Here is a 288,358-nt window from a genome sequence, read left to right on the forward strand (position 1 = left end):
TTCATAGCACTGAGCCAATGGAATTCTTTCAGATTTAGTAGCGAGAAGCCGTGGAGGAGGAGTCCAGTTTCCCCAAAATGTATTACACATGGTATACATTCAACTATGTCAGAATTATAAACATTCTAAGATATAGTTAGCATTAAGTGAAATAAGCCAGAGAAAGGCAAATACTGTATCCCACTTATATGTTGGATCTAAGAAATATAGCAAATCATCACTTCATGGCAAATAGATGGGGAAACAGTGGCTGACTTTATTTTAGGGGGCTCCAAAATCACTACAGATGATGATTGCAGCCATGAAATTAAAAGATGCTTACTCCTTGGAAGGAAAGTTATGACCAACTTAGATAGCATATTCAAAAGCAGAGACATTACTTTGTCAACAAAGGTCTGTCTCATCGAGACTATGGTTTTTCCAGTGGTCATGTATAATGTGAGAGTTAGACTGTGAAGAAAGCTGAGCACCGAAGAATTGATGCTTTTGAACTGTGGAGTTGGAGAAGACTCTTGAGAGTCCCTTGGACTGCAAGGAGATCCAACCAGTCCATCCTAAAGGAGATCAGTCCTGGGTGTTCATTGGAAGGACTGATGTTGAAGCTTAAACTACGATAGTTTGGCCACCTGATGTGAAGAGCTGACTCATTTGAAAAAGCCCCTGATGCTGGGAAAGATTGAGGGCGGGAGGAGAAGTGGACAACAGAGGATGAGATGGTTGGATGGCATCACTGACTCAATGGACATGGATTTGGGTGGACTCCAGGAGTTGGTAATGGACAGGGAGGCCTGGCGTGCTGTGGTTCATGGGGTGGCAAAGAGTCAGACACGACTGAGTGACTGAAATGAAACTGAATGAATATAACAAAAAAAGAAGCAGACTCACAGATACAGAGAAGAAAGTAGTGGGTACAAGTAGGGAGGCAGGAGGGAAATATTGGGCCTGGGGAGGGGAAGGTACAAACTACTGGATGTAAGATAGGCTTAAGGATGTATTGTACAACCCAGGAAAATTGCAAATAATTAAAATAACTGCCAATGGAAAGTAACCTTTAAAAACTGTATGAAGATTCTTAACTTCAGTTCAGTTCAGTCACTCCATTGTGTCCGACTCTTTGCAACCCCATGAACCACAGCACACCGGGCCACCCTGTCCATCACCAACTCTCGGAGTTTACCCAAACTCATGTCCACTGAGTTGGTGATGCCATCCAATCATCTCATCCTCTGTTGTCCGCTTCTCCTCCTGCCATCAATCTTTCCCAGCATCAGGGTCTTTTCAAATGACTCAGATCTTTGCATCAGGTGGCCAAGTATTGCAGTTTAAGCTTCAACATCAGTCCTTCCAATGAACACCCAGGACTGATCTCCTTTAGGATGGACTGGTTGGATCTCCTTGCAGTCCAAGGGACTCTCAAGAGTCTTCTCCAACACCACTGTTCAAAAGCATCAGTTCTTCAGTGCTCAGCTTTCTTTATAGTTCAACTCTCACATCCATACATGACTACTGAAAAAAACCATAGCCTTGACAAGACAGACCTTTGTTGACAAAGTAATGCCTCTGCTTTTTAATATGCTTTCTAGGTTGGTCATGACTTTCCTTCCAAGGAGTAAGCATCTTAATTTCATAGCTGCAATCACCATCTTCAGGGATTTTGGAGACCCAAAAAATAAAGTCAGCCACTGTTTCTACTGTTTCCCCATCTATTTCCCATGAAGTGATGGGACCGGATGCCATGATCTTAGTCTTCTGATTGTTGAGCTTTAAGCCAACTTTTTCACTCTCCTCTTTCACTTTCATCAAGAGGCTCTTTAGTTCTTCTTCGCTTTCTGTAATAAGGGTGGTGTCATCTGCATATCTGAGGTTATTGATATTTCTCCCAGAAATCTTGATTCCAGCTTGTGCTTCTTCCAGCCCAGCATTTTTCATGATGTACTCTACATATAAGTTAAATAAGCAGGGTGAAAATATACAGCCTTGACGTACTCCTTTTCCTATTTGGAACCAGTCTGTTGTTCATGTTCCAGTTCTAACTGTTGCTTCCTGACCTTCATACAGGTTTCTCAAGAGGCAGGTCAGGTGGTCTGGTATTCCCATCTCTTTCAGAATTGTCCACAGTTTATTATGATCCACACAGACAAAGGCTTTGGCATAGTCAATAAAGCAGAAATAGATGTTTTTCTGGAACTCTTTTGCTTTTTTGATAATCCAGCAGATGTTGGCAATTTGATCTCTGGTTCCTTTTCCTTTTCCAAAATCAGCTTGAACATCTGGAAGTTCATGGTTCACATATCGTTGAAGTCTGGTATGTAGAATTTTGAGCATTACTTTACTAGCATGTGAGATGAGTGCAATTGTGTGGTAGTTTGAGCATTCTTTGGCATTGCCTTTCTTTGGGATTGGAATGAAAACTGACCTTTTCCAGTCCTGTGGCCACTGCTGAGTTTTCCAAATTTGCTGATATATTGAGTGCAGCACTTTCACAGCATCATCTTTTAGGATTTGAAATAGCTCAACTGGAATTCCATCATCTTCACTAGCTTTGTTCATAGTTATGCTTTCTAAGGCCCACTTGACTTCACATTCCAGGATGTCTGGCTTTAGGTGAGTGATCACACCATCGTGCCTATCTGGGTCATGAACTTCTTTTTTGTACAGTTCTTCTGTGTATTCTTGCCATCTCTTCTTAATATCTTCTGCTTCTGTCAGGTCCATACCGTTTCTGTCCTTTATTGAGCCCATCTTTGCATGAAATGTTCCCTTGGTATCTCTAATTTTCTTGAAGATATCTCTAGTCTTTCCCATTCTATTGTTTTCCTCTACTTCTTTGCATTGATCACTGAGGAAGCCTTTCTTACGTCTCTTTGCAAAACTTTGGAACTCTGCATTCAAATAGGTATATCATTCCTTTTCTCCTTTGCTTTTTGCTTCTCTTCTTTTCACAGCTATTTGTAACACCTTCTCAGACAGCCATTTTGCTTTTTTTGCATTTCTTTTTCTTGGGCATGGTCTTGATCCCTGTCTCCTGTACATTGTCATGAACTTCCATCCATAGTTCATCAGGGACTCTATCAGATCTAGTCCCTTAAATCTATTTCTCACTTCCACTGTATAATCATAACAGATTTGATTTAGGTCATACCTGAATGGTCTAGTGGTTTTCCCTACTTTCTTCAATTTAAGTCTGAATTTGGCAATAAGGAGTTTTCATGATTTTAGCCACAGTCAGCTCTGGGTCTTGTTTTTGCTGACTATATAGAGCTTCTCCATCTTTGGCTGCAAAGAATATAATCAATCTGATTTCCTTGTTGGCCTTCTGCTGATGTCCATGTGTAGAGTCTTCTCTTGTGTTGTTGGAAGAGTGTGTTTGCTGTGACCAGTGCATTCTCTTGGCAAAACTCTATTAGTCTTTGCCCTGCTTCATTCTGTACTCCAAGGCCAAATTTGCCTGTTAAGTGAAGTGAAGTCACTCAGTCGTGTCCGACTCTTTGTGACCCCCATGGCCTGTAGCCTACCATGCTCCTCTGTCTGTGGGATTCTCCAGGCAAGAATACTGGAGTGGGTTGTCATTTCCTTCTCCAGGAGATCTTCCCAACCCAGGAATCGAACTTGGGTCTCTTGCATTGCAAGCAGACGCTTTACCATCTGAGCCACCAGGGAAGCTCAATAGAATTGCCTGTTACTCCAGGTGTTTCTTGACTTCCTAATTTTGCATGCCAGTCCCCTATAATGAAAAGGACATCTTTTTTGGATTTTAGTTCTAAAAGGTCTTGTAGGTCTTCATAGAAGCATTCAACTTCAGCTTCTTCAGCATTACTGGTCGGGGCATAGACTTGGATTACCGTGATATTGAATGGTTTGCCTTGGTAATGAACAGAGATCATTCTGTCATTTTTGAGATTGCATCCAAGTACTGCATTTCAGACTCTTTTGTTGACCATGATGGCTACTCCATTTCTTCTAAGGGATTCCTGCCCACAGTAGTAAATATAATGGTCATCTGAGTTAAATTCACCTATTCTAGTCCATTTTAGTTCGCTGATTCCTAGACTGTCGATGTTCACTCTTGCCATCTCCTGTTTAACCACTTCCAATTTGCCTTGATTCATGGACATAACATTCTAGGTTCCTATGCATAAATAGGAACCTATGCAAAAAATAAAGATTCTTAATATGTTTTAAAGAATTAAAAATTTCAAAAGGAAAAAACTAAAGCAGTCCAGTTTTGATGCAGCATACAGGATGCTTGGGGCTGATGCACTGGGATGACCCAGAGCGATGGTATGGGGAGGGAAGTGGGAGGGGAGTTCAGGATTGGGAACATGTGTACACCCGTGGCGGATTCATGTTGATGTATGGCAAAACCAATACAATATTGTAAAGTAATTAGCCTCCAATTAAAATAAATAAATTAAAAAAAAACTAAAGCACATTGACTTTAAGCATAACTTCAAAAAAGATCTAGTTAACATTAATGCTTAAGAAGTACAGATGTGTAAAGGAATCATGAAGACGATGTTGTAAGGAAATACAGCGATCTAGGACAATATTAAATTGGTTTCTACTCACCCTTGGAGTTCAGAGACAAGTTTCATTCTGTGACATCACCTGGTTTGGTTTGTATCTGAGTTTCTATCCAACAGAACTACTAAAGAGTAGGACTTGTGAGTCATTAGTAGATATGAGTGGGTGATACAAATTCATGGTCTGGAAACACACCATGGTGACGGGAAACAGATATTGAGAAATAAGCAGTTTCATAAAGGAAGAAGAATAGGAAAAAAAAGGTACTTTATTATCTGGGGCCTCCCTCATAGCTCAATCGGTAAAGAATCTGCCTACAGTGTAGGAGACCCAGGTTTGATCCCTGGGTCAGGGAGGTTCCTAGAGAAGGAAATGGTAGCCCACTCTAGTATTCTTGCCTGAAAAATTCCATGGACAGAAGAGCCTGGTGGGCTGCATTCCATGGGGTCACAAGGAGTCAGGCACAACTGAGAAACTAACACTTTCACCTTCACTTATTAATTAAATGGCCTGTGCTTTTGAGAGAGGATAATGAAAGAAAGTGGCATACCTACCTTAGCCCACAGTTTAGAATGTTCCAAATGCAAAGTCTTTCAAATCATACAGTCTCAAAGAAGTGAAGGCATCATTTTGAAAGAATTTTTGGAGCAGCATTTGTATCCTAACTGTCAACTGCCTTGGTGGCAAGGTAATAAATGCTTCCGAATTTGACTTAAACAGAGTAAATCCTATGAAGCTGTACTTAAAAGACTGTTGGACTTTCTGATAATTCCCTAAACTCCCAAGTGTGCCAGGGGAAAACACAACAGATAGTGGGGCATCAGGGCACAAAAAGCCACCTATGACATCTTCGAAGTGGTCACGGTGATGGTCACCCCCAAGGCCATGACAATGTCCCTGCATCTGTTCATCATTGAGATTCCAGCATCAGGCATCTTCCTCTCCTGCTTCAGAGCCTCTAAATGGCCTTGATCAGTAATCACAGCCATTTTCTGGGCTTTAATTTCCTTCTTTAGAAATGAATTGGTAGACATTTCCTCTAAGATACGGCAATGTTGAATGGGATATGCTGTGGCAGAGTTCCTCTATTTTAGAGAAGGAATTGGGGCACAGACCAAAAACGACAAGAGACACACTTCCTATCTAGATCTTGTATATCTGATACATAAGTAGAGCCTGGAGACAGAAATAAGTGCTACCAAATCTTGCCCTGATTTGATTCCAGAAAAATATTTCTAACATTAACAGTAACAACCTCCTCTTCTGACTCAATTACAGATGGTGACTAGAAATGCCATGTACCAAGCAATCTTCATGTTTTATCTCAGCTGGTCAAAGTCTAAGCTGAGTCATCTTTAGATCCTTCCTGGCTCTAGACCACTATTGAAATTGATTTTCCACTTCCTCAGAGAATTCATAAAGAAGACACCAGCATCATTTCTTGACTTGGCAGTTCCTGGGTGCTTATCTGGGCTTATATCTAGAAGAACTGGTAAACAGGCCATTCCACTGCCCACAAGTTCCTGCTTTGAAATGAAGGCAGCAAAGTGACATTTCCCCTTTTCATTCTACTGTCCTCGCCCACTCCTGTTCAGACGGCAAGTGCTTTAGAGACCTCCTAACACAAAGGTATCTTTGATCATTAAGAGATTCCTGTTTATAATTTCAAAAAATGAGCTTACATTATCTTAAAAGAGTTTAATAAGAAAAGGAAGGGAAAGGAAATCGATTTATAGCCACTTATATCCGGTGCTCTTTATGGACGACACGTGATGCTCTTGTTCTATCTTACTGTTCATCCTCAGTTTCCAGAAAAGAAATCAGAGGTTAATAAAATTTAAGGCACATGTTGAAGATCAAATAGGCAAAGCCAGGATTTAAGCTTTTCCATTACCTTTTTCTGCCTGGGAGAAGAGGATCCATAGCCTGTGTTTAACTCTAGCAAGAAACAAGTAAAGCATATCTGCCAAAAAGAAGAAAACAAAACACAATGAAAGTCTTCTTTTCCTTTGGCATTTAAAGGAAAGCCTTGTGTGAAAGCATGAGGAAGGAAGTTGTACACACGCTTACATGAGCAGAAATATTCTTAGGAGCCTTGGGATTTATTTCAGACATGTTTTGAATGGATATATTGAAAGCAAGAAGGAAGAGGAGGTGAAAAAAAAAAAAGCATCTGATGAATAAGCAAGTGGGAGAAACCATGAGGAATAAAGATGCAGTGTAATCCTAGCCTGATTCCTTCTGGGGTAAACTAGCATGTTGGTGCTGTCTGTACTGGAGGGAATATATCAGCTATACTGAGATTGCTATTTCATCACAACTGATATTGGATTTGATCCTTCAATTTGGCCAGTTGGCTGTAAAAACAACATTGGAAGTTTTCAAAGTTTTTGGCTCAAGTGAATATTTAAATATGGGTTCCCTTAATTGCCTTGTTTGAGAGACTAGATAGGTTGCCTTGGATAAGCAGCTAATTGAGTAGGTGCAGTATTTATAAGGGTTTCCCAGGTGGTTCAGTGATAAAGAATCTGCCTTCCCAGCAGGAAATGCAGTTCGATCCATGGGTTGGGAAATTCCCCTGGAGAAGGAAATGCCAACCCACTCCAATATTCTTGCCTGGGAAATCCCATGGACAGAGGAGCCTGGCCTCTGGTGGGCTACAAAAGAGTCAGACTTTCGGGGTCACAAAAGAGTCAGACACAACTTAGCAACTAAGCAACAGCAAGTGATTTATATCTGACACCCAACAACCCATGTGATGTTTTCCTATAGGAGTCATTTCATTAAACCAGAGAAACATCTTTGACTGACTTAACCAGGAAATCAGCTCAAGAAACTAAACCAAGAATAGCCATTGTCATTTGCTTTTTCCCCATGACCTGTGAATAGGAATCATGAAAGTAAAGTGTCAACAAATGTCCAAGATCCCTAAGGGTACCCACCTCTCAGGTGTGTGGTCAGCACCTCCAAAGAGTATGTACTGAGACACTCAAAAGTGTCCAGCTGAACCTCAATCTGTCAACCAAACAAGTCCAGCTCTGGGGATGTCTGTTGTTATTTTTCAGTCACTAAGTCATGCCCAACTCTTTATGACTCCATGGACTGCAGCACACCAGATTCCTCTGTCCTCCACTATTTCCCAGAGCTTGCTCAAAATCACGTCCATTGAGTTGGTGATGCTACCTAACCATCTCATCCTCCACTGCCCTCTTCTCTTCCTGCCTTCAATCTTTCCCAGCATCAGTGTCTTTTCCAATGACCCGGCTCTTTGCATCAGGTGGACCAAGTATTGGAGCTTCAGCTTCAACATCAGTCCTCCAAGTGGGATGTTGCACATTAAAAAAGAAAGCCTTCATGAGCTCCTTGGCTGGCTGCAATTAGTGGAATTATTGTCTCTGTAGATGCAGAAAACTAACTCCCCAAAATTCTTTCTTATTCCCACAGGCTCCATGCAAAGAGGGTGAAATGCTTGTGATCTGATTCCTCAGTGACTCCTATCCTTCTATGCAATCTTATACTTTCTCAGTGATCACTCCTAGAGCAATTATCTTCATGCTTTTCAAAATAATGATCAGCCCTGACTTTCTCCCATGCCTAAGATCCTAGCTCCCAGAACTCATTCCCCAAATTGAGCTCCAGATCCCCTGCCATCCACTTGTGTTAAAAGGGAGTTTGATCACCTTGTACTTTATCTTTCTGGAAGGACTTTCTTTTATCTGTGGAAAATGATTGATCAGATTATCTGAATGCTTGCCACATGTCACATTTACTTTTCAAATGCAACTACAGTTATTAAGCACTATGGTACATATCTGATACAACCAATAACTTTGTGATGCTTATGTCCCAGTGTTCTCATTCAGATGAGAAAATGGTTTAAGTGATACTGAAATGGATTTCTCAAATTAATATTGATCAACAGAGGCATATCTAGAACTCAAAGAGCAGATTCCAAATGCAGTCCAAAGCTCACTCAGGCACTCTATCAGGACAATTGCAATAATTAAATTCCTAGGACAGAAGAGCTGCTGATTTGAATCACAAACAGTGTATATGAATTCCTATGAAGCCCCCCTGCATGCCCCTTCTTGTTAACTGTTTATTCTTTGGAATATAGCCAATTAACAATGTTGTAATAGTTTCAGGTGGACAGCAAAGGGACTGAGCCACATGTATGCATTCATTCATGCTCCCCCAACTCACCTCCCATCCAGGCTTCCACACAACATTGAGCAAAATTTCCTGTGCTATACAGGAGGTCCTGTTGGTTATCCATTTTAAATATAGCAGCATGTGCATGTCCGTCCCAAACTCTGCATGCCTCTTTTTAATATACTTTCTGAAGTCAAAGAGAGAAATATTTCCATTTCCCACTTTTTCAGATAGAGAAAACTGAGACAGACTGATTTGACTAAAACCACTCAATTGGAGAAGTGAAAATCAAAGACCCAAGATCTGAATCCTGGTCAACAATAACCACCAGGCCATGTTGACTTCATTCATAAATTAATGCATTGAATTCTACTATGAGTGGTATTGTGAGCTTATCTGCAAAGGTTGCAGACAAAATAGAAAGATACATAGACGTGCTTCCTATGCCAGCTGAAAATCTCGAACTCTATGATCAACAGTCTTGTTTATTTAATTCTCAATATTCCCTTAGCAGTTCCCTAGACTGGTCTAGTTATATAAATGCAGACCATGTGAAGATAATCACTGTCAAACATGCAAATATTCTAAAACACTTCATCTCATTTCCGCTCTACCTATAGTCATCCTTTGAGCACAGTGTCTAACAGACCATCCACTTCCTAATTAGGAAGGGATCTGGTATTTGTCTTTGTGACTTATTCTGTGTAAGCTCCAATATGCTGCCAAATCCTCATTCTCCATAGGTGGGAACAGGAGAAAAAAGCATTTTTCACTGGTAACTGTTCCAGTGTAAAGTTTTCATCTCTGCAGGAGCAATTAATTTTCCCTGTTTAAAAAGACAGAGAAAAGCCTTATCTTTGGCTTTTCATTCTAAGATCTTGGTGGATACAACGTAGGAGCAAATGCATATTGGTCTTTCATGTTTCCCTGCTGAATCAGATGAGTTGATTTCTGAACAATATTTTCAGTATTGTATAAGGATTTATTAATCTGGTTAGTTTTCACTGAGTGCCAGGAGATATTCATAATGAAAATACAAATTTAAAATATGTACTTGTTTTGAGTGTGTTTAAAGATGTCTTAAAACTCTCCACTCCAGATTTATAACAATGTGAGTTCCTCTCTTCTTTTGTAATGTTGTTTTTTAGCCTCCAGCATAATGAAAAATATTGGATGTGACTCAAGACACAAAGGTCTCTATGATCATGTAACAATAGTAGTTATGGTTCAAAGAACAGTGGAATCAAAAGCAAGAACTTAGTTCAAGATTTGACTCCATCTCTTATTAAGCATGTGGCTCATTTGCCATCTGAGTTCTCATTCCCCAGTCTCTATAATGGGAACATTCCTCCCCTGCCCATCTGATGAATATATGGTGAGGGTCAAGTCAGACAAAACTATGGAAGTTCTTGGTTTATTGTGAAGCCTGATGTACCTACATGTTTTATTTCCTATAAAATAACATAAAGTGCCCTTATGGAGAGTCACAGTTTTGCCAGTATGTCACAATCCTTTTTGCAGCCAAAGTAACAGTCCAAGAGATTATTTAAATAAGAGGAAAAATGATTTTAAATAATTTATCTTTTTTATTTTTATATAATTTTTAAAGGTTACTTTCCATCTAGTTATTACAAAATATTGACTGTATTCCCCGTGTTGTACATCTTGTAGCCCATCTTACACCCGTCGTTTGTACCTCCCGCTCTTCCATGTCCCTCCCCCTACACCGATGACCACCAGGGTTTTCTCTAAAAAAGTCTGCTTTTTTGCTGTTGTTGTATTGACTATTTTTGTTATATTTTTTAGAGTCCACACATAAATAATGTCACAAAATATCTGTCTTTCTCTCTCTGACCTATTTCACTTAACACAATGCCTTCAATTAAAAATGATTTAGATATTTTATAAAAGGAAGTGAAAGTGTTAGTTGCTCAGTCGTGTCCAACTCTCCAGGCTAGCCCATGGACTATAGCCTGCCAGGTTCTTCCTAGAATTCTCCAGGCAAGAACATGGAATGGGTAGCCAATCCCGTCTCCAGGGGACCTTTCTGACTCAGGAATCGAACCTAGGTCTCCTAAATTGTAGGTAGATGATTTACCATCTAAGCCACCAGGTAAATTTTATGAGTAGTATCTGTAGTGTATATATATCAATCCCAATCTCCCATTCATCCCACCCCACCCCTTCCCTCAACGGTATCCATGTTCTCTAAGTCTACATCTTTATTTCTGCTTTGCAAGTAAAATCATCTTTACCATTTTTTCTAGATTCTACATATATGCATTAATATAGCACAGGGAACTCCACTCACTACTCTGCGATGACCCAAATGAGAAGAAAATCCAAAAAAAGAGGGGATATATGTATACATATGGCTGACTCACTTTGCTGCAGAGAAACTGTCACAGCATGGTAGAGCAACTATACTCAAATAAAAAAAGGTAAAAAGTGATTTTAAATAGGGAAGTCTTTTGGAAAAATCATGGTGCTGTGTCTCTCAATTTCTACTTCTTTATGTGTGAAAGTAAGTAAGTAAGGTATCTGCCCTAGAATTGCCATAAAGTTTATTTCATTTTGTTTGTAATATTTTGGGGCCAGTAACCAACACATGTTGTTGCTTAGTTGCTACGTCATGTCCAACTCTTTTGCGACCTCGTGGACTGTAGCCCTCCAGGCTCCTCTGTCCATGGTATTTCCCAGAACACTGGAGTGGGTTGCCATTTCCTTCTCCAAAGGATCTTCTTGACCCAGAGACTGAAGTCATGTCTCCAGCATTGACGGGCAGATTCTTTACCACTGAGCCACCGGGGAACACATAATAAGTACTAAATTAAGGTTAGTTCCTTCTTCCTACACTCCCTCATTCAATCCACCTCCCTCCTGATTTGAGAAAAACTCCTGGTTCTGATTGAGAGGGAATCAAAGTGGATGAATGTGTTCCAGTTAGAGGGGCTGGAAATACCATCTGCCAGTTAAGAGTTAAATGACCCAGAATCAGAAGAATCCCTCTGTGTGGGATAAGCCATGGGGAGAAGGAATGGGGCATTTCCCTCCACCCTTTCACTGATCTAAGGTCAATATTTAGAACAGAGTTTTCTAAATGCTTTTTGTTAATGCAACTCACATGGTGTAGTACATCTTATGCAGTGACTGAGTATACACAAACGTACATACACACAGTCACAGACAAAAGTTAATAAAGATCCCTATTTTTACTTTTATTGGCAATATATGCTACTTTCTGGTCTATTCACTCCATGATCTTTAAAAACTAATTTTATGGACACCCTTATTGTTAACAATCCAACAGTTTAAAAATGCTTTCAGAGTATCTCCAAGTATGACCTCCAACATCATAATTTCATTTGTCGTTCCCTACTATGTCCCTGTCTGATAACTAACAAAGCCAGCTGTTAGTGTTTTGCAAATCAGAAAACTAAGAGATCATGACAGAACTTTGAATTTAAAAGAGATCAAAAATATAAAACCGGGGTCCCCTAGTGGCTCAGTGGTAAAGAATCCACCTGCCAATGCAGGACACTTGGGTTCGATCCTTATCTGTGAAGATCCCACATGCCACAGGGCAAATTAATCCCAAGGGCCACAGCTATGAGCCAGCACTCTAGAGCCTGGAAGCTGCAAGTGCTGAAGCTGGTGTGCCTAAAGCCCAGGCTCTGCAACCAGTGACGCCACTGCAATGAAAAGACCACACAATGCAATTAGAGAGAAGCTTCTGCTTGCTGCAACTAGAGAGAAAGCTCGCACAGCAACGAAGACACAGCCCAGACAAAAATAAACACAAAAATAAATAAATACAAGTTTTAAAAATATGAAACATATATATAGAGAGTTGCCCAAAAAGTTTTTTTCCATAAAATATTACAAAAATATTTTTTGTATTTTTATTGTATTTTAATGTAATATTTTACATAAAATATTACAAAAGTTCATTTGGCCAACCCAAAATCTATACCTATATTCTATATTTTTAAGTATATATAATATATATATATATATATATATAGAGAGAGAGAGAGAGAGAGAAAGGGGCAAGGGGACTTCCCCGTGGCTCTAGAGTAAAGAATCTGACTACGGTGCAGGAGCCATGGGTTTTATCCCTGGGTCTGGAAGATCCCCTGGAGAAGGAAATGGCAATCCATTCCAGTATTCTTGCCTGGAGAATCCCATGGCCAGAGGAGCCTGGCCGGCTACAGTCCACATGGTCACAAAGAGTCAGACACAACTGAAGCAACTTAACACACACACACCCTTAGAGAGAGAGAGAAATGCTTTATTCTTTCTTGGACTTTTTGTTTATAACTTCCAGAGAAAAAGCCCCACAGTTTCTCTCAACCTGAATGCCAAGAATCTTTTAATAGCAATAAGCATGAAATCAATCTTGGGCCTCCCCAGTCTCTGCTCAGGGCATCCACTCCATCAGATTCTGCTACTGCGGCCATCAATAAGATCTAGGTCTTACAAGCATGCCTGCTTCATGGGACAAGCCCAGAGCCAGATAACATCTCTATATCCAGATCACGGTTGACAAATATGCCAGTGTCCCTTAGACACATAGCATACCTTCTGGCATGGCTTAATTGGAGCTTATTATTTTATTTACTTTTTAATACAAGATTCTAAAAAAGAGGGGATGAATTAGTGGTTGGGATTAGCAGTGAGCCTCATAGCTTTCTCTTTAGTGTCTGACTTGCCTCTGTGAAAGTCAGTTTGTTTTATTAATGCTTACTGGCCTAAAGCTACTGCCATGATGTTAAAGATGCAGTGTTAGCACAGCACGGACATACAGATTTGTTTTCTATGGGCAAGAAATTAACGATCACATAGGATATTGAACCCCTGGCTTTCCTCCAACTTTCTGGCCTCTATGTTCAAAGGCTGGATTAAAGATAGACAAAGGGGCTCCTGAAGGGGTTATCACTAAAAACTCAGTGGAGATCAGAGAAATCTAGGCTGGAGGATCAGGATTGAGATATCATCTTATTTCCGTGTGAGATCGGACTTCCTCTTCATTACTCACCTTCCACCATCAGGCAATTGGTTAAGAAGGAAACAAGTCATCCTTTGGCAACTCAATCATCCTAGAAGCTTTGTCAGACAGAATACAGAATTTTATTTGCCTCAATCCTGGAGGCCCTTCTGTCACCAGGTATAAGAGAGTATAGTGAACTCCAGTTTGATCCGGGACAGGATTTATACTCAAGACGTTGAAAACTGAAACATGAAGTCCCAGTTACTAGGGAGCTGTCATTTTGGATTCCAGTTATAACACAGGAGGCCCATCCAAGCGGATGAGAGCAGTGAGAGAGGCAGGGCTCAACCACAAGGAAGGTCCCATGGGAAGGAGGTGGGAAGATCGTATCTAGTAACCTGGTCCATGATTCAGGGCAGAACTTCAGACCTAACAGGGAATCAGAGTGGAGATGCTGCTGCCCTGGGGTCCCAGAACAATATTCAGATCTGGTGCTCTGGATGTAAGAACACTAATCCCTGGAACCTCCTTTCTTGTAGGAGAGAGTCCTTCATGGGAATAGTTGCTGTTGGTTCTGGGCCAAAGAGAGATTACATCTGTAGCTGACCAGGTTTCATCTGATACTTCCTATGAGCATGCTTTGGACTCCCTGAGCTTCAGTTTCCTCCTTTCTAAAATGCAGTGATAACACCTGTCTCTAGGGTTAGGGTTTTTGAGAGGTTTGAATGAACAGATGAATACTAATCAGTATGTAGGACCAGGCACAATGATAGCAATAGCAATAGTGATATACTCTTTATTATCATTATTTAATATTACTTTTCAGTTTCTAGGGTATGAAGAGGCATTTAAGATCTAATTCCGTCCACTTATCTCATTCACTCTGCTTAAGAAAATCTTCCCAGGTCCATATGAGTAGTGCACGTGGATCAATTAATCAAATCTCAAACTTTTAACTAGGTTCAAGTGTGTGAAACCCCATAACCAGTTTTCACCCCTATGTCCCTGTGCCCACTGAGGGCTCCCTACTGCACTGCACTCATCCTGAGTGCCACCCAACAGTGGACAAGCTAGGAAAACCTGAGTCACATTTCTTGGAGGAAAGTAGGTGGCAGGTGCCCAGCTTCACACCATTTTCTGTCTGGATAACAGAAAAGACACAAAAGATATTGCTAAAAATATGCACCAGATCTGGCTGGCACACTCTTCCATGAGGAAGAGACTAGGCAGATAGCCATCTCTTCTGTAGGAAATTAGTGTTCTTCTTGGAGATATGGGATAAAACCAGTGACCTCTGATGACTCACCATCTTATTGAAAGATACTTGGAAACTCTGCTTCCTGTCAGTATTGGGGAAGGAGTAAGTAGAAAGTGATAAGGCAAAAAAAAAAAAAAAAGAAAGTGAGAAGGCATGAACCCCACCCATGGCAGGACCACATGAGTCTCTGCATCTCCGAGTCCAGTTAGACATGTCCCATCCTTACTGGGCAGCCATATGCTCTTAACCCAGAAGACTGTGAGCATTTATCTGCCATCTATAAGTGTCAGCTATTAGAGATAAACCCAAGCAAAGAGACTTGAGGCCAGCTTCGTGCTGTATAGCTTAGCAACTTTTCTCTGGTCACTTCTTTGAATTACTTATTAAGCAATATTTATTTCATGATAACCTACCCCTGCAATGCAGGCTGTGTGGTTACCAACCCTCTTCTCACAGTCTTTCTCCCCAATATCAAAGCGAAAAAAGGTTGACATTTCTAATGGCATGCATCTGTATTTTAGGTGGAGCCATCCCCATCTTGGTGAGCCTTTCTTCCACTTTTCCTCCATGTCAATGGGAAAAAGTAAAGAACACTAGAAAGGGCAAACTGTCTCCCTCCTGGAGCAGAAAATAGTCCTCAGATTTCAACACGGAGCTCTATATCTCAGCCCACAAATTATCATGTTCATGAAACCCTGGAGAAAGAATGAATATGGGCTCTTGTGTATAGGGTGTGCTCTTGTGATTACCGTTTTATTCTAGAGCAGAGCTTGGCAAACTTATTCTATAAGTCAGTATCTCTGGCTTATTTTGAATCAAAAGTTTTTTATTGATGTGTAATTGACTTACAAAAACTACACTTTTGTGTTGCTTTATGGTACAACTAAGCTACTGTGCTAGTTTCAGGTATACAGCATAGTGATTTGTGTATTTTTGCAGATTAGATTTGATTATAGGTTATTGCAAGATAGTCTGTATAATTTCCTATACTATATAGGAAATCCTTATTGCTTACCTATATTATGTATAATATTGTATATCTGATAATGCCATACTTTTAATTTGTCTCTTCTCCTCCTCCCTTTCCTTGTTGGTAACCATAAATTTGTTTTCTATGTCTCTGAATCTGTTTCTGTTTTGCATATAGATTCATTTATGTTATATTTTAGATTCCACGTATAAGCGATGTCATATAGCATTTCTCTTTCTCTGTGTGACTTACTTCACTAAATATGATATCCTCTAGGTCCATTCATATTGCTGAAAATGGCAACATATTCTTTTTTACAGCTGGGTAGTATTTCATTGTATATATACCACATCCTTTTTGGGGTTGACATATATACACTATTGGAGAAGGCAATGGCAACCCACTCCAGTACTCTTGCCTGGACAATCCCATGGACGGAGGAGCCTGGTAGGCTGCAGTCCATAGGGTCGCAAAGAGTCGGACAAGACTGTGGCTTCACTTTCAATTTCACTTTCATTCATTGGAGAAGGAACTGGCAACCCACTCCAGTGTTCTTGCCTGGAGAATCCCAGGGACAGGGGAGCCTGGTGGGCTGCCGTCTATGGGGTCGCACAGAGTCGGACACAACGGAAGCAATTTAGAAGCAGCAGCAGCATATACACTATTGATTCTATGTATATAGTAGATAAATAATGGGAACTTGGTGGCTCAGACAGAATCTGTCTGCAGTGCAGGAGACCCAGGTTTGATCCCTGGGTTGGGAAGATCTTCTGGAGAAGGGAATGACAACCCACTCTAGTATTCTTGCCTGAAGAATCCCACGGACAGAGGAGCCTGGCGGGCTACAGTCCACAGGGTCGCAAAGAGCCAGACAAGACTGAGCAACTAACACACTCACATTCATGATGAGAACCTCCTGTACGGCACAGGGAACTCTCCTCAGCGCTCTGTGGTGAACTAAGTGGGAAAGAAATCCAAGAAACAGGTGATATATGCATATGTATAGAGGATTCACTATCCTGTATTGTTGAAACTAATACAACATTGTCAAGCAGCTACATTATTTTTCTTAATGTATTGTTTTGCATAAGCTCTCTCAGGGCTATTCAACTCTGTTGTTATAACCAACCAGCAACCACAGACAACACCTAATACCTAGAAAGTGTTCCATAAACATTAACTAATAAGCCCATTTTGTTGGGATATGCTACTCATTCTTTTCCTGAATCTCCATCCTTGGTCTCCGATCAACAACCTCCACAGGTCTGTTTATCAGGAGAACCTCGTCACCTCTGTAACAAGGTGTTGTCAACCCGTGGGACCTCTCAGTTTGGGGGCAGCCTCTGAGATGGGATGTTTGCATCCCAGGACCTTCAGCAGGCATCCCTCCAGACCCCCAAAGAGCCAACTTGCTGCTGCAGTTCACAGCAGTCCCACAGGTTGTACAGGTGGACAAAGGAAGCAGAGGCATGAGTAAGGCAGAGAGAGGTCAAGAGTCTTTTGTCCAGCGTCATGAAGAACAGAAGGCTATCTGCAGGCCTCAAGAGGGGAGGGTTCAGCCAGAGACTATGTCTGGCAGGAGACAGCTTCCCTGTTCATCCTGGCCCCATTTGTCCTATCTTATCCCTTCCCGGAGAAGGGCCCCTTCCTCTTGTTTTACAAAGTGAGTGATTTTTAATGATGTCAGTCTTGTTGCCCTGATCAGTATCAAGGTGGGCTTGAGGTAGGTCTGACTTCACCAGACCCGGACACGCTCTCCTCTAATTTTTAAAGAGCCACTCAGGGGTCATTTGGCCACCCACCCCATATAGTCTTTTGTGGAGAGAACTGACCTGCTGAGTGTACAGTCTTAGATGCCTGGGGCAGTTTTGGCTTCAGGGAAGGTGCTGTCTGGGGCTTGTACTGAGACCAATTGGCTCCTCATCTCTCAGGTGAGACAAGCCCTCCTCCAACTTCTCCTGGGCCACTTGCTAATTTCACTGATGAACCAAAGCATCCATTTTTAATCTCATCAAAATAATTACAAATGTTACAGGTTGTAATTACCCAAGGAACTCCGGAAAACTAAATAATACGCAATCCCCACAATAAATTACTCCTTTCCTTTGGCCTTATGTTCCAGAAAACACTTTTCTGAGGATGCTGAGAAGGAGCTTTTCTCAGCTCTTCCAGGAATAATTGGGAAAATGTTCTTTATTTGGCTCTGCTGTGTGTTTTCAGGGCTTTCCAGGTGACTCAGTGGCAAAGAATCTGCCTGCCAATGCAGAAGATGCAGAACACGCAGGTTCAATCCCTCGGTTGGGAAGATCCCCTGGAGGAGGAAATGGCAACCCACTCCAATATTCTTGCCTGGGAAATTCCATGGACAGAAGAGCCTGGCAAGCTGCAGTCCATGGGATTGCAAAGAGAGGACACGACTTAGCGACTGAGTACACACGTGTGTTTTCCAGTGTTTGTCAGAGGTGGCCCCAGGAGTGGCTCTGTGTGGCGGCCACAGCACCTTTTACACTTTGGAGGAAGTTACCACATGATCCGTGAGCCTAGCCTGTCCTTCCACCTCAGGGAGGAACTTCAACTCACTTGGGGAAAATCTGGAGAGGAGGCAACAGAAAGCAAACATCAGATGCAGGGGGTTCTAGAAGGAAAAGCAGAGCAACATGGTTTACTTGGTCCTGGCAGTGGTCAATCTCCTTCAGCAAGGGAGCTTATCAGAGAAATTCAAAACATATATATATATATATATATTTTTTTTTCCCCTGGTAACAACGGGCAAAGGAATCTCAGAGTTTGCAGAATCTCAGCATTAGATATCAATAAAGGCTTTTCTTATTGAAGGAATACTGGGAAGCAGACTCTAGAAGAGCTTTCTTGGTGGCTCAGACATAAAGAATCTGCCTGCAATGCAGCAGGAGACCTGGGTTTGATCCTTGCATTGGGAAGATCCTCTGGAGAAGGGAATGGTTACCCACTGCAGTATTCTTGCCTGGAGAATTCCATGAATATTGGAGCCTGGTGGATTATAGTCCATGTGGTCGCAAAGAGTTGGACACAACTGAGTGACTAATAGGAGTATATCAATAATAAAAACAGAAATCAGACCATTTATAGCATTTATATCCTCCCAGCAGAAGATCCTTCACCTAGAACTGCTATTCATGGAAGCTGTTACTCAAAACTGTTACTATAAACATGTGGATAAAAGAAGAAATGGGAAAGCAAATTTGTAACCATTCCAAGCAGGGAATCAGAAAATAGAGAACTTTAGGAATGATTTTGGTGTGTCAGGAGGATTAAGGATTGGTGAAAGTGAGAGTCGCTCAGTCATGTCCAACTCTTTGCGACCCCACGGACTATACAGTCCATGGAATTTTCCAGGCCAGGATACTGGAGTGGATAGCCTTTCCCTTCTCCAGGGGATCTTCCCAACTCAGGGATCAAACCCAGGTCTCCCACATTGCAGGCGGATTCTTTACCAGCTGAGCCACAAGGGAAGCCCAAGAATATTGGAGTGGGTGGCCTATCCCTACTCCAGCGGATCTTCCTGACCAAGGAATTGAACCGGGGTCTCCTGCATTGCTGGCAGATTCTTTACCAACTGAGCTATCTGGGAAGCCCAAAGATGGCTGACGGGAGGCCAAAGTTCTCGGACTCTGAGCAGTAGCAAGAAGTTTCCTCTTCAGGGTACCCTAGAAATGGTGGTTGGTTGTCTGTGTTTCTGAGTCCACAAGTGTGGCGTGTGTGTGTGTGTAGGGAACATCAACAGCCATTAGAGCAGGTAAGACCCCTGTTACACTTCTTCCCCAGCCTATGCTGCCCCTTGCCCATCAGGGTCTGCATGCTTCTCGCTACATTTGCACAGTGAACTGCAGTCTCCCCTACAAGCGGCGGGACAGAGGCGGAGAGAGACGGTGTGTGCTTCACCCCAGACCTGGCAGCTGGCACTGAGCCTGGCTCCCGGTAGGAGCCGATTAAGATCTGCTGAGTGGACATGCTATACACACCACGCTGCTGAGCATGCAGACCCCGAGCGTGTGTGGCAGGCAGGCTCCTGGGGTCTTTTCCTCACCAGCAGGGCTGCCTTCAGTTTGGCAAATTCAGGAGTCTGGGTTTTGTCACTTTTTCTTTGCCTGTTTACTTTTAAGACAGAAAGGTATTTCTTGAATTAACATGGACTCAAACATGGAATATAGGATAAACTCTCTAGAAAGAGGAAGCGAATCTCTGGTCAGATAATTCTTTGTTGGGAGGAACCTTAGCTCAGATGATGTTCCCAGCATCTTTGATTAAAAATCTCAGCATTGGCCTGATAATTCTCACTCTCTCGCTTCTCGTCTCTACTTGATCATCTTGCTGGTTCAGTTTGCAGAGTTTTCTAATGCTTCCTTAGACATGGCTTTTTTGAAACTATGTTGTTTTTTTTTGGCTTAAAAATTATTATTATTATTTTTTAACTTTACAATATTGTATTGGATTTGCCATACATCAACATGCATCCGCCACGGGTGTACACGTGTTCCCCATCCTGAACCCGCTCCCACCTCCCTCCCCATACCATCCCTCTGGTTCATCACGGTGCACCAGCCCCAAGCTTCCTGTATCCTGCATCGAACCTGGACTGGCGATTCGTGTCTTATATGATATTATACATGTTTTAATGCCATTCTCCCAAATCATCCCCCCTCCACCGCCCCCACCTCTCCCACAGAGTCCAAGAGACTGTTTTATACATCTGTGTCTCTTTTGCTGTCTTGCATACAGGGTTGTCATTAATAGTGGGAGACTTAAATACCCCACTCACACCTATGGATAGATCAACTAAACAGAAAATTAACAAAGAAACACAAACTTTAAATGATGCAATAGACCAGTTAGACCTAATTGATATCTATAGGACATTTCACCCCAAAACAATGAATTTCACCTTTTTCTCAAGCACACATGGAACCTTCTCCAGGATAGATCACATCCTGGGCCATAAACCTAGCCTTGGTAAATTCAAAAATACATTTGAAACTACTTTTGATTGTTTCTTTACAACACTGTGTTAGTTCTTCTGTACAGCAGAGTGAATCCACTGTATGTATACATACATCCCCTCTTTTATGGACTCCCTTCCCATTTGGGTCACCACAGAGCAATGAGTAGAGTTCCCTGTGCTATACAGTAGGTTCTCATTAGCTATCTATTTTATACATGGTATCAATAATGCAAATATGTCAATCCCAATCTCCCAATTCATCCCACCTTCCCTTTCTCTCTTAGTATCCATATGTTTATTAACACATATATGTGGAAACTAGAAAAAAAACAGTGTCAAAGATCTTCCTTGTGAAGCAGAAATAGAGACACCGATGCAGACATGCCTTTTACTGAAGCAGTCATTCTTTTTCCCCTGGATCACTGCAAGACTACTCAAAATCATCTTCTTGTTTCATTTCCCCAACTCCATGCTATTCACCTCTTCAAGGTGACCTTTCAATAGAATCATCTAATAGCATTAAGTTCAAACATATGAACTGGCCAATACTGGACCTCTCTTGACCTTCACAAAATAACACTTTAATACAATTTAACCAGATGTCATTATCTAGCTCACAAATATTTATTGGCATCCTGTGAACAGGAGTTATTTTTTAGAGGAATTGGCTATACTTCATTTGTTAATTACTCTCCCAGAAGTACATAAGCCAGAGTGATACCCCAGAACCTCATTTTCCATACTCTTTGCTAGATAACAGACAGCAAAGAACAGCCGTATACCATTCAGTTACAATGTTCAAGTCAAATCATAAAATATACCCATGTCCATATTTAATGACTTGCTGTATTAGCTTCTGAACTATAACTTTCTGGTATCAGTGTACAATGTCTCCCGGCGTAAAACTGCCAGCAGAACCTCAGGATGCACCCTGACACGACTGATTATTAGCTGAGTGACCTTGGACAAATCCCCTAACCTGTTCATCCTTCTCAGAAAAATTAAGCATATGTACAGCACTTAGCCCACTGGGCCTTTGTGAAACTTAGAGAAACAGTGTATATAATGTGTTAAATATTACCTATGAAGCAGTTCATGATGTTGGCACCTACTAAGTGGTCCATAATATGGACCCATCATTACTTCTCCCCATCAATGTAAAATAAGTTCTTTTAGAATCAGGCTTCTCTTGGACCCTGATGATATTCTACAGCTAAATAGCGGCTCTATGGGGGCATTTTCTCTAAGTCTTGCTAAGTCTGAGTTCATGTAATTTACATGTACCAATGGGAATCTCCCTTACCCCCCTTTTCTTACCTATTTTTTATGAAAATATGCCTCCACTTTTCTTATATTTACTTGAGTTTGCATGGAGAAATTTAAAATAAGTTCATTTTTTTAAATTTGAGTGATTATTGCCATGAATGTGAATTCCAAAATGAATTAAGTCAAAGAGTTAAGGTGCTTTATAGTTAACTTTTGCTTCATTTGACAAGAAAATATTAGTATTGTGCTGTTTTTAAATAGCACACATAATTATCCCCTCATTAATGATGTCAAATATTAGTATTTAACACATTGCTCCAATTAATTATGTTTTTTAGATTAAACAGCTAATCTCTAACACGATATGTTTAAATAATTATATCTAATGCTAATGGGATAGGGAGTGCATTTCAGCATCTTCTTTATAAACACAAAATGAAATCAAGGCTGGTTTGGTTTCCTTGGCTGAGCAGCTCCTAACTTCATGTCCCACCATTAGCTACACACAGTTTATGCTTCCATGCACATGGGCATGCTAAGTTGCTTCAGTTCCGTTGAGTTCAGTCACTCAGTCGTGTCCGACTCTTTGCAACCCCATGAATCACAGCATGCTAGGCCTCCCTGTCCATCACCAACTCCCAGAGTCCACCCAAACCCATGTCCATTGAGTCGGTGATGCCATCCAACCATCTCATCCTCTGTTGTCCCCTTCTCTTCCTGCCCTCAATCTTTCCCAGCATCAGGGGCTTTTCAAATGAGTCAGCTCTTCACATCAGGTGGGCAAAGTATTGGAGTTTCAGCTTCAACATCAGTCCTTCCAATGGACACCCAGGACTGATCTCCTTTAGGATGGACTGGTTGGATCTCCTTGCAATCCAAGGGACTCTCAAGAGTCTTCTCCAACACCACGGTTCAAAAGCATCAATTCTTCCGTGCTCAGCTTTCTTTATAGTCCAACTCTCACATCTATAGTGACCACTGGAAAAACCATAGGCTTGACTAGATGAACCTTTGTCGGCAAAGTAATGTCTTTGCTTTTGAATATGCCATCTAGGTCGGTAATAACTTTCCTTCCAAGGAGTAAGCATCTTTTAATTTCATGGCTGCAATCACCATCTGCAGTGATTTTGGAGCCCAGAAAAATAAAGTCAGCCACTGTTTCCACTATTTCCCCATCTATTTGCCAGGAAGTGATGGGACCAGATGCCATGATCTTAGTTTTCTGAATGTTGAGCTTTAAGCCAACTTTTTCACTCTCCTCTTTCACTTTCATCAAGAGGCTCTTTAGTTGTTTCAGTCATGTTCAACTCTTCACCCCATGAACTATATAGCCTGCCTGGCTTCTCTGTCCTTGAGATTCTCCAGGCAAGGACACTGGAGTCCATTGCTATTTCCTTCTCCAGGGATCTTCCCGACCCAGGAATCCAACTTGTGCCTCCTGTATTAGCAGGCCAATTCTTTACTATTAGCCCCGTGCACAGTTTATGCTTCCGACTCTAAAAGGCTCACTGTTGCTATGTGGACTATGTTCTTCCAGGATTTTTTATCTCTTACTGTTCATCCTGGGGTGTCCTTTCCACTAGTCTTAGCCCAGATCAAAGCTCATGCATTCCCTGTTTGAGGACACCTCCCCAACCCCTCCAACTGAATCACTTGTTTCATTCTGAGCTCCCAGTCTGCACTGCCCCCTCTTCTGTTAGAATGTTCAGTGAACAACACTGTGATTGATCTCTGAGTATGTCTGACCCCATTCCCCTCCCTGGCTCTTCTGTATTCCCTTCTACATCAACAGCTCTCAGCACATGGAAAGTGGATGAAAGCTGGCTTTTCTTTACTTTCTCCCCTAAATCAGTAAATAGATAAATGAAGAAAATAACATTCATAGATGATCAATAAATGATTATTGAATGAATGAGTGGATTAAATGAGTTAGTAAGAATTTTCATGAGTCTGGGATGTGCATGGCTTAAGGCACAGGAAAGATCAGAGACAGAATATTTATATTTTGAAATCAGAAGTGAAAAACAAAGTATAAAGCAATACCGTGGAGTTAAATGAGGTAATTTATCTAAAGTGTCTAGCCACACAATTTTCAGTAAGCTTTCTACAGCAGATGCATTTTATTGTGCTTCTTATTGTTACTGCTATGTCACTCAGTAATTAGTAAATGGAAAAAGCTACCTAATATAGCAGATGCTACTGGCTGATGCTAAAGCACCTATTTACTGCTATTTTCATTTTTATTAAAGATACTTTTAAAAATAATTTACAGTGATAAAAACAGAGTTTAATGTATAATAGTTTCTATTAATATATATGAACTAAATATATAGTGTTGTATAATCTGTGAAATAACTTTACATGTATATAGAAACTATCATTTTTTTTTACTTCTTATAATACAGTGCCATGGCTTTGTTAAGTGGTACTTATTGACTTCTGCCTTAGGTCAAATTGCTGTGGCATCTTTATATCATATCAAGTGGTATTATAGTACATTGCATAATATGTTTTATCATGATGCTTATAATCAACTATCCCAGCCCCTCCTAGAAGGATATTTATTTTTTGATTCTTTGTAACAAACTCTCTCTAATCCGCCTTGGACGGGATATTTGCAGTCTTTTATGTCTTGCCAGTCTTCCCTGGTGGCTCAGATGATAAAGAATCTGCCTGCAATGCAGGAGATGTGGGTTCGATCCCTGGGTTGGGAAGATTCCCTGAGAAGGGAATTCCCTCCTCAGTTATGATCCTCAGAGGCTGTCTTTACTGAGTTCAGCTTTTGATATTTTTTTAAGAGGCCATAATTGTCACTTACAATTATAACTTTTTTTTTTTTTTTCATGAGCCCAACTCAAGCTGTGACTAGTTAACTGTTTAAATCAAAGTATTTCCTTGAAGGTCAACAGTCATGTTTATAGCAAAATTGATTCTACTGTTAATACCCTATTAATTAAGTTCCCTTAGAACTGAGTGTGGGATAAATTAAAATAGACTTCTTGGGGTTAGGATAACCTCCCTCGGAAGGTACTGAACAGTTTTCTCTCCCACATTTTGTGAAAAGACTTGATTTCCCCGTAGTCTGTACAACATGAGAGTCTATTCTCAATATTTCACTCCTCTTCAAATGTCACGTGTTGATTATTTATCTGTTGTTGTTTAGTTGCTAAGTTGTGTCCACCTCTTCTGTGACTCCATGGACTGTAGCCCACCAGGCTCCTCTGTCCATGGAATTTTCCGGGTAAGAATACTGTAGTAAGTTACCATTTCTTACTCCAGGGCATCTTCCTGACCCAGGGATTAAACCCATGTCCCCTGCACTGGCTGGCGAATTCTTTACCACTGAGCCACCTGGGAAGCCAGATTATTTATCTACTTCATGGGAAAACGGATCATCACCCTCTACAACATTTAGTAGCTGATAAACATAACTACTTCATTCTTATAAGAAACCATACTTACCCAGAGTTTTCTCCCAGAGATGTTTGTCGTTGTTCAGTCACTCAGTCGTGTCTGACTCTCTGCAACCCCGTGGACTGCAGCATGCCATGCTTCCCTGTCCTTCACTATCTCCTCAAACTCATGTCTGTTGAGTCAATGATGCCATCATGGCCATTCTGCCTGGCTATCATGTAACTTAAATGTCATGAAAACATGCGTGATGAAAGTGATAATCCATAGATTAAATGTGCTGCTCTTAACCAAAAATAGAATAACATCCACAAAATGGCAGGTTTTGCCCCCAGTTTGGTGGTAGGTGGTGTTGGATATAGATTTATGTCCTGAAATCAAGAGCCATCTGGTTTTCTTCCCACAACTGAGATAGGAATTCATCGCTCTCTAAACTCCTTGGAATCCCTGGGTGTTTCAGAAGGCAAGGAGATTCGATTTTGTTCTTACAACAAAAAGGCCTGTGTAAAGAATTCTTTTAGTCTGTGTAACAATAGCAACACAAAATCCTTTTATCTGAAACCTGAGAGTCTGATAGAAACATAGAATTTGGGAGAAGGTTTCCAAGATAACAAAACAGAGTCTTTAAATAGCAATACTGATTTTGTTTCTTAATAATCTCTCCAATTTCTTACCGCCCCCTGCATCCTGCAAATTTTCAACATCTAGCCATTTTTACCTTTTTCATCTTAGCTGTAAGCATCTTATTCAAGCACTTCTTATTTTCCTAAGACAGACAACACCAGTATCTGCCTATGGCAAGCAAACTAGAATCTCACCTAAGAACACTGATTAGCTTGAAGTTTTAGCAAATGTTCTTGTAAAGAAACGGCCCATTCTAGCACCATGTCTTCTGTAGTTTCATTGTTTAAAGTACGAATTCTCTTGAACACCTCACCTCTTCAATTTCTGTCTGTGGCCAGTAAAAATCAGCAGAGACATGGGAATAACCCTAATCTGCAGGCAGAGTATATTTTTCTTACATTAAAAAAGTGAGATTTTCTGTCATTTCTTAATATAGTGTATGATTTGAGCATTTTTTATGTGTGAGGTAGGGGCTAATAATGATGAGAGTTACAAGGTAACCTGAAACATGTTTCTGATTTGTAAGGGAAAATACAGTGAATAAATGCATTCAAATTGACCAGGGAATTATTTCTATCCTGCATAATCATGGACTTTTGTGTGTGTGTGTGAAAGAAAGAACATGTGGACTTGGTCTTAAGACAAGCGGGGGTTTCGGTTACCAGCAGGGAGAAGGAGAGCATTTGAGGCAGAGTCAGGATGAATCAAGTCAGAGAAACAGCACAGTCCTGAGTATGTGAAGAGAGGTGAAAGGCCAAGTGACCTTGAATGGAGGGGTCATGTAGGAGAATATAGTTGAAAAACGTGGATGAAGAAATAAGTAGAACTGAGACTGTGGAAGCTCCTTTTTCTCCCTAGATATGTGATATCAAGCCTCTGTGATAGAAAATGGCATAGACCAAAACTCTATTAAGTGAAGGGGTGGGGAAAGCAACCAGGTTTGCTGAAAATTCACGAGGTGTCCATTGTGAAATGTCTTTGCTTAAAATATGTGTTTAAGTACAGTGGGATCTAGAAAGAATGGTACAGACGAATCTATTTGCATTGGAAGGCAGAGTCTTAACCACTGGATCACCAGGGAAGTCCTTAAGATGAACCTATTTGCAAAGCAGAAATAGAGACACAGACAGAGAGAGCAAACATTTGGATTCCAAGGGGGAAGGGGAGTGGGAGGCACTGGGAAAGGGAGATTGACATACATACCCTACTATGTATAAAACAGATAACTAATGAGAACCTACTGGATGGCACAGGGAACTCTACCTGCTCTGCAGTGACCTAAATGGGAAGGAAATCCGAAGAAGAGGGGCTATATGTATGCATATGTGTGTGTATATATATGTGTGTGTGTGTATGTGTGCATGTTGTATATATATAAAGACTTCCCTGGTGGTGCTAGTGGTAAAGAATCTGCCTCCCAATGCAGGAGACACAGGTTTGATCCCTGTGTTAGGAAGATCCCCTGGAGAAGGAAATGGCTACCCACTCCAGTATTCTTGCCTGGAAAATCCCATGGACAGAGGAGCCTGGTGGGCTACAGTCCATGGGCTCACAAAAGTGTTGGACACAGCTTAGCGACTAAACAACAATAGCAAATATATATTTATATGTATATATCTGTGTGTGTGTATATATATATATATAGCTTATTCATTTTGCTGTACAACAGAAAATAGCACAACATTGTAAAGCAACTATATTCCAATACAAACTGAAAAGAAAAAATACCGATTATCAGTAAATTTAAACTTTATGTGAAGATCCTGCTGCATAAAAGCTATTTATTAAAATAAATATAAATAATAAGTTACATCTATGGAAAGTATATATATCTACATATCAGTCTATCTGAATTGTTTCTTACTTTTAAGTATTTTCATCATTCAAACCACAGTAAATCTCAGTTTCTTTATTGCACTATCTTTAACATATGATGTGCAAATTTAAGGTGCAGAACATGTTAATTTGATACATTTATATATTGTCATGTGATTAAAACACCTCCTTCAGCACTTTCCTACCTAATCATTTAAAGCCACTATTTCCCTCGAGCGTTCTATTCTGCTGTGTCCTCATATTAGATTTTTAATTCCTAAAGTGTCCAGTCATTCTGCATCTGGAGAGAAGGAAGTGTTTGTAGAAATGAGAGTTCAGCATGAACCACAGCTACACACGTTCCTTTCAACACAGTTCCTATGAACACCAGTTTTCAACATTGGACTTTACAACTGCTGTTTCCTTTACTTTGAATTCCCTGACTTTGTTCCAGGCTACCACTGCAAATTCTTCTAGCTAGAGCTCACACAATTCAGACTAGGGACCTCACAAGATACAGTGAGTTTTAGGAAGCTCTTTATAATATCAAAGGACTTTTATAAATCTCCAGTTGAGTTAGCATGAATGGGGAAAATAAAGAAAGAAAACATTTCTCTTTTCAGGATAACGGGGTCTCAACAGAGAGACATAGGTTTACAAGGATGTATGCAAACCTCAGCAAGCATTCACTTTCTCCCATTTATTCTAAACTCTCTGGGGAAGAATGGGAAAACAATGAAAGAAAGAAGACCTAGGGTTACAACCTTTCACCACCCTTCCTGCCTCTGCATGACAAAGGCTGGCCACATCTCTGTGAGAACCTCCAGGTCTGTGCTGCATGCATGCTAAGTCACTTCAGTCCTGTCTGACTCTGTGACTCTATGGACTGTAGCCTGCCAGGCGCCTCAGTCCATGGGATTCTCCAGAGAAGAATGCTGGAGAGGGTTGCCATGTCCCTCTCCAGGTTCAGGAAAGTGGAATTTTTTTCTCTGGGCCCAGGGAGTTACAGAATTTCAATTCCTGGGACCAGCGGGGGAAGGAAGTATCATGATCCATGAATCATTCTACCGCCAGTGGCCAGGCCCGCTTGGGGATACTTCATGAAGAAGGACGGGGCTGTCCAGTCGAAACTAAATGCTCAGGAGACTGAAACTGTCTGTCAAAGCAAAGTAGAAATAGAGACACAGACGTAGAGAACAAACGTATGGACAACAAGCGGGGAAAGGAGGGTGGGATGAACTGGGAGATTGGAACTCACATATATACAAAAATATGTATAAAATAGATAACTCATGAGAACCTACTGAATGCCAAAATAGATATATAAATAAACAGAAACCAATAAAAGCAACCCATCTAAAATATAGAGCTAAAATTGATTATGTATTTACATTTTTTTTTAAGTAGGGTAGAACTTCTAACCAGCTGTCTCATCAGTTTTGCTTTATCACAGGACAAGCAGAACTCCCACTAGAATTTAAGCTTGCATTTACATTTTAAAGATAATATTAATGCTGAAATTCAAAGTTATTGGCTTTTTATAAGTTCCATCGACTTATAGATGTCCGGGATTTGAGGACAGAGGATGGCAACCCAAGAGGATCTAGATACAAAATGAGTTTTCTGGGGATGGGAGAGGGTGGGGTGGTCCTAAATTTTAGTAACAGGAGATTTGTCCAGTGACTTCTCTGGGGACACCAGATAGTGCTGGGCATTAATCATCTGCTTCCTGAGCCTTCAGGTCCTTCAGTGTGCTCCCGGCCTCAAGCTGCTTTAGAACTAGCATTCGCTGTGTGCACCTCCAGCGCTGTTATTGCGTATCTTTCGTGAGCCATTCTGAGTCAAACCTGTTCACCAGAACATAAAATCACGTCAGAAAGAGAAAACTGTGGAGGAGTTAAAAATTGGATACTTTCTGAAGAAAGGAAAGCTCAGAATGTCAAACTATATTCATTGGCTGAGCAATCAATGGTTTTCATTCCTGGAGTGAGACTAATAGATAAACATTTATAACATAAAGAGTTCTATAACAAGTAAGTGCAGAGTGGTACTTAAGGGACATATATCTATAAACTGTGAGTCAGGAAATAAATGCATACATTAATTATCTTTTAACTTTTTGAAGGATCAAAACTTATGTCCATATTTTAAATTGTCCTAATTTGTTATGCTGTCATGAGCAACCGCTCCTGACTTTCCCATCATACATAGTGCTCTTTATGTTGATTACTATATACGCAGTAACCAAATTTATTTCTCTGTGGCTTTGAAGCATATAAGAAACAAAAGTCCTTTTAATATAAAATTTTAAAAAATTGAAAAAATAAAATTGAAGAGGTGATACCACTTAGCATGGAAAGGTGGATCAAAGCTAACCAAAAACGTAAGTGTTTTCAACAAACACATATTTCTTTCAAATTTTCTGATTTCTTTTAGGACAATGAGAAAGTGTTCTTTTACAAGTTTTTGAAAGATGAAGATGAGTTTTGCAACATTGTAGCTGAGTGAGACAGAAACCACAGTTTGTCTAGTGTCAGAGTAAGATATTTTAGTTTCTGATACTTTGAAATTTATACTGTACCATGTGTTCCAGTGTTCACGGGAATGTATCAAATGGTAAAATATTTTAGCTATACCCAGTTATGCTGTAGCTAAAAGTGATGACTTGCTGGTTTAATAGAATGGACTTTCAAGGGACCATTGGAGCCATTCATTGTGATAATATGGTGAGAATGATTGGAAGCAGACATAAGAATGGGTTATCTTTTGGACACTTTAACAGTAGTAGCCTGAACAAAACCATCATCATTCATTTCTAAAGTGGCAAACTGTCTTGCCCTAAAATATCCTGTCTGATCAATTGACATCAAGTAGATCATCACTATCCTTATTTGGACCGTATATGAATTAGTTAGCTTCCTTGGGTCCCTGAGCCACAGAGTATGGGCATGGCAACCCACTCCAGTAATTCTTGCCTGGAGATTCCCATGAACACAGAAGTCCGACTGACTACAGTCCATGGGGTTGCCTAGAGTCGGACACGACTGAAGCAACTTAGCACACACACACACACAGACAGCCTTGTACCCCAGCTCCAATTCTATAATTACCCAGCGAGTTTCCAAAGAGAAGGACTCAGAAAATAATGATACATAATTCACAGTACATGTCTGAAACATCAGCGGGCCACTCAAAGATCTTCTTTCATATAATTGCCATTTTTAGTCATTAACTGTCCTCTACAATGAACAAGCATCTTACATTTTCATACCTTGTCCTTCAAGCCACTTACATCAACTCATTTATCATATCAGGTATGAGAACTTAGGGGTAAATTCTTGTTGACAAGTTGGTTGAACAAGTTTCACTAAACTGTCCTCTGTCTCTTTCTTTCTCTCTCTCTCCCCTCCCCATCTATTTTGCTCTCCTTCATTTCACATTAACGCCTTCTCTCCCACTCTCTCCCTCTTCTATTCTGTATTTCTAATTTTATGAAGAATTTGTCCGCATCCTTACACCATCATGGATTAACTTATTCAATAAGAAGTTGGACAATAGCCAAGAGGTACATGAAAAATGGTATGCATCACTAATTATCAGAAAAATGCAAATCAAAACTACAATGAGTTACCACCTCACACTGATCATAATAGCCATCGTCAAAAAGCCTACAAACCAATGCTAGAGAAGGTATGGAGAAAAGGGAACCCTCTTACACTGTTGGTGGCAATATAAATTGGTACAGCCACTATGGAGAGCTGTATGGAGATTCCTCAAAAAAACTAAAAATAGAGCTAGCATATAATGCAGTAATCCCACTCCTGGGCATATATCCAGAAAAAAACATAATTCAAAAGGATACATGCACCCTCAAAGTTTATTGCAGGACTATTTATAATATCCAGGACATGGAAGCAACGTAAATGTCCAGGAGAATGGATAAAGAAGATGTATATATACATACCATGGAATTTTACCCAGCCATAAAAAGAATGAAATAATGTCATTTACATCAATATACATGGACTTAGAGATTGTCATACTGAATGAAATAAGTCAGGCAAATAAAGACAAATATCATATGATATTGCTTATATATGAACCTATTTACAAAACAGAAACTGAATCACAGATATAGAAAGCAAACTAATGGTTGCTGTGCTAAGTTGCTTCAGTCGTGTCCAACTCTTTGCAACCCCATGGACTGTAGCCCACCAGCCTCCTCTGTCCATGGGATTAACCAGGCAGGAATACCAGAGTGGGTTTCCATTTTCTTCTCCAGGGTATCTTCCTGACCCAGGGGTCAAACCCAGGTCTTCTGCATTGGCAGGCAAATTCTTTATCACTAGTGCCACCTGGGAAGTCCCCAAAACTTATGGTGACTAAGGAGGAAAGGGGGTCTTGGGAGATTGGGGTTGACATATATATATATATATATATATACACACACACATATATATATATATATGCTGCTGCTGCTAAGTCACTTCAGTCATGTCTGACTCTGTGCAACCCCATAGACGGCAGCCCACTAGGCTCCTCTGTCCCTGGGATTCTCCAGGCAAGAACACTGGAGTGGGTTGCCATTTCCTTCTCCAATGCATGAAACTGAAAAGTGAAAGTGAAGTCTCTCAGTCGTCCCTGACTCTTAGCGACACCAAGGACTGCAGCCTACCAGGCTCCTCCGTCCATGGGATTTTCCAGGCAAGAGTACTGGAGTGGGGTGCCATTGCCTTCTCCATATATATGCTACTATATATATACATACATATATATGCTTATATATATATAGGCTTCCCAGGTGGCACAGTGGTAAAGAATCCACCTGCCAAAGCAGGAGATGCAAGAGACATGAATTCAATCCCTGGATCAGGAAGATCCCCTGAAGAAGGAAATGGCAACTCCAGTATTCTTGCCTGGGAAACCCGGTGGACAGAGGAGCCTGGTAGCTTGCAGTCCATGGCGTCGCAAAGAGTCAGACATGATCGAACACACACACACACACACATTAATATGTGTAAAATATAACTAATAAGAACTTACTGTATAGCACAGCATGCTCTATTTGGTGCTCTGGAGTGACCTATGTGGGAATGAAACCTAGAAGACGGTGCATGTGTACATGTACGGCTGGCCCACTTTGCTGCACAGCAGAAACTAACCCAACATTGTAAAGCAACTATACTCCAATTTAAAATAATGTACAAATCAATTTTAAAAAAAGACATTTGTTTTCTTTTCTTTCTTTTTTTTTTTTGAGTGAAAATGACATTTTCTAGACCCCTAAACCATATGACAGAGTTCATGACTTTGATTTTGGTTGAATTGCTATTTCATTACAGTTTTTCCTGAGATAAAGTAGGTTTAATATGTCAACATTTGTTGAATGAATTAAGCCATTCAGCTCATTTGGGTTACAGAAGCCCTTCATCTTATCTGATTATACATCTTCTATGCCATGTATAAATTTAAAATACTGAGAAAATTATTGAAATAGTCAAGGTCTCTCTTTTCCCAGCTGAAACAGAAATGATAATATCACCCTATATATTTGCTTGTTTTCTTTTTTTTTTAATTTCAATGAAATGAGAGCAAATGTAAATACACAGTAGGTAATAACAATGTTACTGATTTATTTATTTTTCCTTTACTAATAGTGCCTAGTGCTGCTTTCTGTATACTTGAAATGCTCCACTACTGAAGTCAACAATTAACAAGACCAAAAAAAAAAAAAAAAGAAAGACAAAATAATAAATTATGCCCTTCCTCTTACAAGTGTTGAATCAATGACAGACTTTGTGATGATGTGAAGAACTTGGCAAATAGGAAACACTAGGGAACCATGCTAATTGTTTTGGGTGATGATGGTGAGATACGCATAGAGGGAATAATTTGTTTGTCTTTAGATGTTTATGAGTTGTCTAATAGGCTGCTGGTACCTCCTCAGTGGGACACAGCGTTCACAGAGCTATGCTCCCAAAGGTCAGATCGCAACAGCATGATGTGAACAACATGTCCAAATACTTCCCTGGGATGCAATTAACAAGGGGATTCAGACTTCCTCTTTTTCTTCTGCAGAAGCCAAGAGGCAACAGGGCTGTGTTTCATTGGGAAGAGGCATATGATGGGGCTCAGCTTTTCCAGGAAGCAGACAGGCAATCCGTAGGCTGGGGAGAAAGTGTTGGATGAAGCTAAGTGTCTAGAATTTAAAGAGTGTTCTACTGCTGCTCAGTAGACAGCTGCCTCTTGAGATCTGGCCCTCACCCAAGTCTTGAACATCACCTCGACATTTAAAGAGAAAACAAGGGAAAAGGGAATCCACAAAGCTGTGTTCTAAGCAGCATTCACATCAAGGAACGCCACAGGCTAAGTTTTGTTCACCCTGTTAGCATACAGAATCATTTTGCTCTACAGAAAGCTGTCTTTTCCCAACCGAGAAAACAAACAAACACACAAAAAGCAGAACTAATTAAGATCGTCATATCTCAATAAATATGCAAATGAAAAATCAAAACAAAGAAATTCTATTTATCACATCATAAAGTTGCAAATTGCTGTACCGGCTGGCTTGGAAGAATTGCAAGGGATGGAGTCTTCTTAATGGCTTTGCCCAGAAACTGTGTTCAAAGCTGCACTGATGGGTTTATACTTGAAGGTGATGAACTCACCAAAATAAAAATATTTTCATGCCTTATCTCCCAACACTGTGGAAAGAAGAGGGGAATACAGATTCTGTTAAGTAACTATGTGTCCGGTGTTGTGCTATGAAATTTGCTCCTTATATATCATTTCAAGAAGAAAGCCAATGAGATACCTAATTTACAGATGAAGACAGTAAAGCTCAGAGAAGATAAATTCCTGTTTCTCGCTAGGTCTTTGAAACCAGGAGTCCTACCTCCAGTCATTTGTATGACAGTATGTTTTCTTCCTCTTTTACATTTTTCTAACTGCACCACATAATTCTCCAGCACTACCCAAGGTGACTTTTTAATGTGTTTTTACAGGATAGCAAGGGCTTCTCTGGTGTCTCAGATGGTAAAGAATCCGCCTGCAATGCAGAAGGCCTGGGTTTGATCCCTGGGTGGGAAAGATCCCCTGGAGGAAGGCATGGCAACCCACTTGAGTATTCTTGCCTGGAGAAACCCCATGGACAGAGGAGCCTGGCAAACTGCAGTCCACGGGATTGTAAAGAGTTGGACACGGCTGAGCGACTAAGCATGCATGCACACACAGGATAGTAAAGCATTTGGAAGGAAATGAAAACAGTTTTCAGATATTTTCTCCATACATTTTCCACATCTGTGTATTAAGGACCACCTTATTATTGGAGGCACAGTTTGATTTCTGCATCATGTGATTTCCTTTAATTTATATTTGATTGAATTTGCATATGGGATAGCTTCTTCTTGAATTTATCATCTTTGAAACATAGAGAAAGAGTGAAAGGGAGAATCACGGACACCACAATATTGCTGACAGTACCATTCCTCTTCCTTACCAAATGGACTTGGTCCTGTGAAAGCGGAATCTGTAAGCTGCAGAGAGAGCATCTCTTAATGATATTGGCAGCTTTGCTTTGATAACTTGAGCCTGCCCTCTGCCATGTAGAATGCTGCATTTAGAAGAAGGCCCTCCCTGGTCCCAAGCAATATATGTGCTATTCTTATCTGCTGGGTGAGGCTCTTTATGAGGACGGGGAGTTACCTAGAATGAGCAAACAGCTCATGAGATGGGACCAGCCTGGTATCCTCATTGCCCTGGTCTCAAGGGCAGTGCAACCAGAAGTCTTGCAACTGGCAGAAGGTTGCACACATGGAACTGCTTATTAACACTGACAGTAATATGAGACAACAGCATAAGCAAAATGTCAAAGAGAATGGTCAAGCTAAGTGCTTGGACAAGTTAAAAAAGAAAAAAAAAAAGAAGACAAGAAAGGCAGCTTGCTACTGTTCTTGGGGAAGACTTAGAAGAAGAGGTGGGATGTAGGCTTTACCTTCAAGGCGGGGTAGACTGGCAGGAGTGTCAAGGACAATCTGACTGTATTTTTTTAGATAAGCAATTTTGTTCAAAGGAAATAAGATAATGGACCAAGTGGCGGCAGGAGATATACGCAGCAACCTGCAACAGACAGTTTGTCTTTTTTGTCCGTTCCCTTTTCTTCCTTCTTCCTCCCTCCCTCTCCTTTTTGTTTTCCTTTTTTCTCTTCTTCTTTTCCTTCTTTTGTCCTTCCAGCCTTTCTTTTATCCTTTCAAATTTAAAACATTTCAGTTTTATTTTCCCATTAAAACAGTTATTTTATGGCATTTGCATTTATTTACATATTACAGGTGATATTAATATTATGATGCATATGATATGTATGTAAATATTTTTAGAGAGCCCATGGAAGATTGCTTAGGGCACTTCTGGAGGCAAGTGACAAACATCACTTCTGCTCACATTCTTTTGGTCAGTGACTATTTTAAATCACTATTCTTAATGCCTGTATATGACTCCTCTCTGTCTATACAAGTGTTTAGTACTTGTAGCAGAATCATGTCTTGTGAGCCTGTTACTTTTATCAATTCAGTTTTTTCCTTTCTGAAGTATGTATTTTAGTAGTCTTTTCATTGATGGCCCATGTGTGGGAAAATATTTAGCTCACCCTCATTCAAGAAAAATAGAGTTTTTGCTTTTATTTCAATATATAGTTCTAGTATGGGATTTGTTGCCCTTAGCATCTTTAAGATAGTCATTTTTTTTTTTTCTGACTAGCTTTAACATTATTATTACTTTTAGAACATTTTAAAATGAAACTTTCAATTTGGAATAATTTTATACCCATAGACACGTTGCAGAGATACCACAGAGAGTTTCCTTCATATAATTTCCTCTATTTTTTTTTAATGGGGGGTCTGTTAGATAGCACCACTGACTCCATGGACATGAATTTGAGTGAATTCTGGGACACAGTGGAGGAGTGAGGAGTCTGGTGTGCTGCAGTCCCTGGGGTCACACAAAGTCAGACACAACCTGGCGACTGAACAACCACCAGCACACTGTTGATCGTCATTCATATAAGGGTGATCTGTCTTTTATCTTTCAATTTCTCTAAGATTTCTCCTCTGTTTTTTTTTTTAATATAAGCCCAAACTTTATATTATTAGATTCAATAGACAAAATGACATTTCAGTAAACAATAGCAAACATAACATAGGAAAAAAAGAAAACAAAAATTACAGGGCTGATGACATGCTACTCATAAGGTGTAATGTCTACCTAAAGTTTTAGGTTTTGATTTGATAACACTCATAGCAGAGAAACCATTCTTGCAAAGCCTATGTTGACAGGAAAGGAAGACTAGATTTTTAAAGCATTTTAGCAAGCTCAGTATATTTACTTAAACCTTATATCCAAAGTGAAGCAAATCAGCCTATTATTTTCAAACTAATCTTCCATCTTTTATTTATTTTTTGGGGGGGGTTATCTGGTTTTCTTTATTTTTTTATCTTTTATTTTTTAATTTAATTTTATTTAACTTTACAATATTGTATTGGTTTTGCCATATATCAAAATGAATCTGCCACAGGTATACATGTGTTCCTCATCCTGAACCCTCCTCCCTCCTCCCTCCCCATACCATCCCTCTGGGTCGTCCCAGCGCACCAGCCCCAAGCATCCAGTATCGTGCATCAAACCTGGACTGGCGAAGATTTCTCCTTTGTTAAATTAGTTTCCATCCTGTTGTATCTAATTGTGAACTTTTTTTGTCAAATCTTACTTCTTTCCAGGGTATTTCTTCCATTTGAGGACTATCACTTTTTAGCTATTATCTTTTTGAATATTGCCTCTTACCAATTTACTCTGAAATCTACTCTTAGACATATTTCTTATTGTTTATTAATTCTCTGCTTAAATGTGTCTTTTGTGCCATTTAAATGTTCCTCTGGGTTGTTCACTGTATCGTTCTTTCTTTTTCTTTTTTTTAGAGAGAATCTGTTTAATTTTCAATTTTATCTTTTCTTTATCAAGAATGACTTATGCTTTCATTATGATTCCAGAACTTATCTAGTTTCTTAATTATTTAAAAAATGCTCACTCAGTAGTCTTTACCAGATTGTCAAATGATTTCAACCTTTTGGTGTCTGTTTTTGATGCTTTATTTTATACCTATACAAGGAAGTCTCTTTCTATTACTATATTGTCTGAGAGTTTTTAGTCTTTAATGGATGTTAATTTTGTCAATTTTTTCCCATATATTTATATGGTCATATGATTTTTATTCTCTAGCTTGTAAATATAGTGGATTACACTTCTTAATTTTTAAATATTAAGCCAATCTTACATTCTTGGAATTAAATCCATTTGGTCAGTTTATGCAGTTCTTTTTATAGAATACTGAATTCAATTTGCTGATGTTTTGTTAAGGATGTTGCATTTATAGTCACGAGAAATATCGGTATTTTCCTTTCTTTATACTCTCTTTGTCTGCTTTTAGTATTAGAATAATACTTGACTCTTAACATGAATGGAAAGTCTTTCCTCTTCTTTTATTTTCTGAAAGCGAGTGTGTAGTTTATTTAAGTCTTCTTTAATCATGTAGAATTCTCCAGTGAAAATATGTGGTTCTAGAAAACTTTTTTTCAAGATGTGTTAAACTATGAATTCAACTTCTTTACTAGGTACAGGGCTATTCAAATTATATTAATATTGGGTGAAATGTGGTAATTTTGCTTTTGGGGGAAATTGATTCATATCATATAAACTGTCAAATTTATGGTTATGGAGATTTTTTGTGGCATCAGTTTTTATTTAGATACTTGCAGTGTCTATAATCTTTGTGTGTGTGTGTGTGTGTGTGTGTGTCGGCGAAGGCAATGGCACCCCACTCCAGTACTCTTGCCTGGAAAATCCCATGGATGGAGGAGCCTGGTAAGCTGCAGTCCGTGGGGTCGCTAGGAGTCAGACACGACTGAGTGACTTCACTTTCACTTTTCACTTTCATGCATTGGAGAAAGAAATGGCAACCCACTCCAGCGTTCTTGCCTGGAGAATCCCAGGGACGGGGGAGCCTGGTGGGCTGCCGTCTATGGGGTCACACAGGGTCGGACATGACTGAAGCGACTTAGCAGCAGCAGCAGTGTGTGTGTGTGTGTGTGTGTGTGTGTGTGACCTAAGTCACTTCAGTTGTGTCCGAGTCTTTGCAACCCTATGGACTGTAGCTCGCCAGGCTCTTCAGTCCATGGAATTCTCCGGGCAAGAATACTGGAGTGTGTTGCCATTCCCTTCTCCAGGGGATCTTTCTGACCCGAGATCCAATCTCTGTCTCTTGTGTCTCTTGCATCGTCAGGCAGGTTCTTTACCACTAGCGCCTTACATTCTTGGAATTAAACCCATTTGGTCAGCTTATGCAGTTCTTTTTATAGACAAGCCCCAAATCTATAGTCCCTCCTTTACTCCTGATATTGGTAATTAGTGGCTTTCTTCTTTTCAGTATAGTTAGAGGTTGGTAGTTTTATATATCTTTTCAAACAGTCAGCTCTTCATTTCATTGATTTTCTCTATTGTTTTTGTTTCAATTACATTGATTTCTGCCCTTATCTTTATTGTTTCTTTCTTCTTTTTGCTTTAGTATTTATTGTTGTTCAGTCACTCAGTCATGTCCGACTCTTTGCAACTCCATGGACTTGCAGCACTCCAGGCTTCCCTGTCCTTCACCATCACCCAGAGCTTTCTCAAACTCATATCCATTGAGTCAGTGATGCCATCCAACTATCTCATCCTCTGTCATCCCCTTCTCTTCCTGCCTTCACTCTTTCCCAGCACCAGGGTCTTTTCCAATGAGTCAGTTCTTCACATCAGGTGGCCAGAGTATTGGAGCTTCGGGTTCAGCATCAGTACTTATGAATATTCAGGGTTGATTTCCTTTAGGATTGACTGGTTTGATCTTGCAGTCCAAGGGACTCTCAAAAGTTTTCTCCAACACCACAGTTTAAAAACATTAATTCTTTGGTGCTCAGTCTTCTTTATAGTCCAACTCTCACATGCATACATGAGTACTGGAAAAACCATAGTTTTGACTAGACAGATCTTGTTGGCAAAGTAATGTCTCCACTTTTTAATAGGCTGTCTGGGTCTGTCATAGCTTTTCTTCCAAGGAGCAAGTGTCTTTTAATTTCATGGCTGCAGTCACCATCTGCAGTGATTTTGGAGCCCAAGAAAATAAAATCTGTCACAGTTTCCATTGTTTCCCCATCTATTTGTCATGAAATGATTATTTTGCTCTTATTTTCCTACTTTCTTGAGGTATAGCTTAAATTTATGACTTAGACGTTTCTAAGGTATGCATTTATTGCTGTAACTTTTCCTCTCACCATGGCTCTCTCTGTGTGCCACAAAATTTGATATATTGATATATTCATTCATATATATGAATATAGATGCAGACACTTTGACCTCCTGAATTTTCTTATCTACTTTCCAAATGTTTGGAAATGTTCTTTTTGTTTTTTATTTCCAGCTTGATTCCTTTGGTCAGAGAACCCAGACTGCACTATTTCAGATCTTTTAAATTTGTTCAAATGTGTTTATGGCTCAAGATATGGTCTGTCTTGATATATATTTTATCAGCATTGAAAAATAATAGGTATTCTGCTGTTATTTGGTGGAAAGTATGCTATAAATATCAGATCTATATTGTTGGTTAATGGTGTTGTTGAACTCTTCTATGCCTTGACTGATTTCCTCTCTAGTTGTTTAATCGCTTGTTGAGAAAGGAGTGATGTCTTGAATGATAATGATAGTTTTGTCTAATTTTCCTTTCAAATCTATTAGGTTTTGCTTCATATAATTTGTACTTCTATTGGTTGGTACATATGCATACAAGAATACTCTGACTTTTTGATGTATTGACATTTTTATCATCATATCCCTTTATTTCCCTTGTTATTTTCTTTGCTCCGATGACTATTTTATTTGATGTTGTTAATACAGACACTCCTGGTTTCTTTTGATTAATGTTTGCATGGTGTATCTTTTCCATCCTTTGGGTTTATATCTATCTATTTCATGATACTTTAAGTGAATTATTATGAATGGCATACAGTTGGGTCACATTTTTAAAATCTACTCTGACAATCTTTCTTTTAATTCGTATATATGAGAAACGCTGGGATGGAAGAAGCACAAGCTGGAATCAAGATTGCCGGGGGACATATCAATAAGCTCAGATATGCAGATTACACTACCCTATGGCAGAAAGTGAAGAGGAACTAAAAAGCCTCTTGATGAAAGTGAAAGAGGAGAGTGAAAAAGTTGGCTTAAAGTTCAACATTCAGAAAACGAAGATCATGGCATGCGGTCCCATTACTTCATGGGAAATAGATGGGGAAACAGTGGAAACAGTGTCAGACTTCATCTTTTGGGGCTCCAAAATCACTGCAGATGGTGACTGCAGCCATGAAATTAAAAGACGCTTACTCCTTGGAAGGAAAGTTATGACCAACCTAGATAGCATATTGAAAAGCAGAGACATTACTTTGCGAACAAAGGTCCGTCTAGTCAAGGCTATGGTTTTTCCAGTGGGTCATGTATGGATGTAAGAGTTGGACTGTGAAGAAAGCTGAGCACTGAAGAATTGATGCTTTTGAACTGTGGTGTAGGAGAAGACTCTTGAGAGTCCCTTGGACTGCAAGGAGATCCAACCAGTCCATTCTGAAGGAGATCAGCCCTGGGATTTTTTAGGAAGGAGTGATGCTAAAGCTGAAACTCCAGTACTTTGGCCATCTCATGCGAAGAGTTGACTCATTGGAAAAGACACCAATGCTGGGAGGGATTGGGGGCAGGAGGAGAAGGGGACGACAGAGGATGAGATGACTGGATGGCATCACCGACTCAATGGACGTGAGTCTGAGTGGACTCCGGGAGTTGGTGATGGACAGGGAGGCCTGGCGTGCTGCGATTCATGGGGTCACAAAGAGTCCGACATGACTGAGCGACTGTACTGAACTGAACTGGATAGACAATTATATAGCATTTAATGTTACTCATAAGTTGTAGCTAATTCTTCCATTTTATTGTTTGTTCTCTCTCCCTTTTAGTCTCTAGTTTTGTTTTTTCCTGGTTCCTTGTTAGTGGGTTTTTTAAACAATTCTGTTTTTATTTCTTTGTAAGATCTTGAGTGTTATCTCTACATACATATTTTTGTGTTGTAGCTATTACATTTTATACGCATAACTTAAAACCTAGTGGTGTCACATTTTTACCAGTTCAAGTGTAGAAAACGTTCCTCCTTTGTACATCCCTTTACCTTCTCATTTATTATATAATTAGCTTAAATATTTATATGAACTGTAACACATTGTATAATTTTGTATAACAAACTGTATAATTTTGGATCCAACCATCAAACATAATTTTAATAGTTCAAGAGGGAAAAAATCTATTGTCTGTATTTATATTTTTACTCTTTTGTTGTTCTTTCTCCCTTTCTCATATTCCAACATTGTAATCTTATTCATTCATTTATGTTTAGGGGGTTTCCTTTAGCCATCCTGTTAAGGTAGGATGGCAACAAATCCTCAAAATTTTACTTTGTATGAAGATGTCTTTATTTTCTGTTCATTTATTGAAGGCTATGTATATATGTATTTTTGTATTTAAGAGTACTAGGTTGGCAGATCTTTTTTTTTTTTTCAAATTTGAAAAAATGGTGTTCTATCATCCCCTCTATGGTTTCTGATGAGATCTCTGCTGCCATTCAAATTATTTTTCCACCATAGTGCTGTGACCCTACACTTTCTCTCACACTGGTTTCAAGATTTTCTTTTTTTTTTTTTTCTTTTTGAGTTTCAAGATTTTTAGTTTGTCTTTAATTTTCAGAAAACTTGTTACCTGTCTTATCAGGTCTCCTTGGGTTTATCTACTTGCTCAGTATTGTATTTGTAGGTTAATGTCTTTTGCAAAGTTTAAAAAAGTTTTCAGCCATTACTGTTTTGAGTTTTTTTTTTTCTTTTTAGCCCTCTTCTTTTGGGACTGCTGAAATGAATATTATAGATCTTGTCTTGATATTCTCTTCATTGTTTTAATCTATTTTCACTCTGTTATTCACACTGAATAACTTCTATTGTTCTATTTTCAAGTTCACTGATTCTTTCCTGTGTTCCTCCCATTCTGCTGTTGAGCCTAACCATTGAATTTTTTTAATGTATTTTTAAAGTATCTATATTTATTAGTTTTAAATTTTCCATTTGGTTCTTCTTTATATGTTCTGTTTCCTTATTGGAACTTTCTGTTTCTTTGTCAAGTTTTACATTTCTGTTATTGTATTTCCCACTTCTACAATTTCATTTGATTCTTCTTTATGCTCCTTATTTTTCGATGATATTTTCTATTTCTTTATTAAGACATTCAGTTATTTTTTTTCCTGTCTGTCACAATGACTCAGTGGAATACTTATATGATGTCTGCTTTCAAATCCTTGTCAGATAATTCTGACATCTGTGTCATATTGCTGTTGGCATCTATTGGTTGTCTTAGTTGATATAATGAGTGAAATCTGAACAATTTGGGTATTACTGTATGAGAATATCAGTTCAGTTCAGTCACTCAGTCGTGTCCGACTCTTTGCAACCCCATGGACTGCGGAACACCAGGCTTCCCTGTCCATCACCAACTCCTGGAGCTTGCTCAAACTCATGCCCATCGAGTTGGTGATACCATCCAACCATCTCATCCTCTGTCATCCCCTTCTCCTCCTGCCTTCAATCTTTCCCAGCATCAGGATCTTTTCCAATGAATCAGCTCTTCGCATCAGGTGGCCAAAGTATTGGAGCTTCAGATTCAGCATCAGTCTTTCCAATGAATATTCAGGACTGATTTTCTATAGGATTGACTGGTTTGATCTTGCAGTCCAAGGGACTCTCAAGAGTCTTCTCCAATACCACAGTTCAAAAGCAACAATTCTTTGGTGCTCAGCTTTCTTTACTGTCCAACTCTCACATCCATACATGACTACTGGAAAAACCATAGCTTTGGTTAGATGGACTTTGTTGACTAAGTAATGTCTCTGATTTTTAATATGCTATCTAGGTTGGTCATAGCTTTTCTTCCAAGGAGCAAGCATCCTTTAATTTCATGGCTGCAGTCACCATCTGCAGTGATTTTGGAACCCCCCAAAATAAAGTCTGTCATTTTTTCCATTGTTTCCCCATCTATTTGTCCTGAAGTTATTGGACAAGATGCCATATGAATGTTGAGTTTTAAGCCAGCTTTTTCACTCTCCTCTTTCACCTTCATCAAGAGGCTCTTTAGTTCCTCTTCACTTTCTGCCATAAGGGTGGTGTCATCTGTGTATCTGAGGTTATTGATATTTCTCCTGGCAATCTTGATTCCAGCTTGTGCTTCATCCAGCCCAGCATTTTGCATGATGTACTCTGTGAAGAGCTGACTCATTTGAAAAGATCCTGATGCTGGGAAAGATTGAAGGCAGGAGAAGAAGGGGACAACAGAGGATGAGATGGTTGGATGGCATCACCAACTCAATGGACGTGAATTTGAGTAAATTCCGATGGGTTGGTGATAGACAGGGAGGCCTGGCATGCTGCAGTCCATGGGGTCGCAAAGAGTTGGACACGACTAAGGGACTGAACTGAACTGAACTCTGCATATAAGTTAAATAAACAGGGTGACAGTATACAGCCTTGATGTACTCCTTTCCCAATTTGGAACCAGTCTGTTGTTCCATGTCCAATTCTAACTGTTGGTTTTTGACCTGCATACAGATTTCTCAGGAGGCGAGTAAGATGGCCTGGTATTCCCATCTCTTGAATATTTTCCATAGTTTGTTGTGATTGACACAGTCAAAGGCGTTGGCATAATCAATAAAGCAGAAGTAGATATTTTTTTCTGGAACTCTCTTGCTTTTTCTATGATCCAACAGATGTTGGCAATTTAATGTCTGGTTTTTCTGGCTTTGCTAAGTCTAGCTTGAACATCTGAAGTTCATGGTTCACGTACTGTTGAAGCCTGGCTTGTAAAGTTTTGAGCATTACTTTGCTAGCATGTGATATGAGTGCATTGTGTGGTAGTCTGAACATTCTTTGGCATTGCCCTTCTTTGGGATTGTAATGAAATCTGACCTTTTCCAGTCCTGTGGCCACTGCTGAGTTTTCCACATTTGCTGGCATATTGAGTGCAGCACTTTTACAACATCATCTTTTAGGATTTGAAATAGTTCAACTGGTATTCCATCACCTCTACTGGCATTGTTCATGGTGATGCTTCCTAAAGTCCACTTGACTCCACATTCCAGGATGTCTGGCTCTAGGTGAGTGATCACACCATTGTGGTTTTCTGGATCAGAAGATCTTTTTGTATATGAGAAAAAGACCTATGAGAATATAGGCCTTATTAAACTCTCCTGCTTGGACTGGGCTCCTACAACACCACTCAGACAGGAAAGGAAGGAATCTTGTTATTACCACCTGAAGGGGAAACTCTAGGTTTCCCTTAGGCTCATGGACACCCATGGTGCTGAGAACTCCTTGCTACTACTGGGCACTAGTAAATGCTTTTGCTTCAACCAGGCCTTCACCAGTATTGTTCTGGGTGGAAGCAGTGTGAGTACCTTGTGCTGTTGGTCTGCTTTAAAACTGGTAGTGAATGGTCTTATTGTCAATAGTTGTGTCTGGAAGTTCATGCTCCCCTACAGGGCCCCCACTGGTATCAACGGGTAAGAAACCACATTAGTGCCCTTTGGAGATGAAAATTTTGGCTCTTTTCTACCTTCTCTGATGCTTCCTTGTAATTTTGGACATTAAAATGCAGTCTGATGAGAGCAGAAATCTAGGCTCACCACAACTCTATTGGCAGGATACAGGTAGGACTGCTGTTGTGTTTCCCCCCAACCCCTGTGGGGTTTGGTTGGAACTTTTATAATTTATAAAATTTTGTAATTTTATAAATTTTACCAAATTTTATAATTTGGTCAGAGCTTTTATAATTTAAAACTTTTTTTGTGTGAAGTCACTCCATTTTTTAATCATTTGGATAAAGAGAGCAAGTTCTTGTCAGGGATTTTTTTGTCTTGTTAGCATTGCCAGGCTGTCAGCTTCTCTAGCTCCAAGACTAGAGTATGTGAGGCCAAAAGAAAATCCAGGGAACATACCACCACTTTCACCAGTAGGCCTCCATCCAGTCTGGTCTCTTATCTCCGCATTTCATCCACGTTTCAGTTTCCTTAATATATAATATCCAGAGAGGGCTATGAAGAGGAAAAGGGAGAACCTTCTGTTTATCTAGAAGTGGGAGTCCCTGAATATGCATTGTGGTTCTCTAACTCATCAGGATATTTGCACATTTGGGCAAATAAGTGAGCGATGTAATTAAACTACTGAAGGATTCGCAGGTGCGCTAGTGGCAAAATGCTTCCCTGTCAATGCAGGAGACACGGGAGATGCAGATTTGATCCCTGGGTCAGGAAGATCCCTTGGAGGAGGAAATGGCAACCTGTTCCAGTATTCTTGCCTGGAAATCCCAAAGACAGAGGAGCCTGGTGGGCTACAGTCTATGGAGTCACAAAGAGTTAGACATGACTGAGCACATAACCACAGGCCTTCTTAATTTATAAATATATAAAATATATACATATATAAAAGTATTTAACATATAAATACATAACATATTAACATGCATGGTACATAATATACAAATATATTAATGAGATATAATTTTATAATATATTATACATTGTTCATTATATACTAATTATTGGATGAGCCAGAGAGTTTGTCCTGTTTTTTCAGTAGCATCCTGCAGAAAAACACGAAGGAACTTTTTGACACCTCAATATATATTTAAGCTATGTATTACATGATATATTGTATATTTAAGCTATATATTATGCCAGTACTTTTTCCACCTGATGCAAAGAGCTTTCTCATTGGAAAAGACCAAGATGCTGGGAAAGATTGAAGGTGGGAGGAGAAGGGGATGACAGAGGATTAGATGGTTGGATGGCATCATCGACTCAATGGACATGAGTTTGAGTAAAGTCTGGGAGTTGGTGATGGACAGGGAGGCCTGGCGTGCTGCAGTCCATGGGGTCACAAAGAGTCAGACACGACTGAGCGACTGAACTGAACTGATTATACTTATTTATAAATATGAATGACAAAGGAAACCATATTTATTTAAAATTACTAAAATGTACTGAATTAATTACTTATGAATGTGGGATCAAGATGACAGGACAGGATGATTCTGACCCTACCTCTGTTCATGGCCACTGCTCTACAGCTACATACAAATTGTTTCCCTCTGAAAAAGATCTGAAAATTAAATGACCTGCTTTTCCACTACAAAGAATTAAAGGAGCACATTGAGAATGGCAGGAAAGTTTGAGACAGAGCCCTGGCAAGAACTGTGCCTGAAAACCAGCATGCAACAGAGGACATGGAGAGATCTCATCAAGCTAGTGCTTCTATCAGAGGAGCGAGGGGCTGGTGTCCTACCCAATGCCTGGGGTCTGCACCAGAGGGATGAACCGCTAAAATGTCTGGCTAAGGGATCCAACCAGGCTGGTGTCCAAAGTGCTGTTAGAATCTGAGACTTCCCTTCTGAATGACTCATATGTTGTCTTACCCACCCTGAGACACAGAGGAAAAAAAAGAAAAATAGCAGCTTGAAAAGTGCTTGGAGTGTATGTGAGAGAGACTCATTTGCTAATCTAAAAAACATGTGCTGGAGGGGCAGGGCTCTGTGAAAATTTTCTCCAGATTGATAGGTGCCCTCTCCACATACTCTGCTGGCATAGGCAAGTAAGCCTGGAGAGAGCACCCGCCTGCTGCCTTGCTAAGATGTACAGGGGCCAGTGGTCATGGTACTGTATCGCTGCCCTGCTGAAGCCAGAGAGCCCAGGTGGTTGCAGTACCCACCTCCTCCCTGGCTGGGGCTGGCATGTGAGAGTGGTCATGGCACTTGCCCACTCCCAGCCTAACTTCAGCATAAGCACGCAGGCAACACACTTTCCCGCTGCATTGCTGAAACCCATGGATGTGCACAGTCAAGACATTTTCCTGCCACCTTTCTGAAGCCAGTGAAGGAGCCCTGCTTCCCACCCTCTCCAGTTGCCTTGCTAATGACAGTAGGTGTGTGTAATATTCACAGGGGACTAGTTATCTATCTATCTCATACATCTACTATCTATTTCAGGTATCTGTCTATCTATCTATCACCTATCTGGGAGTCGCAGGTAATGCTAGTGTAAAGAACATCCCTGCCAATGCAGGAGATGTAGAAGACACAGGTTCAATCCGTGGGTTGGGAAGATCCCTGGAGGAGGGTATGGCAACCCACCCCAGTATTTTTGCCTGGGAAATCCCATGGACAGAGGACCCACGTGGGCTATAGTCCATGGAGGTGCAAAGAGTTTCTACTATATTTTCAGCACATTCTAGGTGTTCTGTCAGTTCAGTTCAGTTCAGTCTCTCAGTCGTGTCTGACTCTTTGTGATCCCATGCATCACAGCACACCAGGCCTCCCTGTCCATCACCAACTCCCGGAGTCCACTCAGACTCATGTCCATTGAGTCAGTGATGCCATCCAGCCATCTCATCCTCTGTCGTCCCCTTCTCCTCCTGCCCCCAATCCCTCCCAGCATCAGAGTCTTTTCCAATGAGTCAACTCTTTGCATGAGGTGACCAAAGTACTGGAGTTTCAGCTTTAGCATCATTCCTTCCAAGGAAATCCCAGGGCTGATCTCCTTCAGAATGGACTGGTTGGATCTCCTTGCAGTCCAAGGGACTCTCAAGAATCTTCTCCAACACCACAGTTCAAAAGCATCAATTCTTCGGTGCTCAGCTTTCTTCACAGTCCAAGTCTCACATCCATACATGACCACAGGAAAAACCATAGCCTTGACTAGACAGACCCTTGTTGGCAAAGTAATGTCTCTGCTTTTAAATATAGAATAATATAAATATGAATCAGAGGCAGGGGCCTTATTCACAATATAAGACTATATAAACACTATTAAAGATCAAAACAAATTAAATGAATATATGAAAATTTATATTTAGAGGAAGACATTTCAATAAGAGAGGCATCAAAACAATCATTCAATGGAAATTAAGATGAGCTTTTACAGTTGATCTATCTTATTTGGCTGGATGTTGAGGAGTTGGAAGATTATTTTCGATATAGGAAATTGTCTGTGTGAATAATCAAGACTTGAAAACACATTCAGCCTGGTATGTTTGAGTGATCACAATAGGAACAGTCCGCTAACTTGGCTGTCATAGGCAAGGTCCAATTCCATGGGAGACTGGAGCAGACTCCACAGTGGAGGGAAGGCAGGGCTTTACGAGGGGATGAATGACTCTGCTGTTAACTCATGGACACCTGCCAACTGGACCCTTTAAGAACATCCCATCCACTGATACTCATATTGCATTAGTAAGCAAGGCCGAGTTCTTGCAAGTTACTGTAAATAGTGCTAATTTGAAATGGCATCATAAAAGTTATGTTTTAGAGAAACTATTAGTGTTGCTGATTGGGAAGGTTTTGTAATAGTAATTGCAGCAATGAAGGAGTGAAGCAGCACATCTCAGTTCCTGCTCACCTTCAGCACCCTGTTTCACCATCTTTTTCAGTATCCACAATAGAGGGGAATTACAATTTGTTGATCAGTTTTATTTTGGAGAGCACTCCACTAGGTTGCATCCATGTGTCCTCTTATTTGGTATTCATAACAACGTTTGAGTTATTATTATTGCCCTTCTGTGAGGTGAAAGGGATTTTCCAAGGTCCCCTGGTCAGGATCATAGCTCAGGTTCTTGACCTTGTATGGCATTGTCCCCTCAACACTGACCATGGTGGCAGTTGTGTCAAAGACAGTTGGTGTCCTTACCAACTTGAGCTTGTGTTATGACTGGACGGGTCTTACCTTCCTTTATCCAACTGCTTTATCACCCACCATTCAGCCTGTGAGATATGATAACAACTAATGCTGTGATGAGGTGGAATCAAGATTTAGACTTCTTCTCTTTCCTCTCCATTCATGAAATGTGCCCCCAGACCTTCAGCTTAGGGTACTGAGTACCCAGAGAGCATGCAGTGGCTCCTAACAGTTAGTGAACAATTAAGAAACTGGACTCTGATTCATTTCCCAAGTTGAAATGTAACCATGCTGCTGATTCCCTATTTTCATTGTTTATGGCGAGGCAGGTGGATGAACATCTCTGTCTGATTTATGAAGAGCTTGCCTTCTATAAATCACAGAGTGGAAACCCAGCCTGCTGCTAATCCTAATTGGTTAAATCCTAAGTAGGGAGTGATTAAGAAGTCTTCAGGAAAGAAGGTACCTCATGCAAATGAGGAGGATACTACAGTTCCTTGGGAGGAAATTTCTCCTGCTCATAATATACAGTCCAGGCTTGTTCAGTCCTGCCACTCCCTTCTGACTCCTGTTGGTCAGTATCTGTGATCTTCCACTTGTGAATAAACTGGAGGGAGATCTGGGAGATGATGCAGGCGTTCAAACATAGTGAAAAGAGAGTGCTATTTCTCCACTTGTTCTCTCCTTTAATGTCCACCTGGATTAATTTTTTTTTTAAATTTCAATCAGGCATCCACCATGATGAAGGGCTAGCTGTGTAATATGACTTATAGTGCTGTTCATTATAGTGGAAAACATTAAAGATTTTTGCATCCTACCTATCAGCATTCCAGTGCCACTCTTTCCTGGGCATAACTGACATGACGTTCACAGAGAGTCAATGACAGCCACCTCAGATTTTTCACTTTGAGCCTCAAGGACCCTGACGATGTTAAATAGATGAGACCATTCCTAACTCGTGATTGGAAATCTTCTGATTGGACTTAGACATGCAGACTCTGCTAGCTAATGAAGAAGGGAGCCTGTAGATTTTACAGATTTTCCTCCCCTGTTGCAAGGTAGTGGTTGAGAACACAGGGAGCTATATGCAACACGTTGAAAGGAGCGGGAGGCTCTTGAGATTAGAACTCAGTGAAGATAATCCCCACCCTCTCTTTTCAAACCAATTATAAATGTTCTTTTCTTTGGGTAACATCTCTTTTCATCTTCCCCTCCTTCCTCTCCACTTCCATTTTTATTCCCCTTCCCCTCTTTTTTCCTCCCTTTTCCTTCCCTCCTTGCCTCTCCTTCCTTTCTTCTCCATGTTTTCTGGAAACTCATGCAGAGGCAGCAGCAACAGCAGCATCGCTTCAGAACTGGATGACGAGCCTCCCTGCCTGGAAGAGATTGAGTATGGAATCGACAGCAGCTCGGACAAGGAAGGGAGCTTCTCAGAGCTGGACCAGCAGATCCAAGAGTGCGCTTTCCACAAGGATGAGGGAGACGAAGAAGAGGAGGGGACAGCGAAGGGAAGAAAAGCCATCCCGTAACCCTGAGGTTCATTGCAAGTTCTGTGCCTCTGGCTACTGGATTAGCTACCACGCTGCTGCTTTGCCATCAGACACACACAATGTCAGCACAGAAAGCCCGAGTGGGGTCAACATCCCTACAGCCAGATTTTGTTCTACTTTCAGTATGCGTTGAGGGTGGCTATTTCTTAATCACAGCGTTTTACATATTGGGTTGGTCAAAACATTCAATTGGATGTTATGGAAAAACCTGAACAAATGTTTTGGCCAACCCAGTAGTTAGATGGCTAGATGTATGCTGTCATTATGCTAGAATGGGAGACTCTCAAAATTTCCATGGGTCCTCTAAAGCCTGTTCTGAGCTCTTTTCCATCTCTGCTTGAAACCAGAATGGACTAGAAGTAGTAGGAGTTCAACTTTCTTCGTGTCTTCTCAATGAAAATTCTAAGTGATCACATTGTTCTCTATATGAGGGTTATAGCCTCCTGCTATCTTCCTATTATACCATCTGAGCTCCTCAACCCACAGCAGGAGCCCCCTTGAGACTCTGAGGGTCCTGACAGGGTCTTCCCTTGCTGGGTGATTAAACATGGAAGACTGTATAACTGAGTAATCATCCTTGGTCTGTTTTAATAGTATCTATTTTGCAGATCCAGTAAAGGCCAGGAGCTGTCCTATTGGAAGGGGCATAATAGTGAATAAGACATGACCAAAGTCTTTACATGAATAAAACATGGCCAAAGTCTTTACAAATTTGAAAATGCTATGAAATTCAGGCCACTTACCATTATCCTAGAAGGCAGCAAGGCACAGTGGACACTTCATTCATTTCAGACTCAGATAGATGTGGCTCATATCCGAGATCTGGCACTTGCTTGTTATGAGAACCAAGGCAAGTAATCAAATCTCCCTAAACTACAGTTCAGTGGAGATGAGCGTGTCTATATTACAGAGTTATTGTGAAGATGAAATGAAATCATATGTAAAAGTACAGAGTTTGGCACGTTGTAGACAATAAAGTTGGTTTATTTTACACCATAACACAGGCAGAAGAACATGCTATGGAAGTATTCTCAGTTAACAAAACAGACTATGGAGTCAGTTGGTTAGGAAATACTCTCTCTTCCTGGAGGGGATCAGGGCAGGAGTTTCTGTCGGAGCAGAGCCTAGGAGGCTGCCGTCCCTTAGGGCAAGTGAAAATGCAGCAAGGCCCTGCAACAGAAAGATGGAAACAGTTTGAATATAGAAACAATGCGATGTGTAGGGCCAAAGCATAAAGGATGAGAAGAGACTGGGAAGGCAGTTTAAAAGGGAGGATAAAGTGGAGATAATATGTTAGAGCAAATGTACGTTTGTCCAGATGCCATTCGTATTTTGTGATGATTAGGTTTGGCTGCAAGAGATGGACAATCCAAAACAGCATAGTAGCTTTTGTAAGATAGAAGTCCATTTGTCTGTCATGTGGAATTCCGGATATAGGCAGACCAGAGCAGGCACCGTGAGTGCCTGGTGCCAGGCACTCAGCTTCAGCAGCCTTCTAGCCCTCATTGTGTGTTGCTTCTTCTCTTGGTCTCAGACAGCTGCGGAAGCATCACACTTTGCATTTCCCAGTCAGCATTAGGAAGGACACAAATAGGATATCATCTTCATATTTCCAAAGTTATGCATACTACTTCTGCTTAACCTCACCATCCAGAAAGTGGTCCTAGGAACAGAAGTAGATGAAAGGAAGGTTGGAAAATGCAGTCTTTATTTGAAGCTGCTGCTGCTAAGTCGCTTCAGTCATGTCCAACTCTGTGCGACCCCATAGACGGCAGCCCAACAGGCTCCCCCGTCCCTGGGATTCTCCAGGCAAGAACACTGGAGTGGGTTGCCATTTCCTTCTCCAATGCATGAAAGTGAAAAGTGAAAGTGAAGTAGGCAAGGTTAAAAATTGGAAATTTAATCTGAAGTGAAAACGATGCATATTGAGGATCAAAACATGCCAAAGAAACTTTTCCTAGTATACCTAGCACTGCTAAGAGATTTTGGAAACAGAATACTTTCAGAGAAAACTAACAGTCCACACTTCTAGAACAGCAGAAAGCCATAGAAAAATAAAAATGTTTTACTATAATTTAGCCCCAATGGATGTGACAAAGTTATGTGTGCTGTGATTTAGGAAGTAGATATTATTATTATTATTATAAATATTCCCTTATTTTCTGACTCTTTTTCAAATTTCTTTGCCATCATTCTGAAATAATAATTCATTCTTTATATTAAGGTATTCAGATTTCTGTAACATACACAAGAAGTTTGAGGGAAATAACAAAGACACTGAATTCAAATCCAAGTTGAAAGCATCTCTTAACTTCTTCCATATTCAGTATTTCCACTCTTAAATAGAGGATGGAATAATGCTTCTGTTTGTTTCTATTTTTTGTTTGTTTGTTTTTTTCATTGCTTTGAGGGTCAAGAAGATAACATTGTTGAATATGTAAATGGTGAGAGGAATGGAAATAATCCTAACACATCATCAATTTGCATCTCAGCTCAAAATTGTTTATTTAGCATGCTTTTGAGAATGTGCCTAGGGCAGGTAAATTTCTATGTGATGTGCTCAGGAAAAGCCAAGAACATGGACTGTTTATTGATCCAGCTATTGTAACAAATATATATTAAGTACCTGCTATGTGCCACGCTCTTTTTGTGTGTACTCAATTGCTAAGTCATGTCCAGCTCCCTGGGACCACATGGAACTCTTGCCCATCAGGCTCCTCTGTCCATGGGATTTCTCAGGCAAGAATACTGGAGTGGGTTGTCATTTCCTTCTCCAGGGGGTCTTCCTGATCTAGGGATCAAACCCACGTCTTCTGCATTGGCAGGCAGATTCTATACCACTTGAGCGACCTGGGAAGCCTGTCATGCTCATTAGGCTCTAAAGCTGCAGAGAAAAAAGACTCATTGTGTTCTGAAGTTGCTCAAAGTTCAGGGACAAAGATGGACAATAAACATTTTCTTGCAATAGAGCAGAATTATGGGCTGCAGAGGATGATACAGAAACACCACATCCAATGAAGGCAGCAGTAGTAGGTGAAGTCTACTCCAAAAAATGATAGTTTAGGTGATGTTGGAAGGATATGTAAGAGTTTCCTGGTTAGAAAGAGGCGGAAAGACATCTTAAGAAGTGGGAAGAGTTTGTGCAAAGGCCCTGTGGTGGAGTGAGAGTTGGAATAAAACGTTCAGTGTGACTGATGGAAAAGATGTGCTTGTATGTGGGGAAAGGAGGGGAGGGACAGGAGATGAAATTGACAAACTAGACATCTATCAGATCAACAACACTTATCCTGCCTTGATGGAAAGGTTGGCCTTTGTTCTGAACATGCTGAGTGGAGACAAAGATTTTCAGCAAAGGTTTGACCAGAACTGATGTCGACATGTACGTATCATTCCTGCTGTACCATGTGCTTGTGACTGATTGATCTGCACCCTTGCTATGCTGGTTGTTCAATGGTCTCAGGAGCATGCTGGGTATGTCATTAGAGCAACAGGGCTTCCCTGGTGGCTCAGATGGTAAAGAATCCACCTGCAGTACAGGACACTCGGGTTTGATCCTTGGGTTGGGAAGATCCCCTGGAGAAGGGAATGGCTACCCACTCTAGTGTTCTTGCCTGGAGAATCTCATGGACAGTAGAGCCTGGTTGGCTACAGTCTATGGGGTCTCAAAGAGTCAGACATGACGGAATGAATAATGCTTCACAGGTTTGGGATAAGGTGCAAGATACGAAATGCAGTTGGGGCCATGTTGAATACTTGGATCCATAAGATGTCCCATTGGAAAGAAAGAGCTCCTAGAATCCAGAAGTACATAAGGAAAGAAAGTAGAAGAAGTCAAGCTACACTCCGTGAGCTTGGGGACCCAGGTGGAAGTCCTCAGCCACTGAACCCAGACTCAAGTCAACTGGGAAGAAGTTAGGTTGGAGGGAGCAGGAGAGTCGGGGAGAGCAGACTTTCTTCCCTTCCTGCTAGGACAGGAGGCCGTTGTGTGTTACACTTCACTGATCTTGAGTCTGGGAGCAGAGTGAGGGGAGGGGAGGCTCATCATAGGTCACATATGGATCTTCCAGTTCAGCCAGACGTGTCTCTTGCTGGCCAAACCACAATAGCCAATTGTCCTGAAAAGTGTTCTACCAAATTTTGAGCCAACTGTGATTATTCAGGAATTCCAGGGAATTGTAAGTGCTAATGGGAAGCACATGTGGTTCAGACTGTGCGAAGAAGTGTGTCTGGAGAGGTGAAGTGGAGTCCAGGCCACATACGTGGCTGTCCTGTGCCAGCTGTCATCTGGGGCTCCACATGGCAGGGCTGGAACGGGGTGGGGGCCTTTTTCACTCCCAGGATAATCATCATGTGTAGAGAAGCACAGGCTTCTCGCAATCCCCTAAGGATCAAACGTCCTTGATCCTCTAAGGGTGGGATCTGCGGTCTTTTCATGACACTTCCCTGTGCGGGAGATTTTTCAGCTTCTTTCTAGATTCAAGTTCTACCCATGTCGCCCCATGGACTGTAGCTCCAGGCTCCACTGTCCATGGGATTTTCCAACCAAGGCTAGTGAAATGGGTTGCCACTTCCTCCTCCAGGGGGTCTCCCGGACCCAGGTCTCTTCTCTTGCTTCTCCTGCATTGGCAGGTGGATTCTTTACCACTAGGGCCACCTGAGCTACCATAATGCCCTTCATGATTTTTTTAAAACTGCTCACATTTTCATTCTGTCTCTGACAAGCTTCTCCCTTTACCTCATTTGGGGTAGCAAGACCTGCTTCAAATATCATTTTTCTTACATAAAACCTTTCCTAATCACCCCAAGTCAAGTTATGCAATTTCTCTTCTGTGACCCTAATGTACGATTTATAAATTCCTCTTATAGCCTGCTTGCCATTTATAGCTTTATTTATTCATGTGTTTTTTTACAGCTCCATCCCCACTGGCCAATGAATAGAGAACTCTAAGTTGCATGGACCTACCTATTATTTCTCAGTCTCCCTGTACCTGAAATATTAAAGTTTCTCAAAAAGTATCTTCTTCCTGGCCTCAAACCTGGACACCCAACGTCCCAATGAAATTCCATAAATTTGGGAAATTTATGGAATTTCTTCCATTTCCCCTCTCAAATCAGAGTGTGTGTTGTAGGAAGGGAAATCGGTTTCATTACAGTTGACATCTCGCCCAAGTATAGCCCAGCCTCTCAAGCTGTTGGTTGCCATGGAAGACTGTTCCCCATGTGAGGCTAGATTCCCAAGGAGCAGGGTGGCCTTGTCCTTGCCTAGATTATGCAAATGTTTAGATACAGCAGTGAGAGCAGAGGTGCAGAGTCTCCGAGAGTCTCCTGCTGCAGTCACCACCAAGGTGCTCTCAACACACAGGCTCTCTTTGTTGTGAACTGGCACATGACTCCAGGTGCGTTGTGCCAACTTGGCTGCCTGGGCGCTTCTTTCAATCCCATCCATTGGCTCCAGTTTCTCCTGGGTTTCCAATAAAGGGATTCAGAGCTACAGAGAACATTTGAACAGAACCTGGTCCTTGAGTTAAAGCTTGCATTGAGCCTTGCCAACAGAAGTAAGGTCACATTACACCCGAAGGGGAGGAGTTCTCACTCATGGCTTCCATGACCCACCCTGAGTAAGGGAGCTGTAGAGTCAATTTCATAGTCCAGGGGGAGTCTGTACCCTCTGCCAAAATAAGAAATTTCCATGAAATAAATGCCTGACACGAGTCATCCTTGCTCAGAAAAGAGACCTGCATGGTGGAGCTGAACACTCGCACCCTCATCAGAGTGATGGATTCATTTGGCCCTGTTGGTACAAACCGCCCCTGCCCTCTAAAGGCTCTGGCCTTGGAAAAACACATGGCAGTGTAGCCCGGGTACTAACCACGCAGGCCTTTTTGGGCAAAAAGGATTCATGAGGTTTGCAGTCTGCTGCTGTCTTCACAACAGATGTCCTCTTCTGCTTGTGTTGTAGTTCGGTTCCACATGTGACACGTGCCCAACTGATTCTTGATAAAAAGTGCTATTTAGAAAAAAAAACCAGAAACTGCTTAAAGGAAATTCTTAGATAAAAATGGATCATATTGCAGCCATTATGCACCTAATAATAAAAAAAGATTCAATTGTATATAGCTTAAAATTATCGGTTACACATGTTCCAACACAAGAGAGCTGAAAGTGATCTTGATTCCCTCACACACACACACACACACACACACACACACACACACAACATATATATATATATATATATAGGTTCAACGTTTTTGGAAAGAAAACAAAGTAAGTGAAGAAAGGTTTATCATCATGTTCCTGTTTCTAAAGGCAGGGAGTAACTAAATGATGATTTTACTCTGTTCTATCACATAGAACTGGGGGTAGGACGTGAGGCTCTCTCATCAGCATTTGACATAGGCTGGTCTTCTCGCCTGTGTATATTTTGAGCCTGTTCAGGTCATGAAGAAAAAGATCCAGTTCTCTTTGGAAGAGAATGTATGGTTGTGAGAAAATTACCTATTTAATCACATTGCCTCTTATAACAAGTAGCCAAACAGAGCAAAGCAATGAACTGTTAAAATGCATGGAGCAAAACTGGTTGTTCTGATGAGGAGCTTTTATTGATCTTTTATAATCTTGTGTAGGGCCTTACAGGGTTAAAATGATTTCTTAAGAGCAGACATGTATCATGAACATCCCTCTGACAAAATAATCAGCATTAAGCACCATTCTTCAGGGCAGTTCAGTTGAAGTGTCTGAATGTGGACTTGATTTTGGAGGTCAGGGCCAGAGGGACCCTGAGGTCCATTCTGGACTGGCCCTGGGGCAGCGTGAGAAAGCACAGAGGCCAGCAGTGTGACCTTGAGGGTGTGGAGGTTTATTGGATAATGTTGGATAGAATAATATCAACCAGCGCCCCCCTACACCACACACACACACACACACACATTTCATTCTGAAGAAGTTATTTTTGAAGGTATCAGGGAGGAAAAGCCTTCCTGTGTTCCTACTCTGCTCATCGTCACTCATTTAAATTGTCATGACTACTTTACGTGATAAAGGGGCATTAATTGATGCCATGTTCAAAAAGAGGTTTGGCCCTATACAGAAGGACACTTTTACTGAGTGATGGAACTGGTATCAACCCCCAGAGAAGTCTGACTTTCCAACCCACGATCCTTTTTACTTCCTTAGAGGGTTGGGCAGTAAGAGTACATAACAACCAACAGATGCTGCTAAAATGGGATGGATGTGAATACTTGCCACATACCGTAGTCTGACTCCATAGCATCTGTTACCATGTTTAAGCCACACAACCCAATCCTACAAGATAAACCCTCTTTCTATGCTCAGTCCATAGGTGACAATGCTGGAGCAAAATGGTCAGGACTTGCCTAAGATTTGTTGTTGTTCAGCCACTCAGTCATGTCCAACACTTTGTGACCTCATGGTCTGCAGCATTCCAGGCTTCCCTGTCCTTTACCATTTCATGGAGTTTGTTGAAACTCATGTCCATTGAGTTGGTAATGCCATCCAACCATTTCGTCCTCTGTTGTCCCCTTCTCCTCCTGCCTTCAGTCTTTCCCAGGATCAGAGTCTTTTCCAATGAGTCAGCTCTTTGCATCAGGTGGCCAAAGTATTGGAGCTTCAGCTTTGGCATCGGTCCTTCCAATGAATATTCAGGGTTGATTTCCTTTAGGATTGACTGGTTGAATCTCCTTGCTGTCCGAGATTGTGTGCCTGAGATGACTCAGCTGTTAAGTAGCAGAATGATGATTTTAACCCAGAGCCTGCACTCCAGGGAAGAGTGCCTCTTCCAAGAACCCTAAAGGCCTCTCAGGGGCCATGGAGAGAACCATCTCCCTCTGTCACTAGAAAGATGTATTAGTGTTGGTTTCAATATTTGACTCAAATACAAACAACTCGTACCAGACATCACTAAATGTGTGCGTGCTCAGTTGCTAAGTCATGTCTGACTCTTTGTGACCCCATGGACTCTAGCTCGCCAGACTTCTCTGTCCGTAGGATTTCCCAGGCAAGAATATTGGAGTGATTTGGCATTTCCTCCTCCAGGACAAAGCAATGGCACCCCACTCCAGTACTCTTGCCTGGAAAATCCCATGGATGTTGGAGCCTGGTAGGCTGCAGTTCATGGGGTCGCTAAGAGTCGGACACGACTGAGCGACTTCACTTTCACTTTTCACTTTCTTGCACTGGAGAAGGAAATGTCAGCCCACTCCGGTGTCTTGCCTGGAGAATCCCAGGGATGGGGGAGCCTGGTGGGCTGCCGTCTATGGGGCCGCACAGAGTTGGACACGACTGAAGCGACTTAGCAGTAGCAGCAGCCTCCAGGACATCTCTGTATAATCTCTACTTTAACCTCAAACTGAACAAGTTCAATGTCAAAGCCTCCTCCCAGCAAAGTCTCTATATCCTGGTTCCTGAACTTGACCATCTCAATGGGAATCCATGTGTGCCTGATGTATGACCCAATGTCTGACCAAGTCAGGCACTTTTTGCTTCACTCAGTGGACAATTTCAAGCCTCCTCCTAGCTCTGTTTAGAATCTGCTCCTCTTTCTCCTTGGTCCATTCCTCACCTGGGTTTCATCAATGGTTTCCTCACTACTGTCTTCATCGCTGGCTTTGCCTCCTCTCCAGCCCTTTATTCCCATATAGACAGGAGATTTGGGAGGAAAATCTGTTTCTATTTCTGCCGTTTACAATCTTTCAGTGGGCTCCCATTGTCCTAAGGTTAACATGCTAATGTGACTTGGCATTTGAGCCCGTCTCTTTTTTAAAAGACTTGTTTTGAAGTGGACCATTTGTAAAGCCTTTGTTGAATTTGTTACAATACTGCTTCTGTTTTATGTCTCGGGTTTTGGGCCTCAAGGCATGAGTGAACTTAGCCCCCTGACCAGGGTTCAAACCTGCATCCCCTGCATTGGAAGGTGAAGGCTTAACCACTGGGCCACCAGGGAAGCCCCTTGAGTCCTTCTTGATCCAGCCCCTGGCTAACTGCCTAGTCTCCACTCTTAACACAAACCCATACGGAGGTCCTAAAAGTCACTTTTGGTTTCCAGAACTCACTCTACGCGTTTATTCTCTCTGCTTCCTCTTGTGTGCCAAATTTTATTTACGGTGTGCTTCAATTCTGTTCTCGTCCACGTAGTCTCCCATGATCTGATTCTGAGTTCTCATAGCACCTCGTAGGAACCCTATCATAGCTTTTGTTGCAAGATTTTCCCTGGGGACTCTTCTGTTTCCCCCACCAAACTGTACCTTTTTGAAGGACAGAAATGATTTTGTTCACTGCAGTATCCTGAGGGCCTAGCATGGTGCTCAAAGAATGGTGGGCCTTCGTTAAATATATAAACATTGAATGATCAAGATCTCCATCTCCAGCCTGCATGTCTCGTGAGAATGACCTCCTACCCGTTGCCTCAGTAACCTATTAGACATGGATAGCAGAGCTTGCAGGAAAGTAGGGCACACGTGTGTCCAGCCAACTCAGAGCAGCATCAGTGAAGCATCCAGGAAAAACCTCCCTCAGATCCTGGTCTGTGGGGCCTCTTGCTCTGTAATTTTCCAGATGCAGCTTCCTTTTTTTCCTCCGAATGGCCTGTAGAGGTCAGAAAAGGGCCTTGGTTTCCAGTCGAGGACTGTCTTCTGCGTCCATTAGCATTCACCTCGGGTATCTATAATTAAGCAAACCTAGGCGCTGCACATAGGAACGGAAATGCATTGAGTTTAATAAAACAGAGTGTAAGACAACTTTAGATTGACTCCAGCCTTGTTTATTCTTGCACACTTGTAATTCTGCTTTGGTATAGTCCCAGTCAAAGAGACCATTGTCCTGGGAACTGAAGCATGTCCCTTCTTCATTGCTAACGCAGGCAGTCCGAGGAGGCAAGCCATACGAGCTTACTGCTCCTGGCTCGCAGGAAAAAAAAAAATGTTTTCTGTATTTCTTAAAGCAAAACAATAACAAATAGAAGGACATGTGGATACCATGAGAGGAACTCCTGATGTTCTAGCTTTTTGTTTTTCAGGAATGTACATGCATTCAGAGCCCAGAAAAAAATATACTTCCATATATTATTTCTATATATATATATATATATATATATATATAAATGGAGAAGGCATGCTGGTTGCTCCTATCATTTAGGAACCACTGAATTTGTTCTGTAAATTGTTGCCTAGTGTATGGGACAGAGCATGAGACTGAAAAGAGCCCACGGGTTGGGGTCTGACTCTATCACTTTCATGGATAAACTTGGGACTCATGGTTCGGTTCTCTGGATCTCCGTTTCTCCATTGGAGAGTGAGGGCTGGGCCAGGTGAAATCTAAGGTCCTGTCTCTTTCTCATATTCATGGCCATTGAGCCGGCCGGCCTGTGGGGAACGCCAGCACCCCTGGACTGGCCAGGAGGATGAAGAGGAGGCATGAGGTGGCCCACACTAGCGCTCTGTCCCCGGAGGGCCTGAGGCCAGGCTTGTACAATGATCTTTTCAGAGCCCAGAATGATGCTGTTGATACCCTGCCAAAGCCCAGCAGAATAAAAGCTTCCAAAATCAGGGCTAAAAATAAATAATGAAACCAAGTGACAACATAAACAGGAAGACCTAAAAGTGGTGGGGGATGAATTGAGTCAGCAAACTGGGGGGGCGGTGTGGGGAAGAGTCTCATGCATTCTCTTCCGCGAGGATGGGGCTGCAGGAGGCTCCGGAGGTGCCAGTGTGCTTGTGAACGGGGGTGTGATGCCACCTGGGAGAGGAGGCAGGCCATGGAGCAGAGGTGTGACCCCCTTCTCAGGCTCATTTCCTCTCTGCCACACACTCGATCCGCCCACTCATCCCTGATCTTTGTTGGCTGTTCAGAGAGAGAGCTTTGTAACAGTGCCTTTGCTGTCCCTGGACCTCTGCGTGGGCCAGGGCCAGCTGCCCTCAATGACCTTGTCTCTCAGCTTTGGGACTCTGCTTCCTCTTTGTACACACTCTGGATTTCAAATGCAACAGAGTTTCAATCTGGTGATTCAGGGCGATATGTGTGCAAGAGGGCTAGGTAGGGAAAGGATGCTACTAGTTATTAAGTGCATCTCACTTTCCAGCCTCTGGGATAGGCGCATTCATACCACATACAAGGAGACAGGCATCTCTGGATAACAACAACGCAAGTCAGCACAAGAAAACTACCTCTGCTCACTTTATCTGGCTGCTTCTAGTTCTCACAGATGCTAAGGGTAAAGATCCAGAGCAGAGGGAATTTTTATCAAGGGAAGTGGCTTCATATTACTCGACCATAAAAAGGAATGAAACTGGGTCATTTATAGTGATGCAGATGGACCTAGAGTCCATCATACAAAGTGAGGTAAGTCAGAAAGAGGAAAACAAATATCGTGCATTAATGCATATGTATGGAATCTAGAAAGATGGTACAGATGAACCTATTTGCGGGGCAGAAATAGAGATGCAGGTATAGAGAATAGATACTGGGACACAGTGGGGGAAGGGGAGAGTGAGGCAAATTGGGAGACTAGCGCTGACATATGTACAGAACCACGTGTAAAATAGATAGCTAGTGGGAAGATGCTACATAGCGTAGGCTGATCATCTCAGTGCCCTGTGATGACCTAGAGGGTGGGATGGAGAAGGGAGGCCAAGAGGGAGGGGATCTATATGTACATACAGCAGAAACTAACAACATTGTAAAGCAACTATACTCTTTTTTTTTTTAAAGGAGGTGGCTCAATGAATTGGGGATATATGCAAATGTGAACATTGTGAGGGTAAAAGGACTAAGAGCTCTTTCTCTGTGCATATATAGAAACAGAGATTTGGGCTCTAGCAGGAAAGAAGAGGGAGGGAGCGGACTTCCCAACATGGGCAGAGACTCAGCTCCATGGAGAAAAGGGAGGTCATGAGAAATCCTGATTTAATAATAATAAAAAAAAAATCACATGAGATGTTTGATTTTAATTCGTTTTTTATTCTGTGGGGTCTCATTGGACCCCATACCTATGCCCTCAAATCTTTAGTAAAAGAAGACCATCTCAAATAACAATATTTTGAGTAAATGGAAGATGAGGTTTGCTCGTTTTGGATAAAAAGACTGTGGGTAGAGGTTGTCAAGGAGAATTCAGTGGAAGCAGGAAATCTGCAAAAAATTGTTTATAGGGCATAACAGTTCCCACACTCCAGCTTGGAAGTTTCAGCCATTTTATCTGTCTATGAAAATGGTGATGATAATAATGATCATTAAACAACAACAAGTGACCATGGTCCTTTTCCATGCACCGTTTCTTAGGCTGAGTGTTTACTATTCATGAGATCCTTGCTAGGTAAGTAACTGTCATGACCTCTATTTTGTGAATGAGGACAGCAAGTCCTAGGAGTGTGTGCAAAGTAAGTACCCAAGACAGAGGCCAGGTATGGATGTGAACTCTGTGTCCCCTTCCCTCCCATGGTCTTTGTGGTAGAAAACCTCCATAAAGTAAGTGGTCCTCCCCGGCAATGCGGCTCCTTTCTTTTATCATCTTGAGACAAACCTGTCTTCATGCTTTCTTCCTCAAATTCATTTTCAGCATCGTATTTTCAAACTTGTTCAAGACCTATCCTCTCTCAGTGCACCCATGAACCTTACTGTTGCTCCATCTTCCTTCCAATGTTCTCGGTTAAAATGCCATCTGATCGTCTGAAGGAATCTCTCGGTGGGTTGCTGAAGGAATCTCTCGGTGGGTTGATGGTGATGGGTGGTGATGTGCATGTGGAATACATGAAGCACACTGAAATCTTGAGAGAAATATTTTTAAAGGTAAATGACATATTCATGAATGGATATGGTCCCACCCAAACAAAATTAGGTTGGGGTGCCAATCAGCAGGATTTTCCTAAAAGTGTCTGCTGTGAGTCAGGAAATGGCTACACAGGTTTCTACCATGCCTATGAATATTCTGAACAATGTGAGGAATTCACAGTGACTATATATTTTTTTTTGTTAGAGTTTATTTTGCAGCCACTCTGGAATACAGGGTTCAGGGTTCATTGTGAGCTTTTATTCAGAGTCCTATGGTGCTCAATTGCTCAGTTGTGTCCAACTCTTTGAGACACTACGAACCATAGTCCAACAGGCTTCTCCATCCATGGGATTTTCCAGGCAAGAATACTGTAGAGGGTTGCCATTTCCTCCTCCAGGGGATCTTCCCAATACAGAGATCCAACCTTTGTACCCTGTGTCTCTTGCACTGGCAGATGGATTCTTTACCACTGAGCCACCTGGGAAGCCCCCAGAGACCTATGAGCACCATATAACATGGCCTCATTTTAAGAGATACTTAATTTACTTTATTAGTTCAGGCTCTCTGATTTCCAAATCTTAAACTGTCACTGCCTCTCAACTTCACTTAACTTCTATTTACCAAGGCTTTCAGGGAGCCAATCACCTCAACAAGGTGACTCAGCAAACAGCAACAAGAGGAACATTTTTTGCCCTCTTATCTTCTCTTCCCTCTGTTGGGAATGGAGTTCCATGTCATTTGGTATAAGTCAAAGTTTCTTCCATGAAGAAACTTGACCAGAGTCTTCCTGATCTTCTTTTGAATGCTTTTTATTTTTGTTGGTCAGTTGGTTGATATTTTCCTCATCTGCAGTGACTATAGGATGGCAGAACCAGAGACACTTAGCAAGGAAAATCAAGATCCTAAAAGTTAAAGTCCACACTCAAACCCTAAGATGGTTAGTGATTGGCTGCCTACCCCATGTTCACACACACACATACACACACACGCACACACACACACACTCACACACAAGTACACATTAGTTTCTAAGGAAAAACTCTTATATGGATCAAGGGAGGCTCAAGAAGGAGGGAATATATGCGTGCATCAGAGTGATTTGTTGTACAGCAGAAACTAACACAACATTTTGAAGCAATTAAACTCCAATAATAAAATTTTTAAAAAGGGCAAGATGGATGGAGCCTTCAAGGACACTGATTTGGTAACCATTGCAGAGAGCAGAGTTTTCATGGTAAGAGGAAGAAGTTTATAAATAGAAGTAAGTGGAGCTACTTCTCTCCCAGTACTTTGTAATTGATGTCATGACACCTTATTTCATATAATAGGGCAAAGATGGTGCAATAAGATTACCTCTAGCTTAAAAAGTAGCCTCACTGTCAGAGGTACCAGTGGGCTCAGAGTGGGACAAAGGAGAAGCAGATAGGGGCTGCCTCCCTCACTCTCAGAGTGTTCTCTCTCCATGTATCCATCAACAGCAGTGGATCTAGCAATGTCTGCTGATAGATTTGAGACAAAACAAAATTTTCATGAAATAGACTTCCACTCCCATGTCCCTGGGTATTGTTTTCCTACCTGAATTGAAGGCTGTATTGTGCTAGTGCTCAGGTCTATATGGAAAATTAACTTAATAAATCGATGCTTATCCATATAGGCTTATTTGGTTTTTTTTTTTTTTTTTTTTTTTGGTCCCACCATATGGCATATGGGATCTTAGTTCCCTGGAATGTGAAAGTGAAGTCGCTCAGTCATGTCCACCTCTTTGTGACCCCTTGGACTGTAGGCTGCCAGACTCCTCCATCCATGGGATTTTCTAGACAAGAATACTGGAGTCAGTTGCTGTTTCCTTCTCCAGGGGATCTTCCTGACCCAGGGATCAAACCTGGGTCTCCCGCACTGCAGGCAGACTATTTACCATCTGAGCTCAAAGTCCCTAGTTCCCTGATCAGGGATCAAACCTGTGCCCTCTGCATTGCAAGTGCAGAGTCTTAACCACTGGACCACCAGTGAAGTCTCCAGTTCAGTTCAGTCACTCTGTTGTGTCCGACTCTTTGTGACCCCATGGACTGAAGCATACCAGGCTTCCCTGTACATCACCAACTCCTGGAGCTTACTCAAACTCATGTCCATTGAGTCAGTGATACCATCCAACCATCTCATCCTCTGTTGTCCCCTTCTCCTCCTGCCTTCAATCTTTTCCAGCATCAGGATCTTTTCCAATGAGTCAGTTCTTCACATCAGGTGGCCAAAGTATTAGAGTTTGAGCTTCAGCATCAGTCCTTCCCATGAATATTCAGGACTGATTTCCTTTAGGATTGACTGGTTTGATCTCCTTGCAGTCCAAGGGACCCTCAAGAGTCTTCTCCAACACCACAGGTCAAAAGCATCAATTCTTTGGTGCTCACCTTTCTTTATGGTCCAACTCTCACATCCATACATGACTACTGGAAAAACCATAACTTTAACCAGATGGACCTTTGTTGGCAAAGTAATGTCTTTGCTTTTTAATATGCTGTCTAGGTTGGTTGTAGCTTTTCTTCCAAGGAGCAGGTGTCTTTTAATTTCATGGCTGAAGTCACCATCTGCAGTGATTTTGAGCCCAAAACAATAAAGTCTTTCACTGTTTCTTTCCATTGTTTCTCCATCTATTTGCCATGAAGTGATGGGACCGGATGCCATGATCTTAGTTTTCTGAATGTTGAGCTTTAAACCAACTTTTTCACTCACCTCTTTCACTTTCATCAAGAGGCTCTTCAATGAAATCTCCATATAGGCTTATTTGAAAGCACCTATACTCAGTCACGGAGAAGGCGATGGCACCCGACTCCAGTACTCTTGCCTGGAAAATCCCATGGACAGAGGAGCCTGGTAGGCTGCAGTCCATGGGGTCGCTAAGAGTTGGACACGACTGAGCGACTTCACTTTCACTTTTCAGTTTCATGCATTGGAGAAGGAAATGGCAACCCACTCCAGTGTTCTTGCCTGGAGAATCCCAGGGACAGGGGAGTGTGGTGGGCTGCCGTCCATTGGATCGCACAGAGTCGGACATGACTGAAGCGACTTAGCAGCAGCAGCAGTAGCATACTCAGTCACAAGGAGGGATTAAGCTAATTTTATAGTTTTCAACCTTCCACTGATTGGATTACATATTTTGGTTAGTTAGGAAATAAGATAAATCCTTAAAGACAAAATTAGCTTATAATCAGAAATTTAGTAAAGACAAAGTTTAATAAATATAAAATAATGCTGATTTTAATAATATTTTATTTTAGAATGCCTTAATATCATAAGTAATAGTATTAACATTGGAAAACCACCAATAAAACTACAGTAAAAGTGTTCAGTTCATATAACAAAAGGCATAACACAAAAACAAAGCAAAGAAATTAAACAGTAAAAAGAACTAAACAGAAACAAGACTGACAACATTTAATAATTGTAGTTATAAATGTAAATGCTATAAATTATGCCACTAAGTGACACAGAATATCTACTAGGATCAAAAAGGGAATCTAGCTATTTTTATTCATTATATAAAACTAAATAAAATATTCATAATGAAACAATCTAGCATGGAAAAGAGGTAATGAGTAAAAATTTCTCTGGAGTCATTACCAATGAGAAGAATTACAAATGCAAAAGCTGAAGTTCGGAATAAAGAGTTGAGATAGAGGACTGATTTAGGAATGGTAAGAAGCCTGCCAGGCGCCTCTGTCCATGGAATTCTCTAGGCAAGAATACTGGAATGGCCTGCCACTCCCCCCAGGGATTGAACCTGGGTCTCCTGTGTTGCAGGCAAATTCTTTACCATCTGACCCACCAGAGAAGCCCAAGAAATATGAATGAGTTTATTATTAGAGCTACGATAAAAGACCTGAGTGAAAAAGAGCCTTTCTGATCTCACTGGGGAAATGTGACCAAAGCATATGAAAAGTAAAAACACAAAAAATGCAAAAGGATTCCTCCCCAGAACATTGCAGCAGGAAGGAGCCACAGGCTGCAGGCCTGAGGGGTGAGGAACAAAGCCATAGGATCATCAGAGCTCAACATCAGTCATCCGATGATGTGCCAATATCTTATCTCCCGCCCCTTGTTTCCCTCTTATACAAGGTAACTTTGAAAACATGATAAATAGGGAGAAGGGATAACTAGATCTATTGAATTATGTGGGTTTAGGACAGATTAAAATGAATTGAAACGACAGTCTCCTTCAGTTGTCCATATGATGCATTAGCTTGACATTCAGAGGTTTCTTAGTCCACTCCAGCCTGCCTTTCTAGGCTTATCTTCAAATACACATGGCCCCAGAGCCAGCTTTTCAGCCAAAGTGGGCTATTCACCATCTCCTAAGTTTATCCTGCATGTTATCACCTTGTCTTGCTCTTCCTCCCTCCCTTTAAGGGCCAGTTTAAATTGCCCCTCATCTGAATATCTTCTCCTATAACTCCTGTTCGCTCTGTTCCTCCATCTATGACCCCTTAAACCATTTATTACATAATTATCCATATCATTTCATGCTCCACTGATTGGCCATTTATCTCTTTTATGGAGGTTTGATGCCTCACATGTGTCTGTCATTTCTCTACAAGTACACTGTTTGATTCCTGAGAGCCGGGCCATGTCTTTCTATCACAGCATTCATCATTTACCACTCTCTAATTTCAATTTGTTGATCAATATTATCTCACAAAAATGCCCACTATAAAACTTAAGGTTAACGATTACTTTCTTCATTGTACAGACTAGGTCATGGAAACTCAGAGAAGTTCAAAAACCTGCCCTACATCGTGTGACTAATAAGGGGCAGAATCAAAATTTGAATCCATGTGAATGGAACAAAGACCTACTTTCCCCAACAAGGCCGTGATGTCATTATGCCTTTCTGGTACTTCACACTAAAGTGCTTATAACATTTACGTATACAAAAGAGATTTTTCCATAAGAGTATTTCAGCTACTGTAGATGATTTGCCTGCAATTTGTACATTTGTAGCAGGGACATAGGATTTCTAGATTAGATCTAGAAAATAATTAAATCTAGAAAATTAAATCATTCTGTCTGCCTAGACAGAATGCCTATCCATGTGTAACATGTACACACAAACATGTGCATACACATACACAGATGTTTGCACCATGATAAATCAGCTGATCGATGCCGCACACAGATTTCCCTGAAAGGACATCATTGCTTTCTCAATGGCGAAATGAATGATCTTCATGGGCAAGGACATGGAAAACTTTTAATTCCACTTAAGGTAGAAGGGGGTAAAATCTTAGCAGAATGCTTCAAGCCTCAATTTTATTGTGAGAGTGCCCAGAGCTTATTGATTGGGTTTGTGGCTAGCATATTACTTTGAAGTAGAGACCTGTTCTTTGTGATAGTACCTTTGAAGAGCTCCTCTATTGAAAAGCTCTGTGTCCATTCATTGTTAATCATGATTCCAGAAAATCTAATGAGTGGAAAGGGAGCTTAGCAGGCTGGTTGTATTTTTTGGCTCCTGGTTTGTTCTCTATTTAAGAGAGGGGCATGATATCTCTGAAACTTATTAGGGTTCAGAAGTGCGAAGAAGCCTGACAAATAGAGGGGGACTGTGGGAGGGAAGAAACCAGAGTCTAGTTATTCATAGGTTCCCTGGATACCTAACTTCACTTCTCAGCATTGGACTTTCACCAAGTGCCTAATGAAAATAGTCATAACATTTCCTTCTTGTGTGTCTTTTGTACTTTAGCCACTTAAAAGTCACCTCAATGACTTGTTGGAATACAGTGCTGAGCTCAAATTCTGGAGATTCTGATTCAGTTGGTATATGATGGGGTCCAATGATTTGTGTTTCTAACAAGTTCCCAGGTGATAAGGACCCTGCTAGTCCATGGAACACATTTTGAGAACCACTGTCCTAAGAGACATGACACGTGATCATAAGACTCACCAGGTGATCATAGGAACATTTGGTCCCTTTAAGAAAATGTATTATAATGCTACTAGTTAGAAACTTCTCCTAAAACCAAACTTAAATATTTTCTCTACACCAACACCAGTATTCTTTCTTTTATCTCAGAGCATATTTGCTACATTATACTTATGTTCATGCTATCTCATGCCTTGTTCTTACCAACGCTAAGTTGCTCTCCACCAAATGCTGACAGGCTTGTTGTCACTGATGGGAGATTATCTTATTTTCTTGAGAAAAGAGTTTGCTTTCATGGGACAAAGGAGAACAGAAAGACTTATCTCTAAGGGAAGGAAACACTAATATCTGCTTCTTCTCCCCTCTTTTCCTCCTATTTTTCTTTTCTTCTGTTTCCTCTGCCCTCACTTTCTTCTCATGCTTCTTTTCTGTTAATCTATCCCCTTTTATTTTCTCTAGGTTTGCAAGTCTCTCTCTATCCCCTTTCTCTACAGAGGTTAGTTGAATGAGTTCATTATGATCTGCCCTGCCAACTTCCATCTCCATGACTTTATTTCTTCTTACTTTATCCTCAATATATGTCTTTTTCTGAACAAAATGAATACAACTATTTTTGAACCTTGAAGCGTGTCCAGTCTTTGAAACTTTCAGGCCGAGCAAGATGTTTGATGGTTATAATGACCTCTTCTGAATATCAGGGCACCCTCCATGTACACAACCTCTTTCCAAGAGTCTCAATAATGTGTAGATTGCTATATTTTTGTGCAGTAACATCATAATCCTGAAGACAATGGATTTAACTCCTGACCCCCAAACAGCCTGTTTTTAGGCAGTCCTTAGGCTCATGAAGTGACCTGGTATACAAGCTGTAGCCAATACCAACAAGAGTGCCCTTTGCCTGATGGTGACTAACCATCTAACCAAGCTAACCAGATTTTTCTTTGCTGAAGAGTTTGACTTTGAGACGCATGTAAAAACAGTGCTAACAATAGGAGTTGAAGTAAAGAATTGCCAAGGCACCAAAGCAATAGTCTGAAGGATAGTAAGTCATGGGACAGCCACTAAAATGTCTCTGCATCATCATTCTTTGAACTATTGTCAAGACCTGAACAAAGTTTCCATCACTAGGAAGCCTGGTTGCATATCATTTTAACAAATTGTTTGAGATAAGCTAAGAATCTCTATTCCTTATGCCTTACAGAAGCTGAATTTACAAACAACAGAGAAAGTTATTTTAAGACTAAGATCTAGACAGAAGGCATCGATGAGAGGTGCATAGTACATAGATTAGAGGTCAATAGTAGAATCCAGGATTGATCATCATAATCAGTAGCAGTCACTGATAAAATTTCAAAGCTCCAGTGTATTAGAAATTTCAGTCATTGTGTCTATCTGCCTATGACAGACCTCTGGGGCACTCACTCCTCTCAAAGCCACTGATGGAAAGAGAAATCTAACTGAATATTGTACAACCTCACTTAAGACTTCCATTGACATTATTAGACCAAAGGTGAACAAATACTTCAAAAGCAGCAGATGTGTGTGTGTGTGTGTGTGTGTGCATACCCAGGTTTGAACCCTGGGTCAGGAAGAGCCCCTGGAGAAGGGAATGGCTACCCACTCCAGTATTCTTGCCTGGAGAATCCCATAGACAGAGGAGCCTGGTCAGCTACAGTCCTTGGGATTGCAAAGAGTCATACATGACTGAGTGACTAACACACACACACACACATATAAAATTTTAAGAACTTTATATTTTTTATTTCATGTAATTATAGCTTATGAAATAAAAATAAACCTTTCACAAATGAGCTAAGCCAATCAGACCCCTTTATGGGCCATTTAAACTAAGAGAATTGAGATAATGATTTATTTAGCTCAGGGAACAGCAGTCTGAAAAATTACAAGGCAAATTTGAGCCCAAGAAGAACGGTATGAAAACTGAAGATGTCAAGATGCTGAGCCCCTGTATTGGCAGAAAGTGCGATGCTCAGGAATCATAGGTAGAGAAGAGACAGAGAGAACCAAAGACAGAGAAAGCACACAGCTCATACAGGGGGATGAGAGAGCTTCTGGTCCAAAAGATGCCTTGATTGTAAAAAAAAAAATTCTGACCCAGTTTTAGTCTGTGTCGAGCTTGACAATAACTCTGATTTTCCTTGAAACTCAGATATGTCGAGCCACTTGCTTGAGATTATTCAGTGAACACGGAGAGGAGTGGGTATTTCAATCCAGACTGGCTTGACCCACTTCTTTTGGTTTTTCCAGAACATGGTATTGTGTAGTGGAGCCTTTACATACTTGGAAGAAGGTATGAGTCTTAAAGATCAGTGTGTGTGTGTGATCTATCGCTCATTTTTTTTCACATGTATGTGTTTGCATATGTGGATGATAGTCTCCTTTTTAAAAATTTTTGGCTGCATTGGGTCTTCATTGCTGCATGCCAGGTCTCTCTAGTTGTAGTAAGAAGGGACTACTCTTCTTGCTGCCCACAAGCTTCTCATTGTGGTGGCTTCTCTTGTCGTGGAGCACGGGCTCTCGGGCACGGGCTCGGTAGTTAAGGCGTACAGGCTTAGTTCTTCTGCAGCATGTGGGATCTTCCTGGACCAAGGATCGAACCCATGTCCCCTGCACTGGCGCTTGGATTCTTATCCACCAGGAAAGCCCAAGGTTTCCTTTTGATGATTTAGAAAGTGCTCCTCTATCTCATCTATTGCAAACTTTTTCAATCACAAAGTTTCTGGCAATCGAGTATTTTACTGAAATAAACAAACTTAAATTTTCTACTTATATTTTACATGAGATTCCCAGACTAAAAAGTCACAAAATTACATGAGTCTAGAAATCCCTTTCAGATAATCAGTTAAATACTCAGGAGTTTCTAAAATCCAAGAACTGCTAGGTATTACCAGTCAGCTTGGTGTTCTTTGAAGAAATTCAGGTGTCCAGACAGCCATTGTTTCAGTTTTAAATATAACTGGCAAACTTCCAAAAATATCCATACTTATGGCCATCAACATTCATTTCTGGTGTTCAGTTGAAGTCTTATATATCATTCACAGATACACAGAGCATTATCTCTGGACTCTAAACCATGAGATGCCTCTGCCTTGAGACCACCTACATGCCTTTCCCCAGTTCCCCAATATACAACCTTTAGCTGAATGATAACTTTGGTAAGCAGATAGGCAAAGGTATGTGTATGTGTAATTTGGCTTTCTTGAATCTGAACAATCTATTATGCATTTCCCTTTTCACTTTTGTACTGTGCTTCCAAGGAACCATACCATCAAACTTATATTTATCTTGCCCTCAAATCTAATAAAAAGATCACGAGTAAATGACAAAGAATAATACAATCAGTGTGGCTCACTCCTTCCCATCATGCCAAATACAGTGAAAATATTGCTGAGATGTGAATTAGGAGATGTGGTTTCTTGTTCCAGTTTAATTGCTGAGAGTGTGACTTTAGACCAGTAATTTAATCTCTGAAAAACCTTCCAGAGTGAAAAGAAAAACCCTGTCATGCCTTTCAGTTCCAACAACTCTGAACAGATGGGATGATGCATGTAGCAACATACTCAACACTTAAATAAGTAGAAGAGGCCTGCCTATGAATGAAAGAAGAGTGTTAGGTTAGCAATTAGCATTGAGAGCAGACCCATTGAACAGGGGGTTCTATTTTAAGAGATAAGTTTATTTTATAATCGCCAAAAAACAAGGTGGGCCTCTGATGTTTACTTAGAAATAATCAGTTTGGTTTGATCCTTTTGTTTAAAAAATATTTTCTCTTATAGAAAAATCTCTTCAAAAAATAAGCAATTATTACAGTGTAATTTTTGGCATCTTAAAGGCACACATCCACCTGCTATGACATCAAACTGGGGTTTGCATTCTAGGATTTTGGAATCTAGGAACTAAAATGATAACAGGAATTATCCATGAAAATTCAACATTATTTTTATAGGCATCCACATAAAAAAAGTGTTAATTACTTTAATGGAAAAAATACACCAACAAAATTACTAACAGTGTTTTCTAATGATGTTGTTGGTTTGTTGTATTCTCATGCTAACATGAATTTTAAAAATTTTTCACATTTTGAAACTTTATATTAAGTGTGTGTGTGTGTGTGGTTGAGGAGGAGGACTTTGGGTGGAAATGCTTTGAATTCTATTGGGACACATTTTCCTGGAGTTATTTGCTTCTTAAAACAAGTCAATACCATCATTTATAACCATAACCCTGAAGGCATCATAGTTGCCTGAATATATAAATGAAATGAAATGTGCAATTTGCAGAGTGTTTAGCTGAGTACTTTAAAATATGGAATGGTTTGGGGGAATACGTACAAGTAAAAAAAAAATCATATGTGATGCTATCTAGGAATGTTTATTAAATGCCTATTTGTGGTTGTGTTTGACATTCTAAGGGACACAATGAATGTAACTGTGAAATCACAGAACTATAAAGATGGAAGGAATTTAAAGTGAGTCTTATGTAGCTTGTACACTTTACTGATGAAGACTCTGAAGTGAAAGATGATGAGTCCTGAGGTCACTAAGCTGGAAAGAAATAGGGCTCATACCCAGGATTCCTGAGACCTAGTTCAAAGCTCCTTCTAATACACTCCCTTTAAGAGCCCTCTTATATCCACTATTGCTTAACGTGCATATAAACAACCAAGCAATTGTCTAAACCCAGTGTTACAGCTTTGTCAACACCTTTAACAGTGGGTTGGAGAAGGAAATGGCAACCCACTCCAGTATTCTTGCCTGGAGAATCCCAGGGATGGGGAGCCTGGTGGGCTGCCGTCTATGGGGTCACACAGAGTCGGACACGACTGAAGCGACTTAGCAGCAGTAGGAGACTTCAGGCCATTACTAAATCATTTGATTAATGTCGATAGTGCAGATCTTCCAGGTTCTGAAATGGATGACTGTATGGACAGGGAGCTGATTGGACAGAGTATTGGGCCTATGTACAAAGGGTATATGGAAATGTATTCCTTTTCTTCTTGCTGTGTTGATTTGCTTGGGAGTAGAGGCCAGAAAATTGTTAGGAAAGAGAATCCTGAAAGTAAATCAAATCACAAGTCTTTAGAGAAAAACAGTCAATTAGGTCACATATAGATCACCTCATGTGGCAAGGATAGGGTTGCTTCTCAGGGACTGGACCTTTGTGTTGTATTTTATCTCCAAATTGCTTTGCAAAGACATCAGATATGCACACTCCCCATTCTTCTGTTCCACTGTTTACCATATAATGGCCCATTATGAAGGCTTTGCTGAAGGCAGAAATTAACCTTTTGGAGAAATTTCCTTCCATTAAGTTTAGTTACATGAATCCAGACTGATTTTCTTTCAGATGGGAAGTTTTTTTTTTTTTTTTTTTTTTTTAGCCAGTATTTAAGTGCTCTGGGCTTGACTGTCTATGAGAGACTTCCTGGTGGAAACAAAATTGTTAGCTATGGTCTCCATGGTGATTTTTTTAAGGCCAAGTTTGAATCAATCTTCTAAATATTGAGGCATAATTTGTGAATGCAATTGAATGAATAATAATAGAATCATCAACAATACAGCATTACCTTTAATTCTGATGTTTGAGACTTTCTGCAGACTTGCTCATAACTGACCTTCAAATTGGTTTCTCAGCATGACCTTAAAGGTTGCCCTTCCTCAATCATGTTGTTCTAGCTAAGCAGTTGTGTTTTCTTTCACAGCACTATATATCTGGTTCTTTAAAGAGCAGCTCTATTCCACCCACTCCTGGGTTTTTCCCTTAAATCTATTCCATTGTAATCCTTCTTATTTTATGCAATTCACGAAACACAGGCTCCCTTGCCCTAGGAATCAATACACTGGAAAGAATTCTGTTTTGAATATCAGGAGACCTAAGTTTTAACTGTCAAAACATGTTATATGGCTTTATTTAAGTTTCTTGGTCTAAAAGTCCAGAAAGTTGAGCCAGATCATTTCCAATGTCCTTCGTCTTTAGATTTGATGATGAATCTCAGTCACAGAAACAAAATAATAGTCATCAAAGAGCACTGTTTTCTTGCTCCATCTTTTTAATAGAATGGTTTTCATCCATGGTCTTTTCAAACATGTGCTTCAAGTTCAGAAATATGAAATGTAACCAAAAGGTTCTGTGAGCTAATGAGAGGAAGGAGTGAATTCATCTCTCTGAGAAGATGCCTGTTCTGATAAACTTGCAGAATGGGTCTGCAGGCTGAGAGTGCTGTTAACCACATGTTACCACTGGCAAAGTGGAGATATCACATAATATATTTTTTCTATTATCTTTCTTTAAGTATCCAGAAAGCAGTTAAAACAAGAAAAACTCTAATAAATCATCATTGGCCAAGAATAAGTAAGTTAGTTTTAGGGGGTCATCCATTTAGGCCAATAGACCTGGGGCGTGAATCATCAAATGGACCGAGGGGAGGGAGAATGAACCTGCTGGTGTGCGCTGTGCTTGTAACGGGCTTTCTTCTCTTTTTCTTACATGTCCCTCCATGTTAAGCTACACACAGGTTAAAAAGGGAGTAACCAGAAAGCAAACTCCCCCTGGAAGCTCTCCTTCAAGTCACGCATAGCTAAAAAAGTATCTGTTGACTGCTACTATGTTTTATCTATGTGTTATGGGGTCAATATAGTGTGGTGGCTAAGATTACAGCCCCAGGAACCAGTTAATACAGTCCTTAAAACACTACCTGTCTCATAGGTAGCTAACAGTAAATGTTTAATAGGATTAATAGTTGCTGTTGATCCTTCCTGGGCACAGACACAAATTGAAGGAGATAATGTTTCTGCCTTCATAGACGACCAAAGTAAACCCTACCTACATTCATAAATACTTCAAAAACACCATGTTTGAAAAAAAAAATTGTGGTTAAAAGGATAAAATGTAGTTCAACATTCTGGACTGTTGTTCCCTTGGTACCACCCACCACATTGCCCAAGCTTATGTAATTATAAATTGAACAAACATTGGTCTTACATTAAAATGTAAAAGGCATGTAATACAGTTACACTGTAATCTGGGTAGCATTGGTCCTCCAAGCTGAAAAAGACTTCTTTTTATTATGGGCATGAAAATGAACTCAGCTAGTTTTCTCCTGAGTCCTCAACCTTCCCACCTTCTAGATGCCTCCATCCTATCCTTTTGACTATGGAGCCCCCTCCTCATGTCTTGTGTGACAGCAGAGAGGAATTAGAGGGCCTTGCAGTGTTTTAAAAGTTAGCTGGCTTAGACGATAATGTGGGTGCTGTGAGTTACCTCGAGGAAGAAAGTGGTTTTACACGTGACATTAAAATTAAGTGTATACTTAATATATGTCCTACAGACACATTGTATTTCCTTTTTCCCCCTTGTCCTATGCAGTTGTTATTGTTCAATGGCTAAGTTGTGTGTAATGCTTTGTGGCCCCATGAACTGCAGCACGTGAGGCTTCCTTGTCCTTGACTATCTCCTGGAGTTTGCTCAAATTCATGTTCATTTAGTCAGTGATGCCATCCAACCATCTTATCCTGTCAACCCCTTCTCCTCTTACCCTTGCAGTCCAAGAGACTCTCAAGATTCTTCTCAAACACCACAGTTCAAAAACATCAATTCTTCAGCATCCATCCTTCTTTATAATCCAACTCTTACATCCACACATGACTACTGGAAAAACCATACCTTGACTATACGGACCTTTGTCAGCAAAGTAATGTCTCTGCTTTTTAATATGCTGTCTAGGTTTGTCATAGGTCCTGGTTAGTTATCTATTCATCTCCCCCGTCTTGGTGTCCATGTGTTCACCCATTCATTCTCTAGGTCTGTATCCCTATTTCTGCTTTGCAAATAGGTTCACCTGTACTGTTTTCCTGGATTCCACATATATAAGTTAATATACTATATTTTTCTTTTCCTCTCCAGGGGGTCTCCCAGGTACCAGACATAAAGGTTTTTCTTACAGTGATCCTCTGATTATCTTTACTTCCCCCTCACCCATATGTTTTAAGAGAACTTTAACAAACTGCTATGCTAAGTCACTTCAGTCATGTCTGACTCTGTGCGACCCCATAGACGGCAGCCCAACAGGCTCCCCCATCCCTGGGATTCTCCAGGCAAGAACACTGGAGTGGGTTGCCATTTCCTTCTCCAATGCATGAAAGTGAAAAGTGAAAGTGAAGTCACTCAGTCGTGTCTGACTCCCAGCAACCCCATGGACTGCAGCCTACCAGGCTCCTCCATCCATGGGATTTTCCAGGCAAGAGCACTGGAGTGGGGTGCCATTGCCTTCTCCATAACAAACTGCAGTTATTCACAAATGTGGTGGCCCTGCTTGGTTTTTGTTTTGTTTCAATAAATGACATGGCACCTCCTGGCATGAAGGAAGCATGGTTTCAACTCTGAAATATTACTGCATTTGGCCTTTACTTGGGATGGGGGCCTTTCCAACGGGGACCTTATTTAGCCATTCTTTAAACACTTATGGTGGGGGAAAAAAATTAAGTGTATGCTTGAATCCAGGGGCTGCACTGTAAGGCAGCTGAGCTACTCAGAAAGGCATGGCCAGTGAGAAGGCAGGGAGGACAAGGCCCCTTCTAGGCATGGAAACAAGTAGCTGATGGGAGAAGCTTCTCCGCTGCTACAATCAGGGTGGTGGCAGAGATGCTGAACTCCTCCAGGGGCAAGCTGGGGTCCACTCCTGCTGTTACCCTGCCGTTTCTAAAATCCCTGGGACCACACCACCCCAGGCAGCAGCAGGTGGTCTCTAACCTCACTGTGTTTCCCAGTCACCCACGCTCCATCCTCCGCTCTGTTAAGGAAAGAGTTTATGGAAACACTGAGAGCCCTATGTTTGTGTTCAGCCCCACGTCAGGTCTGAGTGATAATGAAATCTTGTTCCTGTCACGCTGGGGGATTGCAGAGAGCAATCGGAGACTGGTAAACAGAGAAACTTACCCTGATGATTGTACGTGGGTTTTAAAGGGCAGGTATGATTAGAAATGTGACTCTAAAAAGGGATTTCAACGTTCCAGATTTATTTCCTTTCCACGACTCTCCTGTTACATCCACTTAGTTTACAAATATAAGCAAAAGAGTCCTAATTTCAGCGGTGGGAAGCTCCGAAAGAGCTCGGACGAAAGCAGCCTCATGTCCCGTCCTTCTTGGCATTTGAAGAGCCCTGGCCACCAGCGCGGGACCGAAGGCGGTGGGAAGCGGCTGAGCAGGCGGGAGGCGGGACAGATGGTGATGGATGTGTCCGATGCGCGGTGCATCCGCTAAGCAGGTGCTCCAGCTTGGGTTCCTGTCGCGCTGATTAATCCAGAGCGTGTCAGCCACCCTCGCTGTTGCCCCGCTCTGTCAACAAGTGCGTCTGAAAGGACAGATTCCAAACTGTAAACAGAACAACTTGTTTTAAAAAATGACAAGAAAAAAGGAAGAAGAAAAAAGAAAGGAAATAGAAAAAAGTAAGAAGCAGCAGCAAAGCTCTCACTCTGTGGCAAGCCTTGTAGTAGCAGGTGGGAATTCTAGACGTCTTTATTCTTGTGGCAAACTGGCTATTATCTGGTGCATTCTGGCACATTCTCTGAGCTGGACAGCTCCAAGGAATCCGGACTCAGCATCATACTATATAGTAGGCTTTATGCCAGCACTTTCACTTAAGTATTATAGGAAGAATGTTAGCAGGACTGTTAACATTTTCTTTTCTTTCAACCTGTGAAGTATCATATGCCATCTACTACCTGTTGTTGTTACTGTTTCGTCACTAAGCCCTGTCTCTTTTGCGGCCCCATGGGCTCCTCTCTCCCTGGTATTTCCCAAGCAAGAATACTGGAGTGGGTTGCCATTTCATTCTCAGAGGATCTTCCCAACCCAGGGATTGAACCCACATCTGCTGCATTGGCAGGTGGATTCTTCACTGCGGAGGCACCAGGGAAGCCCCTATTATTTCTATTTGTTACACAGTTCCGTAGGGGGCAGGGTAGGGATTGGATCATTTAGTCTCCTAGCATTCCTTGTTGTGAGAAATTCAACTTTTGGGGATCCCAGCCAAAGACAAGGTTATTCAAAGACAATCCCAATAAACCCGATTCCCAGTTTCCCAGCATCTATGGGAAGACTTGTAACCCAAATCTGGTCAATAAAATTGAAATGGAAGTCTGCTGGGAAAGGGGTGAGAAGAAGTAATCTTTAAAATGCTTGCTTTTCTGATGAACAAAAATGGAAGTGGTTTCCAACAACTTTTACTCCTTTCATAGACTTCCTGTCTTGTACTCAGATACAATGGCTGGAGCTGCAGCAACCTTTCTGTGATCAGAAGATAAAGGCTATAAGAGTGGCAGACACAGTAGACCTACTAGAGCTGACTCACTGAAACAACAGTAATTGCCTACTTCTCCTGTTGTTGTGGGAGAAAAGCAAAGTCTTGTTTTTTAAAGCCTGTGTAATCAGGTTTTATACTATAGAAAGCTAAACATTTCCTACTCATATGGTGGGAAAGGATGGAACTGTTCTTTATCACTGGAGGGAGATTCGGCAATTGCAAGCACCTAGCCTAAGATGTATAACCAAACTGAGATTGACCCAAGTAATTATCACCTTGTGGGGATTTGGGCAAAGCAGATGTGAAGTCTCGAAGCAGATAGTGGGGTTCTCTGAATGGGTGGGGATCAAAGTTGAAGCACCACAAAGTCTTTTAGGGATACTCTGGCTGTTTAGGTCTGGGTATATAAAAGCAGACTCTGCTTGGTAGAGATTAACAGATCCAAGAAGGAAGACTGATCTTTAAGAAAAAAAAAAATTGGATTTTACAAAAAAAATCTTCATTTTGCCGTTACTCTACAACATTGACTTAGTTTCTACTGTACAGAAAAGTGACTCAGCCATACCTATACAAATATCTTCTCTTATTTTGTGGATTTATTTCTCACGTAGGTCATCACAGAACACTGAGTAGAGCTCCCTATGCTATATGTTAGGTTCCCATTGTGTGCGTGCTACATCGCTTCAGTCTTGTCTGACTCTCTGCGGTCCCGTGGACTGTAGGGCTTCCTCTGTCCATGGGATTTTCCAGGCAAGAATACTGGAGTGGGTGCCATGACCTCCTCCAGGAGATCTTCCTGACCCAGGGATTTAACCTGCGTCTCTTACATCTCCTGCATTGGCAGGCGGGCTCCTTACTGCTAGCACCACCTGGGAAGCCCAGGTCCTCGTTAGTTGTCTGTTTCATGCATCATAGTCTATGCATGTCAATCCCAATTCATCCCACCCCCTGCCCCCCTCGTTGTGTCCATACACTAGTTCTTTATGTCTGTGTCTTTATTTCTGCTTTGCCAATAAGTCTGTCATACATAATGAAGTAAGTCAGAAAGAGAAAAAAATGCATATTGTATATTAACACATGTATGTGGAGTCTAGGAAACTGTGTAGATGATCTTACTGACAAAAGAAGACTGAGCTTCTACACTACTTTGGCTTCATTTTTCTGGGGAACTGCACTAAAACAAAACAAAGACAAATTTAAAAAAAAAAAACAAAAACTGTCTTCTCTCAGGACCTCAGGGCACGAGTCATTTTCAGACAAAAGCGGAACTCCAGCATTGTCCTGCTGTAAAGAGCCCAATCTAAAGCCTGCTTCTCATGCATCCCTTACACTTCCCTCTCTCCATCTGGCTCTTGCTTTTTGCCACTTCTGACATTTCCACATTCTCCTGTTTGCACTTCTACATAGCCTTTCTAGGAAGTATTTCTGCCCTCAAGCCTAGTATAGTGCCTCCCTACAGAAGTACTGCCTCAATGCTTTGCCTGCCAAGTCACTTCAGTCATGTCTGACTCTGTGTGACCCCCATGGACTGCAGCCCCCTAGATTCCTCTGTCCATGACATTCTCCAGGAAATAATACTGGAGTGGGTTGCCATGCCCTCCAGGGGATCTTCCTGACCCAGGGATCGAACTCACATTTCTTATGTCTCCTGCATCCGGCAGGTGGGCTCTTTACCACTAGCACCACCTGGGAAGCCTTTACTCTGCCTGAGTTGGGAATACTGAATCCCACAACGATGAGGGAAGCCAACCAAATGTGCTGGCCTTCATTTAGGCTGAATCTTGATGCCAATGGAGGTGCAACAGTTCTTTTAAACCTTCATTTATTTATTGGCTGTGCTGGATCTTTGTTACTTCATGGGCCTTTCTCTAGTTGTGGTAAGTGGGGGCTACTCTTTAGGTGTGGTACTCGGGTTTCTCATTGTGGTGGCTTCTCTTGTTGCAGAGCAAGAGCTCTAAGGCACACGGGCTTCAGTAGTTGTGGCATTCGGGCTCTGGAGCACAGGCTCAGCAGTTGTGGTGCGTGGGTAGTAAACAGCACAAGCCTTGATCTCAAACTGGGCAATGTACCCTGTTCTCTTCATTAAGACAGCAGTGTCAACTCTGAACCCAGAGACTTGGTAACTCAAATGCTACTCTCCTCTTTAAGCTCCTCCGCACTAAAGACACACACACACACACACACACACTCACTCACTTCTCTCTCACTCAGTACACAATGGTGTAACCAGAATAAGATGACAATAGTGAACACACTTGGAAAAAGAAAGGTGAGGGAGGCAGCAGATACTGATCATAGTGATTCTGCTTGAAAACTGAAGATTTTTAACCCCTGGTGGAGTGGAGTTCTAGTCAAGTCTTGCACATGCTCTCTAGAAAGTTTCATTTGTCCATTTCCTCTCTATTCCCTCCTGGCTGTAGGAGGGGTTCCTCAGAGGTCCTAGAATTGTCTCAAGTTTCAGGCAGAGCCATTTTGTAAACTTGTGTCTTCTTAGATTCATTCCTTTGAAAATGTAGCTGGATTCCAATTCATTGATTTTCACCCAGCTCCATGTGCTAGTAATCGGGCCTTGATAGCTTCAGAGATATTATATATTAGAGTCATTAGCCTACTTATTTTTGCCCTCATACCTCTCTCTCAACTTAATTAAAATTATCTTAAAGCTCTCAGATTCCATCTGATCTTTGCCCTGAATCATTTTATCCCTCTATAAGGTTAGTCTGGACATTTGTCATTCAAAGTCTTTTCCAATTTCTTCTCTTACAGTTTGAGCTTCAGAAATAGTTTTCCAACCCTACAGGGCTCCACATTTCCAGACTCTTTCTGTTTCATTCCAACTCATTTCTGCTTGTACACAGGTTAATTTATTCAGCTCATGTCTTTCTTATAACAACCTTCCTAAATTCATAGTAGTAGCTAATACATCATTAATAACAGTTATTTAAAAAAATTTCCCTAGCATTGCAAACTTGGGGAAATGTTCTGTTCTCAATGTTTTCATTGTTAAGCATGGATCATCGTTTCAGCCTTTATGCCCTTACCAATATCACATACATCAAGCTTCTGTCATGTGTTACCCTATTTTTGGAAATGATATTCATTTTAATTAGGATAAGTAAGTTTTGCTGTTAAAGCATACCAACCTTCAAATCTCCATGACTTAACAGAATAAAGGATTATCTCTCATTTAATTCAGGTAAGATACAGATGAAACAACCTTCTTTCTTCCCCAAGTTACACATCTGAAACACACAGTCTTCAAGATCAGCATGGCAGAGGAGGAGAAGAAACATTTTGTCTAGCTTCTTGAAAAGGGAACCCCACCCACACTGTTGGTGGGAACATAAATTGGTACAGCCACTATGGAGGCAGTGTTGAGGTTCCTTTAAAAATTAAAAACAGAGTTACCATACAATCCTTCAATCCCACTTCTAGGCATATATATGAAGAAAATTATAATTTGAAAAGATACATGCACCCCAATGTTCAAGGCAGCACCGTTTACAACAGGCAAGGCATGGGAGCAACCTAAGTGTCTATCAACAGAGGAATGGCTAAAGAAGATACAATAATACAATGAAATATTACTCAGCAATTTAAAAGAAATAAATGATGCCATTTGCAGAATATAGATGAACCTAGAGACTGTCATACTAAGTCAACTAATTCAGGCAGAGGAAGACAAGTATCATATAATTTTATGTGGAAACTAAAAAGTGATACACATAAGTTTTTTTACCAAACAAACAGAAACAGACTCACTACCATAGGAAATAAACTTAAGGTTGCCAAAGGGGAAAGGGGCAAAGAGAGGGATAAATCAGGAGTTTGGGATTAGCAGATACAAACTACTATGCATAAAGTAGATCTTATAACAAGATCTTACCATATTTCACAGGAAACTGTATTCAATATCTTAAACTATAATGAAAATAATCTGAAATTAACATCTATTGTATATGCAATATATATGTATGTACTACATATTATATATATATAACTGAATTACTTTATTGTACTCCAGAAACTAACACACTATTGTAAATCAACTAAACTTCAGTAACAAAAACACAAAAACTCACAAAAAATGTCTTATTGAGATAGAGTCAGGGCAAGAATGTTTCAGATTGAAGGATCAACATGTGCAGAGAAAGCAAATTTTAGGTTAAGAGTCAAGAGACTAACTCAAAATTGTTTCTGATGATGATAAGATGCATTCCAAGATATCATTACACTGGACTTCTTTTTGTTCCGGCTTTTAGCAATTTTGAGGACATATGGAATTCATGGGAGGGATGGAATAGGGAGGGACAGAAATACAGTATTTGAAATATTACAAGAACATGTAGTACCTACAGACAGGAACAGAATATTTTTTTGTCTAACTTTTGCTTTTTATTTTTAATTTTCTTTATTTTTAATTGGAGGATAATTGCTTTACAATATTGTGTTGGTTTCTGCTCTATATAGACATAAATCAGCTGTAGGTATACACATGTCCCCTCCCTCTTGAACCTCTCTCTCACCTCCCACCCCGTCCCATCTCTAGAGGTCACAGAGCATCAGATTTGAATTGCCTGCATCATACAGCAAATTTCCACTGGCCATCTAATTTTACACATGGTACTGGATATGTTTCAGTGCTACTCTTTCAATTCTTCCCACCCTTTCCTCCCCAACCCCCTGCTCCCATGTTCACAAGTCCATTTTCTGTGTCTGCATCTCCATTGCTGCCTTACAAATAGGTTCATCAGTACCATCTTTCTAGATTCCATATATATGTGTTAATATACAACATTAGTCTTCCTGTCTGTGATTTACTTCAATCTGTGTAATAGGCTCTTGGTTCATCCACCTCATTAGAACTGACTCAAATGTGTTCTTTTTCATGGCTGAGTAATATTCCGTTGCATATATATATATATATATATATATATATATATACCAAAATTTCTTCATCCGTTCATCTGTCAGTGGACATCTAGGTTGTGTCCATGTCCTAGCCTTTGTAAATACTGCTGCAGTGAACATTGGGGTACATGTATGTCTTCGATTAAGGTTTCCTAAGTGTATATACCCAGGGATTCTTGGGTCATATGTTAGTTTTATTCCTAGTTATTTTTAAGGAATCTCCATACTGTTCTCCATAGTGGCTTTGTCAATTTGCATTCCCACCAACAATGTGAGTGGGTTCCGTTTTCTCCACTCCCTCTCCAGCATTTATTAGAACTAGAATATTTTTAATGCCTTCACTGTCAGAGATGAATTTATGTGTTTCACATTACTTAGAAAACAAGTTTAATTAATCATTATCTTTCACTTAGTTCTGCCTTCAGGAGTTGCTTTAAGGGCAATTATTATGGATCACCAAAATAGAATGACAGTATAATTTATTGGCCAAACTTGGCCACTTTTGTGAGTGAAAGGCTATGCTATAAATACAGTAGGGCAACGAGTGTTAACCAATCGTATCCTGGGAAAACAGGGATATATGGTGTCATGGAATTTCTATAAAAATCATGAAATGTTCACATCCATATTTATAATGGAAAAGTATAAAAGTATGATATTAATAAACAAATAGACAGGTATTCTAATTCTCATAAAATTATCTAATGCACAGTTGATAAATGAAGTTATAAATAAAACATTTGATACCATGGAAAGAGTTCACAATACATTAAGATATGAGAAAGGTTAAAATTTGATTTCTATTCATAGTGTGGGGAAAAACATAGTGTAGAATTTTACAGCATATTAACACCATTTAACTTGAAATGCTGAACGGCAGAATGGTGTGTGTGTGTGGTGGTGGTGTGTGGGTACTTTTCCTTTACTTAATCATATTTTCTAGCTTGATTCATTCTTACTAGTCAGCAGTTTAGGGAGTCCTGTAAAAAGTCTTTCAAAAGTTACTTGTGGACTTGATCAAGGTTTTTAACTAGTGGATTCAGCTGAAGGGCAGCTCAGAGTCAAAGAAGAATAATTCTTCCCAAACGTATAGCACTTCCACTTTAAAGAGCTTTCATGTGCATTATCTGATTTGATCTACTCAACAGCAGACTGGTATTATAATTCTCATTTTACAGTTTCAGATTTGGAATTTCTGAAAGATTAACTTAATTGCCCAAAGTCAAAAAGATGTTTGGAGGTAAGGTGGGAATATAGTTCCTGTCTCTCAACACTGAGTCCAAATTTCTTTTAAAGGTAGATTCTTGGCGCCCTCCTGGCTTGCTGGCTGTGACCTGAAATTTTATTACAGACAGCACTGAGGGGCTGCAATTGGGTTAGAGGGGATCTCTGGAAAATTTGTCTTGAAACTTCATATGCACTACTGATGTACTTAGCAGATTGGGTCTTGCCTGATCACCAGAAAAGTAAAACACTGAATTTAATAAAAATTCAATGCTAGTCACATAATCTGAAGGCTTGATTGTGTCTGAAGGGTGTAACATTTAAGATTTATTTTTCTTCCTGGTAGAATTTACTCCAATTCTATTTTATATAGTTTAAAGTATTAGCTTAGCTTTTCCCCCATAAACAAAAACACAGGGTCACAAGCCTTCTATTCATTTATAATAAACTTGCTATCATTATTAATGTATCTTAGGAGATGTTCATAAAGAGTGTGTGGGTGGTTGAAAGGAGTTAAGCATTAGTTTGGCTTCCTTGATGGCTCACCTGTAAAGAACTGGCCTGCAATGCAGGAGACACAGGAGATGCCAGTTCGATCCCTGGGTGGGGGAGATGCCCTGGAAGAGGAAATGTCAACCCACTCCAGTATTCTTGCCTGAGAAATTCCATGGACAGAAGAGACTGGTCGGCTACAGTCCATGAGGTCACAAAGAGTCGGACACAACTGAGCGACTGAACAGGCAGGCACACACGTAAGCATTAATTTAGCCTTTGCACGCCCTCTGCTTATGACTCAGAAATGTGCATCTTCTCATTTGGGTTTGTGAGCAATACTGCTTGTTAGGGCTCAGATCTAGCCAGGAATATTTAATTAATCAGTTAGAAACATGAAGATCTGCCATTGTTGTTTCTTTGGAAGTTAAATGCTAAATTTGTGAGTGATGGAAAAGAGTTATAGGATAAATCCCTAATATATGTTTCCTGATGCTTATTCTAATGAATATAAAGCTTCCTGACTCCTGTTGATTAGGTATATTTTTGAGTTAGAGCAGACACTTAATTTCATATTTAAATAATTGCTTTAAATAATCACAGAATTAAAGGACAGTCACTCACATTTGCATAATTTCTAGTCTTGAAATCTGACAACCTAGTCTCAGAGACCCGGCCTCAATTTATATTGTTGATGTTTAATATTTAGTATTCCTTTGAAATTTATAGCAAGTATTTCATAAATTATTCTCAGTAGACTTTATGTCAGGTACTTAATAGTTTATGTTGTTCTGAGACCTTATAATTTGCAGATGGCATTTAAAATGGTTGTCTGACCATGGATTCAGGTGGGAAGGGAGAGGACATTGTGAGCTAATTCCAGGGAAGGTTTTCTATTAATTTATGTACTTATTTTTGATATTTTGTTGTTTTTTCATTTGCCAATAGTAAACAAATAAAATCAGATTTTGTTTTACAACATGAAGCAAAGAAATGTGGATGTAATAGACAAAAGTGTATAAATCTTGACTGAGCACCATGGTTCAAATCTCAGCTTCCCCAATTAGCGATAAATGAATTAAGGCAAATTAGACTTACATTTCTCGTTTGATTTCCTAATTTTAAAAAGACCTAATTTGTCAAGTTGTTCTTCCCATGTGGTGCTAGCGGTAAAGATCCTGCCTGTCAATGCAGGAGACATAAGAGATACGGGTTCGATCCCTGGATTGGGAAGATCCCCTGGAGGAGGGCATAGCAACCCACTCCAGTATTCTTGCCTGGAGAATGCCATGAACAGATGAGTCTGGTGGATTGCAATCCATGGGGTTGCAAAGAGTCAGACATGACTTAGCTACTGATTAGCAACAAACGGCTTCTATTATGCTACCACAGCAGGGTTTAATAGTTGCAAAAGATATTATATGGCCCACAAACCCTAATATGCCTGTTCTTTATGAAAAAAAAAATATATATATATAAAAATGTTGAATCACCATGTTGTACTATGAAACTAATGTAACATCGTATGTCAATTTTACTTCGATAAGAAAGAAAGGTTTGCTCACCTCTGAAGCCTGGCACTCTGCAGTCCATGGGATCACGAAGAGTCAGACATGACTGAATGACTGACCTGAACTGATCAGCCTAAACTCACTGATTTAAAAAAATGGAGAAAACAAAAACTATCAAAAATCTTGTATAATTTCCAATAGGTGATGATTTTCAAGAAATCAAAAGCATAGAAATAATAGAAGATAATTTTATTAAATTAAAAAATAAAAAGATAATAGCAACAAGAATTATGTTTCCCTTTATGATAGAGTACATTGTAGCAGAGGCTTCTTCCAGAGGCTCAGCAGTTAAGAAACTGCCTGCAATGCAGGATTCACAGGAGATGCAGTCTCAGCCCCTGTGCTAGGAAGATCCCTGGGAGAAGGAAAAGGCAACCCACTGCAGTATTCTTGCCAGAAAAATCCCATGGACATAGAAGCCTCATGGGATACAGTTCTTTGGGTCACAAAGAGTCTGACATGGACTGACACCTTAATACCTGGTCTGACACCCTAAGACCTAGAAAGGTAGACACCAATTGTGGGTGAAGTATACAATAAAAAAGACTCATAATACTTGCAACCCAGATTTTTAAAAGCTCCCTTACTGATTGAAATAATTTTATCTGCTGATACTATGCTTAATAGAGGAGAAACCTACAATGGAGAAAGATAGACTAGACAGAAGTTCTAATATTTGTTATAATAATGTCTAGTGGTTAACATAAAATTACAAAACAAGGAGAAAAAAAAGGAATATAAAGCAAGAGAAACTAAAATGAAAATAAATCATATACTAGCTGTATACTAAATTGTAATGATTGTTGTAGTGCAATAAATGGTTCAAATACTCCAATTAAAATACAGAAAATAATAAAATTGGATTAAAGAAAAAAGGAACACATGCTGCTTACCAGACATGCATTTTAAATGTGAGAGCATGAAAAACGGCAATTTAATGGATGAAAAACAACATGCCAGGAACTAACTGAAAGAGTGACCGTTGACATTCTAGGAATCAGCAAACTCAAATGGACTGGAATGGGCGAATCTAACTCAGATGACCATTATACCTGTTACTGTGGGAAGAATCTCTCAGACGAAATGGAATAGCCATTATAGTCAGCAAAAGAGTCCAAAATTAAGTACTTGGATGCAATCTCAAAAACAACAGAATGATCTCTGTTTCCAAGGCAAACCATCCAATATCACAGTAATCCAAGCCTATGTCCCAACCAGTAATGCTGAAAAAGCTGAAACTGAATGGTTCTATGAAGACCTATAAGACCTTCTAAAACTTACACCCCAAAAAGATGTCCTCTTCATTATAGGGGGCTGGAATGCAAAACTAGGAGGTCAAGAGATACCTGGAGTAACAGGGAAATTTGGCTTTGGAGTACAAAAAGAACCAGGGCAAAGGCTAACAGAGTTTTGCCAAGAGAACGCACTGGTCATAGCAAACACCCTCTTCCAACAACACAGAGAAGACTCTACACGAGGACATCACCAGATGGTCAACACTGAAATCAGAGTGATTATATGCTTTGCAGCCAAAGATGGGGAAGCTCTATACAGTCAGCAAAAACAAGACTGCAGCTGACTATGGCTGACTATGGCTCAGAACATCTTATTGCAAAATTCAGACTTAAATTGGAGAAAGTAGGGAAATTCACTAGACCATTCAGGAATGACCTAAATCAAATCCCTTATGATTATACAGTGGAAGTGATAAATAGATTCAAGGAATTAGATTTGATAGACAGAGTGCCTGAGAAACTATAGACGGAGGTTTGAGGCATTGTATAGGAAGCAGTGATCAAGACCATCTCCAAGAAAAAGAAATACAAAAAGGCAAAATGGTTGTCTAAGGAGGCCTTACAAATAGCTGAAAAGAGAAGAGAAGCTAAAGGCAAAGGAGAAAAGAAAGGATATACACATTTGAATGGAGAGTTCCAAAGACTAGCAAGGAGAGATTGGAAAGCCTTCCTCAGAAATCAATGAAAAGAAATAGAGGAAAACAATAGAATGGGAAAGACTAGAGAGCTTTTCCGGAGAAGGCAATGGCACCCCACTTCAGTACTCTTGCCTGGAAAATCCCATGGATGGAGGTGCCTGGTAGGCTGCAGTCCATGGGGTCACTAAAGAGTCAGACATGACTGAGCGACTTCACTTTCACTTTTCACTTTCATGCATTGGAGAAGGAAATGGCAACCCACTCCAATGTTCTTGCCTGGAGAATCCCAGAGACAGGGGAGCCTGGTGGGCTGCTGTCTATGGGGTCGCATAGAGTCGAACACGACTGAAGTGACTTAGCAGCAGCAGAGATCTCTTCAAGAAAATTAGAGATACCAAGGGAACATTTCATGCAAAGATGGGCACAATAAAAGACAAAAATGGTGTGGACCTAACAGAAGCAGAAGATATGAAGATGAGGTGGCAAAAATACACAGAAGAACTGTACAAAAAGATCTTCATGACCCAGATAACCACGATGATGTGATCACTCACCATGAGTCAGATATCCTGTGAATGTGAAGTCAAGTGGGCCTTAGGAAGCATCACTATGAATAAAACTAGTGGAGGCGATGGAATTACAGTTGAGCTATTTCAAATCCTAAAAGATGATGCTGTTAGGGTGCTGCACTCAATGTGCCAGCAAATTTGGAAAACTCAGCAGTGGCCACAGGACTGGAAAAAGTTAGTTTTCATTCCAATCCCAAAGAAAGGCAATGCCAAAGAATGTTCAAACTACCACACAATTGCACTCATCTCACACAATGGCAAAATAATGCTCAAAATTCTCCAAGCCAGGCTTCACCAGTACGTGAACTGTGAACTTCCAGATGTTCAAGCTGGATTTAGAAAAGTCAAAGGAGCCAGAGATCAAATTGTCAACATCCGTTGGATCATAGAAAAAGCAAGAGTCCAGAAAAGCATCTACTTCTGCTTTATTGATTACGCCAAAGCCTTTGACTGTGTGGATCACAACAAAGTGTGGAAAATTCTTAAAGAGATGAGAATACCAGACCACCTGACCTGCCTCCTGGGAAATCTATATGCAGGTCAAGAAGGAACAGTTTGAACTGGACGTGGAACAATGGATTGGTTCCAAGTTGGGAAAGGAATATGTCAATGCTGTATATTGTCACTCACTTATTTAACTTAGATGCAGAGTATATCATGAGAAGTGCCAGGCTGGACAAGGCACAAACTGGAATCAAGATTCCCAGGAGAAATATCAATAACCTCAGATATGCAGATGACACCACCCTTATGGCAGAAAGCGAAGAAGAACTTAAGAGCCTCTTGATGAAAGTGAAAGAGGAGACTGCAGAAGTTGGCTTAAAACTCAACATTCCAAAAACTAAGATCATGGAATCCGGTCCCATTACTTCCTGGCAAATAGATGGGGAAACATTAGAAACAGTAAGAGACTGTAGTTTTCAGTGCTCCAAAATCATTACAGATGGTGAATGCAGCCATGAAATTAAAAGACACATGCTCCTTGAAAGAAAACCTATGACCAACCTAGATAGCATATTAAAAAGCAGAAACTTTCTTTTACCGACAAAGTCCATCTAGTCAAAGCTATGGTTTTTCCATTAGTCTTGTATGGATGTGAGAGTTGGACTATAAAGAAAGCTAAACACCAAAGAATTGATGCTTTTGAACTGTGGTGTTGGGGAAGACTCTTGAGAGTCCCTTGGACTGCAAGGAGATCCAACCAGTCCATCCTAAAGGAAATCAGTCCTGAATATTCATTGGAAGGACTGATGCTGAAGCTGAAACTCCCAATACTTTGGCCACCTGATATGAAGAAGGGAGTTATTGGAAAAGACCCCGATGCTGGGAAGGATTGAAGGCAAGAGAAGGGGACAACAGAGGATGAGATGGTTGGATGGCATCACCAACTCGATGGACATGAGTTTGAGCAAGCTACGGGTGTTGGTGATGCACAGGGAAGCCTGGTGTGCTGCAGACCATGTGGTCGCAAAGAGTCAGACATGGCTGAATAACTGAACTGAACTAAAAGAGAGTTGGCTTAAATATATTAATAGTTGTGTGTGTGTTCAGTTGCTCAGTCATGTCCAACTCATTGCAGATCCATGGACTGTAGCCTACCAGGCTCCTCTGGCAAGAATACTGGAGTGAGTTGCCATTTCCTTCTCCAGGGAATCTTCTCAACCCAGGTATCAAACCTATGTCTCTTGCATCTCCTATATTGGCAGGCAGATTCTTTAACACTAGTGGCACCTGGGAAGTCCATATTAATATATCACAGTCTAAGAGAAAAGTTCTGCTAGAAACAAAGAAGTGGCTTACACAACAATAAAAGGGTTAATCTACCTATGGAGAAGGCAATGGCACCCCACTCCAGTACTCTTGCCTGGAAAATCCCATGGGCAGAGGAGCCTGGTAGGGTGCAGTCTATGGGGTCTCGAAGAGTCGGACACGACTGAGCGACTTCACTTTCACTTTTCACTTTCATGCATTGGAGAAGGAACTGGCAACCCACTCCAGTGTTCTTGCCTGGAGAATCCCAGGGACGGGGAGCCTGGTGGGCTGCCGTCTATGGGGTCGCACAGAGTCGGACACGACTGAAGTGACTTAGCAGCAGTAGCAGCAGCAGCAATCTACCTATATCATATTAAACTTCTATATAAATATTGCTTTGAAATACATAAAATAAATTTGTAAGACCTAAAAATAAATAGAAAAAACACAGTGTGATAAAAGATTATTAGTACACTTTATTGAATAAGTGATAGAACAAGTAAACAAACAAACTGTAATCTTTGTTAAACAATATCTTAAAAAGATCTGTAGGAAATATACTTAATAGTAAAATCTTAAAAGCTTCCGCCCCCAGATACTGGGTCAGCAAAGGAGACTTACTATCATCACTACTGAAGTTACTTGCCAATGCAATGAGGTAAAGGGAAAGGAATTCAAAGTGTAAGGATTGGAGGTAGAAATTACAATTTTATTTACAGTTGACATAACTGTTTACAATTACATAATTTTAATTCAAAAAAATCTACCAAATATTAAAACTAATAAGTAAATGTATCAAAGTTGCTTGATACAAGGTTCTTATAAAACATTAATTGTATTTCTCTGTACCAGTAACAAATGAAAAGGAAATAAAATTTGAATAATGATACTTTTTATGCTGGCTGCTAAACATCAAATCCTTAGTATTAATTCTAATAAAAGATTTCAAGACTCCTACTCTGAAATCTACAAAACTATGGAAAAATTTTAAAGAATTAAATAAACGGAGTCACATTATGCTTATAAATTATAATAATGGGCTTCCCTGGTGGCTCAGACGGTAAAGCCTCTGCCTACAATGCAGGAGATCTGGGTTCAATCCCTGGGTAGGGAAGGTCTGCTGGAGAAGGAAATGGCAACCCAGTCCAGTATTCTTGCCTGGAAAATTGCATGGACGGAGGAACCTGGTAGGCTACAAGTCCATGGGGTCACAAAGAGCTGGACACAACTGAGCGACTTCACTTTCTTTATTTACATAGGTATTAATTCTCTCCAAATTGATTTATGTATTAAATACATTTCCAGTTAGAAAAGATTAAATATATTATTATATAAATTTTTTTGTATTAGGGAAGAATGAAGAAAGTTTATGTTTTAAAATGTATATGGAAATTAAAAGAGACAAGAATATTCAAAACAATCTTGAGGAAAAACAGAGTTAAAGAAATTGCAAAACCAGAAAGCAAGACATTACAACGTCATATAAATTCATATAGAGCTTTTAAAAACAGACCACTGGAACAGATTAGAGAGATCATAGTCATAAGTTTATCTCATATGAGACAAGATGACACTATAGTTAATAGGGAGAGAATGATAATTTTAATAAATGATGCTCAGTTAACTAATACCCACATATAAAAAATGTAATGTTGACCTTATCTCACATTAAGTGCTAACATCAGTTCCCAGTAAATTGTAGATCTACATTTGAAACCCAAAACAATAAAGCTTTCAAAAGGAAAAGAAATGCATTAGTGACCTTGTAGTAGGACAGAAAAGCAGTAACCAAGAAAGGAAAAATATTAATAAATTAATCTCAATTAAAATTTAGAAGCAGTGTTTATTAGAAGAAACTATTCAAGAGTAAAAAGTCAGAGTAAGGGAAGATATCTACAATGGGAAAAAAAACCAACGACAAATGACCCAGGCAGAATATATAAAAATAACTACAAATAATTAATAACAGGAGAAAGCTAATTAAGTTTAAATTGGAAAAAAGACTTGAACAGATAGTTCACAAAAGAGTACATCAAAATGGTATATAAACATACAAAAATGTACTCGACGTCATTAGTCATCAGGGAAATGTGAATAAAACTATAACACAAGACTACTGCACACATACTGAACAAGTGGCAAACTGATATCAAGCAGGGCTGGGAGCGAGGTCAGACATCTAAGGTGCAAATTTTGAGGAAGAGCATACTTTTACATTTGATCAATGCACAGTCTGCACAAATCTGAAGGTGAGTGCCTCCTTTCATTTTGTGCTCTTGGCATCTAAATCTTAAGGAGAAACCCTCTTAGGTTCATGCAATAGATTAGAGTACAGAACTCAATAGAACTCAATGAAAGTGAGCACTTTCTTAAGTTTTCAACCCTACTTGCCTCTACCCAGTTTGACCCTGATGGTTACAACTGGGTAGAGGCATGTACCTATTGTGAGGATAGGAATCAGTGGAAGTATTCATTGGCACAACCACCTTGATAGAATTGTTGACATATTTACTAAAAATACATATCTGCATACCTATGACATAGCTAATCTGTGCTGTGCTTAGTCACTCAGTCGTGTCCAGCTCTTTGAGACCCCATGGACTGTAGCCCTCCAGGCTCCTCTGTCCATGGGGATTCTCCAGGCAAGAATACTGGAGTGAGTTCCTATGCCCTCCTCCAGGTAGCTAGCCTAACTTTTGTTATTATACTCAAGACAAACTAATTCATGTTTCTCAAATGTCAAGTGTGAGGATTCTCATGACAGCAAAATTTCTAAAACAAAATGTAACGTTTCCAAAAAACAAATGTAATATTCATCAAGAGAAGAATATGTGAATACTCTTTTGTGTGATAGGTCAATGGAATAATATTCAAGGATGAAAATGAGCAAAATGCCACTAGACACGGCATCATATGTAATTAGTCTCACAAATATAATGTTGAGTGAAAACAGGCAAACACAGTGGATCATATTTATCGATTTAGAATAATTTTAAAAGAAGGTGCAATATACTGGTAGGATTAGAATTCAGAAAAGTGATTACTTTGGGAAAATAATTTACTGAGAAGAGGCACAAAAGGAACTTTTGAAATGCAAGTGATATCATATAAATTGACCTGAAGAGAGTGAAAACTGTGAACATTTAGTCAGCTGTGCACTTATTATTGGGACAATTTTTGTTATTGTTCCTTGCAGGTCTATTGATTCTGGCTTCTTATGCTTGAAACTCTGTCACTGGGTACATGGGAGTTTAGGATTTGTATGCCCTTTTAATGGCCTATAACCATCATGAAATGATGCTCACTATTTTCAGTAACACTATTTACTTTGATATTGAAAATACACAACCTTGATTTCTTTTGGCTGTTATGAGCATGATTCATCTTTTTCTATCATTTTACTTTTAACCTGTTTGCTTCTTTAAAGTGTGTTTCTTGCAAGGAATCTATAGTAAGTTCTTAATGTGTTGTTAATTTAACAATTTCTGCCTTTTTAATAGAATTTTTAGATAATTTACACTTAATATGATCATTTATATGATTGTGTTTACCATCTTGCTATTTTTTTCTACTTGTCTCATTATGTTCTTTATTGCACTTTCCCTGTTTGTCTCACTTTTATGGATTAATTGAATATTGTGTTTTTATTATATCTTTATTTACTCACTACTTAACTAATATCAACAGAGTACTTAGTCTTGTTAGTATATCAGAGGCTTTTTTAGGATTTATTAGGGTTTATGCATCTTTTAATACATATTTACATGTATTACATATGTTTACATATGTTTAACTTATCAGAGTCTAAACCCTACTAAAATTACTTTACATATGTTTAACTTATCAGAGTCTAAACCCTACTAAAATTACCTCTCATGTAGTAGAAAACTCATACAAAAATATACTATAAATTTTCCTCTCCTGGTCTTTGTGCGTTTTCTGTCATACATTTTATTGCTACATATATTATAAACCCCACAGCCCTATTTTTGCCTTAAGATTTATGCAAATTTTATAAATATATTTATTCTGGTAAAACGTTTACTAAAATGAGAGAAAGCTTTAATATCATATATATCTAAAGTTAAAATCAATTTTATTAAATATCCATTGTGGTTAAAATATTTTAAAATTCTAAGAAAAACTGTTGTTTAGTTGCTAATTCATGTTCGACTCTTTTGTGAGCCCAGGCTCCTCTGTCCGTGGTATTTTTCAGGCAAGAATACTGGAGTGGTTCCCATTTCCTTCTCCAGGAGATCTTCCTGACAGACCCAGGGATTGAACCCATGTCTCCTGTTTGACAGGTAGGTGCTTTACCACTGAGCCACCAGGAAAGCTAAGAAATATCAACAAACACTTAAAACTGAATCACATAATCAAATGAAAACCCTACATGTGAAAACAGGTAGCTTGCTAACAAAACAGCTTTTAAAGTGCAACCTACAATTCTAACAGAAGTCCAACTACACTTATCAGAAAACAAAGTACTAGTCAGGAACGAAGGAACTAGGAATTCAGTTCAAGCAGTAAGAGATAGAAGTTAGTAAACCCAAAGAAAGCAGCAGAAATAGTTGATAAAAACAATGAGAAAAAGTAAAAACCGATTGAAAGAAAAGATTTGAACATAAGACTAAAGACTAGTTTCTAAAAAGACACTATAGACAAAATCTGAGAAGTATGATGAAGAAAAAGAAATATGAAAATAAGCACTGAATGTAAGGTAGGTATACTGACAAATTTAACAGAGGTTTTTAAAGTATTGAAAGGGTATGATGAAATATACATGATTAACTCCATAAAACTTGATCAAACGAACTAATCTTCAAAATATTTTAAACACTAGATTTTGAAGAGGAAAATTTAAAAATCCATTAGATTATATTTTTAATATATTGAAATGGAATCCCAAGTCTTACCCCCCACCACCATGACAAAAAAAGTAAAAAATTTTAAATTCAACAAGATAGATGCTATTGTGGCTGTGGAGTAACAGGTAACTTCATGTATTTATGGTGGAAGTGAAAGCTGGAAGTCATGGTTTTAGAAAATAATCTATTATTTGAAATAAAATCAAATACACATGTACTTAAATAGCATTGTATATATAAATATGGAAGGCTACCCCACTGGCTTAGCAGTAAAGAATCCACTTTACTGAAGAGAGGCAGGGCAAGAACGTTTGACCCCTGGATTTGGACAACACCCTGGAGGAGGGCACGGCAACCCATTTCAATATTCATACATCCATACATGACCACTGGAAAAACCATAGCTTTTTCTGTATGGACCTTTGTCAACAAAGCAATGTGTTTGCTTCTTAATATGCTGGTTGGTCATATCTTTTGCTCATAATATCTAGGTTGGTCAAAGGTTTTCTTCCAAGGAGCAAGCGTCTTTTAATTTCATGGCTGCAGTCACCGTCCACAGTGATTCTGAAGTCCAAGAAGATAAAATCTGTCACTGTTTCCACTTTTTCCCATCTATTTGCCATGAAGTGATGGGGCCAGATGTCATGATCTTAGTTTTTTGAATGCTAAGTTTTAAGGCAGCTTTTTCATTCTCCTCTTTCACCCTCATCAAGAGGCTCTTTAGTTCCTCTTTGCTTTCTGCCTTTAGAGTGGTTTCATCTGCATATCTGAGGTTATTGATATTTCTCCCAGCAATCCTGATTCCAGCTTAAGAGTCATCCATCCTGGCATTTCACATAATGTACTCTGCATATAAGTTAAATAAGCAAGATGACAATATACAGCCTTGACGAACAAGATTATTTATAATATGTAATGACTGAAAAAAGTTCAAAGCTCCTTGTTATTCTCAGATGAAAGATGAAATCTCTACAGAAGATTATTTATTAGGATGAACAAGATCAGCAAGAACATTAGATTAGTATATAATATAAAATAATAATGGAAAATAATCAGAGTTCTATAGATCAGCAACAACAATAAGTTATGCAATTAGAAAGATTACATCTTATGGTTGCTGGGGTGGGAGGGATAGTTTGGGAGTTTGGGATGGTTACGTATACACTGGTGTTTTCAAAATGGAAAGCCAACAAGGACCTATTGTATAGCACAGGGGAAAAACAAAGATTACATATGAAACAGCAAAAATAAATCAAGTAATGATCTTGTAATATATTTAACAAAACTATGAATGATCTTTCAGAGTAAAAATATAAAATTTAACTAAAGGGCTTTTAAAAAGACCAAAATGAGCATAGATCTATACCATAGTAAATTGGAAGAATCAATATAATAAAACGGTCAATTCTTACCATATTATTCCAAAAGTTAAAAGCAAACTTAATTACTGTTAAATGTCAAAAGGGTTTTTCTTAGGATTTAAGAATCTATTCCTAAAATTCATATAAAGAAATAAAAAACCAAGCACCCAATATACTTCTTAAAACAGTGAAAAGATTAAAAGGCAATGGAACTATGGATAGTTAAGATTTCAAATATGTATGATGCTCAGGCTCTCAACTTATCATGTTACATCAGGATTTTTCAACATTGATACTTGTAACATTTTGGACAAGATAATTCCTTGTTGGGGGCAAAGTGTCCAATGCCTTATAGAATGTTTAGTAGTATCCTTGGCTTCTACTTCAGCAGTAATGACAACCAAAAATGTCTCCAAACATTGCCAAATGCTCCCTGAGGTGGGGGACTCACCCTGGTGAGCATCGCTGTGCCGTGGTGCTGTACTAAGTCTCTACAGTTGTGACCAGCTCTTTGTAACCCCATGACTGTAGCCTGCTAGGCTCCTCTGTCCTTGGGATTCTCCAGGCAAGAATACTGGAGTAGGTTGTCATGCCCTCCTTCAGGGGATCTTTCCAACTCAGGGATCAAACTCGAGTCTTTTAAGTCTCCTGCACTGGAGGATTCTTTACCACGAGCTGCTGCTGCTGCTGCTAAGTCGCTACAGTCCTGTCCCACTCTGTGCGACCCCATAGACGGCAGCCCACCAGGCTCCATCATCCCTGGGATTCTCCAGGCAAGAACACTGGAGTGGGTTGCCATTTCCTTCTCCAATGCATGAAAGTGAAAAATGAAAGTGAAGTCACTCAGTCCTGTCTGACTCTTTGCGACCCCATGGACCGCAGCCTACCAGGCTCCGCTATCTATGGGATTTTTCACTAGCACAACCTGGGAAATAATTAAAACCATTTAATACTAGCATAGGTGTGGACAAGCATATTAATTATCATTACAAAGAGGAAAGAAGAATCAGACCAACCTGCAGAGGAATTTGCTATGTATAGAAGTGCTATTACAAGTTAATGGGGAAAATTTTGTAGAGAATACTGCAACAATTAGAAATTTATAGAAAAGGATAAATCACATAGATTTCTGCCTTCTATACAAAAATAAGTCTCTGGTTTTTTAAAAAAAATTATGTGAAGATTTGAATATAAAATTAAAGCAGTACACAAACATTAACCAGTATTTTCATTTCTATAAAGCAACACTTCAGACATATATTTAAGAAGACATTTAAAACTATATTTACTTTGGCACAGTCTGTCATTGCAAAAATATGCAAACAGTTTTACTCTCCATCATTAAGAGAAATAAACTTCATATATCATTCAATACTATGTATCTGTTAAAATAAAATAACTGGATCTAAAATTATCACCATGAATAAACTTCAAACATATAATACCAAGAACAGAAAGCAAGTTGCAAAGTGATACTTAGATTAAGATATTTTATATCTTAAATGTTAAAACCTTCAAAACAATAATATATATTGTATATAGTTGCCAACAAATGTATTAAATATATAGAACCCCATAAGGGAAATTTCTTGCTTTTCTGAGAAGGGAGGGAAGGCAATGAGATGATATGGGATTTTAATTATATGCTTATATAAGTCTACAATTTAAAAAAAAGAGTTCTAAATAAAAGGTGGCAACATTTTAATAGATGTTAGTACTTGACATCAAACATTAAAATTTATATTTCTATATATGAAAATGTGCTGTTAAAAATAAAAAAGTATTGGTTCTGTCTGTCATATTGATTAAATATATTTTTAATGTCTAATGGAAGGAAAGCTATGACAAACGTAGACAGCATATTAATACTCAGAGACATCACTTTGCCAACAAAGGTCCATATAGTCAGAGCTATTGTTTTTCCAGTAGTTATGTATGGATGTGAGAGCTGGACCATAAAGAAGGCTGAGCACCCAAGAATTCATGCTTTCGAATTGTGCTAGAAAAGCTTCTTGAGTGTCTCTTGGACAGTAAAGAGATCAAACCAATCCATCCTAAAGGAAGTCAACCCTGAATATTCATTGGAAGGACTGTTGCTGAAACTGAAACTCCAATACTTTGGCCACCTGGTGTGAAGGGCTGGCTCACTGGAAAAGACCTTGATTCTGGGGAAGGTTGAAGGCAGGAGGAGAAGGGAATGACAGAGGATGAGATGGTTAGATGGCATCACCGACTCAATGGACAAGAGTTTGAGCAGACTCCAGGAGCTGGTAAAAGACAGGAAAGCCTGGCGTACTGCAGTTCATGGGGCTGCAAAGAGTTGGACATGGCTTAGCGATTGAACAACAACAAAGGGATAAAATTAAATCTATCTATAGAAATAAAAAAAATAATTAAAATGAGTGACTGAAAGGCCATTCATAACCTCCAATGATGTCTTGCCATCTGCATTCTTCCCCCTATAAAATTGTCCTTGCATGAAGGCAGGATCTTCTCTGGTTTTACTAATAGAATTTCCACATGCCTCAATATGCACTGATGACATGTGGATTTGCCTTTTCTTGTTTTGAAGAGATTTGCTTATAAGATCATTATTACAACACATGCACTCAAAGTCTTTTTCTGTTTTGTTGTGTGACTTTTAGGCTAGGATGAATTAAAATTTAATTTCTACATTCCAGATAATGGATAAGTCAATGCTGTTTTACTTCCTGTTTATTAATGAGCTTTCCTTCTCTTCTTCTGTTTCTCTTCACTCTTCCCTTCTTTTTCTCACCTCAGCCCATTCCTCTCTGTCCTCGTTCGCTTTAACATCCTTTCACCAGCCTTATCTCTGTCTTTCAAAGCCAAAATAATGATGCACATTATTCTCATCTGGGTCTCTCCCCACGTCTCTATTTCCAGAACAGATTTAACTTTAACCAGTGGGTCATTGATTAGATGCTTACACAGCCACACTGGATCTTTATTGCTCTATTCATTTATCTTATTCAGGGGAAATGGGATCAGTTCTACTTTAATTGTGTCATCTCTAAAGATAACAAGAACTCTTTTAAGGTTTGGGGAAAATATATAGTGGATCATGGATAATATTTCAAAATTGTTTTAAAAATATTTCAACAGGAGGCCTCCAACTTCCTTAACTTTTTTTATATTGAATCAAAAACAAAATAAAACAACATAAGAAAAAACAGAGTGCTGTTTATCTTGCTTTCCACAGTCTGAGTTAACACCTCCTTATTCATTAAATAGATGCAGACACAAGACTCTAGTTGATGTCTCCCGTTTGTGTTTTTTTCCTATTCAGGCTCCTCTTCTAAATCTCATATCCACTCAAATTGTTGTCACTCTGTTTTGGAGCTTCTCTTTCTTTATATTGTTTTCCGACTCAGATCTATAAACAGTAGGCAATGCCGTACCATTTACAAATGTGAAATGTCTGACTGAAATGAACCCAGTCCACCTCTGTCTTAGGAAATGCTTTGTTTCCATAGGGTACAGATCAGGTTTGAGTGGGGTTTGACAATGAGAGGGTCATTGCTATGGCCTCTGTGGAAGTACTTGTAATCCACCCAGAGTCTGAATTGTCTTTGTCTCTCTGAGAAGCAAAATGGAGCCGATAAGTGTCCATGCTGCAACTTTATGATAGGATTCCTGACCAACAGAGCTCTATCACTATGGAGACCAAGGTCTTTACTCAGTGTTCCTAGAGACAGCAGCAGAAGCAGTAGAAGAATCATGGCCATTGAGAAAGATCCAATGCCAAACTTGCAGAAAGCCTGGAAGTGAGGATAAATCCATCATGTGTTTCATTTCTCCCCATAAAACACTGAATAAACCTTTTGTGACATGTTGGTGAGTCCTTATTTGCAGTCAGAGGATGTTACCTTTTTTGATTCTCTCTCTCTCTCTGTTAAGCTCAGTCATGTCTGACTCTGCAACTCTGTGGACTGTAGCCCACCAGGCTCCTCTGTCTATGGGATTTTTCAGGCAAGAATACTGGAGTGGGTTGCCATTTCCTTCTCCAGGGGATCTTCCCAAACCAGGGATTGAACCCACATCTCCTGATTTTCCTGTGTTGCAGCCAGATTCTTTACCACTGAGCTACCAGGGAAGCCATACCGTTTTCTATTACAAATTGCAAATTCAGTTTTCAAATTCAATTATCCCAGAAACAGCTCACCAAACAACTTCATAGTGTTTGAAAAGAAAGACAAGTAACACTCAGGTTTATAAAAACATATATAGATACAAAGCATTTTAGCCTTGGCAAAATTGAAAATAGTCAATTCCAGCTCTGGACTGCGGTAAGTCAGGGAGAAGGTTTTGGGTGAAAAGACATATGACAGACTTGGATTTGTGTGTTCTCTGGAATGGCATTCCAAAATGATCCTTCATGAGGGACACTTTCTTTGTGTGTGTAACCAATTAGACTTGGGAAAGGGCTTCCCAGATGGCCCTAGTGGTAAAGAACCTGCCTTCCAATGCAGGAGACATAAGAGATGCATGTTGGATCCCTGGGTCGGAAAGATCCCCTGGAGGAAGGCATGGCAATCCACTCCAGTATTCTTGCTTGAAGAATCCCATGGACAGAGGAGCCTGGTGGGCATAGGGTCACAGAATCAGACATGACTGAAGTGACTTAGCACTCAGGAGACTTGGGAAAAACTACATAATGTCCCTCATGCCTACAGATTTTTGAAGCATACTGGCACATCTAAGATTCCAGAAATAAAGAATTTGTTTACTTTGTTTAGTTAGCACTCTTCACCTTTGACCACAAAGCACTTTTCTTAAGAATCCTTATTAAGCAGTTCTTGGAACTTTCATTTCACAAATTCACTTTGCAAAACAATGATGCAAAATAAACATACTTCAAATTGTGGAGAACATACCATTGAAAATATGACTGGTATCTCAAGATAGGCTCTTCCCATGAACATCCACAGACATTTACAAAACATATTTTGTGGCCAGCCTATATAGAACCTTGGTATTCCAAGTATGCTTCTTAGAACAGCAGCATGGCACCCTCCCCCACCCCCTCCACCCATTAAGCTTGTTAGAAATGCAGAACTCTGGCCCTGCCTCAGAGCTATTGAATCAAAATCTTGCATCATATACAGGAGCCCCAGTTGAGTCCTGTTCACACACACACAAAAAAAGTTTGAGGAAGACTATTTTAGGAGATATTCTTTCTAAAACACACGAATTCTATTCCTTTCTGCATAAAGATTGAAAAACGAACTAGAATGAACACCAAGGTTCATGACATTTATATTTTTTAAGTTGAGCACTGAACAATTTTAGAGAGAAAAAAGTGTAAAAATATCACGTCAACCTTGAATAGGTGGCCGATTTGAATGAACACATTTAGGATTGAATTTGAATCAAAATAACTAGGTTGGTATGTATTATGAAACACAGGGAGAGCAGGAGACACCGCAAAACCAGAGCAAAGACTCAACTCTCACCTGTTTAGGACCTAAAGCAATTTACTTGTGAGAAAGGAAAGGTATTTAATAGCATATATGCAATATGGTTATATTGACACATTATAAGACGGAGAAGCTCTATACAGTCAGCAAAAACAAGACCAGGAGCTGACTGTGGCTCAGACCATGAACTCCTTATTGCCAAATTCAGACTGAAATTGAAGAAAGTAGGGAAAACCACTAGACCATTCAGGTATGACCTAAATCAAATCCCTTATGATTATACAGTGGAAGTGAGAAATAGATTTAAGGGCCTAGATCTGATAGATAGAGTGCCTGATGAACTATGGAATGAGGTTCGTGACATTGTACAGGAGACAGGGATCAAGACCATCCCCATGGAAAAGAAATGCAAAAAAGCAAAATGGCTGTCTGGGGAGGCCTTACAAATAGCTGTGAAAAGAAGAGAAGTGAAAAGCAAAGGAGAAAAGAAAAGATATAAGCATCTGAATGCAGAGTTCCAAAGAATAGCAAGAAGAGATAAGAAAGCCTTCCTTAGCGATCAATGCAAAGAAATAGAGGAAAACAACAGAATGGGAAAGACTAGGGATCTCTTCAAGAAAATCAGAGATACCAAGGAACATTTCATGCAAAGATGGGCTCGATAAAGGACAGAAATGGTATGGACCAAAGGAACATTTCATGCAAAGATGGGCTCGATAAAGGACAGAAATGGTATGGACCTAACAGAAGCAGAAGATATTAAGAGATGGCAAGAATACACAGAAGAACTGTACAAAAAAGATCTTCACAACCCAGATAATCACAATGGTGTGATCACTAACCTAGAGCCAGACATCCTGGAATGTAAAGTCAAGTAGACCTTAGAAAGCATTACTACAAACAAAGCTAGTGGAGGTGATGGAATTCCAGTTGAGCTATTTCAAATCCTGAAAGATGATGCTGTGAAAGTGCTGCACTCAATATGTCACCAAATTTGGAAAACTCAGCAGTGGCCACAGGACTGCAAAAGATCAGTTTTCATTCCAATCCCAAAGAAAGGCAATGCCAAAGAATGCTCAAACTACTGCACAATTGCACTCATCTCACACGCTAGTAAAGTCATGCTCAAAATTCTCCAAGCCAGGCTTTAGCAATATGTGAACTGTAAACTTCCTGATGTTCAAGCTGGTTTTAGAAAAGGCAGAGGAACCAGAGATCAAATTGCCAACATCTGCTGGATCATGGAAAAAGCAAGAGAGTTCCAGAAAAACATCTATTTCTGCTTTATGGACTATGCCAAAGCCTTTGACTGTGTGGATCACAATAAACTGTGGAAAATTCTGAAAGAGATGGGCATACCAGACCACCTGATCTGCCTCTTGAGAAATTTGTATGCAGGTCAGGAAGCAACAGTTAGAACTAGACATGGAACAACAGACTGGTTTCAAATAGGAAAAGGAGTTCGTCAAGGCTGTATATTATCACCCTGTTTATTCAATTTATATGCAGAATACATCATGAGAAATGCTGGACTGGAAGAAATACAAGCTGGAATCAAGATTGCCGGGAGAAATATCAATAACCTCAGATATGCAGATGACACCACCCTTATGGCAGAAAGTGAAGAGGAACTAAAAAGCCTCTTGATGAAGGTAAAAGTGGAGACTGAAAAAGTTGGCTTAAAGCTCAACATTCAGAAAACGAAGATCATGGCATCCGGTCCCATCGCTTCATGGGAAATAGATGGGGAAACAGTGGAAACAGTGCCAGACTTTATTTTTCTGGGCTCCAAAATCACTGCAGATGGTGACTGCAGCCATGAAATTAAAAGACACTTACTTCTTGGAAGGAAAGTTATGACCAACCTAGATAGCATATTCAAAAGCAGAGACATTACTTTGCCAACAAAGGTTCGTCTAGTCAAGGCTATGGTTTTTCCTGTGGTCATGTATGGATGTGAGAGTTGGACTGTGAAGAAGGCTGAGCGCCGAAGAATTGATGCTTCTGATGTGTGGTGTTGGAGAAGACTCTTGAGAGTCCCTTGGACTGCTAGGAGATCCAACCAGTCCATTCTGAAGGAGATCAGCCCTGGGACTTCTTTGGAAGGAATGATGCTAAAGCTGAAACTCCAGTACTTTGGCCACCTCATGCAAAGAGTTGACTCATTGGAAAAGACTCTGATGCTGGGAGGGATTGGGGGCAGGAGGAGAAGGGGATGACAGAGGATGAGATGGCTGGATGGCATCACTGACTCAATGGACGTGAGTTTGGGTGAACTCCAGGAGTTGGTGATGGACAGAGAGGCCTGGTGTGCTGCGATTCATGGGGTCACAAAGAGTCAGACACGACTGAGCGACTGATCTGATCTGATCTGATATGTTTATTTAATTTTTATTAGAACATAGTTGGTTTGCAATATTGTGTTAGTTTCAGGTATACAGAAAAGTGATTTTATATATATATATATAGCTTTTGTTGTTGTTGTTGTTTAGTTGCTAAGTCATGGCCAACTCTTTTGCAACCCTATGAACTATAGTCCTCCAGGCTCCTCTGTCCATGGGCTTTCCCAGGCAAGAATACTGGAGTGGGTTGCTATTTCTTTCTCCAGAGAATCTTCCCAACCCAGGTATCTAACTTATGTCTCCTGCATAGGCAGGCAGATTCTTTCCTACTGAGACATCAGGGAAGCCTATATATATATATAGTTGTAGTTATTATTGTAGTAGTTGTTATTGTTTAGTCCATAAGTCATGTCTGACTCTTGTGACTTTATGAACTGCAGCCGCCAGGCTTCCCTGTCCTTGACCATCTCCTGGAGCTTGCTCAAACTCATTTCCATTGAGTTGGTGATGCCATCCAACCATCTCATTCTCTGTCGTCCCCTTCTCGTCCTGTCTTCAATCATTCCCTGCATCAGGGTCTTTTGCAAAGAGCCAGGTCTTCATATCAGGTGGCCAAAATATCGGAGCTTCAGCTTTGGTATCAGTCCTTCCAATGAATATTCAGGGTTGATTTCCTTTAGGACTGACTGATTTGATCTCCTTGCTGTCCCAGGGGCTCTCAGGAGTCTTCTCCAGCACCACAGTTGGAAAGCATAAATTCTTCGGTGCTCAGCCTTCTTTGTGGTCCAGCTGTCACATCTGTACATGACTACTGAAAAAGCCAAAGCTTTGACTACACAGACCTTTGTTGGCAAAGTGATGTCTCTGCTTTTTCATATGCTGTCTAGGTTTGTTATAGCTTTTCTTCCAATGAGCAATCATCTTTTAACTTCATGGCTATATATATATACATATATATGTGTGTGTATATATATATATATATATCTTCTTTTTTAGATTCTTTTCCATTAAAGATTGTTTTAAGATATTGAGTAGAGTTCCCTGTGCTATACAGTAGGTCCTTGTTGGTTAACTATTTTATATACAGCAGTGTATACATTTTAATGCCAAACTCCTAATTTACCCCTCTCCCCTTCCCCTTTGGTAACTGTAAGTTTGTTTTCTATGTCTATGAGTCTATTTCTGTTTTTTCTTAAATAAGCTCGAGTCTATCATTTGTTTTTAGATTTCATGTATCAGCAATATCACATGTTTGTCATTGTCTGACTTACTTCACTTTAGTATGATGATCTCTGGGTTGCAGAATCTTCATTTCATTCACATTCTTGTAAGAGGAACGAACACCAAGTTTAGAAATATTTTAATTGAAATAACTACTGTAGCATTTATTCATTTACTCATTCACTGACTCATTAATTCATTCTACACATGTGCTCTTTGAGTATTATACTGTCCTCTGACCAATGAGAAATTTCCTCTCTCTCTTTCATGCTCATGCTTAGTTGTGTCGGACTCTGCAACCCCATGAACTGCAGCCTGCCAGGCTCCTCGGTCCATGGGATTTACTAGGAAAGAATACTGTAGATGGGCACATAATCCAGTATACTAGATGTATTAGAAATAATCTATCATTTTCAATACATACATATTGTAAGGTTATAGCAAGGAGTTTCATTAATCAGAAACATACATGACAAATGTTAGCTACCAGAGGATTTGGGATTTGGATTAAGGATTTGGAAAAAGCCTCCACCTCATTGTTTATCTGTGCATTTTCATATCCCTGGGAGTTAGTGGAGAATTAGTATACTATATAGGTTAGAGGATGGAGTAAGATGGCCAAATCTCTGTCGTTAGTCCTTTTTGACTTACTGCTTTCCTCGTTCAATTACTGTTCAATGATTTTTCTGAACAATAGCTCTCTGAAGACGATAGGTTCCCAGTGAAAGGGCTCAGAGTTCTTACCTCTAAAGTCAGGAGTAAGAGATCTTGCAGAAATAGTTATGAGTGATTTAAGGGTAAAAAAAACATCATCACAATTTAAGAAGAGAAAGGCATCTTTGCAAGCAATCAAGCTAATGGAATATCTGAGCCAGAAAACGTGTGTGTGCAGACGAGTGTGTATGCATGTTACTTCAAACAACTTGGAAGACTCAGTATCATTTTATTAATTTTACAGTTGAGAAAAGATATGCCCAGAGAGGTTAAGTTCAGAGCAAGTAGCAGCAGAATAAGAAAGCAAACATGTAAAACTAGGCTCTTAACCTTTATTCCGGGGTTTCTTAACCTCAGCACCACCACTGTTTGGGGCAGGATGACTCTTCGTTGTGGGAGATTATTCTGTGCATTGTAGAACATTTAGAAACATTTGTACCTCTACCTACTGAATACCAGTACACATCTGTCCCTTTCCCTTTATCCCCCAGTTGTGGTAGCCAGAAATATCTCCAGACATTGCCAGATGTCCTCCGGAGGAAAATTATCCCTGCTTAAAAATGACTGTTCTATTCATAGTGAGTCCCTGGGATCCTGAATGTGTAAGCATTTTATGATAAATCATCTAATGACCATGGCCCGCTGTTACAGCTTCACTAATGTAGATGGTTTAGCAGGTTGCCTATGACTGCTTTCATTTTGTTTTAGGAAACTTATTTGTCCTCATTTTTAGCCATGTAGTTCTGATGAAGACAAATAATTATATTTTTTTCCCCTGCCATCTCCAAGTTTCATGACAGAAATATTACCAAAGCAAGAATCAGGGTCTTTTCCGGTTCCTTTCCTCCTTGGTGAAGATGGTTTGTGTGAGAGCTAAGGATCAGCCTGTTAAAGATTTGACTAAAGAATGATGTCAGTGGGCAGAAATAAGAACTTATGGTTTTCATATCCCAGGGTCTATCATCCCTCTACTTAATATCCTGTGGCTTTGTGGTTTATCTCCACCTTGAATCTGTAGGCTTTTCACATGTTTTTTTCAATAAAACTTTATTTATACTTAAACTAGTTTGGGTTTGCTTTCTGTCACTTATAACTAAAGAATCCTGGCTAACAGAATTGAATAGACAAGGGACTCTAAATGCCATAACCTTAAGGAACAAACACGTTCCTATCCTCAAATCCCACCTCAACCCCCTTCCCCAACCAATATAAACAACCAGAAAACCAACTAAGAGTCAGCCCTTTCCTACTTTAAAAATGATCCCATATTACTCAAGGAAGTCCTGCAAGGTCCCCCAATTTTGGTTTAAGAGTTGCTCCCTAGACTGGAGGTAACAAAAATATAAGGAAAGGGTCATTTCAAATAAATTTGACTGATGATATCTGTGTTAAGTGTAGAAAATATTCGTTTATTTATAAAAATATTACTAGTATTATAATCATATTTGTTAGGATTTAGAAAAAGATAACAAATGATTCACTCAAGAATGGCCCCAAAGGTACAGAATATGATGTCTGACACATAGAGAACAGATGGTGTCAATAACCCAGTAGGAGATGATTAGGTTATAAATCAAGGCACTTTCCATGGAGATAAAGTAGCAGGGTAATGTGAAAGACAATATTTAAATACACGGGGATAAAGGCGTCATGGAATAGAATGAATGACCCCTGCTGGAGTGTAAGTGCAGGGAAGTAGTTATAAATACAACGTGGCTATAATGGTGTATAGGAGAATTTTCTTAAGCTTTGCAGGGAGATGTTAGAAAGTAAACTGTTTTGTCATATTCATTTTAAGGGTTTGACATGATTCTGTGTTGGAAAAACCCTTATATCTGGAAAATCAAGAGTGTATTCTAACATAACCCCTTCAAAAAGGAGCCAGGAGAACAATTATTTTGCCTTCTTGAAGTTCATGATTAAAAAAAAAAAAAGTATAAGGATTCTCAACTTTCCTTTTACATGTTGCAGCTCTATTTCCTGGAACAGGCAGGAAATCAAGCCAGGCTGGGCAGGAATAACATTTTGTATGAGACACGTCGGTATTATATCCCATTAGAACCAAGGCATGATTGAGAGAGTAAATAAGGAGAAAGGGGCAGGGAGGAAGGTAAAGAGGAATAGAAAGAAAAAGAAAAAAGACAAGAGAAAGGGAAAAAGGAGACAGAAGAAGAAATGGGCAATTCCCATCATCTGTGAAGCCAGGCCAAGGGACTATAATGGAGTTTTTTTTCTTTTTTTTTTGAAATGTGAACATATTTTCCTTACCTCTCAGCTTCAACTTTTTGCTGTCTATGCTCTAGGACATATTCTCATTCTTCATCTCATTGAATAAAAACCCTTCCTCCCTTCCTCCTCCCCTCCTAAATGATATCAAAGAGTAAATTAAGCTTGTCATCTCTTTGGAATCCAGCATCTGAGTTCTACACTGGAAATACAGGGCCATTTGAGTTTGGGTGGAGATGCTCCTCATTTAAGCAAACTCATTCTGATTGCCTTGCTATTATGGACCTCATCTGGTATGGATCTGAACCTTACTTTTTTTTTTTTCTTTCAATTTTTTGGCTGTGGCATGAGGCAGGCATGTGGGATCTTAGTTCTCTTATCAGGGATCAAACCTGTGATCCCAGGCTGGAATCTGGGAATCCAGATTCCAGATTGGATTGGAAGCTCAGAGTCTTAATCTCTGGGCCACCAGGGAAGTCCCAGATCCTTTTACTGAAACCTACCATTGGGAACCCAAGGATACCAACATGAGAAGGACGGCTTTCCTACAACACGGCAACAATAACAACAAAAAGATTTTCTTAGGCAAATTGTTTCCAAGGCCACCTGCAATCAAGTTAAAACCCTGATAAGAGGAATAACCTCAACCTCACCATTGACATAAATGCTGGATCCTGCCTCACTGACTATTCTTACTAAACCAGGTATGTAGAAGTAGGGGAGAGGTCTGTGCTTTTAAACTGAATAGGCTCAAGCCAGGGGCAAAAACAAAACAAAACAAAAACAAGAACAAAAAAAACCTGACTAAGCTCCTGGATTAGTTAAAAAGGAAAAAGAAAAAAAGAAAAATGGAAAAAGAAATTATTGGCTTCCCAGCATCTAATGCTACTAAGAAAGTAAAATATATGGTCATTTTATCTTCCTAAATTACTTAGGTTATTAAACCTCCATCCTTTGTTATTTGTTTTTGTCATATTTGCTATTTATTTTGGTAAAGTATTTAAAAGTAAATTGCAAGCACCATGAGAATTTATTTCTAAACATCTTAGCATGCATTTTTTTGAAAAGAAAAATACTTTTTAAAAAACATTTTAAAATACTCTAATATTTATTTAAAAATATTTTAAAATACTTAAAATTTTTTTACAGTATTTTAATTTTAAAACATATATCCATAATACCACTTTCCACATGAAGGTAACAGTTCTCTAAAATCTTTTAATAGCCAGTCCATGTCAAATTGCCTTACTTCTTCCCAAATATCTTTTACAGATAGTTTTTAAAAACAAGAATCCAGTCAAATACTATTCATTTAATTTGGTTGCAAAATCATGGACGTTTCTTAAATCTTTAAAAGTTAAAACTTCCATCTTTTAATTCAGAGATGACAAATATCTAGGAACTTGCCAGTCCTCTCCCTTTGCAGCCTGGCCAATTGCACTAGCTGATCATAATAGTTTTCTATTCATCTTGTACAAGACCTCAGAATCCTTCTTAGCACAGTATATCATAAGGTTGCTATTGGTAGATGATTATCACTGTATGAACTCTACTTACCAGCTCTCATGCTGAGGAGAGAAGAAGAAAGCAGCTTCACAGCTGCAATACTTGGCATCCTTGAAAATGGCTGACTTGGCATACCTGGTGAAAAGGTGAACATCTGGCAACTCCCACAAAATAGTGACCTTTTTTTGGGGTGTAGTTCCAGAGCTAGACTTAGAGTCAACTGGACTTAGGTGATTAATGGTCTATCAGAAATGAAGATGCTTATTTTAATTAGTGCATTTTAATTTACATTATTAAATGCTTTCCAGGTGGCACCAATGGTAAAGAATCCACTTGCCAATGCAGGCGATACAAGAGACACAGATTCCTGGGTCAGGAAGATCCCCTAAAGTAGAAAATGGCAACCCATTCCAGTGTTCTTGCCTGGCAAATCCCATAGCCTGGCGGGGTACAGTCCATGGGGTCGCAAAGAGTCGGACATGACTGAGCACGCACGCACTGATTTGAAATAGGGCGTTTTGTCTACTGTACTTTTGCTATATCACGTTATTGTCCGTGTATATCCTTGTTTTATACATGGAAACATGGAGCTTTAGGACACTTGCCATTAAATGTGCGAATCATAAGGCTCATTTGCATTTCTTTGATTCCATGATAACCAAACATTTGCATATGCTTGGTTCCCCTTTCCGTATAGGAAAAAAAAAAATGTCCTGATCTTGCTAATGCAAATATGCTGATTTACAAAAGCTAGGCTTCTGACTTGTATTCTATACGAATATATTGAAATTCTAATTCTCTTCATTCCCTTAAAACTAAATTTTCCACAGTCCTGCAAATAATTTCCCTGATTCTTCCCCACCCCGCCCCGCCCCCACCCCGATAATGGTAGATGTGGTGTCTCAAGATGAAGAACCAGCTTTCTGGAGTAGTCATCTGTCCCTTTCATTACAATTTGAGTAAACAGAATAGCTGAGTGATTAAACAAAGAATTTGGATCAGACAAGTCAGAATTACAACTTTCTTGTTGTGTGACCTTCGGTGAACCTCAAAATCTTTCTAAAACAGTTGGTGCTTGTGAAATAGTAATAATAGGATTTATTAGTGCTGTAAGCCTCTTGTAGAGATTAAATAAAATGTTGAAGAGATGCACTTAGGAGTCCCATTAGTTAGTACTCAGTGTATATTAGCTATTGTCATGATTTCTTCTTTCTAATTTCAATGGCATTAAATTACCACATGAGGAATTTGATGACATGTTCATAGCATCAGGTCCCTAATAATTTTATACCCGTGAGACCTAAACTTACTTTATGAACTTAATCAACCATTGTTCATTGCTATCCCATCAACAGTGGAAGCTTCTTGATGGTGAGAAATCTATTTTCCATATAATTACTTAAAAGGACATTTTAACTACAGTAGCAATTTCAACTGACTTCATGTCATTTCTTAGTCACTCAGTGTCAGAAAGCCCAACTGCTCTTCAGGGAACTAGTGTCTTCCAAGCTTTCTCATGTCAGGTTGGTCTACCACAATCATAGGAAAAATATCACATCATTCAAAGGCATTTCAGGCACCTAAAAAAGCACATGCTCTGATAACTACTCTGCAGAGTGAATTACACAGATGCAGCTGCAGCAATCTAGGACCTCATATTGAACAAAGCCCTTTTCTGGAGAGAATGAGAGAGGGCTTGGACAGCAAGGAGATCAAGCCAGTCAGCCATAATGGAAATCAGTCCTGAATATTCATTGAAAGGACTGATACTGAAGCTGGAGTTCCAATACTTTGGCCACCTGATGTGAAGAGCCGACTCACTGGGAATGACACTGATGCTGGGAAAGATTGAGGGCAGGGGCAGAATGGGACCACAGAGGATGAGATGGTTGGATGACATCACCAATTCAATGGACATGAGTTTGCGCAAACTCCAAGAGATAGTGAAGGACAGGGAAGCATGGTGTGCTGTAGTTCATGGGGTTGCAAAGAGTTGGACACAACTTAGAGACTGAATAACAGCAACTTGACTCATAATGAGAAAGGGTGTGTTGTACTGGAAGGGGTTTCCACTGCAGTGTCTAGAAGCCTACCTTTCCCAGGTTTGTACTTTAGCAATTCCTTTTACTTCTCTGAGTCTGTTTCCTCACTGAAAAGTGGAATTATAAATCTGCCCACCTCCCAGGGTTCTAAATGCTGTGAAAACATCTGCGATGTGCCATGAATATTTATATAACCCTTTTCTGCAAAAATAAAAATAATAATAACAAGCTGATCAGAACAGAGAGGAGACGAGCAACGGTAGATAATTACAGGTATCGTTATTTTAATTTCCACTCTGGGCCAGGATGAAAACACAATCTCAAGCAAGTTAGCTGAGAAGTGGGATGGAAATTACTTCATGTTGGTTAGCAGGAAACATCTAGTGAGTTGAAGACTGAGAAATCAGATTTCTAGGTAGTTGTTTTGTATCAGCTGAGCAGGGATCTGAAATAAAAGAATTTTTATGGGAATATGGGACTATTCATGGTGTTAGGGAGCTTAGGCAAAGGATTAAGAGGTCTCTAGAAGAAGTGGTTCTTGGAAGACTCCAGATACACATTTCTCATCATGCTGCTCTGAGGTTCTGGAGGCAGAACCAAGTATATACTGCCTCCTCGCCCGAAGAGCCTTTGACAGCAGCATTAAGATAAAAATCCCCAATGGCTTCTGATTGCTCTTAAGAAACAATCTCATTCTATCTAGTTTTATAACTTGAGACTCTATCTGCAAATATCCCCATGGCTCTCAATGTTCCAGACTCAATCACAAGATTTTTGTAAGTTTTCTAATGGACCAGGCTTCCTCCTGCCACAAGGGACTGTTGCAAATGATGGTCCCTCTGTCTTAAATCTTCTTTCTCTATCTGTTTGCTTAGTTAACCCATCCTTAGCCTTTAACCTTCAGCCTCAGGAAAACATCCTCTGAGTATCTTAGCCTAATTTGATCCCTGTTACAATTTCTCAAGGGCTCTAAGTCAGTTCTTATCCTATATGGCCAAAGTGTTTAAAATGTTGGAAATTTCTGTATTATCTTGCAGGGCTTCACTATACTTGAATTACTTACATAACTGTGCAAGCCTCACAAAAGAGGGAATTTTACTCAGTGCTATTGGTACCTAATAAAAGGTTTGCAGCTCTTCAATAATAATTGCTAAATGTGCTTATGAATAACTGAATAAATGAAGAAAGAAACTGAACACTTTAAAGTTATAAAATATATTTGATTATTCTATTGTTTACACATATTCAATGTAGAAAATTTCAAAAATACTGTTATAAATAGGATAAAATATTTTATTTCTGTCACATGGGACTGGTAATTTCTTAAAATTATATTCATTTATTATTTTACCTAGCATTATTAATGTATCAGTAAATTATTTATTATAATCCTTCCAGTTAAATATGAATGCATTTATGTAATATATATGTGTGGATGTATATGAAAGTGAACATGTTAATCATTCAGTCATATCCAACTCTTTACAACCCCATGGATTGTATCCCTCCAGGCTCCTCTGTCTATGGAATTGAGGCAAGAATGCTGAAGTGTGTAGCCATGCCCTTCTCCAGGGAATCTTCCCAAGGCAGGGACTGAACCTGGGTCTGTGGCACTGCAGACAGATTCTTTACTGTTAGAGACACCAGGCAACCCTGGAGATAGACAGATAGATGTAATTTCAGATTACTGGGCATACATTGTTTATAATTTAACAATACCATGAAAAATTTTCAAAACCATTAAACATTCTCCACCAAAATCATTTTCAATAGCTAAGTAGCATCATGGACTTTTGTCAAGAATTTATTTAACTAATAGCTTATTGTTGGCATTTAGACTATTTTAAATATTTTATTATAAACAGTGCTGGAATAAACAGTTGTTTCACCAATTTTTTCATGCCTATTTCTAGGGTAAGTTTCTAGATATGGAATTATTCGATCTCATATTTTGATGCATACTGCCAGATTGTTTTAAAAGGAAAAGCAGAGCTCTCTCACACTAGTGGGATATAAGAATATCTAGTCATACTCATCTCAACAATATGATTTCTCTTCTCCTCTTAAACTCTTCCAAGTTGACAGACAACATTTGTATTTTATTTTAATTTGTATCTCTTTGATTACAAATAGGATTGAATTTATTCATAAACACATGCATATATGTGCATATTTATCATTTATAAATATATTTTATTTTTTTAATTTTATTTTATTTTTAAACTTTACATATTTTATTCATTTTATAAGCATCTGTTGAATTTATACATATACATTTTACATAAATTTATCATTTTCTAAATATCTTATTTTGTTCCTATTTTGTACATATCTGTTGATTTTCACACTCAAGATGTTTATCTTTTTCTCAGACATGTATAAATATCTATTTTTTTTTCAAATTTATAATACTACATTTGCAGTACATTACATTTTCTCAATCGGTTGATCCTTTTTAATTTTACATTATGGGTTTGCTATATGACTGCATAAGCATAATTTATTTTTCTGATGAACATGTAAGCTTTCTCTAATGATTAAATATAAATCATGCTTGAAAATGTCTTCATAAATATATATTCTCCATTTCTTTTTAATATTAACCTGCAAAGGGGGAGCCCCTTTAGAAAATCTTTGTTCATCCCCACCTAGCCCTTTTCTCATCTCCCTAAACATTTCCTTCAAATATATCCAATATAGTTTAAAGTGTATAACATGAACGTTAGACTCAAGAGCAAATAAACCTTTATTCACACTTCTTACTATCTCCTTAGGAAATATTCCACAATATTAATTGCTTGAATAGAACCCATGAAAAATTTAGAATTATTAATATATTTTAGCAAAGTGCTTTCCAGAAAAATTATATATATATATATTTTTTTTCTTAACTTCATTGGATAATGTCCTTCTAAGTGCACTCTGACTGTTTGATTAGGCAGAAAAACTGACTTTTATTTTATTTGCAATTCATTAATTACTTATAATAAATGTTTTTATGTTTCTCAGCTCTTTGAGTCTGTTTTATGAGTATTTTGTTCATGATTTTTTTTTTCTATCTTCTTGGCATTAGTTCTCTCTCTGTGACTTATAAGGTTCTTTACACACGTGTGTGTGATAAGTTACTCTGTCATGTCTGACTCTTTGTGATCCCATAGACCACAGCCCTCCAGACTCCTCTTTCTGTGGGATTCTCCAGGCTGAAGAATACGGGAATAGGTTGCCATGGCCTCCTCCAGGGGATCCTTCCGACCCAGGTATCAAACCCATGTCTGTCATATCTCCTGAATTGGCTGGTGGGTTCTTTACCACTAGGGCCACCTGGGACGCTCAAACTTCCAGGAGAGTTATACTTTTGTGAATTTGATAGAATTGTCCTCATGTGATTTAACTGCTTTTAATTTGAATCCCCATATAATATACCTGCTTCATATGACCACCAGCTTCTGTGCCCAGGAGAACTGAAGCTTCTTTGGAACAAAACAAGATCTATCATCATTTCAAACCATTAGTCCCATAGAGTTAGATGAGCTGAGTTATATTAAGGGGAGGCTGAGTTTAAACATCATATTCCCCCAAATTCTGTTTCCTGGGTCCAGACAGTTCCCCACATCTTCGATGTCCTTCATAATAAACACTCATGTACTGTATACATATAGAAGGCTTAAAATACAATTTAAAAAATGCTCTTGTCCTGCACACACACACATCATATCACATGGTAAGCAAAATATCATTACTACCAGTCCTCTGGATGCCCTATAGTAACCCCACTTTTGAATTTTTAAACTCAATTTTGTTGAGTCACAGTTACATAATATAAAAGGCACACATTATAAGTCTATTATTTGACATCCTTTGACAAGTATCAGTTTAGTTCTGTTGAGTCACTCAGTTGTGTATGACTCTGAGAACCATGGACTTCAGCATGTCAGGCTTCCCTGTCTATTACCAACTCCTAGAGTTTACTCAAACTCATGTGCATCGAGTCCATGATGCCATCCAACCATCTCATCCTCTGTCATTCCCTTCTCCTCCAACCTTCAATCTTTTCCAGCTTCAGGGTCTTTTCAAATGAGTCAGTTCTTCTCATCAGGTGGTCAAAGTATTAGAGTTTCAGCTTCAGCATCAGTCCTTCCAAATGAATATTCAGGACTGATTTCCTCTAGGATGGACTGGTTGGATCTCCGCAGTCCAAAAGCATCAACTTGTCAGTGCTCAGCTTTCTTTCAGTCTGACTTTCACATCCATACATGACTTCTGGAATAAGCATAGCTTTGACTAAACGAACATTTGTTGGCAAAGTAATGTCTCTGCTTTTTAATAGGCTGTCTAGGTTGATCATAACTTTTCTTCCAAGAAGGAATCTTCTTTTAATTTCATGGCTGCAGTCACCATCTTCAGTTATATTGGAGCCCCCCAAAATAGTCTCTCACTGTTTCTATTGTTTCCCTATCTATTGCCATGAAGTGATGGGGCCAGATGCCATAATCTTAGTTTTTGGAATGTTGAGTTTTAAGCCAACTTTTTCACTCTCTTCTTTGACCTTCATCTAGAGGCTCTTTAGTTCTTCGCTTTCTGCCATAAGTGTGGTGTCATCTGCATATCTGAGGTTGTTGATATTTCTCCCAACAGTCTTGTTTCCAGCTTGTACTTCTTCCAGTCCAGCATTTCTCATGTTGTACTCTGTATATAAGTTAAATAAGCAGGGTGATAATATACAGCCTTGTACTCCTTTCCTGATTTGGAACCAGTCTGTTGTTCCATGTCCAGTTATAACTGTTGCTTCTTGATCTGCATACAGATTTCTCAGGAGGCAGGTCAGGTTGTCTGGTATTCACATCTCTTGAAAAATTTTCCACAGTTTGTTGTGATCCACACAGTCAAATGATTTGGCATAGTCAGTAAAGCAGAAGTAGATGTTTTTCTGGAACTCTCTTACTTTTTCTATGATCCAATGGATGTTGATAATTTGATCTCTGGTTCCTCTGCCTTTCTAAATCCAGCCTGAACATCTGGAAGTTCACGGTTCACATGCCGTTGAAGCCTGGCTTGGAGAATTTTGAGCATTGCTTTGCTGGCATGTGAGATGAGTGCAATTGCACAGTAGTTTGAACATTGTTTGGCATTGCCTCTCTTTGGGATTTGAATGAAACCTGACCTTTTTCAGTCCTGTGGCCACTGAGTCGTCCAAATTTGCTGGCATATTGAGTGCAGAATTTTCACAGCATCATCTTTAAGGATTTGAAATAGCTAAATGGAATTCCATCACCTCCACTAGCTTTATTCATAGTGATGCTTCCTAAGGCCCACTTGACTTCTCATTCCAGAATGTCTGGCTCTAGGTGAGTGATCACAGCATCATGATTATCTGGGTCATGAAGATCTTTTTTGTATAAATCTGTGTGTTCTTTCCACCCATTATTAATATGTTCTGCTTCTGTTAGGTCCATACCATTTTTGTCTTTTATTGTGCCCATCTTTGCATGAAATGTTCCCTTGGTATCTCTAATTTTCTTGAAGAGATCTCCAGCCTTTTCCATTCTATTGTTTTCCTCTATTTCTTTGCATTGATCACTGAGGAAGTCTTTATTATCTCTCCTTGCTGTTCTTTGGAACTCTGCATTCAAATGGGTATATTTTTCCTTTTATCATTTGCCTTTAGTTTCTCTTCTTTTCACAGCTATTTGTAAGGCCTCCTTAGACAGCCATTTTGCCTTTTTGCATTCCTTTTTCTTGGAGATGGACTTAGTCACTGCCTCCTGTACAATGTCATGAACCTCCATCCATAGTTCTTCAGGCACTCTGTCTATCGGATCTAATCTCTTGAATCTAGTTGTCACTTCTACTGTATAATTGTAAAGGATTTGATTTAGGTCATTCCTGAATGGTCTAGTGGTTTTCCCTACTTTCTTCAATTTAAGTTGAATTTGGCAATAAGGAGTTTATTATCTGAGCCACAGTCAGCTCCCAGTCTTGTTTTTGCTGACTGTATAGAGCTTCTCCATCTTTGACTGCAAAGCATATAATTAATCTGATTTCAGTATTGACCATCTGGTGGTGACCATGTGTTGGAAGAGCGTGTTTGCTATGACCAGTGCATTCTCTTGGCAAAACTCTGTTAGCCTTTGCTCTGCTTCATTCCATACTCCAAGGCCAAATTTGCCTGTTAACCCAGGTATTTCTTGACTTTCTACGTTTGCATTCCAGTCCCCTATAATAAAAAGGATATCTTTTTTGGGTGTTAGTTCTAGAAGGCCTTGTAGGTCTTCATAGATCTGTTCAACGTCAGCTTCTTCAGCATTACTGGTCAGGGCATAGACTTGGATTACTGTGATATTGAATGGTTTCCCTTGGAAACGAACAGAGATTATTCTGTCGTTTTTGAGACTGCATCCAAGTACTGCATTTAGGACTTTTTTGTTGACTATGATGGCTACTCCATTTCTTCTAAGGGATTCTTTCCCACAGTAGTAGATATAATGGTCATCTGAGTTAAATTCACCCATTCCAGTCCATTTTAGTTCACTGATTCCTAAAATGTCAATGTTCACTCCTCCCATCTTCTGTTTGACCACTTCCAATTTGCCTTGATTCATGGACCTTAACATTTCAGATTCCTATGTAATATTGGTCTTTGCAGCATGGGACTTTACTTCTATTACAAGTCACATCCACAATTGTGTGCTGCTTTTGCTTTAGCTCCATCTCTTCATTCTTTCTGGAGTTATTTCTCCACTGATCTCCATAGCATATTGGGCACCTACCAACCTTGGGAGTTCATCTTTCAGTGTTCTATCTTTTCGCCTTTTCATACTCTTCATGGGGTTCTCAAGGCAAGAATACTGAAGTAGTTTGCCATTCCCTTCTCCAGTGGACCACATTTTGTCAGAAATCTCCACCATGACGCATCTGTCTTGGGTGGCCCTACACAACATAGCTCATCATTTCATTGCGTTAGAAAAGGCTGTGTCCATGTAATCAGATTGGTTAGTTCCCTGTGACTGTGGTTTTCAGTGTGTCTGACCTCTGATGGAGAAGGATAAGAGGCTTATGGACTCTTGCTGATGGGAGAGATGACTGAGGGGGAAACTGAGTCTTGTTCTGATGGGTGGGGCCATGCTCAGTAAATCTTTAATCCAATTTCTTTTGATGGGCGGGGCTGTGTTCCCTCCCTGTTATTTGACCTGAGGCCAAACTATGGCCTTCAGGTAATGAAGAGAATGGTGACCCCCTTCAAAAGGTCCCACGCAGGCACTGCTGCACTCAGTGCCCCAACCCTGCAGCAGGCTACCACCGACCCACATCTCTGCCAGAGACTCCCGGACACTCACGGGCAAGTCTGGGTCAGTCTCTTGTGGGGTCACTGCTCCTTTCTCCTGGGTCCTGGTGCACATAAGGTTTTGTTTGTGCCCTCCAAGAGTATATATTGACAAGTATATATGTCTGTAATCTAGATAAAGATCGCGTCCATTACTTCCAAAATGTTCCCATGTGCTCTTTTGCAATCAATGGCCATTCTCCTCACACTGTGCCCCCAAATAATCAATATAAGCTGTCACTAAAGATTAGTCTTAAATGTTCTACAATTTCATATAAATATAATCCTGCATTGTATATGTACTTGGTGTCTCTGACTTTTTTGCACAGCAATAATTTTGAGATTTATCTATGTTGTACCATGTGTGTGTAAGAAGTTACTCTTTAGCTCTGAGTAGTATTGCATTATTTACCACAATTTGCATACCCACTCTCCTGTTGAGAGACAGTTGAATTGCTTCCATTATATTTAGTTGTTAATATAACTACTAAAAACATATTTATGTACAAGTATGAGCATATACTTCATGTGGATGTTTGCTGTTTTTTCTCTTGTATAAGTAGACAAGAAGTTGTTGGGTTGTATGTAAAAATTGTTGTATATAGGTCTAAATTCTTAGCATTTCCAAAGCAATTTGCACTCTATTACATTCATACCAGAAGTGTGTGAATGTTTTATTTACATATCCACTAGGTAAGTTTAGTTTAGGGGTTTTGTTTTTGTTTGTTTCATTTTAGCTACTGTGATTTTAAAATGTACTCCAGAAGGATCAATGCTGTTGATCATCTTTTCTTGTACTTATTGGTCATTCATTCCTATATACTCTTTGTAACTCATCTGTTGACATCTTTTGTCCATTCTATTTTCAAATTAGCTTGTCTTTTTATCGTGGAATTAAAAGTTTCCTTCATATATTTCAGATACAAGAATTTTGTGTATATATATGTGATAAATCATTCCTATAATATATATTTTCTATAGCATATATAAATATAAATAATATAGACATATGTGCACATATATTTATACATCACATTATATATTTATGTATATCTACGTATATGTCATTCCTATAATATGTTTATATATAATGTATATTATATACTTATTATATATGTACTATGTATTTCTAACATATATGCTTATATATTCTATAATATTTATATATAAATAAATTATAATTATCTTTATATGTTAGAAATATTTTTACCAGTCAGTGGATGCCTTTTCATTTTCTTAATGATACCCTTTTTGTCAAATTTATTACAGTATAATATGTATACAATAAAGAGTCTCCATTTTAAGTGCACATGTGATGAGTAAGATGCATACAACAATAAATTTACATTATACTTTTTTTCTCTTCCTCTTTGAAATCTATCCTTGCCTCCAATCCTGGCTGTTGACAGACAACTGCTAATCTGCCTTGTGCCAAAAGAGGTTAGTTTGCATTTTCTAGATTTTATATGAATGAGAACATGCAGTGTTTATATCTGACTGCTTTCACTCAGCATCATGCTTCATCCGTGGAGGTTGATCCAGCTGTTACCTGTTTTAGTAGCTTGCTGCTTTTTATTATGAAATAGTGCTCTATGGCATAGATAGGCTGCATTGTGTTTATCCATCCTCTGGTTGCTGAGCATTTGAATTGCATCCGTATAAAGCTGTTGTGGTACCAGTTTTCATGTGGACATCTATTTTCATTCTGCTTGGGTAAGTATCTAGGAATGGAATGGTTGAGGTTTATGTGCTCATTTATGTTTAACCCCTAAACTGCCTAATGATTTTCTAATGACTGGATCATTTTGCACTCCTACCGGCAATGATGTGAAAATTTAAGTTATCCCTTATCTCACCAGCATTTACCATCATCAGCCTTTTTAATTTTCTTGCTAATGTGTATACTGTGACATCTTATTATGTTTATAATTAGCTTTTCCCTGATGACTGAGGCTACTGAGCATCTTTTCATATGCTATTTGCCATCTCTAAAACTTTTTGGTGGGGTTTCTTTTCAAGAGTTTGCCCCATTTATTAGAGTCAATTGTGTTTTTATTGTGGGTTTTGAAGTTTTTTTCTTTATTTGTATATAATTCTTTATCAGATATATCTTTTGTCAGTATTCACTCCTCTTCTATAGCTTCCTTTCTAGTTTTTCAAGCGGTGTCTTTCAAAGAGGAAAAGGTTTTAATTTAAATGAAGTCTAACAACTTTTTCTATTATGGCTAATTTTGTTGATGGTGTAGGTTTTAAAAATTTCCTCCTCTGTTTGCATCTAGAAGTTTTATAATTTTAGTTTTTACTTTTAGTCCTGTGTTTCATTTTGAGTTCATTACTGTATGAAAGTTATATGCTGAGATTCAGATTTTTCCATGTGGATATCAATGGTTCCCTGGTGGCTCAGAGGTAAAAAAAAAAAAAAAAAAATCCGCTTACCAATGCAGAAGCCACAGGAGACCTGGATTCAGCCCCTGGGTCAGGAAGATCCCCTGGAGGAGGAAATGGCAATCCATTGCAATGATTCTTGCTGGGAAAACCCCATGGACAGAGGAGCCTGGTGACCTGCGGTTCATAGGGTCGCAAAGAGTTGGACATGACTGAGCATACAGACACACCAATGGTTCCAGCATCATTTGCTTTAAAACAACCACAATAAAACCATAATTTCCTCTGTTTGCCTGGGTACCTTTTATGAGAATCAGTTGACCATATATGTTTGGATATATTTCTGGATTCACTATTCAAACCCATTGATCTGTATGTCTATACTTTTGCTAATACCTTACTATCTTGAGGCTTCCCTGGTGGCTCAGAGGTTAAAGCGTCTGCCTGCAATGCGGGAGACCTTGGTTCGGTTCCTGGGTCGGGAAGATTCCCCTGGAGAAAGAAATGGCAACCCACTCCAGTATTCTTGCCTGGAGAATCCCATGGACGGAGGAGCCTGGTGGGCTACAGTCCACGGGCTCGCAAAGAGTTGGACACGACTGAGCAACTTCACTTCACTTACTATCTTGATTACTTTATAGCAAGTTTATCCCTAAATGCTATATATTTTCTTGATGGTACTACCAATAGTACTGACTTAGAGAAACATGAACAATGTGAGAGTTAGGAGTTAAGTTTTATTTGTGGCAAAATGAGGACTACAGCCCTGGAGACAGCATTTCAGATAACTCTGAAAAACTTCTCCAGAGATATAGGGTGAAAGGTCAATATATATGTGATTTTGGTAAAGGGGGAGTCCATGCAATCAACCACATATATTTTTGCAGAACATTACTGCTGGGCTTCCCTTGTGGCTCAGATGGTAAAGAATCTGCCTGCAATGCAGGAAACTCAGGTTCAAACTTTGGGTCAGGAAGATCCCTTGGAGAAGGGAATGGCAATCCACTCCAGTATTCTTGCCTAGAGAATTTCATGGACAGAGGAGCCTGACGGGCTATTGTTCATGGGGTCACAAAGAGTTGGACACAACTGCTCCTCCTACTAATCATGAGGAGCAATTGTCATCATGAAAGATTTTAGTGCTTTTCTGATATAAGCAGATACAAGAATTGTGCTCATAACATTGCCTCCTAAAAACATCTAACTGTCTGAAGACCTGTCCTACCAGTTTTTCCCAGAGCACAGAGTGCCTCATTTCTGCTCTCCACCCTGAACTCCTTTCAGAGGTTATTGAAAATCAACAGCTGAGGCAGCACATTATTTAATATTTAATCCTTGCAGAGGTAGTTGGCAATTCCAATGGCAAGTGCTGATTTGTAGTTGATGATAATATTACTTACATTATATTTTCAATTATTGTTGCTAGTATATAAAATGCAATTGATTTTTATATGTTAATTTTTCCATCTTAACCACACAGATAAATTCACTTATTAGTTGCAGTGAATTTTTTTTGTAGACTTCTTAGATATTTTCTACATTTATGATTTTATTCTCTGTAAATAAGACAGTTTAACATTTTCCAATTTATTTGCCTTTTAACTTTTTCTTGCTTTATTACACTTGCTGAATTCTCTATAAATACTGTCCAATAGAAATGGTAGGATTTGGTTAGATTTTCATCATTGCCTTTTATTAGCTTGAGAAAGTTCCCCTTTTATTTCTAGTTTATCGACAGATTTCATCATGAATGGGAGTTAAAATTTATCAAATAGTTTTTGTGCATCTATTGATATGATCATATTTCCCTCTTCTTTCTCTTGTAAATATGGTGAGATACATTTCTGCCAATGATAACTGTTCTTCTATTTTTTATTTTTATCATGTTCTTCAACCATTATGTTTTCATCATATATTTTTATATTTCCATAAACCATATACTGTGAGAATGTGTGTTTGACTTCATATTATGGGTGTCAAACCATAGTTACTTATTGAAATTTGTTTCTCCAGTCAACAATGTGTTTTAAGATCTGTCTCTATTTAGATGTGATGTGTTTATGTGTTGTGTGTAGTCATTCAGTCATGCCCAACTCTTTACAACCCTTTGGACTATAGTCTGCCAGGCTCCTCTGTCCATGGTATTTTTCAGTCAAGAATACTGGAGTGGATTCCCATTTCCTTCTCCAGAGTATCTTCCTGACCCAGGGATCAAAGCCACATCTCCTGTGTCTTCTGCATCTCAGGCAGGTTCTTTGCCCACTGAGCCATCTGGGAAGCCATTTGTCTGTGATAGTAGTATTGAGCTGCTCAGTCTTCTCCGACTCTTTGCCACCCCATAGATTGTAGCCTGACAGGCTCCTCTGTCCGTGGGATTCTCCAGGAAAGAATGCTGGAGTAGGTTGCTGTTGACTATGGTGTATTTATTGTCACTGATCTGTACCATTCACTTATGTTAAATATTACATATTTAAACAAGCAATATATTCCTTCAGCTTTACAAGACAATGCCAACTTCTTTTCCAAACTAGTTGCATCAGTTTTCATTTTCACAAACGCATGAAATGGCTAGCTGCTCCTTATGCATGAAAACTTCCAGTGGTGTCTGCCTTCCGTTGTTTTCAGTGTGGTCCCTGCACATGGGTATCCCTTTGTGGTTTTATTTGTTGCTAAACAAATACTAACATCTCCTGGATACAGGTTTTTGGTGTGTGTGTGTGTGTGTGTGTGTTTTTTTTGCTTACTTTTGATTCTTGTTTCTCTTTGAATTACCTGCTCATATTTGTTTAATGTAGACTCCAATGACATTAAGTTATATGGATGAATTTAGAGAAAATTATTTAAAATGTTGACTATACCTACTAAAAGTTCTTTACTTTTACCTTTCTTAGTGCCATCAAATAAAGATTTGCCATTTTCTCCATGTATCTTTTGTGTTAGATTTATCTGAATGTTAAGTTTTTAATACTTTAATTACTACATTAAAATACTTTATTGCTCTGTATTACTAGTGTATAAGAATTCACTTTATTTTTTTGTTTTGGTATTATATTTAAACACCTAGCTATAGTTTTAAAATTATCAATTTTAATAAGTTGGCTGCGGATTCCCTTGCTTCTTTTATTCTCCTTTATGACCAATATTTATTTGCTTTTTTTCTTTCTTTATGGTTGAAGACTGCCAATTACATTTTGAATAGAACTGGTGATTGTCAGCATCATTTTTGTTTGTTTCTGATTTTTAAAACAGTGCTCTTAAGCATTTACTGTAGAGTCTGATGGGACTTAGGTAGATACTTTTATTAAGATAAGAGAGTTTCCTTTTGCTTTAAGTCTGAAGAGAGTTTTAACTATTATTTTATATAGAAGCTAAATTTTATTAACTCCCCTCCTTCTATTGAAGAGATGGTAAAGGCTTTCCTTTGTAATCTGTCCACATAGGAAAACTATTAAAATATTTTCTAAAATTAAGCAAAAATGTTGAATTTGCTTCTCCACTCACAGATATTCATTAAGCCTTACTTTGTGTCTGGTATTTTGCTAGGATTTAGAGATAAGTTTAAAACAATGAAGAAAGACAGAATAATAATTAAAGCCTTAATTATATTTTTAAGAAACAAAAAAAAATAAATAATATGGCACAGCAATAGTGTTTTATACACAAATAAAATGAGACAGAGATTGCATGGTGCTTGTCTTCATTCAGGTATAAAAAAGTACAAGCCTGTTAGCTTATAAACAGCAGCATTTTAATTCTCACAGATCAGCAGTTAAAGCTCAAGGTGCCAGCATGGTGAGAACCTTCTTGTAGGTTCATTCAGTTCAGTTCAGTTGCTCAGTCATGTCCGACTCTTTGTGACCCCATGAATCACAGCACGCCAGGCCTCCCTGTCCATCACCAACTCCCGGAGTTCACTCAGACTCATGTCCATCAAGTCAGTGATGCCATCCAGCCATCTCATCCTCTGTCGTCCCCTTCTCCTCCTGCCCCCAATCCCTCCCAGCATCAGAGTCTTTTCCAATGAGTCAACTCTTTGCATGAGGTGGCCAAAGTGCTGGAGTTTCAGCTTTAGCATCATTACTTCCAAAGAAATTCCAGTACTGATCTCCTTCAGAATGGACTGGTTGGATCTCCTTGCAGTCCAAGGGACTCTCAAGAGTCTTCTCCAACACCACAGTTCAAAAGCATCAATTCTTCGGTGCTCAGCCCTCTTCAGAGTCCAACTCTCACATCCATACATGACGACAGGAAAAACCATAGCCTTGACTAGATGGACCTTTGCTGGCAAAGCAATGTCTCTGCTTTTCAATATGCTATTTAGGTTGGACATAACTTTCCTTCCAAGGAGTAAGCATCTTTTAATTTCATGGCTGCAGTCACCATCTGCAGTGATTTTGGAGCCCCCAAAAATAAAGTCTGACACTATTTCCACTGTTTCCCCATCTATTTCCCATGAAGTGATGAGACCGGATGCCATGATATTCATTTTCTGAATGTTGAGCTTTAAGCCAACTTTTTCACTCTCCACTTTTACTTTCATCAAGAGGCTCTTTAGTTCCTCTTCACTTTCTGCCATAAGGGTGGTGTCATCTGCATATCTGAGGTTATTGATATTTCTCCCAGCAATCTTGATTCCAGCTTGTGTTTCTTCCAGTCCAGCGTTTCTCATGATGTACTCTGCATATAAGTTAAATAAGCAGGGTGACAATATACAGCCTTGATGAACTCCTTTTCCTATTTGGAACCAGTCTGTTGTTCCATGTCCAGTTCTAACTGTTGCATCCTGACCTGCATACAGATTTCTCAAGAAGCAGGTCTGGTGGTCTGGTATTCCCATCTCTTTCAGAATTTTCCACAGTTTATTGTGATCCACACAGTCAAAGGCTTTGGCATAGTCCAATAAGCAGAAATAGATATTTTTCTGGAACTTTCTTGCTTTTTCCATGATCCAGCAGATGTTGGCAATTTGATCTCTGGTTCCTCTGCCTTTTCTAAAACCAGCTTGAACATCTGGAAGTTCACGGTTCACATATTGCTAAAGCCTGGCTTGGAGAATTTTGAGCATGACTTTACTAGCGTGTGAGATGAGTGCAATTGTGCAGTAGTTTGAGCATTCTTTGGCATTGCCCTTCTTTAGGATCTGAATGAAAACTGACCTTTTCCAGTCCTGTGGCCACTGCTGAGTTTTCCAAATTTTCTGGCATATTGAATGCAGCACTTTCACAGCTTCATCTTTCAGGATTTGAAATAGCTCAACTGGAATTCCATCACCTCCACTAGCTTTGTTCGTAGTGATGCTTTCTAAGGCCCACTTGACTTCACATTCCAGGATGTCTGGCCCTAGGTCAGTGATCACACCATTATGATTATCTGGGTCATGAAGATCTTTTTTGTACAGTTCTTCTGTGCATTCTTGCCACCTCTTCTTAATATCTTCTGCTTCTGTTAGGTCCATACCATTTCTGTCCTTTACCGAGCCCATCTTTGCATGAAATATTCCCTTGGTATCTTTAATTTTCTTGAAGAGATCTCTAGTCTTTCCCATTCGTTGTTTTCCTCTATTTCTTTGCATTGATCACTGAGAAAGGCTTTCTTATCTCTTTTTGCTATTCTTTAGAACTCTGCATTCAGATGCTTATATCTTTCCTTTTCTACTTTGCTTCTTTTCACAGCTATTTGTAAAGCCTCCCCAGACAGCCGTTTTGCTTCTTTGTATTTCTTTTCCATGGGGATGGTCTTGATCCCTGTCTCCTGTACGATGTCACAAACCTCTTTCCATAGTTCATCAGGCACTCTATCTATCAGATCTAATCCCTTAAATCTATTTCTTACTTCCACTGTGTAATCATAAGGGATTTGATTTAGGTCATACCTGAATGGTCTAGTGGTTTTCCCTACTTTCTTCAATTTAAGTCTGAAGTTGGTAATAAGGAGTTCATGATCTGAGCCACAGTCAGCTCCTGGTCGCTGGGACCTTCTTGCTGTGTCCTCAAATGGTCAAACACATTCTGTGGGATCACATTTCTAAGGGCATTAATCCATTCATGAATGTCCCACCCTCATAACTTGAGCACCTCCCAAAGATCCCACCTCCTAATACCATCATCTTTGCCAGTTGGGATTTCAACATATGAATTCTGAGGAATTCAAACCATAGGACTTCACCGTGACTCCCCATCTTTAAGAAAATGTTTAAGAATGTTCTAGCTGATTAAAAAAAAAATGATTAAAAAATGACATTTAAGCAGAGACTTGAAGGAAAGGAGAAAAGGAACTATGTGGATACATGCAGGAAGAGCTTTCCAGGTGAAGTAAATGACATGTGCAAAGGTCCTGTGGCAGAACCACAGAGAACTAGAGGGGAGGTGTGACTGGGGAGGAGCAAGTGGCAGTGCTCCATAATAAACAGACAAAGAGGCAGCTGCATGTTGGATTGTGCAGGTTCCGAATAATCAGATTTTTTTATGGGGTCTTGAAGAACATGGCCGGAACCTGACTTCTATTCTGAAGCGGATAAGACCCTGGAAACTTTGAGCATGACTTCCTTTTAAATAGAATATTCCAGCTCCTTTGGAGAAGACAGTGATAAAGCAACAGAGCAAAGATATTGTAAAAGCAAGTAGGTGATTAGAAGGCTGAGGCAAAACTCCAGATTAGAGAAAATGGTGGCTTGAGGGAGTGAAAAAGATTATGATTCAGTGCATATACTGAATATCCATGATAGAAAATACTATTATTTATAGCATAAATTGCCAGGCACTCCAAGGGATGTGTCAATATGTACTTGTTTCATTCACTTACAAGACCCTCAGAAGATAAATACTATTCTTACTTCCATTTTGCACAAAGAAACTGAGGTGCCAAGAGGTGAAACATCTGTTTGTTGTTCAGTCACTAAGTCATGTCCAACCCTTTATGGCCCCATGAATTGCAGCATGTCAAGCTTCCCTGTCCCTGGGCTTGTTTTAAAAGGGTCAGAGGATTGATTAGGAGCCCTGATACAATGAAATCTATCTCTAAAGATGGCACCGGGTAGGTATCCAAAGTGCCCAAGAGCAAGGGAGTTCCTTGGCATATAGAGGCAGGTTTACAGCCTGCCTGAGAGCCCACTAGAGAGTTCTAGAGACACTTTAATAATCGTCTATGATTCTAGGGTGTATTTGTTGCTTAAGCCAGAAATCTCAATTCTTCCGAAAGATACAAGAGGATCCCCTTACAAACTAGTGCAGGAGGAGAAGACTTACATAACTTTTCTGTTACTATTGCTACTTTATTTTTATTTTAGCTTTATTTTTTAAAACATTGTGTTTTGTACTGGGGTGTAGCTGATTAACAAACAATGTTGTGATTATTTCAGGTGAGCAATGAAGGGATTCAGTCATACATAGGCATGTATCCATTCTCCCCCAAACTCCCCAAAGGATACCTAGTTTCCTTGAATCTGAGAGCCTAAGGGAACTCTAGTGTTAACAGACAAAAGGACAAAGAAGTAGAGGGTCTGAGATCCTTGCTGTCGTCGCCTATCCTGCTTACCCTGAATGTCCATTCCTTAATACTCAAGAGCTGAATTGGAATTTTATTGGCTGAAAGATAGAAAAGTCCTTTTCTTCTTGTCTTTTTTTTTTCTTTTCCTAAATAAAGCTCCCTGCATTGTTAGTGTGATGGTACAGAAGACCAAGCTATTATCCTTGCAGAAAACTGTCAATCATATACCTCTGAGAATCCCTCAGCATCCCAGCTGCTTACACATGCTTGGTCGTTTCCATCTTTTCCCAAGGGTGAAATCCTTCAAGCCCCTTAGGTACTTTTTGTTCATCTCAGACATATCTTTTGTTAGTTTTTTGAAAATTGGTTTTTCACATGCTTAGGAAACCAGAGTTTATGAGAAGAAAAGACAGAACAGAAATAGAGAAGAAAGCATTGCATATATATGAAATTACATATGTATAAAAATAATGCATATGTACACAAAACCTATGTATACACTAGTATTTTCATATATGTATATATGCATACATATAAGTGGGGCTTCCCTGGTGGCTCAGTGGTAAAGAATCCACCTGCCAATCCAGAAGACATAGGAGACACAGATTCAATCCCTGGGTCAGGGAGATTCCCTGGAGAAGGAAATGGCAACTGACTCCAGTATTCTTGCCTGGGAAATTCCATGGACATAGGAGGCTGGTGGGCTACAGTCCATGGGGTCGCAAAGAATCGGTGACAACTGAGCTACTGTACACACACACACACACACACAGGTAATTTATAATGTTGGGTTAGTTTCTGATGTACAGCAAAATGACTGATTTATTCTAAAATACTCAGAATATTTCATATTTTCCCCATTGTCCTTTAGTGCAAGATATTGAATCTAGTTCCTTGTCCCCCACAGTAGGACCTTGTTGTTTGTCTGGTTTGTATATAGCAGTGTGCATCTGCTAATCTCAAACTCCTCATTTCTGCTTCCTGCACCTCTTCCGTTTGGTAACCGTGAGTCTGTTCTCTATGTTTATGAGCCTGTTTCTGTTTTGTAGATAAGTTCCTTTGTGTCATATTTTGGATTCCACATATCAGTGATATCATTGATATTTTTCCTTGTCTGACTTTATTTGGTATATGTTTTATATAGTATTTATGGACAGGGATGGAGGTGCATGGCTGTTTAGATCTGTATCAGTTCTTTATCCTTAGGGCTTCCCCGGTGGCTCAGCGGTAAAGAACCTGCCTGCCAATGCAGAAGACATAAGAAATGTGGGTTTGATTCCTGGGTGGGGAAGATCCTCTGGAGGAGGGCACGGCAAGTCACTCCAGTATTCTTGCCTGGAGAATCCCATGGACAGAGCAGCCTGGAGGGCTACAATCCATAGGGTCTCAAAGAGTCGGATGTGACTGGAACAACTTAGCACTCACACATCCACACAGTTCTTTACCGTTAGCTCACAACTTCTCTGCTTATGATTCCCCCAGATTTCTTGGTCCGTAGCAGTCCCTCAGCACTTATCAAGGATATCTAGAATCCCAATCTCAGTTTTACATGCTCCAGGGACTTAGAATCAACTGAAAAAAATTCTTGTGAGCTGAGTATACAAAGGCTTAAGACTATCAACTTTGTTTTCTCTGCATTTTACTATACCAGGCATGTACTGGACACTCAGCAAATGTTTGATTAATGTAAAAATAATTTCCTATTTTACTTTAAATCTTTTGAATTCCACTCCCCAACTCCCAGAAAAGCACTGTTTGATCCATTATGTTAAACACAGTACTAGATATATTTATTTCCCATTGACCAACAACCTGCTGGAAATAGTCTTTTACTAAAAGCCTGCCTATTGGGAAAGTATGGGTAGTACACTTAGCTTAAGTTCATCTCCCTCATCATTCAGTGAATGGGGACAAGATTGCTGCCTGTCTCAGTCTGAATATTCCTTGCTAACCATCCTTGCCTTCTTTTGTGCTCTATGTAGTGATTTTCACTGCCATCCCTAATTAGAAGCCTGTCTGTTGTAAATGACACCTTGAACCATTCCTAAGCTGCCAGATGTTGTAAAATGCCTGCCTAACAATGGCACCCAACTCCAGTACTCTTGCCTGGAAAATCCCATGGACGGAGGAGCCTGGTAGGCTGCAGTCCATGGGGTGGCTAAGAGTTGGACACGGCGGAGGACTTCACTTTCACTTTTCACTTTCATGCATTGGAGAAAGAAATGGAACCCACTCCAGTGTTTTTGCCTGGAGAATCCCAGGGACAGGGGAGCCTGGTGGGCTGCCGTCTATGGGATCACACAGAGTCGGACACAACTGAAGCAACTTAGCAGCAGCAGCAGCAACACACATTTCAGGACCACCTCTGTCCTTCCTTGGTTTTTCAAATATGTTATTATTGAGTCATAGTTTTTCCTTCCTGGCCCTTCCAAAAGGAAGTAATGGCCTGAAGGATGCAAAGAGGCATGAACATTCCAAACGTGTTCCAAGAAAAGTGAGTGGGTGGAGAAATTTACATAGAGCAGAGGTCCTCAACTCACTGAGAATAAGCAACCATTTTAATGATAATTATTTGTAACATCTTCTTTATTATCCTGAAATGAAAAGCAAAGATGATGCAACATCCCACGCAGTTAGTTTCAAAATATCAACTTTATAACCCTAACTGTAATATCAAGCAGAAGTATATTAAACTGATATTAATTAGCAGTGTTAATGGTCAGACACAGTTCCCTGAATGCAAACTGTCTTCAGTAACCTGGTGTCTATTTTCTCTTCTCCAAATCACTGTTTATTCCTAAGATGTTTTGTTTATCAAGTCTTGTTTTCCTTTTAACTCTTTATTCCAGATTGTTACTGAGCACCAACTAGCACCAGGCACTATGCTGGGCAATAAAATATGCATTACCCCCTCACTCACAGCAGATAAGGAAGCCAACATGTTAGCAAAATATTCCTAAGCCTAATTATTGGGACATTACAAAACGAAGTCTCAAAGCAAATCAACCTGTTATTTCTGCTGCAGCAAGCAGGAGAGCTGTTGTAGTTGAGTCGTTGTAGTCATTTAAAGGAAGCCTGGCAGGGGAAGGTCAAAAGACAGAGTTGGTGTTCTGTTTTTTATCTAGGTGCTCATTACATGGGTATGTTCAATTTGTGAAACTTTGGGAAGCTTTACAATTATGATATGTGCTATCCACACTTTTCTCTATGTATGTTATTTTTCAGTGAAACCTTGGGTGTGTGTGTGGAGAGGGGAGACACAGAGTTTTCTGAGTCTTAAAGTTTCCTTTATAATTGACTGGTTTGATCTCCTTGCAGTCCAAGGGACTTTCCAGAGTCTTTTCCAACACCACAGTTTGAAAGCATCAATTCTTCAGTTCTCATCATTTCTTTATGGCCCAACTCTCACATGCATACACGACTAGTGAAAAAACCATAGCTTTGACTATATGGACCCTTGTTGGCAAAGTAATACCTCTGCTTTTTAACATGCTGTCTAGATTCAATCACAGCTTTTCTTCCAAGGAGCAAGCGTCTTTAATTTAAAGTGTCTCCATTGCTACCCTGCATACAGGTTCATCAGTACCATTTTTCTAGATTCCATATATATGCCTTAATATACGATATTTGGTTTTCTCTTTCTGACTTACTTCACTCTGTATAATAGGCTCTAGGTTCATGCACCTCATTAGAACTGACTCAAATGCATTCCATTTTTTATTTTTTAAAGTTTATTATTGGAGTATAATTACTTTACAATGTGGTGTAAGTTTTTGCTGCACAACTAAGTGAATCAGTTGTATGTACACATATATCCCCTCCCTCTTAAGCCTCCCTCCCACCACCCCATCCCCACCCCCACCCCCAGTCTCCCAGGTCATCACACAGCACCAAACTGAGCTCCCTGTGCTATACAACAGCTTCCCATTAGCTATCTATTTCACACTTGGCGGCCTGGAAGGCTACGGTCCACAGAGTCGGCACAGAGTGGACCATGACTGAAGTGGCTTGGCTTTAATGAATGCACATGTCAGTGCTGCTTTCCCAACCCCTCCCAGCCCTGCCCCACTGAGTCCACATGCCTGTTCTCCATGCCTGCATCTCTTGTCCTGCCCTGCAAATTGGTTCATCTGTGCCATTTTTCTAGATTCTGTATATATGCATTCATGGAGTGTACTTATATAATCAGTACCCAGAACAAAAAGTAGATAGTATTAAATATCTCAGAAACCCACCTTCTGTACCTTTCCCATCATTAAACCCCCTCCCCAAAACAATCTGCTATACTGACCTCTTACATCATATGTTTTGTCTGTTTCTGTGCTTTATATAAGCAGATTTCTAGTTTGGGGTCTGACTTTTATTCAGTTGTATTTGGAAATTCACCTATTTTTTGCTAGCATTTGTGCTTTATTTGTTCTCATTTTTGTATATAATATCAAGATTCAACTGTTACCCAATTCATCTATATTTTGTATTGTTACCAGACATCTGGGTAGTAACAGTTTAACTATTATAAATAGGGCTGGTATGAACTTACTGCAAACGTGTGTGTGTGAGTGCTAAGTCGCTTCAGTCACATCCGACTCTTTGCAGCCCATGGACTGTAACCCACCAGGTTTCTTTATCCATGGAATTTTCCATGAAAGAATACTGAAGTGGATTTCTATTTCCTCCTCCATTACTGTGAATATATGTATATATATACATTTTTGTTAGGTGTATACTTAGGAATCAAATTGTTGATTTTGATTTCTTTATATGTTGTCGTAGATATAGATTTTAAAACAAATGAAAATAAATTCACTGGATCAGTCTTCCATCTTTTACTTGAAAAATGAATGCAAAGTTTTGACTGATAGACTCATTTACAATACACAATTAGTTATATTTGTTTACACTTTTTTTTGAATTTATATAAACCAGAATGAGAATACTTTGAGTTGAACACTAAAAAAAAAAAAAAAAAAAAAAAAAAAAGGCACACAAACTTGTGAACACTGAAAATCTTGTTTATTCTTTCCCAAGACTTCAATGTACATTTACCTTTTAACATTATTTAAGAAAATCAGGTATACTGGTCTGGCAGCAGCTTGTCTCCCTTGTGTTCCTTATGGGGACCTCCTGGTGAGAGACAACTCAAGCAAATGGCTACTATCGCGCCTGATTGGGCATTTCTGGCCCAACAAGACACCAGCAGTGTCGTCCCCACGGCAGTCACCAACACCCCCAGATGAGAACCAATGAACTGGGTAATATTCATGTTCCTTCCAGAGATCAAGCCCTGAGCCTTTGGAGTGGGAACATTGACTCCAAGACCCTAGACTACCAAAGAACTAACCCTAGGGAGTATCAAATAGTGAGAACTCACACAAAGGAAACCACTTGAATAAAGACCCAGTATCACCCAACCACCAGTAGCACCTTTGCAGGACACCTCATCTCAGCAAGAAACAAAACAAAAATACAAAATCAATCATGAACAGACGTGATTACCATCTCGCTCAGCCTAAAAAGAAAAACAAACAAACAAAACTCAGCACAAATCTCACCCTATACAAAGCTTACACAAACCACTGGAACAACCCTAGGAGGGCAGAAACCAAAAGGAAGAAAGAATTCAACCTTGAAGCCTGGGAAAAGGAGACCTCAAACAGGATAAGTTTAAAGAGAAAAATAATGAAAAGGCAGAGAAACACCACATAAATGAAGGAACAAACTAGAAACACAGAAGTCCAAACAAATGAAGAGGAAATAGGCAAACTACCTGAAAAATAATTCAGAATAATGATAGTAAAGATGATCAAAAATCTTGCAAACAAAATGGAGAAAATGCAAGAATCAATTAACAAAGACCTAGAAGAATTAAAGAATAAACATGCAGGGATAAAACAACACAATTACTGAATTAAAAATACTCTAAAAGGCATCAATAGCAGAATATCTGAAGCAGAAGAATGAATCAGTGAGCTGGAAGATAAAATGGTGGAAATAACTTCTGAAGAGCAGAATTAAGTAAAAAAAGGAAAAGAACTGAGGATAATCTCACAGACCTCTGGGACAATATCAAACATACCAACAGTCGAATTATAGGGGTCCCAGAAGAAGAGAAAAAGAAAGGATATGAGAAAATTTTGAAGAGATTATAGTTGAAAATTTCCCCAACATGGAAAAGAAAATAGTCAATCAAGTCCAAGAGGTGCAAAGAGTCCCATACAGGATAAACTCAGGAGAAACATGCCAAGACACATACTAATCAAACTAGCAAAGACTAAACACAAAGAAAGAGTATTAAAAACATCAAGGGAGAAGCAACAAGTAACATACAAGGGAAACCCCATATCCTTAACAGCTGATCTTTTAGCAGAAACTCTGCAGGCCAGAAGGGAATGGCAGGGTATATCTAAAGTACTGAAATGGAAAAATCTACAACAAAAATTACTGTACCTGGCAAAGATATCATTCAAATATATAAATAAAAAGCTTTTCAGACAAGCAAATGTTAAAAGAATTCAATACTACCAAACAAGTTTTACAACAAATGTTCAAGGGATTTATATAGTCAAGAAATACAAGAGAAGGGAAAAGATCTACAAAATCAACCCCAAACAATTAAGAAAATGGCAATAGGAACATATATATCAATAATTACTTTTAATGTAAATGGATTAAATGCTCCAACCAAAAGACACAGACTGGCTGAATGGATACAAAAACAAGACCTGTATATATGCTGTCTACAAGAAACCCACTTTAGACCTCAAGACACATGTAGACTGAAAGTGAGAGGATGGAAAATTATATTCCATGCAAATGGGAAGCAAAAGAAATCTGCAGTAGCAATCCTCACCAGACAAAATAGACCTTAAAATAAAGAAGATTACAAGAGATAAGGAAGGACACTACATAATGATCAACAGATCAATCCAAGAGAAAGACATAACAATTGTAAATACCTACGCACCCAACATAGGAGCACATCAATACCTAAGACAAACACTAACAGACATAAAAGGAGAAATTGACAGTAACACAATAATATTAGGAGACTTTAACACCCCACTCACACCAATGGACAGATCACCAAAACAGTAAATTAATAAGGAAACACAGTCTTAAATGATATGTTAGATGAGATGGATCTCATTGATATCTTCAGGACATTCCATCCAAATGCAGAATTCACCTTCTCAAGTAAACATGGAAAATTCTCCAGGATAGACCACATCTTGGGTCACAAATCAAACCTCAGTAAATTTAAGAAAATTGAAATCATATCAAGCATCTTCTCCAACCACAACACTATGAGACTAGATACCAATTAGAAGAAAAAAACTGCAAGAAACGCAAACACATGGAGGTTAAACAACACGTTTCTAAATAACCACCAGGTTACTGAAGAAATCAAAAGGGAATTCAAAAAAATTTCTAGAAACAAATGACAATGAGAATACGGCAACTCAAAACCAATGGGATGCAGCAAAAGCAGTTCCAAGAGGGAAGTTTATAGCAATACAATCCTACCTCAAGAAACAAGAAAAACATCAAATAGATAACCCAACTTTACACCTAAAGCAACTGGAAAAAGAAGAACAAAACCCCCCAAATTTAGTAGAAGGAAAGAAATCATAAAGATCTGAGCAGAAATAAATGAAAGAAACAATGGTAAAGATTAATAAAACTAAAAGCTGGTCTTTGAGAAGATAAACAAAATTGACAAACCCTTAGCCAGACTCATCAAGGAAAAAAGAGAGAAGAATCAAATCAACAAAATTAGAAATGAAAAGAGGTTACAACAGACAATGCAGAAACACAAAGGATTATAAGAGACTATTATGAACAACTATATGGCAATAAAATAGATAACATGGAAGAAATGGACAAATTCTTAGAAAAGTTCAATCTTCCAGACTGAACCAGGAAGAAACAGAAATTATGAACAACCCAATTACAAGCACTGAAATTGAAGCTGTAATCAGAAATCTCCCAAAAGACAAAAGCCCAGGACCAGATGGCTTCACAGGATAATTCCATCAAACATTTAGAGAATAGCTAATGCCTATCCTTCCAAAACTCTTCAAAAAATTTCAGAGGAAGGAACACTTCCAAACTCATTCTATGAGACCACCATCACCCTGATACCAAAACAAGACAAAGACAACACAAAAAACTACAGGCCAATATCACTGATGAATATAGATGCAAAAATGCTCAATAAAATTTTAGCAAACAGGATTCAGCAACACATCAAAAAGCTCATATACCATGATCAAGTTGGGTTTATTCCAGGAATGCAAGGATTCTTCAATATATGCAAATCAATCAATGTGATACACCATATTAACAAATTGAAAGTTAAGAAACATATGATAATCTCAATACATGCAGAAAAAGCCTTTGACAAAATTCAGCACCCATTTATGATTAAAACTTTAAAAAAAAAATTGACATAGAAGGAGCCTACCTCAACATAGTAAAGGCCATATATAATCAGCTGACAGCAAACATTATTCTCAGTGCCAAAAAACTGAAAACATTCCCCTTAAGATCAGGAAAAAGACAAGGGTGCCCACTTTTATGACTGTTATTCAACATATTTCTGGAAGTCCTAGCTACAGCAATCAGAGAAGAGAAAGAAATACAAGGAATCCAGATTGGAAAACAAGAAGTAAAGCTCTCACTGTTTGCAGATGACATGATACTGTACATAGAAAACCATAAAGATAGTATCAGAAAATTACTAATGCTAATCAGTGATTTAGCAAAATTGTAGGATACAAAATCAATACACAGAAATCGCTTGCATTCTATATATTAACAATTAAAAACCAGAAAGAGAAATTAAGGAATCAATCCCATTCACCATTGTTAAAAAATGAAATAAATATCTAGGAATAAACTTACCTAAGGAGACAAAAGAACTGTACACAGAAAATTATAAGACACTAATGAAAGACATGGACATGGAACAACAGACTGGTTCCAAATAGGAAAAGGAGTTCGTCAAGGCTGTATATCGTCACCCTGCTTATTTAACTTATATGCAGAGTACATCATGAGAAACGCTGGACTGGAAGAAACACAGCTGGAATCAAGATTGCCGGGAGAAATATCAATAACCTCAGATATGCAGATGACACCACCCTTATGGCAGAAAGTGAAGAGGAACTCAAAAGCCTCTTGATGAAAGTGAAAGTGGAGAGTGAAAAAGTTGGCTTAAAACTCAACATTCAGAAAATGAAGATCATGGCATCCGGTCCCATCACTTCACGGGAAATAGATGGGGAAACAGTGGAAACAGTGTCAGACTTTATTTTTCTGGGCTCCAAAATCACTGCAGATGGTGACTGCAGCCATGAAATTAAAAGATGCTTACTCCTTGGAAGGAAAGTTATGACCAACCTAGATAGCATATCCAAAAGCAGAGACATTACTTTGCCAACAAAGGTCCGTCTAGTTAAGGCTATGGTTTTTCCTGCGGTCATGTATGGATGTGAGAGTTGGACTGTGAAGAAGGCTGAGCGCCGAAGAATTGATGCTTTTGAACTGTGGTGTTGGAGAAGACTCTTGAGAGTCCCTTGGACTGCAAGGAGATCCAACCAGTCCATTCTGAAGGAGATCAGCCCTGGGACTTCTTTGGAAGGAATGATGCTAAAGCTGAAACTCCAGTACTTTGGCCACCTCATGTGAAAAGTTGACTCATTGGAAAAGACTCTGATGCTGGGAGGGATTGGGGGCAGGAAGAGAAGGGGACGACAGAGGATGAGATGGTTGGATGGCATCACTGACTTGATGGACGTGAGTCTGGGTGAACTCCGGGAGTTGGTGATGGACAGGGAGGCCTGGCGTGCTGCAATTCATGGGGTCGCAAAGAGTCAGACATGACTGAACGACTGATCTGATCTGAATGAAAGAAATCAAAGATGACATAAACAGAGGGAGAGATATTCCATGTTCCTGGGTAGAGAAAATCAGTATTGTGAAAATGAGTATACTACCAAATGCAATCTACAAATTCAATGTGATCCCAATCAAATTACCAGTGACATTTTTCACAAAACTATAACAAAAAAATTCACAATTCATATGGAAACACAAAAGACCCTAAATAGCCAAAGCAGTTCTGAGACGGAAGAATGGAGCTGGAGGAATCAACCTTCCTGACTTCAGATTATACTACAAAGCTACAGTCATCAGGATAGTATGGTACTGGCACAAAAACAGAAATATAGACCAATGGAACAAGATATAAAGACCAGAAATAAACCCAGGCACCTATGGGTACCTTATTTTTACAAAGGAGGCAAGAATATACAATGGGGCAAAGATAGGCTCTTCAATAAATGGTGCTGGGAAAACTGGACAGCTATCTGTAAAAGAATGAAATTAGAACACTTCCTAACACCACATACAGAGATAAACTCAATATGGATTAAAGACCTAAATGTAAGGCCAGAAACTATAAAACTCTTAGAGGAAAACACAGGCAGATTGCTCGATGACATAAATCAAAGCAAGATCCTCTATGACCCATCTGCTAGAGTAACAGAAATAAAAGCAGAAGTAAACAAGTGAGACATGATTAAACTTAAAAGCTTTTGCACAGCAAAGGAAACTATAAGCAAGGTGAAAAGGCAACCCTCATAATGGGAGAAAATAATAGCAAATGAAACAACTGACAAAGGATTAATTTCCAAAATATACAAGTAGTTCATACAACTCAATTCCAGAGAAACAAACAAGGCAATCAAAAAGTGGGGAAAAGGCTTAAACAGACATTTCTCCAAAGAAGACATACAGATGACTAACAAACACATGAAAAGATGCTCAACATCACTCATTATTAGAGAATTGCAAATCAAAACCACAATAAGATATCATCTCACACCAGTCAGAATGGCCATCATCAAGAAGTCTACAAACAGTAAGTGCTGGAGAGGGTGTGGAGAAAAGGGAACACTCTTGCACTGTTGGTGGGAATGTAAATTGATACAGACACTATGGAAGACGGTATGGAGATTCTTTAAAAAAACTAGGAATAAGACCATCATATGACCCAGCAATCCCACTCCTAGGCATATACCCTGAGGAAACCAAAATTGAAAAAGACACATGTATCCCATTGTTCATTGCAGCACTATTTACAATAGCTAGAACATGGAAGCAACCTAGACGTCCATAACAGATTAATGGATAAAGATGTTGTGGTACATATACACAATGGAATACTACTCAGTTACAAAAAGGAATGCATTTTTGAATCCGTTCTGATGAGATGGGTGAACCTAGAACCTATTATACAGAGTAAAGTGAGTCAGAAATAAAAAGATATATGTATTCTAATGCATATATACAGAATCTAGAAAAACGGTACTGAAGAATTTACAAGGCAGCAATGAAGAAACAGACATAGAAAATAGACTTATGGACATGGGGAGAGAGGAGGAGAAGGTGAGATGTATGGAAAGAGTAATATGAAAACTTACATTACCATATGTAAAATAGATAGCCAATAGGAATTTGCTGTATGGCTCAGGAAACTCAAACAGGGGCTCTGTATCAACATAGAGGGATGAGATAGTGCAGGAGATGGGAGGGAGGTCCAAAAGGGAGGGGATACATGTACACCTATGGCTGATTCATGTTGAGATTTGATAGAAAACAAAATTCTGTAATGCAATTATCCTTTAATAAAAAATAAATAAAAAATAAAATAAAAAGAGCCAGGCATATAAAATATTCATTATTAAATATGCTTTTCTAAAATCCCAATCTTATCACCTGTATAAGGCTGTAATTGAAAACAAAAATAAAAAGAAGGAAAAATACTTGCTGTCCTTATTCTTACTTGTTCAATTACACATCTTTGAATGAACTAGTCCCTTATCCACTAACCTTCTTCTGAACGTAAATGATTTGTATGTGATCTAATCATATTTCCTGGCCCCTTGGCACTCTAGAGTCTTGCTGTGCATACCTATCTCTGATTTCCATACATTGTATCTCAGAGATAACCAAATGCATGGCCAACTTCCCTAATTAGATTCCCTGTGTCCTGGAGACCTCCCAGCAGTGCCTTCTCTTCTTTTCATTCTTTCATTTATTTATTTTTTCTCTCTCTCTCCCTGAAGTATCCTCTCCTTCTATTTCCCTTATCCCTAAGGAGCCTGCTTCAACATTTGTTTATATATCAAAATAATTGAAAGCTAAATTAATTCTCAGCTTCAATTTCTCAAGCTTCTTTTCAATTGCTATAACTTTTTCAACCCCCTTCAGAATCTGGACTTTGGCAACTAGGAGAAGCTTTGAAAACAGAAAGCACACAGTAGATATTGATTGATCAGTTAATAGACTGTCTCCTTCAAGCCTGGAGTCTATGATTTTATGATTGATGGACTTGATGGATTTTTTTTTTCTCATGGGTTCTTGAAACCTGATTATTAAATTACACAGAGAGAGCCACCAACCATGTTTGTAAATCCCACACACTTAATATCTCTGTTCCTTTTGTAAAAGCGTTTTAATGAAAACAAAAACAAAAACAAAAACAAAAACAAAAAACCTAAACCCCTGGACTATGGGTCCTTTAGTGACAAGGAAATGTGCTTCATATCTCTTTATGTACTAAATTCTCAGTATATTGGCTAAGGTAGTATAATCTCAATATAGAGCTCTCTTACTGTGATTTAGGGGGAAATGTGATTGGGAAGTATGTCAAGCCGCATCTTTAATGATCCTCAATGATCTCTACTTCCTGATATCCATACTAGGTATAATCCCCTGCCTTTGAGGATGGGCTAGTCTGGTGACTTGCTTTTAAGTAATATAATATAGCAAAGATGATGAGATGCTGCCTTAGTGATTGGTTATGAGAGATTAGAGAGAGTGTGTGAATGCTCGGTCATATCTGACTCTTTGCACCCCTATGGACTGTAGCCCACCAGGCTCCTCTGTTCATGGGATTTTCCAGGCAAGAATACTGAAGTGGTTTGCCATTTCCTTCTCCAGGGGATCTTCCCAACCGAGGGATCAAATGCCTCTCTCCTAACCTCCATATTTCTAGCAGATTCTCTTTGACCTATGCTGGTTTTGACAAAAAAGTTGTCTTCTTGAGGAGGCAAGGAATCAAGGGCAGCCTCTAAAAGCCAGCTAGGAACTGAGGCAATCAGGCCAACAGGCCTTGGAGAACTGAATTCTGCCAGTAACTACGTCAACTTGGAAATAGATCCTCCTCAGTTGTACCTTTGGGCTTCCCTGGTGGCTCGGATGGTAAAGAATCTGCCCACAATAAGGGAGACCTGGGTTTGATCCCTGAGTTGAGAAGACCCCCCGGAGAAGGGCATGGCAACCCACACCAGTATTCCTGCCTGTAGAATCCCCATGGACAGAGGAGCCTAGTGGGCTACAGTCCATGGAGTTGCAAAGCGTCAGACACGACTGAACGTCTAAGCACAGTTCTACCTTCAGATGAGATTCCAGCCCCGACTGGCACTTTAAGTATGACCTTCTAGAGACCCTGATAAATGACCAGTGCAATTAAGCTACACCCAGACTCTGATTCACAGAAACTATAAATTAATAAATCTGTATTAACTTAAGCCACTGTTCACTAGAGTTATTCATGTAGCAATAGACAATTTACATAGGAAGATCATGTCTATGGAGTTAAGAGTACCAACTCTGTAGTAGACATTGGAAGAGAGGGACCTGAAGCAAAGAAACTCATTTGGTCTTAGCAACCTTTTTGCAAGGTATGTCATTAGCTGGTACATAGAGATGACTTTTGGGTTTCCCCAGTGGCTCAGTGGTAAAGAATCTGCCTGCAAAGCAGCAGACTTGGGTTCGATCTCTGGGTGGAGATCTGGAGAAGGGCATAGCAACCCACTTCAGTATTCTTGACTGGAGAATCCCATAGACAGAGGAGCTTGGCGGGCTGCAATCCATAGGGTTGCAAAGAGTCAGACACAACTGAAGCAACTGAGCACACACACACACACAGCTGCTGCTGCTGCTGCTAAGTCGCTTCAGTCATGTTCAACTCTGTGCGACCCCATAGACAGCAGCCCACCAGGCTCTGCCATCCCTGGGATTCTCCAGGTAAAAACACTGGAGTGGGGTGCCATTGCCTTCTCCAAACTGCAAGGTTAGGGGTCAAGAAAAAGTTCAGATGATTTATTCCAACCTACCAAAGATCACACAGAGCCAAGATTCCAAAACCCAGACTAGATCTTGTTTAGTCATTCATTTAGAAGAATCAGAATGGGAAGAAAAAAAAGAAAGGGCTAGATATGAATCTTGGCTTCATGGATCAGGAATGAGATAGGGGACTGAGGTTTAGCTAGAGTGTATGTGGGTGGCCCCAAAGTACCAGAGAATATGACACAAGGTAAGGGAGAACTAAGTCATGATCTATATACATAAAACCCTAGGGAGGGTAGAAAATTAGTTTAAATTCTCTTGCATTGGATAAGAATCAGTTGACAAATGAAATTACAGAAAGGATATTTCAAAAAAGAGCCATGAAGTTGATGCTCATTAAAAAATAGAGAAACAAAAACATTTAATGTGAAAAATGATTTTTGTAGTCATCTGAAACATGTAGCAAATTTTTCCAGGAAAGTCATGTTTTACATTGCTACCAGCTTCTAAGCCTAGCTAGAAATATCTACAACCATAATGCAGCTGAAACACTACACATTTTTAATGAAAGCACAGGATGCCAGACTCTGGAAATAACGCATTCGACAACAACAGCCAAATGAACCCCAATAAAATAGAAAAACAAATTACTTAGCTGAATTATTTCCTCAAGAAAATCAGTTTTTATGGAAAATTTGTGAGGACTCTGAGCTTTTGTAAGAGTTTAAAAATTGATACTACTAGCTCTATGTTGTTGTTTCTGATTTCTTTCCAAAACATCATGCTTTTTCTTGATATAAAAATATTGTCATCACAAGTCTTGTTCATAATAGGCATGAATAGGGACACAGAGAGGGTGAGGTGATTTGTTTAGAAATAACCAGTTAAGTTGGGAAGGTGAGTACAAACAACAAAGGAATTAAGAAATTACTGGATTCAAAAAAAAAAAAAAAGTATGTAAAATGCTTACTGGTAAGAGAATCAGCTCAGTTAGATATATAAGTAAATGCATCCCAGGAGCAAATAAAAATGCTGACACAACAAATTACTTCTTATGTATGCTTAGTCAATTCCCGGGTCTTAGATTTCTCATCTTAAAACAAATGATAATGCTTCTTTCTATATCAAATGGCCTAACACAGATGGCAATTCCTTGCATCACGCCTGCCATGTCGTAGATGCTGAAGGATGCTTGTTGAATCTGAAACTGAATGTGTTACCTTCCTAGGGGGAAAGAATGAAAGTCATAAAGAAGAAAATTTAGAATATCACATCCGCAGGATAGATGAATTTGGCAAAAGAAGGAGAGCCAGGAAGGGAAGAAGAAAAGGTCAAACAGAGGCAAAGCCTAGAAAAAGTTTAAAGGCTGGCTAGATGCCTACCAAACTCCTTTTCTCTTCCTGTAAGAGGGTTCTCTGACCCCTTTGCACATGAGAGACATGTGAAAAGTTCTTGCTGATGGATAGAGAGAGGAAGTAACTTGTTTATAGTTAAGTAACAGAAGTTATACATAAATAAATGCCTGTTCCCCCTTCCCTCCCTCCTGCCTGCTAGCTGGATTATGCCAGGGCAGCCCTGAACTATGTACTGGAGAAAAGCCATCACACAGTAGGACCTGAATCCCTGAGCAATTGAAGGACACAGAGGTTCACCCCACATTGCTTGTGTTGAACTGGAAATGCATGAACGGACCTAGAGACTGTCATACAAAGTGAAGTAACTCAGAAAGAGAAAATCAAATATCATATTAACTCATATATTTGAAATCTAGAAAAATGGTACAGATAATCTTATTTGCAAAGAAGACATAGAGAACAAACATATGGACACCAAGGTGAGAGGAGAAGGGGTGGAGTGAATTGGGAGATTGAACAATCTCATATGTACATTAAGTGAAGTGAAATCAGTCGTGTCGGACTCTTTGCGACCCCATGGACTGTAGCCTACCAGACTTCTCTGTCCATGGGATTTTCCAGGCAGGGGTACCAGAGTGGGTTGCCATTTCCTTCTCCTATGTATAAAATAGATAACTAATGAGAACCTGCTGTATAGCCCAAGGAACTCTACTGGGTGCTCTGTGGTGACCTAAATGGGAAGAAAAGACAAAACAGGTGATATATGTATAGAAATGGCTGATTCACTTTGCTGAAGAGCAGAAACTGATACACCAATGTAAAGCAACTGTAATCCAGTAAAAAAAAAAATGTGGTATACCTAAGCAATGAAGTATTATTTCACCCGTGAAAAGGAATGAAGTAGTGATTCAAGCTACAAGATGAATGAATCCTGAAACTATTATGCTAAGTAAAACCAGAAAAAAAAAACTACATATAGTGATTCCACTGATGTGAAATGTCCAAAGAAGGCAAATACATAGAGATAGAAATATTGATACATTGCCTACATGCCAGCCAAGTCGTCAGTCATGTCCGAATGATAGCAACCCTCTGGACTGTAGCCCTCAGGCTCCTCTGTCCATGGGATTCTCCAGGCAAGAATACTGGAGTGGGTTGTCATTCCCTTCTCCAGGGGATCTTTGGGATCTTCTCCACCTAGGGATCGAAACTCTATCTCTTATGTCTCCTTCATTGGAGGCGGATTCTTTACCACCAGTGGCCGCCTCTAGGGGAGTGGGTAGGTGGTAGATGAGGAAAGAGTGCTAATGGGAAAAGGTTTCTTTCTGTGTTAGTGAAAATTTTCTGTAATTAGATAATGGTGAGAGTTGTACAACCATGAGAATATCTGAAAAACCACTGAATTGTACACTTTAAAGGGTCAGTATTATAGTATATGAATTATATTTCAATAAAAAAGAGAAAAGATGCACTAAAAAACCCTTTACCGTGTTATTCCAATGAGAATACTGAATTGGGACTGTAGCTAGTATTATTTACAAATAGTGCCTAAATGGAAGCAAAAGAGGACATTATGTAGCTGACTTTATGTATGTTTAGAAAGTGAAAGTTGAGATTTAGAGAACAGACAAATGACTTGGTCATTCTTTGCATCAAAGAAATATTCCCTTTACATTCCTATCAGTGGCCGATTCTCCTGCCCATTCATATTGATTGTGTTTATGGCATAATTTTGGGTGTATAGCCATTTACTGTGAAAGAGGTATCAGTATGCTGCTTGAACTGTAATCGACTCCCAGAGGAGGTGAGAGACCTGCCTACTGCAGAGGCATTTATTTTGGAGCCAGTACTGTGCAAGAGTGCAAATACCTGAGATATTTGCTTAGGAGCTCAGAATTTAAACTTGCAACATCGGCTTAGCCACTTCGTTTAAGGTAATAAAAGTTGCTTTTGTTGGAGATATATTTGGAATACCCATTGTGTACATTTTCCCAATTAATTGGACTTTAATTACTTTGCAGAAAATCTATAAAAGAGTCATCAAAGTTTTTGAGATGAGAACAAGCTGGTACATATTCCATTTATTTTCCATAGAACTATCTCACCATGAAACTTGAAAAAAAAACAATGGTCAATTTAATTTTCTTCTGTTGAGGTTTATAAAAGACCCAATAGAGGCTACTATCTCTAATTTTTATAGAGATAGCTCTATTTAGAAATATAAATGCTGAGAAAGAGAACAGGCTCAGAAATGCTGTTTTAAATCAAGGTGACCCTTTAAATTAGTTTTTTATATTTTGTGTGTGTGTGTTGTACACATTTATATATATAGATACTTGTATTATTACCTCAGTATTCAACCCAAGCAAGGTTAAAAAAAATCCAACAAGAATGTGGTAACATAAAACCAATTTCTTGATTTTTCTAATTTCCATATCAACTGTTTTTTTAGGGTACTTTCTTCCCATGGGAGGTGGGAGAAAAAGTGATTGTATGTGTGAAAATGGTTTAGTAAAATGTGTGTAACTTCAGTACTGAATATATGCTTAGGGGGGTAGAGGTTGAATAAGACATAGTGGCTTAGCTTGAAGGAAATGTGTTTTACAGTCTGCAAGTAAGAAGGATTTATGTACAAATGATGCACAAGGGAAGGATGAGGGGTTAAGAAGCAAGGGCAGGGGCAACGCTGAATGTGAGCTGGGGCTGTATCCTGCCATTTCCTCTTTCACAATATTAGTGTTGAAATGGGAGGAGCCACGTTAAAATCCCAATCCAAACATGTCCAGTGTAGTCAATGAAAAAAAAAAATTATTTTTGGCATTGGGAGCAGGACAAGATCAGATGGAAAGCTAGAATCTAAATAAAAAGTGAAACCTGAAATTAAAAACATGTCAAAATCCATCAGTTCAGTGTGGGCTGAAAAATATTCTAACCTAGAGGGAGTTGATTACCCTTGAGGACGTCTCAAATCTCTTTCCGGCCCTGCACTTTGATGCTTTAAGATGCTGAGCTGGAAGGTAGTTGGCTGACTATTTTGCCTTTGATTTTGAAATTTCTAATCTTCAACCTTGGTCCTGTATAGTGTTGCTACACTGTTTATTTTCTGACCAGGCCACTTAGACCTTCTTCATGTTACTGATGGGTACTTCTCTGTAGCCTGAATCAGTTCAATGTTTCTGACAGTGAATTCCCAAGTAATTGCAATGGCTTCAGTCCTGATCTCTGTCCCAGGGCACACTTAGAAATTAAATGTTAATTCTCACCAGTTATTTGCTGACTTCATCCTCATTTTATTAAATAATCTTTTTTTTTTTCTCAGTAGTTTTTCTTCTTCTTTTTTTTTTATTTTATTTTTAAACTTTACATAATTGTATTAGTTTTGCCAAATATCAAAATGAATCCACCACAGGTATACATGTGTTCCCCATCCTGAACCCTCCTCCCTCCTCCCTCCCCATTCCATCCCTCTGGGTCGTCCCAGTGCACCAGCCCCAAGCATCCAGTATCGTGCATCGAACCTGGACTGGCAACTCGTTTCATACATGATATTTTACATGTTTCAATGCCATTCTCCCAAATCTTCCCACCCTCTCCCTCTCTCACAGAGTCCATAAGACTGTTCTATACATCAGTGTCTCTTTTGCTGTCTCGTACACAGGGTTATTGTTACCATCTTTCTAAATTCCATATATATGCGTTAGTATACTGTATTGGTGTTTTTCTTTCTGGCTTACTTCACTCTGTATAATTTCTCCAAAGAAGACATACAGATGGCTCACAAACACATGAAAAGATGCTCAACATCACTCATTATCAGAGAAATGCAAATCAAAACCACTATGAGGTACCATTTCACACCAGTCAGAATGGCTGCGATCCAAAAGTCTACAAGTAATAAATGCTGGAGAGGGTGTGGAGAAAAGGGAACCCTCTTACACTGTTGGTGGGAATGCAAACTAGTACAGCCACTCTGGAGAACAGTGTGGAGATTCCTTAAAAAACTGGAAATAGAACTGCCTTATGATCCAGCAATCCCACTGCTGGGCATACACACTAAGGAAACCAGAAGGGAAAGAGACACGTGTACCCCAATGTTCATCACAGCACTGTTTATAATAGCCAGGACATGGAAGCAACCTAGATGTCCATCAGCAGATGAATGGATAAGAAAGCAGTGGTACATATACACAATGGAGTATTACTCAGCCATTAAAAAGAATACATTTGAATCAGTTCTAATGAGGTGGATGAAACTAAATAATATTTTTAAAAAAATCCTTTCAAATTGAAATATGCATGCCCCAAGGAGATCAAACCTGTCAATTCTAAAGGAAATTAACCCTGAATTGGAGGGACTGACGTTGAAGTTGAAGCTCCAATACTTTGGCTACCTAATGCAAAGAGTTGACTCACTGGAAAAGACTCTGATGCTGGGAAAGTTTGAAGGCAGGAGGAGAAAGGGGTGACAGAGGATCAGATGGTTGGATGACATCACCGACTCAATGGACATGAATTTGAGCAAACTTGGAGATAGTGAAGGACAGGGAAGCTTAGCGTGCTGCAGTTCATGGGGTCGCAAAGAGTTCCAGTCCAGTTCAGTCGCTCAGTCGTGTCCAACTCTTTGAGACCCCATGGACTGCAGCATGCCAGGCTTCCCTGTCCATCACCAACTCCTGGAGCTTGAAAAGAGTTGGATGTGAGTCTTTCCTGGAATCACAAAGAGTTGGATGCAACTTAATGACTGAACAACATTGCATGCTCTATTATCTGAAAGGTTTGGCATGTTGGAGAGTCTGGGCCAAACTGAGCCAACCCCATGCTCTCTTCATGCTTTCTCCATGAATTTCCCATTGGTGTTCAGTGTATTCTAATTTGCTGTAAGATACTGTTCTGTCCCTACTGGAGTGAGGGAGTTAAAGTCGCTCAGTGGTGTCCAACTCTTTGTGACTCCATGGACAGTAGCCCACCAGGCTCCTCTGTCCATGGGATTTCCCAGGCAAGAATACTGGAATGGGTTGCCATGTCCTCCTCCAGGGGATCTGCCTGATTCAGTGATAGAACCCTGGTCTTCTGCATCCTTAGGATTGTTAGATCCATCCTAAGGAATCAGACGGATTCCTTAACATCTGAGCCAACAGAGATGTGCCTGCTGGGATCCTGCTTTAACTGCAAACAACTATAGAAGAAATTGCTACTATTTAAAGGAAATCAGTTCTGGGTGTTCATTGGAAGCACTGATGCCAAAGCTGAAACTCCAATACTTTGGCCACCTCCTGCGAAAAGTTAACTCATTGGAAAAGACTCTGATGCAGGGAGGGATGGGGGGCAGGAGGAGAAGGGGATGACCGAGGATGAGATGGCTGGATGGCATCACTGACTCGATGCACGTGAGTTTGAGTGAACTCTGGGAGTTGGTGATGGACAGGGAGGCCTGGTGTGCTGTGATTCATGGGGTTGCAAAGAGTCAGACATGACTGAGCAACTGAACTGAACTCAACTGAGAGGTGGCTTGAACCTTTCAACAACATTGAAAGTGCTGCAACCCAGTTATAGTAAAGAAATGCTTCCCTGATGGCTCAGATGATAAAGAATCTGCAGGCAATGCCCGAGACTTGGGTTTGATCCCTGGGTCAGGAAGATCCCCTGGAGAAGGGAATGGGTACCCACTCCAGTATTCTTGCCTGGAGAATTCCATGGACAGAGGGCCTTGGTGGGCTACAGTCCAGGGGTCGAAAAGAATTGGACATGGCTGAGTGACTAACACTTTCACTTAAAACTGATTTTTCTTTTGTGTTGGGAGAATTTTCCACAAGTTTTCTGAGGGTTTATTTTGATTGAAGAACTAGGTAAGCAAAGTCCCAAGGCACATGCATTGTCTTGTGATGATAATTGTATACTTTATCTGGTTCTAGTGGATAACAAGGGCTTGCCCCTCATTCTGGGAGTATTTCTCTTCTAGAGGAGTTGCATGAAGTTTTCTGTAGAATTTGGAGGAGAAGATATTATATTTAGTTAAAAAAATCACTCATGAGATATGAAGCTACTTGTTCAAATTCAGCAAAATAGAGTTCTCCTTAATTCCCAGGTCATGTATACTAGAATAGCATAGAGTACCACAAAGGTCTTGATTTTTAGACATAGAGACATTTGATTTAAATTCTGGTAACCACCCCTTACTAGCTGTATGAACTTCCATATAAAAATAGCATCTGAGCCTCACAGCCCTAGATAGAAAAATAAAGTGTACCTTACAGAGGTTATTGTCAGTCTTCACAAATGCCTTTAATCTACTCCAAATATGAGACAGAGTAGTAAATGGCAAATAGTCTTATCAGTATTTCTCTCATTATTATTTCCAGTGGGCTGCTTGGTTTAAGGCTGGCACTTGTGCGATGAGTCATAATATAGTCATAGTACAGAAATTATATTTAGAAAAGCTTACGTTTTATTCCTTTTACTGGAAATTTACTAGACCACTCAACGTGGTAGATTCTCGTTCATCAAAAGCACAATATACAGATCTGATATTTTCATAAAGGAAGGCTACATGTAATAACTAATGAAAAAGAGAGAATTTGCATTCTCCTTCCAATATTCCCTGTGTAATTCTATTGTATAACCTTAGCCAAGCAAGTGCATTTTCCCATCTCTTTGGGGAGGAAGAGCAGAGGGCTTTATCTGCAATATCAAGGCTATCTCTGTGTAAATTATTTCCAATAGACGAACGAGAGTGACTGCAGTATTGTCCCTCAAGTACTTGGCATTCCTTGGAAGAAAACATGATGTAATTGGACTTTAATAACTTGGATGAAAATGTATCCTAGGGCCATAAAATGTTTCTCTACAACATTAGATCTAGGCGAGTTATTATGATTACCTCTTAAGAAGTGTTCAGATTAATGGATATGTGATTATAAAGTCCATTACAAAGGCAGAATCAGGAAGAGGTACAGAGAAGCACCCTGATGTTTCAGTGTGTCTCAGTCCTGAACATTTCGGGCAGGGAAGTTATTTTATCACTGGCATTGCCAGACTCAGTGGGGGAATAGCTGAACAAGGAGACCTGCCCTGAATATCATTTCCACCTTCCCATTTCCCTTGTATCACATATTAGGAGTCTGCTTAAAGGAGCTTCCCTCCCTCTATTGCAGTGTACAGGTGAGCACTGTGATATGAGTCAAACCACTTGAGTCTACCAGCTCAGCCCCCACCTATTTATGTGATTTGTGTGTGTGTGTGTGTGTATGTATTTGTGTGTGTGTGCTCAGTTGTGTCTGACGCTTTGTGAACCCAAGGACTGCAGCCCGCCAGGCTCCTCTCTTAATGGGAATCTCCAGGCAAGAATACTGGAGTGGGTAGCCATCCCATTCTCCAGGGGATCTTCTCAACCCAGGGATCAAACCTGGGTTTCCCACATTGCAGGAAGATTATTTTACCATCTGAGCCACCTATATTCCCATATAAAATAAAAATTAAAACAAAACAAAACACAGAGGGCCTGTCAGGTAATACATACAAAAAATCAGAATCTCTGATCTATTTGTACCGAGATGGGTACCATGGATCTGGGTTTTTAATAAGTGCATCAAATGTTCTTACGTTCAGATGATTGTTCTAGTTGCTGTAATAGAAGCAAGAATTAAGTGCAGTCTTAGCAACCAACTCAGCCTGAAGGAGTTAGGAATGGTTTCTTGCAGGAACATTTGATCTGTGCCTTGAATAATGAATGGGGACTTACTAGGCTGAGCAAAGGGAGGCAAAGGGTCCCAGAAAATGGTATCTTAACAAAATCCTTATCTTCAAGATGTTGCCTCATCTATGAAATGAAGACACCAAAAAGCATGCCTTCTCATCTGATGCCTTCTGTTTTAGTGATAACTTTGGATCTGGGCAATTTCAATGTTATTTGCTTCTCAATTCACCTCAAAAAGTTCAATGTAGTAACTTGTCAGATTTTCTTTGTGAGAACTTCTCTCTACTGGAAAAAGTGAAAATATTTGGTAAGCTCTATTATAATATAACTACCTTGCATGCTTGCTAAGTCACTTCAGTCATGTCTGTCTCTTTGTGACCCTATGGACTACAGCCCACCAGGCTCCTCTGCCCATAGGATTCTCCAGGCAAGAATACTGGAGTGGGTTGCCATTCCCTTCTCCAGGGAATCTTCCCAACCCAAGGTTTGAACTTGCATCTCTTAGGTCTCCTGCATTGACAGGGGGGTTCTTTACAACTAGCGCCAACTGTCAAGCAGATAGAGGTTATCTTTCTTGTTCACTTTTGTATCCATATTATCTTTCAAATTACCTGGTCCACTTGCACTCAAATGTGCTTATTATATAACTGAATTGAATTAATTGTATTCAAGTGTTCACTTTCAGGTAGACCTGTTAAAGGTTAGTTTAATATGTAAAATAATATTTTAATTATAATAATTATAATATAAAAAATGTAAATATTTGGAATATGCCTAGCCATTTCATATTTTTAGATCACCCACTCATTCAACAAATATCTATTAAACATTTTCTAGTTGTAAATCACTATTCTTGGCACTGGGGATGGAGCAGTCGACAAAACACAAAAATTCATGCCCTCATAGGCTTATGTTCTGATGGAAGAATGGAGAGATCGTTCCATCTCTAAACTAAATTAAGTTATAATGATCTATAATTCATAGATGAGTGAAAGGGATTTCATATCTTGATTAGGGTACTCATTTTGTCACACTTGTAAGAAAAACCAGAAGCTATACAATGCACAGGCTATTTTCTACTCATGAATTAAAAAAAAAAAAAAAAGAAAAGCTCTCCTTCTAAGACTTCATCCAGTATGAAATAGTGTCTCTCTTCTTGTATCAAAGGGCCATGAGTCATTTCCCTAACATTAGGACCAAATGTCCTTTACAGGGTACAGAAACAACTCAAGTATCTGGAGATCACTTTCCAGGAGCATCCACTAACTGAAACATAGAAATGAACAATCCAGAATAAAGTCAATCTGAGTGGCAAAAAGAGAAGCGCTGAGTTCTTGCATGATCTGACTCTCTAATACTTTTTGTATTGGTCTTGATCATCCCTTAAAGGAGCTGTACAATAGCAACAAAAATAACAACAATAATTGCAACAAAAACAGGAATAGTGAGGAGAGCTACCCCTTTGGGAGCATATACTCATATTGGATTCCTTATTTCATTTTCTCCCAAACTCTATAAAGCAAAGTATGATTATGATGGCTGTATGTGTATGTGCTGTACTAAGTCACTTCAGTTCAGTTCAGTTCAGTTCAGTCGCTAGTCGTGTCTAACTCTTTGTGACCCCATGAATCGCAGCACGCCAGGCCTCCCTGTCCATCACCAACTCCCGGAGTTCACTCAGACTCACGTCCATCGAGTCAGTGATGCCATCCAGCCATCTCACCCTCTGTCGTCCCCTTCTTCTCCTGCCCCCAATCTCTCCCAGCATCAGGGTCTTTTCCAATGAGTCAGTTCTTCGCATGTGAATCAAGGCAAATTGGAAGTGGTCAAACAAGAGATGGCAAGAGTAAATGTCGACATTCTAGGAATCAGCAAACTAAAATGGACTGGAATGGGTGAATTTAATTCAGATGACCATTATATCTACTACTGTGGGCAGGAATCCCTCAGAAGAAATGGAGTAGCCATCATGGTCAACAAAAGAGTTCAAAATGCAGTACTTGGATGCAATCTCAAAAACGACAGAAAGATCTCTGTTCATTTCCAAGGCAAACCATTCAGTATCACAGTAATCCAAGTCTATGCCCCAACCAGTAATGCTGAAGAAGCTGAAGTTGAACGGTTCTATGAAGACCTACAAGACCTTTTAGAACTAACACCCAAAAAAGATGTCCTTTTCATTACAGGGGACTGGAATGCAAAAGTAGGAAGTCAAGAAATACCTGGAGTAACAGGCAAATTTGGCCTTGGAATACAGAATGAAGCAGGGCAAAGGCTAATAGAGTTTTGCCAAGAAAATGTACTGGTCATAGCAAACACCCTCTTCCAACAACACAAGAGAAGACTCTACACGTGGACATCACCAGATGGTCAACACCGAAATCAGATTGATTATATTCTTTGCAGCCAAAGATGGAGAAGCTCTATACAGTCAACAAAAACAAGACCAGGAGCTGGCTGTGGCTCAGATCATGAACTCCTTATTGCCAAATTCAGACTGAAATTGAAGAAAGTAGGGAAAACCACTAGACCATTCAGGTATGACCTAAATCAAATCCCTTATGATTATACAGTGGAAGTGAGAAATAGACTTAAGGGACTAGATCTGATAGATAGAATGCCTGATGAACTATGGACTGAGGTTCGTGACATTGTACAGGAGACAGGGATCAAGACCATCCCCATGGCAAAGAAATGCAAAAAAGCAAAATGGCTGTCTGGGGAGGCCTTACAAATAGCTGTGAAAAGAAGAGAAGCAAAAAGCAAAGGAGGAAAGTCATTTCAGTCATGTCCAACTTTTAAGGGACCCTATGTACCATAGCCTTCCAGGCTCCTCTACCCATGGGATTCTCCAGGCAAGAATACTGGAGTGGATTACTATTTTCTCCTCTAGGGGATCTTCCCTACTCAGGGACTGAACTTGCATCTCCTGCGACTCCTGCATTGGTAGGTGGATTCTTTACCACTGAGCCACCTGGGAAGCTCAACTATGAATATTAATGTCCAGATAGTTAACTGGTTTTAAGAACCTAATATCCAGATACTGTTTTTATTTCCACCAAAGAGTTTCAGAGAAATATTTCTTATCAAAAATTAGAAATAAAGTTAGTTGTCCTTCCTTTCCCTTCATCGTATTTAAAATTCTGTGCATGGATATATAGTACATCACTAACAAAATCACTGATGTTTGGCATTTAAGAATAATCAAAGACACTTTTGCCATCAAGGCCAGCACCTGAGGAATGAGCAGAGAAAGCAATGGTGTTGAAAGTAAGCTCAGCAAAAATTTCCGCTGGTAGCTTCCAGATATGCAGCAAGCTGCTTTGAGCTTCTTCATTTTTCCTTATGTTAAATAAATTTATCTGTGTAATGGGCTTTCCAGGTGGTGCTAATGGTAAAGAACCTGCTTGCCAGTGCTGGAGACACAAGAGTTATGGGTTCAATCCCTGGGTTGAGAACATTCCCTGGAGAGGGTATGGCAACCGACTCCAATATTCTTCCCTGGAGAATCTCATGGACAGAGGAGCCTGGCTGTTTTGAACATATTCATTTTTCCTTATTTTAAATCAATGAAAAAAATAATCAATCAATCAATCAATCAATGTATCTGTGTAATGGCATTGTTAACTATGTGGGGTAAATTCACCAATGTACTGTGTCCTCACGAACAAAATTTACTCTTTTTTTCCTTGGGAAAATCTCCCAGTACCTCCACTGGTATGTATTTCTCTCTTCTCAGTTTACTTGACCTCTTTCATTCTGCTTGGCCGCAGCCACATCCTCTCACTCATGTACAAACACCTCCCACAGTTAGAAGCGTTGCTCCCACATGATGCGTTACTATAGAGATGAGGAATGGCAGAGGATGGCATCTCAGGGTCGCCTTTTTTATATAACCAGCACTCCTTCCCAGAAGAGTGACACTGATTTGCTCTCCACTGAAGGCAAATATTTGCTGTTGTTAAAAAAGGGGTTTTTCATTTCCAGGCAAACATATTTGCTTACTTCTTTGGTTCCCCCTAAAACACCTTGGACTTTCTGTAAGCCAGAAAAAATTCAACTTCCCCTTACCATTCTATATGTCAGCTTTGTGTATTAAAGGGAGTAACTTTCTAAACATTTCCTGATATTGCTGATATTTTGCTTCTCAGTATATTTTTTAGCTAATATCTACAGTGCCTTGATATAACCATAATTACAAAGTGAGGGATTAGTCAGTGAGAAAATTGGAGAAAGGAGATGTAATAGGCTAGAGAGAACATACATTTGCACCAAACAAGGATCCATGGCTCACCTCTTAGACTAAGACTACAGAACAGTCTTAAGAGAAGGTAAAAATTTAGATCTTTATTTCAAATCACATAACTTTTTAACATGGGAAAATAAATGGATTTTATTATTTATGTTTCTTGCCTCTCAGGATTTTCACTAAAGTTCCACTCTTTTTCAATACCTTCTAATTTCTGTACTTACTTCAACATGGTTTATTACATTATTTTGACTTTATTTGTTGCTGTTGCTGCTGTTGTTGTTTGTCAGTCTCTTTTGCTTTTGCCAGAGTTGAACTTGTGAATGGTTCCATATTTAATTTGACAAATAGAGCTGGCAAGCCCTGGGGCACTTATATAATTAGTCAAAGATGTCTCACGGCATGCCGTGTGTGCCCTGCACACATCTACACATGGCATTGGAAGAAGAATAGTCCAAATGCACTTTTCTCCTAAGACAGAGGATTATTTTTCAGATCAATTTGGGCTTCTTTAGAATAAAGTTACTTTTCTTAGTAGGCAAAGAAAAGGCAGTTCCCAATTAAACATCATCCTTCAGAGTAGTCTGAACTTACTACTACTTGTCTAACATTTGAGAACAAGATACCTTTAAAAAAATTTTTTTATTGTGTATTGAGGTATAGCTGATTAACAATATTGTGATAGTTTCAGGTAAACAGTAAAGAGACTCAGACATACATATATGTGTATCCATTCTCCCCCAAACTCCCCTCCAATCCAGGCTGCCACATAACATTGAGCAGAGTTCCATGTGCTATACAGTAGGTCCTTATTGGTTATCCATTTTAAATACAGCAGTGTGGAGAACAGAGATATCAATTAAGACCCTGCAGTTGTAGACTTCTATAGACTTCATGCCTCTAAGCAAAATACTCTGGAGCATAGGAAACAATGTTGTTCATTGGGAATTATACCCTGATTACTAAACTGTCCAACTGCCCTTAAAAAAAGTCACCATGTGTCTTAAACTCCCCAGCTGCAGAGCCTGAGATGAGGATTCACTTGCAAGTGATTTATTAAGGTAGTGGTCCCAAGGTAAACTGATAAAAGATTGGGAGAAACAGGACAGGGAAGGGCAAGTAGTTAGTCAAGGGTGATTTCAGGCAAAGTTTAATCTCAGCCTGATTCCATGAAGGCTCTGGAGTGTTTGCAGTTTGCATTTCAGTTTATCAAAACTCAAAGCACTGGAGCTAGGCTTTCTTAATCCTGTAACAGTCAGCCTTTAGTTATAAGCTCTCCTAGAGGGATAGAAGCTCCCAGGCATACAGGGTAAGGTGGTTACAGTAGGCAGAAGACGTTTATCTAGAAGTACATGCCACTTATGGCTACCCTGATAGCTCAGGGGGTAAAGAAACTGCCCGCCAGTGCAGGAAGCTCAGGAGGCATGGACAAGGTCTCTGGGTCACGAAGATCCCCTGGAGGAGGAAATGGCAACTCACTCCAGTATTCTTGCCTGGAGAATCCCATGGACAGAGGAGCCTGGTGGGCTATAATCTATGGGATCTCAAAGAGTTGGACATGATTGAGCATGCACACACACACGCCACTTATAGCAAAGTGCAAAGAAGGTGGAGATAAATTCAGAGATCCAAGAAGAACTTGGAAGAGAATTGACAGTGTTTGCTAAACCATGTGTTCTCCTCCCAATGTTTGCACATATGCTGTTTATGCTGTTCATTCAGTGTTAAAATGTACTCTGAATCTAGTCCAGTGCTATCCAATAGAAATATGTGAGCTAAATAACTTAAGATTTTCTAATATTCACATTAAAGAAAGTAAAAAAAAAAAGACAAAATTAATTTCAACCGTATATTTCACTCCATGCAGTATTTCCACACATGTAATAATAAAAAATGTCAGTGAGCTATTTTACGTTCTTTTCTGTACTTGGTCTTCAAAATCCATTGTGTATTTTGTGCTTATTGTACATCTCACTTTGGACTAGACTCATTTAAGGTGTTTAATAGCCACATATGGCTAAGGGCTACTGTTTTGCACAACACAGATGTAGCTGGTTTCTTGAGCTGATCTTTGGGGCTATTACTGACTAATATAGTCAGAGAAAATAATATGTTAAAGTTGAAATAAATTGTTTCTGTGCCACACTCCTCATAATATGCTCTCTACTATAAGAATAGTAAAATTCTTCAATCACCTTTGCTTTCATGAAAATACCCCATTCCTTCTATAAGGGGGCCCTATGGCTAACTTTGTATAATGTGACTGTCTGATTGCACATAATTGTTTAGATTCTGGTAATTTGATCCAGTTCAGTCACTCAGTCGTGTCCAACTCTTTGTGATCCCATTGACTGCAGCATGCCAGTCTTCCTTGTCCATCACCAACTCCTGAAGCTTGCTCAAACTCCTGTTCATCAAGTCGGTGATGCCATCCAACCATCTCATCCTCTGTCATTCCCTTCTCCTCCTGACTTCAATCTTTCCCAGCATCAGGGTCTTTTCCAGTGAGTCAGTTCTTCACATCAGGTGGCCAAAGTATTGGAGTTTCAGCTTTAGCATCAGTCTTTCCAGTGAATATTCAGAACTGATTTCCTTTAGGATGGACTGGTTGGATCTCCTTGCAGTCCAAGGGACTCTCAAAAGTCTTCTCCAACACCACAATTCAAAAGCATAAATTCTTTGGCGCTCAACTTTCTTTATAGACCAACTCTCATACCCATACATGACTACTGGAAAAATCATATCTTTGATTAGATAGACTTTTGTCAGCAAAATAATGTCTCTGCTTTTTAATATGCTGTCTAGTTTAGTCATAGCTTTTCTTCCAAGGAGCAAGAGTCTTTTAATTTCATGGCTGCAGTCACCATGTGCAGTGATTTTGGAGCCCCCAAAATAAAGTCTATCACTATTTCCATTGTTTCCCCATCCATTCGCCATGAAGTGATGGGACCGGATGCTAAGATCTTAGTTTTTTGAATGTTGAGTCTTAAGCCAACTTTTCACTCTCCTCTTTCACTTTCATCATGAGGCTCTTTAGTTCTTCTTTGCTTTCTGCCGTAAGGGTGGTGTCATCTTTGTATCTGATGACATATGCCGATGGTCCAATACCATTCACCTTTTCGAGGATTACCTGTGTACCCACCTACTTTCCAGGTCCTAAGTCCAGTATCTCTGAGGCTTGACTTCCATTCAGTCCTCAGTTTGGTTGAAATATGACTCTGAAGTAGGTCTACCCTGACCATTCTCTTAAAATTATAACCCTGTGCCATTGGAATCATTATCCCAATCACTACTATCTTTACCCTACTCTCCTTTTTTTTAAACTAATATACCACATAATGCATACATTCATGTTGTTTTTTTCTACTGTTGCACTACAAAAAAATAAGTTCCATAAGGTCAGGGATTTTTTTCTCTGTACCTCTAATATGTAAACTAGTATGCATTTGAACCAGGTATTATATGTATTAGGAACTTCTTATATATTTGTTGGATAATGATCATATGCTGCCAAAATAAATTACCTGAGGTCCCGAACAGAAAAATTGAGAGCCTTGCTACGCTGCAGGAGAAATATTATTTTTTGGACTTCTTTACGTTGTTGAGATCAGTATGGTGACTGTGGAAGTGTTGGATCGTGTCAGCTAGAATGGAGATGTCTAGAAGGAAACAGAGAGAATGATAGCTTGGCCACAAGTCCTTTCAGGACACCTCTACCTGCCTTTCACCACTGAATTTTGCAAGTCGAGGTTGACCCTTCATTTCAAAGTGAATTTCATGTGTAGAACAGCAATGCAGTAGAAGTTTCTTTCTCTGTTACATCTCTATTTCTTTCTCAATGTCTACTGGTGACATTTTATGAAAAAAAAAAAAAAAAAACAAGCAAATAAATAAAAATAGAGGTGATGTCAGCAAACATGGAAGAGTAGACAGTTCCAATAGACTGTTTTCCCAAAAGAAACACAGAAAAATTGAGCAAAGGTGTCAGAATCAAGTCGGTCAGAACTCTGGAAAATAATAAAGGTTTACAGCAACCAACTGATTGCTGAACCAACAAAAAGGCAAGTTATGTTTCATTTTTTCTTTTTATTTTGCCCCTCCTGTTTACCATTGGAAGTGGTCTTGAAGACAGTTCAAGGTTTAGATTCTTTTTGTGGGACCCTAGTCACTGATTTTGGAGGCAGAAGAATAGATCTTATTTGCAAAAGAATTGTGTTTGTCTGTTCCAATCTTCCTGGAGGCTGCCTCAAGGCCTGACCCAAGTCACTTGCCTTTGTTTTACCCAGCTCCAGTGTCAAGTAGGGTTAAAGCAGCAAGCTTTCCTCAAAAACAGAGTAAAGCAATTCAACAAACCACAGTCACCTGGGGCAAAAGATAATGGTTGAAGCACCAGTGGAGCAGCCAAAGTCTGGGAAAAGCAATGTTGGAAGAGAAATTCTTTGGGAAATTAGATCCCTCAAAATCACCTGTATATACTGGAAAATTGGGAGAGTCCTGGAAATATCCAGGACAGGATGTACATTTAAAAAGACCTGAGAATTTCCTAAGTTGTCACCTCTGCCTAATCCCAAGAATCAAAGCAAGTAGGAAGTGAAAACTAACGAAGAGTTGTAAATGGCCTAAGGGCTGGAGAAGTGCCCCAGCATACAGCCAACCTGCAAAGACCAAGTATCTATGGTGGCTCAGGCAGTAAAGCATCTCCCTATAATGAAAGAGACCCAGGTTCCTGGGTTGGGAAGATCCCCTGGATTAGGAAATGGCAACCCACTCCAGTATTCTTGCCTGGAGAATCCTATGGACAGAAGAGCCTGGCTGACTACGGTCCATGGGGTCGCAGAGTCGGACCAGATGAGCGACTAAGCGCACAAGCACAATGACATTGTTTGAATTTACTATGTTCTAGTTTTCTTTGTTTGGAGAAGGAAATGGCAACCCATTCTAGCATTCTTGCTTTGATAATCCCATGGACAGAGGATCCTGGTGGGCTACAGTCCATGGGGTCACAAGAATCAGAAATAACTCAGTGACTAATCCACCACCACCAGGGTTCTTTGGGCCTTGCGAACACATGTGTGCTCAGTCGCTTCAGTCACGTCCAACTCTTTGCGACCCTATGGATTGTAGCCCGCCAGGCTCCTCTGTCCATAGGATTCTTCAGACAAGAATACTGAAGTGGGTTGTCATTTCCTAATCCAGGGAATCTTCCCAACCCAGGGATGGAACAGTCAAACAGACATCTTCTGCGTCTCCTGCATTGTAGGTGAATTCTTCACCACTGAGCCCAGAGAAGCCCTTGTTATGCAATAATAAATATCTAAAACTGACATTGGTGACTTTAAATGGGCTGCCTCCATAAGAAATATGTAATACACATGCCAGAGGCTAGAAAGGCAATGGAAAAATTTCTAAATGGAAGTTAGAAGGAAAGAGAGTCATGCTAATCAATAGCAAAACATTTGGCAACACTCTCACCTATGTAACTTGGAATACAGAAAATATATTCAATGAATTTGTGCATCTAGCTGAAGAAATATCTAAATCAAAAGCTAAAAATGCCAGCTGACTTTTGGTAGCTATATTAGAGGTGGGTTAACTAAGGAATAAACTGTTCAGTTTTGGAGCAGAATCTAAATTTTTGAGAAATTAAATCTGAACTTGGAAAGCAAAACTGTTTCTCATTTCCAGATCCTAGTTTGAAAAAATATTCTCAAAGTAAGAAATGGCCACAGGGAACTTCCTTGTGGTCCAGAAGTTAAGGGTCTTCCTGCCAATACATGAGATACCAATTCAATCCCTGGTCTGGGATGATCCCACAACTGCTGAGCCCACGTGCCCTGGAGCCTGTGCTCCACAACAAGAGAAGCCATGGAATGAGAATGTACCCCAGTGAAGAGTAGCCCCGCTTTTGGCAACAGAGAAATCCTGCGAGCAGCAACAAAGACCCAGTGCAATCAAAAATAAATGAATGAATGAATTAAAAAAAAAAAAACAACAGAAATGGCTTCAGGACAAGAATCAAATCCAGCCCTTCTGCAGTAAAAGGTTTCCTTAGGGTCAAGAGTAAATTGAGAATGCAAGTGTAAAGTCCTTTGTTAAAACTTTGGAAGGATTTAATGTGGTGCCTTATAGATTCAACTAGATGACAAAAAAAAAAAAAATTGCTAAGAATGTTAAAGATATTTTATCATAGCAGCTAAAAGTAGAGTATGACTTGTCTTGAAGATATTTGGGATGGGGGGAGGAGGGACAAAGCAAACACTGACATGATTGTAGAAAACCTACGAAGTTTTTAAACATAATTAAAGGGAGCTTGCACTAAAGGAAACAGAGACAGTTCAAAATGGCAAGAGATTTTTGGACATCTGAACTTATGTAGACAGGGAGCAGTAGGATGAGAATCCCTTTAGCTACAAACGGGTTACTTAATTTTTGAAAGGAAAAATGAAGGATGATGTAGAAGTCAGGACCAGTAGCTCAGAAGGAACAGCCAAGACACACACACACACACACACACACATGTTCCAAGGAGTAGAATTGAATCTGTGTGTGTGTGCTCAGTTGTGTCTGACTCTTTGCAACCCCACGACCCCATGGATTGTAGCCCGCCAGGCTTGTCTGCCCATGGCATTCTCCAGGTAAGAATACTGGAGTGGGTTGCCATTTCCTTCTGCAGGGGACTGTCCCAACCAGGGATCAAACACCTGTCTCTCGTGCCTCCTGTATTAGCAAGCGGGTTCTTTACCACTAGGCCACCTGGGAAGCCCAGAATTGAATCCATTGCACCCTTATGGAAGAATATTTTCTGTTCCAGGGGTAGAAGAATTGGAGATGCATGCCAAGGTAGATTTTCAGAATTTCCATGAACAAGTGGTTGATAGGCAGCTTCTTTTACTCTTGTTTTCCTGCTGCTGTATCTAATTCTGTGTCATATCTTTTGATGGATGGGGTGAGTTTTCAGGTCTTCAGATTAAGAGGATTTGTGCATATTGAACTGACCCTGAGGAAGTCACAAATGAAAACCCCCCTACACCTGGGTCTGATTTAGAAGACAATACTCTGGACTTTCAGTCCAAGCATGATGTTAAAATTGGTCTGACTCTGGGCTCCAATAGGGTAGAAGGAGAGTATATTTTGGGTGCGGAAAGAATGTGACTCATTATCAGTGTTTGGAAACTACTGCTTTTGTGCTCTTGGGAGCCTTGACTCTCCATGCATGGAGACCAGTCACACCAGTGTCAAGAGCACATGGAGAGACAAGTGAAGGTTCCCATGGAATGTGAGGGGCTTGAGACCACACAGGCCAAGATGCCCATGTGCCAGCATCCCAGCTCAGCCCAGGGTCCAACTGACTGCCCACTGAATGGAATTCCAGGCGTGAGCACTGGCAAGATCCACTGAGCCCAGCCCACAAAATAGAATCACAGGCAAATAAAAGAGTAACTGTTTTAAGCCCCTATGTTTCAGTGTCATATCTTTCTGCCTTTTCATACCTATATGACACTTTATTTTGAAGGGCTCCAAAATCACTGCATATAGAGACTGCAGCCATGAAATTAAAAGATGCTTACTCATTGGAAGAAAAGCTATGACCAACCTCAGTTTAGTTGAGTTCAGTCCCTCAGTAGTGTCCGACTCTTTGCAACCCCATGAATCGCAGCATACCAGGACTCCTTGTCCATCATGAACTCCCGGAGTTCACTCAGACTCATGCCCATCGAGTCGGTGATGCCATCCAGCCATCTCATCCTCTGTCATCCCCTTCTCCTCCTGCCCCCAATCCCTCCCAGCATCAGGGTCTTTTCCAATGAGTCAACTCTTCTCATGAGGTGACCTAAGTATTGGAGTTTCAGCTTCAGCATCAATCTTTCCAATGAACACCCAGGACTGATCTCCTTTAAGATGGACTGGTTGGATCTCCTTGCAGTCCAAGGGACTCTCAAGAGTCTTCTCCAACACCACAGTTCAAAAGCATCAATTCTCTGATGCTCAGCCCTCTTCAGAGTCCAACTCTCACATCCATACATGACCACTGGAAAAACCATAGCCTTGACTAGATGGACCTTTGTTGGTAAAGTAATGTCTCTGCTTTTGAATATGCTATCTAGACTGGTCATAACTTTCCTTCCAAGGAGTAAGCATTTTTTAATTTCATGGCTGCAATTACCATCTGCAGTGATTTTGGAGCCCAGAAAAATAAAGTCTGACACTGTTTCCACTGTTTCCCCATCTATTTCCCATGAAGTGATGGGACCAGATGCCATGATCTTAGTTTTCTGAATGTTGAGCTTTAAGTCAACTTTTTCACTGTCCTCTTTCACTTTCATCAAGAGGCTTTTTAGTTCCTCTACACTTTCTGCCATAAGGGTGGTGCCATCTGCATATCTGAGGTTATTGATATTTCTCCTGGCGATCTTGATTCCAGCATGTGCTTCTTCCAGCCCAACGTTTCTCATGATGTACTCTGCATAGACGTTAAATAAGCAGGGTGACAATATATAGCCTTGATATACTCCTTTGTTTCTGACCTGCATATAGGTTTCTTAGGTGGTTCGGTATTCCCATCTCTTTCAGAATTTTCCACAGTTTATTGTGATCTACACAATCAAAGGCTTTGGCATAGTCAATAAAGCAGAAATAGATGTTTTTCTGGAACTCTCTTGCTTTTTTGATGATCCAGCGGATGTTGGCAATTTGATCTCTGGTTCCTCTGCCTTTTCTAAAACCAGCTTGAACATCTGGAAGTTCATGGTTCATGTATTGCTGAAGCCTGGCTTGGAGAATTTTGAGCATTACTTTATGTTGCAAAGAGTCGGACACGACTGAGCGACTGAACTGAACTGAACTGAACTTACTAGTGTGTAAGATGAGTGCAACTGTGCAGTAGTTTGAGTATTCTTTGGCATTGCCTTTCTTTGGGATTGGAATGAAAACTGACCTTTTCCAGTCCTGTGGCCACTGCTGAGTTTTCCAAATTTGCTGGCATATTGAGTGCAGCACTTTCACAGCATCATCTTTCAGGATTTGGAATAGCTCAACTGTAATTCCATCACCTCCACTAGCTTTGTTCGTAGTGATGCTTTCTAAGGCCCATTTGACTTCACATTCCAGGATGTCTGGCTCTAGGTCAGTGATCATACCATCGTGATTATCTGGATCATGAAGCTCTTTTTTATACAGTTCTTCTGTGTATTCTTGCCACCTCTTCTTAATATCTTCTGCTTCTGTTAGGTCCATACCATTTCTGTCCTTATCGAGCCCATCTTTGCATGAAATGTTCCCTTGACATCTCTAATTTTCTTGAAGAGATCTCTAGTCTTTCCCATTCTGTTGTTTTCCTCTATTTCTTTGCATTGATCGCTGAGGAAGGCTTTCTTATCTCTCTTTGCTATTCTTTGGAACTGTGCAATCAGATGCTTATATCTTTCCTTTTCTCCTTTGCTTTTCGCTTCTCTTCTTTTCACAGTTATTTGTAAGCCCTATTCAGACAGGATTTTGCTTTTTTTGCATTTCTTTTCCATGGGGATGGTCTTGATCCTTGTCTCCTGTACAATGTCATGAACCTCTGTCTATAGTTCATCAGGTACTCTGTCTATCAGATCTAGTCCCTTAAATCTATTTCTCATTTCCACTGTATAATCATAAGGGATTTGATTTAGGTCATACCTGAATAGTCTAGTGTTTTTCCCCACTTTCTGCAATTTAAGTCTGAATTTGGCAATAAGGAGTTCATGATCTGAGCCACAGTCAGCTCCCAGTCTTGTTTTTGCTGACTGTATAGAGCTTCTCCACCTTTGGCTGCAAAGAATATAATCAATCTGATTTCGGTGTTGACCATCTGGTGATGTCCATGTGTAGAGTTTTCTCTTGTGTTGTTGGAAGAGGGTGTTTAAATAGCATATTAAAAAACAGAGACATTACTTTGCCAACAAAGGTCTGTCTAGTCAAAGCTATGGTTTTCCCAGTAGTCGTGTATGGGTGTGAGAGTTGGACTATAAAGAAAGTTGAGTGCTGAAGAATTGATGGTTTCGAACTGTGGTGTTGGAGAAGACTTTTGAGAGCCCCTTGAACTTCAAGGAGATCAAACCAGTCAATCCTAAAGGAAATCAGTCCTGAATAGTCATTGGAAGGACTAATGCTGAAGCTAAAACTCCAATACTTTGGCCACCTGATGCGAAGTGCTGACTCATTGGCAAAGACGCTGATGCTGGGAAAGATTGAAGGCAGGAGGAGAAGGGGATGACAGAGGATGAGATCGTTGTATGGCATCATCAAATTGATTGACATGAGCTTGAGCAAATTGCAGGAGTTGGTGATGGACAGGGAAGCCTGGTGTGCTGCAGTCCATGGGGTGGCAAGCAGTTGGATATGACCGAACGACTGAACTGAACAGAAGTTTCAGTGTGTTTGTTAGGAGGTAATAGATAACCTTGAAGAGTCCCTTGGACTGTAAAGAGATCAAACCCATCAATCCTAAAGGAAATCAACCCTGAATATTCACTGCAAGGAGTGTTGCTGAAGCTCCAATACTTTGGCCTCCTGATGGGAAGAGCTGACTCATTGTAAAGACCCTGAAGCTGGGAAAGACTGAAGGCAAATGGAGAAGGGGGTGACAGAGAATGAGATGATTAGATAGCATCACCAACTCAATGGACATGAATCTGAACAAAGTTTGGGAGATAGTGGAGGCCAGAGGAATCTGGCGTGCTGTAGTCCATGGAATCTCAAAGAGTCAGACATGAGTTAGTGACTGAACAACAAAAACAATACAAAGGTAACCAGAACAGAAACCATCCTTGTCTACTTTAGATGTTCTGATGATTTGAGTAGCTGATAAAAATCCACACAGGATAAAGCAGAGGAGGACAGCAGCTGGTAGGCAAGAAGCATCTTTGAGATTTCCTTGTGGGTTCTCAGAGGGTGATGGGCTGAAGGCCTGAATGTTCAAACTAGATGAGGTCAGAGAAAAACTAGAAATATCTTGTTACTAAGTCACCTTATCACTATAGTAAGTTCCTTACACATGAACAAGTTATAGTCCAAGAGGGCTTCAAAAGGACAATTTGTTCTTGACTCCAACAAAGTTAGCTTAAGTACCTACCTATCACAGTCAACTATCTAATATTGTACTGTAATATGTTTATAATAATTTTCACACAAACAATACATAGCAAACAAACACACAAAATATACACTTTATTTTTTGGGGCTCCAAAATCACTGCAGATGGTGATTGCAGCCATGAAATTAAAAGATGCTTACTCCTTGGAAGGAAAGTTATGACCAACCTAGATAGCATATTAAAAAGCAGAGCTATTACTTTGCCAACAAATGTCTGTCTAGTCAAGGCTATGGTTTTTGCAGTGGTCATGTATGGATGTGAGAGTTGGACTGTGAGGAAAGCTGAGTGCTGAAGAATTGATGCTTTTGAACTGTGGTGCTGGAGAAGACTCTTGCGAGTCCCTTGGACTGCAAGGAGATCCAACCAGTCCATCCTAAATGAGACCAGTCCTGGGTGTTCATTGGAAGGATTGATGCTAAAGCTGAAACTCCAGTACTTTGGCCATCTCATGTGAAGAGTTGACTCATTGAAAAGACTTGATGCTGGGAGGGATTGGGGGCAGGAGGAGAAGGGGACGACAGAGGATGAGATGGCTGGATGGCATCACGGACTTGATGCACATGAGTTTGGGTGAACTCTGGGAGTTCATGATGGACAGGGAGGCCTGGCATCCTGCAGTTCATGGGGTTGCAAAGAGCGACTGATCTGATCTGATCTGACTACTGTCCTCTATCCAGTACTACATAGTGAAGTAAACAAAAGTTCAACCATTTCTAGAGGATGCACTCATGTGGCAGTTTATGCCAGACACGTGAACTAACTTTACTTGACTGACATAAGAACACAGATCCTTTAAAATTTCACAACTTGAAGGTTCGTATGTAGGGGACTTACTATAATCTGGTTTAGTCTTGAACAAAGAGACTCTTCATCTGAGAAAGCTATATAAATGTGAGTTATCATAAAAGAAAAACAACACAAAAATCTGACAGGTTAGGGGTCTGATAGGTTTCAGCCACAGAGAGCACTACGGCGCTTGATCTACGATGACAGACCTAAGAGCAGACAGGCATGGAACCATCAGAAATTTAATAAAACAAGCAAGGACCCAAACTGCTTCCTATCAAATGTCTCAGCACATGTATATGGATATAGTGCTGAAAGAACTAGAACCTCTGAGCTCACATAAGCACAACCTACACATCTCGAAATATCCGAAATATCCAGGCTTTAGGGACTCACTTTGCCCTAGCTATCTTGGTAAGGCCAATCCACAAGCATCATTCAAATTGCAGACCAGCAGAATGTAAACATGAGTGAATGGAAATGAATGTGGCCTCCCAGGAGATAAAACCTGGGCTCATTATTTTGTTTTTCTATCCAGAGAGGAAAGAACTTTGAAGTGGCAGCTTCTGACAAGAATAAAAGAATAGCAATAATCATGGTAGCTCTGTCTGAGTCAATTTTCTTCATGTGGCAAAATATGATAGGAACTCACAAAGTGAAAGGATACCAGGCTACCCAGAGCATAGCTACCACCAGGGAACTCGTCATGAATCCATCATCATGGCATCTGTTACCAACAGTATTTATTCAGCACGTTTATCCCATGAAGTGGTGGTGGAGCATAACTGTACCCCTTGTGCAGGCTTCATAAAATGTATTGTTAACGGATGGGTAATATAGGAGGTGATATAAAAAATGTTCCGTTTTAAGCATTTTCAAATTAGCCAATTTCCTTGATCTTTAAAAATATTTGCAAAGCACTGTGGTGATGGAAGCATTTTTCTATCTTTAAAATGCATAGACCGGATTGATCTTGAAAGATGGCTATGCCATTAGAATATTTGATACATGTCGTTTCTGCAGGCTACCGGTACTTCGATAATGTAGCAAATGGTCCCAGGAATGTTTGCTGGATTTGCTCAGCTATTTCAATTGCTTTTCTGGGCTCCTTGCTACAGGAGGTTCTAATCCATAGAAGACCCTGCTGAGCTGAAATGTCTCATGAGTTCTCTATTCCTTTAAATATCCATCCAAAGGTCATGTTTCTTGATTAGGCTCACTGCTCTATTAATACTAAAACCTGCTGCCTGACTCCTTCCATTTACCAATCTCCCTTATTCTACTCCATTTAAAAAGAAGTCAATGACTTATTTCTGTTAACTGCAGACGAAATGCAAGTTTTTTAAGAACAAAAGTCTTGGTCTTTTTTTTTTTTTTTTTTGGCCTCCTTTGATATATTCAAGTGTCTAGCATAGTTTCTGCAGCTCAATAAGCATGCACGGAATAAGTAAATAAATGAATGCAGCTCTGGTAAGGCATTTTATTCTCCTGAACTATAAATCTCATCTTCTGAAAGAGAGTAATTGTTCTAGTTACCAGGACCTATAACCTATATAATCAAACCTGGTTCCATGCAAGTCTGCTTCATATGGGGTGAGACCAAAGGAGGTCTGCTGTTTTTTTTTTATCATCCCAATGACAAGTGATATCAGGAGATTTCAATTTTCCATTTTCAATGCAGAAATTGTCTCCATGGAAGTCCAAACTGTTAGTTTCCACAGCATGGACCAGTATAATAGGGTTGAACTAGCATGAGTCATTCACACATTTGTTAGATAGACATTTATTAAGAGCCTACTGTGTATCAGATGAATTTGGCCCATGGATGCAGAAATGAATCAATTGTGGCGTGTGTCCACAAGGAGCTCACCATCTGCTATAAGATGAAGACATGAACATTTCTGTAGCAATGGTGGGATGCAGACTGCACTGCTAAGACGGGAAGCTCAGATGTTGAAGAAGCACAGAGAAGAGAGTCCCTCATTGCTGCCGTGGAAGAGGTGTCAACGAACTGTTTCTTGGATGAAGAACAGAAGCTGTCCAGGTGGACTGGGTGATGAAGGAGGGAAGGTCAGAGGAAGGAATTAGGGCAGGGAAAACCAATGGGGAAAGGGATGGTGTGGTCCAGGAACCTGGGGAGTTCAGAGTGGGTCAGTGTTTTGTAGAATGCTGGATATCTTGATTAAACTCAGTTCTTCGGAATGACCTCCCTGAATCTTTGGTCAGAGACATGACACAGCTTCTTAGACTCCAAAAAACAACTCATTCTACTATGGAGGAAGCATCTTTGTTTTTTATTTATTTTTTAAATTGAAATGTAATTTATTTACAATGTTGTGTTAGTTTCTGGAATACAACTAAGTGATTCAGTTATATATATACACATACACACACACATATATATGCATATATATATATAACTGAATCACTTAGTTGCATATATATATATATATATGCTTCCCTGGTGGCTCAGAGGTAAAGAATCTGCCTGCAATGCAGGCAATGCAGGAGACCCAGGTTGGATCCCTGGGTCGGGAAGATCCCCTGGAGGAGGGCCTGGACAACCCAGTACTCCTACCTAGATAATCCCATGGATAGAGGAGCCTGGCAGACTACAGTCCATAGGGTCACACAGAGTCAGACAGGACTGACTAAACAGTATATATATATATATATAAAGTTCCTGGTGTTATTAAATAGGGCCTTGTTGTGTATCTATTCTATATATAATAGTTTGCATCTGCTAATCCCAAACTCCCAGTCCAACCCTCTCCTGCCCCCTTCTCCTCGCTTTAGCAACCATAAGTCTGTTCTGTATGTTGTGAGTCTGTTTCTTGGATAAGTTCATTTGTGTTATATTTCAGATTCCACATATAAGTGATATTCTATGCTATTTATCTTTCTCTTTCTGACTCACAATGATAATTTCTGGGTACATTGATGCTGTTGCAAATGGCTTTATTTCATTCTTTTCATGGCTTAGTAATATTCCATATCTTCTTATTAGTTTATCTATCATATCCTCTTTATGCTTTTATTTTTATGGCTGAGTAATATTCCACATTTTCTTTATTCATTTATCTGTCATTGGACATTTGGATTGTTTCCTTGTCTATTGCATATAGTGCTGCTATGAATATAAGGATGCATGCATCTTTTTGAATTATAGTTTTATTCATATACATATAGAGACAGCATCTTTGAAGACCACATGTCTAGATGTTGTTCAGTTCAGTTCAATACAGCCACTTAGTTGTGTCCGACTGAATTGTGCAGACTTCATGGACTACATCACACCAGGCCTCCCTGTCCATCACCAACACCCAGAGTTTACTCTAACTCATGTTCACTGAGTCGGTGATGCCATCCAACCATCTCATCCTCTGTTGTCCCATTCCTCTCCCGCCTTCAATCTTTCCTAGCATCAGGGTCTTTTCAAATGAGTCAGTTCTTCACATCAGGTGGCCAAAGTATTGGAGTTTCAGCTTCAACATCAGTCTTTCCAATGAATATTCAGGACTGATCTCCTTTAGAATGGAGGGATTGGATCTCCTTGCATTCCAAGGGACTCTCAAGAGTCTTCTCCAACACCACCGTTCAAAAGCATCAATTCTTTTCTTCGGTGCTCAGCTTTCTTTATACTCCAACTCTCACATCCATAAATGACTACTGGGAAAACCATGACCTTGACGAGATGGGCTTTTGTTGGCAAAGTAATGTCTCTGCTTTTTAATATGCTGTCTAGGTTGGTCATAACTTTTCTTCCAAGGAGCAAACGTCTTTTAATTTCATGGCTGCAGTCACCATCTGCAGTGATTTTGGAGCCTCCCCAAAATAAAGTCTGCCACTGTTTCCACTGTTTCCCCATCTATGTGCCATGAATTCATGGGACTGGATGCCATGATTTAGTTTTCTGAATGTTGAGTTTTAAGCCAACTTTTCCATGGTCCTCATTCACTTTCATCAAGAGGCTCTTTAGAACTTCTTCGCTTTCTGTCATAGGGGTGGTATCATCTGCATATCTGAGGTTATTGATATTTCTCCCAGCAGTTTGATTCTAGCTTTTGCTTCATCCAGCCCAGAGTTTCTCACGATGTACTCTGCATATAAGTTGAAAAAGCAGGGTGACAATATACAACCTTGACATCCTCCTTTTCCTATTTGGAACCAGTCTGTTGTTCCATGTTCAGTTCTAACTGTTGCTTCCTGATCTGCATATAGATTTTTCAAGAGGCAGTTCAGGTGATCTGGTATCCCCATCTCTTTCAGAATTTTCCACAGTTTGTGGTGATCCACACAGTCAAAGGCTTTGGCATAGTCAATAAAGCAGAAGTAGATGTTTTTCTGGAACTCACTTGCTTTTTCTATGATCCAAAAGATGTTGATAATTTGATCTCTGGTTCCTCTGCCTTTTCTAAAACCAGATTGAACATCTTGAAGTTCACAGTTCACGTATTGTTGCCGCCTGGTTGGAGAATTCAGAGCATTACTTTACTAGCGTATGAGATGAGTGCAATTGTGCGGTAGTTTGAGCATTCTTTGGCATTGCCTTTCTTTGGGATTGGAATGAAAACTGACCTTTTCCAGTCCTGTGGCCACTGCTGAGTTTTCCAAATTTGCTGGCATATTGAGTGCAGCACTTTCACAGCATCATCTTTCAGGATTTGGAATAGCTCAGCTGAAATCCATCACCTACACTAGCTTTGTTCGTAGTGATGCTTCCTAAGGTCCACTTGACTTCACATTCCAGGATTTCTGGTTCTAGGTGAGAGATCACACCATCTGGTTCATGAAGATCTTTTTTTGTATAGTTCTTCTGTGTATTCTTACCACCTCTTCAGAATATCTTTTGCTTCTGTTAGGTCCATACCATTTCTGTCCTTTATCGAGCCCATCTTTGCATGGAACGTTCCCTTGGTATCTCTAATTTTCTTGAAGAGATCTCTGCTGCTGCTGCTAAGTCACTTCAGTCATGCCTAACTCTGTGCGACCCCATAGACGGCAGCCCACCAGGCTCCCCCGTCCCTGGGATTCTCCAAGCAAGAACACTGGAGTGAGTTGCCATTTCCTTCTCCAATGCATGAAAGTGAAAAGTGAAAGTGAAGTCGCTCAGTCATGTCTGACCCCATGGACTGCAGCCTACCAGGCTCCTCTGGCCATGGGATTTTCCAGGCAAGAGTACTGGAGTGGGGTGCCATTGCCTTCTAGTCTTTCGCATTCTATTGTTTTCCTCTATTTCTTTGCATTGATCGCTGAGGAAGGCTTTCTTATCTCTCCTTGTTATTCTTTGGAACTCTGCATTCAGATGGGTATATCTTTACTTTTCTTCTTTTGCTTCACTTCTCTTCTTTTCACACCTATTTGTAAGGCCTCTTCAGACAGCCATTTTGCTTTTTTTGCATTTCTTTTTCTTGGGGATGGCCTTGTTCCCTGTCTCCTGTACAATGTCATGAACCTCCGTCCATAGTTCATCAGATCTGCCTATCAGATCTAGTTCCTTAAATCTATTTCTCATTTCCCCTGTATAATCGTAAGGGATTTAATTTAGGTCATACATTAATGGTCGAATGGTTTTCCCTACTGTCTTCAATTTAAGTCTGAATTTGGCAATAAGGAGTTCATGATCTGAGCCACAGTCAGCTCCCAGTCTTGTTTTTGCTGACTGTATACAGCTTCTCCATCTTTGGCTGCAAATAATATAATCAATCTGATTTCGGTGTTGACCATCTGGTGATGTCCACGTGTAGAGTCTTCTCTTGTGTTGTTGGAAGAGGGTGTTTGCTGTGACCGTTGTGTCCTCTTGGCAAAACTCTATTAGCTTTTGCCTTGCTTCATTCTGTACTCTATGGCCAAATTTTCCTGTTACTCCAGGTATTTCTTGACTTCCTACTTTTGCATTCCAATCCCCTATTATGAAAAGGACGTCTTTTTTGGGTGTTAGTTCTAGAAGGTCTTGTAGATCTTCCTAGATCCGTTCAATGTCAGCTTCTTCAGCGTTACTGGTCTGTGCATAGACTTGCATTACTGTGATAGTGAACGGTTTGCCTTGGAAACGAACAGAGACCATTCTGTCATTTTGGAGATTGCATCCAAGTACTGTATTTTGGACTCTTTTGTTGACTGTGATGGCTACTCCATTTCTTCTAAGTGATTCTTGCCCACAATAGTAGATATAATAGTCATCTGAGTTAAATTCACCCATTCTAGTCCATTTTCAGAGAAGGCAATGGCACCCCACTCCAGTACTCTTGCCTGGAAAATCCCATGGACGGAGGAGCCTAGTAGGCTGCAGTCCATGGGGTCGCTAAGAGTCGGACACGACTGAGCGACTTCACTTTCATTTTTCACTTTTATGCATTGGAGAAGGAACTGGCAACCCACTCCATTGTTCTTTTTTTTTTTTTGTTTAATTTTTTAATTTTATTTTTAAACTTTACAATATTGTATTAGTTTTGCCAAATATCGAAATGAATCCACCACAGGTATACATGTGTTCCCCATCCTGGAGAACCCCAGGGATGGGGGAGCCTGGTGGGCTGCTGTCTATGGTGTTGCACACAGTCGGACATGACTAAAGCAACTTACCAGTAGCAACAGTCCATTTTAGTTCAGTGATTCCTAAAATGCCAATGTTCACTCTTGCCATCTCCTATTTGACCACTTCCAATTTGCCTTGATTCATGGACCTAACATTCCAGGTTCCTATGCAGTATTCCTCTTTACAGCATTGGACCTTGCTTCCATCACCAGTCCCATCCACAACTGGGTGTTGTTTTTGCTTTGGCTCCATCTCTTCATTCTTTCTGGAGTTATTTCTCCACTGATCTCTAGTAGCGCACTGGGCACCTACCAACCTGGGGAGTTCATCTTTCAGTATCCTATCTTTTTGCCTTTTCATACTGTTCATGGGGTTCTTAAGGCAAGAATACTGAAGGTGTTCCCTTCTTCAGTGAACCACATTTTGTCAGAAATCTCCACCATGACCCATCCTTCTGGATGGCCCTATATGCCATGGCTCATAGTTTCATTGAGTTAAACAAGGCTGTGTCTATGATATATCTTATATGCACATAAGGGGTTCCCTGAGAGCTCAGTTGGTTAAGAATCTGCCTGCCATGCGGGAGATCTGGGTTTGATCTTTGGGTTGGGAAAGTCCACTGGAGAAGGGAAAGGCTACCCACGTGAGTATTCTGGACTGGAGAAATTCATGGACTATATAATCAATGGGGTCACAAAGAATCAGACATGCCTAAGTGACTTTCACTTTCACTTTCATATGCACATAATGATTGTGTCCAAGATGTTTCATATTCTCAGTTTAATCTTTCTCAAGCATGTAACTAGGTGTCTAAAACCATAGCAGTAAATGGTATCATCTAGAACCAACCCACTGACAAGCTCCTTGCTAATAGATTTATAAAGAAATTAAGGTTGGAAAAGTCTTTGCCTGATAAGAGTGATAGAAGTACTTGGCTTATCAATAAAGACGATATGAAAAGCGATTTAGCTGCATTTGTCACCACAGTGATGACCAGGGCTCCTTGATTTGACCTGGAGAGCTAGAAGATTAAACCTTTTCTCTCATATTTTCAAATGCACTTCTGACTGTGGTTTGGACATACTCAGGAGTTTCCGATGGTTCTTTCCATTACCAGGAATGTTCGTCTGCCAGATAGCCACATGGATCACTCCTTCACTTGTTTTCAATCTTTGCTCAAGTGTTACCCTCTCAGTGAGGTTTGCCTTGAGCATCATATTTAAAATTGCAATTTCTTCCCCACACACTTATCCCACTGCCTACTTCCTCAGCCCCTGGCACTCCTGATTGCCCTTTCTGTTGTTTAATTCTTTCTACAGCAGTGGTTTTCAAATTACATGTTTGCAGGCTTGCTTCTGGGTCTGTTAAAGGATAAGAATTGGGGAAGTTGCACAGACAAGGTCTCATTTTCCAGCATTTGTTTTAATTTAGTTCTCTTTAATAAGTTTTCTATTCTTTGACTCAACAGAATACATCATTTAAAGCATGTTGCTGCTGCTACTGCTAAGTCACTTCAGTCGTGTCCAATTCTGTGCCACTGCATAGACGGCAGCCCACCAGGCTCCGCAGTCCCTGGGCTTCTCCAGGCAAGAACATTACAGTGGGTTAAAGCACGCTGGGGTGTTGCAAAGTTGGAAAATAACTGATAGAGGAGAAAACACACAGCATTAGATTCTGAAAAGTTAGATTCAAGCCCTACATCACCTGTAGACCACTGTGTATAAACTTAGGAATGTCATGCTCTTACTTTGTACTTGTAAGATGGTTGACAAAGTAATAATCTTGTGTGTGTGTGTGCTCAGTCATGCCCAACTCTTTGCAACATCATGGACTATAGCCTGCCAAGTTCCTCTGTCCATGGGATTTTCCAGGCAAGAATACTGGAGTGGGTTGCCATTTCCTTCATCGGGGGTCATCACAACCCAGGGACAGAACCTGCATCTCCTGTATCTCCTGCATTGGCAGGAAGATTCTTTACTGCTAGGACCACATGGAAAGCCCAAGAATACTGGAGTGAGATGCCATATCCTCCTCCAGAGCATCTTTCCAATCCAGGGATCTAACCCACGTCTCCTGTGTCTCCTGCATTGCAGGCAGATTCTTTACCATGGAGCCACCAGGAATAATCTCTTGGTCCTACTCAAATGGAATGTTTCTGTGATTCTGAATAGCTAAACATACATACTCCTTGCTGTTGCAGAACAAAGAAAGGACGTCTCATGAAACCTGTTATTATTATGAGACAGAGACAAGAACAAAAACTGATGTTAACTAGGTGTGAGGAGATGCAATTGTAAATCAAAGAGGTGATGTTTTACATAGGAACCAGGCGCTGAAAAATATAAGTAATAGGAAATAGGAAACAGGCTAGATGACAAAAGGTGAGAAGGAGGGTCAGCTTTGAGGGTAAAGTGTCTGCCTGCAATGCAGAAGAGCCGGGTTTGATCCCTGGGTTGGGAATATCCCCTGGAGAAGGAAATGCCAACCCACTCCAGTATTCCGGCTGGGAAAATCCCATGAATGGAGAAGCCTGTAGGCTACAGTCTATGGTAGGCTACAGTGTATGGTAGGCTACAGTCTATGGGGTCGCAAAGAGTCAGACACGACTGAGCACCTTCACTTTCTTTCACTTTCATAGACAATATGGGGCTTCTCAGGTGGCTCAGTGGTAAAGAATCCACCTGCCAATACAGGAGATGCAAAGATGTAAATTCAATCCCTGGGTCATGACGATCCCTGGGAGGAGTACCTGGCAACCCACTCCAGTATTCTTGCCTAGAGAATCCCATGGACAGAGGAGCCTGGCGGGCTACAGCCCATGGGGTCACAAACAGTTGGACATGACTGAGCAACTAACACACTTTTTTCAGTGATTCATCTGGTGAAGGCTAAAATATTGTTCTCTGGCCAAAGTCATGCTTTGAAACTCATCCATTGACATAGCTTCCCACAGTGGCGATGCTTTAGGAAATAAAGACCATTTTGCACTTGTGTTTTATAATATGAAAAGCAACAGCAGCTTCTCTTTAGAATGCATTGTTCCAAAAGGATATCTTCTGACATATCCACAGGATTCTTGATAGCAGCTGTCATATTCCAAGTCCTGAGAGTGCTTCCTGGTGAATATGAGCGTGCTCTTACTGAAAGGTCAAAAGGGAAATCAATGGCAGAGTAAGTACCTTGAAACAGTATAGACTTTCCATACATGTTTGATGTGTTGAAACAATTCCTGTCCATCAAATTCTGCTAAGCTTCATTTCCCTTCTTTGATCATTTAGTCATTTCAAAGGACTAAAGGACACAGCTCTAATCAGAACTAATTTATTATTATACCACATTATTAATTCTGGCCCAAATGCTCTGATTTTTTAAACTCTTTATTTTGTCTTGGGGTATAGCTGATTAACCATCAATGTTGTGATAGTTTCAGGTGAACAGCTAAAGGTACTCAGTGATACATGTATATGTATCCATTCTCCCCCAAACTCCCCTCTCATCCAGGCTGCCACCTAGCATTGCCTAGTGTTCCCTACGCTATACCATAGGTCCTTGTTGGTTATCCATTTAAAATATAGTAGTGTGTACATGTTCATCCCAAACTCCCTAACTATCCCTTCCCCTCATCCTTCCCCCAGGCAACCATAAGTTTTTTCTCTAAGTCTGTGGGTCTCTTTCTGTTTTGTAAGTAAATTCATTTGTATCATTTCTTTTTAGAGTCCACATGTAAGAGACGTCATGAGATCTTTCTAGTTCTCTATGTGGCTTTACTCAGTATGACACACTTTAGGCCCATCCATATTGCTGCAAATGGCCCCAGTTCCTCTCATTTTTAGAAGATTTTTTTGATTGTGGCTTACTTTTGAACTGAGGGATACAAAAGCTTGTTTAAAAAAGTGATACTCTACAGAATATTACTTAGTCTTGACTCCCAAATTTTTCATGAGCCTTGGCTTATGAAAAACTCTAAATCTCCTAAATTTTTTGATTTAGGTACTAATACAGTAAGTTGAATATATGACTTCTCAGATTATGTTACATTAGAAACAACTTTTTGGACTGGGGGCATAACTGACTGTTGAACATCATAATAGTAGCTGGGTAAGACTTATTGACCTAATAATAGCAAAGGAGAAGATGAAATATTATTTACAAATGAGACTCAAGTACTTCAATACTAAAAAAAATATGATCATTAGAGAAAGTTTGCAAAATACATACTTACTTGAAATAGAAAATAGAGAACTACTTGTAATTGAAATAGAAAATAGAGCCATGTCTCTTGAGAAGATATTCTAAGAAGATATTCAATTTCTTTTGGAACAATACATTCTAAAGAGAAGCTCCTGTTGTTTTTGATATTATAAAGCACAAGTGCAAAATGGTCCTTATTTCCTAAAGCGTCACCACTGTGGGAAGGTATGTCAGTGGATGAGTTTCAAAGCATGACTTTGGCCACAGAACAATGAAAACAGTCTATTAGATAGCTCTAGGATCAAAGACAATATATTATGTCAACTATAGTCTTAGATATTAAGGCAAATTAGAATAATTAATATCCATGAAAACTTAAAGGAGGCCAAAAAATATTTTTAGAAGCACACTCATTATTTATTGAACTAGGAAAATGAGAATTAACTCTTCCATGATAACTCATTTTCCCTCCTCCAGTCCTCTCAAGTAAAAAATAAATAAATAATTAAAAAAAAGAAAACCTTGGTAAAAATACAATAAGTTTTAAGCAAAAAGTCTGAATCAATATATTAGAAAATTTTAAAAATTAAAAAGCCAAATGTAAGGATTTTTACATTTTTTACATAAGGCTTTTTGTACATAAGGCTAGTGTTTTGAGTAATTTTAATAATAGTCAAAATTCTTATAAATCAAACAAATTTCAGGAAATTAAAAATAAATTTATATGCCAACAAGGGGCTATAATGTGGAAGAGATTAAACACTTAAAAGAAATAGTACTATAAAATTATGTAAATAACATTGAAAAGCTATATAAAATAAGATATTGTCTATACTTTATTTCAAAACATAAGATGTAACATGATGCATTTATTAAAAGAAAGAAATTTAACATGTTATTAAAGGCCTTCTCCAAAATAAGGGCTTCCCTTGTGGCTCAGGTGGTAAAGAATCCACCTGCAATGTGGGAGACCTAGGTTTGATCCCTGGATTGGGAAGACCCCCTGGAGAAGGGAAAGGCTACCCACTCCAGTATTCTGGCCTGGAGAATTCCATGGACTGTATATTCCATGGAGCCACAAAGAGTCAGACATGAGTCAGCAACTTTCACTTTTTCCAAAATGATGGGTCCAAAGAGTTTTAAGTTCTTAAAAACAAAAAACAAATGATGCTTATGCTCTCTAAATTTTTCTCTGTTGTAGAAAGCAATATATTTTTTCTCACTTAAATTTATAAATCAAGTATTAATATAGTTCTCATAATAAACCATGAAGATAATTCAATAAAAACCTACAGGATAATTTTTAAGAATATAAATTTATTAATAAAACAAAAATATAAAATAACCTGTTAAAATAATAACATATAGTTTAATAAAGTCTTTACAGGAATGTGAGGTTAGTCCAAATTAAGATATATATTAATATATTAAAATTCAGTTTAATAAGCAGAGAAGATACTGTGTGTGTGTGTGTGTGCATGTGTGTGTGCATGCTCACTTGCTCAGTTGTTTTAAACTCTTTGCAACCTCGTGGACTGTAGCCTACCAGGCTCCTCTGTCCATGGGATTCTCCAGGCAAGAATACTGGAGTGGATTGCTATTTCCTCCTCCAAGGGATCTTCCTGACACAGGGATCAAATCCACGTCTCTTGAAGCTCCTGCATTGGCAGGTAGATTCTTTACCACTGCACCACGTGGGAAGCTCCAGAGAAGATATTAGTAGATATGAAAAATAATTGGAATAAATTTTATATTATTACTTTACATTCAAAAACTTTCTTTTAAAAACTTAGAGCAGAGATTTCCCTGGCAGTCCAGTGCTTAGGAGCCTGCACCTCCACTGAAGAGGGCAGGGGTTAGGTCCCTGCCCTGGGAACTAAGATCCAGCAAGCCAAGTGGTGCGGCCACAAAAAATAAGCTTTGCGCTAACTATAAATAGAAAAATACTAACATTACATGATGACTACTTCAAAGTTGATTATTTCAATATGATTAAATGATATAAAATTTTATATATAATATATATATATTTTATTGCATGTATTCTCTATATAGTATGCATCCTTAAACTCATCTAGCTATATTCAAAGTTTTCCTAGAAATTCCAACCAATACATTTAGAAAAAGAAGAAATAAGAATATTATTTAGAAAAGGGGGAATTAAAATATAAGTATGACAATTTAGTAATTGAGTTACCTACATGGTGAATTTATAAAAGTATGCTATTTTCCAATAAAATTGCAGTAACAAGCCAGATATCAAATGCACAAAGAAATCCAATTGCACACATACACACTCATTAGAAATGGACTATTTGAAACTGAAAGTAAAGCATATCATTAACAGAAAAAAATCTTTAAAGGATTTTTTTTCATTATGGAGATTAAATAAGAAATTACATAAAATATGATTTAGCACTTTCACAAAAAGTAATAGTGAAGAGAAAAACAAAAATATATCATTTAGGCTTAAAGTTATTTGGGAAAATGGGTTAAAAAAAATTTAAGTCTAGATAGTTTGGCAAGACAAAAAAGATGTATTATTTGAGAAAAAACTAAGAGAGAGAATTAACCAGAAATATGACAATTTTATAATAGGAGTTTACAGGAAAGAAAATAAGCATGAATAGTATGTATTAAATAAACTAAAAGAAAAAATCTTACCAGAATTTAAGAAAGAAAGAGGTTTTCAGTTTTCAGGAACCCAACAAGTGCCAAGTCATGTGAATGAGAGCAGCCACATCTATACTACAAATAAAGAAAAGAATGTTCCAAAGTGTCAGAGCATGATAAAACACACAAACAAGCAGAAAGCAAAAGAAAAAAAATATTGTTCCCCAAAGGGGAAAAAAAAAACCAGTCAGACTTTTTAGCCTTCTCTTCAGCAACACTCTACACCAGAAAACAACAAATTAATGTTTTCAAAGCTTTGAGCAAAAATAATTTTGTCCTTAGAATTTTACACATATCAAAAGAAGTCAAATGTGAATACAAATTTAACATATGTTGAAATATGAAGAACTCAAAAAATTATTTCCCACATAATTTTTCTCAAAGAAAAATAGTTTCAGCAAATAAAAAAAGAAACTAGAAAGAAAGAGAAAGAACCACACATGGAATCAAATCACCATGCATCACAAATGCATCAGAAAACTTAAATATAAAGCAGGCCTAAAGAATAAAAAAAAAATTAGCCCAAATTTAAAGAGAAAATGGAATGGCCCCTCATAGAAGGCAGATATTATATTAATATTAATTTTCTCTATACTTTCTGATTTCTCTGTATTTAGACTTGTGGGTTTTAGGGGACTATTAGATAGTTTCTAATGTGTCAAAACAAACAGTATTTGAGTGAAAATGCTATCAAAGAGTAAGTCCAATGAGAGCTTAGACTGGACCTGCTTTGTTCCCAGCTATTTCCTTTGAGAAGTGCACTCGTTCTCAATGTGTATGAGGTTAATGGACAAAAAGAAAAAAAGAAAGAAAACATTGACAAAGTAAATGCTCAATTAAGCACTGAAGAAGTCTTTAAGCATACAGTTAAAATAATCAATGAAACTATGAGTCATGCCGTGTAGGGCCACCCAAGATGGACGGGTCATGGTGAAGAGTTCTGACAAAACGTGGTCCACTGGAGAAGGGAATGGTAAACCACTTCAGTATTCTTGCCTTGAGAACACCATGAACAGCATGAAAAGGCAAAAAGTTAGGACACTGAAAGATGAACTCCCCAGGTGTCTAATATGCTACTTGAGATCAGTGGACAAATAACTCCAGGAAGAATGAAGAGATGGAGCCAAAGCAAAAACAACACCCAATTGTGGATGGGACTGGTGATGGAAGCAAGGTCTGATGCTGTAAAGAGCAATACTGCATAGGAACCTGGGATGTTAGGTCCATGAATCAAGGCAAATTGGAAGTGGTCAAACAGGAGATGGCAAGAGTGAACATTGACATTTTAGGAATCACTGAACTAAAATGGACTGGAATGGGTGAATTTAACTCAGATGACCATTATATCTACTACTGTGGGCAGGAATCCCTTAGAAGAAATGGAGGGGCCATCATGCTCAACAAAAGAGTCCAAAATGCAGTACTTGGAGGAAATCTCAAAAACAACAGAATGATCTCTGTTCATTTCCAAGGCAAACCGTTCAATATCATGGTAATCCAAGTCTATGTCCCAACCAGTAATGCTGAAGAAGCTGAAGTTGAACGGTTCTATGAAGACCTACAAGACCTTTTAGAACAAACACCCCAAAAAGATATTCTTTTCATTATAGGGGACTGGAATGCAAAAGTAGGAAGTCAAGAAATACCTGGAGTAACAGGAAAATTTAGCCATGGAGTACAGAATGAAGCAGAGCAAAGGATAATAGAGTTTTGCCAAGAGAATGCACTGGTCATATCAAACCCTCTTCCAACAACACAAGAGAAAACTCTACACATGGACATCACCAGATGGTCTATACTGAAATCAGATTGATTATATTCTTTGCAGCCAAAGATGGAGAAGCTCTATACAGTCAACAAAAACAAGACTGGGGGCTGTGGCTCAGACCATGAACTCCTTATTGCCAAATTCAGAATTAAATTGAAGACAGTAGGGAAAACCAGTAAACCATTCAGGTATGACCTAAATCAAATCTCTTATGATTATACAGTGGAAGTGAGAAATAGATTTAAGGGACTAGATCTGATAGACAGATCTGATGAACTATGGATGGAGGTTCATGACATTGTACAGGAGACAGGGATCAAGACCATCCCCAAGAAATAGAAATGCAAAAAAGCAAAATGGCTGTCTGGGGAGGACTTACAAATAGCTGTGAAAAGAAGAGAAGCAAGAAGCAAAGGAAAGGAAAGATATACCCATTTGAATGCAGAGTTCCAAAGAATAGCAAAGAGAGATAAGAAAGCCTTCCTCAGGGATCAGTGCAAAGAAATAGAGGAAAACAATAGAATGGGAAAGACTAGAGATCTCTTCAAGAAAATTAGAAATGCTCCAAGGGAACATTTCATGCAAAGATGGGCACAATAAAGGACAGAAAAAGTATGGACCTAGCAGAAGCAGAAGATATTGAGAAGAGGTGGCAAGAATACACAGATGAACTGTACAAAAAAAAAATCTTCATGATCCAGATAACCATGATGGTGTGATCACTGAACTAGAGCCAGACTCCTGGAATATGAAGTGAAGTGGGCCTTAGGAAGCAAAACTAAGAATAACGCTAGAGGAGGTGATGGAATTCCAGTTGAGCTATTTCAAATCCTAAAAGATAATGCTGTGAAAGTGTTGCACTCAATATGCCAGCAAATTTTGAAAATGCATCAGTGGCCACAGGACTGGAAAAGATCAGTTTTCATCCCAATCCCTAAGAAAGGCAATGCCAAAGAATGCTCAAACTACCACACAATTGCAGTTATATCACAAGCTAGTAAGTGAAGTAGCTCAGTCATGTCCCAGTAAAGTAATGCTCAAAATTCTCCAAACCAGGCTTCAACAGTACGTGAAACATAAACTTCCAGATGTTTAAGCTGGTTTTTAGAAAAAGCAGAGGAACCAGAGATCAAATTGCCAACATTCAGTGGATCATCGAAAAAGCAAGAGAGTTCCAGAAAAACATCTATTTCTGCTCATTGACTATGCCAAAGCCTTTGACTGTGTGGTTCACAGTAAACTGTGGAAAATTCTGAGAGTTGGGAATACCAGACCACCTGACCTGCCTCCTGAGAAATCTGTATGGAGGTCAAGAAGCAACAGTTAGAACTGGACATGGAACAACAGACTGATTCCAAATAGGAAAAGGAGTACGTCTAGGTTGTATATTGTCACCCTGCTTATTCAACTTATATGCAGAGTACATCATGAGAAACGCTGGGCCAGAAGAAGCAAAGCTGAAATCACGATTGCCGGGAGAAATATCAATAACTTCAGATATGCAGATGATACCCTTATGGCAAAAAGTGAGGAAGAACTAAAGAGCCTCTTGATGAAAGTGAAAGAGAAGAGTGAAAAAATTGGCTTAAAACTCAACATTGAGAAAACTAAGATCATGGCTTCTGGTCCCATCATTTCACAGCAAATAGATGGGGAAACAGTGGAAATAGTGGCAGACTTTATTTTTGGCGGGCTCCAAAATCACTGCAGATGGTAACTGTGGCTATGAAATTAAAATATGCTTACTCCTTGAAAGAAAAGTTATGACCAACTAGACAGCACATTAAAAAGCAGAGACATTACTTTGCCAGCAAAGGTCTGTCTAGTCAAGGGTATGGTTTTTCCAGTTGTCATGTATGGTGTTGGACTATAAAGAAAGCTGAGCGCCAAAGAATTGATGCTTTTGAACTGTGGTGTTGGAGAAGCCTCTTGAGAGTCCCTTGGAGTGCAAGGAGATACAACCAGTCCATCCTAAAGGAGATCAGTCCTGGGTGTTCATTGGAAGAACTGATGCTGAAGCTGAAACTCCAAAACTTTGGACACCTGATCCAAAAAGCAGACTCATTGGAAAAGACCCTGATGCTGGGAGGGATTGGGGGCAGGAGGAGAAGCGGGCAACAGAGGATGAGATGGTTGGATGGCATCACCGACTCATTGGACATGAGTTTGAGCAAGCTCTGGGAGTTGGTGATGGACAGGAAGGCCTGGCGTGCTGCAGTCCACGGTTTACAAAGAGCTGGACGTGACTGAGCGACTGAACTGACTGACTGATATGTGTGTGTGTGTGTGTGTGTGTATAGACAGATTTATTTTTCAGATTCCTTTCCCTTATAGATTATTACATAATATTGAGTACAGTCCCATACAATATCTTTTCATGCATATAAATGGTAAAAATTTGCAAAAAAAAAATAATAAAACCAACTAATGGTGATAAATTAGGAGAGTGGAACCTTAAGGGAGCAAGACAGCAATTAAGAATGCAGAAAGGGGTGATCTCACAAGCAAATAAATTTCTACCTTGTCTACAGTGGATTATGTGATGATTTTTTTTTTCAATCTGTAAGTGAATATTACCATGCTTTACACTCACTATTTGTAGTTTTCTACATGTAAGTTATACTTTAATAAAAGTGTTCTTGGAATATAAATTCTGATCTGAGTTTTTATGAACAAATTAGATTTATCAGAAAATAAGCAAGGAGAGTTAAGTATTTGAAATGTGGGTATAGGTTCAGGAGCATAAAACAGTATGATAAATGTGTAAGCTATAGTAACTCCATAAATGAAACAGAAACTTTGAGGCAGGAAGTGATGGAGATAAAGCTAAAAAGCAGGGAGGGACAAATAGATGGAAAGACTTGAATATAATACTAAGAACCCTGGCTTACAAGATGCAGAAAATGGGAAGAAGGGATGTCCCTGGTGGTTCAGTGGTTAAGACTCCACAGCTTCCAATGCAGGAGGCATGGGTTCATCTCTGGTCTTGGATCTTAGATCCCACATGTCTCATGGCACTGCCAAATGAGTATCAATCAAAGTTAAATCCAAGACACAAAAATAAATGACAAAAAAAGCTTTAGCATGATAAAAAGCACAGACGCAAAGAAGATCAAATTACCGTGAGTCTTCATGCATCAAATAATAAAATAATTTAAATGTGTAACCAAGAATTGCAGGTAATAAAAGGAAAAAGAATAGAAAAATATTAATTAGCAGAGTTTAGCTTCTCTCTTGTCTCATAACTAATCCATGTGACAGAGGATTTAAATTGCAATTTAAAAGGTAGACCTAGAAGAAAAATATCTTCTCTACTGTATGTGCTAAGTCACTTCAGTTGTGTATGACTCTTTGTGACCCTATGGACCGTAGTCCACCAAGCTCCTCTGTTCATGGGATTCTCCAGGCATCAATACTGGAGTGGGCTGCCATGACCTCCTCCACAGGGATCTTCCCAACCCAGGAATCTAAATCATGCCTCTTATGTCTCCTGCATTAGCAGGTGGGTTCATTACTAGTGCCACCTGGGAAGAACCCCCTGGACCATACACTAGAAGACCATTTATTTTCAGGTTTCTATGTTTACAAACATTATCCACACTAAGTAAATCCTTTGGTTAGTACTACCATATTTCTCATATTTCTACCTCCATTCTCATACCTCTCAGCAGTGGCCACAGGACTGGAAAAGGTCAGTTTTCATTCCAATCCCAAAGAAAGGCAATGCCAAAGAATGTTCAAACTATCCCACAATTGCACTCATCTCACACGCTAGCAAAGTAATGCTCAAAATTCTCCAATTCAGGCTTCAACAGTACCTGAACCATGAACTTCCAGATGTTCAAGCTGGATTTTGAAAAGATAGAAGAACCAGAGATCGAATTGCCAACATCTGCTGGATGGTAGAAAAAGCAAGAGAGTTCCAGAAAAACATCTACTTCTGCTTTATTGACTGTGCCAAAGCCTTTGACTGAGCAGACCACAACAGACTGGAAAATTCTGAAAGTGATGTAAATACCAGGCCACCTGACCTACTTCCTAAGAAATCTGTATTCAGGTCAACAAGCAACATTTAGAACTGGACATGGCACAGCAGACTGGTTCCAAATTGGGGAAGGAGTACATCAAGGCCGTATATTTTCACCCCGCTTATTTAACTTATATGCAGAGTACATCATGTGAAATGTCCAGCTGGATGAAGCACAAGCTGGAATCAAGATTGCCGGGAGAAACATCAATAACCTCAGATATGCAGATGACACCACCCTTAGGGCAGAAAGCAAAGAAGAACTAAATAGCCTCTTGATGAAGGTCAAGGAAGAGCATGAAAAGGTTGACTTAAAACTCAACATTCAGAAAACTAAGTTCATGGTATCCGGTCCCATCACTTCATGGCAATCCCATCACTTCATGGCAAATAGATAGGGAAACAATGGAAACCTAGAGAATCCTGTGGACAGAGGAGCCTGGTGGGCTGCTGTCCATAGGGTCATACAGAGTGGGACAGGAGTGAAGCAACTTAGCATGCATGCATGCATTGGAGAAGGAAATGGCAACCCACTCCAGTGTTCTTGCCTGGAGAATCCCAGGGACAGAGAAGCCTGGTGGGCTGCTGTCTATGGGGTCACACAGAGTTGGACACAACTGAAGTGATGCAGCAGCAGCAGCAGCAATGGTAACAGTGACAGACTTTATTTTCTTGGGCTCCAAAATCACTGCAGATGGTGACTGTAGCCGTGAAATTAAAAGACACTTGCTCCTTGGAAGAAAAGCAATGATAAACATAGACAGCATTTTGAAAAGCAGAGACACTACTTTGCCAACAAAGGTCCATCTAGTCAAAGCTATGGTTTTTCTGGTAGTCATGTATGGATGTGAGAATTGGACTATAAAGAAAGCTGAGTGCTGAAGAATTGATGCTTTTGAACTGTGGTGTTAGAGAAAACTCTTGAGAGACCCTTGGACTGCAAGGAGAGCCAACCAGTCAATCCTAAATAATATCATTCCTGAATATTCATTGGAAGGACGGATGCAGAAGCTGAAACTCCAACAGTTTGGCCACCTGATGAAAAGAACTGACTCACTGGAGAAACTCTGATGCTGGGAAAGATTGAGAGCAGGAGGAGAAGGGGACAACAGAGGATGAGGTGGTTGGATGACATCACTGACTCAATGGACATGAGTTTGAGCAAACTCAGGGAGATAGTGAGGGACAGGGAAGCCTGGTGTAATGCAATTCATGGAATTACAAAGAGTCAGACACGACTTAGCTACTGAACAATGAACAACTCTTCTTTAGATTCTTACCCGATAAAAGTCATTACAGAAAGAATAGAGTTCTGTATGTAGTAGGTTCTTATTAGTTATATATTTATATATAGTGTTGTGTATATGTCAATTGCGATTTCCCAGTTTCCCCCATCCCTACTTCCCCCTTGGTAACCGTAAATTTGTTTTCTATATCTCTTTTGTAAAGACAGCGAAAGACAAACATCATATATTATCGCTTTTATGTGGAATCTAAAAAATAGTACATATGAACTAAGCTTAATTTTTAATATTTATTTTTTACTTGCTTCTTTCTTCTTCTGTCCCCTTCCACATTTATCTTTCCCACATAGTAACCTAGCGCAGATTCTCTCTAATTTTTGCTCATGTTTATGTAATTACATACAACCATATGTGTATGAACATATACACATACAGACTCAGGACGTATACATAAATTTGTATACACAAATATCATTTATGAGTTTTGACATTATTTGATCAAAATATCTTTATAATATGCATTATTTTCTATATATTACTTATCTCCCTCAGCAAAATACCTAGTGCAAAGTTATCCACATAAATTTCTGCAGCTCTAGGCATTTTATTTCTGGTATAATATTCTATGCTATGGATATAAGATAAAAATATTCAACCTATAATTGGAATTCACATTGTTTCCACATTTTGTCACTACAAACGATGCATCGTAAAATATCTGTATTTCACTGTTGTGGGTTGAGTTTCCTGGGAAACGGATGCTGACAGAGTTTCTGAATGTTGCAGCAGGAAGCTCAAAATTTTTATTGGGTTCTATGTATGTTCTGTTAAATTTGCAAATGTTCTTTGGGTATTAAAGACATGAATCCTTCATCTGTTATCTCTGGTGTCTGCACTGAAAGAAAAAAACTTTGGTAAAAATCCATTTTTATCATATATTGAATTTATGAATAACATATTTTACTAGCAATACTATGTTACCTGTACATTGGAATATTTATTTCACTGGGAATTTCTTTGGGAAATGGTATAAGATGGAGGTCCAAATACATGTTCTGGTGATGGATAATATTCCACTAGTATCAGTTACTGAATAATCCATCATTTTCCATTGATTTCATGAATACATGTATCTATATTAATTCACACTTATACGAGGATCTACTTCTGGGATATTTATTTATTTTACCAATGAAACTTCAGTAAATTTGAAATATATTTATAAATCTTTAATCTGATACATATACATGAAATCAAAGGTAAATCACTTATCATGACAGATAAATGAAATGTAAGAAGTCTTATCATTAGAATAAGGAAATAAACCATCTTTTGTTTAAATTATCTTGAAATGTTAATCAGAACAATAAGAAAAGGAGCAAATTATTGAGTATTAAAAAAATTGAGGCAAATTTATTAATATTTGACATGATATGATTTTATATTTGGGAAGAGAATCAACTGATAAACTATTTTGACAGTAAGAGAGTGTATAAGTCGTCCAGTTAAAAAATGAATATACAAAATCAATTGCTTCCTAGACACAAACAGTAAAGTCAGAAAGTCAAATTCAGGAAAGATCCTATTTACAAGAGCAATATAAAGATAAACAATCTGGAAAGAAGCTGGAAAAATGTTCAGTGTCTGTTGGAAGAAAATAGTAAAACCCTACTGAGAGACATAAAAGAAGAATTGAGACAAAGGAAAGGCACATTTCTTGTAGATAATAAAGATTCAACATTGTGAAGAGTCAGTTCCTTGTAAATTTATCTATAAATTCATTATAGGGTTTGGGTATCTCAAGGTCAGTAAAGAGGTTCTAGGCAAATACTCAGTTCAACTTTAAAAATATTCTATTAATGTCTCCTCTATATTGCATCCTCACATTCTTATTACTATCTGTCTAAATCAGGGGCTAGCTATCTGTCTCAGTACAGTTCAGTTCAGACGCTCAGTCATGTCCAACTCTTTGCGACCCCATGAATTGCAGCACGCCAGGCCTCCCTGTCCATCACCAACTCCCGGAGTTCACCCAGACTCACGTCCATCGAGTCAGTGATGCCATCCAGCCATCTCATCCTCTGTCGTCCCCTTCTCCTCCTGCCCCCAATCCCTCCCAGCATCAGAGTCTTTTCCAATGAGTCAACTCTTCGCATGAGGTGCCCAAAGTACTGGAGTTTCAGCTTTAGCATCATTCCTTCCTAAGAAATCCCAGGGCTGATCTCCTTCAGAATGGACTGGTTGGATCTCCTTGCAGTCCAAGGGACTCGCAAGAGTCTTCTCCAACACCACAGTTCAAAAGCATCAATTCTTCGGCGCTCAGCTTTCTTCACAGTCCAACTCTCACATCCATACATGACCACTGGAAAAATCATAGCCTTGACTAGACAGACCTTTGTTGGCAAAGTAATGTCTCTGCTTTTGAATATGCTATCTAGGTTGGTCATAACTTTCCTTCCAAGGAGTAAGCGTCTTTTAATTTCATGGCTGCAATCACCATATGCAGTGATTTTGGAGCCCCCCAAAATAAAGTCTGGCACTGTTTCCACTGTTTCCCCATCTATTTCCCATGAAGTGATGGGACCACATGCCATGATCTTAGTTTTCTGAATGTTGAGCTTTAAGCCAACTTTTTCACTCTCCTTAACCTTTTTCACTCTCCTCAACTTTTTCACTCTCTTCACTTTCATCAAGAGGCTTTTGAGTTCCTCTTCACTTTCTTCCATAAGGGTGGTGTCATCTGCATATCTGAGGTTATTGATATTTCTTCTGGCAATCTGTCTAGCCACGGTCAAATCTGTCCTGCAATCTGTTTTTATAAATAAAATTTTATTGGAACACAGCCACACCCACTCATTTACATGTGGTCTATGGCTCCTTTTACTCCACAATGGTGGAGTTGAGTAGTTGGAACAGATAGCATGACACACAGAGACATTTACTATATGAACCTTTAGAAGCAAAGGTTGCTGACACATGTTTGTGTTCTTGATCATAAAAATATAGAGGATAAGCTCATTTCTTTCTTATCTCAGCATATGCAGACTTCAGTCATAAGTGCTGCCTAAAAAGTATGTTTGCATTAGTGAATTAAAAGAAAGTATATTCCTTGAATTCTTTGTTTAGATTATTAACGTTTGATTTATTTATGTATATTTGCTTGAATATTTTTAATGGAAGATGAGATGGGGTAAATCTGAGAAGGGTAGCAAAATAATGTGAGCCAGAAATGGATAAAAGGTGAGGTTGAGATATAAAGAAAGGATTAAAGACAAATTAAGAGAGAGGATTATAGTAGAGATGAAAAATGGGGCATGGGGGTAAGACACATGACGGAGGCTGGGAGAGGGGTGACCCTAGTAAAGTCTCCCCAGATTAAAAGATCTGGAGTTAGGACTTCTGTGGTGGTCTGCTAATTAAGAATCTACCTTCCAATGCAAGGAACGCAGGTTCAATCCCTGGTCAGGGAATTAAAACCCCACATGCTGTGGGGCAACTAAGCCCACGCCACACCACAAAGCAAGATCTTGCATGCTGCAACTAAGACCTGATGCAGCCAAATAAATAAATAAACTACAAAAAACCTGGGGTTTATTTCTGTTTCTGATTCTTATATTAGTCTAAAGCTTTTCCCACTCAAAATTAAGTTCATTAGCTTCTTATTTCCAAATATGTAGGAACTCTTCACTTATCTTTATTCCCACTTCTACCACCTCCTTGCTCTAAGCCAACACTGCATGTTCCCTGGGTTCTACAATGGCCTCCTAATTGGACTCTGTTATCACTATTTGTCAGGGTGCTTTGGGGGTGCCAATAAGAGAAAACTCTAACTCTTAGCCAACTCTAACTAACTGACTAAGGAATAAGGAGAATTTACTGTATTATTTAATTAGAAATTCTAGCAGCAATTCAGACTTCAGGCATGAATGTATCAGGAATCTAGGTCCACTTCAGCACTATTCTTTTATTTTATTTTTTATTGGTGGATAATTGCTTTACAATACTGTGCTGGTCTCTGCCCCACATTAGCATGAATCCGTCACAGGTGTACGTGTGTCCCCTCCCTCCTGAGCCTCTCTCCCACCTCCCAGCCCACCCACCCCTGTAGGTTGTCACAGAGCACTGGGTTGAGCTCCCTATGTCACACAGCAAATTCCTACTTGCTGTCTAGTGTATATATGGTAGTGCGTATGTTTCCTTGCTATTCTTTCAATTTGTCCCACCCCCTCCTTCCCCCACTGTTTCTACAAGTCTGTTCTCTGTCCTGGTCTCCATTGCTGCCCTGCAAATAGGGTCATCAATACCATCTTTCTCCCTTCCATTATTTTATCGTATGCTCCTTTGTGGTGGAGTTTGTCTTCCCACTGGCTTTCCTCCTCATGTAAGATTGTCAGCAGCGATCCAGACCTCAGCTTTCCTCATTCACATTCAAGTGGAGAGAAATGATATCTTGTTCATCAAATAGGAATCAGCAGCCCCAAGCTTGAAAACAGTTGACCCAACCAGAGCCCATCACCTGGGCAGGAAGACTGTGATAATGATCCTAGAGATGCTTACAAATAGGGTGAATAAACAGTTGAATAGTTCTCAAAGTTGAATGTGCATTAGATTCTCCAGGAGGTCTTGAAAACCACAGATCACTGGGTTCCTCCTGCAGAATTTCTGACATAGCAGGTTTCGGATGAGATCTGAGTTTCTCCATATTTTTTTTTAATGTATTTATTTTTAGTTGAAGGATGATTGCTTCACAGTATTGGTTTGATTTCTGCCATACATCAACATAAATTAGCCGTAGGTATACTAATGTCCCCTCCTTCTTGCACCTCCCACCCTTTCCCAACCCTTTAGGTTGTTACAGAGCCCTGGTTTGAGTCCCCTGAGTCATACAGCAAATTTCCATTGGCTATCTATTTTACATATGGTACTGTATATGCTTCTATGCTACTCTCTCCATTCATCCCACCCTCTTCTTCCTCCCCCTGGTCCTTATCAATAAATCTGTTCTCTATGTCTGTATCTCCATTGCTGCCCTGCAAATAGGTTCATCAGTACTAACTTTCTAGATTCCATATATATGTGTTAATATATATATACTAATAATAATATTAGTATAATAATTATATCTTATAATATATTATATAATAATATTATTATATAATATGTATATTATATATATTAACACATATATATGGAATCTAGAAGTATGGTACTGATGAACCTATTTGCAGGGCTGCAGTGGAGATGCAGACATAGAGAACAGATTTATGGATAAAGTCCATCTAGTCAAAGCTATGGTTTTCCCAGTAGTCATGTATGGATGTGAGAGTTAAACTGTAAAGAAAGCTGAGTGCTGGAGAATTGATGCTTTTGAACTGTAGTGTTGGAGAAGAGTCTTCAGAGTCCTTTGGACTGCAAGGAGATCCAACCAGTCCATCCTAAAGAAGATCAGTCCTGAGTGTTCATTGGAAGAACTGATGTTGAAACTGAAACTCCCAATAGTTTGACCACCTGATGCAAAGAGCTGACTCATTGGAAAAGACCCTGATGCTGGGGAAGATTGAAGGTGGAGGAGAAGGGGACGACAGAGGATGAGATGGTTGGATGGCAACACTGACTCAATGGACATGAGTTTGAGTAAACTGTAGGAGTTGGTGATGGACAGGGAAGCCTGGTGTGCTGCAGTCCATGGGGTCGCAAAGAGTCGGACACGACAGCAACTGAACTGAACTGAACTTCTGACTTATTTCACTCTGTACAATAGGCTCTAGGTTCATCTACTTTATTAGAACTGACCCAAATGTGTTCCTTTTTATGGCTGAGTTGTATTCCACCATATATATGTACCACAGTTTCTTCATCCATTCATCTGTTGATGGACATTTAGGTTGCTTCCACATTCTAGCTATTGTAAATGGTGCCACAATGAACACTGAGGTACATGTGTCTTTTTCAGTTTTGGTTTCCTCAGGATATATGCCTAGAAGTGTTTTTGCTGGGTCATATGGTGGTTTTATTCCTAGTTTTTTAAGGAATTTCCATACTGTTTCCCTAGTGGCTGTATTATTTTACATTCACACCAGCAATGCAAGAGGGTTCCTTTTTCTCCACACTCTGTCCAGCATTTGTTGTTTGTGGATTTTTTAATGATGGCCATTCTGATCGGTGTTGAGGTGATGTGAGGTTCTCCATTTCTAATGAATTTTCACACAATGCTGATGTTGCTGGTTTATACTTTGTGAACAGCTGGTGTCAAGAAAGATGTATTTAAAAATCCTTTCCCAAGTTATGAAGAGGCTGGGAAATATGTCGAGTCTCATTTATTTTCAGAGAGAGCCTAAATATTCTATGAGACTGTTTAATGTTTTCATTTTGACAAACCCAGAGCCTTGAGTTCTGGGAAGACTGAGCGATGGCTGAGCTACATTTAAACTTTTTAAAAACGTTTTATTTTGTGTTGGAGTATAGCCAATTAACAATGTTGTGATAGCTTCAGGTGGACAGCAAAGGGACTCAGGCATACACATACCTGTATCCATTCTCCTCCAAACTCCCCTCTATCCAGGCTGCCACATATCATCAAGCAGTGTTCCCTGTGCTATACAGTAAGACCTTGTTGATTACCCATTTAAAATATATGACTTCTCTAATTTTAGACGTGGATCTTTCACTCTTCTTGCTGGGCAAATATTAGCACTTGAGGTTTTGTCAAAGTCCCTAATCATTTCTGGAAAATAAAAGCACCAAAGTGCAGGCTGAGGGGCTTATAACTCCAGTTGGACCCATACTCTTGAAGAACTGAGTCAAAGATGGACCGAAAGATTAACTGCAAGGATCTAAGGAAATGATCAGTTAATTTGTCTTCATGCTCAGTTTCAGATTCCAGGGTGATCTGAAGGACATGAAGACTAATATAATAATGAAAGTTACCACCCACAGGGGTTTAAAAATGGCAAAAATTAATGTGAGACTGTACTGGCCTCTGCTGGAGTCTGAGGTCATTAAGAGAGCTTTGTTGACTAAAAACTAGTCACAACCTGAAAGTAGAGAGTTATTCTATTTAGTGGGAATGTTTTGGACTCTGAGCCCAGGAGACAGCATCTCAGTAGCTCTGAGAAAGGCCGTATGCAAGTCTGCAACAAAGGGAGCAGACAGTCTGAACATCAAAGGTCAAATATCCAGCTAAGGAATTTAGCATTCTATGTATAGGAAGATGCAAGCCTCTAGGCTCACTGAATTCATTCCTTTCACGAACCTCAACTATCTGGGACCAAATCCTGTTTCCGTGTTCACCTTAAGGAGTGGCATATGGCTGCTTCTTGCATTCCCCTTGCTCCTCAGCAATCACTTAGGGGAATGGCAGCATCTGCTGGATCGCAGTTTTGGGAGCCCTCATTCACATTTGGAGGCAGAAATCTTTGATGGTTGTGACATTTCTTGTTTGTTGATACGGCAGGAGATATTTTCATCTCACAGCTTTGAATCTGGAGGAGCTTGACTGTAAGGCAGCTGAAAGAAGTGCTAATGAAAAGCAAACAAAAAATCCTACCCCTCTGGACCTGGCCTAGCCCTCTGTAGCTGATAAATAAAAGGACATTTTGCCAGATTCACCAAGTAGCCAGTTTCCTCTGAAGTCACCAAAGTAATACCTTTTTAATCTCTTTCATCAGGTGGTGGCCTATAACTTACTATCTTGGGGGAGGTTGGTCTGCCATAACAAAATACCATCGATTGGATGACTTGAATAGCAGAAATTTCTCATAGTTCTAGAGGCCGGAAATTCAGCATCAAGTTGTCAGCAAGGTGGGTTTCATTCTGAGGCTCTTCTCTGCAATAAACAACCACCATCTCACTGTGTCTTCACATGGCTTTTCCCCTGTCTGTGCTTTTTGAAGGGAAAGAGCTTTCTCTCTCTCTCTCTATTTATCTCATCTGCTGTCTTTTCTATAAGAGTAGTAATGTCATCATGTGATGCTTATCTTCATGACCTCATCAGACTGTATCTCCCGAAGGCTCCGACTCCAAATACTGTTACCTTAGAAGTTAAGGCTGCAACATATGAGTTCTTGGAGTCCCAAACATACAGTCTGTAACACTGAGCCTTGATTCAATTAGGATGCTCTCTCCCCCTTTAAAAATACGAGACAATAAGTCAGGCTTGGGAGAGAAAATTCTACTTAAGCTAAGAAATTAGAGTCAGGTCTCTAGCTCCGCTCAGACCATGATGAATAACTATAATTGTAGGCAGCCATCAGCACTGGGGAGATAAGCTTTCCAAAACCTCTTCTGCATCTCAGACCAAATATTCTTCTCCCTTCTTTTACAGGGAGAAAATGAAAATGTTAGTCACTCAGTCATGTCTGACTCTTTGAGACTCCATGGACTATAGTCAGCCAGGCTCCTCCATCCATGGAATTTTCCAGGCAAGAATACTTTACAGGGAGAGTACAGAAGTAAATGAAGCTCAGGGAACCAGCCAGAAAAGGGCTCCCTCCCCAGGCTGTCAGTCAGTCAGCTGCTTTCGTCACAGGAAAAGGAGTTGTGAATTACAGACTCGCAGCCTCCCAGCCAAAGCTGCCCCCCACGGACCTCTCTCTTGCTGCTTTCTTATTATTTCTGATTCCTGTAAAACAAGCCCAAGTTCAGAAGCCCTTGTTGTGAAGGGAGAGAAAACACGCGGGTGACCGAGGCACTGCACACAGGTGTCATGCAGAAGCGATGTCTTTTACTAAACAGCCTGCACCCTAAGGCATGTATGCGGCACATCCAGGCTTGACAAGCTTGTATTATTAATACAATAATACAAACACATAGATAGTGTTTTATAATATGTCAAAGCAAATCCACGGTACTGTCTGACTTAATTTATGGAGCAAAACAGTGAGTTAGAATTATAATAACCTTCCCCCACTCAACCTTATAAATAATATGTGAATTGTATCATGTTTTCCTAGCTTCCATTTATAGGTATGGGATCAGTGGACATCAGATTCCACTAAGGTGAGAAAGTATTATTTAGGGTGTGGTTTGATAAAGGGGTTTGAGAGGGCTGTACCCAACACACACACACACACACACACACACACATTGTAGTCAGAGAAATCTTGTCCAAATGGGAATTTGAGTATGTTATTTAGAAAAGCAATGAGGAAAAGAAGGTTCTGATATGGGAAAAATACAAGGCAGTCTCTGCCATAAACTGTGTGATGCTGGGCTTATCATGTTCTCTAGATTTTCCTCCTAAGATGAAACATGCACACTAGATGAGGTGAGGACACTGAGCAGTTATTGTCTTCCAGGCCCTGGGCTCCATGGGCTTCCCCCGTGGCTCAGCGATAAAGAACCCACCTGCAATACAGGAGATACAGGTTCTCTCTCTGGGTCAGGAAGACCCCCTGGAGAAGGCACTGGCAACCCCCTCCAGTATTCTTGCCTGGGAAATCCCATGGATAGAGGAGCCTGGTGGGCTAGAGTCCATGGGGTCGAAAAAGAGTGGGACACAACTTAGCGACTAAACCATGACAACAGGCGCTGTTCTCAAAGCACTTTAATTATATCTTCCCCTTTAATCCTCACAGAAAAACTGTGTGATTAGGAATTTTATTATCCTTATTTCTTCCTTGTTTTCTTTCCTTCTTTCTTTTTTTCATTTCTTTTTATAGATGAATTCTAGTAAAAGAGCAAATTGCTTACTTAAAATTGCATTGCAATTTTAAGTGGAGAACTAGAGTATGAACAAAGGTCTGTATGAGTCCAGCTATGCATGCAGTATTCATCCACTTAAAATATTATTATTGCATCTTTGCTTCATCCCAGACATCATTCTAGGCATGAGATATAAAAAATTTGCTTGAACTCTGCCCTATGGAATTTAAGAGGGGAGAGAGTTTTTAATCAAATGAGTAAAACTATACTTGGAAAATAGCAACTCTTCTAAGTGTTTTGAAGGATAAGCTCCTGGTGATTTGAGAGAATAGAACATCATGTAGAAGGATGTGCTAAGTACCTCCTGGACAAGTTAGCCTAGGGAGAAGATTGTTTTGAAGTCATCTAGCTTTTCTTACCCAAGGCTGAAGGAGCTGACTCAGACCAAACATTGGGAACTCAGGAACACTGAGGGTTAAATAAAGGATGGTCATGAGCTGTCATGGCTTATGGAGAGGCCAAGTATAATCAGCCTGGAGTGCTACTGAGAGGTACACAAATATACAGAATGTAACTGATCCAACAGAAAGAAACGGAAGGAGTCAGGCTATACCTCTCTAATTGAGGAAGTAGAGAAAAGATTGTTAGGTGGTGCTAAAGAGTCTCATTGGACCTGATTTTGAGGAAACAGTCAGTTAGGATGGAGTTAATTAAAGGATGGGGTGTAGTCTAGACTTACATGGCTCTCTATACTATAGTTAATTAAAATGTTAAGTAAAACCATCTCCATTTGGATGGTACCAAGGTACAATGAGGGCTTTCCTGGTGGCTCAGACAGTAAAGAATCCACCTGCAATTCAGGAGGCCTGAGTCGATCCTTGAGTCGGGAAGATCCACTAGAGGAGAGCATGGCAACCCACTCCAGTACTCTTGCCTGAAGAATCCCAGGAGCCTGGTGGACTACAGTCCATGGGGTCACAAAAAATTGGACATAACTGAGCATGTACACACATAAGAACTCATAAGCCCATATACCCTGGTGCTTTCCAAGATGGCCCACACTGTATCTATGGGATGTGTTTCTCTCTGAGTACACCTTCCTTCATTTTACTATGGCATGCTCTTGAATTCTTTCCTTGGCAAAACTAAGAATTCACACTTGCCTGAGACTTGGGACGTGATCATCCTCTCCCACTTCACTTTCTTTGCTGCAACTCCATGACAACACGTACAGCATGGGTCATGATGCATTTAAGTTGTCGTCCTTGAATTGCAAAGAAAACAAAGAGACTGGAGGAGGACTGGCAAGACCAGGTGTGGGGCTAGTGCTTTTTGAAGCTCTGGAGTCCAGTGGCTAAAGGAGTTTGAATCCTGACTCTCCTCACTCCTGTGTCTTGGGACCTTCTCTCAAGCCCCAGTCCACCATTTCTTCTGTATGCAATATGCGTAAGACTAGAATGTAGCTCATAAGATTAAGTTGCACATAGATCATGTTGAGTTATTCTCTGAATATTAGAAATCATTATTAGAGTTATTGGGGTAATGCTAATAAATGTTCACTGCTGCCCAGAGGGAGATGATCTTTGGCTCATTCTGAATTGCCCTCATATACAAGGTTTGGTTTTGTTCCTTTTTCCTTATTAGTTTAAAGGGAGTGGCGATATTCAATGTTAGTGATGTTTTGGTTCTAGCCACTGTTTCTGACATGAGTTAAGACTCTGGACAGCAGCTGCTTGGACAAAGTCCAGACTCCAGAGAAAAGGAACTGGGATTGGCAAGGGTTTGGAATATTTTCAAAGCCCCAGTCAAATGGTTTGAGATTCTAGGAAGACTGTTCATCGTGTCAGGGGAAAGCAGACAGTAAATCAGGAAATTAAGTTCTATAAGCTGGATTAATACAGGAATGAATATAGTAATGTTGGTGGGAACAGCAGCAGCTTACTAGACATTAGGTGGACTTGAACTAAGCTACAGGTAGTCTAGATATTACTGAGTGCCTCCTCGGGCATTCAGATGACTGTCCTGCTATTCAGGAGAATCCCTCCCCAATATTGTTGTTTACTCACTAAGTCATGTCTAACTCTTTGTGATCCCATGGACTGTAGCCCAACCAAGCTCCTCTGTCCATGGAATTTCTCAGGCAAGAATACTGGAGTGGGTTGCCATTTCCTTCTCCAGAGGATCTTCCCGACCCAGGGATCGAACCACTGTCTCCTGCATTGGGAGGCAGATTCTTTACCACTGAGCTACATGGGAAGCCCCAGTAAGTCATTATGATTTATGTTATGCCACCAAAACCTACCCCAGCTGAAAAAACCAGGGATGAATATCTGATCTAAAGATATTACTCTTGCCAAGTAATGTGCTAAGGATTTACCAGTTTATACTTAAACTTTCTCAATAATCACAGCAGTTCAGCATAGATATTTCTGTTTAATACATAAGGAAACAGAGTTGTTTTCTCATATATTCTAGCTACCTCTTGGAACAAATCAAATCATCTGAAACTTAGTGGCCTATACAAATACTCTACTGATTTCCCGTGGCTACAGAGTAATAGGACTCAGCTGGATGGTTCTTGCTTTGGCTCTCTAATGCTAGACTGGACCTAAAGTCATCTGAAAACTCTGAGCTGAACATCCAAGATGGTACACCTTTAGTCACATGTCTGGTGTCTGAACTGAGATGGCGACCCACTCCAGTATTCTTGCCTGAAGAATCCCATGTACAGAGGAGCCTGGTGGACTACAGTCATGAGGTCATGAGGGGCCAGCTAAGCATTTCTCTTTCCTTCCATGTGACCTTCCAAATGGTGAGCGTGAGCTTCTTGAATGCATGATGGGGTGAGAATGTCAGACTCTACATGATGGTTGGCGCCCTCCAGGAAGGATAGTGAGCAAGCCAAGAGGCCTAAGCTGAAAGGTGTTTTATATCTTGCCCTCAGAAGTCGCAAAAGTATAATTCTTTTGGTAAAGTAGGTCACTGAGCCCAACTCAAATGAAAGAATGGAGAATTTGACCCCTACCTGTCATGGGAAGAAGTGTCAAAGGATCTCTGATAGTGAAAGTCATTCAGTCATGTCCGCGACTCTTTGTGACCCCATGGACTATACAGTCTAAGGGATTCTCCAGGCAAGAATACTGGAGGGGTAGCCATTCCCTTCTCCAGGGGATCTTCCCAACCCAGGGCTCCCACATTGTAGGCGGATTCTTTACCAACTGAGCCACCAGGGAAGCCCAAGAATACTGTAGTGGGTAGCCTATCCCTTCTCTAGCAGATCTTCCAGATCCAGGAATCAAACCAGGGTCTCCTGTATTGCAGGCAGATTCTTTACCAGCTGAGCTACCAGGGAAGCCCAAAGGATCTCTGGTCATCTTTAACAAATTATACCATGGTAACTGAGGATGACTGTTGAATCTTGATCTACCATATAGCAGTATCCATTTGATCACATTTCAAGTAAATGAACCCAAGAGAATGTTTTATTATGTTGATGAAGTAGCTGAGCTACAGAAAGGTAAAGTCCTATAATCCAATTCACAGCATTCTCTAGGAATTTTCACATATAAGGCTGCCCATTGATTTGTTCAAAAATAAGAAACTGCTTCTAGAAAGGAGGTACAAATTCAACCCATTGAAAAGAAAAGAAAATGGAAGTGTTAGTTGCTCAGTCCTCTCCATGGAATTCTCCAGGAAAGAACACTGGAGTGTATTGCCATTCCTTTCTCCAGGGGATCTTTCCAACCCAGGGACTGAACCCAGGTCTCCTGCATTGTAGGCGGATTCTTTACCAAGGAAGCTCATTGAACACAACACAAAACACTATAAAAACCCTACAGGGAGCTCTCCAGAGCAGGTTGCATATGCAGGGATCTGTAAAGCCCTAAAACCTAATAGCCATTCCGGGACAAAGGCTCCACGCTGCTCCTTCTGTATAATCATCAGGTGGCTGAGACTTAGAACAGATGGGCCAATTCCCAGAGAGCGACTCATGTCATACATCTGGGATGTTAACATGCTGTGGGGTGGAAGTCTTAGTGTTTATAGTAGCAGAAAGCTCTGGATAAATCACTCGTGTTCCGCTCCACATTTAGAGTCATAAACAAACAAACAAACAAACTGCACTTATCTGAATATCCAGGAGGAAATCCAACAGTCATGATAGTGCAGTGATCCAAAAGAGAAGACTGAGGCAACCCCAGGGTCTCATGCTTAACATGCAGTAGATTATACATGGGTGAGTATGGAAGGTGTCAAGAGTGGTGAGTGGGAGAGATATTGCAGAGAATGGGGAGAAAATATTATCTATTTTTTCCAATGGTGATAATGAGAAATTAGACCAGAAATCACTGTAAAAAGCCATCCTTATAAAACTGCTTTATATAAAAAATAATGAGAACAGAAGTCATTTAGTTAGCTAATTATCACATGCATTTCACATCAGCCCACAAGCAACCAGAAACCATTAGCAGTGCGCCCCGCCGTTCTCATCAAGCAGGGGATTAATAGGAACAAACCTGGAACTGACTTTTGCAGGGATGAATCCACCATTCTCAAAAGGTAATAATCACCCTGGGCCTCCCCTTGTGATCTGTAGGATGCAGTGAGTTTCCTCCGGAAACCTTGGGCAGCAGAAATACGTTTGTCTTTACCTCTCTGTAGTTGCCGGACTCTGAGCACTGGAGGTACAAAGTGCATCATTTTGTGTAGATAGTCCTAGCGCTTAATTACTCTCATTAGTGACAAAACCCAATTTCATGATGATCTCTGACTCTTCTTCAGACCCTGGTGGAGGAACATAGTGGAGGAACAGATCCTTGATCTGTTCTTGACAGGATTTGAAATTGGAAGTCACTCATTCATTCAAGTGGTTACTGTTCTCTTCCTTACATGATGCGCTGTAATAGGTGGCGAGAAAGGAGAAAAATGATTTATGTAAGGAGCTCCTAATATGATGTAAAAGGAAACAAACAAAAATTACAGCACGGCCCCTGTATCAAAACTCCCTTGGCAAGAGACACAACTCAAGTGATGGGGGGCTGGACTTGAAGATTAAAAACCACAAAGAACTAAGCAAACAGAGAGTCTGGGTGGTTCTTGCAGACAGAGGGCAAACAGCATGAACAAAACAGAAAAATAAAAATTATATATATTTTACATGCTAGCAGGGTAAGCTACATATGGAGAAATTGCAGTTGAAATAAAGCTTCTGTAATATTTGTGCTCTAAGTATAGGCAGTGGCCCCTGGTACTCTACGTTTTGAACTATTTGTTTAATTTTAATTTTTAAATTGAAGTATAGTTAATTTACAATGTTTTGTTAGTTTCAAGTGTACAGCAAAGTTTATATATTCAGTTTATATATATAAATGACTAGCCCACCAGGCTTGTCTGAGCGTGGGATTTTTCAGGCAAGAAAACTGCTTTGGGTTGCCATTCCCTTCTCCAGGGGATCTTTCTGACCCAGGGATCAAACCCAGGTCTCCTTCATTGCAGGCAGACTCTTTACTCTGAGCCATCAGAGAAGCCCATATATATATATACATATATATATATATACACACACACACATATGTATATACATACATATACACACATTTTTTCATGTTCTTTTTCATTATAGTTATTAAAAGACATTGAATATAGTTGCCTATACTATACAGTAAGTCCTTGTTGTTTATCTATTTTATGTATAGTAGTGTGTATATATTAATCCTAAATTTCTAATTTATCCCTCTTTCCCCCCGTTTCACCTTTAGTAACCATAAATTTGTTTTCTATGTCTGTGTGTCTACTTCTCTATTATAAATAAGTTCATTAATATAATTTTTTCAGAGTACTCATGTAAGTGATATTATATGACATTTGTCTTTGTTTGGCTTACTTCACATAGTATGATCATCTCTAGATCCATCATGTTGCTGCAAATGACAACATGAATTATTGAAAAAATTATTTCACTTTTTTATTGCTGAGCAATATTCCAATGTGTATACATATCTATGTGTGTGTGTGTATGTACATATATATCTGTCTCTGTTAGTCTCACAGTCACATCTGACTCTTTGCAACCCCATGGACTGTAGCCCACCAGGCTCCTCTGTCCATGGAATTTTCCAGGCAAGAATACTGGAGTAGTTTCTGTTTCCTTCCCCAGGGGATCTTCCCAAGCCAGGGATCGAACCCGGGTCTCCCGCATCACAAGCAGTTTCTTTACCGTCTGACCACCAGGGAAGCCCTTATATATATATGCATGTGTACTAAGTCACTTCAGTTGTGTCTGCCTCTTTGAAACCCTATGGACTGTAGCCTGCCAGGCTCCTCTGTTCATAGGATTCTATTCCACTTCCACTCTGTGGAGTCTGTTGCCATGCCCTCCTCCGGGGCATCTTCCTGACCCAGGGATTGAACCCACATCTCTTAGGTCTCCTGCACTGGCAGGCAGGTTCTTTACCACTGGTGTCACCTGGGAAGCCCTATATATATTCTGAGAAGTCATTGTTTAGATCAAATTCTTGGGTATGCTGTTGCTGCCCCAACTGTCACCTCTCAGAGTAACTTTAGGGATAGTAGCAAGTAACTTTAGGGATACCTCTCTGAATATGAACATTCTGGCAGATTGCTTCTGAGTGAGCTAAAGGTGAGTATTGTATTCAACATCCTGGGAGCTATGTCCATGTTCAAAGGCATGGCCTCTTGTTCTAGAAGACTTTGAAGCTTCTTTAGATGACCTTGGTGCTACTCACCATCTATGGACTGGAAGTTTGAGGAGAGGCTCCAGTTTGGAACGTCTGCTCTGACTCTGTGCTGAAAACTCATGGTAGAATCTAATTCTCCATCCTTGGGGACCCTTTGACAACATAAGTAATAGGAAGTATATACTTCCTGTCCTTGGAGTGCTTTACAGATAATGAATCTCAGGCTTCACTGCAGATCTGCTAAACTCAAATCTGCATTTTGACAAGCTCTCCAGGTTACTTGCATGCATGTTAGAGTTTGAGAAGCCCTGGGCTAGGATGTGCAATAGCTGATGGGTTAGTTGGAAAGATAATAAAAATAAAAATAGAGTTTCCAGCCATTGACAGACACAACCTTGCCAGGAAGTAAGAAGGTGAGCAATTGAATTGCATCTGTAAAGCCTCAAGATTCTTTTTTATTTCCCTGTTCTCCACAGTAGAGATCATGCCTAAGAACTCATAGTTAGCAACATTGTTGGGTTTTAGATGAATTTGACCACATGTTTTCCTCACTGGTTAAAGTAGCTAGTAGGACATTATTTTGATGGTGTATTTTCCTTCATATCTTTTTTTTTTTTTTTTTAACCTTATGGCTCTTCTCCACTCAAAATAGACTGCAAAGGACCCACTGCCTTGGGTTGGAGTTGTTACTGCAGAGCCCAGAAAATAAAGAAATCAATTTCAGGCTTTTGAGTTTCAAAATGGATTTTGAAGAGGAATACTTTGGGAACTGGAAAACATAAGAGTTTATCTTCAAAATCCTAAACTGCAAAGAAATGAAGGCATAAACCTCAGGCTATTTTGAAGAGATAAAGAGTCAGGCAAACTTGCCGTCAGATTAGGTAGAAAGCTTATGGACTATGTGGATAAGCGACAGTCAGGTGATGAAAGGGAGAACTCAGCTGCTTGGGAGCCCTAAATATGGTGCCGTGTATCCTGGAGTCTAGACTGGGTCTTAGGATTCCATAGGCTTGAAAGAGAAGACCTGGGTTCTGCCCCTACCCCTACCGGGGGCCTCAGATTTCCCAGAGCCCCTAATGGAAAGTGAGAGTTCTTGGTGTCTCCAAGCACACAGGGTCTGTAGGATGTTCTAGGATTCCAGAAGAACATCCTAGGATGTTCTTCAGGATACCATGAAGACATGATGACAACATGGCTGAGGAAGGCAGTGACTTGGCCTCCAGTTTCCAGAATGAGAAGCAACAATCTGTGAAGATTGGATGATGATAGATCTTTTTCACCTCCTTCCCCAGCAAAGCTTGGCATCTTCTGACTGTTCCCCGACACAAGAGAGACATGACCCAACCGACAAAGATGCTTCTCAATCTATTGAGAGTGAATGTTTGTGTCTGTCAAAATGGGAACTGAAACGAGATATTAAATTCTACTTTAGAAAGAAAATACTTTCTCTACCATTCTGTGTATGTGATGAGAATGCTCATACTGGCTGCAGACACCTGTGACTCAAGAACAGAATCAGGATCACCCTGCATGCCCCACAAATCTCCTATTATCTGCCCACTGGCTGAACAGACCCACAAGATGATGAACATTCTCCTGTGTGGTTCATTTGCTTGGTTTATTCAGGGATTTGGGGTGAGGCTTTTCCAGTAGTCATGTACGCATGTGAGAGTTGGACCATACAGAAGACTGAATACCGAAGAAATGATGCTTTTGAACTGTGGTGCTGGAGAAGACTCCCGAGAGTCCCTTGGTCAACAAGGAAATCAAACCAGTCAATCCTAAAGGAAATCAACCCTAAATATTCATGGCAAGGATTGAGGCTGAAGCTGAAGCTCCAATACTTTGGCCATCTGATGGGAAGAGCCTACTCACTGGAAAAGACCCTGATGCTGGGAAAGATTGAGGACAGCAAGAGAAAGGGGTAACAGAGGATGAGATGGTTGGATGGCATCACTGACTCAATGGATATGAGTTTCAGCAAAGCCCAGGAGATAGTGAAGGACAGGGAAGCCTGACATGCTGCAGTCCATGGGTTCACAAAGGGTCAGACATGCCTTGGTGACTGAACAACAGAGCATGACAACCATTATGGGCTGAATTGTGTCTCTACAAAATTCTTATGTTGAAGTTCCAATCCATAGTACCTGACAAAGTGACTGTATTTGGAGGTAAGGTCTGTGAAGATGTGATCAGGTTAAAATGAGGTCATTTAGGTGGGTCCTAATATAAAATGATTAGTGTCCTTCTAAGAAGAGGACATTTGGACACAGACACAGAGGACAGACCATGTGAAAATATGGTGTGAAGATGGCCGTCTACAAGCCAAGAAGAGACGCCTCAGAAGAAACCATCTCTGCCAACTCTTGACTGTACGCGTCTAACCTCCAGAGCTGGGAAGACTGGTTCTGTGGTTTAAGCCACCCAGCCTGTGCTACTTTGTTATGGCGGCACTAGCCAATTCATACAGCAATTATGTAATGCGGTCAAAACTCTGCCCATGGAACCAGGCATGGCTTTGGAGCATATTGGGAATAGGGATGAGAGAATGAGCAGGAAGATTGGATCAGTGCCTTCTCTGGGGCAGCCCAGCAAACGCTTGGGTCAGCGCTTGACTCAGACTGTATTTATTTATTTATTAAAATTTATTTTAATTGCAAGATAATTGCTTTACAATGTTGTGTTAGTTTCTGCTGTACAATGGAGTGAATCAGATATATGCATACATATATCTCCTCTCTCTCAAGCCTCCCTTCCACGCCTCATCCCACCCCTCTAGGTCATCACAGAGCACCAAGCTGAGCTCCCTGTGTTATACAGCAGGTTCCCACCAGCTATCTGTTTTTCACGTGGTAGTGTATATGTGTGCATGCGTGCTCAGCTATTCAGGCATGTCTGAATCTTTATGACCACCTGGCTCCTCTGTCCAGGGGATTCTCCATGCAAGACTACTGGAGTGGGTTGTCATTCTCCTCTCCAGGGAATCTTCTGACCCAAGGATCAAACCCTCATCTTCTGCATCTCCTGCAGTGGCAGGTGGCTTCTTTCCTACTGAGCCGTTTGGGAAGCCCAGTAGTGTATATATGCAAATGCAAGTCTCCCAATTCATCCCACACTTACCCCCACCCCAGCCATGTCCATTCTTATGCTGCATCTCTATTTCTGCCCTACAAATAGGTTCATCAGTACCATTTTTCTAGATTCCATATATACGCCTTAATATACAATATTTGTTTTTCTCTTTCTGACTTACTTCACTCTGTATAATAGGAACCCAGACTATTTCTAAAATAGATGAAAATGTATGTCTGTGACTCCACTCTGGACCCTTGACCCAGATTAATCTCATCATTCTTCATGAGCTAACAAAGTTGTCAGTGTTCATAGCTCTGAGCCTCTCCAGGTGTAACCGTCTTATAAGCCAACACCCTCTTCCCATCCTGCACTTGGCCATTCATTCTGGACTTAGCTCATTTTCTTGCATCCAGCTTGGAATGTCCCTTGTCATATTGCCTTTTGTGGTTTCCTTTCACTGGATTCCGATTTCCTGCCTAAGATCTCTTGACTAGCCAGGATGGCCCTGTAATACAAATTAGATTTTTCTTTAATGGTCAGAGATCATCAAAGTGGTTTTATATTAGGACTTTCAGTGGATGGAACAATTCCTATGAGCTGTCTTCTTTCAAATAGAAAGGACAGGCAATATTTTAAAGTAGTCATGGAACACACAGCAGTACTATAATGGCAATGCAGTATAAAATAAAAATTAAAAAAAAACCCTCAAGTTCCTCATCCCATAGCAACTTAATTATTAATTTTCCATATCTTCTGTACATAAATATTTTACCCTTGTATTTTACCCAAGTATTTTACTATTGTAATCATATAAGACATATATTTTTACTTTTCCTTTCTCACATCATAGGACAGAAGCTTTTCTTTATTACTCAGTGATCTTAATAATTACTCTTAGTGGCTTCATAGTATTACATATAAAAGAATGTACCTTTTCTTGAGGGCTTCCCCAGCGGCCCAGCAGTAAAGAATCTGCCTGTAATGCAGGAGACGTGGGTTCAATCCCTGGGTCATGAAGATCCCCTGGAGGAGGAACTAGCAACATACTCCAGAAGATTTTCCTTGGAAAATCCTACGGACAGAGGAGCCTGGCAGGCTACAGTCCATACGGTCACAGAGAGTCCGACATGACTGAGCATGCAAGCACATACCTTGTCTTAAATATTGCTGGACATTCAGGCTGCTTCAAAATCTCCCCTATTTTGAAAAATGCCAGAACAAACATCCTGATTAAAACAGTGCTTTCCATCCTTAGGGTTACTTTCCATCCTAGGGTTACTTTCCATAGGAAATGACCAAGTGAAAAAAATCTTGAGTATTTTAATTTTAAAAGCATATCAAATCTTCAAAAGAACCTGAAATTTGCATTGCTTGTAGCAATATATGAGTGTACCACTTTCATTTCAACTTCATCTGAATTTGGTGTTATCATTATTTTTTAGTAAAAATGAAATATGACTTCACATTTGTTTTGATCATGATTCTTTGATCAGAATGTTATATTTTATATCCCCTCTAATTTGTGAATTTATATTCATATTACAAGGTATAGGGACTTCTCTGGTAGGTCCAATAAAAGCTTCAAGCTTCCACTGTAGGGGGTGTGGGTTCAATCCCTGGTCCAGGAACTAAGATCCCACAGGCTAAAAATGAACAAAACAAAGAGGTAGATAAAGTCATGGCAAGGAAAAATGAATATTCAATCATCACTCTCTGCCAGTTTCCTAAAGATTTTACATTTGTTACTTTTTAGTCTTTTCGATAAACTCTGATCATTTCACAAATTAGTCACCTGAGATTTTGTGTGCTTAAGGTATTGCCCAGAATTACAAGTCTAGTAGGTCAAAGAGCGGAAATAAAACTCAGAAATATCTCCCTTTAGGAACTGACTGGTAATGCTAGAAAATTGATTTGTAGACATCAAAGCATTGATGCATAGGTTTGCAACAGGCCAGAAGCTGAAACTGACCTGTTAGTAGTTAAAATATAGTATCTGAGCCCAGAACTCAGAGATTCCAAATACAGTGGGTCTGCAGTGTGACCAGGAAATTGGCATTTTTAATTAATATCCCAGGTGATTTTCATCATTAGGGCAAGGTTTGTATTTGACAGTAGTTTGGGTATCTCAGTAGTAGAGAATCCACTTGCAATTCACCAGACTTCCTGCAGTAAAGGAGACGAGGAATCAGGAAGGTCTCCTGGATCAGAAAATGGCAACCCAGTCCAGTATTCTTGCCTGGGAGATCTCATGGACAGAGGAGCCTGATGGGCTACAGTCCAGGCAGTCACAAAGAGTCAGGCCTGACTGAGTGACTGAGTACATGCGCCTGAGCACACACCCGTCCCCTCCCTGCAACACACATACAGTAGTTTCTACTCTTAACTCTCAGAATCACCTATAGAGCTTTGTAAAAACCTGCAGAACTTGGCACCCTACTGTAAACCTACTGAATAAAATCTCTTCTAATGGAGCTCATGTATCTGCCTTATTATTCCCCTGCCCAGCGTATTCGGCCAAGTAGACTCACAGAGCCCCTCAGCGGCATCTGGAAAATCCCACACACACGAATGTCACTGCTGTTGTCCGTTGGGTCTATGTCATACAACCCTGTATTAAGAAGGTCCTTTATAGACGTCTCTGGTTAATTGAATAGAAGCCTCTGGAATGAGGTGCCAGTGGGCATGGTATCCCCAGTAACTGAGTCTGCTTGCCTTTTTTGAATCTCCCTATAGATTACTCTGGGGTTTCTCTGGTGCCTCAACAGTAAAGAATCCACCTGCAGTGCAGGAGATGCAGGTTCAATCCCTGGGTTGAGAAAATCCCCTGGAGAAGGGAATGTCAACCCGCTCCAGTATTCATGCCTGGGAAATTCCATGGACAGAGGAGCCTTGAGGTCGCAAAGAGTCAGACACCACTAAGCGACTAAGCAACAACAAAACAATATTGTAAGAACTCCGAAGATCTTTACAAACCTAAAATTTATTTTATTTCTTAGATACATGCATGTATCTTAGTTCTTATAGATGTTAAAGTTGTATTTCTTTCTACTGCCAAAAAAAAAAAAAAATGCTCTCATGACAAGGCATGTTTCTGAAACCACCCTCCTTCTCACTACCCCCCCACAGTAATTGTTATATTCACATATTGGATGAAGAGCCCAAGATAAGGGTCTAATTTGGATTAATAGGATAATTACCATGTGACAAACGAATGCCAACTAACACGAGGAACTGCTTTGTGAGAGAGTTCTTAGTTTGACAAAGGTTTGTTTTCAGGTATGCAGCCTGAATTGCCATCTTCAGAATTATTTCCCAGGCTTCTAATGAAATTTATATTTAAACATACAATACAACCCTGCCATTTTCTCAGATATTTTTAAGAGTCAAGTTTGAACTCTCTCTTGGCATCTTTCTATCCTTCCTCAGGCTTTGCTGAGGCAGCTGAAGGCTGAATTGTCACTTCAACCTTATTGATACCCCCAAGGAGAGCTTCCTGAAAATGAGGCAGTATCTTGAACCTGCAGGTGGGAGAAACGCAGCCTGCCTCTAGAGCTCACGCCTGTGTCCACCAGGGCATCCTGCATGCTCCCGGGTGATTGTCGGCTTATGCGTTTCTCATCCTTATAAAGCTGTGCACTCCATCAGTGTCATGGGCTGTGCAGGAATACTCTGAAAATCAGGACAGAACATCTTCAACAACTACCCACTTTTGAGCCGCTAGGATGGCACAGGTGCTATACTAGCAACTATTAGTCACATTTCAGGACAAGAGAATGTGAAGGGAGAAGGTAAAGATACTTGCCAAAGAGGGACTTCCTGGTGGTTCAGTGGTTAAGAATCCACCTTCTAATGCACAGGACCTGGGTTCAATCCCTGGTCGGGGAACTAAGATCCCACATGCTGCTGGACAACTAAGCACTACCCCCTCACCCACTGGTGCACCAGAGCAAAGACCCATCACGGCCAAAAAAGAGAAAAATAAGAAAGAAAGAAACTTGCCAAAGAGTCATTGCACAGTAAGTGGCAGATCCTGGGGTTCTGATTCTGAACTGACTCCAAAGACTAAAATCAGATTTTTGTATCACCCCTGTCTGACCTGGAGTAGGGACATGGTAGGTTTTAAATACATTGAATTATTGAGGAGCCACCCTCTTCTGGATATTGAGTTCAACTAGTTGCAAAAACGATCAATGCCCAGAATCTAACCACCCTACTTCACATGGGAGTTGCCTGTGAAGATGGAGGCCACTCTTGATAACTGTGGGGAGACTGGCTCTGACCCCCATGGAATGGCTCGAATTTCTATAAAATTAAAAATAGCGGCCAGGCTAGCTCAGTCAGTAGAGCATGAGAGTCTTAATCACAGGATCATTGGTTTAATCCCCATGTTCAGCACAGCTTTGGGGCTTCCCAGGTGGTGCTATTGGTAAAGCGCTTCTGCCAGTGTAGAAGGTATAAGCAAGCAGTTTTGATCCCTGGTTTGGGAAGATCCCCTGGAGGAGGGCAAAACAACCCACTCCAGTATTCTTGCCTGGAGAATCCCATGGATAGAGGAGACTGGCAGGCTATGGTCCATGGGGTCGCAAAGAGTCGGACTTGAATGAAACAACTCAGCACAGGACCCAGGAATCCCACTAGTGGACATATACCCTGAGAAAATCATAATTCAAAAAGACACATGTAAGCCAGTGTTCATTGCAGCATTATGTACAATAGCCAGGACATGGAACGACCTTAATGTCCATCAACAGAGGAATGGATAAAGGAGATGTGACACATATATACAACAGAATGTCACTCAGCCATAAAAAGGGGCAAAACTGGATCATTTGTAGTGATGTGAATGAGCCTAGAGTCTGTTGGGGGGAGGGAGGGTAAGACAATTTCAGAGAATAGCATTGACATATATACACTACCATGTGTAGAGTGGATAGCTAGTGGGAAGGTGCTGTTTAGCACAGGGAGTTCAGCTCGGTGCTCTGTGATTGACCTAGAGGGTTGTGGTAGAGGGTGGAATGGGAGTGGGGCTCGAGAGGGAGGGGATATGTGTATATATATATATATATATATATATATATATATGTAGAGCTGACTCACTTTGTTTTACAGCAGAAACTAACACACCATTGTAAACCAATTATACTGGGAAAAAAAACAAAAAAAAAAAACCTCAAGGCTTCTGTTACTTGAATTAATCATTTCTGTTTCTCTTCTCTCCCGACTTCCTTATTGTCCACCCTTATTTTATGATGGGTCCTTTTCCATGTACTTAGACATTTTTCCCTACTGGTTTCCACTACCTGAATCCCCTCAGGACACATGAAATACAAAATAAGCATCGGCCACCTGCTGGGTACCTAGCACTGTTCTCACTCCCAGTCCCATGTCAACCACCTACCTCTCTGGGTTCTTTCCCAGCCACTGTGAAGAAGGGGTGGTTGGGGGCCACACCCTGTGCTACCTGGGATCACAGCCTCTTTTTATTATTTTATGACCTGGGGCAAGATGTGTAACCCAACCATGGCTCAGTTTTCTCTTCTTCACCATTTCTGGGCTCATAATAAGAACACCAACAAGGCTGGCCCATTAACCTACTCTAATGCCCTTCTCTTGTGCATGCGTGCCTGCTGAGTCACTTCAGTTGTGTCTTACTCGGTGCGACCCTATGGACTGTAGTCCACTAGGCTCCTATGTCCATGGTATTCTACAGGCAAGAATACTGGAGTGGGTTCCCATTTCCTCCTCCAGGGGATCTTTCTGACTCAAGGATCAAACCCACATCTTTTAAGTCTCCTGCATTATCAGGCGGGTTCTTTACCACTAGTGCCCCCTGGGAAGCTCAATGGACCTCAATTCAGGATGGCTGCTTTGCAGTTTCCTTTGTAATTTGTCATCTCTCTCTGCTCCCCTTTCTAGCTCATTCCTCAGGGTTGTCTTTTGTCTAATTTTTAATTTTCTTATTTGCCTCTCTTTCTCATTTCTGCTGAGTTCTGAGGCCCCAGAAGGATATATTTATAGGTATGTGTTCTTTAGTATACAGTCATCACACCAGTGAAAAATCACAATAAAAGGTTCAGACAATTTCATGGCTAGCTCTTTTTAAACACAATGAATTGATTTTGAGATGGAATTAATAGAATCAATGACATATAGGCAGTATTTCATAAAAATATATAGTTTTGCACAGTGAATTTGTTTTAGTTGTATATGTTTATGTGTGTGTGTGCACCTGTTGCAAGGCTGATATATGACCACACTGCAAATAAAGACCAACTCTGCTGAGTCCTTAATGAATCTTGGTGAAAAAGATATTGAACAGCTCGAAGCCTCCTATCATATCTGAACAGCAGGGGTAGGTAGATCTCCTATATAATGGTGCTTGGGGGAATGCCTTGTTGATGTTGAAATTTAAGTGAAACTGGAGGGAAGTGCTTGGAAGAGGTTTTATAGTCTGTTACAAACTGTTCATTTTCTTCCTTTTAATGTGGATTCTATCCAGGAATCTGTAGAAACTGCCGTTTTTCCCCTAGAGATGATGCCTTTTTAACCATATGATAAGGTGAGTGTGTGTGTTCTTCCACATTCCTTATCTACACGATTTTATGTCTCTCTCCTGGGAAAAAAATACATGTAATTTGAAATGCTGGATGGATACCATGAGTCATAGGAAGGACATTTGGACACAGAAAATACACAACATTGGCACCAAGTATTCTGCAGGAGTTGGAACTCAGGCTCAAATTGATGATGATGTGGACATTGCAATGTTAAAGAAGACACACGGAAAAGAAATCTCTTTTCGGGTATCCTTTATCAGTTGTGAAATGGTTGCATTATTTAGACAGTAAGTAAGAGTTAAGTAAAGAGGCTCTTGATGAAAGTGAAAGAGGAGAGTGAAAAAGTTGGCTTAAAGCTCAACATTCAGAAAACTAAGATCATGGCATCTGGACCCATCACTTCATGGGAAATAGATGGGGAAACAGTGGCAGACTTTATTTTTTTGGGCTTCAAAATCATTGCAGATGGTGATTGCAGCTATGAAATTAAAAGACACTTACTGCTTGGAAGGAAAGTTATGACCAACCTAGAGAGCATATTAAAAAGCAGAGACATTACTTCACCAAAAAAAGGTGCGTCTAGTCAAGGCTATGGTTTTTCCAGTGGTCATGTATGGATGTGAGAGTTAGACTATTAAGAAAGCTGAGAGCCAAAGAATTGATGCTTTTGAACTGTGGTGTTGGAGAAGACCCTTGAGAGTCCCTTGGACTGCAAGGAGATGCAACTAGTCCATCCTAAAGGAGATCAGTCCTGGGTGTTCATTGGAAGGACTGATGTTGAAGTTGAAACTCCAATACTTTGGCTACCTCATGCAAAGAGCTGACTCATTTGAAAAGACTCTGATGCTGGGAAAGATAAAGGCAAGAGGAGAAGGGTCAACAGAGGATGGGATGGCTGGATGGCATCACTGACTCAATGGACATGAGTTTCAGTGGACTCCAGGAGTTGGTGATGGACAGGGAGGCCTGGCATGCTGTGGTTCACGGGATCGTAAAGAGTCGGATACGACCAAATGACTGAACTGAACTGAATTGAAGAGTAAAGTTGGGTTTTCCTGGTGGCTCAGACAGTAAAGAGTCTGCCCTCAGTGTGGGAGACCCGAGTTTGATCCCTGGCTTGGGAAGATCCCCTGGAGAAGAAAATGGCAAATCACTCCAGTGTTCTTGCCTGGAAAATCCCATGGACAGAGAATCCTGGCAGGCTACAGCCCATAGGGTCACAAAGAGTAGGACACAACTGAACGACTTTTCTTTCACTTTCAAGACTTAAGTTGGGAAAAGTTTAGAGAAGAAATTGTAACATTACATACTACTTCTTGTATAAAACTTTGTGAAAATTTTTCTTTGTGAAAAAGGAGAACTCATAGATTTGTATCTTGCAGCTAAAAATGCTCCTATAATCTTGCCATCTAAACCATTCCACGCCTTCTCTTTGTTGTTCTTGTCAGTCACTAAGTCGTGTCTGACTTTGTGACCCCATGGACAGCAGCCCACCAGGCTTCCCTGTCCTTCACTATCTCCCAGTTGCCGCTGCCACTAAGTCGCTTCAGTCATGTCCGACTCTGTGCGACCCCATAGACAGCAGCCCACCAGGCTCCTCCATCCCTGGGACTCTCCAGGCAAAAACACTGGAGTGGGTTGCCATTTCCTTCTCCAACTATCTCCCAGAGTTTGCTCAAATTCATGCCTTCTTTATATTACCTAACAAGTTTTTGCTGCAGGAATGGGAAATTTCTGAGGCTGGTAATAGAATGAAATTACATGCTAGTGAAATGTGTTCATTTAAGCATGTCAGCATCTATTCAATCCACTTGCAACAATAGTTCTTCAGGTTCTATTTATCCTATTGTGGTTCATGTGGATCTCTGTCACCAGACATGTGAGTTTCCCTTATCAAATATATATTCTTCTGTAATTCCTAGTTTATGAGGTGACAGAAATAAAGAGAGAATAGGGAGGGACAGAGTAGAGACAGAAAAAAGGTAGGGGAAAAAGTCATAGAGAACTCTAATACTTATTTAGTGTTTACTATATCACAGATAGGGCTTTCCTGGTGGCTCAGCTGGTAAAGAATCTGCCTACAATAGACATCCCTGCCAGGCATTTTATGTGACTAATCTCATTCATTTTCACAGTGGCCAGGTATCATTATTCTTCGATTCTGTACTAGGCTTCTTTGCCCATGGAATTTTCAAGGCCAGAATCGTGGAGTGAGTTACCACTTCCTACTCCAGGGGATCTTCCTGACTTAGGGATCAAACCCATATCTCTTGGGTCTCCTGCATTAACAGGCAGAGATTTTTTACCACTAGGGCCACCTGGGAAGCCCTTTTTAGAGGAGACTACATAAATTATCTGACTTATCAGGAGTCTTGAGTTAATTCTCTCATTTAAGGAGTACAAGGTAGCTCTTCCAGCTTCATCTCACTCAGCATTTCCCCACCACCGTGCTTAGGTAACTCCAGAAAATTCAGCTAGCCTTCCACATTGCACAGCAAGGAAGAGTTGATATGGTTTGGAAATTAAATATATAGAGAAAAATCTAAATGCTCTGTAGACTACAGATCCCTGTCCCCATGAAGTTGTTTCTTTGGTCAGCATCAGTCAGCGTTTTCATTACTAGGAGTTGTTTGTAAGATTGTGATTGTTTTGAAGTCCTGAGACCAGTTGATCTTGCAAACTCGGATCACTCCTAATAAAAATTTGGGCAAGTCTGTTGGAGATAGGAAGATTCTCTTAGTTCTCAGATTATTTGGTTTATTTTAGATGACATATAGTATTGATCCAATTCCAAGTATTTTTCCAAACTTTTTCATGCTCAGGCATCCACTTAAAGAAAGCACTTTTTTTTGGGGGGGGGGGGTGGTGCTGTGCAGGCTCTCTGTTATGGCATGTGGGCTTTCTCCAGTTGTGGTGTGTGGGCTTATTTGCCCCAGGGCATGTGGGATCTTATATCTCCAACCAGGGATCGAACCCATATTCCTAGCATTGGAAGCACAGAGTCTTAACCATTAGACCACCAAGCAAGTCCCCAAAGAAGACACTATTCTGAAGGGAGTATTCTAGTGGCACAAAGATTTAGGGGATCTTGCCTCTAAATCTTGCCTTTAGATGTATCATTCAAGCCATTTACCTATGTTAATATGTTGTTGAGACACAGGCTTAGCAAGTTTCTAAAAGAGACTGTTCCTTATGAGAGGAACACTATCGCAGTAACACTCACATGATAGATTGTACAGAGCCATCTCTTACCTCTGAACAGGGATCCAGCTCCACCATTACCTGAGCCAGCCTCCCCGCTGCTCCCCTTGTAGACAAGTGGGACTGGACTAAAGCCTTTGTTTTGCTTGATAATCTCTGACCCATCTGACATTCATTCCATCAGTGACTCAGCCTTTCAACCACAAACTCACACGATCACCAAAGAGACACTAAGTGCCCATTGTGTCAACATCTTTGTTTCGCAGGAAGTTCCACCCTGAATCAAGAAAGAAGAGTTGATAACACATTGCAAAAGACACACTAGGCTGACAAAAGCACTTAATGAGACCAATAAAATCTTCATTCTTATTCCAATGTTTATCCATTCAGATTTTACAAATACTGAGATGTACAGACATGCTCTCAGATGTTTCCAATCAATATTAGCATGCAGAGGACTGACTCAATATCTGAAATACTGGAGAGAAATCTACAGCTGTCTGCAAGGAATATTTAGTTTTTTAAAAAACCTCCCTCTTTCCCTTATAATTCTGAAATTGGAAAACATGTGAAACTTAGTAAGGTAGGAAAATCTATTATTTCAGCATTCTTAAATAACCACTGTCAATATTTTAATATTTAACTTTTCAATCTTTGTCGTGCAAAAATTTGAATTTATATATAAATGTATTGATGTATACAGGTAGAAATCTACACACATATTTTCTACCAAAAAAAAAAAATTACTAAGCACAGTATGTTATAGCCACATATTCACTTAGAAAGCTTATTATGAGCATTTTATATGCCAATGAATATTTTTCTATAATATTATTTTTAGTGATTGCACATTCATTTCATGAATATATCATTGTTTACTTAGACAATTTCCCTGGTGGCAAAGTGGTAAAGAAGCCACCTGCAGTGAAGGTGATGCAGGTTCCATCCCTGGGTCAGAAAGATTCCCTGGAGAAGGAAATGGAAACCCACTCCACTATTCTTGCCTGGGAAATCCCATTGACAGAGGAACCTGGCGGGTTATAGTCCATGAGGTCACAAAAGAGTCAGACATGACTTAGTGACTAAACAACAACACTTGAATATTTCATTTGATTTTACATTTTTAAATTGTAAGTTATACTATTATGTCAGTCAGTTATTGTTAAAATAATGCTGGATAACAAACCATTGCAAAACTCGGTGGCTTAAAATAATCTTTATATTCATAGATCTACTTGTTGGCCATAGCAGCAGCTCTGGTTCTCTTTTCAAATCTGCAATTCAGTGTCTTCTCCGTGTGAGTCTCCTCTCAAACTATCAGGCTAACTGGGGCACGTGATGTCCATGGCAATAGTAGAGATAAGCCCTACTTTGCAAACATATTCCAAAATCTTGTTGACATTACATCTGCCTATAAACAAGTGTTCAAAACAGATCACAGAGTTGGGTCCAAAGAAATCAATATATTTCATCTTTCCTTAAGGGAACAGGAAGGAGTGGGAGGAATTGGGAGACTGGGATTGAAGCATATACACTATTGACACTATGTATAAAATAGGTAACTAATGAGAACATATTATATAGGATAGGGAGCTCTACTGTGGTGACCTTTATGGGAAGGAAATCCGGAAGGGAGGGGATATATGTATACATATGGCTGATTCATTTTGTTTACACTGGAAACTATTTAGGTTGGTGAAAAATAACTGTGCTTGCAGACTGTGAATTTTAAATAACTATAACTAGGCTCGAACAAATCTTTTTTAATCAAAATAGGAACCATTATAATCAATACATTTTTGCCAATGAGAAATAAGTTTGTTTATTCCTGTAGCATAAAAACCCATGCTGAGAGATTTGACATACTCTTGGAAGGCATTTTCTGTCTCCTGCTGGTTGTGAAAGCGTTTTCCCTGCAAAAAGTTGTGCAGATGCTTGAAGAGTGGTAGCTGGTTGGCAAGAAGTCAGGTGAATATGGCAGATGAGGCAAAACTTCATAGCCCAACTCGTTCAACTTTTGAAGCGATGGTGGTGGGACATGCAGCCATGTATTGTCCTGGAGGAGAATTGGGCCCCTTCTGTTGACCAATGCCAGCTGCAGGAGTTGCAGTTTTTGGTGCCTCTCATCGATTTGCTGAGCATACTTCTCAGATGTAATGGTTTCACTGGGATTCAGAAAATTGTAGCGGATCAGAAGGGCAGCAGACCACTAAACAGTGACCATGACCTTTTTTGGGTGCAAGTTTGGTTTGGGAAGTGCTTTGAAGCTTCTTCTCAATCCAACCACTGAGGAGATTGTCACAGGTTGTCTTTACAATCCACTTCTCATTGCACATCACAGTCTAACGACTGTAGGATGGTTGAGTTCTTCAGCAGCTTCCCACGTGGGTGTAAGAGGATCAGCTTCAATGAACCTCTCAATTGGTCGTTGTTAACTTCTGATGGCTAACCACCATGCGCCTCCCCTTCAAGGCTCTCATTTCCTTTGCAAAATTTCTTGACCTGCCACTGAACTGTACATGCATTAGCATTTCCAGGGCCAAATGTGCTGTTGATGTTGTGAGTAGTCTCCACTGCTTTACGACCTGTTTTGAACTTGAATAAGAAAATAACTCAAATTTGCTTTTTGTCTAACTTTTCCCCAGTCTAAAATAAATATAAAATACACAGCAAGTACTATGTCATTAGCAAAAAAAACATAAAGTGAGAAATGTGCATTAAAATGATATATTATATAACCACATTTATTTAAGAATGTATTCCAGTATCAAACAGCAAAGTTCAACAATGCAAAACCACAGTTTAAAAGAACACAGTTAAATTTTTAAAATATTTTTTGATGTGGATCATTTTAAAGTCTTTATTGAATTTGTTGTAAGATTTCTTTTGTTTTATGTGTTGGATTTTTGGCTGTGAGGCATGTGGGATCTTAGCTTCCTGACCTGAGATCGAACCCACACTCCCAGCATTGGAAGGCAGTCATAACCATTGGACTGCCAGGGAAGTTCCTAGATGATAATCTTGAAATGTTTGTTTAAGATTATTTTATGTAAGTAAGGTTAGACAATATGTGTTCTACATGCATGTGCTTAATCTACCCACAGCATGTGCTTTAGGTATAAAAATCTGCTGTAAATTAAGTTCCTCTCTAAGGATTTGATTCAGGCCATCTCAGACTTGATGACATTTGTTTCTCTCTTCTTGATCTACTAGTACATGCTGTATCTCAGGTACCATCTTGCTTCTTGATGATTAATGGCCTCTGATGATCTTGCTTTTCTTCCCTGATTAACATCATTATTATTATTTCAGACACAGGCTTGATATCTGTGTTTCTGCACCTAGCCAGGTGGTCCTGGTCGGGGAGGTCATTGCCAGCATACCCTTTCCAGCCTTGCTTAACTGGCAGACCTTGCCAACTCCTAATCTAATTTGAGCTTGAAGGAAATCAATCTTAGACCAGTAGTTTCATTCTTGAGAAATTGTCCTCTCTTCCTTATTAAGACTTGGCTTCCCTGACTATTTTGTCAGTTATTCTGACAACTCTTGGATGTTTCCATCTTTATAGAGTATTGGTAGGTTCCTCAAAAGCCTTTAAATAGATGTGTATGTGCTAAGTGGCTTCAGCTGTATCTGACTCTTTGTGACCCTATGGACTGTAGCCCACCAGACTCCTCTGTCCATGGGATTTCCCAGGCAAGAATACTGAAGTGAGTTGCCATGCCCTTTCCCAGGGGATCTTCCTGACCCAGGGATCAAACCCAGATTTCCTGAATTGCAGGCAGATTCTTTTCTGTATGAACCACAAGGTAAGCCTTGGTAACCCAGTTAAATCTTTACAATCTCTATGGAAGAGATAATGGATGGGTCACTTAAAATATTTTCTACCTATGTCTTTAAAATATTAGGTTAATGATTCTCAAACTTGAACATATATGATAATATCCTGGAGGGTTCTTAATATCATGGGTTCTTAAATTTGGCTTTTCATTCCTACTCCCCAAATCATGGTTTAGTAGTCTAAGAAATATCCAGGATTGTCCATTTAATGAGTTCTTTTGAAACAGTACAATTTAAATCACATCTTAAAAAACTTGTCCAAGACAGAGTTATTGTGGCTATTGCATTTAATCTGACTGCACACTTTGTATAGGTGAAAAAAATTAAATCATGAGTCAGAAAAAAAATTTCTTGCCTGAATTCCATGTACTTTTAAAAAATTTTATTTTCTTGGTTTTGGATGGGTCTGGAGCAATAGTATCCTCCAGAATGCCCCCCCACCCAACATGGGATTTTGATATGTAGACAGTAAGAAGTACTGCTTCAGTCCCTCAGCAGTTAATTTTGGATATCGCTCTTTGGCCAGTCATACATGTATCCTATGGACATCCTTTCTTCGATTTTTCATTTTTTTTAATCTTTTTTTCTCCAAGAAGAGAAAGTCCTGCCTGTTGTTAACTACAGAATTGTGCAAGAATTTTTCTGAGGAAGAATTTGTGATACTAAAATTTCACCTTGGAGCTTCTGATTTCAGCTCTGCTATTTAAATGGCTTAAAAGTTATCATTCCCATTCTTCCAATAAGACAAAGCTATAAGGACTTCCCTGGTGGTCCAGTGGTTAAGACTCCATGCTCCCAGTGCAAGGGGCCTGGGTTCAGTCCCTGGTCAGGGAACTAGATCCCACATGCCACAAATAAAACTCCCATGCTGCAACTAAGAGAATTCACATGCTGCAATTAAGATCTGCTATGGCCAAACAAATTTTTAAAAAAAGAAAATAAAAAGCTGGAAAAACTGCAAAGCAATGACTACTCTTAGACCTCTCAGAGAACTGAGGTTGCAGGATAGACCACTACCCTGAAATCTGGAGAGACAGACACATCCAGGGGGTTTCCCTGATGGTTCAGCTGATAAAGAATTCACCTGCAGCGTGGGAGAGCTGGGTTCGATCCCTGGGTTGAGAAGATCCCCTGGAGGAGGGCATGGTAACCCACTCCAGTATTCTTGCCTGGAGAATCCCCATGGACAGAGCAGCCTGGCGGGCTGAAGTCCATGGGGTCGCAAAGAGTCGGACACGACTGAGTGACTAAGCACAGCACAGACACATCCAGAGAGATAGAGCCACTTAAGATCTACTTAAGTGACTTAGCAGCTAAGTCTGAAGTGACTTAGCAGCAGTAGCAGCAAGATCTACTTGCTGGAAACGGAAGCCACTGATCATAAACTAGTAGGAACACGGGGCAGAAGAGTTGCATAGCAGGCCTGAGACTTCTCCTTGGAGATGTCTGCTTGCAAGTCGGCGGGTTTCTGGCAACTCAAATTTTGGAAGGGTTCTCACCGTTCAGAGAACAGTGTTCACTCACGGTGCCTAGGTTGTTTATATAAACCATGTGGTTTAGCTGACACCTGTTTCCCATCTGGGAGGCTGAAAGCTTGGTATGTGCCAGGCTGAAGGTGACCCCTATAAAAACCTTGAGCACCGAGTCTCTATGAGCTTCCCTGACAGGCAATATTGAATATGCATTGTCACAACTCCTAGTTGTAGGAATTAAGAGCATCCTGGGTGCCTCCTCTGAGACAAGACTGGGGGAAGCTTGTGGCTGGTTTCCTCTAAATTTCACACATATGCATTTTTCCTTGGAAGATTTTGCTTTGTGTCACTTTACTGTCAGAAATCCTATCTGTATGGTGATATTCTGAATCCTATGAGTGTTTCTTCTAAATTACTGAACCTAGGGTAGTTGTGGGGACCCCTGACAGAAACATTTAGGCAGGAAATTTCATAAATTGCAGGAGGCTGATTATGGATAAGCTTGAAAGGGGAAAGATCCTGAAGACCATTGTCTTAGGAGGGGTCTCATACATTCATGGGTTTTATCTCCAGAACTCTATCCAGTTCTCATGGTGAAGTTTTAACAAAGACTCTTTCCTTGTTCTGGCAGAGAAAGGGGAAGCATACTCATTGTGAAATAAGCTCAGAGACTTCTATTTAACCAAATTGCACTCTCCAGGGAGAAAGTCTTTGCCAAAGGCTTATAACGGGAAGAACATTCCTTCGATTCCAGTCCCCTTCAGGTTTCCCATCTCTCCTAAGAGGGGAAAATATCCAATAAGGTTCAGAGATTGAAGGAGACAGATCAAGAACAATGCATCCATGGAGTATTCTGGGATATACAAATATCAGATCAATAATGTTCTATTCCTGAAACTAATGTAATGTTATATGCCAATAATACCTCAATAACAAATTAAGCCAGAATGAATTGCAGACTTAAATGTAAAATGTAGAATACCTTAAAGAAAACATAGGAGACAAATCTACCGAATTTTGAGTTTTGTGATAAGTTTTCAAATATAAGACCATGGTGTGACTCCTGAAGGAAAAAACTGCTACTTTGGATTTTGTGAAAATTATAAACTTCTGCTCTGGGAATGACACTTTTAATAGAATCAGAAGACAGGCACTAGATTGGAAGGGAATATTGGCAAAATCCTTATCTGATAAAGAATCTGTATTCAAAATTAAAAAAAAAAGTCGAGACTCAAGAAGAAAAATATTCCAACTAAAAATGAGCAAAATATTTAAACAGATATTTGCCCAGATAAAGTATACAGATGGAAAATAAACATATGCAAAGCTGCTCAATATCATTTGTCATTCAGTTCAGTTCAGTCGCTCAGTCGTGTCTGACTCTTTGAGACCCCATGAATTGCAGCACGCCAGGCCTCCCTGTCCATCACCAACTCCCAGAGTTCACTCAGACTCATGTCCATCGAGTCAGTGATGCCATCCAGCCATCTCATCCTCTGTCGTCCCCTTGGAATATGCAAAAACAACAAGAAGAGGCCACTGCATACTTACTTGTTGTTTAGCCCCTAAGTCATGTCCAAATGTTTGAGACCCCATGGACTGCTGCCCACCTGGCTCCTCTGTCCATGGGATGTCCCAGCAAGAATACTGGAGTGAATTACCATTTCCTCCTCCAGGGGATCTTCCCAACCTAGGGATCAAACCTGTGTCTCCTGCATTGGCATATGGGCTTTTTAAAACTGTGCCACCAGGGAAGCCCATTCTACAAAATATTTGACAATTTATCCTCAAAATTGTCAAGATGGTCAAAAGTAAGAAATATCTGAGAAGCCATCACCGTTAAGTCTGGCCAAGGAATAAATGACATTTCTTGTGGTATCCTGGATGGACACAAATAGGGGATTAGGTAAAATCCAATGCAAATAAATAGGAACTTGAATTAAGTTCTGTAAAAAATGGCTTTCAACCAAGAGTCATGCATTATGTCTTCTATTAATGTTTATTTGTATCATCAGCTCTGCATTAACCTCTGCCATACCACTTCCTCTGTCTTGGACTACTAGAAATGGAATAACCTGTCTTTACTGTTTTGTTTTGTTTTAATTGGCAGATAATTACTTTACAATATTGTGATGGTTTCTGCCATACATCAGTATGAATCAGCCATAGGCACCCATGTGTCCCCTCCTCCCCGAAGTCCCCCCTACCTCCCTCCCCACCCCATCCCTCCAGGTTGTCACAGAGTGCTGGCTTTGGGTACCCAGGGTCTCATATCAAACTCTCACTGTTATCTCTTTTACATATGGTAATGTATATATTTCAGTACTGTTCTCTCAACTCATCCTACCCTCTCCTCCTACTGAGTCCAAAAGCCGGTTCTGTATGTCTCTGTGTCCTTTGCTGCCCTGCACATGACACTAGGTGCCATACAGGTAAACCAACACTTCTCAAGCTGCCAGTTGAAATCTATCAGTCTAACTGGATTTGATATTTGACGCTCATGGAAACCAGAGCTTAATCCACCCCATTGGCTGACTTCTATAGCTGTTATGGTGGAAACAAACTTGTTCCTGAAAGATAGCTAGAAATTTGCTCTGGGCTTGAACTTGTCTATAAGCTGATGTATCTCTTACGGAAAGCAGTGATTTTTTTTTTCTTTCAGAAATTTAATTTATGAATTTAAACTAGTTCTCCATTCTGTGTCTGAAGCCTCACCTCTACTTATGCAGGGTAATTTCCACAGTGTGATTAATCTCTATTCCAAGCAGCATTTATAAGCAAACAATTCATTCTGTAAGTGACAGTATGTTGCCTGGAATATTTACATCTTAAAGGGTTTAAGTTACATTATCATACTTAGGAAATTAAAATTCAATCATTCACTCAACACATATTTATTGAGCATCTACTATATTCAAAGCACTCCACTAAGCATCAGGATCTTTCAAAGCTACATCTCCCTGCCCTTCTAGTGTTTCTTATATACTTGGGAAGAGGAAAGAACTGACAGAATGTTTCTCTGTTTTTTTTTCATTTCTACTGGAGTATAGTTGCTTTACAATGTTGTGTTAGTTTCTGCTGTACAGCAAAGGGAATCAGTCACACATACACATATATCCCTTCTTTTTTGGATTTCCTTCCCATGTAGTCCCCATGGAACACTGAATAGAGTTCCCTGTGCTCTACAGAAGGTTCTCATTAGTTATCTATTTCATAAATAGTGTCAATCGTGTATATATATCAGTCTCCTAATTCATCCCACTCTCCCCTTTCTCCCCTGGTACCCATATGTTTGTTCTCTATGTCTGTGTCTCTATTTCTGCTTTGTAAATAAGTTTGTTGCTGCTGTTCAGCCACTAGGTCATATCTGACTCTGCTACGCCCAGCTCCTTTGTCCATGAGATTCCTCTTTATAATCCAATGGACTACACTTGTCATGCTCCTCTGTCCATGGGATTTCCCAGGTAAGAATAATGGAGTGAATTGCCATTTTCTTCCTAGGGGATCTTTCCAATCCAGGGGTTGAACCTGTGTCTCCTGCTTGCCAGGTGGATTCTTTACTTCTGACTTTTGTTTTTCTCTTCCTGATTTACTTCATCCTGTACAACAGTCTCTAGGTCCATCCACATCTCTACAAAAAACAACTCAGCTTGGTTCCTTTTTATGACTGAGTAATATATCATCATATATGTGAATGAAATCTTTATCCATTCGTCCGTTGATAGATATTTAGGTTGATTCCATGTCCTGGCTATTATAAACAGGGCTTCTTTGAACATTGGGGTCCATGTTTCTAATTCAAGACAGTGTATAGTGGTTACTCTGCCTACATTATAAGCTTCCTAAGTAGACCAGGATGTTGTAAGCTGAGATGACCAGGAAAGACTTCTTTGAAAGTTTCAAGACGATGTTAACTAGCACTGGTAGAAGCCAGCAGTACAGGAAGAATAAATGGAAAAGGCAGGTGGCAAAACAGGGCATGCATATCAGAGGGTGAAAACTGGAGCTATCTGCTCTGAATAGCTTTATGGAGGGGGTGAGGAGGGAGGGCGATGTGACATAGATTGGGCCTTTCATGTACAAATTGAAAGAACTTAAACTTTGTTTCATAAGCAATGTGGAAACATTGGAAGGAGCCATTTCTGATTACAAAAGTGCCAAGATCAGAGTGGTAGTTAAAAACCATTCAGGCAGCATGTAGAGGAGGGATGGAAAGATAATTGAGTTGGTAGCACATCTAAAGTGTAAAGTGAGAGCATGAACAAAAGTAGATCCTGGAACTACAAAAGTGGATCCTGGAAAGTAGATCTAATTATGGAATTAGAAAGGAAGGAACTGGTATGGGAAATATGAAGTAATTTAAAATGTTGTTTCAAGCCTGAGTGAAGACAGTTTGGACTGCAGGGAAAAGAGAACAGGAGCAGAGTTTCTGCAGGAAGGTCCTGAGACTGACACCATAATGAGCATCCTTCCCAGCTATCTCTTTCCCAATTAACTTCCAAAGGAGGCACATTAGTTGAGTTGCACAATATTCAATATTCTATGGGATTTCCCTGGTTGCTCAGATGGTAAAGAATCTGCCTGCAATGCAGAAGACCCAGGTTCAATGCCTGGGTGAGGAAGATCCCCTGGAGAAAGGAATGGCACCCACTACAGTATTTTTACCTTTACAGTATAATTACCGTGGAGAATTCTGCGGACAGAGGAGCCTGGTCGGCTACAGTCCACGGGGTCTCAGAGTCAATATTCTGTATTTGTTTTCTGTCTCCACAATTGCCATCAGTGATGATGCCAACTGTCTTATCTTATTGAGCATCTCCATTACCACTAAAGTAGCTCATTTGCCTGAACACAGGAGCTAGCGCCAGTTCCTCCAATTACTTATTAGTAAACAGGAAGTCCAAGAGGTACTCTGCTGATTCCACTGTGGATCTGAACTCCACATTACCTAGTCCCAAACCCAAATGAATATCAGTTCCTTGAAGACAGGGAGAGTCGTGTGATTTCTGTCCTACAGATCCTTAGAGGGAAAGCAACGAGATGAAAAGTGAGAAGTGATTTGCTCTTCTGTTTCCGCCAGAACGACCAGTGTTTCTGCAGGAAGAGGCTTAGGTGCAGCCCTCCACCACAACTCACTGCTAAGAAAGTAGCTGGGGGTAGTGAGAAGATATGAGGAGGGACCAGAAGATGTAAACAAAGACGTCTGCTGGAAGCCCAGACTCTTCTTTAAAGTTTTTATTTCCTAACCTTATGATTGTTTTATCTCTAGAATTATGATGGACTTTTGTCTTATGTTCGGTTTCATATCTATGTTTACTTTGATACAAAAGTGATATATTCTTTCTGATCATTAGAGTAAAGCTTTTGCACTAAAAGATATGCCATGATAACCCAAGGGTGTTGAACACTCACTGCAGATCCCTGTGCCCCCTGGTGTACTCATAGCCCTGTGTAATAAGTATAAGAAGGATTATTTTTTTTCCACAAGCGGGCAGCATAGGAAGAGGGTAGTTCTCACATCTACCAAGCTTTTCTTTTTTTTTTTTTTTTTGCAGGGGGCTGGATAGCATCTTTTTTATTTTTTAAATTAATTAATTTATTTTCATTTGAGGCTAATTACTTTACAATATTGTAGTGCTTTTTGCCATACATTGACACCAAGCTTGTCTTAAGGGAAAGTGGGAAGTCAAAAGCCAGCTGGACTTATAATTGCTGAACCTCTAGAAGGAGCTGAATCATGCAGACCCTCCAACACAGTCAGCTTTTCTACCCGTTCTGGAAGACAGAAATACCATCCAAAGGCCTCTGGAGATTGAATGGTCAATCTTGAATTAATCAAAGCCTGGCTGTTTGAAACAAGGGAGCCAAACTTTCCCTAACTCTATTAACATTTTCCTCCATCCAAGTATGAAATATGGGTCCATTTATTATTTATCATCTTCCTATTTGATATTTCACCTGCTGCCAACACAGCCAAGTCCAGCCAAGTTCCCCGCATGGTGGGCCAAGAGGCAGATGATCCCAGCAAAGCAGCAGCCCCATGTCCAGGGAACCAGATGGGTGACCTTTCCCTTTCCTGTTCTCCAGACCAGAGGACAGACAGTTAAGCTCTCTGGGTGGTCCGGGATTTTTGCTTCTATGAATTTAAATGTACATTTTCAGATTGATGGTCTGTTTCTCAAAAACATTGATCACACATTTGCCAAACACCATCTTTCAGGCATTATGCCAGAGTAGCCAGTTTTTCTGTTATCTGAAATTCCTTATATTATGTCCCCTACTTTCTTGCTGACCTCCACTCAAAATAACATGGTGTGAACTTTTTATGGTGCCTTTCTCTCCTTCTATGTACCCCATGTGTTTGAAATATGTTTAATACATTGCCACATCTCATTTTTAAATATCATGAAGCTAGGCCAATTCTATGATATTTTAAGTGCCCTCATGATGAAACATATGGCCAGAGGGGTGGGAATAGGGAGGTGGAGAAAGAAATGTGGCAAGTGTAATATTTTCCCAAGGGAAGGGAGCAGGGAATATGACCCGCAAGATGGAAGAATCTATGAACATTACTACTGAAATACCATCTGTTTCCATTCAAATTATCATCTTGAAATTATGTGTTTTTTTTTTTATTTTTCATATGCCATAATGTATAGGATTCAAGGGCCAAAACACATCATAGTGTTTGCAACCAACCAGTCCAGTTGCTGCCAAACCTGTGGCAATTCCACAAAGAGAAAAGGGAAAAAAAAAAAAAAGAGAGAGAGAGAGAGAGAAAGAATGTTGTTGCATTTTCATTTTTATTTCTCTTTGAAAAAGAGACATTGTTTTTTATATATTTTTTATTGTAGTATAGTTGCTTTACAATATTGGTTAGTTTCTGCTGTACAGCAAAGTGAATCAGCTATATGCTTATATATACCTCTTCTTTTTTGGATTTCCTTCTCATTTATATCACCACAGAACTCTGAGTAGAGTTCCCTGTGCTACACAGTCCGTTCTCATTAGTTGTCTAATTAATACATAGTATCAATAGTGTGTGCTCAGTCGTGTCAACTCTTTTGCAACCGCACAGACTGTACCTCGCCAGGCTCCTCTGTCATGGGATTTCCCAGACAAGAATACTGCAGTGGGCTGAGTTCTCTTCTCCAGGGGAATCTTCCCAACCCAGGGATTAAACCTGAGTGCCTTATGTCTCCTGAATTGGCTGGCGGCTTCTTTACCACTAGGGCCACCTGGGAAGCCCATCAATAGTGTATATACGTCAATCCCAATCTCTCAGTTCCTCCCACCAGACCCTGTTTCCCCTTGGTATCCATACATTAGTTCTCTATATCTGTGTCTATAACTTCTGGTTTGCAAATAGGTTCATATGTCTCATTTTTCTAGATTCCACATACATGCAGTAATATGTATTACAGAGTTATTAATATTTATAATATTTATTACAGACAGTGATAGAGATCATCATTTACAACATCATTAATTGATCATGAATTGATTCATTATTAATTCTTTCATTTAGCAACTAGTTAATGTATTTTATAAATAACATATGATGTGTGGAGATAAGGATAAAGAGATGAAATTAACTGTTTTCAGTTAATCAGAGATGAAAGGAGATGAGAAGAGAATGAGCAGACTTAAAATGTGAATGATAAGGCCAACTGTAGAAGTTCACAGGGATGTGCCAGGAATATTCCCCACATTTGGGGGAAGAGGTGGTGAACTTGCTCAGCAATAGGGAATTCCTCTTAAAGAAGGCTACTTTTTAAGCTGATTTGTAAAATAGGTTGCGATTTCAAATGGCAAAGAATCTGCCTCCAATGCAGGAGACCTGGATTCAATCCTTAGGTCAGGAAGATCCCCTGGAGGAGGAAATGGCAACCCACTCCAGTATTCTTACTTGGAGAATTCCATGGACAGAGGAGCCTGGCAGGCTATATAGTCTATGGGGTTGCAAAGAGTCGGTCGTGACTGAGCAACTAACACTTTCACTTTCATCTGTGCAAGGGGGAAATTGACTTTTTCAAGGCTTTAAAATTAGAATATGCAAATATAGAGAAATGTCCATAAGCCCTGGCTACAAAGAATTCATTCTGGCTGAAATGTACAGGAGCAGAGATACAAGAGATGCAGAGAGAGTGGCTGTAACTCCTCAAGAGCCCAACTCTATTGAAAACCAACAAGTATTTGAGCAGTGGACACCTGAATTCCTACTAGGAATGAAGGAGGAAACAGACAGAACAGGCTCCGTCTTGAAAGCAGGACTCCATTTTGGGCTGGACTGTGGACTTTGATCCATATGCCCAGTATCTATGGAAATGACACGCCAACTGGAAAACAAGACCCCTCGGGTGGAAGAGCCCAAGGGCTCGTACCTAGACTCTCGGTCACATAAAAGAATACCCTAATTATCTGTGTAACAGAATAGAATCATAAATTCTATTATGCTTATTGGGGTATGACCACAGGCCTATTGATAATTGTCCACTGTTAACTACCTAGGCTTAAGGTATATGAATCAAGAGTTAACTTTGGTTGTTTCAGGGAATTTGGGGAGGTGGGTTTGGTCACGTACACTTTGAGTATATAAGGTTTTCACAAAAACTGGTTGGGGTCCTTGGCTAAGAGGAGACTCTGCCTTGGACCTGCTGGTGTAATAAGCTGCACTCCACTATCTGCGTTTTCCTTCTGAGTGAGTTTGTTTCCTGAAACACGTGGCTACAACAGGAAGGCAAGCTGTCTTTGGTTGAAATTGTATCTTGATGAACATGGTATAGAGACAAATTCAAGGTCTTGTCTGTCAGTGACCAATCTCAGAGACATAAGCAAAACTACTTTAAAGAAGGCATGAAGAATAAGTAAATGCATCATGCTTGCAAATATGTGGAAGAGAAGAGAGAGGAAGAAGATGGAAGGATCAGGGAATGAAAGAATAGGGGACTTCAAAAATAAATAGCAAAGAGAGAAATGGTAGGCATCAGAGAGAACAGAAAGGAATTTTGGAGAAAAATCTGTATAATATGCAATTGTTTTGCTTGCTTTTCTAGCATGAAATATTTTCTATCCCTGTCCCCTACTCTTCCCCCAACTCTCCTTTATGAAGTTTTCTGTGATCTTAGTTATTTTAATGGTGGGTTTGATCTTCTTTTGGAAAAGGTAGTAAGAAGATGGAGTCACTTTATTGAAGCAATATGGAGAACTGAAGATATCATAGAAAATAAAACAGAATCCAGTTCAAGCCTTCAAGTAATTTAAAGAAAAATCATGGGATCAATTTGCTTTGAATTTTCACATGGAAAATGCAAAAATGAGGTTTCAAGCCAATCTCACTAGATTTTAAATCTGAAGGAGCACCTTGGCTGACATTAAAGCTGTGTCAGCAAAGATTTAACTGTGGTAACGGTGGTGGTGGTTTAGTTGCTAAGTCATATCTGACTCTTGTGACCCCATGGACTATAGCCTGCCAGGCTCCTCTGTCCATGGGATTCTCCAGGCAAGAATATTGGAGAGGGTTCTCATTTCCTTCTCCAGGGGATCTTCCCGACCCAGGAATTGAACCTGGGTCTTCTGCATTGCAGGTAGATTCTTTACTGACTGAGCTTGAGGGAATAGTTAAGAATAAATCTAGGAGGTCCTTTTACTATATAACTCATGGTCAATTTGAGGAGACAGTCATGTATGCACGAAGTTAATGAACCAGGTAACAACATTCATCCTTAGCAGTGCTCAGTGCTCAGTCATGTCTCTCAGTCATGTCTGACTCTTTGCAACCCCCTGGACTGTAGCCCACCAGGCTCCTCCTTGGGATTCTCTAGGCAAGAATACTGGAGTGGGTTGCCATGCCCTTCTCCAGAGGATCTTCCTGACCCAGGAATCAAACTGGCATTTCCTTCATCTCTTGCCTTGGCAGGCAGATTCTTTACTGCTATGCTACCAGCGAAGCTTAGCAGGGCCACCTGAGAACTATTTGGTAAGTGTAGAATAAGGTATAGATGTGTAGACTTTGGGTAGTCTTTACAAACTAAAAACCAGCCACCAACGAATGAAGGTTTCCCATATTTCCAGACTACTTTTGAAAATTTCCCTCTATCAGGCCATACGTATTTTCTCTCTCTCCCACTACACTAAAAGATATTAAATAGGCATGTGGGTAAGTATCCCTCGGGATTGTCAGTGCTATTCTCTGGTTCCCCAAATGTTCCTCAAAATATCAATCATCTTGAATTTTTATAGTTTTAAGAAAATCTTGGTTGAATTAATAAGTGTATTAGGAATTTCTGTGAGTTGATAAATAGCAAATTTTCCACAGAAATTGCCCAGGATATGTTCCTCAGTGGTGCACATATTTTTAGCAGATTAAGAAATCTGAGTAATTTCTAATACTTCTGCATGGACTGGCTACTAATATTCAAGAATATATGATCAGAGTGTATCACTCCTGAAACTGATATTTGATGAGCTCATCAGAATTTTTATCAGACCAAGACTTGTTTTTAGGCATTTCTTTTTTTTTTTTTAATTTAAATTTATTTATTTTATTTTTTAATTTTTTTGTTTTTTGAATGCTTTTTATTATGAACTTGGAACATTTTATATTCTATCAAGGATTGGCAAACTTTTTCCATAAAGGGCCAGATAGTAAATATGAAGGCTTTTTGAGCCACTTCCTCTGTGTTTCTTTCTTTTTTTTTTTAATTTTATTTTATTTTTATTTTTTAAAATTTAAAAAAAATTTTTTTTTAACTTTACATAACTGTATTAATTTTGCAAAATATCAAAATGAATCCGCCACAGGTATACATGTGTTCCCCATCCTGAACCCTCCTCCCTCCTCCCTCCCCATTCCATCCCCCTGGGTCGTCCCAGTGCACCAGCCCCAAGCATCCAGTATCGTGCATCGAACCTGGACTGGCAACTCGTTTCATACATGATATTTTACATGTTTCAATGCCATTCTCCCAAATCTTCCCACCCTCTCCCTCTCTCACAGAGTCCATAAGACTGTTCTATACATCAGTGTCTCTTTTGCTGTCTCGTACACAGGGTTATTGTTACCATCTTTCTAAATTCCATATATATGCGTTAGTATACTGTATTGGTGTTTTTCTTTCTGGCTTACTTCACTCTGTATAATAGGCTCCAGTTTCATCCACCTCATTAGAACTGATTCAAATGTATTCTTTTTGATGGCTGAATAATACTCCATTGTGTATATGTACCACAGCTTGCTTATCCATTCATCTGCTGATGGGCATCTAGGTTGCTTCCATGTCCTGGCTATTATAAACAGTGCTGCGATGAACATTGGGGTACACGTGTCTCTTTCCCTTCTGGTTTCCTCAGTGTGTATGCCCAGCAGTGGGATTGCTGGATCATAAGGCAGGTCTATTTCCAGTTTTTTAAGGAATCTCCACACTGTTCTCCAGAGTGGCTGTACTAGTTTGCATTCCCACCAACAGTGCAAGAGGGTTCCCTTTTCTCCACACCCTCTCCAGCATTTATTACTTGTAGACTTTTGGATCGCAGCCATTCTGACTGGTGTGAAATGGTATCTCATAGCGGTTTTGATTTGCATTTCTCTGATAATGAGTGATGTGGAGCATCTTTTCATGTGTTTGTTAGCCATCTGGATGTCTTCTTTGGAGAAATGTCTATTTAGTTCTTTGGCCCATTTTTTGATTGGGTCATTTATTTTTCTGGAGTTGAGCTGTAGGAGTTGCTTGTATATTCTCGAGATTAGTTGTTTGTCAGTTGCTTCATTTGCTATTATCTTCTCCCATTCTGAAGGCTGTCTTTTCACCTTGCTAATAGTTGCCTTTGATGTGCAGAAGCTTTTAAGGTTAATTAGGTCCCATTTGTTTATTTTTGCTTTTATTTCCAATATTCTGGGAGGTGGGTCATAGAGGATCCTGCTGTGATGTATGTCAGAGAGTGTTTTGCCTATGTTCTCCTCTAGGAGTTTTATAGTTTCTGGTCTTATGTTGAGATCTTTAATCCCTTTTGAGTTTATTTTTGTGTATGGTGTTAGAAAGTGTTCTAGTTTCATTCTTTTACAAGTGGTTGACCAGATTTCCCAGCACCACTTGTTAAAGAGATTGTCTTTAATCCATTGTATATTCTTGCCTCCTTTGTCAAAGATAAGGTGTCCATATGTGTGTGGATTTATCTCTGGGCTTTCTATTTTGTTCCATTGATCTATATTTCTGTCTTTGTGCCAGTACCATACTGTCTTGATAACTGTGGCTTTGTAGTAGAGCCTGAAGTCAGGTAGGTTGATTCCTCCAGTTCCATTCTTCTTTCTCAAGATTGCTTTGGCTATTCGAGGTTTTTTGTATTTCCATACAAATTGTGAAATTATTTGTTCGAGCTCTGTGAAGAATGCTGTTGGTAGCTTGATAGGGATTGCATTGAATCTATAGATTGCTTTGGGTAGTATACTCATTTTCACTATATTGATTCTTCCAATCCATGAACATGGTATATTTCTCCATCTGTTAGTGTCCTCTTTGATTTCTTTCACCAGTGTTTTATAGTTTTCTATATATAGGTCTTTAGTTTCTTTAGGTAGATATATTCCTAAGTATTTTATTCTTTCCGTTGCAATGGTGAATGGAATTGTTTCCTTAATTTCTCTTTCTGTTTTCTCATTATTAGTGTATAGGAATGCAAGGGATTTCTGGATGTTGATTTTATATCCTGCAACTTTACTATAGTCATTGATTAGTTCTAGTAATTTTCTGATGGAGTCTTTAGGGTTTTCTATGTAGAGGATCATGTCATCTGCAAACAGTGAGAGTTTTACTTCTTCTTTTCCAATTTAGATTCCTTTTATTTCTTTTTCTGCTCTGATTTCTGTGGCCAAAACTTCCAAAACTATGTTGAATAGTAATGGTGAAAGTGGGCACCCTTGTCTTGTTCCTGACTTTAGAGGAAATGCTTTCAATTTTTCACCATTGAGGATAATGTTTGCTGTGGGTTTGTCATATATAGCTTTTATTATGTTGAGGCATGTTCCTTCTATTCCTGCTTTCTGGAGAGTTTTTATCATAAATGGATGTTGAATTTTGTCAAAGGCTTTCTCTGCATCTATTGAGATAATCATATGGTTTTTGTTTTTCAATTTGTTGATGTGGTGTATTACATTGATTGATTTGCAGATATTGAAGAATCCTTGCATCCCTGGGATAAAGCCCACTTGGTCATGGTGTATGATCTTTTTAATGTGTTGTTGGATTCTGATTCCTAGAATTTTGTTAAGGATTTTTGCATCTATGTTCATCAGTGATATTGGCCTGTAGTTTTCTTTTTTTGTGGGATCTTTGTCAGGTTTTGGTATTAGGGTGATGGTGGCCTCATAGAATGAGTTTGGAAGTTTACCATCCTCCGAAATTTTCTGGAAGAGTTTGAGCAGGATAGGTGTTAGCTCTTCTCTAAATTTTTGGTAGAATTCAGCTGTGAAGCTCTCTGGACCTGGGCTTGAGTTTGCTGGAAGATTTTTGATTACAGTTTCAATTTCCGTGCTTGTGATGGGTCTGTTAAGATTTTCTCTTTCTTCCTGGTCGAGTTTTGGAAAGTTGTACTTTTCTAAGAATTTGTCCATTTCTTCCTCATTGTCCATTTTATTGGCATATAATTGTTGATAGTAGTCTCTTATGATCCTTTGTATTTCTGTGTTGTTTGTTGTGATCTCTCCATTTTCATTTCTAATTTTATTGATTTGATTTTTCTCCCTTTGTTTCTTGATGAGTCTGGCTAATGGTTTGTCAATTTTATTTATCCTTTCAAAGAACCAGCTTTTGGTTTTGTTGATTTTTGCTATGGTCTCTTTTGTTTCTTTTGCATTTATTTCTGCTCTAATTTTTAAGATTTCTTTCCTTCTACTAACCCCGGGGTTCTTCATTTCTTCCTTTTCTAATTGCTTTAGATGTAGAGTTAGGTTATTTATTTGACTTTTTTCTTGTTTCTTGAGGTGTGCCTGTATTGCTACGAACTTTCCCCTTAGGACTGCTTTTACCGTGTCCCACAGGTTTTGGGTTGTTGTGTTTTCATTTCCATTCGTTTCTATGCAAATTTTGATTTCTTTTTTGATTTCTTCTGTGATTTGTTGGTTATTCAGCAGCGTGTTGTTCAGCCTCCATATGTTGGATTTTTTAATAGTTTTTCTCCTGTAATTGAGATCTAATCTTACTGCATTGTGGTCAGAAAAGATGCTTGGAATGATTTCTATTTTTTTGAATTTACCAAGGCTAGCTTTATGGCCCAGGATGTGATCTATCCTGGAGAAGGTTCCATGTGCGCTTGAGAAGAAGGTGAAATTCATTGTTTTGGGATGAAATGTCCTATAGATATCAATTAGGTCTAACTGGTCTATTGTATCATTTAAAGTTTGTGTTTCCTTGTTAATTTTCTGTTTAGTTGATCTATCCATAGGTGTGAGTGGGGTATTAAAGTCTCCCACTATTATTGTGTTATTGTTAATTTCTTCTTTCATACTTGTTAGCATTTGTCTTACATACTGCGGTGCTCCCGTGTTGGGTGAATATATATTTATAATTGTTATATCTTCTTCTTGGATTGATCCTTTGATCATTATGTAGTGACCATCTTTGTCTCTTTTCACAGTCTTTGTTTTAAAGTCTCTTTTATCTGATATGAGTATTGCTACTCCTGCTTTCTTTTGGTCCCTATTTGCATGGAAAATCTTTTTCCAGCCCTTCACTTTCAGTCTGTATGTGTTATTTTAATTGGAGGCTAATTACTTAAAAAACTGGAAATAGAACTGCCTTATGACCCAGCAATCCCACTGCTGGGCATACACACCGAGGAAACCAGAATTGAAAGAGACACATGTACCCCAATGTACATCACAGCACTGTTTATAATAGCCAGGACATGGAGGCATTTCTTACTTAATTAGTTCATGTATTTCTCACCACACTGCTGAAGGATGGGCAACATTATTCCTCTTTTCCGAGGAGAATGCTGAGGTCTATGGGTAATCATCTCCAGGATTTATATCCAGGTCCTTTGACATCTTCGTGGGGTCCATGCAGCCTCTTGAGATTGAGAGTGAGAGGTGAGTCCTGAGACCACACCTCATTGATTAACCTATAACTTAGGCAAGTTATTTCCCTAATCGATATAGTCCTTCCCCGCTTCCCCATCTCAGCATCCCACCTCCTGCATATCTGGTACTGCTTGTCCTTCATTTTAGACAACCTGGTTCGTAGGACCAATCTACACCCCATGCAGAAGGAGCAAAAATAGTCTAATTTATTATCCAGCATTCCTTTATCAGTTTAGTCAGCCATTCATTTATGAAATATATTTCTGAGTGCCCACTATTTGCCAGGCATTGTTCTAGGTGTTGAGAGGTAGAGCAAGCAGTAATACAGACTAGAGTCTCGTGTTTGAGATCTACCCTGGTGCGCTGAGCGCAGGCAGCTGTGACCGGGGTACTGAGCGCGGCTGAGAGGAGCCACCCCACGTCCGAGTTCAGGGGCAGCAGCCGAGAGTAGCAGATAGCGACGGCACAGGAACGTCCGAGAGGAGGTACCCCGCATCCGAGGTCAGGGGCAGCGACGAGAGGAGTTACCCTGCGTCTGAGGTCAGGGGCGGTGGCCGGGAGGAGCTACCCCACGCCCCCACGCCCAAGGCCAGGGGCAGTGGCTGGGAAGACCAACCCCACGTCCAAGGAACTGTAGTTGCGCGGGCACAGGAGGGCCTAGAGGAGCTATCCCACGTTGAAAGTCAGGAAGGGTGGCGGTGAGGAGATACCCCTCGTCCAAGGTAAGGAGCAGCGGCTGCACTTAGCTGGAGCAGCCATGAAGAGATACCCCACGCCCAAGGTAAGAGAGACCCAAGTAAGACGGTAGGTGTTGCAAGAGGGCATCAGAGGGCAAACACACTGAAACCATACTCACAAAAAACTAGTCAATCTAATCACACAAGGACCACAGCCTTGTCTAACTCAATGAAACTAAGCCATGCCCGTGGGGCAACCCAAGATGGGCGGGTCATGGTGGAGAGATCTGACAGAATGTAGTCCACTGGAGAAGGGAATGGCAAACCACTTCAGTATTCTTGCCTTGAGAACCCCATGAACAGTATGAAAAAGCAAAATGATAGGATACTGAAAGAGAAACTCCCCAGTTCAGTAGGTGCCCAATATGCTACTGGAGATCAGTGGAGAAATAACTCCAGAGAGAATGAAGGGATGGAGCCAAAGCAAAAACAATACCCACCTATGGATGTGACTGGTGATAGAAGCAAGGTCCGATGCTTTAAAGAGCAATATTGCATAGGAACCTGGAATGTCAGGTCCATGAATCAAGGCAAATTGGAAATGGCCAAACAAGAGATGGCAAGAGTGAATGTCGACATTCTAGGAATCAGCGAACTAAAATGGACTGGAATGGGTGAATTTAACTCAGATGACCATTATATCTACTACTGCGGGCAGGAATCCCTCAGAAAAAATGGAGTAGCCATCATGGTCAACAAAAGAGTCCGAAATGCAGTACTTGGATGCAATCTCAAAAACGACAGAATGATCTCTGTTCGTTTCCAAAGCAAATCACTCAATATCACAGTAATCCAAGTCTATGCCCCAACCAGTAATGCTGAAGAAGCTGAAGTTGAATGGTTCTATGAAGACCTACAAGACCTTTTAGAACTAACACTCAAAAAAGATGTCCTTTTCATTATAGGGGACTGGAATGCAAAAGTAGGAAGTCAAGAAACACCTGGAGTAACAGGCAAATTTGGCCTTGGAATACAGAATGAAGCAGGGCAAAGACTAATAGAGTTTTGCCAAGAAAATGCGCTGATCAGAGCAAATACCCTCTTCCAACAACACAAGAGAAGACTCTACACATGGATATCACCAGATGGTCAACACTGAAAGCAGATTGATTATATTCTTTGCAGCCAAAGATGGAGAAGCTCTATACAGTCAGCAAAAACAAGACCAGGAGCTGACTGTGGCTCAGACCATGAACTCCTTATTTCCAAATTCAGACTTAAATTGAAGAAAGTAGGGAAAACCACTAGACCATTCGGGTATGACCTAAATCAAATCCCTTATGATTATACAGTGGAAGAGAGAAATAGATTTAAGAGCCTAGATCTGATAGATAGACTGCCTGATGAACTATGGAATGAGGTTCGTGACATTGTACAGGAGACAGGGATCAAAACCATTCCCATGGAAAAGAAATACAAAAAAGCAAAATGGCTGTCTGTGGAGGCCTTACAAATAGCTGTGAAAAGAAGAGAAGTGAAAAGCAAAGTAGAAAAGGAAAGATATAAGCATCTGAATGCAGAGTTCCAAAGAATAGCAAGAAGAGATAAGAAAGCCTTCTTCAGTGATCAATGCAAAGAAATAGAGGAAAACAACAGAATGGGAATGATTAGAGATCTCTTCAAGAAAATCAGAGATACCAAAGGAACATTTCATGCAAAGATGAGCTCGATAAAGGACAGAAATGGTATGGACCTAACAGAAGCAGAAGATATTAAGAAGAGATGGCAAGAATACACAGAAGGACTGTACAAAAAAGATCTTCATGACCCAGATAATCACGATGGTGTGATCACTGACCTAGAGCCAGACATCCTGGAATGTGAAGTCAAGTGGGCCTTAGGAAGCATCACTATGAACAAAGCTAGTGGAGGTGATGGAATTCCAGTTGAGCTATTCCAAATCCTGAAAGATGATGCTGTGAAAGTGCTGCACTCAATATGCCAGCAAATTTGGAAAACTCAGCAATGGCCACAGGACTGGAAAAGGTCAGTTTTCATTCCAATCCCAAAGAAAGGCAATGCCAAAGAATGCTCAAACTACTGCACAATTGCACTCATCTCACACGCTAGTAAAGTAATGCTCAAACTTCTCCAAGCCAGGCTTCAGCAATATGTGAACCGTGAACTTCTTGATGTTCAGGCTGGCTTTAGAAAAGGCAGAGGAACCAGAGATCAAATTGCCAACATCTGCTGGATCATGGAAAAAGCAAGAAAGTTCCAGAAAAACATCTATTTCTGCTTTATTGACTATTCCAAAGCCTTTGACTGTGTGGATCACAATAAACTGTGGAAAATTCTGAAAGAGATGGGAATACCAGACCACCTGATCTGCCTCTTGAGAAATTTGTATGCAGGTCAGGAAGCAACAGTTAGAACTGGACATGGAACAACAGACTGGCTCCAAATAGGAAAAGGAGTTCATCAAGGCTGTATATTGTCACCCTGTTTATTTAACTTCTATGCAGAGTACATCATGAGAAACGCTGGACTGGAAGAAACACAAGCTGGAATCAAGATTGCCGGAAGAAATATCAATAACCTCATATATGCAGATGACACCACCCTTATGGCAAAAGTGAAGAGGAACTCAAAAGCCTCTTGATGAAAGTGAAAGTGGAGAGTGAAAAAGTTGGCTTAAAGCTCAACATTCAGAAAACGAAGATCATGGCATCAGGTCCTATCACTTCATGGGAAATAGATGGGGAAACAGTGGAAACAGTGTCAGACTTTATTTTTCTGGGCCCCAAAATCACTGCAGATGGTGACTGCAGCCTTGAAATTAAAAGACGCTTACTCCTTGGAAGGAAAGTTATGACCAACCTACATAGCATATTCAAAAGCAGAGACATTACTTTGCCAACAAAGGTTCATCTAGTCAAGGCTATGGTTTTTCCTGTGGTCATGTATGGATGTGAGAATTGGACTGTGAAGAAGGCTGAGCGCCGAAGAATTGATGCTTTTGAACTGTGGTGTTGGAGAAGACTCTTGAGAGTCCCCTGGACTGCAAGGAGATCCAACCAGTCCATTCTGAAGGAGATCAGCCCTGGGATTTCTTTGGAAGGAATGATGCCAAAGCTGAAACTCCAATACTTTGGCCACCTCATGCGAAGAGTTGACTCATTGGAAAAGACTTGATGCTGGGAAGGATTGGGGGCAGAAGGAGAAGGGGATGACAGAGGATGAGTTGGCTGGATGGCATCACTGACTCAATGGACGTGAGTCTGAGTGAACTCTGGGAGTTAGTGATGGACAGGGAGGCCTGGCGTGCTGCGATTCATGGGGTCGCAAAGAGTCGGACACGACTGAGCGACTGATCCGATCTGATCTGATCTGGTGCCTGGGAGAGTGTCTCCCCAAAAGACAGGCAGTGTAGTATATTGGAGGCCACACATATTTCAGATGTGATTCATCTGGGTTCAAATTCTCTTTCAATTTACATTCCCACCAACAATACAAGAGGGTTCCCTTTTCTCCACTCCTTCTCCAGCATTTATTGTTTATAGATTTTTTGATGATGGCCAGTCTGACGTGTGTAAAGTGATAACTCATTGTAGTTTTGATTTGCATTTCTCTAGTAATCTTTTCATGTGATTCTTGGCCATCTGTATGTCTTCTTTGGAGAGATCTCTGTTTAGGTCTTCCACACATTTGTTTGATTGTTTGTTTGTTCTAATATATTGAGCTCCATGAGCTGTTTATATATTCTGGAGATTAATCTTTTGTCTGTTGCTTTGTTTGAAAGTATTTTATCCTATTCTAAAGATTGTCTTTTTTCCTTGTTACCTTGCTTTGGCAGGCAGATTCTCTACTGCTTAGCCACTGGGGAAGCCTATATATATATATATATATATATATATATATATAGGCTATATATAATATAATATTATGATATATATATTTTATATATATACACACACACTTAACCACTACTATGTGTGGGCTTCCTAAGTGGTTCAGCGGTAAAGAATCTGCCTGTCAATGCAGGACACACTGGTTTGATCCCTGGGTCGGGAAAATCCCCTGAAGGAGGAAATGGCAACACACTCCAGTATCTCTGCCTGGGAAATCCCATGGACAGAGGAGCCTGGGAGGCTGCAGTCCATGTGGTCACAAAAAATTGTAGATGACTGAGTACCTGACCACACTACCATGTGTGAAACAGACAGCTAATAGAAATGTGCTGTAAAGTACAGGGAACTCAGCTCAGGGCTCTGTGATGTCCTAGAAAGGTGGGATGGGGGCAGGGGGTGGGGCTTGGGAAGGAGATCCAAGAGGGAGGGGTATATGTATCTGTTTAGATGATTCACTCTATTGTACAGCAGAAACCAACAGGACATTGTAAAGCAAGTATATTCCAATAAATAAAGGTTTGTTTTTACCACCTAGTATTATGTGGAATCGGAGAAGGCAATGGCACCCCACTCCAGTACTCTTGCCTGGAGAATCCCATGGATGGAGGAGCCTGGTAGTCTGCAGTCCATGGGGTCGCTGAGGGTCGGACACAACTTCACTTTTCACTTTCATGCATTGGAGAAGGAAATGGCAACCCACTCCAGTGTTCTTGCCTGGGGAATCCCAGGGACGGGGAAGCCTGGTGGGCTGCTGTCTATGGGGTCGCACAGAGTTGGACACGACTGAAGTGACTTTGTATAGCATAGCATTATGTGAAATGAGGGACAAGTCACTTTATTTTTTTTTTTTTGTATTCTTTTCTTTTTTTAAATTTTATTTTATTTTTAAACTTTACATAATTGTATTAGTTTTGCCAAATATCAAAACGAATCCGCCACTTTATTTTTTAAAAAATTTTATCCGTGTATAGTTCATTTACAATGTTGTGTTACTTTCTGCTGAATAGCAAAATGAATCAGTTATATTTTAAATATCACTCTAAATCTCTGTGTTATCATCTGTTTAATGGGGATACTTACCCATCAGGATTATAATAGGCAACAAGGAAAATCCATTGCAATATTGTCAAGCCAATGGACAATATAATAAGTACACAGGATAGCTGCTGAATTCCAGCACCTCCTTTCTTTGGGGCTGTGACACCACATCCTTTGTAATCCACTTGTTTCCTTTGAATGTTGGCATTTTTATAATCTGTTGTCTGGCTTAATAGACCCCCACTTTTCTTAGTTTCTCTTGCTTCCACATGACTGATTAATCATTCAGCAATTGGAGAGATGTTTTGAAAATGTGAACTTGATCATGCCAACTTTTTGATGGAAATCCTTCAACAGTTTCCCATTTTCTTGGAATAATATTGAAATAACTCATCATGGCATGTGGTTGACTCCCCTGGCTGCATCTCTCACCTCTTCCTTGACCTTGACACCTTTTGTTTCCTTTGCTTCTAGCCCTCCTGTCTTGGTGCCAGCCTTCAGAATGTCAGTTCATTTCCAACTTAAGATCTTTACATTGCTCAGCCATCTGCTAGAGATACTATTTTCCCCCAGATTTCTGTCTATTACATAGCAAAAACACCACCACTCACAGAACATTCGCTTACTACTCAATCAAAAACATTCCCATTATTCATCACAGCAACATTTTGTATAATCTAAAAGTACTTATTTATTTGATGATTTATTTTCTGCCCCACTACAAAACTGTAAGCTCTATGTCAACAACCAAAATCTGTCTGTCTGATGCATTCCTCCGTCCCCAGCATCTGTGCCAAGTACATAGTATGTCTTCAACAAATATTCATTGAAGGATCACATAAAGGATGCTTCCCATTTTGAATATTCCAGCTGCTGGGCAAAACTTCGTACTAGCTTATCTAAATTTAGCTTAACTCTCTTGAAAGACCCAGAGGGATGGAATGGGAAGGGAGGAGGGAGGAGGGTTCAGGATGGGGAACACATGTATACCTGTGGCGGATTCATTTTGATATTTGGCAAAACTAATACAGTTATGTAAAGTTTAAAAATAAAATAAAATTAAAAAAAAAAAGAAAGAGATATCATTAAGCTAGTTTAAAACAATAGGCAGCTATAACTATCTGAGAAATATCCATCAGCAGTGCACCCTCCAAAGGCCCTTTTTCAGCCTTGCTGTGGGTAGTTATTTCATAAGGACCAGTGGGTGACTGGCCTGATTATAGAGGCCACTCCCCATAAGCAAGTTTCTAAAAAGGCACACAAGATGGCTCAGTTGTGATTAGAGCCACCTTTTCCCTCCTCTCTGCCCCACCCTCTCTCCTGGGCACTGAGGCGGAGGTGCTGGGCTGTCATCCCATCTTGGACAAATTGCCTCCATCACCTCCCCCTCGTTGCCCTTCATCCCTTTCCAACATAATTACCGTGTTACTAATAAGTCAAATGAGTGGGTACCGCAAAGTGGGCAGCTCCATTTGGCTGCCTCAGTGAGCACTGGCATGGAGTGAATGGGTAACAGGGATTAATAGGGCTTCTACTGCCCTCGGCACTCCAAGGGAAGGCTGCTAATGGATTTTCTCTTCAGCAGCTCTTGCTTACAGGGATGGTACAGGGAAGCAGCTAGAGGAAGACAGAGCTCTGGCTCCATCTCAGTCCCCAAGCTGTATCCTTCTGGCCATGGTAGCACTTCCCCAAATACCACAGAAAGGAGAGAGCCGGATCCTTCCAGCCCTCAAAAGGACTCAGCCTCCTCTGGGCTGTCTTCCCAACACCCCAAACACCAGCCACTTCCTTTCAAACATATTTCCAAGTGAATGTTGTCCTTCCTGACATCTGTGCCCTCCCCACAATCCTGACTCTCAGATGAATTTATCAGGCAGGTGGCACTAGGGGTAAAGAACACACCTGTTTGTGCAGGAGAGGTAAGAGACCTGGGTTCGATCCCTGGGTCAGGAAGATCCCCTGGAGAAGGGAATGGCAATCCACTCCAGTATTCTTGCCTAGAGAATCCCATGGACGGAGGAGCCTGGTGGGCTACAGTCTGTGGGGTTTCAAAGAGGCAGACATGACTAAAGCAACTGAGCACTCATGCAGTGCCTGCCTGACAAGTCTTAATTCCAGGCTGGATGAAAGATGCTGGGGCCGGAAAGCAGCCAGATACTTAGGACTGCTTCCTCCCTCAGGCTGGGAAGCCAGGCATCCAGGCAACTGGCATGGACCACAGGATCACAAGAAACAAGACGTCTTCGCTAATTTTCGCAATGTTATAATACATTACCGTGAACATTCAGCAACAGCACAAGGAGTGCCGGGTGCTTATTATGCAGTCCTATTGGTGTAGAGTTTCTTAATTTAATTTTAAAATCTGTAGAACTTGACGGGGTGCGGGGGAAGGGGTGGGGCAAGAGTGGGGAGCGTGGTCTTGTTCCCGCCTGATAGAGAAAGATGCCAGATAAAATCATCCTGGTGGGAAGTATCCAGGACTTGCACTTGCACACAAGCTCAATTTTAATACACCAGAGTATGCTTTCTTCCTTTTTTCTCTCTCTTTTTTTTATTTTTTGTCATTTACACAACTTAGCTCTGAATAGCGTTTTGAGAGGCTCGTGACAGGGAAGAGGCGATCTCCGTCTCATCTCATGAATTACTCCCCCTGCCCCCTGCCCCCCACTGCCCGTGCACTTTTAAATATTAATCTACACAAGGTTATTAATCATCAGGAAGGCAGCCGCAGGCATGGGCCACAGGACTTCATCTTTTACCACACATCTCTCAATGCTAAAAGAGTAGATGAAAAATGATTGGGGAATCACCCAAGATCTCTTCGCCTTGTCACCGGCTCCTTTTCTCCCTGGGACCCACAGGGACTGCGACAGTCTCCCTGCCTCTAGTGCAGAATGAAGGAAGAGAACATGCGATGTGAAGCACACCTCAGGCCTCACTGACTTGGAATGAAGGGGTGAAAGTGAGTGTGGGTGAGGAAAAAACCTAAGTTCAGAATATTTTTAAAGAAATCTATCCATACCTCTTTTAACATACACTTACAACAGATGAAGTGTTGCCAGAAAGGAGGCCTGTGAAAGACCCAATAAATGTTATTTTTTAGAAGCTTACTATTTACATATTGATGACTGGTGAAAACTTGGCTAAAGAACAGCTTTTGAAAACACTTCCTTATATAATTTTTATCTGTTATTCTAGTTAATCTGGTTTGGCATGACAGTGATCTTTGATTTAATTTTTATTTATTTATCTTTTGCCATTTGTTTTTGTGGGTGTGTGTAAAGAGTAATGTTAGTTTAATGACTGTGATGTGTCAAGAGAGTATTATTGGTCATTTTCATCTCTACTAAATTCTGCAAATTAGATAATATTAGACCCACTTAGAAGCTTCCCAGGGGGCGTTAGTCATAAAGAACCTGCCTGCCAATGCAAGAGATGGTAAGAGTCATGATTTCCATCCCTGGGTCAGGAAGATCCCCTGGAGGAAGAAATGGCAACCCACTCCAGTATTTTTGCCTGGAGAATCCCACAGACAGAGGAGCCTTGTGGATTACAGTCCATAGGGTCACAAAGAGAACAACTGAAGCAACTTAGCAAAGGTCATTTAACAGATAGAAAAATTACAGTTCAGAGAGATTAGATCATTTGTTTGGGGTCACAAAGTTCATTAAAAATATGTAAGGTAGCATCGACATGGAAGTAAGTCAGAAAAAGACAAATATCATATGCTACCACTTATATGTAGGCTAAAAATAATACAAATGAATCTACATACAAAGCAGAAACAGACTCACAGACATAAAAAACAAACTTATATTTACCAAGGGGGTGGGAGAGGGATAAATTAGGAGTATGGGATTATCAGACATAAATTCCTATACATAAAACAGATAAGAAACAAGGATTTACTGTATAGCACAAGGAACTAATTAAATAACTTGTAATAATGTATACTGGAAAGATAATCTGAAAAACTATATATACCTGAATCATTTTGTTGTATACCTGAAACAAGTACAATATTATAAATCAACTGTACTTCAATTAAAAAAGAAATGTAAGGTAAATCCAACTTCATGCCATGCTGTTTTCCTTCCTTAATAGAACTGTTAAGTGTGTAGATCAGGGCTATGCTGATTTAAGCATAATACATATGGGTTTTCTGTTGTTTAGTCACTAAGTTGTGTCTGACTATTTTGCAACTCCATAGACTGCAGCCCGCCAGGCTCCTCTGTCCATGGGATTCTCCAGGCAAGAATACTGGAGTGGGTTGCCATTTCCTTCTCCAGGGGATTTTCTAGACCCAGGGATCAAACCCATGCCTGCAATGGCAGGCGGGTATTTATTAGTATGGACCAAATGTTTGTGTCCCTCCTAAATTAATGTGTTCACACTACTCTCCAACCATAGAATGCTTCACCTTCAAGTCTACCTTTACTATGACAAGACCCAAAGACAGATAACAAATGAACAGGTTTTACCTTAAAAGAATGTCACTCTTTAATCGTGGCTTTGCGTGAGTGTGTTTCAGTTGTGACTGACTCTGCGACCCCATGGACTGTAGCCCACCAGGTTCCTCTGTCCATGGGATTCTCCAGGCAAGAATACTAGACTGGGTTGCAATTTCTTCCTTCAGGGGATCTTCCTGACCAAAGGACCGAACCCGCGTCTCTGGAGTCTCCTGCATTGCAGGTGGATTCTTTCCTTTTGAGCTACCTGGGAATCCCCAGTCATGGCTTTGACCTACATCTAATTGGCCTTAACTTAGAAATGAAAACGCATATGGCTAAATCAACCTGTTTGAGAACACAGAGCCAGGAAGGAGAGCTAAAAAGGGATCCAAAAAATGTTTCAAAACCTTCAACAACAGATTGAACATAGCATCATGAAATTTATCAGGCACAAATGTAAATTTAAAAATAAAAACCATCAACAATCACACACATGAATAATTGGGAGGGGGTTTATCAATAACACATGTGAAAAAGACAGAGGTTTTAATTGACTCTAAGCTCAGTATGAGTCAACTGCGTGATGTAGTTGCCAAAATGCTAATGCGACTTTGGGCAACAAGAACAGAAATAGAATCCACTTTTCAAAACAAGAGGCAATCTTACCAGTCCATTCTGAGACCACACCTGGAGTGTTGGATTAGATTCTGGGGAGTTTTCAGGTGGGGGAGGAACCTGGAACCATACTATATGGGGAATGATTAAAGGAATTCATAGTCAAGATGGAAGAAAGCCAAAATTAGTATCTTAAAATATCCAAAGTTTTGTCACATAGAAGGAGAAATTAAGTTTATATATAGGATTATATACATGTGGAAATGGAGGGGAATCTGGGATCATATAAAGGGGATGTTTTTATAATTTAGAATTCTCTTAAATAGAATGGGCTGCATTAGGAAAAATGATTTGTCAATCAGAAAATTAAGCAGATTCTGGACAATCACCTATTGGGATTTTTAGAGAAGACTGATGCCTTCAATAAGTCAGGGCTAAAAAAGAGACCTGTCATGGCCTCACTTCATGGCAAATAGATGGGGAAATAATGGAAACAGTGACAATTTATTTTCTTGGGCTCCAAAATCACTGCATATGGTGACTGCAGCCATGAAATTACAAGATGCTTGCTCCTTGGAAGAAAAGCTATGACCAACCTAGACAGCATGTTGAAAAGCAGAGACATTACTTTACCAACAAAGGTCCATCTAGTCAAGGCTATGGTTTTTCCAGTAGTCATGTATGGATGTGAGGGCTGGACTATAAAGAAAGCTGAGTGCCAAAGAATTGGTGCTTTTGAACTGTGGTGTTGGAGAAGACTCTTGAGAGTCCCTTGGACTGCAAGGAGAGCCAATCCCTCTGTTCTAAAGGAGATCAGTCCTGAATATTCATTGGAAGGACTGATGTTGAAGCTGAAACTCCAATACTTTGGTCACCTGATGAGAAGAACTGGCTAATTAAAAAAGACCCTGATGCTGGGAAAGATTGAAGGCAGGAGGAGAAGGGGACGGCAGAGGATGAGATGGTTGGATGGCATCACCGACTCGATGGACATGAGTTTGAGCAAGCTCTGGGAGATAATGAATGAGAGGGAGGCCTGGAGTGCTGCAATCCATAGGGGCACAAAGAGTCGGACACGACTGAGAGACTGAATTGAACTGAACTGAGACAAGAGGCACTGTAGCATAACCATGAGTGTTACAACATCTTCGTCCATAAAATCTGCACATTGTTGGACAACCATGAATCATTTGTTGTATTTTTTCAGTGATTTTTTTCTCTTCCCAATTAAAATGGAAGTTCACTGAAGCCAGTGATGGTGTCCTTATGTAATGTTTCTTCTATACTTTCTTCATTCCTTCTTTTTTGTATGCTGTGCTCAGTCGCTTCAGTCATGTCCAACTCTTTGTGACCCTATGGACCATAGCCCACCAGGCTCCTCTGTCTATGGGATTCTCCAGGCAAGAATACTGGAGTAGGTTGCCATGCCCTCCTCCAGGGGATCTTCCCAACCCAGGGATCGAACCCGTGTCTCCTGCATTGCAGGTGGATTCTTTACTGCAGAGTCACCAAGGAAGCCCCTTCATTCCTTCTAGTGTGGCACAAAGATGAACCCATAATAATTATATACTGATTGATAGCTGACACTTTTACTAATAATAATGTAACTAGTATCACCCCTTGAAGTATATAATGTTATGTGCTACTCTCGTCCATATTGTGGCTGACCTGTGTCATTTGAGTTAATATTCTCTGATTTTTGGCAAGCCATTATATGTGTTCATCTCATTGGGAAGCACTGTGCTTTTACTCCAAAGATATCTGGTTCTGAATAATATGGCCATGCTGGGAAATCTCCCTATGTCCTACTGTTCTCTTTGTGAAACAGAGGGAGGGGATTTCCAAGGTCCCCTTTAATTCTGTCACTCTGTGAATCTAGTCATGTGGACTGCCTTAGGAGTTCTGATTATTTTGTCTTTTTCATGTATTTCCTTCATCTCTCACTGTCTCTTGTTTCTTCAGTGACTTTGATAGGATCAGCACTGAGCTGCGTATGTTACTATCACATTCTGAACAGAGCATCTCAAGAACTCTTAAAGATTAAATATGTAGAGAATTATAAATATTTGAAGTGCCCTGGGGCTGGTGTATGTACTGTCTTTAAACATATCTTTTTGATCTAGTATCTTTTATTTGCTTGCTTGTATGCTGGCTCTTTCCCCTCTGTTGGAGCATCAGAACCTGTGCAGACTTTTAGACTGGCAAAGACCCTACAGACTTTAAGACTGGCAAACCTAAATCTTTGCCATCCATACCTACTTTAGGTTGCAGAAAATAATGAGATACTCACAAGCAATGAGACTACGACAGACAGCAAAACAAAGATTTGCTTTTGCTGCTTCTGAACTGTGTTAGCAGTTAACTATGGGAAGGTCCAAGCTCTGGCTTTACTGCTGCTATTCATTCACTTAAGAAAGACTAATAACCTTGTTGGGAACCCACTTCCGAAGTGGTGACTTTACGTCATATAACTTTACGTCTTTCTTGAATATCTATTTTCCAACTCTCAATTTATTACAATCAAGATTTTTCATTGCAGCTCTGCCACAAACATGAGTGAAATAGACACTGACCATTTATTTATGTTTTCCTTCTTTGCTTGCTTCCATTCTTATTTCTTCCTTCCCTCTCTTTCTGTCCTCTTTCTTCTCTATGTTTCTTCAAAAACTGCCTTAGGATGGCTTACAAGGAAGTGCAGAGGAAATGTGAAATTTACAAAAAGAATGCTGTTGTTCAGTCACTCAGTCACGTCTGACTCTTTGCTATTCCATGGACTATAGCACGCCAGGCTTCCCTGTCCTTTACCATCTCCTGGAGCTTGCTCAAACTCACCTCCATTGAGTTAGTGGTGCCACTCAACCATCTTGTCCTCTGTCACCCCCTTCTCCTCCTGCCTTCAATCTTTCCTAGCATCAGGGTCTTTCCTAATGAGTCGGCTCTTTGCATCAGGTGACCAAAGTATTGGACTTTCAGCTTCAGCATCAGTCCTTCTAATGAAAGAACAAATTCAATGAGCCCAGGAGAAAGGTAAATTCAGAAAATGTGTTTCAAATGTCCACCACTATTTCTAGTATGTTTCACTGTGTTTTGCAATAAATAGCATGGAAAGTGGGGGAAATGAGCAACTACATATTCGTCTACAAGATGAAAGCAAACTCATTAATCAGAAGTATGAATAATCCTGGTGTTGAGAAAAGAGAGGAATAGATAAAATTTGGATTGGTTCAGACTTGGTTCTCAACATGCTATTTACAAAAATTACAGCAGCAACTTTTGTTAGAATGCTTCTTTATTATTTCTCAAAGGAAACATTGGTCATAATGCCAAATGGCCCTTCATTTAAAGGCATCATTGTAAGAATGGATGGTGAGAAAAGGAGTGGGGAAGAGAGACAGCCATGTTTCTTTGGTTGTCCAGCTTAAACTAAGGATGGATTTTCAATAACTAGAGGACTGAGCCACCTGCCTACTCTCCAGACAACTTTAGTATAAACTCAAACTTTCTCATCGGCCTTATGGTTATTGTTGATGTTCATGGGTTTGAAGTTGTAAAATCTGATGGGGAGGGCATATCATTATTTCCTGTGTCCAGCAAAATCCAGTACTAAACATTAAATAATCAGGTTTGGATTAAGGTAAAAGTCCTATTAAAAATTATTGTGATTAAATACTCATCTGTGTTGCAGACAGTATTTCTCATGTTTAAAAAAACTCCTCATGATAAGTGTTACACAGAATGGAGGCATAGAGAAATACAGTAAGTAACTTGTCCAAATTTGCACAAGAAATAGAAGGGCCATATTTCAAACCTGTGTCTCTCTGATTGTGAAGACTGGTTGCTCAGTACATGGGTGCTAAGTTGCTTCAGTCCTGTCCTACTCTTTGCAAACCTAATGACTGTAGCCTGGCAGGCTCTCTGTCCATGGGATTCTCCAGGCGAGAATACTGCAGTAGATTGCCATGCCTCCTCCAGGGGATCTTCCCAACCTAGGGATCAAACCCACACCTCTTTTGTCTCTTGCTTTGGTAGGAAGGTTTTTTACCATTAGCACCACCTGGGTTGCTAAGTGGTCCCCGCTAAAAATTCACCATGGCTAATTTCCTAACAAAAGTTTATTACCTCTTTTAACTTTTTTTTTTTTTACTTTCTTTTTTTTAACTTCTGTTGTTCATTCAAATATTTGTATGGTTTTACAAAGGCCAAAGGCTTTAATAATTAATTTTGGTCTTAAGTTAAAGATTTAAAGAAAGGATGTTAATATTCTCCATCTATTTATCTCTTTCTCTTTATCTCTCTTTCTCTTCTTCTAGTATTACAAATCCTGTCCACATCTTGGCAGACATAACACATACCTTGCTTTTTAAAATCTAGTCTCAAAAGATAGACTTTGTCTCCTATAGGGTCAAAGTTTATTGGTTATCATACAGCTAAGAGAAGAATTTAGCCCAAAGTAGAAAAGAGTCAACTTGTAGTTTTCCTTTTATTTGTCCTATTTTAAAAGGCCATCATTTTTTTTATAGTCAGGATGATCCATAAGAAGGTTCCCTGATGTTTATTTCAGAAAGGGTAAGGATGGGGATTAAAATAGAAATCATATCCATGATACAACTGCCATACTTGTCCAGCCTGCCATGTGGAGTCCCAAATCATTTTTACACCTATGTGAAGAAGTGGAACATTGAGTCCCCATTCTTTCCCTGTCCAACACCTCTGCCACTAATCTCTTAAAACTTACTTAAAAATTTACACTTTATGAAACAACTTCAAAGGTTGATGTCTATAAAGACTGTAGCAATACATAGTTGATATGCAAAATATAGAAAGCAAACGTGAAAATAAAAGTCAACTATGATTTCAATTCAATATTCAATTATTATTTACATATATGTGGATATATATCCACAACTTTTCTGTGTAAATGTACTGAAACATACACAAACACATATTTGTTTGAGTTTAAGAGAATTAGAATTTTGTTTCTGTATAATAGTGCATTCTTATTATTCAACTTGCTAATAAGCATATTCTAAGTTTATGACTGTATACTATTCCAACATAGGTTGCATTGTAACTTGTCTAGTAATGCCAATATTAGTGCATATTTATATTTAAAATTTTTCACTTTATAAAAAGCACTTTAATGGTAATTTTTGTTTATTTATACATATGATTGTGATGTACATTAAATCACTTTTCCGTCTATAAGAAGCAAGGCCTTGATTTAATAGGTCAAGAGAACGCAGAAGGAATTTCCATATAAAAGGGAATAATAGCATATGCAAGCATCCTGTGGTAGGAAGTAGGATGGCAAAAAAAAAGCAACAAATTCTAAAAACAAACCAAAAAACACTATAGCAAGAGTACAGATAAGAATAGAAAGGATAATAAAGGGAACTGGAAAAAGAGGCATGGTCCAGAATATGCCTTAGTCTTTATTACTTTGTCCACAAATGTCCGTCTAGTCAAGGCTATGGTTTTTCTAGTGGTCATGTATGGATGTGAGAGTTGGACTATAAAGAAAGCTGAGCGCTGAAGAATTGATGCTTTTGAGCTGTGGTGTTGGAGAAGACTCTTGAGAGTCCCTTGGACTGCAAGGGGATCCAACTAGTCCATCCTAAAGGAGATCAGTCCTGGGTGTTCATTGGAAGGACTGATGTTGAAGCTGAAACTCCAATACTTTGGCCCCCTGATGTGAAGAGCTGACTCATTTGAAAAGACCCTTATGCTGGGAAAGACTGAGGGCAGGAGGAGAAGGGGGTGACAGAGGATGAGATGGTTGGATGGCATCACCGACATGGACATGGGTTTGGGTGAACTCCAGCAGTTGGTGATGGACAGGGAGGCCTGGCGTGCTGTGTTCATGGGGGTGCAAAGAGTCGGACACGACTGAGTGACTGAACTTAACTGATCTTACCCTAAAAGCAAAAAGAGAAGCTTTTGAAGTTTTATTTTTAAAATAGAGTTTGAGAAGTGGAGCATAAGCGATTTGTGCTTTAAAAGTTCCAAGTTACAGTGCAAAGGATGGGCTGAAGGAGTGAGTAGAATTCTCATGGATGAAATAACTTGGAGGCTGTTGCCATAGTCCAAGTGAAATAATTGTAGCTTGGTATAGGATGGTTAAAAAAAAAAAAGAGAGAGCAAGAGATATTTGGGAGACAAAGCTGCAAAACTGATAGGACTTATGGTAGGTGGAATATGGGTAAGAAGAAAGAAATATAAATTTACAACAACATCACCTAGATTTCTGACATGAAACAGAGGTGCTGCCATTCACTAAGACAAGGGATGCATGAGTGCGTGCTCAGTTGTGTCTGACTCATTGCAACCCCATGGATTGCAGTCCTCTAGGCTCCTCTGTGGAGAAGGCAGTGGCACCCCACTCCAGTACTCTTGCCTAGAAAATCCCATGGACAGAGGAGCCTGGTAGGCTGCAGTCCATGGAGTTGCTACGAGTCGTACACGACTGAGCGACTTCACTTTCACTTTTCACTTTCATGCATTGAAGAAGGAAATGGCAACCCACTCCAGTGTTCTTGCCTGGAGAATCCCAGGGATGGGGAAGCCTGGTGGGCTGCCGTCTATGGGGTCGCACAGAGTCGGACACGACTGAAGTAACTTAACAGCAGCAGCAGGCTGCTCTGTCCGTGGGATTTCCCAGGCAAGAATACTGGAGTGGGTTGCCATTGCCTCCTCCAGGGGATCTTCCCAAGCAAGGGATTGAACCCGCATCTCCAGCATCTCCTGCGTTGGCAGGTCGATTCTTTACCACTGAGCCACGGGAGATCAAGACACAGGATACTGGAGGAGAAACATGTTTGGTGGGTGGATATGTTGTGCTCAGTTGTGGAACTCCTGAAACATCTAAGTACTTGTGCTTAGGTCAAAAGTCGTCTTAGGAGCCGTCCAGGCTTAAAGGAGTATACTTGACTCTCATTGGCATGTAAATGATCATGAAAGCATGGACTTGAATAAAGCATCTAAGGAGACAGTTGTTGTTGTTTAGTTGCTGAGTCGTGTCTGACTCTTTTGTGACCCCATGGACTTTAGCACCTGCCAGGCTCCTCTGTCCTGGGATTCCCCAGGCAAGAAAACTGGACTGGGTTGCCATTTCCTTCTCCAAGGTATCTTTCTTTCTGATCCAGGGATCAAACTCTCATAACCTGCATTGGCAGGCAGATTCTCAGTAGAGAACCTAGAATAAGCATTAAAGTGCAGACAAGGAGGAGGGGAAAGAGGCAAAGTTGAAAGGGGAAGGGTAGCCAGAAAAACTGTCAGTAACAGTAAAACGGTATGGGAACCAAAGGTGTAGAATTCATGAATGAACCACCTAATTCTATTTGACTCTTAGTGTGTGCTCTTTTGACTTTAATGTGTGAAATCTGCTTAGCATGTTAAAGTGACTTTATAACAGCATGAGGGAAGCTCAGGCACTATTTTTAAGCAGGTAATTGAAGACAGTTTTATTGCTAATTTTAGCTTGTCAGAGGCATTTGTAAAATGGCATAAAATAGTCACTCCTACAGAGATGGGAAGGTAGGTGGGGATTGAGGCGATGGGGGTCATTTAGCCCAAAGGTCTCCACAAATGTATGACACACGTTCGGGCTTCAAATGTAAATGAACAATGGAACCCAACAGCTATTTCACCCTAATTGTACTCTTGGGCCTCTTTACTAGAGAGAGGAGACTTCATAAAGGGAGTTATTCTCCATGAACTGGACTTCTTATTATAGAGGACAAAGCAGGGTCTCAAGAAGAAAGGTTTGGTGAAGCCATTCTGAGATTAAAGCATCATTGAAAGCCAGTGAAATATTAAGGTATTGTCCTGGTCAGTTCAGCAGCTATAACAAAATATTATAGACTGGAAACTTAAAGAATAAAGCTGTATTTCCACTGTGGAGCCTGGTAGGTCTAATATCAGGATGCCAGGATGGGTGGGTTCTGGCAAGAGCTTGTTTCTGCTTTGCAGATGGTTACCTTCTTGGTATATCCTCAAGCGACTAAGAGAGAAATCCTTATTTTATCAGAGATTTAAGCCCACCATAAGGACCCCACACTCATGACCTAATCTAAACCTAATTATCTTCCAAAGGTATCGCTTCCAAATGCCAACACAGTGGGTCTTAGGATCTTAACAAATGAAATTTGTTGTTGTTTCGTTGCTAAATCATGTCTGACTCTTTGCAATCCCATGGACTGTAAAATGCCAGGCTTCTCTGTCTCTCACCATCTCCCAGAGTTTGCTCAAACTCGTGTCCATTGAGTTAGTGATGCCATCCAACCATCTCCGCCTCTGTCCCCTTCTCCTGCTTTCAATCTTTGCAAGCATCAGAGTCTTTTCCAATGAGTTGGCTCTTCACATCAGGTGGCCAAAGTTTTGGAGCTTCAGCTTCAGTATCAGTCCTTCCAATGAATATTCAGGGATGATTTCCTTTAGGACTGGCTGGTTTAATCTCCTTTGAAATTTGGGGGAACACAAACATTTAGTCCATAGCAGATATCATCTGAGAAAGGAAATTAAAAGAATGCAGAACTTGACTGTAGAGACATGAAGAAGCTGAATGTTTCCATCAGCCTGGTTTGTTGTTTCTTCATTTCCCCATACTGACAAACAAATAAAGTCCCAAGGCCAAAGGACTCTTCTTGTTTTTGACAACAATTGGGATATAAGGTGGTATGTGAAGAAAGGAAATGTGTGCCTCAAAATATTTCCAATCTTGGGAATGAAAAAGACCAAAAGATGCAGTGTGATGGCCCTCATAAAAAGAAATATCAACCAGACTGAGTTTAGCAAGCCGAGTGGATTCCTCCTGGAACACTTAGGTCCTAAGAAGAAAATTGAGGTGAGGGTCATACTCACCCATGGGATGTTTAAGGAGATCCTGATGTATGCCAAGTCCATGAGTCACTCAGCAAAAGTTAACCAGTTGATAAGGCTCTTACAAGGACATATAGATTGCTAGTTAATGTGTTTATTTAAATCCATTGATTCAATCATTCATTTGACCCATTTTTATTGATCACCTACATACTATATCTCAGGCTATGATTTTTTAAGTAGTTACACACAGATGTGAGAGTTAGACCATAAATAAGGCTGTATGCAGAAGAATTCATGCTTTTAAATTGTGGTGCTGGAAAAGACTCTTGACAATACCTTGGAAAGCAAGGAGATCAAAGCAGTCAGTCCAAAAGAAAATCAACCTTGAATATTCATTGGAAGGACTGATTCTCAAGCTGAAGTTCCAATACTTTGGCCACCTGATGCAAAGAGCCAACTCATTGGAAAAGACCCTGATGGCTGGGAAAGACTGGCCACAAAAGGAGAAAGGGGATAGAAAAGAATAAGATGGTTAGATAACATCACCAACTCAAAGAATGAATGTGAACAAACTCTGGGAGATAGTGGAGGAGAGGGGAACCTGGAATTCGGTAAAGACAATGCATATACGCTGGCCTTTCTTGGACCCTTTTACTGGCTAGATAGATGTTCAAGAACATTTTACGGACAGGATTTGAGACAGTTACTGAAATGAGACTACAGAAAATTGTTTCAAAGTTGCAACACTGAAGTATTAATAGATCCAGGAATCATGTGAAATATGAAATATATTTTACAGGATCAAGTAAAGAGTTAAAGTGTCACCAAGCTGTGTTATAAAGACCAGGTATTCTTTTCCCAATTGCCCTTCATGTTCTCTAAACCCTACTGGTTTCCAATGACTCCACTTCTTCATATTCTGTCCCTCCCTCCTGAAGTCATACAGGCATATTGGGGCATGTTACCAACTCCCACAATTCCTTGTCTAATCATCTTCTTTTTGAATAAATTAGCATGAAATATAGGATATTTGCAATCCAATTATATGTCAGTTACTCTAGCCACAGACACAGTTGGTTGTTCTCAATGAACACTTTAGTTGGAGGCAGAAGAAAAATGTTTTTTATTGGTTTTGGAGCATTTGTTTTAAATATACTTTCAGCTTATCTTCTCTTAGTTCATTTCTCCAAGAAATGGGCTTTCTCTTCACAGATGTACAGATCTACCTCCAGTTAAATTATAACCCTCATTCTTATTGCTTCTTTGTACACACAATTTTCATTGCAACCATTTCCTTCCCTTTCTGTGCTGACTAACTCTTACCCTTTGGGATGCAACTTAACTTTACTTTTGAATTCTTCATTTTCTCATCTGAACCCTTCAGATACACAGTACTACATTTGATATACACAAAATGGCTTTTGTTTCAGATTCAAAGTATGACTTAAAGGATAAATCATGCCCAAATAGAGGTGACTGAAAAGCATTCTTTATAGTGATTCTTAAAATTCCTGGCAAATACCTAGAAAAAAATCATAAGAACCAGGATTTCTCTTCTAAAAATTGACTCCTAAAATACGCTGACAAGAATATGAAATAAAGTATGCACAAGACTATTTATTGCAGCAGTTTCATATATCAAATGACTGAAAACTACTTAGATACCCCAATGGCTATTATTGGAACTGGTGAAATAAAATATGTCATGAAATCTTCACAGAATGGAGCCGTTAGAAGCTAGACAAAAAGGAATAATAATTTATATGAGATAGATAGATGGACAGAGACAGGGAGACTGGTTCATTTTAAGGAACTGGCTCACATAGTCACAGAGACTAGAAGGTCCACAGTCTGCAGGGAAGTGTGAGGCTGGAGACTCACGGAAGAGTTGATGGTACAGTCATGATTCTCAAAGCAGGTTGCAGGCAGAATCCATTCCTCTTTGAAGGACCTCAGTTTTCTCACTTAAGGCTTTCAATTGATTGCATGGGACCCATTCGCATGATGGAGGGGCAATCTGCTTTACTCAAAGTCTATGATTTAGGTGTTAATTGCATCTTTGTGAATACCTTCACAACAAACCTCTAAACCAGTGTTTGAACAAATCATTGTGTACCATGGTCTACCAAGTTGATATATAAAATTTGCCCTTAAGTATACAAAAATATCGAATTAGGAGCTCAGTTTAATGTAAATATGGATAACAGGCATACCTAGTTTTATTATGTTATAGAAATATGCTTAAATCATCCTTGCATCCCTGGAATTATTCTCACTGATTATGGTGTATGATTATTTTAATATATTGTTATATATAGTATAATCTATATATACCAGAAGATAAGAAAGCTATCAATGCCTAACTGGATTATACCCAAAAGGGTCATAAGCACCACTGTGATAAATATCTCACTAAAAAAATAACGAACATTTAGAGCACCAAAAGAACTCATCACCCTTAAGTTCACAGTGACACAAAAATAAATCTCAGTAATCACTTTAGGACACTGCCAAGGCATAAACTCATTCTGAAAACCAGTTTAAAGAAAAGGTAAGAGAGTAAAGTGAAAGTGAAAGTCACTCAGTCGTGTCTGACTCTTTGCGACCCCATGGACTACACAGTTCATGGAATTCTCCAGGCCAGAATACTGGAGTGGGTAGCCTTTCCCTTCTCCAGGGGATCTGCCCAACCCAGTGATCGAAATCAGGTCTCCCACATTACAGGCAGATTCTTTACCAGCTGAGCCACAAGAGAAACCCAAGAGAGTAAAATCAAGCATCTAACCTGCCTTTCTCACACCAATTATGTTTCAAGATAATTTAATAGCAGAGGAGTAAAAGTTCTTTATAGAAGAATCCCAAGTTCATAAGAGTAGATGTAATGACAGAATACGCATGAACCTTGAAGTTGCAAACATTCAAAGATGCAAATGTGCATGTCAGCCCTTATATGTCAGCTGTTCAACAGTACTCTTGCACTGTTCAAGGTAGTGTACTGTCTGATTAGAAATATTTTCTCTATTTTTTACATTCGTTTTTTATGCATCATTTGTGCAGAAAGCATTACAAACCCATTACAGTACAGTACTGTATAGCTGATTGTGTTAGTTGGGTACCTAGGCTAACTTTGTTATACTTATGAACAAACTGGACTTAACAAATACGTTCTTAGAATGGAACTCCTTCATATATAGGGAATTTACTGTATCAGATTTAGCCACCCATTAGTGTAATAAACATAGACAACGATCAATCATGGCTGCTAAAACTACTGGATGAAAGGTTTATGAATAACTTAAAAATGAATGAATATAAAATGAATATAAACATTAAACATGAAAAAAAATGAATATAAACATTAAGATATATCCTTCTGAATGCAGAGTTCCAAAGAATAGCAAGGAGAGATAAGAAAGGCTTCCTCTATGGTCAGTGCAAAGAAGTAGAGGAAAACAATAGAATGGGAAAGACTAGTGAACTCTTTAAGAAAATTAGAGATACCAAGGGAACATTTCATGCAAAGATAGGCTCAATAAGGGACAGAAATGGTATGGACCTAACAGAAGCAGAATATATTAAGAAGTGGTATCAAGAATACACAGAAGAATAATACAAAAAAGATCTTAATGACACAGATAAGCACAATGGTGTGATTACTCACCTAGAGCCAGATGTCCTGGAAGGAGAAGTCAAGTGGATCTTACGAAGCATCACTATGAACAAAGCTAGTGGAGGTGATGGAATTCGAGCTGAGCTATTTCAAATCCTAAAAGATGATGCTGTGAAATTGCTGCACTCAATATGCCAGTGTTGTTGGAAAACTCAACAGTGGCCACAGGCCTGGAAAAAGTCAGTTTTCATTCCAATCCCAAAGAAAGGCAATGCTAAGGACTGTTCAAACTACCATACAATTCACTCATCTTACATGCTAGAGAGTAATGTTCAAAATTCTCCAAGCTAGGCTTCAATGATACATGAACCAAGAACTTCCAGATGTACAAGCTGGACTTGGAAATGGCAGAAAAATCAGAGAACAAATTCTATGATTCACTGGATTATAGAAAAAGCAAGAAATTCCAGAAAAATACCTACTTCTACTTCACTGACTACACCAAAGCCTTTGACTGTGTGGATCACAACAAACTGTGGAAAATTCTTAAAAGAAACGGGGACACCAGACTACCTGACCTGCCTCCTGAGAAATCTGTATGCAGGTCAAAAAGCAACACTAAGAACTGGACATAGAACAATGGACTGGTTCCAAAATGGGAAAGGAGTACTTCAAGACTGTACATTGTCACCCTGTTTATTTAATTTATATGCAGAGTACATCATGCAAAATTCTGGGCTGGATGAAGCACAAGCGGGAATCAAGATTGCCGAGAGAAACATCAATAGCCTCAGATATGTAGATCAGTTCAGTTCAGTTCAGTTGCTCAGTCATGTCCGACTCTTTGCAACCCCACGAATTGCAGCACACCAGGCCTCCCTGTCCATCACCAACTCCTGGAGTTCACTCAAACTCACGTCCATCGAGTCAGCGATGCCATCCAGCCATCTCATCCTCTGTCATTCCTCTGTCAAAGGCTTTGGCATAGTCAATAAAGCAGAAATAGATGTTTTTCTGGAACTCTCTGGCTTTTCCCATGATCCAGTGGATGTTGGCAATTTGATCTCTGGTTCCTGTGCCTTTTCTAAAACCAGCTTGAACATCTGGAAGTTCACGGTTCACGTACTTCTGAAGCATGGCTTGGAGAATTCTGAGCATTACTTTACTAGCATGTGAGATGAATGCACTCATGCGGTAGTTTGAGCATTCTTTGGCATTGCCTTTCTTTGGGATTGGAATGAAAACTGACCTTTTCCAGTCCTGTAGCCACTGCTGATTTTTCCAAATTTGCTGGTATATTGAGTGCAGCACTTTCACAGCATCATCTTTCAGGATTTGAAATAATTCAACTGGAATTCCATCTTCCCCACCCAGGAATTGAACCCAGGTCTCCCGCATTGTAGGCAGATGCTTTAGTGTCTGAACCACCAGGGAAGTTGATATGTAGATGATACCACTTTAATGGCAGAAAGCAAAGAGGATCTAAAGAGTCTCTTGATGAGGGTGAAAAGAGCAGAGTGAAAAAGTTGGCATAAAACTCAACATTTCAAAACCTAAGATCATGACATCCAGTCCCATCATTTCATGGCAAATAGATGGGGAAACAATGAAAGTAGTGACAGCCTTTATTTTCTTGGGCTACAAAATAACTGCACATAATTATTGCAGCCATGGAATTAAAAGATGCTTGCTCCTTGGAAGAAAAGCTATGACCAACCTAGACAGCACATTAAAAAGCAGAGACATTACTTTGCTGACAGAGGTCCATATAGTCAAATCTATGTTTTTTTTTTTGTAGTCATGTATGGATGTGAAAGTTGGACCATAAAGAAAGCTGAGTGCTGAAGAATTGATGCATGTGAACTGTGGTGTTGGAGAAGACTCTTGAGAGTCCCTTGGACTGCAAGGAAATTAAACCAGTCAATCCTAAAGGAAATCAGTCCTGAAGATTCATTGGAAGGACTGATGTTGAAGCAACTTTGGCTACCTGATGAGAAGAACTGACTCATTAGAAAAGACCCTGATTTGGGGAAAGATTGAAGGCAGGAGGAGAAGGGGATAACAGAGGATGAGATGGTTGGATGGCATCACCGATTTGATGGACATGAGTTTGAGCAAGCTCTGGAGGTTGGAGATGGACAGAGAAGCCTGGCATGCTGTGTCCATGGGGTCACAAAGAGTTGGACACAACTGAGAGACTGAACTGAACTGAAACTGTAAGATCAGCAAAGAAATACAGCAAGATATTGTGTGTCTCATGTAGTGATAAAGTTAGAGTAGTGTTTGTTATTGTTGATATTGTTTAGTCACTAAGCCATGTCTGACTTTTTTGCAACCCCATGGACTGTAGCTGGCCAAGCTCCTCTGTCCATCTAATTTCCCATCAAAGATACTGGACTGGGTTGCCATTTCCTTCCTCAGGGGATCTTCCCCACCTAGGGATCAAACCTGTGTTTCCTTCATTGCAAGCAGATTCTTTATGCTGAGCCACCAGGGAAGCCTGGTGAAATTGTTTAGATACTGATTTACAAATCAAGTAAGGAAAGTGGTAGGACTATGGATAGATGAACACTTCAAGCTTATAGATTTGACATGAAGAATTTTTTGATCTAATACTGGTGTTGTGGTTACTAAACTTATTTATTTCTGGCACTTAAATGCTGTATAGTTTTTCTTTTAATGGAGCTTCAGAATGACTAAGTTTATGAGTTTCTTCTGCATAGTATATCTTGGGTCCCCATGATCGACATTAAGAGTTATGAAGTACAGGTATTATGAGCCATTATTTTTCTATTGGGAAACTGAGACATAAAAGAAATGTAAATGTTTTATCCAACCTCTTCCAGAAAGTAGAATAATCATGGCCTCTAGTGATTGGCAGCATGTGCTAGAGTTTCCCTACCTGAGCTGCTCACATTTAACCTTCGCATAAAACAGAAAGAAGCAGTCACTGCTTAGGATTCTCCAGACTTTACATTTTTAATCAAATTTGTTTACTTTGATTTAGCACATTTAGATAAAACAAACACTCAGACAGAAAGACACACCCACTCCACAAGCACAGTGAGAATTAGCCTAAAATCCTTGTCTTCTTTTCGACTTTATCTATGCCTGTATTAAAAGCTCTCCTCCCTTGCACATTTCCTGGCCACACTATGTTAGGACAAAAAGCAATTCCCTAGTAACTGAAGACTCCAATGACCTTGATTTTAACATGAACAAAGTAGCGTTCGGTAAGTCACCCAAATGACTACTGCATATTAAGGTACCCCAAATTTTCCACTCCAGAGAGTGCAATGTCCTTATGATTTAATGAGCAAGTCAAAGTTGACTGGCCTATCCTGATTTTCACTTATGCTTTTCTATTGTGCATGGTTCACTTCACACTACCCAACTTTGTGCAGAACTAATCTTAAGGGGTGTATACTATTCTGATGAACTGTCTAGACTTCCTAAATTAGAGAATATTTATATTATTTTCTAATTTTTATTATGCACCAGTTTTGACCTACATTCATGCACATGAGGTTTGCATATAAGATAATTTTTGAGGAATACTTTCCAAAAACTAATGCATCAAAGGAGTTTTAAGGCTTTTGATTCATATTGTCAAAATGCTTCCAAAAGTGTTCTATCGAGCCTCTTGCCTGCCAGAGATGCACTTCCCAAATCCCTCTGTAGCTATGAGAATCTGCAGGGAGCTCAAACTGGTGCTCTGTGACTACCTAGAGGGATGGGATGGGGTAGGGGGTGGGACAGGGTGGGAGGTGGGAGGGAGGTTCAGGAGGGAGGGGACATACATATACCTATGGTTGGTTCATATTGATGTAGAGCAGAAACCAACACAGTATTATAAAGCAATTATCCTCCAACTAAAAATAAATAAAACTTGTGTGGATTTGACTTGCATTTCCTCTGGACTTTTATCCTGAAATGTATCTGGTCTTCAATTATGTGTTGGTTCAGAGTAGATGGTGCACACAAGCTTGAGGTGTTTCTTCCCCTTAAGCTGCATTTCCTGGTCCTATTTCGTGCGGTCACTTCCCAGAAATGATTTCATTCAAGACTGCCCCCGTGTTGATGTATAAAGTCACTGAGTTTTTCTTCTTCTAATCCCCTTAATTCTTTTGATTTGCTGGATGATTGAAAACAAAAGGAATGAATAGCTGACACACGGGAGGTCACGCATGTTTCAAATGACGTTTCCCCTGGGTAAAGCTGGGTGATTACAGGCTTGGCTCATTCCATCTCCATTCCAAATGGTTTCGTGCACGGCAGCAGTGGTGTCTGGTTCAACCACTGCCTTGACCAGGCTGCTGGTCAGAATTAGGCTTAGTTCTGTGCTGCTTTTTCAGGCTGTATTTAGAATTAGCAGATCAGAAAATTGAAACAGTGTGCACATCAAAGACCAGTTTCCTTTAGAAAGTCACAGATTGATTTGCATTTTCTCCTCTCCCTGCCTTATTTTTAGGAAGCCAAAACATGTTTGGTGCTCATCACAAGAAAAATAGATGTAACTAGGTGAGTGGATGGATGTTAACTAAACTTACTCTGATAATCATTTTGTAGTATGTCCTTGTTGTTGTTGTTTCGTTGCTAAGTCATGTCCGACTCCTTGCACCCCATGGACTATATAGCCCACCAGGCTCCTCTGTCCATGGGATTCTCCAGACAAGAATACTGTGTTGCCATTATCTTCTCCAAGGGATCTTCTCACCCAGGAATCAAACCTGCATCTCCTGCATTGACAGGTGGTTTATTTACTGCTGAGCCAGTAGGGAAACACTTTGTAGTACTCTGCTGTGCTGTGCTGTGCTTAGCCACTCAGTCATGTCCAATTCTTTAAGACCTCATGGACTGTAGCCCCCCAGGCTCCTCTGCCCAAGAGGATTACCAGGGCAAAAATACTGGAGTGGGTGGCCATGTTCTCCTCCAGGGGATCTTCCCAACCCAGAGATCAAACCCAGGTCTCCCACATTTCAGGCAGATTCTTTACAGTCTGAATCAACAGGGAAGCCCAAGAATACTGGAATGGGTAGCCTATCTCTTCTCCAGGAGAACTTCCAGACCCAGGAATTGAACTGGGGTATCCTGCATTGCAGGCAGATTCTTTACCAGCTGAGTTACCAGGGAATCCCTTTGTAGTATATACACATATTAAATCATTTTAGGTTGTATGCTTTTAACTTATGGTACATTATGCCAATTATATCTTAATTAAAAATAAATGAAGAAATGCTTGGTGCTTTGAAAAAGAGACATGGGACTTAAAAACACAGTATGGCTAAAAAGAAATATAACATGTGATTTAAGCTCCCATCTCTTTTTCTGAGTTTCATTTTTTCCTTTTTAATAAGAATCTTTGAAGAACTTACTGAAGACTGAGAGCAATGGTACAAGATACAAAGCCTCCTTAGAAGCCAGATCTGTGTCAGTAACACATATATTTTGGATCTTGGGTCACCTGTGCCTTCTATAGCTATCTATCCATGCACTCATGCACTTGTTCATTCATAAAATAGACACCTAGTTTTCATTACACGCCAGTACCATGCTGAGTACAACTGATTCAAGACTAAAAGCAAGATGAGTCTTAATCCCATGAATATGAAATCCAAGGAAAAGGCAGATCAATTTATGATTAGCTATCATATAAAAACTTGCAGAAGTACTAACAGCTTGGATTCCTGCCACTTGTAACAATAGTGAAAAAACAAACAAGCAACACAAAAATGTCAAGGATATTATAAACCACGGTTATACTCTTAACTACATATTTACAATGTTAATTGTCTGCATTTTAACAAAAATGGCTTTCACTCAACAGTAAATAAAAACTTGTGGGGGATGCCTTTTTTTCCCCTTTCCTTTTGCTTCTGTTTCGTTCCCATCAACATATCATTACATTTTCTTGAATTCTCTTTTCTGAAAAATGTCACAAAATCATTCAAGGCAAGTTCAGTTTACTGTGGATATCCTAATGGGTTTGATCCCTGGGTCGGGAAGATCCCCAGGAGAAGAAAATGGCAACCCACTCCAGGATTCTTGCTTGGAGAATCCCATGGACTGAGGAACCAGATGAGCTACAGTCCATGAGGTTGTAAAGAGTTGACACAACTTAGTGACTGAACACAAGCACAAAATTATTAGGAGTTGGTGGTCCAGAGATGTGGTCTATGAGTCTTGATAAGTGAAGGATATTGTATCTCTTTGACTCATTCCACTCGGCTTTGATTATAAACCTCTTGGATGGATTTTTCTGTGGCAGAAAACTGAGTGCCAGTTGTTGGCTTGGGAAACCAAGCAGCAGGAGGGTCTCCAAGCATGGAGACTTTTCTCTGTAATGTGGACCTGCTGCTGCTGCTGCTAAGTCGCTGCAGTTGTGTCCGACTCTGTGCGACCCCTGAGACGGCAGCCCACCAGGCTCCGCCGTCCCTGGGATCCTCCAGGCAAGAACACTGGAGTGGGTTGCCATTTCCTTCTCCAACGCATGAAAGTGAAAAGTGAAAGCGAAGTCGCTCATTTGTGTACGACTCGTAGCGACTCCATGGACTGCAGCTCACCAGGCTCCTCCATCCACGGGAGTTTCCAGGCAAGATACTGGAGTGGGGTGCCATTGCCTTCTCCAATGTGGACCTAGTTTTGCCAAAATTCTCACCTAACTAGTGTTGCAGTGGTTAATGACCTGAATAATCACAGATTCCCTTGTTTATATCTTTGAAGGGAATGGCTACCCACTGTAGTACTTTGTTGGCTCTGATGGTAAAGAATCTGTTTACAACGTGGGAGATGTGAGTTCAGTCCCTGGGTTGGGAAAATCCCCCAGAGAAGGGAATGGCTACCCACTCCAGTATTCTTGCCTGGAGAAATCCATGGACAGAGAAGACTGCAGTCCTGGTGGACTACAGTCAGTCCATGGGGTTGCAAAAAATCAGACATGACTAAGCAACTAACATGCCCTAAGTACCCTAGGAATAGCCCACAAAAATAAAAGTTTTTTTTTCCTCCATTTCAAAAATTATACATGGTATAGTTTAGACAGACTTGACTAAAATCAGTTCCATATGGCCCCAACCATTGTTATTCATCACTACATCCTCAAGAGTTAACAGGCCCTGGCACACGGTGGATGTCTAATCAGTAGTTTTGTAATCAGCAATGAGGAGGTACATTAATACATTTTCCTGATTAGTGAAGAATTTTAAAAATGCACCCACCTTGCTGTTGTGGATGAAATCCATCACTTTGACGGGACTTTCCATGTTGTCACATGTGGCTCACCAGGGAAGGCAGCTCCTCCCAGAGTGCCGAGATGACTTTCATCATCTCATTCCCATGAATGATGGCCCTAGAAAATATCTGGAATGCATAGAAGTTTCTTTCCTCGCAGCCGTCCTTTGTTTCAGATAGCCTTAGTTTGTTCTTTATTAATTTTTATAGAAGTATAGTTGCTATACAGTGTGTGATAGATTCTACTGTACAACAAAATGAATCAGTTATATATATATAACATCTCTTTTTTTTATTTCCTTCCATTTAAGTCACTACAGTACAGTAAGTTGCCTTCCCTGATGGCTGAGACTGTAAGGAATCTGCCTGCAGTGCAGGAGACCCTGGTTCAATCCCTGGGTCAAGAACATCCCCTGGTGAAGGGAATGGCAACCCACTCCAGTATACTTGCCTGGAGAATTCCACAGACAGAGGAGTCAAGCAAAGCTACAGTCCATGGGGTCATATAGAGTCAGACACAACTGACTGACTAACACATGCACACACACACACGGCATTGAGTTCCCTGTGTTATATGGTAGGTTCTTATTAGTTATCTATCTTATACATAGTATTAATAGTGCATAAGTGTCAATCACAATTTCCCAATTCCTTCTGCCCTCCCCCATAGACTTAGTTTTTACACTTTCTTGGTAAAATAGTAATAATAATTCTTCCTTTTTTCTATTATGAATGCAAACCAGGCTTTTCATGAAATACACATCTCTAGCCACACCAACTATCTGTCTTTGACAAAACTGAACTCTTTCTTAACTTTGAGTTTGGGAATTGTATTTCCCTCTATTTGGAATACTTTCCCAGTTCTTTTTTTTTTCCCCTTCCATGGTCAACCTCTATCGTTTATGTAGGTCTCCAATTAATTTTGATTTCTTCTGAGACAGTTACTTCCTTTTTTATGTGTTACACTCCCATATAATTTAAATCAATATGTTTTATTTTCATCTTTATTAAGTTCAAGAAATTTTATTTTATTTTTCTTGCTGTACATCATGTAGTATCTTTTTCTATGATCCAATGGATGGTCAGAAGTCAAATTGCCAACATCTGTTGGATTATATAAAAAGAAAGAAAATTCCAGAAAAACATCTACTTCTGCTTCATTGACTATGCTAAACTCTTTGACTGCATCAGATCAGATCAGAGCAGTTGCTCAGTCATGTCAGACTCTTTGTGACTCCATGAATCGCAGCACACCAGGCCTCCCTGTCCATCACCAACTCCCAGAGTTCACTCAGACTCACGTCCATCAAGTCAGTGATGCCATCCAGCCATCTCATCCTCTGTCATCCCCTTCTCCTCTTGCCCCCAATCCCTTCCAGCATCAGAGTCTTTTCCAATGAGTCAACTCTTCGCATGAGGTGGCCAAAGTACTGGAGTTTCAGCTTAGCATCGTTCCTTCCAAAGAAATCCCAGGGCTGATCTCCTTCAGAATGGACTGGTTGGATCTCCTTGCAGTCCCAGGGACTCTCAAGAGTCTTCTCCAACACCACAGTTCAAAAGCATCAATTCTTCGGTGCTCAGCCTTCTTCACAGTCCAACTCTCACATCCATACATGACCACTGGAAAAACCATAGCCTTGACTGGACCAACCTTTGTTGGCAAAGTAATGTCTCTGCTTTTGAATATGCTATCTAATGGATCACAACAAACTGTGAAAAATTCTTAAAGAGGTGGGAATACCATACCAGCCTACCTGCCTCCTGAGAAACCTGTATGCAGGTCAAGAAGCAACAGTTAGAACCAGACACAGAACAACAGACTGTTTCAAATTTGGGAAAGGAGTACTTCAAGGCTGTATATTGTCACCCTGCTTATTTAACTTTATGCAAAGTACATCATGCAAGACACCAGTCTGGATAAAGTACAAACTGAAATCAAGATTGCCAGGAGAAATATCAGCAACCTCAGATGTGCAGATGACACCTCCCTTATGGCTGAAAGTGAAGAGGAACTGAGGAGTTTCTTAATAAAAGTGAAAGGGAGAGTGAAAAAGCTGGTTTAAAACTCAACTTTCAGAAAAATAAGATCATCCGGTTTTGTCACCTCATGGCAAATAGATGGGGAAACAATGGAAACAGTGACAGACTATTTTGTTGGGCTCCAAAATCACTGCAGATGGTGACTGCAGCCATGAAATTAAAAGACGCTTGTTCCTTAGAAGGAAAGCTATGACAAACCTAGAAAAGTGAAAGTGAAGTCCCTCGGTTGTGTCCAACTCTTTGCGACCCCATGGACTACATGTAGACCACCAGGCTCCTCTGTCCATGGGATTTTCCTGGCAAGAATACTGGAGCAGGTTGGCATTTCCTTCTCCAGGGGATCTTAGGGATCGAACCCAGGTCTCCTGCATTCCAGGCAGATGCTTTACCCTCTGAGCCACCAGGAGACATCATTTTGTCAACAAAGATCCATAAATTTAAAGCTATGGTTTTTTCAGTAGTCATGTACCATAAAGAAGTCATGGACCATAAAGAAGGCTGAGCGTTGAAGAACTGATACTTTTGAACTGTGGTGTTGGAGAAGACTCTTTGAGAGTCCCTTGGCCTATAAGGAGATCAAACTTCCTCTAAGGAAGTCAGCCCTGAATAGTCATTGGAAGGACTGATGCTGAAGCTGAAGCTCCAATACTTTGGCCACCTGATGTGAAGAGCTGACTCATTGGTGCTGGGAAAGATTGAGAGAAGGCAGAGAAGGGGGCAACAGGGGATGATATGGTTGGATGGCATCATCGACTCAGTGGACATGAGTCTGAGCAAACTCCAGGAGACAATGAACAACAAGGAAGTCTGGCATGCTGCTATCTATGGGATCACAGAGAGCTGGACATGACTGAGTGACTGAAGGACAACTTGTAAGATCTTAGTTCCCCAACCAGAGATCAAACCCACAGCCCCTGCAGTGGAAGCACATTCTTAACCAGTGTACCACCAGGGAAGTCCTGAGAAAGTTATTCCTGATTGAAGTGTCCCTCTACTGCATATCCCAATCACTACCTATATTCTGACTCCATTTCCTTTAATCAAAATCACCCATATAAATTTTCTCTCCTATTTACTGCTGAATCCCCAGTGTCAAGCACAGTGCCTGACAGAAAAGGAAAAAAATCAGTGATTATTTGTCAAATCATTTAACAAATGGATGGATTTAAGAAATACATCAGGTGACCTGAATATCCCTTCCTACTCTTAGAATTTTTGGTAACCTGATGCATCAGATAGAATTCTATGCAACTTTTCTATGTAATGGGGGTCAGTTGGGGCAGTGTCCAGACTTCGGATTTCATAGGCTTTATGTGAAAAGCTGAAAGATAGTGATCTGGAATCACTGAAAGTAGGTTGCTTACTTATAGGTTGAGAATTTGAGAAGGTACACGGATTGCTGCCCATTTTTCCCAAATTGGAGAAAGATGATTGGTGAAAAATTGCCTTTATTCAGAAGCCTGCACTGATCAGCAAGATTTACTGACACCTGTTAGGAATCTAAAGTAGAAATTCCTGCAAACAATAACAAGATTGATAATGAAATATTGATCGGGGTGCACATTGCAGGGCAATTCTATGCATTTCCTTGTGGAAGCCAGAGCATCCTCAGACTGTAAAGAGAGTCTGGATTGGCATCAGCAGCCCCAGCATTTCTTTTCTGATTGTGATGCTTATTTAGAACTGTCCACAGAGTGCGACTATTTCTAATTTTCTCTGGACTCTTAGGATCTCATTTTTTTTTTTAACCTCTTTCTCTCATCCTCTCTCCTTAAATCTGGCTTTGAGAATGAGCTTGTGTAGCTTGGGAAAGGATTGTGCAAAGCGAACTTTGAAATCAATTCATCAGGCTAGTTCTGTTGCAGCAGCTACACAGCTCAGGGATGACTGCAGATCGCTCAGCCATCACCGACATCAGAGAGTGCCTCCTCCTCTTTTTCTCCTGCTAATGCCCACCCGAACCCTGAACAGATGGAGCTCTTTTGCACAATGTCAGATGGCACAGCCTTTTGGCTGGAGAGATGATGAGAAAGCCCTGGTGCTGCAAATCCTTTTACCTCTTTGCCAAACAGATAATTCACAGGAATCATAAGTATGGTCAAAGTAACTATACTCCAACAAAAATTAATTAAAAAAAAAGAAGTATAGGCTATCACCAACTATCTCTTTAACTTATTCATGCTCCTGTTTCTGTTGACACCTGAACAATGTGTAATCTGAGGATACAAAGAGATAAATTCCTTCTCATAGCCCAGTATGACCTTATCTTAACCAAAATAATAAAATATGCTAAGTAATCTTACTATGGTAATTATTTTATGATATATATATATATATATGCCTATCAAATCATCAGGTGATACACCTTAAACTTATACAATGTTACCTGCCAACTATATCTCAACAAAGCTGGAAAAATAAATAAATAACACACACACACACACACACACATACACACATATACAAGTGTGTGTATATGTGAACAAGTAATAAGAAAAAGTCAAAATACCCAATTAATAAATGGACAAAATAATGTATCAGATTATTATCAAAAGAAGTTACTAACTGGTCAATAAGCATATGTAAAGAAAGTCAAGCCATTATCATTATGGATATGAAAATCAAAACTATACTGAAGAATGAAAATACTATTGCAGAGGATTAAGAACAACTGGAATTATACATTGTGAATTGGCTTAAATACTTTAGAAAATGAATAGATGATGTATATTAAAATCAAACAGCTGCTTAACCAATGGCCCATTGATTCGATCGATACTCCTAGGTATATTCCCAAGGGAAAAATTAGGGCATAAGTCTACCAAAAGACATGTTCAAGAAGATTCATGGCAACTAGATTTATTACAGCCCAAATCTGGAAACAACCCAAATACCCATCAACAAGAAGATGGGTAAATAAATTGTGTTTTAATCTCTCAGTGAAATGTTACCTACCCAGCAATAGAAAGAGACAAAGTCTTGACCCACTGGAATAGCATGGATAAATCTCACAGATGTAATGATGAAAGAAAAAAGATAGACAACAGTAGAATATATATTGTTTGTTTCCAGTAATATGACATTTAAGAGTACAGAAGAAATTGACTGGGGGGATAGAAATAATAATATTTGTTGCCATTTGGCAGAGGGCAGTTTTTGCTGTGGAGCAGCACAGGTGAGCCTCTTAGGTGCTAGAGATGGTCTTATTTTGACCTAGCTTGAGATTACACAATTGCACTGATAAGTACATATTCACTGAGCTGTATGCTTAAATTTGTGCAGTTTGTGTATTATACCTCAGTGAAAACGATTAAATGCAACGAAATGACATTTTGGATTAGGTCAAACATGTTACGACCTGAATTGGTCCTTCGGGTATTCTTTATGATGTTCCAAAGCCCCCAATCAGAACAGCCTAGGCAGAAGCACTAGTCTGCCCTTTTGCTTGGAATGGTATATAAATCAAGTGAGTATATACTATGCTAAAAACAATGACCAAGATAAAGAAGGATTTCTGTATTATTTTCTCTGAAAATGTGAAGACTGAACATTTTCTTTCAGCAGCAAGATAGACCTCAATCAATTACCATCAAAATACTCTATGATTTCAGGTCTTTTCCCAAGAAGCTGACTTCAAGTGGTCAAAAAAGTTTCTGTAGATTTATAGTTATGTCATTCAGGGCCACCAATTAGAGGTGCTATAGAAGGACGATTTTAATATTACATGCAAGACCTAAATACCAAAAAAATAAACTTTTGTGAAATCAGGAACTAGCATTGGCTTGGGAGTCGGAGACCTGTAGTCTAAACTTCACTTTGATATTAAAACCAACTACATAATCTTCAAAGATTTATACCTTCTTTGAGCAATCTCACTTTCCTGAAAAATGCAGAAATATTTTTTCTTTTTCCTAAATGGCAGAATTAGTTTTCCAGATTATTTTAATTTAAAAATGTGCATTAAGGTCTGTTCCTGTTGATGATGAGATGGCACAAAGGCCAAAACACTGTCCTTCTGGCCCCCATTTCTGTCCTCCATGGTCCCCTGAGAGCCAAGGAAAATAGTTGGAAAAGCGCTGGAAGTAGATAAAATCTAACTATGGCATTGGAAGATGAAAGGGAACTCTCAAAGGCATCGCCCAGATAGGCTTGCTTATCGCTTTGAATTTTAGTCAGTGATTCTGTTTTAGCCACTGTGCTCAGAAGCGGTAATATTATTCCTTTTCATGTTCATAGAGATCCTGGGTTGCAGTGTGCCTGCTACCTTCAGCCTCACAGGAGACACTGCACAGGAAGAGGAATCCTATAATGGAAGATGAAATAGATCTTAGAAGTCTTCCATTTTTCTACCCTTTTACTTCTTGGCACTCTCTTCTAGAACTTTCTGTGCCACCCTCTCATAGTACCCGTGGCCCCTTAGTCACAGCCCTCTGGATCAGTGTATATTCTCAAGGATCTAATTACTTTGGGCAAAAAGATCTTGCTAGCAGTGTTAACTCTGATTCCAGGAATAAGATAAAAAAAATAGAATAGTAGAGTGGAAAGAATTCTGGAGGCAGCCATCTTTGATCTTGGCTTTGCTGTGTGGTCTTGGCAAAGATAATATATTTCTCTGAGCCACTTGCATCATTTGCAAAATGGCCATAATAAACTCCTTGTAGAATGCTGTATGGAGTAAAGTAAGTATCTATGAAGTGCTTAATATACTTGGCACATAGCCTTTATTACAAAAAATGATGGCTATAATAGATTGAACTAACATAGACTAACTTGTGCAATTGGACCATTTTAAGCTTTCCACGGTCATTTTATTAAATATATTAGAGAGACTATCAGCCCTCTGAGTCATGGTTTTCTGAAAGCATGATAGAATAATTTTTCTGGGGACTGGGAGTTTGCCAGGAGACCCCTTAATCTTAAGGGCATCTCAATCTTTGGGGTTGCTAGGGGAACACAACTCCTAAATGCAAGATTGTCATCAGGCAGTTTTACCAAAAGCTCCAATGAAAAACATGATTGTGGACATGAAGTTGAAGGACATCGTGTACTTCTGTGATTCCTGCCAATCATTTAATTTTGCCTCCATTAAACAATCCTGCGAGCATGGAGGTGTACACTACTCTCACCTGCAGAATCATTCTTCAGGGAATCTCAAAATCCCTTACCAATTCCTCACTGAGTAAGGAAGAAGACGTTCAATGTAGATTACATTTTCTGGACCTCATCATTTCACTGTCATTAAGGTGGACTGAAGGAAGTAGCATGAACTCCTGACATAACAGGTAACCAGATTCAGACAACTACAAACTTACAAGCTCTGCAAGGAAAACTGGGACAAATTAAGCAATGGACCTTAGCCTTAGTTTCCACACAAGTTAAAGGGAGATTATGATGTTTCAAACCTAATCTTAAAGGTTAAAGGGTAATTGGCACACGGTGATAGTTCACTAAACGTTAGTACTTAATTGTCAAAGACAGAGAATGGACCGAAAATCTGGATATCTGGGAAATAGTCTTGATTTTTTCCATATACATCGTAAGGTTACTTATCCATTTTCACTTTGGTTTCTTTGCCTATTAAAAAGTAGGGGACATTGGATTAAATAATCTCAAAGATTTTTTTTTTTTTATTCTAAACTTTAAGTTCATCGAAACAAAGGATGCTTCCATGTTTTAGAAAAACCATTCTTCAAGAACTCTGCTCTATCTGGAATTTTCTCATTTGAAATAGGCATCTGAATATGGCCTTAGGGGAAAAAAAGACATGTAAGCTAAATGTAATGAATGCCTCAATAAATCAGTTCACTACTCAATAAATATATCTTTGCCATCGAACATACAAATATGGCCTGGTTATCTAAATCACTTGCTTAGCAAGTCATGATGCTTGATAAAGTTGGGGATGTAAAGATTGTTTCCAGAGGAAAAATGGATCTACAAATGGAAAATTAGAAGCTAATATTGGCCACAGGACTGGAAAAGTTCAGTTTTCATTCCAATCCCAAAGAAAAGCAATGCCAAAGAATGTCCAAACTACTGCACAATTGCACTCATCTCACATGCTAGCAAAGTAATGCTCAAAATTCTCCAAGCCAGGCTTCAACAGTACCTGAACCATGAAATTCCAGATGTTCAAGCTGGATTTGGAAAAGGCAGAGGAACCAGAGATCAAATTTCCAACATCTGTTGGATCATAGAAAAAGCAAAAGAGTTCCAGAAAAACATCTACTTTTGCTTTATTGACTATGCTAAAGCCTTTGACTGTGTGGATCACAGCAAACTGTGGAAAATTCTGAAAGAGATGGGAATACCAGAACACCTGACCTGCCTCCTGAGAAATCTGTATACAGATCAAGAAGCAACAATTAGAATTGGACATGCAACAACAGACTGGTTCCAAATAGGAAAAGGAGTTCATCAAGGCTGTATATTGTCACCCTGCTTATTTAACTTCTATGCAGAGTACATCATGAGAAATGCTGGGCTGGAAGAAACACAAGCTGGAATCAAGATTGCTGGGAGAAATATCAATAGCCTCAGATATGCACATGACACCACCCTTATGGCAGAAAGTGAAGAGGAACTCAAAAGCCTCTTGTTGAAAGTGAAAGACGAGAGTGAAGAAGTTGGCTTAAAGCTCAACATTCAGAAAACTAAGATCATGGCATCTGGTCCCATCACTTCATGGCAAACAGATGGGGAAACAGTGGAAACAGTGAAAGACTTTATTTTGGGGGGCTCCAAAATCACTGCAGATGGTGACTGCACCCATGAAATTAAAAGATGCTTCTCCTTGGAAGAAAAGCTATGACCAACCTAGACAGCATATTAAAAAGCAGAGGCATTACTTTGCCAACAAAGGTCCATCTAGTCAAAGCTATGGTTTTTCCAGTAGTCATGTACAGATGTGAGAGTTGAACTATAAAGAAATCTGGGCACTAAAGAATTGATGCTTTTGCACTGTGGTTTTGGAGAAAACTCTTGAGAGTTCCTTGGACTGCAAGGAAATCCAACCAGTCAATCCTAAAGGAAATCAGTCCTGAATATTCATTGGAAGGACTGATACGGAAGCTGAAACTCCAATACTTTGGCCACTTGATGTGAAGAACTGACTTTGGAAAAGACCCTGGTGCTAGGAAAGATGGAAGGTGGGAGGAGAAGAGGATGACAGAGGTTGAAATGTTTGGATGGCATCACCGAATCAATGGACATGAGTTTGAATAAGCTCAGGGAATTGGTGATGGACAGGGAAGCCTGGCATGCTGCAATCCATGGGATGGCAAAGAGTTGAACACGATTGAGAGACTGATCTGAACTGACCTGATTCTTGAAAGACGAGATAGTGAAACAGGCATATGGGGAAGTCAAAGACTCAAAGACAAAAATTAAAAAAAAAAAAAAGGAGCATCCAGGGCTACTGATTAAAAAAAAATGCCTACAGATAGATATGAGACAAAGGGGGTAACCTGTGAGAACTCAGGGACAGTACAGGCTATGTCAAAAGACATACGAATGAGAGGGAAGAACACTAGGATCAGTAAGAACCTACTGACTACCAGGCGTTTTCACATGCTTGATACCAGAACAATCCAATTTTAGTAGGAGGAATCTCCTCCTAAATCAATAGGATCAATAGGATGATGTGACTTGCCTATAAGAATGCAGCTAGTAACTGGTTGGGCTAGAATTTTAACTCAGGCTTTTCTACCTTTAAAACCCATAAATTGTCTTTGGTATGGTATGCCTGTATTTATGTACTCCTGTTTGAGCAAGCTCTGGGAGTTGATGATGGACAAGGAAGCCTGGAGTGCTGCAGTCCATGGGGCTGCAAAAGTCAGACAGGACTGAGCAAATGAACACAACTGAACTTCACTTTATTCATTCAACAGTAGCAGGCAATGGGATTAGAGTGCTATACAAAGCAGAAATTATTCCAACACTCCCAGAACTTACTGTCTGACAGAAAAGAGATCCAAAATTAAATAAATAAATAAAAATCATTCTGATAAATTGTAATTTAATAAGTTTATAAATTTTCATGTATAATTTAATAAATATGTCTATAGAGAATTTTGGAGAATGAAGGAAACAAGTAAGATGCTGAGACAAAGCATAAAGTGTGTTTTGAACAGAACTTACTTTCGAAAGAGGGGCTGTGTGCAGGGATCCCACTCCTGGGTACATATCCAGACAAAACTACAGTACAAAAAGATACAGGTACCCCAATGTTCATGGGCTTCCCCAATGGCTCAGCAGTAAGAATCCTGCAATGCAGAAATACAGGTTCAATCCCTGGGTTGGGAAGATCCCCTGGAGGAAGGCATGGCAACCCACTCCAGTATTCTTGCTGGGAAAATCCCATGGGCAGAGGAGCTTGGCAAGCTACAGTTCATAGGGTCTCAAAGAGTTGGACATGACTGAAGCAACTGAGGAGCAGCAGCAATGTTCAGAGCAGTACTATTTATGAGAGCCAAAACATGAAAGCAACTTCAGTGTCCTTCAACAGATGAGATGATAAAGAAGGTGTGGCACATACATACAGTAGAATACTACTCAGCCATAAAAAGGATAAAAGCATGCCTTCTACAGCAACATGAATGGACCTAGAGATTATCATAGTAAGTGAAGAAAATCAGACATAAAAAGACACATGATATCACTTATATATGGAATTTTTTTTTAAGTTACAAATGAACTGATATACAAAACAGAAATAGACCCACAGATATAGAACAGAAACTTATGGTTACCAAAGAGGAAATGACAGGGAGGGATAACTTAGGAATTTGGAATTAACATATACACAATACTATATATAAAATAGATAAAATGCAAGTGTCTACTATAAAGTACTATATAGCACTTGTTCTGTTGCTCAGTCATGTCCAACTCTTTCCCATGGACTGTAACCTGCCAGGCTTCTCTGTCCATGGAATTTCCCAGGCAAGAATATTGGAGTGGGTTGCCGTTTTCTTCTCCAGGGGATCTTCCCAACCAGGTGATCAAACTGAGGTCTCCTGCTTGGAAGATGGATTCTTTACCACTGAACCACCAGGGGAGCTCACTATATAGGAGTACTGTATTAAATATTTTATATTCAATATCTGTTAATAACCTATAAGGGAAAAGAATCTGGAAGAGAATATATAGATAGATAGATACCTGAATCATTTAGGTGTACAGCTAAAACTAACACAATATTGTAAATCAACTATACCTTAATTTAAAAAAAAGAAAGAAGGCTCATATGTGTCCTGTTGGTGGAGGTGAGATCAAAGTGGAAAGCTGAAGGATAAGGAAAAACCAGCCTTACAAAGAACAGGGAGAAGAACATAAACCTGATACTTTTTTTTTTTTTTTTTTGCTATAAAACAAGCAGGTAAGATCAGCTACATCAAGATTCTACAAAGCTTTAGGATGTGGGTAGCTTGAGGGCATTTAAAAAAAAGATCACAGAAAACTGCATAGGTGTTCTAATAGTGAGTGGTGCTTAATCAGTTCCTTCCTTCTTTTTTCTTTTTCTTTTGTCCTTACCTTCATTCATTCATTCATTCTTATTTTTATTCATTTTTTTTCTTTTAAAAAAAATTTCCATTTAGTTACTTAGTTGAAAAAAATTTAATGGTTAATCTTTTATCTTATATTCAGGAATGTGTTGGACAATAATCTCCCATGTGTTGTGTTAGTCTCTCAGGCGTGTCCGACTGCAGCACCACGGACTGTTGCCCACCAGGCTCCCCTGTCCATGGAGATTCTCCAGACAAGAATACTGCAGTGGGTAGCGATTCCCTTCTCCAGGGGATCCTCCCAACCCAGAGGTCGAACCTGGGTCTCCTGCATTGCAGGTAGATTCTTTACCGTCTGAACCATCCTCATGACCTACTTAAAAAAACAAGGTTGGATTGAGACTCAAATGTCATAATATTTAAGTGGCAATTTAAGTGGTTAAGTGTCCACACTGAAACATGTTGATGGTTCTAGAATCTGGATCAGAGCTGTGGGGCTCAACCTGTGCTCCTGTTTTGTTGAACTTTTTCATCCAAGATTTACATAGAATCACATAAAATGTGATTATGGTTGGATGGGTAAACTACAGTTGTGACAGAAAAAAAAAATTCAAATACTTTAAGTTGTTATATGCTGTGTTAACCAGAATAATAAGAATAAAATGGAAAGTATGAAAATGCCTATATTCATTAAAATGATTGAGTTTACAAATGCAGATGTAGAGAGATTGGCTTGAGGGCAGTTCATGTGAGTGCTGGGAGTCTAAGTTGTCACAGTTTAAACGAGTCAACTGTGCCGGAAGGTTCCTAAGTGAAACCTCCACAGGTAAGACTTCTATAACCTGCCCTGGTCAGAGCCCATTGTGCTCAGATCTGACCCCTCCCTTGAAGACCAGTGTGAAAAAGTAGAATTGATCCAGAGGAGGGTTGCTTTGGCCTCAGCCATTCAATTACATGAATGCCATTTCTGCTTAGTGCGTATAAATATACCTCTGTTCCTTTCAGTTGTAATGTTTTGCCTCCTGAATTGTGTATGTTGGATCCCTTTTGGAATCTAGGTTTAAATGTAAAAGCAGCTTCCTCAGAGCACTTCTATTATCAAAAACTACCAGCCTCATTCCCTGCCCACCCCAGTCACCCACTGGCACGTTACCCTACTTTATTTTCTTCATTTTGCATGTATCTCTTTGAAAGTATCATTTTATGTGTTTTTTTTGTTGTCTAGTCACTAAGTCATGTCTAACTCTTCTCTCTCCCCATGGACAGTAGCCCTCCAGGCTCTTCAGTCCATGGGATTTCCCAGTCAAGAATACTGGAGTCTGTTGTGATTTCCTCCTCCAGGGGAATCTTCCCGACCCAGGTATCTAGCCTGCATCTCCTGCAGTGCAGGCAGATTCTTTACCACTGAACCACACTGGAAGCCTTTTTGTGAGTTTAGGTATCTAAATTCTAAGACATTCTAATTTTCCCTAGAAATGGAAGTATGAAGACAGGGCTTCATTTATCTTGGCTTTCCCTAGGCTACCAAACAGAAAGGCTCAAAATAAATTTGATTGAAGGACTCCCCTGGTGGTCCCATAGTTAGGACTCCACCCTTCCAATGTAGGGGTTAAGTGTTCAGTCCCTGATAGGGGAACTAAGATCCCACATGTTGCATGGCACAGCCAAAAAATACCAAAATTTGTTTGGAAAGGAATCATGTCAAGAAAAACAGAGAGAAACTGCTAAATTTAAACTGGAGTAAAGGACTAAATTTAAACTGGAGAAGGAAATGGCAACCCACTCCAGTATTCTTGCTTGGAAAATCCCATGGACAGAGGAGCTTGGCAGGCGATGGTCCTTGGGGGTCACAATAGTCGGAGATGACTTAGTGACTAAACTACTAAAGTAAAGGACTATAGCAGAGCAGCCTGCAACTCGATGAAGCACCATCAAGGGAAATAGAGAGACCCATGGTGTAGAACTTACACCAGAGGCACGTTTAGGATTAATAAGTAGAACTTAAGGAGTCTCATTTTTGGCTCAAAATTAGGAACAGCTTCCTGTTAACCTGACCCATCTGGCAACATTATTAGCAGAATGAAGTTGTGAAAGAGTCCAGTTGTATACAAACAACCAGAAATTGCCTAGCTGTGCACTGAAGAAATTGCACAGTCACACCTTGGATAAGTAGGAGGCTGAACTAAATGATGTCTAAAGCCATCTTTAGTTGGAAGCATTTATGTATCTGTAACATCTGTAAAGATCCAGAAAAGCATTTGCTTTATTCTGTTATTGAACCAAGGAGGAACTCCAGTTGCAGTAAAGAGCTTAGAACAAAAGCTTAGAACTGAGCTGAGCTCAATTCACTTAAGAGATTTATTTTTATTATTCTCTTATGTTACCAGTTTCACAAGCATAAAGGAGAAAAAAAAAAAAAACAAGTTGGGGAGGGGAGTCTCATTTATGAGACCAAGATTCCAACATGCCATTAAGCAAAGACCCTAATTATTAATTAATAAGACAATTTTCTTAAGACACGTTATTTACCAGATTGGTGGTGTTAATGAGGATGTTTTGCAGCTAATTTAATGCACAGCAATGAGCATTTTTATCACGAAAAGGACAAAATTCCTCTATATAATCAAAGCTCTTGTTAGCAGCAAACTTCTGGTAAGTAATTCCTCATGCCTAAATGGAAGACAGGAACACTGCAAAGATCTCTCCCTGGGGAAGTTAAGACTTTGAAGCATGCATTTAACATGAGATACTTCCTCAGAAATGCTCTGAGAACTCTACATTTCCATCTTCTACTGACTTCCAATGCGCACATAACAGTACTTACCCACGGGAGCCATCAACTGGACTGGCCCTGGCTAGTTGCTATTTTGTTTGCATAGAAACCTGGGTTTCAGGTGCTTCCAAAGCACCCTCTATTGAATATTTCTAAGTAACACTCTTTACCCATCCCTCCTATTCAACATTAAAATCAGTTAGTGCAGGACCTCCCTGATGGTCAAGTGGTTAAAAATACACCCATCAACACAAGGGACACCAGTTCGACCCCTGATCCAGGAAGATCCCACATGTTATGGGACAACTAAGCCTGTGTGCCATAACTGCTGAGCCCTCACGTCCTAAAGCCCGTGCTCTGCAAGAAAAGAAGTCACCGCGAGAAGCCTGCGCCCCACAACTAGCAAGTGGTCCCCGCTTGCTGCAGCTAGAGAAAACCCAAAAGCCCATGTGCAGCACTGAGCACCCAGCACAGCCAAAAATAAATAATTAAGTCAAGGGTGCCATCATTCTTACCCGAGACTTTCACAATATCAGGGTCTACCCCAAGGCATCAACTTCCATGCTTCTCCATTCCCAGAGAGTTGACAGAATGAGAGTGCGAGATTTAGTCGTTCAGTTGTGTCCAACTCTTTGCAGCCCCATGGACGGTAGCCTGCCAGGCTCCTCTGTCCATGGGGATTCTCCAGGCAAGAATACTGGAGTGGGTTGCCATTCCCTTCTCCAGAGGTCTTCCCAACTCAGGGATCGAACCCAGGTCACCTGCATTGCAGGCAAATTCTTTACTGTCTGGGCTACCATCAGTCTCTCAGCTAATACCAAAAATGTCCAACCCAGGAGGCTCCAAAACCTCAACCACCTGGTCTGTTCATTGTAATCCCATCAGCAGTGACGAGCTCAGGAACACGAGGTGTTGAATCAGTACGCTGGAAGGCTAATTAGAGTTTCTCTGCTCATCTCTTCAGTTTACCTTCTTTTGGCACACATAGGTAGACTTCCTCTAAAATATTTCTGCTTGGACACAACTGTTCCCAGTCCCTCAGTTGTGTCCAACTCTTTGTGGGATTGAAGCCCACAAGGCTCCTCTGTCCATGGGATTCTCCAGGCAAGAACGCTAATGCTAGTGTTAAGTTGCTCAGTTGTGTCTGACTCTTTGTGACCCTTTGGACTGTGGCCTGCCAGGCTCCTCTGTCCATGGAATTTTCCAGGCAAGAACACTGGAGTCAGGTGTCATCTCCTTCTCCAGGGAATCTTCCCAATCTAGGGATCGAATCGCTGTCTCTCGCATCTCCTGCATTGGCAGGCAGATTCTTTACCACTAGTGCCATCTGGGAAGCCCTGGGCATAAGAAGTAGAAATTATCAAAATATTAGAAGAAACTTACTTCGTATTCTCTGTGAACATCACTTTAGATGGTAGAGATGAGGAATAGTGTATCATGTAGGAGTGGGCTAGAAAGTCATAGAGATTAATGTTCAAATTCTAGCTCTGCTCTTTACCTATTGTGAGAACTGGACAAGTTCCTTAGTTTCATAAAGGGTCAATGTCCTTACCTACAAAAACAGGATAATGCTGGGGCTTCCCTGTGGCTGAGCAGCAAAGAATCTGCCCACAATGTTGGAGACTTGCAGGAGACGCGTGTTTGATCTGTAGGTTAGTAAAATTCTCTGGAGTAGGAAATGGCAACCCACTGCAGTATTCTTGCCTGGAGAACCCCTTGGACAGAGGAGCCTGGTGGGGCTACAGCCCCTGGAGTTGCAAAGAGTCAGAGAGAACTGAGCGATTTAACAACTACTGCCTGGGCGCAGTGGTTGAGAATAGGACAGGAGTTCATAAACATGAAGCGCTGAGTGAAGTGCAAGTACGCAGGAAGTAACCAGACATTACTATTATTATTTTTTTTATAACAAATAATACTGTTAACTATGCTAGCAGCAGTGTGGAAAGGCTGGCGTCTATTTCTAGTGTTGCACGTTGGGGTTGCTGTAATACAGACTCCGTGACAGTATTCGTGCCCCTTTCCATTGTAATGTCACTGGCACAGTTATTTTATTTTTAGTTGTCTTACCTGGACCACTGCCTTCTAATGTGGCTTCCACTTTCAATCTCTTCCAATTTATTTATTTATCTTTAAGATTTTTTTTAATGTGGGCCATTTTTAAAGTCTTTATTAAATTTGTTACAATATTTCTTCTGTTTTATGGTTTTGTCTTTGGCCACACACCATGTGAGATCTTAGGTCCCCAACGATGGATTCAACCCACAGCCACTGCATTAGAAGGTAAAGTCTTAACCACTGGATTGCAAGGAAAGTCCCTCTCTTCCTATTTATCATCCAATTCATTCTTTTCAACACTACTGCAATTATTTCCTTACAGATATTTCTGATTGTTTATTTAACACCTGTATCTAGGATATCTTCTAAGGTCTTATCAAATAACATTGGATGCCCTTAGTATAACATTTGGGGTCCTCTGAATTCTAGACCAGGATGTCTAGCTCTAGGTGAGTAATCACACCATCGCTTCATGGCAAATAAATAGGGAAAAGGTGGAAACA

General features: G+C 39.9%; 2 long non-coding RNA genes and 1 other non-coding gene across 3 annotated transcripts; 1 reads left to right on the top strand and 2 right to left on the bottom strand.

Annotated features, from left to right (window-relative positions):
- Nucleotides 1-66,130: 66,130 nt before the first annotated feature.
- Nucleotides 66,131-66,203, bottom strand: TRNAA-UGC (transfer RNA alanine (anticodon UGC)). Its single transcript has one exon. It is a non-coding gene; the product is annotated as a tRNA-Ala (tRNA).
- Nucleotides 66,204-88,622: 22,419 nt separating this feature from the next.
- Nucleotides 88,623-111,147, bottom strand: LOC129634270 (uncharacterized). The gene is made up of 3 exons (XR_008705500.1): nucleotides 111,090-111,147; nucleotides 108,158-108,210; nucleotides 88,623-88,705 (listed from the first exon to the last, which is right to left on the bottom strand). It is a non-coding gene; the product is annotated as an uncharacterized LOC129634270 (long non-coding RNA).
- A 95-nt stretch (nucleotides 111,148-111,242) lies between these two features.
- Nucleotides 111,243-199,417, top strand: LOC129634269 (uncharacterized). Its single transcript, XR_008705499.1, has 4 exons — nucleotides 111,243-111,751; nucleotides 117,754-117,852; nucleotides 123,326-123,356; nucleotides 199,236-199,417. It is a non-coding gene; the product is annotated as an uncharacterized LOC129634269 (long non-coding RNA).
- Nucleotides 199,418-288,358: the final 88,941 nt, after the last annotated feature.

Source organism: Bubalus kerabau, chromosome 19 (assembly GCF_029407905.1).
Source record: "Bubalus kerabau isolate K-KA32 ecotype Philippines breed swamp buffalo chromosome 19, PCC_UOA_SB_1v2, whole genome shotgun sequence".
Taxonomy (NCBI): domain Eukaryota; kingdom Metazoa; phylum Chordata; class Mammalia; order Artiodactyla; family Bovidae; genus Bubalus; species Bubalus kerabau.